Source organism: Amblyomma americanum, chromosome 1 (genome assembly GCF_052857255.1).
Source record: "Amblyomma americanum isolate KBUSLIRL-KWMA chromosome 1, ASM5285725v1, whole genome shotgun sequence".
NCBI classification, from domain to species: Eukaryota; Metazoa; Arthropoda; class Arachnida; order Ixodida; family Ixodidae; genus Amblyomma; species Amblyomma americanum.
The window spans coordinates 302,465,892-302,754,249 of record NC_135497.1 but is presented as its reverse complement, the minus strand read 5'-3'; the positions used below and the strand labels follow the sequence as shown (position 1 = coordinate 302,754,249).

Genomic DNA, 288,358 nt, shown 5'->3' with positions numbered 1-288,358 from the left:
TTCAATCTTTTCTTTAAATGTAATGGAGTGGTCTTCCTAGATTTTTTTGCCAAGAGTATTAAATTTTTGTCCTTTTCATTTCTCTACTTTTGTATTTGCATGCCATTTCTGTTTTTTTTACATTGAAATATTCTTAATATACACTGCAGATAGATGATGTGGTGAAGAATGGCGTATTGTTAATTGCAACTGCGCTTTAATTAAATGGCTGTGACCGTTCTTTCTTACTTTATATCAAAAGATATGGTTTTACCGCATCACAGTAATATCCCAGGTGTTGATTTGATAATGGGAATTGCTTTTTCTGTGGTTTGATTTGTCCCAGAAGGACCAGTTTTTTTTTTTCAGTGTATATATGGTCCTAATAGGGCATCAGCTGATTTTGTGCTGGGCTCATCTTCTGGTCCGTACTGCGAACTTCTGGCTGAAGTGGGATTTGCTAGCTCCTGCTCAGAACTTTTTGTTGTTGAATTGGCAGCCTTTTCTGTCGTTGATGTTCCTGAACCGTGCGCTAACAAAATTTTTTAGCTGAATCTCATGATTTTTCATGCAATAAATTGCATAAATAGTACTTAATTTGAAAAAAAAACTTTGCTTATTTATTAACCATACTCCACTAACACCTGTGGCCTGCCCTTAATGAGGGAGTATATCATGAGCCCATGGTAAATGAATGTGAGCTGTATAAGTTTCTGATATATGTTGTGTGTATTGCAACGCTTTGTTGTTGGTGGACCTATGTTTGAAGCTCTGTGTTCTCACTATAGGCAAATCTATCTGTGTGGTCCTGCAGGATGACACATTTTAGTGTAGGTTAATTTCTTCTGTTCTCTTCAGTTCTTGGAGTATGCTACTGCCTGCCACCTGCTTAATGTAGCAAGAGATATTGGTACACAAAATGATGTTCATGTGTGATGCTTGTGAAATAAATTTTCGTGCGTAAATCATGCAGAGTATCCTTTCAGTTTTGTCTCCATATATGCTTGCATTCTTCCCCCTGGACAGTAAATGACAAGAGGCAGTGTGTAAGCTAAACTGCTGGAATATGAGACCGGTGTGCGACAGAGAAATTTTAGACAGTTATGCTCTACAAGTAATCAGAATGTATATTCAACTAAACACCGAGATCTTATTACATATAGTTGCAGAAGATGAAGCATTAGGATTATTTAAAGTACACACATATTGAAATTCAATATAATTGAGGATAAAAGACTAATTTACAAGTGTGCGTATACACGTGCACTTGCAGCCAATTAGTGGAAATATATGGAACCATACAGATAACGGGTGCATATCGTATATGAGACGCCCGTGTCTCATATGTACGATGCATCCGTTAATTATCTCGTGAACCGTGTGTACGGGACGCTCGGAGCGCGCATGCCGATAGGATCGAGCCGAAACCCAGAGGTGCGAACGAAACAGGCGTCGTTAGCGGTCGCTGAGCCTGCAAGAGAAAAAAAAGCAAATATATACAATACAGCTGTACCCGCCGCGCGAACGAAAAGATATAAGCGCGCTAACGAGTTTGAGAGAGATAACGGCGCGCCCGTTTGAGACGCCACGCAGAACTGCCGAAATTTGCGATATGATATCCGAAGCGCGGCCATCGTCGTTCGAAAAACAAATCGGGAGCGTCCGCTGAACCTGCAAGACACGCAACAAAGATAAATACGGCTGATTCAAGAATAGATATATCGTAGACGCCGCAAGAAGAGAAGGTTACCAGCTGCAAGCCAGCGTACAAGAGCACTCATGCATGCATGCAGTTTAGAGAGATGCCGACGTGAACATAGTAAAATAAAATACGACCGGAAACCAACCTATCTTCTCAAGTAATCAAGAGAGGAAACAACGCTTCGCGCGAGACTCCGCGCGGAGATGCCGAAATAGGAAGCGTCAGTTGAAACGAGTAAACAGGATACGGCTCGGAGATTCCACTCGAAATAAGATACGGTTAGGAAAACAGCACAGATACGAACGCGAACGCCGTTTCTGCGCCCTAGCTATTAACCGCCCAAGCTGTCGCGAATGCGCCTCCCTCCATTTTGTCGTCTGCTAGCCGCCAGAGCGGAGAGCTGTGGAACTAGCAGACGACGCTGCCAGCACAAAATCGTCCTGGCGAGTCTGGCTGCCAGCTGGCAGCCCGAAACCGCCCAGCCAGAGAAAATCGAACGCGTTCTGGGTAGCCACCGGAAGTGGGCGGAGCAGCCCGAGAAAATCGAGCGCCTGGCGGCGCGCTCTGGTAGCCCGCGGGCTGCCTGCGGGCTGCCAGAGGTGGATAATCGAAGAGGCCCATTCCATGTCACACGTCACGCGGACAAAAGCACGTGTGACGTCTCATTTCATTTCGTGCCTAGACTATGACATCAGACTCATCATCATCTGCTATCGGACTCATCCTCCCGAGCCCAAATTACCATCACAGTAAAGAAAAGTTGAATGGGAGGCACTGTTGGGTACTGCAGCACATCCTTTCTATGAGAAGGACAGCGGCGGAACTATTTGAGAGGTGGAGGGTGCCGTGGTGGTGACGAAGGGCAAGGGAGATTTAGGTCCTTATCCCACATTACATGTTTAGGCGTTTCCCTCTTGCCTTTCCTCTCCAGACAGCATTGGACAGAAGGACTGACATGAAACCACGAAAACTCCTCCAAGCAAACTCACCTAGCTTCGTAAGAAAGGGCCCCGCCGGCGTGGCGGGGATTCCTGTTTTTGCAGCTCGACAAGCCCTCCCCAAATGATCAGGTTAAACGCATGCTGTTACATTATGTGGGGGGCCCCGTCTGCTCGTTCTGGTTTTATCGTTTCATACGTGTCGCTCGAAGTTCCGTTGCCCATGGTTCGATATAGTAAGCAGGTTAGAATAAATGGGCCCCCTTCTCCTACTGTCCGAGGTGAGGCCCTGGGCTGCAGCCCCTTGGCCGCCCCCCCCCCCCCCCTCAATTCAGCGCTGGCTTTCAGTGACTGTTGGCTTCCATTATGTGTGTCATAACGAGCCCCTCTTTTCTCTTACCTTGTCTGCACTATCATAAGTACAAGTTAGAATTATTGGTGTCTTGTTTCATGAGGACACGGCTTTATATCACATATAACTGAATCAGCACGATGTGTGAACAAACAAGCTGTATTACACTATCGTAAAGGTAACTCCCGATTGTAATTCTGGCTCTTCAATACGTCATATCACACACTTAACCGAAGAAGTCCTCAATGTGCCTGGAATAAATTAATGATAAGAAAAAAATGCGTATGTGCACACGCAGGCCCGTGTCGGCTATTAATTCCAACTAGGCTCGGTGGTGGCCGGCCCATGCGTCCAGATTATTGTGTCTGGTGGTTGACTGGGGTCTGCAGAGGTGGAGCTTGCATGCTCCGAGGCAAGTTGGCAAAAATTACACGACTGCACTTAAGCGGTTCAGGTGTCCAACGATATATGAGACAGATACTGCGCCATTTCCTTTCCACCAAAAACCAATTATTATTTAAGTCTGCTTAAGAGCGGTAATGCAAACGCCTTTCCCTTTGCTCTTTTTCCTTTATTGTTCATTTTCGGTTGCTTGGTAAAAACTTTATTTAAAAGTCCTGCAGAGCTTTCGTCGACAGGGCCTTAGGTCTCCCACGTGGGGACGTCGAGGTGTTGCCTCGCCGTCGCCTCGCGGGCCTGCTGGACGGCCCAGAGTTGGTCACCGAGGCTGAGGCTGCGCAAGGCAGCGGCCCACCGCGGCGGGAGGGTTCCGGAGTTAGCACCGTCAGGGTTTTTGCTACAGTCCCAGAGCATGTGGGGTAAAGTTGCTATAGCAGTGTGGCAGACCTTGCATATATTTGTTGGGTATGTTCCGGGGTAGAGTCTGTGGTATTGTGCCGGGTTGGGGTACGTAAGCGTCTGCAGCTGTCTGAAGGCCACCGCGTGCGCCTTGTCCAGCTTGTCGTTGGGCGGAGGGAAGGCTCGGCGGGCCAGGCAGAGGGCCTTGGTAATTTCGTTGTAGCTGGTCAAACAGTATTTGGTGCTGTCCCATGGACAACGGTCGCCGGCGCGGTTCGCAAGCTCGCGCGCCTTGGCGTGTGCCGTCTCGTTTCGGTTGCGATATGTGTTCGATACTTCTCCCATGTGCGCCAGGAACCACTGGATTTTGGTTTGAAAAGCTTCCTCCCACTGGACTTTTCGATTCCTCAGGATTCGGGCCGCTGTCTGTGAGATCCATCCTTTGGCGAAGTTTTTGACCGTTTGTCGCGAATCGCAGTGAACTGTGGTGCACGTCGGATCCGTGTGGGCGAGGCCCACCGCCGCTTCCTCCGTTTCTTCTGCGCGCTCGCACGCTACACTTGCCGTTATGCGCGTTTCACCACTCGAATCGACGACCGCAACCGCGAATCGCGAGCGTTCTGCGTATTCCGCGGTGTCAACGAACCTTCAGTAGAGTCAGTTCTTGGGCTAGTTGGTATTCTTGAGTCACATTCATGGTATTCCAGCGCAACGGCACAAAGCCAAAGAAATGACGAAGGAAAAGAAGAAGGACGAACACCACATACACGGGAGAAACACAAGGACTGCGCCAGTCCTTGTGTTTCTCCCGTGTATCCGCTGTTCGTCCTTCTTCTTTTCCGTCTTCCTTTCTTTGGCTATGTGCCGTTGCGCTGAAATACTATGAATGTCAACGAACCTTATGCCCGTTGCGTCTCCGTGGCTGTGTAGGAGAGCTCTGGCCCTGGCCACTCTTCTTCCCCGGTTGTGTTCTGGGTGGACGTTCCGAGGAATCGGGTCGACTCTTAGAGTTTGTCTGATCGCGTCCGGAACAGCGGCTTTCTGGCCTTGTTGTGCATGGTAACGAATGCCGACACTTTCCATGATCTGGCATCCTGCTCTCGTGCCCGATAATCTTTCTAGTTGTGAAGTGGGCGGCGCCTCGGGGATTTCGGTAAGCGTGTTGTGAAGCCCGAGCTGGAGCAAGCGTTGCGTGTTGGTGGACTCGGGTAGACCCAGTGCTATCTTGTACACCCTGCGGATGAGGACGTTGATCTTGGCTTCTTCTCTCTTGTACCTGTTGTGGAATGCCACGACGTACGCAATATGGCTCAGGACGAAAGAGTGTATGAGTCGTGTGAGACTCGCCTCCCTCATTCCGTTTATTCTGCTGGTGACCCTCTTGAGGATTCGCATGGCGTTAGCCGTCTTGTGCTGTAATTTAGTGATCGTTTCGCCGTTGACGCCATTGGCTTCGATTATCATGCCAAGGACCCTAATTCTGTGCACTATCAGGATGGTTGCGCCGTTGCTCGTGCGTAGTCTGATCTCTTCGTATTCTCGTCCGGTCGTTGCCGCATTCCGACTACACCCGGGTGGTCTGCCCCTCTGCGTAGGGAGGTAGATTAGGAGTTCTGACTTTGTAGGCGAACATCGTAATCCCGTGCCCATAAGGTATTCCTCTATTGTCTCGATTGCTAGTTGCAGTGCCGTTTCGATGTGACCGTCGCTGCCTTCGTGCACCCAGAGTGTTATGTCGTCGGCGTATAGGGTGTGCCGGACGTCTTCGAGTTCTTGTAGCTTTTCTACTAGCGCGATCATGACGAGGTTGAAGGGCATGGGCGAGATGACGGAGCCCTGCGGGGTGCCGGTGCTTCCCAGCGTTTGCTCTTCTAGCTGGATGTCCCCTGCCACTAAAAAAAGCTCGCCTGTCTGTCAAAAAACCTTTAACGTAGGTGTACGAGCGTACACCTAGGTTTTGCCGCGATATCTGGTGCAAGATCGCCGAGTGCGCGATTCTATCGAACGCGCTTTCAAGGTCGAGGCCGAGAATTGCTCTGGTGCCTCTCGTCTTGCCGTCAAGCACCTCGTGCTTCAGTTGTAACATTGCGCCTTGCGTGGATGACTGGGGGCGGAATCCTATTATGGATGATGGGTATGCCCCTTTCTGCTCTAAGTGGGCTTGCCAGCGGTTAAGCAGTGCGTGCTCCATGGTCTTGCCGACGCACGACGTTAGGGATATGGGGCGAAGGTTGTCGAGGCTCGGCGGTTTTCCGGGTTTTGGGATTAGTATCATTCTCGTAGTTTTTTACTTTTGCGGGAGGCTGCCGCGCTGCCTGCACTCATTGATGAATGCCGTTAACTGTTCCACGGATTGGTCGTCGAGATTCTTTAGGGCGCGATTCGACACCCCGTCGGGGCCCGGCGCCGATCTGCTGTGGAGGTTTTGCAGCGCCGTCCTGATCTCTTCTACGTTAAAGTCCCTATCCAATTCTGCGTTCGGATCCCCCTCATATGGGCCGTGTTGTGCGGTCGAAGTGTGCGGCAAGTACTTCGCTCGTAACCGGACGGTCACTGCATCTTCACCGTGCTTCTCGAGCTCCTTGTGTAATAGACGTGCGAGGCAGTTGCTCTGGTGGGGCTTGGTCTCGTTTCGTCCAACAGATGCCTGAGCAGGTTCCACGATTTCCCGTTGTGTAGTTGGCCGTCGACTGCACTGCATAACTCATCCCATTGCTGGCGGTTGAACGTTCGGCAGTGCTCCTCGATGTTGCGTTTGATCTCCGCTATTTTCTTTCTGAGTTTCCGATTGAGTCTCTGTCGCTTCCACCTGGCCAGGACAGAGTTCTTTTCCTCGATGAGATGCGCCAGGCGGCTGTCCATCTTGTCAGTTTCAACCTCGGTTTCGACGGTCTTGGTTGACGCTTTGGCGTCTGCAACCAGCGAGCGGGTCCAGGCTTCGATGTACGTGATCGTATCTCCTGAAGACTCTTGTTGGTCTCGTTTATTTCTGAAATCTTCCCAATCGGTCCATTTGAAATTTCGCTTACTGCCCTGCGCCTTGTCTGGAGTCTGTACGTGTACTTCGTCGATCATGTGGTCACTTCTCAGGTCTGTCGACGTGTTTTTCCACGTGGTAGCCGTCGTCCCGGCATTTCGGACGAACGTCAGGTCCGGGGTCGTGTCTCTGGTAGTAGAGTTACCGATTCTCGTCGGGTGCGCCGGATCCGTAAAAAGCGTGCAGTCGAGTTAATGCGCATCTTCCCCGAGTTGTCTTCCCTTGGTCGTGCTGTAGCCGTAACCCCATGCCATGTCTGCCGCGTTGAAATCTCCCCCTGCAATCAGCAAAATAAATAAAAGAAAAGCGAAAGAAATAAAAAAGATGAAAAGAAACAATCAATAAATAAAAACGAAGAACATGCTAGAACTTCAAAAATTAAAAATTAAAAAAATTAAGAAATTGTTCACTTAATTTTTTTTTGAAGTTCTAGTATGTTCTTCGTTTTTATTTATTGAATATTTCTTTTTTTCTTAGTTTTTCGCTTTTCTTTTATTTTCTTGTTTATTTTTCATATATTCTTAATAAGTCGTTGTCATTTGTGGTTTGTTCAAAATAAATACTCTGCAACCATTTGACATTTACATTACGCTGCATATTTGATTTGCACACTAAAGAACACTTCAAGAAACGCGCCTGTTGCATTGGAGGCTACTAGTTTAAACTCAGACTGTCAGTATGTCTGCATCACAGATTCATAGCAAAGTTGGCTGGAATAGTATGGAAAAACTGGTTACAGAGTGGCAGCAAAGGGCGATCCAGAAGGAAGGAATTACCGCGATCAATCGTTCATCCAGCTGCTGAAAACTTTAACGTGACAAAATAATTAAGTGTGATGATCCATCTAAAAGGTCAAATACATATTTCTGAGTCACATGTGGCAAATTATATAATTAGCAATTACAATTATTCACATGCAAACAAACAGTTGGATGATTTCCATTTTTCTTCAATTTATCCAATACACCTTTTTTCTCTTATTTTGTGATTTATTTCATGCATGGAAGTATAGTATAAATAACAGGGATGATGGGGTCTTTCTAATTTATAGCTGTTATGCACATGCCGGCGATTCTTAGTGTGGTCATATTGTCAAGATCTCTGTGAGGACAAAGGCATATCAAGCTGTGTTTGCCTTTAGCCCCATCTTCATGTGTATATGGTTTATGGGGGCATAAAGTCCCAAAGCAACTCAAGCTATGAGGGACTCTGTAGTGAAGGACTTTTCGACCACCAAAGGTTCTTTAATGTGCACTGACATCGCACAGTGCGCGGTCCTCTTGAATTTCGCCTCCATCAAAATTCGACCACTGCGGCCGGCATTGAACCCGCGTATTTCGGGTCAGCAGTCAAGCGCCATAACCACTGAGCCAGCACGGCGGCTCCGTCATCATGTGTGTTTATCTGGAAATTGTAGTAACTGAATACACCTACATTTTACTTGGACGCTGTCTGTCAGCCTAAAGTTCCATCAAACAAAACACAACCTGGACTGCACGTAAAAGCATGGGGAGTTCTGTATAGAGCGACTTGGTCTTCCTTGGAAAAAGGTAACAAGGAGCATGCGTAGTCTGTGTGACCCTGCTGCATGCTGTCATGCCATGGGTATGGTATTTTATTCACTAAGACAAATGACTTCTAAAGCCTTTGATTGCCTGCCATCTATTAGCCTACAATAACACAATGTTGCAGCCTTGCCTGAATAACACATTCTCTGCTACATTTTCACAGTGAGAAGCATATGATGAGAATGGTGCTTGAAGGAAGGTCAAAGGGTTTCTGACTGGTTATTGGCTTTGCAGGATCTTTGTAATATATTTCTTGTATGGCAGTTCTATTTAGGTGCACCTAATTGCTCCAAAAGCAGCTTAAGGGTCTTTGCCTAGGATGTGCCTGCTTTAAAATTGAACCTTGTTAGAATGATGCATGAACAATATATGTAATAAAATGTCTGCCACGGATAGGCAGTGGTTTTGTGACTTCGATCCCTGAACAAGGATGAATTTTCCTATAACTGTGAAGCTTCTGAGAAATTAAACTTTATGTAGCGTTCCTTTGTAGCCGTGTGTCTGCACTCAGGTGGACACAAAAAGCAGTTATTTCCTTATTATTTTAATTGGCTTGCATAGTTTTCAGACATATTTATTTCCTTTGTTATAGTTAAATAACACAGAGATTGCTTGTCACATCGTAAGAACTACAGTTAACCATAATTTCATGTGTAGTATATTAGCATGCTCGAGAAGCACGACCTTCAGCTTACTTTCTTCCTTTGTAGCCGGAGCTACACTAGGCTACCAGTCGAGCATTTCGCGGTACACGCGAGAGACCAGTTGTGCGCATGCGCCGATACCATGCTACATGGCGGAGGCCAGTTGCGTGCATGCGCAGTTACCATGAAAACCGGGGAGGAGGACTGGGTGAACCGCGCCCTTGTGGTGCGGTTCAGCTGCCCGCCGATATGTGAGACAGATACTGCGCCATTTCCTTTCCCCAAAACCAATTTAAGCTTACGGCCACGGTCCGCGGTGTCGGTCTCCACGGCAGGCGTCGCGTGTATCACACCTACCGTTCCGTTTCGCTGAACGCATCAAAGTGCGCCGGCGTTTTATAATAATTATAATAATAATAATAATTGGTTTTTGGGAAAGGAAATGGCGCAGTATCTGTCTCATATATCGACGGACGCCTGAACCGCGCCGTAAGGAAAGGAGTGAAGGAGCGAGTGAAAGAAGAAAGAGGTGCCGTAGTGGAGGGCTCCGGAATAATTTCGACCACCTGGGATCTTTAACATGCACTGACATCGCACAGCACACGGGCGTCTTAGCGTTTTGCCTCCATAAAAACGCAGCAGCCGCGGTCGGGTTCGAACCCGGGAACTCCGGATCAGTAGCCGAGCGCTCTAAACACTGAGCCACCGCGGCGGGTTACCGGCGTTTTTGAAAATTTGGTTTTGGGGAAAAGGAAATGGCTCAGTATCTGTCTCACTCTATCGGTGGAGACCTAAACAACGCCGTAAGGGAAGGGATAAAGGAGGGACTGAGAGAAGAAAGGAAGAAAATGGTGCCGTAGTGGAGGGTCCCGGAATAATTTCGACCACATGGGGATCTTTAACGTCTACTGACATCGCACAGCGCACGGGCGCCTTAGCGTTTCGCCTCCATCGAAACGCAGGCGCAGCGGTCGGGTTCGAATCTCGGTACTCCGAATCCTGGACCGGAAGGATTGACCTTGTGGATCTGAGAGAAAGCAACCAGTCTAAATACTGTGTAGGCAGCATATAGACAATTGTGCGTTACTTTACCGATCATCGGGCAGGGTTTTATCTCTGTCAAAACAATGAAGAAATAAACAGTGTGTCTCACCGAATACTTCTTCAATGATTAACATTTTAGTCATAACAACAAACTCGACAACATGCGTAACCAGCGGAGAACTACTGCCCTCGCTACGTATATTATGGCATAGATTAGCTAAGCCAATGCCAATTTTTTTTGCATCACATCAACGTAGATGCTTATGAAAACTAGACACACGAGTTGGCACCCATTAGGGAATTGTAAACTTTGCAATAACTGCGAATAAAATGCGACATATGATCCTTGCAAGTTAAAGATCAGTTCCTTGTTTATTCTAACTCTATTCAACTCAACTACAAATAGTCCGTTAAACCACTTTGGCCAGTTACGCACTTCCCCCGAGTTGAATTCCTAATCTGGTCTTGACACGTTGTGCACAACCGCAAACATTTCTCGTTTCATCAAAGCCATCATCACACAGAGAGGAAGCTGTGCTGGTCACCAGTTCGTCACAAATATATGTACTGAAGGCACATAGGTCCACACAGTCGGCAGTAAACAAACAGAAAAAGACTAACGAGGCTGAAGTGACAGCTCACATGCACATCGACGTTTTCACACAGGTTACACAGTGCCGCCGGCACACCATCGCAATCCGAGCACACACAGTCACAAAAACGTGACCAACGTGGCCTTTCCGAAACTGTGTCCTGGGCAATTACTAATTTCTTGACGCCATGAGCAAACAATAAGCACTCGCAGCTCCGAACGTGCGTTCATGTGTCGTGGATTTCAAGAAAATAACGAAGATACAAAAATAAAAAGTCTCACGATGGTTCAGAGAGCAACTACGGAGCTCATGCGAAAGTTTAAAGCACGATATCGTCCTCCAGGAACAAAAAAGTACTCAGAATGCACACCGAGTCGAACTCATGTTGTCCGCGGGCGCCATTCTGCCTGCTGTCCTTTATTTCCGCTGCCCCAGCTCAGGTGCTTCAGTATCGATGGCAGATGCCGGGGCTAGCAAAAATCTTTTCCTTCCTTTTTACTATTATTTTTAATAAAACCACTACCATCACCACCACCAGAGGCGAAAATTGAACGCATTGCTATGGCGATGCGGGCAGCTTTCGGGCTACCCGAGAAAATCGTACGCCGGATTGACTCCGCGAGTGTCCGGGACGCAAATAGAATGCGTCCACAGTAACAGTACGTAGGCTTAAGAGTGGCATCGGAGTTGCTATGGCAACGAGCGATGCACAACCGTGTGCCCGTGGTGGTGGTAGTGGTTTTATTAAAAATAATAGTAAAAAAGGGAGGAAAAGATTTTTGCTAGCCCCGGCATCTGCCATCGATACTGAAGCACCTGAGCTGGGGCAGCGGAAATAAAGGACAGCAGGCAGAATGGAGAAATGAAATGAAAGAGGTGAGGGGACAGGAATAGACAGGGGGAGAAGTAATATGTATACCGTTAGGTCAGGCCTTCTATGACACAAGCCACCATGCTGGCTACCTTGGTAGTGTGTCGTCATTTGTCAGAGAGCACACATTTTCTCGGTGTTGAACAGAAATTTCGAGCACGCTTTGCCATGCTTGGCGCTCTTGCAATAAGCAGTCATGTTTTCTGACGGCAGCTGTTTATTGTGTGCTCCACGGTATAAAAGTTTTCTGCTAAATTGGCTTGGAAAACTCAGTCATGTCTAAGAAAAACTTGCGCATATTGTTAGTCCTTCCCAGTTGACTTGGCAGGCACAGTTTGCGTCTTGTTGGGTTTTTGGTCAGTACCTCGAGGTCCAGGTTTTCTAGTCGACTGTACAATAAACTTTCTTCTATGTAGTTGTGATACGTACACCGAATGCCGCGCCCTGCTCGGGGCGGTGAAAAAGAAACAAAAGAAAGAAATGGTAGCTGCGTTCCGCGCTTTTGCGGTTAGGTGGCATATAACGCGGCCTGTTGCTGCAGTCCCGCTTGTCTGCTGCAAGCTATAGACAAGAGTTAGCCCACCTAATCCAGGATATACAAAGCGAAAGATGTCGGCGTTCAGTGTCATTGGCGTTCACATCATTCTGGACGGCGATGGCATTGAGGAAAGGAAGGGCGCATTACTGGCTCCCTGGATATGCGGACACTTCATTCGTGCTTTGATACATGTGGCGGTGGTGAAAGAGAGAGCAGAAGAGCAAGGATCCTGGCTAGTTGGTAATGCAGTGGGCTTAAAAACCGCGCGCAAAAACGCGGACACCACGAAGAAACGACACACACGAGCGCTGACTCGCAACTGAATTTTTATTTTGAATGAAAGATGTTTAAATAGAATACATGAGAGGGTGGTTAACAGGGCTGCTGCAGCGATAACCGGTAATCAGTATGGTCGCGTCACAAAGTTTGAAAAACACGAACGAACGAAGTAAGCGATAAAAAGATGGTGTAAAGAGCCGCAAAAGGTGGTCAGGTAACAGTAACAAAAACAAAACCAATGAAAAATTAACCAAAATTGGGGGGGGGGGGAGAATGCTTTAAAACCATGAGGGACACAGATGGGAAAATAGAAGTGAATACATAAAAAATGAAATACGTAAAATCTTTAAAAACGTGACCAAAACGGGAGGTTAAGAGCGTTAAAATATTACAAGACGCTGCGGAGGATAAAACAAGATAAAGGCACTACCTACAAGAGATCATTGAATCATTTAGCTGTAAGTGGCGCAAAAAACCTAAAGTGTTCATCAAGCCGCCCAGAAAATTCAGCTCTTTTTCTGACAAGGAGAGGGATGCGGTGCTCACGCATTGATTACCAGCATGATGAATTTGGAGGGCTTCGACGATTTCCCTCGCCAACCTATCTCTTCCTCGGCCGATATTGGTTCAGCGATTAATGTCAGGGGTGCAGATTCTTTCAGAGTCGTTTTCTGTTACTTTCACTTCTTACAGTGCTTAGCCAGGAGCCCAGAAATGGCTATATTTTTTACGTTGTTTTCATGTTCTAGGAGACGAATATTGATGCACCTTCCCGTTTGACCAAAATACCTTTTCCCGCATGACACTGGGACGGAGTAAATTATTTTTGAATCACAAGGGATATATTGGTCAGAGTTTGTCACCCTACACTCTAGAATTTCCGGCGGGTTATTCACTTTGGAAAAGACGGCGGAAAGCTTGTTGGGAGCCGTGAAGACGACATCCACGCCGGCGCGCTGCGCGACTTTAGACGATAGCTGATTGTGTGGAGGTAGGGCATTACCACAATATTTCTGGTGGTAGTGGTTTTATTAAAAATAATAGTAAAAAGGAAGGAAAAGATTTTTGCTAGCCCCGGCATCTGCCATCGATACTGAAGCACCTGAGCTGGGGCAGCGGAAATAAAGGACAGCAGGCAGAATGGAGAAATGAAATGAAAGAGGTGAGGGGACAGGAATAGAGGACAGGGGGAGAAGTAATTTCTGCGGTTATCGTTTGAAGCAGCAGGTCCGACGTGCGGCCGGGACTTCTTGATCATGGAGCCGGCTGCGGATACAAGCAGATGCAAAGGATAGCCTTCTGTTAAAAGGCGATTGGTTTGGTTGTTGAAGCTGTCCAGGAAGAGATGCTCCGATTTTCCTGAACCTCCGATTTTCCAATAACCACACCTGCTGGTCTTACCAAGCTAAAGGCAAGAAGCCACTCCTGCCGTAAAACTGGGTTTCCAAAACGCGCTGCAAAAATCATGTGAGCATCTCTTCCTGGACAGCTTCGACAACCAGACCAATTGCCATTTAACAGCAGGCTACCCTTTGCATCTGCTTGTATCCATAGCCGGCTCCATGATCAAGAAGTCCCGGCCGCACGTCGGACCTGCTGCTTCAAACGATAACCGCAGAAATGTTGTGGTAATGCCCTACCTCCACACAATCAGCCATCGTCTAAAGAAAGTCACACAGCGCGCCGGCGTGGATGTCGTCTTCACGGCTCCCAACAAGCTTTCCGCCCTCTGTTCCAAAGTGAATAACCTGCCGGAAACCCGAGGGTGTAGGGTGACACACTCTGATCAATATGTCCCCTGTGATTCAGAAATAATTTACTCCGTCCCAGTGTCATGCGGGAAGAGGTACATCGGTCAAACGGGAAGGTGCATCAATATCCGTCTCCAAAAACATCAAAACAACGTAAAAAGTATAGCCATTTCCGGGCACCTGGCTAAGCACTGTAAAAAGTGCCGTCACAGAAGACGACTCTGAAAGAATCTGCACCCCTGTCCTTAATCGTTGCACCACTATCGGCCGAGGACGAGATAGGATGACGAGGGAAATCATCGAAGCCCTTCAAATTCATCATGCTGGTGATCAATTCGTGAGCTCTGCATCCCTCTCCTTGTCGGAAAAAGCTGAATTTGCTGGGTGGCTTGATGGACACTTAAGGTTTTTAGTGCCACTTACAGCTAAATAATTCAATGATCTATTGTTGGTAGTGCCTTTATCTCGTTTTATCCTCCACAGCGTCTTATAAGATTCTAACGCTTTTAGCCTCTCTTTGGGGGCACGTTTTTAAAGCTATTGTGTCTTTCATTTTTTACGTAATCACTTATATTTGTTCCATCTGTGTCCCTCATGGTTTGAAGGAATTCTCCCCTTCTTTTTGTTACTGTCAACTGACCACCTTTTGCGGCTCTTTACACCGTCTTTTTATCGCTTACTTCGTTCGTTCCTTTTTGAAATTTTGTGACGCGACCACATTGACACTGATTGCCGGTTATCGCTGCAGCAGCCCTGTTAACCACCCTCTCATGTCTTCTATTTAAGCATCTTTTCTTCAAAATAAAAATTAAGTTGTGATTCAGCGCTCGTGTGCGTCGTTTCTTCGTGGTGTCCGCGTTTCTTCGCGCTGTTTCTAAGTACAACGAGAGAGACATGTGACCTGAATACATTAGCGCTGACAGCGCTGCGACCTAAATGCGGCACTGCAGCAATAGCTAGGCCGCAGCGTTCATTTGGTGATCAATCTCTTGTGGTAACCATTCCTGCATGCCACCTCCAAGGGCTGCAGGGAGGGCGCGCTGCCTATCCAGTGTGCGGAACGCAATAGAGTGTTTTAGTTTCACGTACGTAGAGGGTTCACGTACGCAAACGTGCGAAGTCTACGTAGCCTGTACGCAGGTGGTTTGAAACCCTTATAGTTACACGTACGCGAAACACGTCGCTCGTTACGCCTAGCGCCATCTACAAAGAAACACAAACACTGGTTGTAGCCTAAATCATCCAAGACAAGTCTTTAAGCCAAGCCATTCATAGCGAGACCGTTGCTATGACGACGACCAACGCTACTTCGTCAGGCTTAACAGCTGAAAAATCGCCCTTCTGTATGAAAAACAAAAGCTATTTGTCGCTTGAAACCTTATGCGAGGGTAAGAATGGGCGAATCGAAGGCGAATACAACAGTTTAGAACACGATATCGCCTCGAGGGATTAGCGACGAAGCTGTTATCGCTGTGAAGCGGCGGGCAGGGCGCCGCCATGTTTGTCAACGCTACGTACGCAAGCGACGCAGAGACCGCCACGTAAGAATCCGAATCTCACGTACGTACGTGAGACTCGCGCATACCCTTTGCGTTCTGCGCATGCGCACTGGTCACCCGTAAGAGCTCTACGTACGTGAAGCTTCTACGTACGTGAAACTAAAACTCTCTAATAAAGAGTTTTAGTTTCACGTACATAGAGGGTTCACGTACGCAAACGTGAGAAGTCTACGTAGCCTGGACGCAGGTGGTTTGAAACCCTTATAGTTACACGTACGCGAAACACGTCGCTCGTTACGCCTAGCGCCATCTACTAAGAAACACAAACACTGGTTGTACCCTAAATCATCCAGTACAAGTCTTTAAGCCAATCCATTCATAGCGAGACCGTTGCTATGAAGACGACCAACGCTACTTCGTCAGGCTTAACAGCTGAAAAATCGCCCTTCTGTCTGAAAAACAAAAGCTATTTGTCGCTTGAAACCTTATGCGAGGGTAAGAATGGGCGAATCGAAGGCGAATACAACAGTTTAGAACACGATATCGCCTCGAGGGATTAGCGACGAAGCTGTTATCGCTGTGAAGCGGCGGGCAGGGCGCCGCCATGTTTGTCAACGCTAAGTACGCAAGCGACGCAAAGACCGCAACGTAAAAATCCGAATCCCACGTACGTACGTGAGACTCGCGCATACCCTTTGCGTTCTGCGCATGCGCACTGGTCACCCGTAAGAGCTCTACGTACGTGAAGCCTCTACGTACGTGAAACTAAAACTCTCTAATGAAAGCAGGTTTTTGCAGTTGGACGCCTACGCCGCCACGTACATGAATGCGAGATTGAGGCCTCCACTGACACCTCAGCGGTGGTTGGGACGCTCGGCTACTGATCCGGAGTTCCCGGGTTCGAACCTGACCGCGGCGGCTGCGCTTTATGGAGGCAAAACGCTAAGGATGTGCGATGTCAGTGCACGTTAAAGATCCCCAGGTGGTCGAAATTATTCTGGAGCCCTCCACTCCAGTACCTCTTTCTTCCTTTCTTCTTTCACTCCCTCTTTTATCTCTTCCCTTACGGCGCGGTGTAGGTGCCCGCCAATATATGACAGATACTTTCCCCCAAAACCAATTATTATTACATTGTTACTCCACTGACTCACGGAGCAGTAGTGCGCCTTTCCTTTCGTGAAAATGAACGGTCTTTACAAAGTTATCAACGCCATTGAACCTTATGAACGCCGTCGGATCACTTGTTTTCTTTGGTTTTTGAGGAAAGGAAATGGCACAGTAACTGTCTCACATAACTCGGTGGACACCCGAACCGCGCCGTAAAGGAAAAAATAAAGAAGGGAGGGAAAGAAGGAGAAAGCTGAAAATTGAAAGTTGGTTTTTGGGGAAAGGCTGCGCAGCGGCAAACCACCTGTGGCTCGGTGCTATTAGTGGTGCATGCGCAGTAGTGACTAGGGAGCGAGAGAGCGAGAGGAATATCCGCGGCGAGGCGCGCGTTGTGACGTCATGTCCTTCATCGGAGGGAGCACCGCCACGGCAAAATCGCAAGTTCGCGGCAAGTAAAGCTTTCGCTTTAAAAAGCAAAAATAAAAGCAAATGCATCCCTAGGCTTCGTTTTTAATAGTGAGATGCGTCAGTGAGTTACAGAGTGGCCAAGGGGTCCACGGAACGCCATCACTCGTTCGGCGCCGAAGCCTTGCTTGTTGCCCAATTTAAGGAAAGGAAAATGACCCCTGTCTCATATCTCGGTGGACATCCGAACTGCGCTGTAAGGGAAGGAATATTTCCGACGCGCAGTGCCAACTACTGCTGCTACTACTACGGCGCCAACGGCTTTCGGCCGAACGGGCTGTTGACGTGTTCGCGTAAAAGGAATCAAAATTGCAGAAAAAAGAAAAATGCATGGAGAAAGAGGACACGACACGTAAAGGATTTCGCATTTCCGCTCATAAGCAGACTGAAATGCAATCCTGTAATTTTTTGTCAGCCTCTAATGCATGCAGCCCGTATCTCTCTTTCCCCACCAGGACGTACCTGACGGATGGATGGAAAAAAATTGCTTGACGTATCTGATGGATGCATGGAAAAAAATTGCTTGTGGTTTAGCTCTGGTAAACAGTGGTCGAAAGCGAAAAGCTGCATCTCCCTGGCTGCGTTTGTGGTCGAGCTACTGCCGGCTTCCAACTTCGTTTCCTTCGCTTACGGCGAGGTTTGGGAGTCCACCGAGATAAGTGAGACAGGCGTCATTTCCTTTCCTTAAAACCAACTTTATTTCATTTTCCTTGTCTTACGAGCGCTGTTCGGGTGTCCACCGAGTATGTGAGACAGGGCACATTTTCTTTCCTTAAAATCAATTTTCATTTCATTTTCCTTCCCTTTCATTTTCCTTCCCTTACGGGAATCCACCGTGGTGGCTCAGTGGTTAGCGCGCTCGGCTACCGATCCGGAGTTCCCGGGGACCGCGGCGGCTGCATTTCGATGGAGGCGAAACGCTAAGGCGCCCTTGTGCTGTGCGTTGTCAGTGCACGTTAAAGATCCCCAGGTAGTCGAAATTAGTCCGGAGCTCTCCACTACGGCACCTCTTTCTTCCCTTCTTCACTCCCTTCTTTATCCCTTCGCTTACGGCGCTGTTGAGGTGTCCGCCGATATGTGAGACAGATACTGCGCCATTTCCTTTCTCCAAAAAACAATTTACCAATTTACCCTTACGTGAGCGGTTCGGGAGGGCATGGCATGCGCGCATCGATCCCACCTAGCGTTCTGCACAACGCATCAAAGCGCACCGGCGTTTTATTGATAATTGATAATTGACAATTGGTTTTTGGAGAAAGGAAATGGCGCAGTATCTGTCTCATATATCGTTGGACACCTGAACCGCGCCGTAAGGGAAGGGATAAGGGAGGAAGTGAAAGAAGAAAGGAAGAATGAGGTGCCGTAGTGGAGGGCTCCGGAATAATTTCGACCACCTGGGGATCTTTAACGTGCACTGACATCGCACAGCACACGGGCGCCTTAGCGTTTTTCCTTCATAAAAACGCAGCCGCCGCGGTCGGGTTCGAACCCGGGCGGCGTTTTATGCAGAACCCACATTCATGACCTGCGCATGCGATGCCGGCAGAAGCTTTCCCGCTTGACTGGCGGTCAAGGTCAAAGGTAAAGGCCAAGGCCCGAGGGTCAAAGGTCAAGTGTCAAAGTCGAGACAGTTGGTGTAGCAGCTGCTGGTGTCGTTGCTGTAGCTGACGTCATGTGTCGAACCTGAATACCATCAGTTATGCTCATGGTTTGACTTCTACCTACATTCAAGGTGAAACTCGCGGCCATCGTGACCTCAAGCTATATTCAAGACCAAACTTGCGGTCCCGCTGACGGCTCGAAAAGCTCGCGTAGTGAAGCTTTCCGCTTCAAAACTTTGTTTACGGCAAATATAAAGTGTTCTTGACCCTTACGGGTCACTGGGCGCCGTGGTCGATCCTTGGTCCAGGATGCCGCACTTGACTGCTGCCATCGTGGCTGGGCATACGAGAAAGCGCTTCCTCGTCCTGGCTGGCCAGCAAGTGCTCCCACTGCGTCACACTCGGGTAGTCCATTCTAGGCTCTAAGTCTGCCTTAGGGCAGGTCAATGTTTGAGTTTGAGTTTATTTCCACAAACAAGGAGATACAATGGTTGTGGCGGATACAAGGGGAAAAAGCTGCTCAGGGGCAGCTTGAGTGGCCCCAAGTACCGTTACAGTGGCTGCAGCAGAGAGGAGAAAAGGCTTATGAATAGACTAAATTTTAAAACAAAGGCAAACAAGAAACCCAGAAAGATACAATGCAAGCCGTAAAAAAAGAACATAAAACAAAAAAAGAAAAAAGCCGTACAAAGCTTATTAAAGAACACAGTCATGCGCACAAAAATATTTCAAGCAGGTTTCTTACAGAACAAGTGAGCACGTCGGTGTTACTTTGAGTAAGGTCATTTAGTAACTTAGGCAACCTGTAGGTTAGCATTTGTTGACCATAGTTAGTTCGCGGATGAGGAACACACCAAGGCTCCGGAGCTCGAGTAGTGTAGGGGGCTACACGTTTTGCGAGATTAGCGAGAGACCAAAGATTACCTATTTTATTCTTTGTGTCTTTACGGCAGTATAAAACCATGCGGTGATTCAATAAGGCGGGAAGTGTAAGGGTTCTAAGATCACGGAAAAGAGGAGCAGAATGAAAGTCGTGAGGTTTCTTGCATATGACGCGGAGAAATTTTTTCTGCATGACAAGCAGTCTGCGAATGTTTATGCAAGTTGTCCCCCATACAAGACAGGAGTGTCAAGACATAATATAATCAAAGTACACACCCAAACATTTGAACATTCGTACAACTTCGATTTTAAAAGTATTTTGTAGTATATCACTAGATAACACAGTGTTCGTCTTTTTCATTTTAAAGAGTAAGGCTTTAGTTTTAACGGTGTTTATTAACACGCCGTTTTCAGTAGACCACAGATGTAACTCAGAAAGCTCGTGGTTGGCAAGTAGGGTTAGGTCATCTGGAGATAGGACATGCTCTAGTACAGGTTTACCCTGGCACCACGGACATTCGTTTATATACTGTGTAGGGATAATCTTGTGTAGTTTGTGCAGGTGCGGGTAGGTACCGGTTTGTAGTCTATGCCAGCCTACCGCCTCCTCTTTGGTAAGCCTTTTGTGTCGGGTGGGTACCGTTACCGCTGACCCCTGTAATGATCGAGTATGTGTGAGTACGCGGGGCTAACAGGGTGAAAGGTGCCCGTGGTGCAAAGTGCTGAGTGCTCAGCTGACGTACCCACGAGCGAACTCGTCTGCTGCCCCGTTGCGCCTCATCCCCTCATGTCCCGTAACCCATACTGTACTATGTTTAGTATTTATGTGCCTTCTCATTGTGTGTAGAATATGATTGGCGATGCTGTCAATTCTGTCACTTGTGTAGTTTCTGGATGCTCGTTTTGAGCCCGTCACTATAGTCAGGTTTTGTCCTGTTGCGTTGCCGTGCGATATTGCCAGAGCAATGGCGGCTTCTTCAGCTGCTTGGGTTGCTTATCGTTGCGCTGGTTTCAGGGACCCCGGAACGTTGTTGAGAGTGGGGGCAAATATTGTTGTCCTTGTATGCTGCATTTATTATTTTATAATAGTTGTTAATTCTTATTTATTTACATTACTTTTTATTATTTAATATAGTGTAATTGGAATGACAGCAATTATAATGTTTTAACTCATTTTAGACGTTTAGACGTATTAAATTTTACTGATTTGCAGTTTCACTTATTCTGCACTGGCACACACTTTAAAAATGGTTGGAAATTTCAAAAGTACTGAGAACCTGCGCAGACCGCGCAAATAACAAAACGGGTTCGAAAGCCGCGAAAAAATCATTTTTAATATTTCTGCATTCCTTCCCGCAGTGAAGTAAATGTGACGTGATATATTCATACAAGCAGACAAGAAAGTATGAAAGTATACGTAAGGGCTAGGTACAGATCTATTATTGCACATAGACGAGCTTCATGGCTGGCATGACAGCAGGGCGTTAGGCAGGAGAGGTTGTCAAAGGAGACCGAAAGTCATTGTTCGTTCAGCCGTTCTAGACACGAACTCTTACATAACGGCATCTAAGTTGAGGTTCGCAGCTCTTTTCTTGCGAACGCGGAGGAGGAGAAGGTGTGTCAGACTCTTCTGCGTCATTCGATTGCGCAGAAATGGCTTTACTCGCCTTAGAGCACTGAAAGATCGCTCTCCTGAAGCAGCTGACGCAAGCACGGACAGCACGAGTTGCAGGTACCGGACAACCTGGTACATCATCTCAAGCTTGTCTGCAGACTCCACCTGCAGAAACTGCAAATTGCGTTCACTTGCGGCCGGACCCTCGTCACGCAGGAGCGTTGGGAGAAGCACGAGTTGCACTGAAAGCCTGCTGATGAAAAAATCTGCAGTGTGTGCGCCCACAAGCTGATTTAGGTCATTTTCCGCGAAGTTTCGACCTTCAGCAGCGTCAGTCAGAATGTTCTCGAGGCTAACCAGCTGCTCTATGCCAGACTTCAAATCGCCGTCGGATCTCGTTGGTAATACGATCGATAGCTCCAAAAAACTATTTTCTCTGCGATGACTTGCCGTCAAACTATACAGGCTCCTGAGGCTCGTCTGTGAATTGAAGCCTTCTCGACGGCAGCGAAAATCTGGGCACGCGAGGTTTCTTTAGACCTAATTCTGTTGCTCTTGAGTTCGTCCGCTACCATAGGACGTCGAATGAGGCGTCAGACCGTAGCCTTGACAAGCGGTCACAAAGATCCTCTCCTGCTTCTTTTGCTACTGCATCATGGTAAACTGGGCGTTGAAGCATCCTCGCTAATTATTCGCATCGGCCAAACAGGGCTATCGAAAGGTTGATGCCCAATAAAGTTTTTAACTTCTTTATAACTTCCTGATGTCATTTTATGTCTTTCTTGCTGGTACCAATAAGAGAGCATTGAACTTCTACCAGTTGCTGCAAAGTCGCCAACACCCGTTCATAGTTTTCAACGAACCTTTTCAATGATTTTACTCTTACTGTCCACTGTTGGGACTTTGTCAGTGACATCGGCGCCTCCGGCGTGATGTCGAGTCCGAGTCAACAGAGATGCGAAGTTCCGTGAAGACGAAGAGCTTTATACAAGAGGTTACATATTGCGGGTTGTCGACAAGAGAGAGCTGATACATGATGGTTCTTTGCATAAGTAGAGTAAAAGTTGCCAAGGCACCCACACGTTGTCTCTATGTGTTCACGTCGCATTACGTAGCCATGGGTGCAGGCCAGGAGGACCGCCCAGGGTTGAAGGGCAGCTTGGTACGGGTTTGTTTATGAGCCGCGCAAGCGGCGCGGCTCTTGGTTGGTTTAATCCGAGCTTCTGAGAACAGACCGCGGCGTCGGTCGCGTTGTTTCCGCCGCTGGGAAGATGGCCCCGGAGCCACGTCTCGGCAGTGGCGCGAACAAAACGGAGCAGAGCAGCCCGAATGTATGGCGTAAACAAAGTTCTTGTGCGGCCGTCGTTCACTGCACAGTGTCTCTTCCCGGTCGACATCACGCAGAAGCCACGAAACTTAGGCTGGAGTGGATTCGCTGTGCAAGAGCTGTTCACTGCAGCCTTGTGCGAAACATTTAGGGCCGCAAGTCATGTTGAAACTGCTTTCCGGATACAACACCACCTCGTTGGACAGCGTGGTAGCAGTAAGCTGTTCAGCGTGGAATAATGCTGCTCACCGGCATCATTATCCGGAGGAAGTACAACGCTCGAATAAGCAGTCTTCCTGTTCTTCGATTCGAGGTTTGCATTCGAAACATCTTTTACAATGCTCAGAGCGTCGCCGACGACATGACACTTCAATGCAACGTCCTGAAGTGGTAAGCCTAGGCAGTGGTTACTGCAGTGCACAAATATTGAGCGTGGTTCAGAGTCCGTAATCCTTTTCTGCACGCCAGTAAATCTGCCTGCCATGTTCGCGACCCCGTCAAGAACATGCCCCCTTTGGATGTAAAAGTCCAGGTCCAGACGCAAAATCATATCCCTCTCGGTTTTATGCAAGGTCTTGCATATCCTGTCTAGTGTATTGTCCATGCCAAGAAATTCCTCATGAACTTCCAGTGCTGTCCCGTCTACCAAACGCGCACAAAACGTGAATTGCTCATTGCCTGTTACGTCGGTGGTACCGTCAGCGATGATTCCATAAAATGGACTGCATCTTACGTCTTTGATGATACTCCGCTAAACGATGTGCGCCATGATTTCTATGAGCTCGTTCTGTATATCGCTGCTCAGCCGCCTATCTCGCTACTCCAGCCATTTCTTCAAAGCAGGCATGCCTTGCGATCGTTCATCCAGCAGATAAAAAATGTTTCCTTCATCCTTCGTTTGCCCTTGAAAAGCTTGGCCTGTGCGGCATAGGTAGTGCACCGAACTCACTATTGCGCGCAGTGCCTGCCTGGCTTCCTTCTGCTCTCTGCTGCTGTGTTTAGATAACAGCTGCACTACACCCTTTCTTTTTTCTCTCGACAGGTGGCGGCTAGCGGAGACGCAGTGAAATTGGCTCTTTTCACTACACTGAAATTTTTCAGCAGCCTTTTTCCAGTTACCGAACCCGTTGTGAATAAAGCACAGTTCTACTGCTGCAACGTTTCCTCCTCTTTCCTTGAAAGCTATTTGACACAAGTGGCAAAACACGACGGCGCGTTCGTAGTCGTACGACAGCCATGTGAATTTCTCAAACCATGCATATTTACAGGACCTTCCGGTCTGGTTTCTTGGAAATTTGTAGCTATTTAGCGACAGTGATCGAACATCCTGGGGCATGTCGTCGTGGCTAGTGATTTCCAGCCGAGCGCAGGCACCGGAATTTGAGGTTGCCAAGAGGGGCACCTCACCTGGTGCCACTGTTGCTGGGATCTCTGTGAGATAAAAGGAATTCTTAACACTGTATGGATCCTTATTCACAGATACCGCAATCCACAAGAGATTTTAGAAGGGTGTGAATATAACAAAGTATAAAAATAATCGCAGGCAACAGAACAAAGTGAAGAACAATGTGCACTGCCTGGTCACTAGAACAAACATAATTTTTCAACGCAATGCACTGTAAAGAAGACAAAAAGTGCACTGAAAAAAGCAAGAAAGGCATATTGTAAGCACAGTGCGCGACTCTTGTCTGCATGTGTAAATATTCATCATCATCACGCATCTCCGTCTGCGGAGGAGTGGCCGCCATACTTGCAAGTGGCAATAAAAGCTCGCTACATCCACACTCTCACAAGTGGTGGAAGCTGCTCTCGATCCCGCGTCCTCTCCGCCGCTACACTGCAGCTACGTTCCGGTCGTCACCTGGTCGGACCACCCTCTTAGTCCATGATATCCGCACCATATGTCACCGTCTTGAAGACCTCCAATGGCTCCACTTGCACGACGCCTGGGACCCCCGCCTTTCAACCGATGTGGACTTGCGCTCTCTCATTCGCTCCATCATCCGAGAGGAACTGCACGGCTCCACCTTACAGCCGGTTGGATTCCATCAGCATCGGCCTCGGACCTCGCCATTGCGTGACCTCATCAAGGACGAGGTCGCTTCCGTCACTCACCCCGTGGCACCCGAACCATCTATATATACCCCTTTGTGTGCCCACATATGCCCAGGTTGCTGCGTCCTTTGCTCCTCCCCTATATCCTTCACATTCCCCGCCCGTCCAGTAGACTGTCGCCTCCTTATCCCAGCGGCCCGAAATGTATCCAGCGGTTTGGCGCCCGCCTCCGCCTCGTCCTATCTGCTACTACTGTGGAATTCGTGGACATGTTGCCCGTGTTTTTCGTCGGCGTCAGCGCAACGAGCGTAACCAAAATGGTCACTTCCGCAAAGACGAAACCTACTCATCGTATGGTTACCGCCCTGCTTGTGCCGCTAATGGTCCTCATCACGACGACACGTACTCATCGTATCCTTACCGGCTAACGTTTCTCCCCTTCGATCATCCGCGCTTCTCCTCTCCGTCGCCCTCTCCAGACCGCTCGTCGAACGTCCGTCCGGTCGTCGCGGAGTTCGTGGCCATCCAACGCCTCTCCTGGATAGCTAGCGGCTTTTTCTCCGAGTGTCAGACGGGCTACCGCAGGCACCGCTGCACAGCAGACTCCATCGCCGACTTGGTCTCCTGCCTGGAGGAGGCCAAGCAGCAAGGCGACGTCGCCCTTCTGGTCCTCCTGGATGTCCAGGCAGCCTTCGACAGCCACCCCACTCCAGCATCGAGCAGGCCCTGCACAAACTTGGAGTGACCGGGCGGTTGCGTCGTTTCATAACTGCCTTTCTAACTGTTCCATGTAGGTTAGGGTAGGGGGCACCCTGAGCTCTCCACGCCCCATCTCCACCGGGGTCCCACAGGGCTTGTCATGGCCGGCCTCCCGAACGCCATCCAGCAGGGTCATCGCCACAGGGTCTTCTGGTTTCTGTATGCAGACGACGTCGCCCTCTGGGTTCGTGCCTCCCGGAGGCACATCACCTCTGCCAGGCAGGCTCTGCAGCAAGACCTCAACGAGGTGCAGCACTTCCTGGCATCCAATAGCCTGATGCTCTCGGCCGCCAAGTCGGAGGCACTCTTCATTCATCCACGAGGCGCACGTGCCACATCAAAAATCCGGACTCTGCGGATTGATGGCACCAACCTCCCCTGGAAGCAGCAAGTGAGGTACCTCGGGCTCACCATCGATCATCGCCTCACATGGATCCCGGCGGACAAGCCCCTTCTACTCCATCTGAACCGCGTTGGCCGAGCAGCCGAGTACCTTCTGGCACGTGGGAATGGCTGTTCTGCTGCATGGGCCATCCGGCTGTTTGAGGCAGCCTTGGCGTCAGCAGTCCTCTATGCCCTTCCCTTGGTGACTCCCAGGGCCACCCAGCTCAACCGCCTCGAGACCACTCGGCGGAAATAAATCCGCCGTCTCTTGGGAGTCCCACGGAGCTCCCAGACCCCGGCCACCCTAGCCGAGGCGGGGGTGTTCCCACTGTATCTTCTTCATTGCAGAGAGGAGTCACCCACACGGACCGGCTCCACCATGTGCCTGACGGCAGAGCCCTCTGTGCACGCCTCGCGGGACGCCCCCTCTCCCGGATGGGCATGCTCTCCGCTGCCTACACGGAGTCCCTGGGCCCACCCATCAGCCATCCGGCCCTCCCACCACTAACTACGCGCCCTTCCCCTGCAGGTCTCCCTGGACTTCGGAGGCAAGTCCAAGCGCCACACACCTGCTACGGCCCTCAAACAGACCTCTGCTGCCTTCCTGGATGAGAACAAAGGGTCCACCCTCCTCTTCACCGACGGATCGGTGCTTCCGGCCACAGGACAGGTGGCAGCGGCACTCGTGGCTCCGCAGCTGAGCGTGACCAGGACCAACCGGCTGCCCTTTCCAGGCAGTTCCACTGTGGCTGAGCTATCAGGACTCCACTTGGCAGCTGACCTGATTGCGGCCATTCCACCCGGTCCTGTCGCGATCCTCTGTGACTCCCGGCCGGCCCTCCAGCTGCTGTCCAGGCCCCACGACAACGTAACCTCTACCTGCCTGCTTAGGGCCCGCCTGCAGACCTTGGAGGATGCGAGCCACCAGATCACGCTCCATTGGGTGCCAGGCCACTTTGGCATTGACGGCAACGAACTGGCCGACGCTCTGGCCAAGTCCGCCCACGCCGATGGGTCCCCGGTATCCTTTTGCAGTGACACAACATAATTTTGCCCGCCCTCTCTTCCTCAGGTGGTACGGGTCCTTCACCCTAACCGGAGGATCGCTGCCTACTAGCCTTTCGGCCGGCTCTCAGAGCCCTCCTTCTGCGCCTACGCATCGGGTGTATACATCGAGGCCCTCCAGGTTGTACGCCTGCGGCAAAGCCCCTCTCCTGCCTGCCTCTCCTGCGGGTACACGGGGACACTCTGCCACCTCCTGCTGGCGTGCCCGACCCATGGCCCCTCGAGACGACGACTCGAGTCGAGATACCAGGCACTCGGTCTCCCGTCTAGAACGGAGAACGCCCTCCCCTTCCCAGCTCGCAACTAGCTCCTGGCGCGTAGGGTTCTCCTCTCCTTCCTCGAGGAGCTGGCCTCAGCCTCCTGATCTAGACCTTCGCCCCGCCTAGTACGAGGCGGCGGCTCTGAGTGCTCCGAGGCTCCCTCCCCCCACGTGGTGCTTGCACATACCCCCAATGCACCGTGGCTCCTTTCCCCGCCCGGTTCTTGCACACACTTCCAGTGCACCAGGCTCCTTCTCTTGCCCAGTGCTTGCACGCACTCGCAGTGCTCCGAGGCTGCCTCCCCCCGCCCGGGTCTTGCACACCTCCAGTGCACCGAGGCTCCTTCTCTTGCCCAGTGCTTGCACGCACTCGCAGTGCTCCGAGGCCCCTTCCCCCCGCCCGGTGCTTACACACATTCCCAGTTCACCGCGGCCCCTTTCTTTGGTGCGAGCTGATGTCGCTGCTGCGGCGGTGCGACTGCAACACTGCTGACTGTGCCCCATGGCCAAGGACTCTATCCGACGCGACGGCGACCACTTCCCACACCCCTCCCCCCACATCCCATCCCCCCCCCCTGGTCCCCAAGAGTGATGCCCAAAGGGCCAACATACGTCGGGACCAGTATCCCCTCCCCAGAATATCTCATAGCACCAACCACCACCGCCACCACCGTCGTGCCGCCGCTCCCCGTCACCGTTTAGCCGCTCCTCATCGCCTCTACGTCTCAGACCCCTCAGTGCGTCTCAGTACGTCTCAGTGCGCCCGTCAGTCCGTCTCAGTGCGCGACCCTGGACTGCATCTGCAAATATGCATCATCATCACGCATCTTCGTCTTCGGAGAAGTGGCCGGCATACTTGCGTGTGGCAATAAAAGCTCGCTACTTCTACACTCTAAAATATATGAGCTTTTGTGCCGTCTGCAGAGACTGGCGGTAAAAAAAGAAAAAGAAGGTTGAGCCACTGTCGTATTATTTAAGTTATTCTAGTCAGTAACTGTCCTGGGAAAAAAAGAATATTTAAAACAATTATTTTTACACGGAATGGTGTTATAGTCAGTTGATGCCTCTGCCTCGGGGTACATCCGGAAGAAAATATAATTATATAAGAGACGTTAACGTTGCATTGTCTATTTACAATCTGATACCAAAATTTTAGTGGAGGAACTCGATTACGCTGCATTAGTTGCGGCAAGTTGGCTCGTTTTAAAAATTCCGTGACTGACGTGCGGGAGAAATTATTGCAGATAAAGCGAACCGCCTTTGTCTGCATCCTTTCAAGCTTTTTTTTATGTTACTTTGTTTTAAAAAGTCCCAGATAATTGCTGCGTAATCGAGTACCGAAAGTTTAATTGTGTTATATGCAAGTAAACGGACATTTAATGTGCACAGTTTTAAGGCTCTTCTGAGAAAAAAAAAACGATTTACGGCATTGGTTAGTTTTTAGTTTATCAATGCGCAGATTCTATTTGAGGTTGTTAGTTATTCACAAGAGAAGATATTTGTATTCTGTTAATTCAGGAATAAAAATACTGTTAGCTGAGTAATTGAAATTAAGCTTATTCTTTTTGTGAGTAATACACATATAAACAGTTTTCTCAAAATTCACCGACATCTGCCAATCCTCACACCAGGCAACAACCTCCCGAAGTGCTTTATTTAACAGCACTTGATCCGAGGCACTTGCTATTTCAGAGTATGTGACACAGTCGTCTGCATATAATGTTATTTTTACAGGAACATCCTTAACAACATCATTAAAATAGAAGAGGCAAAGAAAAGGTCCAAGAACCGATCCCTGGGGAACTCCAGATTCAACGAAAAGTTTTTGTGAGTATTGTGACTTGAAACTAACGAATTGCTTACGTGCAGTAAGGTAATCTGATATCGAGTCAATGAGCTGAAAATTTTAAGGTTTTTGTTTACTATCCCTTTTTTACTATTCCTTCAAAAAAACAATAGCGAGAAGTGCAAAAATGCATGACACGCAAAATGTTCATAAATTCCACATGAAGAGCATGATGGAAACAAAATATTGCAAAAACTTACCGTCAATATTTGCTGCTCCTATCGCAAGGACATCTGGTTGACTTTCATGAGAGGTGTGAGAGTTGTTTCCTGCTGCCAGCCCAAATACAAATAGGAAGGGGCATTAGTAACACATTAATAATCAAAATGGTGCAAAAAAATGTGACGCAGTATAGCTTGAGAAACCTCGCTTTCAAGGTATAAACGTTTCGGCCCAGGCACGAAGAAGTAGTTGGCCTTCTTTTGAGACACAAACATCATCCGAGGCCACGGCAATGTAAATCTGCAGTTATTAAAAAATGCGCTGAAGAGGTGAGAGGTCATGGAAACTAATCAGCCGACGTGGAATGCATGTAAATCATGAAAGCAGATCGTTTTAGCAATAATGCCGAGAAATGTCATCTACTCTCTTCGCAGTCCACATATTGTGCTAAGAGGCACGAGTTATCTTAGCGCGCTGCTGCAAATTGAACGCAACAGAATGAATGACACTTAAGGTTGTTGTTTATTCCATGAGATTTGAATAAGCAACTAAGGCATATGCATTTACGACGGGCAATCTATGATGTTGGAACGCGAAAAAGCGACAGGTTACTTTGGGCGATAACGAAAGCGCAAAAGTGGCTTTCTTCCTTAAGACCGCAGCCGCTGCGTTTTATGGAGGCAAAACTTAAGGCACCCGTGTGCTTTGCGATGTCAGTGCACTTTAAAGATCCCCAGGTGGTCAAAATTATTCCGGAGTCCTCCAATGCGGCACCTCTTTCTTCCTTTCTTCTTTCACTCCCTCCTTTATCCCTTCTCTTACGGCCCGGTTCAGGTGTCCGCCGATGTATGAGACAGATTCTGCGCCATTTGCTTTCCCCCAAAACCAATTATTATTATTATTATTATTATTATTATTATTATTATTATTATTATTATTATTATTATTATTATTATTATTATTATTATTATTATTATTATTACTGGTTATAAAAAAGGTAGAATTCCTCGCTTATTGCGGGGCTCTCATATTGAGAGAAAATACTGCGAGGAAATCAAAGTTAGATCACGAAAAGCTGCAGTTCGAGAGCCGCTTTCAGGACGAAATGAGACTGCATTCAGATTTTGTCGCGGTATATATTTTTATTAACATAGCTTTAGCAAAGCGCGTGCCGCCATCGCGTGCCGCGTAGCATGCACGTCCGGTAATTCGTATCCGAAGATTGCACCAAACGGCCCGCACCTTCCGCCTTGGAACTATATTCGACATGCGCACTGACGGCTGCAAGTTCAATTAGTTCAAAAAGTTGGTTACCTCCAGATTGTTTGTTGGATGAAAGGTAACTTGTTGCGTGCGTGCCAGGCGTTCCTAGTTGCTTTACCGAGGCTCTTGTGCAAGGAAGAGAAAGCGACGGGGCGTCCGCGACTCGCAAGTGGGGATGTGTCCTAGTCGGACCACAGCCTATCTTCGTTTCCACAGTGTCGTCTGCGAATGGGACTAGGCTAACGAGACAGTTGGTTTGGAAAACGAGCCCTACGGAGAAGCTGTCACGCGGAGTTTCACTAGTTGTCCACTGCGCAGCACGTCAGCAGACGAGAGTCAGCAACCCGTCTTCTTGGTTTCTGGGTAAAAACTAGAACGAAAGGGGGGAGGGGGGGGGGGGGAGTGGCGCCAGCTTTCATGGGCGCCTGTTCGTAGACAGCCACGCGCTTGAGCCGAAGCGGCGAGCCCCGTTGTTTCGGGCGAACCTCGTCAGCTATCCGGAAAGATCTATTCATGGGGACAACAGTGGTGGCTTGATGCGCTCTTCTAGGAACGAGGGACGCAGTTACGTTTCTAGCAAAGAGGATTCTCCTTCCCGATTACTTCATTACTCGTTCCTTAACTAAATCATTCGATCGGTTCTCTCTACTGGCACTTGGAAGAAAACCTCCCGGACAAGCATCGGGTTAGAACTCAGAATTTTATTGATCAAAGGTCCGAATACAAAATTTCTGATCATCAATGTTACAACCTACGGAGTTAGACAACATATTTACACAAGGCCCATCAATCGGTTCCGTGGTCCAGCCCCCGGGCGGTGCCGCCCGCCCCGTGGTAATGTTCCTCCCTGCCGACGGCGAATGACGTCAATCGCCGTCCGCCGCACGCTGTGGACACTGCAGTCGTTCCGTCACACAGGTGGGCCTCAGCTGCCCCTTTCAGGAGTTCTCGGAAGGCTGCTCTTGCCGTAGCTGCCCTCGACACCACCGCAGGCATCGTCGCTGCCTCCACCGCTGTTGCGCCTTTGTGTTCCGCGCCTGCACGAACCATGATCGTGCTGCGGCATCCGCTGTATTCGCTGCATGACACCACCTGGGCGCAGCGCTGCGAAACAAGCCAGCGAGCATCACGCTGGATAATTGGTGGTGTTCAAAATACATGGAAAATTGCGTCACGACTGAGCTCTGTCACGTGAATTTGGACTTCCGGGTCGTTTCTGCGGTTTTGTTTGTAAAGGCATTGCATGCAGACGTGCGGTTTCGACCTTTCTTCCCTTAATCCTAGCGCTCACACCGCTGACAAAATGTGTTATGCGCTGCCTCAAACTGCAGCAACTTCAATGCACACGCAATGCAACCTGTTCCGAGTGTCGTCAAGTAGTGAACGGCGAAAAGAGTACGCCGTTGCGATCCGTTGGCAGACTGCCTGCTACGAGCTCCACGGACCGCTCTCGGCGTTGCTTGGAGAATCTTGTTGGCGGTAAACGTTTTACAGCATTGTGGAAGTTTGTGGATTTGGTTAAGAGGGCTGTTTTCTCTCCTTTAAAAGCACCGATTTCTCGCTCGGACAACTACTGGCACAGCCGTTCTCGCATAACGGCAGTAGCACCGCACGGGCGTAGGTGTGCAGATATGTGCTGTTCGGCCTCCGTCCCTACAGCTCGACAAGATGTTAAAGGACAGAACAATTTATTGTTCAGGAATTTGTGCTGCTTGCGAGTTGCTCGAATTCAGAGCTAACACTTTAGGCCTATGCGATCGCAACAGACAACTGCCGAAACGGCGACTCCGGCCACGTCGGGGTCTTGTTGCCTGACATTGCTGGTCGCAATCTATGCTTACGAGCACTTTTAAGATTTATGAGTTGTTTTATGTGAACATATTTCCCAGCATCATGTCCAAAGTGAAACACATGTTTTCACCAGCAGATAAGTCGATCGAGATGAGCACACAGCAGTTGCGGAGAAACGAGCTGTTAAGTTAAAATTACCCGTTTGTGTGGACCTGCATGTTGTAGTTATGTTTCTCCTTTTCCTGTGTGCGGAGAGGAAGGGTGACAGACAAGCTTATAACATTACAAAGTGATAAAAATTATTCACTATTCTTTTCATACTCTGAGTCAGTAAGTTATTAGAAGCGTCACTTCAGGATAACTGAACTTAAAAAAAAAAGCAGTCAACATAGTCTAGCTGTTTTTCACCTTTCATTGTACAAAACATGGCAGAATTGACATCTGAGACAAATGTTATAATACTGCGCTGTCGCTGTGCAGCAAATCATTACTTGAAAACTGTCTAGGTGCTGAACATACATGTAAAGTAAATAAATGTTTGCGTCTCTAGCTTACATGTGATGCATTGCATGATTGCATATAGGAATATTGCACTGAATGGTTGACTTATTGAGAGGGACGTTGGTGATTTCAAGAAGTGCGAAATGCTGCAAGAACGGCAGAGGCCGGTCTGGTGGTCGTTGCGTCAATTTATCCGTAAGGATAAATGGTAATAAACATGTTATAAAATTGCTAGTTTTAAAAGGCCAAGGAACAGATTGTGTTCACAGACAGATTTCTTGGTATCACCAGTGTCTTAGGGATGGCTTACCAATGTAGGTCAACATTCAAGCTATGCAGCAGTGTTCACGCCAAAACGAAAACTGGATGGGAATACCTTTCGTTTAAAATGGTACAAGACTTCGTCAAAGGAACTTGTAGAAAATGCTGAAAACGACTCGGATCAAGCCTCTGTGTGTGCTGGAAAAGCCGAAGCATGATTTTTTTTAAGTTTTCCATGCTATTTATTACAGTTTACTATTTGTCACTCAGTTCTGCATTAAAATCATTTATTACATGCTGTGCTGTATTATGTGTGCCTGCAAGAGTTTTTGCAAGGCAAAGGTTATATCAGATGTTATTACCCACATGACAAGAAGAGTTTCCAATTGACAGCTGATTTTTCTCATTTTGCAGTTAAATAGTAAAACTGCCTATGCGAACAGTTAGTTCCTCAAACCTCTCACCGTGGAACGATGGGGGCGACCGAGATGCGTGGAGGACGAACAGCGGGGCATTCCCGGAATGCTGAGTTGTCTGGCTAGCCGTAGTGGACGTCATGGCCCTTGCCAATGTTGTGAGTTGGCCGAACTCGGGTTGTAGGCCTCGCAAGCGGCGGCTCACCTTGTGGACTGGTGTTGTAGCCACGCGTTGAGAACTGACGTCAATGGTGTCCTCGAGGTCAGCGTACATGGGCCGTTACCCAGCACATCTACCAAATATGTAACAGAGAAACGGTTGACGTAAGCAGGGCTGGTTTGCTTGCGTTACTTATACGCGCAAGACTTTGTTGGGACGCGCAAGGCAGCAGGCAGCACGAGAGATGAAGACGACAAAGCACCTAGCCCCGAGATGGCTCAATGCTTGCCAACTGCCAGGAAATGCAGTTTAGCCGCGGTATGGCGCCGCTAGAGGAGTTAGTAGTGTGGCAATATCTCATAATAAGCTCAGCTTATAATTTCTGGCGACACAATTACCATACCTATAAGCCCCGTACAAATTATGGTTTTCAGAAGCTAAACTATCAGATACCTAATTTATTAAACACCTACCACGGAATTCTAGATTTAGCACTTGAAAACCACACACGAAACACTTTGAAAAACAAAGTTCATGCAATGCTGGCTTCCTAGGTGAACGACACAAATTCCACCCTTGTGTTTTCTAATACATTTTCATTCTTATGCCTTATACTTCTTTCCTTCATGCCAGTGTATTCAACCTTTAAGTTGCCTCCTAGGCTTTGACTTTGTTTTGATTGTGGATGGCTTCTGCGCAAAATTTCTAAAACTGTTGCTGTTTGACGCTGATTGTCAACGTCCAGGACTACAGGCCCTTGTCAGGTGTTTGCAACACTTTTCGCCTGTATCTCCTCGATTTTTGTATTTCATGAACCGAAATAAACAAGTTATTATTATTATTATTATTATTATTATTATTATTATTATTATTATTACTCTCACCAGCGCAGCTGCTAAAAGTTGCTCTTGTTATCGCTGTAGCCATTAAAAAAATTGGCGGTGGTTTAGCTCTTGTTAAACCTGGAGTGACGCGATAGCTACAGCTGGCCGAGTGGAACTTGGTCACGTGACCAACCACGGGGCGAACCACGTGATCAGCCACGGCACCGCGCCGCAGGCAGCTGCTCCGCATCACATGACCAACCGCGTGACAACGTGGCGGCGCCGCCACGCCGAAGGCTCGAAACGCTACCGCAATGTAGCTATCGCTACAAAAATTTCTACAGCTAGGCTTACCGGCTTAGTGCATGAATCAGTCAAAGCTGCTATTGCTTTGGTTCAGCCATGCAAGCCTGCATTCTGCCGGGGAACCACTCTCAATTTGTGCATTCTTCCGCCATCGTCCTAACCTCCTCCCTCAGCGGTTGCCACCCTCTGGGTTGTTCCCGAGGCAGCCACGTTGCAGTCGCGCATTGCTGCGCTCTCGCCATAACCTCCCAAGTCTCTTGGCCACCCGTCGCCTTCCACCCTCTCTCCCTTCCCTTTCGCATTTCTGTCACCTAAAAGTGAAGAGGAGCATTTCTCTCTCTCTCCTCACTTTTCCACCTGCGCTCCATGGCAGGCGGCCACTACCTGCCACGGTTAGGTTGGCGAGTGGAAAGTTAACGGAACTAAGTAGGTTACCTTCAGTTAAATTAGATTCCGTGAATATGTGAAATAAAATAAATCCACTAAAAAATTGCGGTCCTAGGACCGGCGCAGTAGATTACAAGGTAGAGCGCAGGGCAACAGCTTTCGCTGTAAGAAAGAAAGCTTCGCAGGCGTATAATGGGACTCAAGAACACGCGGATTATTCATAGCCCTTGGAACGCAAAAAGGAACTGGCAGCCGCTCAATAGTAAGCATAGCGGGAAGCTCTGAAGTGTTTGCTTCTTTGTCTGTTTATGGTGAAAGCGCCGGCAGGCGGCATTATCACTTCATTTTCAGATGCGAGATGATACTAGGTGATTTACCTCGAATGACCGCAACCAGGCAGAACTCTTTCTAGGTTGTACGGGATGTTCGTAGATGCTATTCGCACCTCATCTCGGACATTCTCTGTCAGCTTTAAATTGACCGCGGCTGAGAGCGGCGCTCATTCTTTTCGTCGACGGGCGCCGAGCACGTTTCCTGCTCACGGCGCCTCCGAGTTTTTCAGTACTTTGCGGCGCCCAAGTCACTTCAATAAAGAATTCCTTTCATCGCCACTTCTGCCTACTCGTTCTTTATGTCCGAAGTTTTCGACACCACGTGGCAATGATATAATGTATCGTTAGTAATGCGAAAGTATTATATGGCTCATCAGCAACAAAGCCCGGCGTCAGCGTTGGCCGGCAGCTGTGGTGTTATGGCTCGTCTTCTCACCGCTGGCCACCAGTTATTACGACTCGCTGTGCTAATAGCGTGTTTCACCAGGAGGCATCGGGTACATGAACAACGCCAATGTGCCGATAGTGGAAGGAACGTGGGCCGGAGACGAGGTGTAGGAGAAACGAGAGAAAACTATATTCACATATTTACAACATAGGTTACAAAGAAATACAAACAAATTAATAGCTGAGAACATGTCTCAGGGAATCGGTGCTCGACGAACGAGTCGAGCGCATTAAATAGGCTCTCGCGTCGTCTTCCCGCGTTTTCCGTCCAATCACAGGAACCTTGTCTTAGGCGCCGCCTTTGGGCGGAGCCAACGACGCTCAATGGCTGGCTTTTACATCTTGCCTAAGCCGAGTATTCATTGACTGCGCTTCTCTCTCCAACGTCTTCTTCGGCCGAATTACAGGCATGAATCTCCCGAAAGTGCCCTTTCTTGATGTCACCTCCTCGCCGACAAGGAGGCGCGCCGATAATCAAACGCAGATATCTTTTAGTTAACCAAGAGCACATGTCTCTACAGGAAGCCGGCCAGGGGGTCCCGTGCCTTGGTTCAAGGTCCGGCCGAAGGCGAACACCTGCAACGGCGGCACCCGCACCGTCGACAAAAGAGCGAAGCGCGGATGATTGACAGCCCATCGTCCCCATGGGGGGGGGGGGGGGGGGTAGAGAGACAATGATACCAAATCTGCGACATGCCGTTTACACGCCGCTTACCGGTAACTACACAAAGCTTGTATGCAGAGTTTAATGCGTGCGGGTGCTCAGTAGCCTGCGCTTTCCCATCAAATTGTGCGGCATAACTGCGCGCAAGCTGGGCGCAGAAAAGGGGGGCTCGAATTAGCGACTTCCGGCCAATTTCTGCAACTCCTCGACTCTTTTCTGAAATCTTTTGCTGGAAAATAAAATATGAAGACAATAGACAAAAAAAAAACACTCGATCTTATGTCCCTGGCCCTTCTAGTTGGTTCATGGTTTTCGAATTGGCCATTTACACAACTAGGACTAGCTGCACAAAATATACCAAATGTCCATCGTTTTGAATTCAGGGCATGGGGATGTCACAAATTCTAGCGAAGCTAACGAGTTTTTGATGCTGCCTTTAAAATGTGGGCACATTTATCTAGCGCAATGCAAAAGTATAATAACTTTCTTTTTATTTCTTCATAAATTTGGCTTTAACGAGTTCATCATCATCAGACTCACTACGCCCACTGCAAGGCAAAGGCCTCTCCCATGTATCTCCAATTTACCGCGTATTTTGCCTGCTGCGGCCACCATATTCCCGCAAATTTCTTAACAGCATCCGTATGGTATGGTATGGTATGGTATGGTATGGTATGGTATGGTATGGTATGGTATGGTATGGTATGGTATGGTATGGTATGGCATGGTATGGCATGGTATGGTATGTTATGGTATGGTATTGTTACGGTATGGTATTGTTGGTATATTAGGAGAAAATAATTTGCAGGATTTGTAAAATTTTAACCCTGTACGCGAAATATTCTTTGGTTCAAGCATGCCCCGGCTGTTTGAAACTGGATAAATAAAACAAAATGCTCAGAATGTATTTGTAAAAAAAGACATGTCTTACTGTTCTCGATAAATGCATTATTTGTATTCAATACTTGAAGCGTGAGCGCATGATTGTTGACACATTGCGAGCGGTCGTCAAGTTTTGAGAGTAGTGAACCACCGCCAGCAGTTTTTCAGCGGGATACATAGTCGCAGATAATTAAGGGGTTAAATTCATAGGTTACATTTTAAATCAGAACAATTGCCGCCATTCTTTTTAAAAGTTGTCCTCGTCACGTTTCGCAATACCAGCTATTTTGTCTCTGCACTGTAGATATCCAATTTCGCTTAGTGAGCCGCAGAATCTGTGTATAAGTCTGGTGTATGGCATTTGGATAGCGCCTAGAACACAAGCCGTTGCACAAACCACTGTTTTTTTTTCTGATTAGAAGTGTTTGCAGCTTGATGCGGTCAGCTTTATTTAAAGATTATCTATGCTCAGCGGCTAGACGTAACAGGCCGAAACCAGAAGCGGAATGAGGGAGGTGAGGTCACAAGGTGTGCGTTTTGTGGATATACTATACTGATCACTCTGTAATTTGTAACCCATCCTGGGTTCGTGAACTTTGCATGTATCTGTGGTTGAATGCATGGATTACGGACAGCTGTTGTAAATTCCTTCCGCCCCAAAGGAAAGGACTGTGCTGCACGCCTGGTGTTGGATCGAGGGATCAACTCCAGCGCCGACGTGGACAACGGCCCTCGCTATTGATAAGAAGGCAGTGATCGACGCAGTCGTCATCTGGCAGCAGCGGCAGCGTACCGCACACATCGCTCAAGGAGGAATTGACGTCTGCAGGTTTGTCATAACCACCTACGTTTTTTTTCATATCTCCGTTGTGCTGCTGTTGCTGCGCCGCCATCCACTGTAAAAGTGTTTTATACTTGCCCAGCACTGGTGCAGACCTCTGTCATGTCAGACAAATGCCCCTCGTGCCTGTTGAAGTTGCTTGACAGCGACGGAAAAGTTGACTGTGCAGAATGTGCTCACGCCCAGCTATATACCAATCCCAGCTATAAGAATTGCTGATCGTGCGGTAGTATTATGGAAATTTTCAAATTAGAAAGGCAAGCTCATTAAACCTGGCACCACTGCACCAGTGCACTGTCCGCCCCAAATGGTAAAAATATTGCTGCTGTGCACCCCGATACAGAGCAGATAAGCATGCCCCAAATAGACAAATTTTGCTATGTTTAAAAGACCGCAGTTCAATGCAATTCAACCAACGCACATTCTGAGACCATTTGTTACTAGATAAACATCAATTCTATTTGTAGTCCAACAGAAACTGTCCCAAGTGAAGTAGTTTCTTCAGACAAGTCGTTCATGTCAGCGAAACTACCGAATTCGTCATCTGCAATGCCACCTCTTGTACAGTTGATAATGCAGCTACACTATAGCGATGTGCATCAATTGACAGAGTGTACGTTAGGCTTTCGAATGATGTCTGCATTGTGCTGTTTGAACGAAAACAACGCGCTAAAGGCTGGCGCGAAGTTAAAATATAGCATTCTCAATGGGCTCTTCGAGCCGCTTGAAGGTAACAAATATACGTTCATGGCATTTGCTGATTACGTTCACCGCGCTCGTTAACTGACTTCTGGGCAGGCCGCCTGTCCTTAGCTTCGCGGTGCATTGTTGATACACCCATAGTAGAGCGAATATCGCGTGCCAGGCACCACTGGCTTTTGTCGAGCTGCCCGCACGGTGGCTGTCGCTGTTTACACGCGGCATGAATGCGTGCTTTGGGAAACGCGTGTGCGCGGGTTGTGCGGTTCCTGATTCTCCGCGGCTTTCAGTCAATCTGTTCTCTGCTACGGCGACCAACCGCGGCAGCAAAAAAAAAAAAGATTTAGAACGGGGACCGCGGAGGCGAAATTAAAAGAATATAATGCATGCGCTCCTTCGTCGGAGGCTTTCCTGCGTCCAACCCGCTGCATCTTTTTTTTTTTTTCGATCTGTTGGCCGTGTGTGCATGCATCTCTTTTCGCTTTAATTGGGGCTACTGGCTGCCCGAGACCGGAACCAAATTGCATGGCCCTCTTAGGCCCGTGCAGCCACGTACGTTTAAGGACGCGCCGAGAAGCTGCGGGAAGTCGGGCGAACATAAAGACACGGCGCGCGGTGAAGCGCTTGGTTATGGGCTGTGTGCCGGCACTGCGATGCGGAGTGTCGTGCGGCCGTTTTATCCAAGTGAAATGCACGCGTCGCCCAAAAATGGGCGCGCAGTTAATGTGGGTAGATAGTCTGGGCTAATGATCGAGCCATCGATCTGCTGCTGAAGGAGGAACTCAAACCCATTTAGGCTCGGGCGAGCGCAGATGGGGGCACGCCTTGTACGCAAGCATTATGCAGCTTCTCAGTGCGGCCCTATTCTGCTCTCACCGAGGTACGGCACAGCACCCTTTTTGTTTTTTCGAAACGGACGCAATTATGGGCAATGTACTCGCGCGCGTGTTTTTGGCGCACCGCAGCTGTGCAGGGCGCATGCGCGCACTTGCTGAGTCATGCTGGGCACCTCGCTCGTTCTGCCATATGTAGACTCTCAGGCTTGTTAGCTGTCCTTCTTGAAACACAAGCAACGCAAGCACGCACAATGGGAGGTCCAACTCTTTGCCTGGGTTGGCACGTTTTTAACACTTGTAGAATAATTACTCTATTCGGCTTGAACCTAGGGCATTATTTAGATGATCCAATTGCAACCTCTGGAACCAACTGAATGATCCAAGTGGACGGTCCAATTGGAAGTCGTGAAACGAAGTGCAACCACTTGGGCCGCCGCGGTGGCTGAGTGGTTATGGCACTCGCCTGCTGGCCCGAAAGACGCGGGTTCGATCCCGGTCGCGGCGGTAGGATTTCGATGGAGGCGAAATTCTAGAGGCCCGTGTACTGTGCGATGTCAGTGCACGGTAAAGAACCCCAGGAGGTCGAAATTTCCGGAGCCCTCCACTACGGCGTCTCTCATAGCCTGAGTCGCTTTGGGACGTCAAACCCCCTTAAACCAAACCAAACCGAAGTGCAACCACTTGGACCAGGGGAAGGAAAGCGTGAGCCACTGCGGTCCCGCGGCTAATTGGAAAAGCCTTAGCTGAAGCCGCTGGCGTCTGTAATAAAGAACAAGATCTAACCGCAAGGAGGTTCTGATAGGAGAAAAAATTTCTCTCTCTCTCTCTCCTTTGAATTTCAGACCCGCGCGGCCGTTGCAGCTGCCGCGCATCATTTGCGTGCTTCGCGAACTCCGTCAGTCGCGCGATATATCTCGGGCGCTGTCGACGCTTTGCGGCGCCGGTCACAGAAACTGTGGTGTCGTGTTCCTTGTTGCACTAATGATGTCGGTGCTGCGACAGCTACGGTGGTGTTTGCTTTTGTGCTCGTGGCCTTCGAAATTGCGAAGAGTGCAGCGAGACCCGCACGGATGTAGTACGACAGGAACCGGTATACACCTCCTGCATGTTTGTAAACAAACGAGGTGGCGCTGCAGTCGCTAGCGGGCTCGTGGTAGGCAAAAGGCCAGGGAGTGTCGTTGCGGAGAGGCGTTGAGCGCGGGTTTTCAAGGCTTGTAGGCGCGTTTTCAGTTTCTGCGAATCACAGCAATGGTTGATGTTTACAGCTTAGTAATTGAAGTACACCAGCTCGCGTTGGCCACGTGCGGCGTATTCAGAGAAATAGTTCGCCACTGTGTATTGTATATATGGTTAGTAGGAAACAGAAAGCGCTTCTGGCGTTGATTTCTACGCTAGGCATATTGAATAAAATAGGAAGTTTTTGACACTCTGCTCTAGCCAGAATAATATTACTTCGGGACAGTAGTGAGGGGAAGTGCTGGCGTTCTTTCGGCGGAGCAGACGTGCGCTCACCGTCTGCTGACGTATACGTAGGTGTCGTGCTGTGCGAAAAGTGGGGACAGCGTCGTGTCCCCATTCTCCTCTAGCTGTCCCGCTTAAGCGCTGTTTTTATCCGCAGGATCACGCACCAGCCAGGCCGACTTCTCCCATTGTTAAACTGGTCGATTTGGTGAAAATTTTTGATTTCAGGAAATATTTTCTTTCGTAGCCCTGGGGTGTTTTGTTTCGTCACGAAAAATTATAGCTTAATATTCAGTAGAAATTTATAAAGTACGCTTTCGAAATGCGTGGTCGTCGAAAATTGTGAGCTAATTCCTTTGAGGCTTTCTTTGAGTTCAGGGCCGCATTTCTTTGACCAAAGCGCAAGGGAAGAGGCCAAAAACGAGGAAGTAAACGTTAAGGTTCGTTTTCTGACCTTTCACATTTTCTGCGATTGGCATCACTCACACCTTCGTAATTTCGTAACGCATGAAAATAGAATGATTCTATTTGTCGCAAACGAATCCTGAGACGTTGAGGAGTGTAATTTATCTCTCGATTTTTTTTCCTACACGTGCAGTATCAGTATGTTCGTTATTTTTGTAAGAAACGTTTTCACGTAACTATGCATGCATAAGTACATGACCATCTAAAAAAAGAATTAATAGCGTCATATGCAGAACAGGGCTTTGTGAACATGCTGGCATAAAAAATTTGCGCACTTTCTACTCAAATATTTAAGACCTTGAGGCAACTTGACGAGGGTGTTAATTATAATTACCCAAGAACGGCACCAGGTATAGCTAAAAATAAAAGGAATTACAAAAACTAGGGTAGCAATTTCATATTTGCACCAAATTTAGTTTCATATCGCGTGCATAAATAACGAAAACACTTTTCATTGCCGCGCCCCCTCTCAATCTCGACACGTCTGTTAGTAGCACGCCTGCGGCTGCTTCTTTCCAAACAACCTTCGCGGTCATGGACTGCATCATGAAACATGACGCATGCATGATGCAATGAAAAAGCATGTGGCTTTTAGCACAGTTAAGGTACGCTATTCTAAGCACGCCAACGTGACCGCGCATGAACTTACCAGACTTCTTTCTACTCGAATGAAATAATCACGTCTGTCATATTAAGAAACACTTTCAAGTAAATATCAAATGCCATAAAACGTGCCATTAAAACATGCTGTGCTATTAACAAACGAACGCGTTCCTTGGGGGCGAGTGAACCTGCCGGCGGGGGACCCGTGCACACCGGCTCAAGGTCATAAATACGTGCGCAGCTACATACGTGCTTTTTTTTTCCTTGCGCAGTTATAAGCGTACTATGCTGATGTTCAGGTGAATGAACGCAGTAAATTGCATGCTATTAAGTACATTGAGTGGCCGTGCCGATCGACTCCCAGACTTCGCGCTTTAGTACCGCGGCCCATTCCCCGTTAGCCAGTTTACTAATGCGGTATTTATCGCGAGAAGCCTATCAGGGCTAATTTAAATTTCCTTTTATGCTACTACGTGGATCGAACAGTGACGCAGCTGATCAATACATGCTGCTTCTGCAGTGCGCAGGCATTATGCAGCCGCCGGTAGCTGCAGCAGCTGCGGTAGGCACCGGCTGGCGGTAGCTGTTTTGCCTACCATGCGAAAGTCGCTGCTGACATCAGCGCCACCGCATCTTCGTGACGTCGCGGGGTAAAGGTGGTCCATACACCTGCCCTCCCTCGCTCTCTCGGGAGCCACCACTCATTTCGGCGCCTTGGATTGTGAACAATTGTTTAGTCACTGCAGTTGACGAATCAGACATAGTGTTTGGTCACCAGAGGAGTCGGCACATCGTAGGAACCGATTATGCAACTATATTTTAACTGAATTCTATTGGTGACGCATATATCAGCATCGACAGTGAAGGCCATGGCGTCGTAGTGGTTAGCTTTCACGCGTTTACATAAATACTGAACAATTTTTTGTAATTATCTACAACTGTAAGGTACATCTTGCACGCATTAAATTGTGTACATTCACTTTGCATAGAGTAACCCTTCTTTATTGCGTGAACATTATGCAGGAATGATCGCACATGTATTGCGTAAAGGATGCGCGAAATGGTGTACTGAAAATGTCAGCTGCGCCATTTGGGACAAAGTTAACACCTCTGGTGCGTCGATACACATTATCTGTATTGTACGGAATTCTTTAACGTAGACATATTGTGTACGTTGAGAAATATCTGGTTTAGACTGAATGTAACTGGAAGGATATATACGCGTAAATAAAACAAAGAAAAATATGTTCTCTGTATATTGGCCCAGCGCTGCGGTTGCCATTGTTGACCATCAGCGTAACCAATATTAACATGTCACAACAGCAAAGAAAGAGTGTACGAAAACCCAAATAAAGAGCGGCGCGCGGCCGCACGCAGCAGACGGACGACGACACATTCGCCAGCCTTTCTATAGCGGGCCCGATTTTGGACTAGTCCACGCGTAGAGCATGTGTGAAGCAGATGCCACGCGAACACCCCCCGCGCCCATGTATTTCGGTCGTCGGTTGTCATGGACATAATTCGTACACGATTCGCTATGAAAGTAACTGCTACCATATGTAATTCATGGCAGTTGGGAGGAAGCTTCACCCCCCTCTTGGATTGCGATATAATTACGCAAGACCCTCGGCCAGCTGCGTAATGATATTGCTTTATGTGCAGTGCGCATCCGTGTTTTTCAACGTCACCGTAGCAGAGCCCAGCGCCGGTGCTAGTGTTCATTTTCGCCACACTTTCAACGAGGCGTACGCCTCGCTGAAACCGCGTCTTTCGTAAGACGCAGTTGGAGCGAATTTTGCGATGTTAGCAAAAGGAAATGATGTTACAAGAGGAAAATATGTGTATATAATTCAAAATATTGCAAGCAAAGGCGCAGTTTTTTTTATATCAGATTTCGTACTTGCGATACTACCTTGGATACTTGCCTGCACCCCTGCTTCCACAGTTGGCGCTTGTGCGGGGCGTAGCAGGGTAGCAGCATTCCTCCTGTTTTAGAGCTCAGGGCTTGCCTGAACCTATTACGGCCGAGTTATTTCTTTAAACAAAGAATGAAGAAAGAAACGATTCAAAGGGTCGAGCCGGACTAGCCATTGGTTTATTTCGACGTGTTACTTCAGCCTCGCCTACGAGCAAATTCAATTTTCGCGCTCAAGAAGAAAAAAAAACGCAAAATGTTGTTCTTAGCAAGCAAAAATATTTAACCTTGCCATTTTTTTTGCGTTTAGCTATTAAAATTGGGCACACAATATGATTCTGCGGGCATATTAATGGTGCAGTATTTCAACTTCTGAACATTGTAGTAGAAAGCTGTAGCGGCTGTAGCTCTATCGTAAGGCGCATCACGTTTGTTTTGTAATTCGCGTGAATGTTTTGTTTTGTCTGTCATGTTTTCGACGTACATACCTTGTGGCTATTGTACTGCACGCACAATCTGTGACTGCTTGAAAAGTAAGTTGAACGACTCTTCCTTCGTTAACGTTAACGGATGTGCATAGTGCTCTGCTCGTCTGTCCGTTTCGTTCGGCACGATGCATTTAGTAGTGGTTGTGTTTTGTGACTGGCCAAAGTCCACAGGCGAATTTTACTGGGTTGTTTTTTTTTATTGCATTAAATTTTGACCGCAGTTTTAATAAGATGTTGAACTTCTGAACGGTACGTTCCACGTAGTAAAAGAAGCGTCTTTACTCTGCGAACTTGCGCGCTTGGTTATTTCGTGGCTTTCCGTGCACTGGCCGTAGTTGTAATTTTCAAGTGATACCCAGCTTATTCATTACGTGAAAGGAATATTGGGCTTCAGTTTCCTGGCTGTTATATTTCTTACCGGCATTCACGACGTGTGATCGTTCTCTACAGATATGTAGATACAGCTGGAAGCCTCTGGACACCATTATGGATCGATCCCAACCGGCCAGCAAAGAAGATGGCCCTCCCAAACGGCCCTCCCGTCTAACGTGCCGAAAGGATCGGATTAAAGGGGGCACGAAAAAGAGCCAAAGCCTTCCAGTTATAAAAACACCACTTGAGGACCTCCGTCTAGTACATAACAACTCTGTAACAGCACCACTGATGCATGGCAGTGCCACTTCATCATCGGATGACGAAGCCTTTGAGCTTGCTCCGAGCTCCTTTGCACTGAAGGACAACCTTTCCGAAGGGCCTTCGCAGGCACCAAATCTAAGGCCCAGAGTGGAACTGGTTCGTCTTTCCAGTCTTGTAAAATGTCCCTCATCCACCAGCTTGAACCGACCTCTCAGTTTTGCAACTGAACAACTGTTGCGACAGACAAGCTGTGTAAGCACAGGGAGCCTCAAGTCCCTGAGTGACGGAACTAATGGTAGTTACGGAAATAAACCTCATCAGCTACCTGATGCGGAAAAACCAGAACCATCTGGGTCAACACGCTGTGTTACCGAGGTGAAGAAACTACATCATTCATGGACTGTCTCAGGGATGACAGAATTCCAGGACAGTGTTGACTTTCCTCCTGATCAAACAAGCATTCTTCCCAAGATCTCAACTAAGGATGCTCGACTCAGGTTTGTGAATTTTTGTGCAGTCTTGTCAAGCTAACTTCAAAGTGTGCAGCATAGTATGTTCTAATGATGTTTGGGGCATTAACCTTAAGTGCACTTTTAGGGATTTGCAGCTTCATAATAATAATGGTGATAGTTTTGCAGGCATGTGAATATGTGCTGCCTCCTGGGCATCTGTGAGTGCAGGCAGTGTGCAAGTTTTTCATTCGGGGCTGCAGAAAGTAGGTTTTCAATGCTGGAGGAAGCAAGGTTAAGGGCAAGTCAGTGCCAGCTCAACTGTGTAAGGAGTATCTATGAAACGCGTTTTTTTTTAACCTTTTTATTTATAGTTTTGAAATTTAATTGTGCGTCAAGGGTGGACCATCTCTTTTATTGTTTCCTATATTAATGAAGGAGTAATGAAATGTTGCGGTACTTTGCTTTTCAGAAGTGTTTCCTGTTTAATGTTGCACAAGCAGGTTACGTTATATAATGACCATTGACGGCAATTAAGAACAGTCATGTGTCTGGTGTTGCTTTAAAAACGTCTTGCTTCTCATCAGTCTCCTTCTAATAAAGTAAATTGCTTATAACTTGGAGCATAATTTATTAATGCAACACTGAAAGGTTTGTTCAAGCCTAGTAATTGCTTTTTAAAAGTGCAAAATGAGACATCACAAACGTTGAGACTTGCTTTGATCTACTATTGCAGTTTGTGCCTTCTTGCTTTCTTATTTGTGACACAAAGCACTCATTAAAGCAAAATGCACTAAACATTTTTGTGTTAGTGCTCTTTTGGTTCAGTTTTAAATTAGCCAAGTAAGACTACCTACATTTCAGAAGCATATTAACTCCATATATTTCACGGCGTTCACAATGTGGCCATGCACAGAATTACATTTCTGTCAAGTTCCCTCTGGTTGATTTTAGTCTGTGGTCTGTGGTTATAAAAGGTTCTGTGCACAAGTACAAATATGTTATTTGCTAGAATTGTTCTAAAATTCATAAAACATTGAAATGAATGAATGAATGAATGAAATGAAAAATGGAATGAAATGCAGGTGACACTCACAGCATTGCACAGAGGTCATTACTCAAGTTTCAGTAGTAGTGTATCGGGCATTGCTGGGCGTGAACTTTTCTGTGTGGATGTTTCAGGAGCTACTTGGTTGGGAATGTGAGTGGCAAAGGTTCACTTCTTGGTGAAGAGGAACTGAACCGTTACTTTCCAGACAGAAAGGTCAACATATTTGTGGCAACATGGAACATGAATGGATTGGTAAGCTACATATTTGTGTATAACCCGTTATGTTTCGACAACTTTATTTCCATTAAACACTTACATTTAGTATTTCACACCCAACAATGTCAAGGGAGAAGTAATTGAATCTTGTGGTTCAATTACTTTACATCTACAGAATCAGGTATAATATCATGCATGAAAGGAATAGTGAAGTGAAATTGAGAAATTGCTGAAATGGCACTGAGATGAACGATGATCTCAAGTTTCAGTTTTTACTTCGTTTTTTTTTTAACCAGTGGGTTTATTTTTGACATCCCACCACTCTATGCCCATTCATGTTAGGCATGAGCGTGATGTGACTGTACCATGACCACTGCAACCATGCAGCTTTCTGCTGCTGTGTGTGTCAGTTTGGAGTTCCTGGTGTGGGTGCTGCACGTAGACATAAATGATGTGGACAGTAGATGATGTCAGGACGGCGCGAAAAGAGCAAGGACGAGAGAGAGGCACAAGAACACAACAGGACAGGACAGGGTGCCAGGACAGGTGGCTCTCTCGTCCTTGTTCTTTTCGTGCCGTCCTGACATCATCTACAGCTATGAACCAACTAGCCCAAACCAAAGTACTTCTTGGACGTGGACAGTTGTAGCCTTGTAAATGGCACTGGAAGTGACAAATAGAATTTGAACTCTATAATCACTAGGCATTCTTTTTACATAGGTGAAATGCTAGTGCTTGCTATTATAGCCTTACACTGGCATCATTTACTCCATCTGAACAGAAAGCACTTGCAGCACCAATGACTCTGAGTGGGTGTGTATGTTGCAACAAAAATAAAAATGGACTTCCTCGAGTTTGCTTCTTGGAAGGGATTTAATTGTTAACCCTTCACTCATGTTTTAATTTTTCAGCATAAACATTGCAACAAATTTGAACATGTGTCAGCTGCTAAAACAAAGGCACTTGTGTAAATACTCTTTGTTTGGCTTGTGATAGTCTCAAATGCTTTTGCACTATTACACCTAAAGTAACAAGAAACGACTTCAACTTGTGCTCCACATGGACATTACCAGCAATGCTTTCAGAGCATGCAATCTGAAAGCAGCAAGTAAAAATGCATTGGTTTAGTTTATAATGCACTGCACTTTTGTGCACAGCTGGTGCTTTGTTATTGTGCTGTATTTGTTGTATTTGTGAACAGCCTTTCTGAGTGGGACCTGCCATGCCAGTTTTCCTTGTATAAGCTCGCCTTGAGAGCTACACGCGATGGTAGGTCAGCATGCCATTGCTGCCACTTCCAGTCCCTGTTAGTTTTACATGAGGATTTTCCTTCTTTTTCTTTTTACTATTGTTTAGGAATCTCATGTAGCAGGCGTATTTGTGATTGGTGCAGTGCATGGTCACAGAAAAAGAAAGAAGGGGAAGAAAGCTTCTCACCTTTGGAAAGAAATGGCATGTTGTGTGTCTGCTAATGACTGTGGCTTCCTACTTTGCTAGTCTGATAACTAGGTGCATCAGGCACAGACGAGAAAGGTTGGATGTTCAACTGGTAACATAAAAAAGGGACACGATCTGTGTATCCTCCGTGGTGAGTAGTGACAACACAGGCGTGCAATCAGTGCATTCTGTGGCTGGTCGGGGATGTGTTTTTGCTGTCAAGCCACGAAGGAGTGCGTTATTTCGAGTGCGGCAACCACGTACGTGCTCTGATTGAAGAAAAAAAAATTTTTTTTTCCCCATTTTTTGCTCTCCGATGGGGCAAAAAAGTGGCCGTGACAATGATGGTACTCACTATCCACCTTTTAGTGCGCCTACATGGCCAGGCCCACCTGGATTACTTGGCTTATATGGCTGACTTGGCTAGTATTTTCAGTGGTCATCAAGAAGACAAAGGAATTTGGTTATGGTGTATTACACTACCATAGCCTAAGGTGATGCCGTTTATCCATACAGCTATCGTTGTAAAAGCGATAGCTGTATAGCAGCTGTACATCATCATAGCTGATGTTGCTTTTAATGTTTTTAGAGTGCTAGCTTTCAGTGGAATGAATAGTTGAAGCACCAGAATTTTAATGCAGTATTTTTTTTGAACTAGGAATTACAGTTTTGCATGTGTGCATTCTGTGCTCAAGGGGAAACCAGCAAGAAAGCACACGAGCATAAGAGGTGTGGATGGGGTGGCATTGGACTAGAGACTCTCTGTTTTTTGAGACAGTTCTGCAAGGGACAAGGACACGCATGCATCAAAACCATAAGCTCAAGCGTATTACATATCACGCATCGCAGGCACGTGCAGAGCATGAAATGTCAAAAACAAATTCTTAATCTGTAAAAAAACAAAAACCAAAGCGGCCTGACAGAACTCAAATTTGTTTTTGATCTGTTTGTTTTTTACTCTCACAGGCTTCAAGTAATCCACATTCAAGCTTCATTTTTTTTTTTTTTTGCAAGCAACACTGTTCATGTGAAAGAATCGAGGAGTGCAACAACAATTTTCAGAACGATGCAGCAGATATCCAGTCCCTTTTGACAACATAGACAAACAGTATTCTTTAATTCTATCATTGATACAATGGCTAGTTTGAGCAACGTAGTCTCTGGGCTTCAAAGTTCTTGTTGTTGTCTAATTATTGTGCTTTCTATTTGTAATTTTGTATTAGTGTTTGTACTTTTGTCACAACATTTTTTGATGTAAAGAAAGCTTTTGTGGAAAAGAAGTAGTGCTGTTGTCAATATCAACAGGTGGAACAGCAGAACAACGGCCACCGTCACTTATGCATCATTAGTTTGTTCATGCATAGGTCTTAAGGGGGGCAGAAAACTATGGATGCACTATGATGGGAAGGAGTATCATAATAATGTAGAAAATACTTATGTATTTAAGTGCATTTTGATTACATTTGCTAGATAAAAATTAACTAATGAAGCAAAATAAATTTCTGGCTGCTATGGCTGCATTTATCTTCCAATTTCTAACTTTTTCCATTGCATAGTCGTCATTGCTCTGAATCCGCCTTTTTCATTGGCCGTCTGCACATGCGCACCTCTCGTCCTCTAGCTCCCACTGGTTGAAAGCAAACCACTAGCTCCTACTGCGCGTGTGCAGTTGATGTTAGCAACAGGTGCAAGCAACAGATGACGGCAGCTTTCAAGCACGTATATGCCACTTCGCAGGCGCAGTATGCGCCTCGTGAAACCGGATTGCATCTGCGTCTCCCACGGGCATTTGTTTTCAACCAATTTTTTCCCACTCCTCAGATGGTGCACATCTTGTGAAAAAATGCATATTATCACTGTTTCAGTGTAGGCAACTTCATGGATAATCTGCAGTCGGAAAAGTGCTGCTTCTTAAAGGCTCGTTTTGCCCATACCGATTTGCTTACAATTTCGGTACACTGAAATGAAACTTTTTGTAATATTGCAAGGAAAAGAAATGCTACTTTTAAATATCAGCTGTTGGTTGCTTTAAAGACCAACTGGACTAAAATTTTGTCAGTGCTTTTTTCTGGCACTAATAAATCAAGCATGTGATTCTTTTTTGTCAGGACGTCATTCAAATTCGCAGGAAGTCTTACTTTAGTTCTGTGCCTTAAGTTTTCTCATGCTGCTCACTGCATGATGTTACCAACCATGACGATGTTTAATGTGATCTGAGCAAAAATATGAGCAAAGTAAAGAGCAGCAATGAGAAAATGCTTTTGCAGTGGTCTGAGGAAAGTTCAAAAAACTATGAGCAAACAAGGCATGAACTCCACACTTGCAGCAGACTTCTAATGACTTCCAACCCTTGTATTCAAATACTATGTAAAGCACCCTGTAAGTGCTGCAACCACTCAGCAGTCTCATCAGGGTTATTGCACGACAGCTATATAACAACAATAGGGCACAAACGAGTGCTGGAACAAAGCTTGTTAAAAAAAAATCCAGCAAAAATGTGCTTTGTTTCAGCACTTGTTTGACTTCTACTGTGTGGGGTGTGCCTTATGGCAGTGCAGTGTAGCACTGCCATTTGAAAGGGACATTTGCTTAGGCAAATTTGAAATGTGGCACAGTTATGTGTGACAAAGGTTTTACACTTCATTTTTTTGCTTGACATTTCTTTTTGTTTAATTTTCTACATTGCACCTAGTTCGAAAAAGTGCTTACCATGATGAAACAGGAATGTTTAGTATGCAGACATTATGCGGCATCTGTTGAGCAGTGTACAGTCCATGAGCAAGTTGTGTGCTTCCTCACATGCATTGATGGCTAGAAGTTTTGATATTGATTTATAAACGACATCTATATAATGTTTCACAAAATGAGGAAATTCTTCATTGCTGTATATTTAGCAATTTGTGTGCTTGTGTCTATTTTAATTTTCATAGAAGCACAGTGTTGGGCAATAACATGATGTTGCTGTTTCTTTTGAATGTAGTGCAGCAAGTATGGGTGTGGAGGGGGTTAACAGCTGAAGTAGCCATTCAGCCACAAGTCCTGTAGCAAGAAGGTCCGATATTGTCACGGGCAGGCCACTTAGTAACAAAGCAGTGTTGTGCTACAATTGGATTCTGTCATAGCTGGTGTAATTCACTTGGCCCATTGTCAGTACATCAAATGTCCTTGTCAAAGGATTAGTTATTCAAGTTACTAATTGCTGCCGCTGTGCTGTTGCTTTTGGCTCATATGCTTCCTTGTGTGAGCATGTGTCTCAAATTTCTTTTGACCATTTTGCAAATATTTCTGGCACAACCCATTGAATAAAGCAGTCTGAAACAGCAATTCTTTTGAAGTTCTAGGTTCTAAACTTTTTGCCACTTTGCTCATGTATATATTGACGTGAAAAAAACCAGCGAGAAAGACGCAAGACCAGAGGAAGACGCACACAGACTGTCGCCGGACTTTCAACTGAATTTATTAAGGTTCCACCACATATTTATAGCCACTACTTGCGCAGGCGCACATACATGCCACATTCAACAAAGTCCGGACGTCATTACTAGCCAGATAAAAAATTCCATTCTTTGTCAGTGAGAATAACAGATGTGTCGCTGATACAAACACGCTCGTTCTTTTTTATTAAAAACGCTTCTAACAGCTCGCACTCGTGCCTGGACTTCCCACGGCCGATAATGGTAGCATTGTTCAGCAAAGCTGAGCAATTTTGGCACTCCTTGACATGTATGGCTAGGTTGCTCCCTGTACCTAAGCGCAGCGTTCTGCCATGTTCCCTGAGTCGCTCGTTTAAGCATTGCCCCGTCTGCCCAATGTAAATTTTCCCACATGAAGTAGGGATAGAATATACTACCCCCACAGCACACTTCGTGAACTTTGTTTGGTGCCTAGTTTTGCAGGCAGGTTCTCGCTTGGAGCCGGAGATACGGACGCAAAGGCTGGAAAGCTTTCGGGGGGCCGAAAACACCAAATTCAAATTCACCGTTAAAAATGGGTACAAGCGGCCCTCAGCCTGGCGCCCGGCTTTCTTTAGGGGTGTTCGATTGGGAGAAGCTCCGTAAACCCCGCTGCGCCCCTCGCCGGCTAAGCCCCAGTTTCAAACGACCTCGCAGCCTGCTAAAGGTGGTACTCCGGTCAACGTTTGCTCTGCAAAGCAACAGCAAACAAAAATGGGTACAAGCGGCCCTCAGCCTGGCGCCCGGCTTTCTTTAGGGGTGTTCGCTTGGGAGAAGCTCCGTAAACCCCGCTGCGCCCCTCGCGGGCTAAGCCCCAGTTTCGAACGACCTCGCAGCCTGCTAAAGGTGGTACTCTGGTCAACGTTTGCTCTGCAAAGCAACAACAAACAAAGAAAAAATTGGAGTGAATTTGGTGTTTTCGGCCCCCCGAAAGCTTTCCAGACTTTGCGTCCGTATCTCCGGCTCCAAGCGAGAACCTGCCTGCAAAACTAGGCACCAAACAAAGTTCACGAAGTGTGCTGTGGGGGTAGTATATTCTATCCCTACTTCATGTGGGAAAATTTACATTGGGCAGACGGGGCAATGCTTAAACGAGCGACTCAGGGAACATGGCAGAACGCTGCGCTTAGGTACAGGGAGCAACTTGGCCATACATGTCAAGGAGTGCCAAAATTGCTCAGCTTTGCTGAACAATGCTACCATTATCGGCCGCGGGAAGTCCAGGCACGAGTGCGAGCTGTTAGAAGCGTTTTTAATAAAAAAGAACGAGCGTGTTTGTATCAGCGACACATCTGTTATTCTCACTGACAAAGAATGGAATTTTTTATCTGGCTAGTAATGACGTCCGGACTTTGTTGAATGTGGCATGTATGGGCACCTGCGCAAGTAGTGGCTATAAATATGTGGTGGAACCTTAATAAATTCAGTTGAAAGTCCGGCGACAGTCTGTGTGCGTCTTCCTCTGGTCTTGCGTCTTTTCTCGCTGGTTTTTTCACGTCAACATGTACCAACTCGCCCAACAATTCACGCTTCTGAATCATGTATATATGTTTGAATCAAAGCATGGTTAGTGGCAAAGTTGTGCTTTTGGTGGTGAGTGTTGTGAAAGCACTTGTTTGCACAAAGTGCATAGTAAAAATAAATAGCTCAAATGTATCCCAAAAGACATGAGCATAAAATTTGTTGTTGGTCTTTTTTTGCATCCATCATTCTCTATTAAAGCAGCATAGTATAATATGTTACTTTACACTGTGCTCTGTGTTCTCCCGGATTACATGTATGTCATGCATGACTTGGCCTTTCTGTCATGACTCACTCGAAATGCTGGAAAACAGGCATGTGCATATGATTGCAAAGAGTAGTCCATGTTAATACTTGGTTGTGTTGTTTTATAAACATCAGATTAATGCATGTTCATTCAATTTCTTGGGGCATGAAATGCATTGTTGGCCAGTGATGTTTTTGGCATTTGTGTTTGGTGTTGGTATTCACCAGTGTTGTTCTTACTTTTAGGCATCCCCTGCCAGCCTAGATGACTTGCTGCTCCCTAAAACAATAGACTATGTTCCAGACATTTATGCTATTGGTGTGCAAGAAGCCATGAGTGACAAGTAGGTTTCTTTAGTGCTCTTAAATTATGTGTGCATGCTTGGGTGCTCTTGTTATTTCCTTACCCTGTGTGAGTGCATCTTCCGCTGTACAGTGGTGGTGCTTCTTTCTGCAGTTTCAGGGTGTCTGTGGTGGCTCTTCTTTTCTCTCTTTCTTAGAAAGGAGTGGGAAACTAGACTTCAATTCACTCTGGGCCCTTCGCATGTTCTCTTCTACTCTGTCTCTTTGGGTGTCTTGAACCTCTCCATCTTTTTGCGTCGAGATCTGATATGGTTTTGCTCAGGTAATCTCTGGGTGCATGTGGCATCCGTGCTGTGCTGGCTTGGACGTGATGCTTTGTGTGCATGTAAATGGGCCTTGCTCACTCAGCATTTCTGCTTAGCTAAGTTAGATGCAAAGCTGCATCCCTTTTTTGCATTTATATTTCATGGCAATCTTTTCATCCAGCTGCTGAAGAAGCCACATATGCCACTCGTCCAGTTTCTTCTGTGAAGACAAAGGGAGCAGTAGCCATTGCGTTCCAGTTTTTTGGCTCATCAATGTTGTTTATAAACTCCCATCTTGCAGGTGACTTTTATGGCATTGTTTGAATGCTTAATTAACATGCAAAGCATTTTATATAGTGTAGCAGTGTTCATGCCAAACTAATATGACACTGTCTTCCTTTTTTTTTTCTTTTTTAATGTTCTCTTTCCCCTCTAGCCCATGAAAAAAAGGTCAAGGAACGTATTCAGGATTATGAGAAGATCTGCCATCAGATTGACTTGCCAAAGCAAGCTCAACTCAAGTTACAGTACCAGAGCAAAGGTTAGGCTGTCGTATATGAAACTTTATTCCGCTGCACTCGATGTGTGGTGAATAGTTTTCATAGCTGTACTTTTGTGGTTATGCTCGAGGAGTAACTTGTGCCAAGATTGGGACACGGGAAAATGTTGCCATTTTATTACCTCAAGCTTGGTATCAATTGGCTGATTATGTGGTGTGTGAATGCTGTGTCAAGTGGGAGTATATTTATCCTAGACATTATAAAACCAGGCGTTACAGGTGCCCATATAAGCTTTCAAATCATGGAAGTTGCACCAGAACTGAACTTCCTCTTGGCCTGGAAGCACATTGCAACATTTAGAGTTCAGTTGTATAACTTACATGCTCGAGTGCAGTTTGCATCCTTCTGAACTTTCTCTTGGCCTGGAAGCACATTGCAACATTTAGAGTTCAGTTGTATAACTTACATGCTCAAGTGCAGTTTGCATCCTTCTGTTACTTGCTTTACTTGCTACATGGTGGAAGGAAATTGTTTTTTTTTTTCTAGGCATGCATGTTCATTTTAAACCAGCCAGAAGACGCGACACAAAGGAAGAAGCAAACAAGACGAGGCTGGACTAACAACTGAAGTTTTATTGAAAGGAAGAAAACAACGAAGACTCGCACTGAGATGCGCGCGCACATAAGCCGTATCAGTGAAAGGGCACACAAAAATTTTTCAATGTCAGGGTCTTACTAACAAGTTATCTAAAAAGGCAATTTCCTTAGCGTGAAGGTTTACCGACGGCTTAGCCACACACGTGTCCTTAGCCTTAGCAATGTAGAAGGCTTCAACTATCTCGCGACAGATTTGTTTTTCATTTCTATAAACTACAGTAGTGTCGCTGAAGTCAGGCGTGCAAAGAGACAGATCATCGTCCGATTTGCATTCTCGAGATTGCACGTGCAACGCCAGATTAGAGTTCGCCTTCCCACCCAGAGAGTTAGAATGCTCCGTCAGGCGCACATTTAGACATCTGCCCGTCTGCCCGTAGTAGCATCGACCACAAGGCAGCGGAACGCGATACACCACATTCTTTCTGCAAGGGGTGAGCCGTGTCTTATGTGACACTGTGCATCGGGAACGATCACTTGATGTTTTATCAAGCCTCCTTTTTACGCTGGCGCACAAGCCTCCTATCTTGTTTTTAGCTGTGAAGACAACGCCAACGTCATACTTCGCCGCAAGTTTCTTGAGTCGGTGTGAAACACCATGGAGGTAGGGAAAGGCGGCCACCTTTTTTCGCCGCACCTCCACGTCAGCATCTTCCGGCCCCGTGTTGCTCTTTCTCAAGCGAGTCAAAACACGTTCAGACAAGCGGGCAAGGTGGGCAGTTGGAAACCCAGCTGCCATTAACTTTGAAACCTGCTGCGAGAATGAGTCCTCAACGCGGTGATGGCAAGACTTACGTAAAGCGGACTTGATGCATGCGACTGCCAAGTCTGACCACTCGAGGTTGGTAAAGGATGGCTTGGCAGTCGCATGCAGGGTGGCCAAGCACATCCACCTCAAATGACAAGTGATTCGGTATGGCGTTTCCAATGAATTGTATTGGAACAGCCTCCATAGAGCCCAGATCTCGCATCAAGCGATTTTCATCTCTTCGGATTGTTAAAGAAGCACCTGGCCGGTAGCCACTTCAGAGCTGGTGCTGAAGTTAGAAAGGCTGTTGTTATCCTTGACCTGGACTCTGATTTCTTTTGTGCTGGTTTCGACAGATTGGTTTACCGATGGCACAAATGCTTCAACAACTATGTTGACTATGTAGAAAAGTAGTATGTACCAGTGTCTTATTAACTTTGTGTCGTTTTGATTTCCTGAGTAAACCTTTTCTCGTATAGGACTTAATACCTTACTTTTTGAACCACCCTCGTATTTTGAATACAAACATTTTGGACAGAAAAGTAAGAAAAATTTTGGCACCAGTGTTATGGAAAATTAGTGAAAATATGCTGTGCTAATATGCTTGCAGCTACTTTTTTCATTTGTTTCTTTGCTAATTGGTTGGTGTCCTTCTTGACCTGAAATTGGCATCAAGTAGAACTGAGTGCCATGCATCTTGTTTCAGATGTGACTGCAAGATTTGACCACGTGTTTTGGTGTGGTGACCTTAACTTTCGGCTCATGAATGAGCGTTCCATTGTTGTCAATTTGCTAAAGGATCATAGTGAAGATAAAGAAACCACTTATGACAACCTCTTGAAGTATGATCAGCTGAGAAGTGCCATGCTGGATGGTCTGTATTCTCAGTTCTTATAATTCTCAGTTGTTGTGTGCTTGTTTACATTATGTAGACCCTTCCTGTTTCTATTTTATTAGGTCAGGCATTTTTTGGCTTCCAAGAAGGAAAAATAAAATTTGGCCCTACCTACAAGTTTGAAGTAGGCACAAGTCATTTCGACGGGGTGAAGCTCAGGGTGCCATCCTATACGGTAACCATACATGTTTCGCTTCAAATGGTGCAGTGTTGTCGTAAAAGCTTACCAAACTCACCCTTTAAGTAGCCCATCCCTTTCATACAGGATCGCATTCTATATAGGAGCAAGAGAAAAGGTCACATACAGTGCATCTACTATGACTCAATTACCATGATGCAAACTTCTGATCACCGGCCGGTCTATGGATTGTATGAAACAGTGATTCGACCTGGAAGAGATAAGTAAGGAGATGTTTTGTTTCCATGTCACATTGCCAAAGTGATGCAGACTTGCCTGATTCTTAGTTCCTTTTGTGCCATGTCAAGTGTAGTTTTTTAAGTTTGTGTTGCACATAGAGACATAGTTTCTTTTCATCTACGGACAGGGCAGTGTATGTTTTTCCTTTAATCTGAAGCTGTCAATGAACAGTGACACATTTTATGTGCGAGGGATGTTTGTTAAGCTTTTTACTGAGTGATAGAACTGAAAAGTGCTTTATTCAAATGGAACTTAAAGTTGTTCTTTTTCCCAGAAGAATATCACTTGTTGATTTACTTCCCACAAGTGACTGTGAACAGCATCTCATCAACAGCATCTGTTTATTGCCTTACTCGCATCTAAGCCATCTTGCCGAGAGTTTATGATGACCTGCATTGAGGCACCATTGATGGGCAAGCGTGTGGGTTTGCACTTAAAATGCCGTACCACTTTCATTGATAAATTAAATCAAGATATTAATTTTGCTGATTATAGGCAGCCAGAGACTCAAGACTCTATGTAGCTTGTCTAATGTGCTTAATATCACATCTGCATAGGTAACATGCATGAAGAAGCAATCTTGTAGTGTACTAACTTGATGCTAATGGCATCTGCAGGGAATAGGTGGTGGTGGATATAGCTTCCAGGATTGATTGTATTATGCAGCATGATGAACTTTGAACGTCTTATGCTTGCCCTGTAACGCTGATAATTTGAATTTGGTGCGTCTACAGTGCATCCCCATGCTCTATAGATGGAGCGAAGTTAATGGGGAAGGCTTGGAAAGTCTGCAGATTAAGAGCTGTTATGTATACACGGCTTTTATTTGTAAAAGAAAACTAAAGTGTAGGTGCTTCTTGTGTCCTTAAAAAAAAGTGTATCAAAGAGGTGGTTCCTACCCTCCCCTTTCCCTTGCATTTGCCACTAGTTTATACGCACTTTTGTTTGTCAGGCACTGCTCTCATGAGTACACAGAATGACAGTTAGGAGCACTTTACTGGTATAATTGCTGCTGACATTTTTGGTAAATGTGCTTTGGGATCATGCAGAAGTATTTGCACTGCCAAAGCCTATGAAAATGAGTTTACATGGTGTTGAAAATGTAATGAAGCTATAACTTCTTACTCTGAGATTTGTCTATATTGCTTATATTTCAAGCTCTGCAGTGCAAGATGTAGACGAGGTTGTCACTGGGCAGTGTTGTACAGTGCCAAGGGAGGCAAATGCCCTCATTTTTACTTTTTATTCCCTCACCCTCACTTTTGAATCCATGGTCCTCCCTTGCCCTTACCCTCACATCGTCGGCCCTCCCTCACCCTCACTAACAGTCATTTTAAAATTCGAGTTATATTTTCTAGTCTGCAACTTCTGGAGATATTACCGAGCAATAAACATACACGACAAGCCCTCAAGGCTCTATTGGACGAGAGGCTAAGATGCTTATACTGTTGTGTGTGTGCGGGTAAGCGTGTGTGAGCTATTTGAGCTAATACGTGAGACAAAACCGAGGCAGTTACTAGTTGGAGTAGCAGGTTGAGTAGATTTGTAATAAGGGAGTAATTACTCATTGGCATCCACCCAAGCGCAGCCATATGGCTACAAAGGAAAGCTATACAGCTTTCTCAGAAACTTTGCAGTGAAAGAAAAATTCATCCTGGTCCGGGTTCGTGGCTTACGAACCCGGGGGACCACCACTGCTTCACCGGACCAGTCACTCTGCCAACCCCGGACCAGGACGAATTTTTCTTTCACTGCGAAGTTTGAGAAAGCTGTATAGCTTTCCTTTGTAGCCATATGGCTGCGCTTGGGTGGATGGCAATGAGTAATTACTCCTTTATTATAGATTAGCTTTAAAGCTTGGCACCCTCTTTCCCCTCTTCAGAGCTTTTCCGCTGTTGTTTCTGTATTTCTCTAACTCGTTTAGAAAAGTCCTCAGCTAATGTTTTTAAGCTTTTTTGGTGTTTGGATTTTGAACTCATTTTGGTGTTTTTGAGTTAATAGCGTGATTAATATTGAAATTTTTTCACAGAAGTAGCGGAGATTCAAAACGACTGGTCGCTTAATTATTTCTTTCCTTTTTACCCACCCTGTGGCATCTTTCGGCACCACTCACTGTTAAACCTTGTTCCAGAAAAAAACACCATCAATTGCTTCCTTTTCCAGTTCCTCGCTAGTCTCCTCGTTAAGCTGTTTTATTCCGTTATTTCTCCTGCCTCTGATGTCTGAATCTTCTATCTGGTTTCTTATTGAACTAAGATGCTCCTGAAGTTTCGGTATTGCCAATTTCATGTCTTTTACCTTCTTGGGTAAGACATTTAGGCCCGACAACTGTTTCTGAGTCCCATCAATGCGCTGAGTTAAACCGGAAAGTTTATTCTCAGTTATGTTTTGAGATGCCTGCAGGCCCTCCATTGCTGAATTAATCTTGCTCTGGCCTTCTAGCAATTCCGATAGCATTTGTTTTTCAATCGGGCCAGGATTTGTTTTAACACAGCCAAACGACAACAGATCTTTTGATAATTGCTCAAGAAAGGGAGCACTGAACACACAGTGGGCAGGGCAGCAGCACTAGAAAGCCACCTGGACAGCAAAGCAAAAAGGATTGCATGCTGCCTCGTTTGCTGCTGCCATGCCCACTGTGTTAAAATCGACTGCTAAAATCAGTCAGCACGTTGTTGTGTCTGTGTACAAAAACTAATGCACGCCAAGACTATTTAGAAAACAATTCAGTAGCGTTTACCATGATAATTAAAATAAGTGCTAAGCACAGAATAGACTTGTAAAAGGAAATCTTTTAGGTCGCTTAATGACATTGCGACACTGGGACACTTAATGACACTGGGTCTTCTGAATTTCACTGCTTCTAATTTCCCATCATTTTGTGCGGTTTGCTACATGTTTTTCTGATGACGCTTCCATGCGCACGGATGGAAGATGATGAAGACCATGCTTTCAAACTACAGCGTGAGAGACTGACACTTTCAACAATAACTCTCGTGAATGCGGCTATGTGACGAAGACGACGACATTGCAAACACAGCACAAGAGCTTGGCAGTTCGTACAGGCAGGATGTTAGGATTTCTCCCAACTGATTGTTCAAATTAAGGAAGTGTATGAACCGACCGACTTAAAACCGGAGTGGCACTCCTTCTTGGTGATGCGCTCAGCCTATACCTCGCGTCTACTGCTCTGTTGCTGTTTTTTTGCGATGTGTTTCGTGGCATATCCTAAAAGCTTTGTAAATAATTTAGTTAATGTAAATAGAATATATTTACAATCTTATAAATGTCATGCTTAAAAAATGCTGTGGTGATGGCGTAGTGGTCTGAAGTAGCAGCCAGCGGAACTGATCTTCTAGCGCCGCCGCGAGTTCGGATCCCGCTCCCCCAGATTTAATTTTTTTATTGCTTTAATGTCTTCCCCCGGTGCGGTGCCGGCTTTCCGCTGCAGTGAGGCTCTTATGCAGTCGCTTAAAATAAAACATTATTGAGGCCAATTGAAAATCAAACAGCTCACTAAAATGCAGCATTTGGGCTGAATAATAGTAATCACTAACTCCCCGAGTATGGAGTGAACGATTTCTGTGGTTGCCATTTTAGTGCTCTAGCGCTTCCAATCCGCAGTAAAGTGGTTGTCTGTCTGTCTGAAGCCCGCTTCTAGCACGTGGGCCACCTTGGCCACGTGACGTTGTGACGTCATCGCAAGCTGCCCATCGGATTGTGAGCAAACTGCCCACCGTGGCAATTCAATTTAATGATTAGTCGCGAGAGATTCCGCAGGAACAACATAGGTCTCACAAGCCCCACCGATGGCAGCACCTGCCATCGCAGGACAGTGGCACATAGCTTAACGGTTGCGCCTCTGCGCCTGGAGCAGAATCAGGACTCCCAGGGATCTGTGAATGTAGAGAATGACCAGCTCTACCACAGTACAAGTCTAAAATGATGTAGTAAGACGCAAACTTACATCATATGCCATATAAACCAAACTAAGCATGTTCAGGCCATGCAACAGCATAGAAAGTCAAGATAAACAATGCGAAACAGGACTAACGGTGCTAGCGCACGATAATTCATGGTTAACCTCAAGCGAAACCGCCCGTGATTTTTTTGCTTGCACGTCTACGCCTTACTCAAATGTGCTGACAGTCAATTCTTTACCATGCCTGCTAGAAATCTGGTTAATAAAATCAGACGCGCGATTACGCGGTCACAGGTCTTACCAGGGACAGAAATAAACCAAGAGATGTTTATGTTATTCGGCGAGCAGTACAACTTTTTCTTTTTTAGCACATCGTACAATCCAAAGCGGAGCGAGCAATGATTCAGACCAAAATGGGTTAAGGTGCTGCTTTATTTTCATGGTAAGACTACAGTGGTCGCCTTTGCCCACCACAATGCGGCACCGCTTTCCTATACCGCAGTTCCAGAGAAAATCGAATATAGAAAGGAGATATGACTGTACTGAACTATTCACATCGTGAATAAAAAATTCCACACCAACGTCGCCAACAGGCTTTGATTTGACAGTGGAATTTCGCAAAAGCATTTTTCGCGCTGCAGCCAATTCTGTGAAACCTCAATGAGCTGAAATCGGACTTCGTTCTGGCAAAGCAGGTCTATAGCACTTGGGAATTCAACAGCGTTACTAGGTATAATTTCTACGTGTTTTACTCTACACTCTGATCATCTGACAGACTCGGGGCTGATAATGAAAATGTTGACTGCAATACCATGGTTCCCGTTGGACTGGCGGCCACCTGCCCGGCCCGGCCAGTGCCCCCTTCTTAGCGCACTATACAGGGTGTTTCTCTGAATATTTTACACAATTAAAAAAAAAAGTTTTGAGAAGAAGAGTGCTTTTTTGCGCGGTGTAGTACATCACTGCGAGGAGAACTTGTGCTGCACCTGCATTTCGTGTTCGCCTAGTGTACCTCCAGAGTGCAGAAACTACGTGTTTCCCGGGAATTGTCACCCTAAGAAGTAACGCTTTAAAACAGGAATTCATAAAGGGTGGCACAGACAAAAGTACCTTAGCCCCAAGTACGGTTCCGGCCACCGCCCTCGCCCTCAAACAGTGCATTCTGCCCTCCTTCACCCTCACCTCATCATGTCTTCCCTCCATCGCCCTCACCTCACCGAGTGAAATCCTCATGAGGGTTCGCCCTCGTGAGGATGCCCATCTCTGGTACAGTGTATGTGACATTATTTGGTGGCAGTCAGTTGTGGGCCTAACATCGGAGTCTAGGAAACAAGGTTGCGACATCCCTGTAGTGCGTCTTGCCTTGTTCATGGTGCTTGACATCATTGGCTCTGCCTAGCTAATTTTTTTCGTGTTAGTTTTCGTTTTCTACTATTTGCTATATATTATTGCAGTATAAGCCTGCATATAGAGTCATTTTTTTATGTCACTGTGAGCATCTCGGCTCACCATCTGAAACCAGTGCATCAAGCATTGGAAAAGATCTAAGGTTTCTGTTTACAGTGGAGCCACGTGGAGTCTCTGTGCTTGTAAAGCATTTCTACCACTAAATGTTCTTCAGTTTGCTGCCGTAATTGGAGCCCACATTAATTGCATTTGCAGCTGGTGGAGCTTATGTTCCAGCATTACTAGGTGTGCATAGACATTAACCCTTAGAGGCATTTTGTACACAACTGTGTACACAGCTAACTCTGAGCTTTTTCTGAGAGTGGGCTGCACCTAGCTAGGATTTCTTTTGAGGTGAATTTAGCGTAATTCATTTTTATGCCATGTAGCGAGCACAGTAAATAATATTTCACAAGACAGTGAACCGGATAACACGTCAGCCATTTTTATGCCCACACATTTTTCCACCTGTAAAAAAATAAATTTTTTTCCTCAATTTTGACATTAATGTGCATCTTCAAAACAACCTTATTCCATGATCCCTCCGGTGCTTGCCTTAAAAATCCTGCCGTTTGGATGTTAGTATTTCTAACCACTGTGACCCTTTGTTTGAAACTTTTGGCATCCATGTAAAAACTAACTGCTAGTATTTTGTGCTGGAAAACTAACAAATTGTTTTTGAGGATTGAATACACTACTATTAAGGCACGGAGGAAAAAATTCTTGTATTCGATGGAAACAAAAAATGGTGCCTGAAAGTGTTAACCATATGGCTGCGTCAGTGTTCAGGCCCTTACGGTGTAGTTATGAAGCCTTAGTTGATGTAGTGCTAATAATGTTCTCAAGGGCACTTTTTTTTAAAGTTGTGCCAAATTGTAGTGTACTTTTATATTAGAATATGGTAGAAGATGCACAGATATGGTGAGAGAGAGGGAGAGAGGTGAAAGCAAGTAGGAGAAAAAGGCAGTCAGTGTATCAAGGAGTGTGTCCATATAGCTGTGACCATGTGGCAGCAGTGGCAGCTAAGTGGACGAGGCACATTTGTGTGCCGCTCATGTTCACTTGGTGATGGCAATCTAGTAACTTTATAAATTCATAGGTAGCATATTCTGCCATGCACGCAGTGTGGGTCACTGGTTTTGGTTAGGGTTGTACATCAGAGAAGTGTGGATGATGTAGCCATAATGCCAATTCTTGACTTTCACTTTACCAAGAAAAATGTACTATGTGTGAGCTCTATATTTATGGTGTTTTTCTGTTTCTCTATGTTTATGATGAAATATTTGCTTGAGCTATGACCTCGGCTTCTGATTTTTTTTTCTTTTTCTTATTGCAGCACGCGGCTTTCGGCCGGCTTATTCAACAGAGACGTTTATCTTGAAGGTATGAACTTTACCCTTTTTTTTCTTTTTGTTATAGAGGAAGCACTTCCTTTTTATTATTGGTCAACTGTGTAATGAAAATTTTAAGAAGAGGAGTTATTTTCTTGTTAATCTCTGCATATTTGAGTATTTATTATGTGCTCCAGGTGAAAACGTAGGGTTATCCCTTCAAGAGAAATGTTGTCGACTGCCATTAATTTGACTGGGGTAAGACGTGGAAACTAATTCTGTCTGGGAACTTGAGTAACATTGGGCAGAGCCTTGCAGAGGGATTGCCTGGTAATGTGGGTAACAGAAATTCGAGTTTTTATGTGTGTATAAGGGCACCAACATGTGAACAGCAGATTGAAGTATCTGAAGAAATTTATTGGTTATGAAACCTTCTTGTATTACTTTTTATTTCTTGGTTACAACGTCTTAGTCCAGACTCCACCACTACTGGCAGCTGAGACATAATGTAACAACTCATTTTTATGCTGTGTGCTTAGAACAAGCACCATCAGCAGTTGTAGTAATGCTGGGTTTAAAAAGCTGAGTAAATTACAAAGAAATTTAAACCATCAGAGTTGCACATCTGGTGCGTGCAAAAAATTTTAATGGCATTCACATAAACCATGATGGTACTTTGCAAAGCGTGACATATAATTCCATATGAGGTCACAATAATTAGCAGAGTGCCTTACTTTTAAGCTTATTGAAACCAGCTTCTTATATAGTCACATTTTTCTGCTGTGTAGTCTTTGGAAAAAAAATACACCCAGGTTTCTTGCTTTCCTTCATGATAAAAATTGTTTGCAATAGCTGTAGTGACGCTCGTTCACCTGCATGCTGACAGCCCGCGTACCTAGTTCACATGACTACAGATAGCATATTCCCAGTGGTCAGCAGATGAACACTTTAATGCTCCATCCTTTTTTTAAGCAGAAAGCAATTACGTGATCCCAGAATTTTCTGTTGTGACAGTGTAAACTCCAGACAACTTCTATCACTGTGAAAATAATTTGCATTCATGTCAAATTAATGGAAGTCTGCTGTATCCAGAAATGTTTATGTGCAAACTAACTGTTTTTCTGTATTTCTGACATCACAGAGTGCTGAAGTACTCATGAGGCCTTTCTTTTTATCTGCCTTGCAGCTGTACGGAGACGGGCTGCTGCACTAGAAATTCGTCAAAGCCTTAAGGCCAGTCAAGTGTGTGTTGTAATGTGAAGGCATTTTGTTTTTTTTATACACCACCATGCACAGTGTTGTGTAATTCTGCTCCACATATGTAAACTGTTGTCTTGCACTGGCATCAAAAAAAAAAAGGCCTGCTAGGAGCTAGGTGGCACATTTTAAGGTATATAAATGGAGCTGGGTGGCCATCCAAGTTTTTTTTCTTTTTTTTTTCAGTTGAGGGGCATGTGCGCACAATTGTCTGTACTGCTCGTAATTTGTCAAATGTAATTGCACTTTCTGATAACACATTTGCACATGACTGCTGTGTATACTTTTGTCCGGAGACTTCATCTGCTCGGACTTAACCCTTAATTCTAGATGAGGCTCTAGCTATACAAGCAGCCCAAAAAGTAAATGAAGCATGCCCCACTGGTATAACTCCATTCACATAAAGCCTAGTAATAATTATTCCAGGCTGACAACCAAGCAGACCTCTCCTGTTCCATTAAAGTCCCTCCTCCTCTTATTAATAATTAGGAAATGTTGTGTACTCATGTGCTGCCTTAGCTTTAATGTGGTCGCGTATGAATGCACCACATTCCTGAATTCCACTGGACCACGCACATTTGCAACTGGACCACAGTACTGTGCTTAATTTGCTTTTGTCTAGGCTTTGTTCTTTCAATGAAGCTTTCCTTGCTGGCACTGTTTAAAGTCTGTGTGTGACCATATTTGCACATGAGTGATAAATATGCCTGATTAACTCTTTCTTTACCATGGGAAAAATGACCCTTTTCTTGGTTTCAGTATATATTTTTTTCTGTAAAAACTATTACATTCAAAATTAAATGCAATGTCCGAAAAACAAAGCTAAATAAAGGTACTTTCTTACTTTCTAGGCTTAAAAGTTTAAACAACAAATGGTGTGTTGCAACAAAAATTTTTATTTGCTAAAAATGAGATTTTAGAAAAAAATTGAACAAAACTTCAAATACACGCTTGTATTTAAAAAAAAAAATGTTAAAAATTTTCTGAAATAAGCAAAATGTTTGTTATTCAATTGGCCACTATCTGCAAAAAAGTAAGTTCTAGCTTGAATAGTATTCTTGCTACAAAACAATAACTCAATAACTGGAAACCCTATAGTGCATCGGAATGCAGCCACCTGTGTTTCAGGCTTGTTTCCATGATTACTGATGTCAAAACTGAGGCATTTTCAGCATCCTGCAGCAACTTTGACGGTACCCGCATCTTCTGAGCTCATTCAAAAAATGCTGCTTTGCAGGGGGAAAAAAAAAACTACATCGCGAACGAAACTTCGGCTCTTAAACTTTAAGAAAGACGCGAATAATGCCTGTAACGCAGAAGGCTCCGAAGTCAAGCGGTGAAGTCATCATTAGTGGGCAACAATGGCAGGCAATGAGCGCAGTTCTGCGTCTTTGCGTCTTTGCAGCGTGTTAGAAAAGGCCCCCTTGCAAGACAAAAGAAAGCTACATTGGAAACAAAACTTCGGTTCCTTGGCCTATGTCTGCAGCGTGGGTGTAAGCAACGCGGAAAGTTCCGAAATCGGAGCGCCAAATGATCATTAGTGGGCTAACGATGCTCAATGGGCGCGGTAGGGAAAGAGTTAAGCAAACATGCACCGTTTGCTGCCAGGCTGCAGTGATAACACAGTGGTTTCATTGACATGAGAAGGGAGTGATGTACAAGGCATTATCACATTTCTTGTGGTTTTTTTTTCTTTACAAGGGGGGGGGGGGGCTTGAAACAACATGATTTGTTATGTAAATCAATTAAACTACACAATAGAAACAAACACATGCCAAAGCTGGTGTACCATATTGTTTATCAAAGCAGACTTGGATTTTGTGCTGTTCAAATGGTTTATGTCTGGAATTGTGATGAACTTGGTGTGAATTAGAAATAGTCTGCACTGTGCCCAGTTTGACATCACATTTACTTAATAATGCTGGGTAATTATCAGCAGGTAATCAATTTTTATTAATATTCCTATTTTTTGTTCATCAATTTTCAGTAACTAAACTGTGCTGTACTTCACAGATCAGAAAGGACTAACATGTTTCCAATGTCTGAAAGTGGCAGTTACCTTGCAGTCATGCACCTTTCTGTGAAGCATATCCAGGTTTTAAAATTGCTACTGGTTACTGTTTTAAGAATATCTTGCAGTAATTTAAACTGTTTTGTCAGTTCACGAGAGAATTACAGGCAAAAAGGAGGCACGTGGATGTCTTTTTACCTCGTTCACTTTATTTGCTATCACCCTATAGTTCTTGCATTGTTCTCATAAGTAACTAGCAACTTTGTAGTATGGATTTCCTCAGTAAAACTTAGGCTGCATTCAAGAGAAGCAAAATTGTTACAGTACAGGCATAGTCATTAAATTTATCATATGGGCCTAACCAAAGGGACACAGTCATGTGTAAATGACAGCTTCAAGGTTGAGAACTGGAAAAATTGTATAATACAGTAAAACCCCGTCAATTGGGATTTCGGGGGACTGGAAAAAATGTTTAAATTATTTTAATGTTGAATTGTTTAGTGGCTTTTAAGAAGTTACCAAGAATTGTTCTCATCATAGTAAATTTGTTTGGGAAAGACTCATGGTTGTCTGCTTTACAGATTAAAACTGTGCAGCAGTGGCAATTTTTCACAGTTCCAACAAATGCTTTGCTGCATGCATACTGCCAGGAACGTCAAAGCGGAACTGGTACAAAATAGTATGGGCTTCTGCAGCCTCTTTCATTATATGTTAGCAGTGCTACTTGATCGCATGTGAGAAGGCTTTACCATACCAAGAGCGGACAGCACACGACAAGCATGTATTTTCGTTGCCCTGGAAGAACACAAAAACCATAAGGGTGGATGTGAGGGAAGCTTGCACTAATGCCGTTATAATGAAACACTTTTAGAAAAGAACATCAGTGGCACACCTATCAACACCTGAAACATTATGCATCTACAGTGATTCCTTGTCACTGTAGTGCAGCTGAGCCAGCTGTCTGAAGCACAGTGCCAACTGGAGGTGCGGTCAGGGCACTTTTCTTTCTTTTTTTCGCCCTTTGTAATATATGTCTGAAGTGCAGCCACTATTGCCGTGAGCTGGTGGTGAAGCTTGGTAACTTAGCAATGAGGCCTTCCGATTTCAGTTGCGCCTGCCATAGCGCAGCATGCAATTCAGGCATGTGTAGGACTATTTTGGACAATTGCTTGTCTTGCCTGGCACACTTTAACATGGCCCCACTTTCGGAGGATATCCGAATTGCAGTTGACCCCATTAATATGGAGACACATAGGTGCCCGAGCAAAATTGTTTATAAAGCGAGTTGTCCGTAGTAACGAATTAAAAAAAAATGTATTAAGGAAAAAAAACGCTATGATTAAGGTCTGCCTCTGTGCATAGTGGTGGCCAGTGAAGTTGAAATTCGACATTATTTGGGGAGCTGCAAGCTCATTATTCTGGTCACCATTATGCATGAAATAATATGCAGCTTGATGTACCTAGTGGTCTGTGATGCACTTGATGGCATCTCATGGCTAAATGACCCAGCACTTGCTACAGCTGTTCACATCCCATGAACCATTACACATATCAGCACTCGGCGAGTGGACGTCTGCCTAATGCGGCTTTCTACATGGCACAGGTTGTAGAGGGAGTTTTCTTCACAGCCATTCTGAAACACGCAAAATGGTAGGGCACGTAGACTACGCAACTTTGCACTGCAAAACATGAAACCATAAAAGAAAAAGGTTATCACTCAGTCATTTACACTTTTTCATTGCATTCCTGTGGTGCCATGCACTCAGAATGCAGAAAATTAAACATCTTTGGGGCAGTAGAGATTTTGTTCGCATGACCGTATTTATTAACACGACAAAATTACATTTGTGCCAATAGCCTCTCTACATTTTCCCCTTGTCTATCAACCGGACAGCAAGTTTCCATATTAATGAGGTGTAAATACACTGAAAGTGTTTGGTCCCCATAAAAATTGTCCATAATTTGAGTTGTCCATATTACCGAAACACAGCTGTATTCGGTGCAAGCCCAGCAGAATTCAAATTAACTAGAGTCCACCACCGTGACCGGGACACTGCCCAGGACTGTTCGAGCTGTTCAAATTATGCGGATTTCCAAATTAATGGGGTCTTAATGCCAGTGCTTCGCTGCTCAAATTCACCAGTCCACCATGCAGCTTGTGCATTGTTCCACTTGTTCCTTTTATTTCATACAAGTCAAGGTATTGTTTTTCACAAGCAAGGTACCTGCTGCACTTGAAAGGTGGTTGTGTCTAAGTGCTGGGAGTGCTGAGCTCGATTTGGAGAAAGATGAAAGCGACTGGCTGAGCTAGTGGTGATGAGTCAGCTGGACCCCATGTTATGCTTCAGTGTACCTTGCGATGTAGCAGAACATGCATAATGATGGCTTTGGTGCAGTTAGTGGATAGTACATGCTTTCTACGATCCATGCTTGATGTGGGTTGAACAGAGTATCATTTTATTGCCAGTACTAAGACCAAACATTGCAAATGTGCTGGTTGGTTGTACTTTCATTGTTCGGCATCAAAAATTGGATTTTCTTTTAGGTTATCATGCGCATATGCAGAAAGAATACTAGATTATCCTTACTGCCTACTTAACACTAGGTAAATTGCTTTGCATATTCAGAAAATTTCCTTTGCATTCAGAGTAAGGTGAAATGCATGTGAAATGCATGTCTCCTTTGTTTTTATGTAGCTTGCCAGTGCATATTACAGTGCACTCATTAATTCAAACAGCCGGTTTATTTAACTTAGTGCTTTGGTTTTGCCAGCATCAAGTATATTTAAAGAGCTTCCCCTAATTCGAACCCCCAAATAATTTCAACACAGTTTTGGTCCTCTTCAGGTTCGAACTGAGATTCATCTTTACTTTGAAGGTCTCGCAGTGAATACCAATTTTTGCAGCACACTTTCATCTCATTCTGCCAATTTTAGCACTAAATATGACCAACTTGCACGGATGCAGTGCATCTCCAAAATATTAACTTTTTGTCACATGCACCAAATTTTGGCTGCATTCATCATTAAGGAGATGTTCGCTTCCAGTAGCACGCAATAAAAAAGTAACCATGCATTGATTATCTCTTTAACTTCATTATAGCATTTACTCTAAGCCGACCTCAATTGCAAGCCAAGAAAAAAAATTTGCAAATGCAGGTCAACAGAAAAGACCAACCAAAATGAGAGCGATGTGATTATTGGGTCATTTGCATACTCTTCATGAGCCCTGCTTTATGTTCATTCAGCATGATGATAGTTGCTCTGCAGTCCAGAATGCTATTTTTGTTACGGCACAGCAGAACAGGTGCTCGTTTTTTTCAACAACATACAATCGTTTCAGCTCTTGCAGCGCTTAAAGGTTCAGTGAACTGTTGGCTGCGAAGACTGCTTCCAGTTTGAAATCAAGAACTGTGCGCACCAACTGCTGGAAGCCATCACTTAGCTGAGTAAAGCACGCTACATAATGCATCAGTGGTACACTGAAAGCACAGCAGTGACGGCAGAATCACATTCTTCTGTCTAAGCTGGCCTGCAAATTTTGAATTCAAGGTTTTTGTAAAGGCCATTAGCCTATTTCAACCTCACTTTATTGCTATGCTTTTGTGCAGAACTCAAGACCGTAGGTGTGTGCAGTTGGTGGGAGGGGGGTACAAGGGGGACAGTTGCCCCTTCCCCAGTAGACCTGGGGAGGGGGGGGGACACAAATTTTGTACCATATATTGTTCCCTGCTACCCAGAAGATATGAAAATGAAATGGCACTACCATGAACATTTTCGCTCTCAGCGCAACACGAATGGGACACAAGACGAAGGACTAGCACAAACAGCGCCTGTTTGTGCTAGTCCTTCGTCTTGTGTCCCGTTCGTGTTGCGCTGAGAGCGAAAATGAACACTTACCAACTCGCCCAAATTTCCGCCTTACTACCATGAACTTTGACCCCCCCCCCCCCCCTAATGGAGGGACCTTTGGCTTTATTGCAACAGATGGCATAATGACATTCCGATGCTACCCTGAACACCACTATCAAGCTGTGAAACGTACCGCTAACCTTACCTACAGATGAACAGAACTAGAGTAAATCATGTAGGAAAGTTGCAATTGTGAAATGTTCATAAACTAGAGTCTTGTAGGTGCTAAGTTGCTGAACACCAAACCACTGTTAAGATTTCAAAAAAAAATATTTGTGGGAGATGCACAAACCTTTTAGGAGAGTTCTCGCAGCATGCTGTGTTATCGAGTGCTAGATAGTTGCGAATGCATGCTGCCAAGTGTGAAGAAACTGGTAGCAAGAGATTTCTCCACATGTTCACATTGGCTGAAAGGGCACATTGTGACTGCTGTGTAAACATTGGAAAGGTGAATAGCAACACATGGGAACAGTGATAGGCTTTCCTGGCAATTTCAAGTAGTTACCTACATTCCTGTTTACCCAAAATAAAAGGCGAATAACAATTTGTTGCATATTCGTGCACTAGCTTGAAATCAGAAATTGGCATCCATCCATAAAGAGGCAGTTTGGAATAAAACAAAATGCTCTCTGCCTACTTCATTTAATTTTTTTTTTTCGATTTCACTGATGATTGCTTCTGTTGCGCTGTTGCCTGTACCTGTGCATATGTCACTAAAATTCTCAGTTGGAAAGAAATCCTGCTCAAGAGAAAGAAAGAAATCCTGGGCAAGATTTGCTTGCCCAAAATTGCTTTGCTCATGCCTGGTATTTTGTTGCAATTCCCATAGCTGGTGTAAAGCAGCTCTATAAAGACATGGAAGCAGTTGTATAAGAAGTTGTCATTGCACAAAGCACATGTGACCGTTTACTCTGCTCAGCGTGTATTCCTGTAATACAGCCATTAAATAAAAAGTTGGTGTGATGTCTTGTTCTGTATTCCAGCTGAACAAACACTTATTGCTTGGGCTATGAAGTACCCCTTGCCAAACAGAGTAAAAGACAAGGACAAACCATGCAGACCAGTTTAATTGCATTAGTAAATAAGAACATTACCACAGTACTAGTGTTGTATAGTTGGAAAACCTTAACTCCATGTTTTGCTTTGTGGGCAGAAGAGTTAGCTGTGCATAGTGGGGAACCTTGAAAACATTTCCATTGGCACTAAAAAAGTTCTGAAGCATGCAGCACGCACTAAAATTTGGTGGTCTGTGCTATCATTTAAAGGGGCTCTGAAAAGGCTCTCAATAAAGTTGCGGTATGCCTGTAATGTTAAAGGATGCCGCTTCACAAATATATTCCAGCAAGAATTTTCTTAATTTACTTTGTAGAAGCCGAGCTATCTGTAGTCAAAATTTTAATTTCAGTGTGTGCGTGCCCTGCCCTCTCCTCATCACATTTTGCATGCTGAAAGGTCTCTCCGCTGGCCCCACTGCAGACACGTGCAGGAATTACCGGGGGATGGGGGAGGGGCAACTTCCTAACTTGCCGGAGTGGAGCGGCCATAGTAGCTGCCCGACGTTTGAAAGAATTTAACCAATAGCCATCTCTTAACTGGCGTATGCAGGATTGTGAGATGGAGGAGGACGCAAGTATGAAAAAGTTACCAGAAAAGCTTGCCAATTTTCTTACGCAATTTATGGATTGTGGGCTGTGCATAGAAGTGTATTATGTGGCTCAGGTGCTCATGACAACACAGTGTAGTGATTGAGAGAGTTGATGTGCTTCTGAAGGTATTTCAGAGCCCCTTTAAGGTAGGTTTAAGGAGCTGCCCCTCTCCCGCCACCGAAACACTCAACCTGTTGCCGCATTGCTGCATCTTTGTGTTAAGGTGGTTTATGTTGCAATGCATTGATGAAAGTAAGGGTGCAACCATTGGCTAATTTGTTTGTATGTGAAGCCACCAGAGCATGTTGAAGATGGAAGTGCACAACTATGCCCTGCATGCACAGTGAAGGTCAGCAGAAGATTGGCAGAAGCCAACACTGCACTTGCAAGGAGAACGGTACCTAGAAATGCTACCACACTATGAAGTGTAGCTTGTTGGGCCAGTTGGTGCATGGTACATGGAAAACCAGCGGAAAGGATGCATTTACAAGTAGGAGAAAAACAGGACAACGCTGGAAACGCAACTGAAATTTTCTTTACTTGGTGAAATTGCCAACGAAAGACGCGGGTTCGATCCCAGCTGCGGAGAGGCCCGTGCACTGCGCGATGTCAGTGCACTTAAAGAACCCCAAATGGTCGAAATTTCCAGAGCCCTTCACTACAGCGTCTCTCATAGCCTGAGTTGCTTTGGGACGTTAAACCCCTATAAACCAAACCAAACCATGTTTGCTCTTCTGCAGACATGCACCACTGGATCACCACTTTCTTCTGGGAAAGCACTGTGTGATGGCTTCTGCCTTTAGAAAGTGCACATTGAGAGATCACCTGCTAACAATTGTGCTCATTTCCCATGTAGAGCTGGACCTGCCACTACACCTTCAAGCATGCATACTGTACCAAGAATAAAATTCTCGGAGATAATGAAATTTCTCTCACTGAAGGGTGATTCAGGACCTCTTAAATACATAGCAAGGTCTCTCATCTGAGGAAGTCCTTAGCGCAACAGTAAAGTGCTAATCCTATGAGTGTTTATTAGGTGACACTAATCAAACAAAAAAACTATGCAAATTAGTTTACAGGCTTCCTCTGTTTTCATGTTGCTGTGCATGCAAACTTTGTTGCTACCTCGGAATGATTTTTGCCATATGTTGTGCATTGCTAGACGTTAGCTGTCTGTGTGCAACTGTTGCAGGCAAAGTGCACTTCATATAAAAGCGTTTCCAATTTTATTACGAAAGAAGTGCTACTGTACCCATTATAGAAGACTGCAGCAGAGAGCTGAACTGGACACGACATTCTCATTGCCCAAAAAGTCGTCCCAGCGAAATGCATTGTGGTCCTCTCATATTGGTACTGTCTTAATCTATGGTCCAAAGTCTAAAATGCTTTCTTATCTGCCATGCCTGGATGAAATGTAGACACTTAAGGCCACTGTGGACTTGCCAATGCCCAGCCAGTACCATTGTCAGTCGTATACGCTGCACGTTAAGTTAAATGGGTCCTCCGTTAATCTGCCTTTTTCACATGGCCACTCTGCGCATGTGTACCACTCCTCCAGCTCCACTGGTTGAAAACAAACCATCTTCTCCTATTGCGTATGCACAGCTCATGTTAGCAACGAGCGCTTGCGACGGATGGCGGCAGCTATCAAGCACACACTTGCCACTTCACAGGTGCAGTTGGCGCCATGTGGAACCAGATCATACCTGTCTCTCCCATGTGTGTTTGTTTTTAACCAGTAGCAGACAAATTTTTGCCACTCCCCAGAGGGCCCCACATCTTGCAAAAAAGGCAGATTGCACTTGTCAGTAAATATTAAGCAGTTACAAGGAGCACTCTCGTGTGAATCTTCTTACTCAGTTGATTCAGGAAATAGCAGCTGTGCTGGAGGACCAGCAGAAAATGGCCATTTCTTCATGCAAAGAATTTTGGAAAACCTCGGCAAGGCTGTCAGCTGGGCAAGCACTTATACCAGGAAAGCAACACAGAAGGATGGGACAGAGAACATAAAGGCAACATGGGGTGAAAGCTAGATATGGTACAAGCCTAAGTTTTCAGCCGCATTGCATATGCAGACCAACTTTCAACATCTGCCTGTGGTTGACCATACGTGTGCCTCTCCAGGGAGATAAAAATGTAGCATGATGGAGGTCTTGGTAAATTGATTAATAACTAGGGTGGCATTGAAAGTTATGTATTATTGCATTTCTGCTAGGGCCTCTACGGAGAGCTGTGCCAGTTGTAAATTACATTCTCATGAAAGTATTGGTGCACTAATTGAACAACGCAAAATGAATGCTCACATGACTTCAGTAGCAGCGAACAGGTGCCAGAAACTTGCATGCAGATCCAAGGGTGTAGTCTATACTGCCAAAACCTAAGCGGCTGTCAGTCTCCAGACAAAGGACTTGGAGCACATGCACCCCCCCCCCCCCCCGAACGTACATACACACAGACAAAATGCCATTTGGCGTTGGCATGACCATTGGATAGTCAAATGTAAAGTTCTTGATAATTTGAAAGCAGCAGCATACTCCTCTCCACTGTAATTTCCTCCTTGATCTTCCTCGTGCGCTGGCTGTGAGTGTTGCACACTGCACGCATTTTTTCTAGTGCCTGCTGGCCAGCCACAGCAGTCTGTGGAAGCGCGTTTTTAGGTCAGGTCAGTGTCTCGATGGCGTATAATATTTTGATAAATGGTAATAACGGAATCAGGAATACTGAGTAGGTTGTATCTTCTTAGGCCGCCTGAACTAGAAATAATGAAGCAAAACGAGCTTTTGGCTGAGTTCGTTTCATGCTTCAAACACTTTCTTCGCTGCACGATGTTCTACTGCATGTATCTGACCTAGTATTGTCTTTGGCATGTGTCCATTTGTTCTTTAATTCGCTTAGACTGTCTGCGCATACGCAACGCAGATGTTTTATTCAGCGTAGCTTCTTGCAGTGTTATGAGTGCAGCGTCCAGAGACCGCATGTATGGCTTTTTTTTCTTGATGGGAACACAATTTTCGCCGTGCAGTAATGTTTGAAGTGATTCGGACAGTCCCATTATTTCAAGGATTCATGCAATGCCGGAAACCACATATTGGTCACAACTGAAACACGCAATTAACTGCATATCTTTTAGACATCCATGTGAACGAAGCTTTTTAAATACAGTACAGTGCACGCCTATATAGAAGAAACCGCCATACTATATCGAGATGAATAAAAGATTTTGCATACAATGACAAGTTGTTAATGTATTGCATGCATATACACAGAATACTAAGAATGTATTGTTTGCACAAAATCCCTGATTACTGCATAACAATTTTCATTTTGGGCCGCCGCAGTGGCTAAATTTGTGGCTTTCTCGTGCGGCTGCTGACTCCAAGGTCACGGTTTCGATTCTGGTCACAGCAGCTGCATTTCGATGGAAGTGAAATACAAAAACACCTCTGTGCTGTGCGATGTCGGCGCACATTTAAAAGACCCCAGATAGTCAGAATTATTCCGGAGCCCTCCCTTATAAGCCATGCATCACAGAACAATATATCATTTATTTACATAGCCATTATTGATTGCTTAGGCTTTGTAATCGATCGTATTGCTACAAGAACCTCACCTCATGTTACAAAAGTGCAAAAAACTTTTACACTACACCAAAACACACCTGCAGAGAAACGCTGTTTCAGAGCTTGAGATCCTTGCATCTCTCTAACTGATAAGTATACGGAAGTGCAAGCCGGAAAGAATGGTTCCTCTGCAGAATCTGATCTTCACAAAATCATAGAAGGTGTTGAAGGCAGAATTTTTGGTGCTTCTATTTTGATTGAATTCGGTGGTTCCAGCGACAGTGGCGGCGCCACGCGGCGTCTTCCTGAAGCGGCGAGCCGATGATCGCTCTGCGCGGCTGGCGCGGCGCGCACAGTCGCAGTGGCGGCAGTGGTTAGGAGCGTACGATACGCGTAAGAAATGAGCATATTCTGTTATTCTACGATGTACGAACATTCCAAACATCAAACACGTTGTTTCTCCAAACACGTAAAGAGTTCAAAGAGCAGTGGTTAAGTGCATTCTGCAGGTTGATAATGTGTTTGAGCCCAGTGACCCGTATGTTCCTCAACGACGTACTCTGTTGACACCACGACACCGTGTCAATGCATTCCTGTTCGGAGTTTTGTTCATTCGACCAGCGTAGCATATTACAGCTGCATGAAAGCAGTGCAGCGCTTAAACACCGAGCTGATATGAAGTATATTGGTTATATTTTAAGGCGGACGTTTACAGAAAACAAGGACGCTTCAGTCCATTCTAGTCTGGATTAAACACGGCTTTCTGGCCATAACGTGACTGCTAAATGGCGATATGAATGGCAAGAACTCCACAATTGTACAATTGCACCTTAAGTTCTCGGACATAATGCGCAAAGTGGATGAATAACCGCAAACGCTTATTGGCAACTGTCGTCTGCTCACTCGATCAAAGCGTTTTCGCCCGCTAGTCAAAAACACATTTTGAGCGCTAATTTGGACTGCATTATAAAGCTCGAACGACCCCCTGGCTGCCGCTTCAAACAACAGCTACGCTGCCTCTTTTTTTACCGCATATGTGACCAACGTACGCTGCAGGTGGACTATAGTCGGATACAATTAAATCTGCAGTAAAGCTCCACCCACATTCAGCACCACCGAATGGAATTCCTTCGTGAGAAAATGGAGATTGCTGGTAAAACTTTTCTGTTTACCTAAACAAGCAGGCAATCATGAGTCGAAATTGTAGGCTCAAGGCTTTTGGTCTTTCTGGCTTCATTGATACAGCCACATTAAAAAGTTGTTTTTGATCACTGTTGTAATTGGTAAGTGCAGTTATATTACGCCATGGACTGTGGCCAGCGCTACCAACTGCTGATTTTTTTGTTTTCAGTTGTGTCCTTATAAGATCAGCGAGTAATAACTACACATACCATATTTATGCGGGTAAGGGCCGCGCTCGTGTAGGCACGGAATATAGCGTCAGACTGTTTGGGTCGTTAAAGTAGTTTCTGCTTTCGGGTGAGTGCCGAAAGAACAAAAATGTGAACGCGCAAAAAATTACAGATCAAAGTGTTTGTCGCACTTTACTATGCGGAGTTGGCAAGTTTCGGAGTTTTTGCGGCACTAGTGAACTAGCCATTCCATGCTCATATCGATAAAAATTTAATTTGCGCCTGTAATGCAGCCAAATTTAAGCATAGGAACTTATTAATAAACGACAGTCATGTACTGTTGCTTATCTAGACTCTAAAAATCGCACCAAAAGTGCCACAATGTCAAGAAGCCGCTTTGCTTCAACAGAGACGCACGCTATGGCATCGGCGCCATCACCGCCCTGTCCGCCATGTCGTGCTGCTGCCGCGCCACCTATAGGAGCTGGAATGACCGAATAGAAGTCAACAACTTGCAAACTGAGGAAGTGTCTAGCATAAGATTTAGTCTGCTGATTGCAAGGGATTTTTTTTTCTAACATGTAAATGACCTCAGCAATAACATAAAAAGAATTACGAGCAAGCCAGCGGAACAGAAAATGTTGAATCGGGATATTCTAAACACGAGCAATAATTAACGCACGTTACATTGCCAACAGCGTTGGTGCTGGTCGGAACAAAATTCTTTCTTCCAATGTTGGAGAACCACTCCTTCTTGTGCAAGCCACCACTTTCTATATGTGGTGCCATAAAAACTGTTAACATTTTCAGGCTGCTTGCTGCCTTTAATCACGCAAAGGCACGATTGCACACAGCACATTGAGCACAGCGAGGAACATTTGCTACTCTGGCCTTGGGAGAAAAATTGCAGCAACAAAAAAGGAAAAAAAAATAGTTGATTTGGGTAATTAGGCCAAATGTGGATATATGCACTAGCATGATGTGTTTCAGTGCTGCGCTGCTCTGCTAAGTTAAGGTGGTGGTTGCTGTGTGTGAAAGGAGGACATGGCAACACCTGCCATAGCACCTGCCTTGTGCCACTGCTCACCTGCCCAACTGCTACACCTTGGCAAGTAAGCCACCCGGTGGGCAGGTGAGCAATGGCAAAATGGCACAAAGCAGGTGCTATGGCAGGTGTTGCCATCAGTGGCACTTAGGCTGCTTGGGTTGGGTTGTGACCCATGTTGCTCTTTTAGAGCAGCCTCTCACGATTAAAAGGGCTGCCGCCTGACACGATGGGCAGGGGAGCAGACTGCTACAAAACTGGCTTCAGAGAAACACACAATACCCAAATGCGGGGAATGGCCACTATAGGTGCTAGCACACTAAGAATGATCGTCGATTTGCGTAGTTAGGCGAAATGCGAATTAGGTGCGCCAGCAGTTCGGTTTTCACTTAGGTTCCGGTGTTCAGATCCATTGTTCACGGATGGCAATTGTTTGGATAGTAATAATGGGTTAATGTCCTTATGTGCAGAACTGGTCATTCACTACGTTTATAGATTCCTGTGAGTCTTCCTACCACTCCTGGTGCAGTGGTACAGCGGTCAAGCGATGTGCCACTGCCCTGTTATGGCAGGCGCTGCCATCGCTGGGACTTGAGTTGGGTTGCTGTCCAGATTGCTCTTTCCAAGCAGCCTCTTGTAATTAATTGAGCTTCTGCCTGAAACGGTGGGCAGGTTGCTCTCCTGCCCACCACCCGGTGTGTAGGTGAGCAGCCTGCTACAAAATCAACTTTAGACACAAACAGACAAATGCACAAGGGCTAAATGCGGGGATGGCCACTGTAAGTGCTAGCGCACTAAGAACAAGGAAAGTGCAATCTCTGCATGTTTCCTTGGGCAATGGAGGGGGAGAGCCGGGTATACCAATTGTCATCCAGATACGCGGGCGAGAAACCGATCCGCACAGTAAGGGCACGCAAGGGGTGGAGGAGGAGGTGAGGAGGTCGTGAGGTGGCAGCAGAATTCAAAGTGTGGCAGAACTTTAAAATTATCAAGAGGCTTTAGCCAAACCCAAGGCTTAAAGGCTTTGGCCCGTGAGCATCAAATTCGTGCCACAGAAGTAGGGAAGTGTTGTCCCAATAGTTGAGGCATTAAAATAACACTAGGAGCAAACAAAGAATGCTATGCAGCTGGCTTGCATTATCTGGAGTGTGGCCAGTGCACAGCTTGTTTTCGCGACACCCAGGAACTGAAGTTTCAGATTACATACATTATACATCAGCATACCCCCCTTCCTTCAAAGCGAGACAAGCACAGTCACGCCTACCTACATGGCCGCTCTCCCTTTCAAACCAAGCACCCTGTTTCTTTTTATGATAGGCTGTGGTGTGTCAAACATTATGCCATTTTATGCTTCAGTGAACCAAACCATGCAATGCAATTTTTTGTTTGTTTTAAAAAGCATCCGTTCCATTACTCTCGCACTATCACCCTCACTGTAGAGAGGCCAATAATTTCCTCAAAGGAGTAACATTATGCAGCTAAAATAGCCATGCTAGCCTGCAGTGCCTAGTTCACCAAATTTATGCTATTGGCATGCTTTCGGCCAAGTAATGGTCAGTCTCAGTGCCGCATGGCCACCTCCCATTGCCTTCGACATTACATGTCTGGAATAATCACTCTAATTTAACAAGGTACAACAACTGCAGACATATATGCTTCTTCGTATATCTCTTGAGTGTTCTCCACAAGATCTTTTTGCATCTGTGTAAGACTTCTGCAGGTAGAATTTGGCTTCAGCGAGTTAGGCTTGACATAGATAGCATGATGAGTTTCTCTATGCCAAAACTTCACCGCATCACAGAGCAACAGTTGGTAGCATCAGCGCACTTCCCCTGCTCGGAAAAGGCAGTCTTGATGGAAAACGTCACAGGGGTAAAGTTGGTCAATTTTGTGCGTAAAAGCTTAACAGCTAGATGTCATCAGCACTGCTTTTTGCTTTGTATGACACTAGGCCTAAAATCCCTAGCATACCAGCCCTAATGCACCTCCGCTTCATAGATCCAGAACATGCATGCATCAAGATGCCAGTTGCCCTGTTGCTTCCAGTGCATGTGCTGTGAGACAAATAGGCAGCGCTGGAAAAAGGTTCTGGTTTGAGCACTAAATTAGCTGGGCTGACAGTGATGGCATGCGCTGACAACGCGCGCTGCAGTGATGGTAACATTATGTTGTGTCAGTCCACTTACTACAAACTTTGGAATATAAAGTGCAAATGCCGTGCAACAAGTTATAAGCAGGCTCGACTGTACAACCTAAAATTTGCGTCATGTGCCGTAGAGGTACTTAAAATGGCGGTTTTGTTGAAAAAATACTTCTGTTCAATTAAGTGATGAATTCTGTTTCTGCTGTTTCTCCATGGATGACAACACGTGCAGAAAATGGTCATGAATTCTGTTGTACTAAAGGTATTGGCACGCAGATTGAACAAGGTTTGTCTGCTGAGATGAATACATAACCATGTAAAATTTCATTACATTAGCTATAAGTACCTGAAACAATACTTTTTTTTTGGTGTGGAACACTTTCGCCCGAATGGCCACATTCATTATAACCTGTGAAAAATATGAGCACCTACAACGTCTCTGTGTTGCTCATGCAACAGTGGAACATGGTGGGTCTATTATGTCTGGACTCTCCTTATATGGCTAGCCATAAAGCTATTTTCCTTACACTACTTCCTTGCATAACTTTTTTAATGCAAGCCAAAATATTCTATACACTTCAGTGTTCCACACAAAGACCTCCTTAGAATTGTTTTTCCTTTTTATAAAGAACAAGGATCTGCTCCTTCCCAGTTGTCTTGCAGGTGCAGATGAAAGCAATTATTTTGTTTTTTTTTTTTGCTGGAAATTTCTTCATTTCTGTTGAAGGCCACCAGATTACACCACAAATGGCTGCAGAAAACATTTTCACAGTTTAAAATCTTTGATCCACACTCCGTAGGCACCAACAGCATTGCTGCAATGAGTATTAGAGACAGCTTGTCATATGTGACAGCACATAGCTGTGCAGGTCAATTGCTATAGTACCATCAAAGCAGGCGCAACCACCATGCTAAAGCACAGTTAACAAGATAATGGCTCCCTGAAAATCACAACTGGACCAGATCCCTGAGTGGGTTGTAGTCTTATACAATAGCGAACAAAAATCTTTTCAATTTTTTCCTAAAAAATTAAAATATCGCAGATATAAAAAAATCAGTTTGCTATTTCTGAGTATATTACAATGCAATAATACCCTCTTCTTCTTCCAGGAGTTGTTGGGAGTGTTACTGTTTGCCTTCAGTTCATTTTTCATTTTTGTCCTTCCATGGCAACTTCCAATTGCATTCATTTTCCATCTCTTTAAATTGTTATTAACTTGCTGTCATTTCCAAGTGACATATTCTGTGGTTATACGTATTACTGCACGTTTTTATAAGCAGTGTGTGGAGTGCGAGGTCAACATAACATCATCAATACTGCTCAAATGGTAATTATCCACAACCATAACTATGGGATGTAACTCTACCAGCTTCCACTGGATTTCAGAGTAGCGTAGTCCATGCGTTCACAAGTTTTGAAGAGGTATAAGTTAGGGGAGGTTTCTGTTTTTCGATCTTCTCAAGAGATATACCAGAACGACAAACCAAGTTGTTAAGAAAGACAGCTGTTTGTGTGAGCCTGAAAACTCAAGACTGTCTGTTATATGTATTTCCAAATATTTGGCCATGGTATAAGGTTCTATAGTGGCTTCATCGACTGTGAGACATCAGGTGCAATGTGCTGGGCTAAACAACAGGAGTCCAGCTCAAAACCCGCACATCTGTGAAAAGAATGGGGTTTCCAGGATGGTGTAGGCCAAGGAACACCTGGTGTGGATAGGTGACGGATGGTAAAGTGTGATTTAATTAGAAGACTCAAATTTCTTTTCATGCAGGAATGATGAGATTCATTGTATATGTCGCGTGGAATGCAATTTATATGCACCTCGTCATAACTTCCCATGTTAAACCACAGAGGTGGGAATGTGACGACACGGGGCCGATTCTCGCTCATGGAGTTTGTCTCCTTGCCTGAATTCAAGGTACCATGAGCAATCAGTTATATCAGGGCATTCCGCTTTCATAGGCATGCAAGAATCTGGATTGTATATATGTTTCAGCAGAATTTGACCCAAAGCACTCTTCTACGCTTATGAAAAATTGGGTGAAGAAGAGGACGATGGACATTATGAAGTGGCCAAGCCAGTCTGCTGAGATTATTTTAATTGAACAACTTTGGGTAAGCATCACGCATTGTCTGAAGGACAGAAAAGCCAGCAGCACCGAACAGAAAGTTGACCAGCTGCTACAGAAGTAAGGAAACATAGACCAGACGTTCATTGACATCTTAGTGGACTCCATGCTTCGTCGGCGTCAAGCAGTGATCGATGGAAAAGGCTTGCGTGTCAAGCACTGACTCATTACTTAATTGTGAAAAGGTATTCTTGAAATTGTTGCCTCATTTCGTAACAAAAATAGATATTATAGCTGATACCTTCAGGTAGCACGAAGAGCAGTTCCAAGAAATTTGCTGTGTGAATAAATTTTGGCTTAATATGATGATAAATATTGGTTTATATTGCGTAAAAAGTCTGACTGTCGTTCCACCAACCTTATGCCAACAAGTTTTAGTAAAGGAAAAAAAGTTACATCTGAAAAACTGAGATATATCTTTTTGTTCACTACTGTATGTGCACTCAAAATATATGCCTATGATGACAAAATCATCATAAAACTCTTGGGCAGTTTGTGTTAAACTAGACCATGGTCTGATTTAACATAAACATAAGCTTTTAAAGCAATTCATGAACTCATTATAACTTGAAGGCCGGCCAAAATAACCTCAATGCATTTATTCATAAAACTGCAAGACTACTAATATATTATTACCATTAGCTGTGCCAAGTCTACCCAGGTGTGATCGAGCTAATAATTCTAACTTTACAGCTTTCCATTTGCAACCATACCAGCTTGGCGCATATGCACGTGTTGTACTAATACCTAAACACTGGGAGAAAAAAGAGCCAGCCACCACCCTATAGTAACAAGTGAGCCAAATGCCCGGTCTAAGGAAATTTTGGAAAAGCAGACTGGCAAATATGTGTTGCACAATATATATTTAAAAGCTCCTGAATTCGAACTTCTCATGGGATTGGGGAAAATGTTCAAATTATTGAATGACCGAAAAAAATTGGTAGGGTTTTAACATACAAATTTAAACTGAGTTAGTAAAAGAGGCACTGACCGAGTAGGACGTGTGAAAGCACTTGAGGCAACACCGCTTTAAAGGCAACCGCATACAAGATCTTATAGTTAGCCGTGTGCGGGGAGGGGGCAGTAATTGGGAGGTGCCGGTTTCGTACGTTGACGGATCAGCTGCGCAAGGCCTCTGCCGCTGGCGCTCTGTCAAAGGTTGAGGTAGAAAGAGAAAGATGGTCAATGAAAAAAAGGCAAAGAGATCAGCCGGAAAGATGGATATCTGGCCTGCTACTGTGCCCTGGGGAAGGAGGTAGTACCTGGTTGAAGCTTCACACACACCTCCATTTTTTCAGCTTTGCTAGTGAAGTAGTGTTTTTGCACTAAAAACTGTCAAGAACTGCTTGCATCGCACTAAATTTATTTGGTAGACTGCAGCAATAGGTACCTGATTTTGAGTAAGAACAACGCAGCAATGACTGTTTTTCACGTTTCAACTTGTGTGCATATTGTTGGGAGCGTCAAAGCAGATAACTCCTCCAGAATCTTAAGGGCCTCTCGCATCCTTGACAATGCGACGCTAGCTCCACTGCTACCGCATCACATTCATATTAAGGGGGGAAGAGGGTCTCAAAAAAAATTTTTGTTAATGAAGTCACAATTATGAAATCTTCACTGCTGCGCTGCCTACGCACCCAGCGCCGTGCCATGACGGGCGTCGAAAAGAGGCATGCACCTCCCACGGCCGGTCTCGTGGGGGGCACGCGCAAAGAAAAGCACGCGCTCCTCTAGAGACCAGCTGCGCACATCCATGCTGTCAGTGCTGGCTCATTCCCCCTCTAGATTGCGAGCCGATGTAAAGAATTTCAAGCGTGAAGAAAAGGGATTTGGGGGCGCTGAAAGGACAACTTAAACCGCGAAGAAAAGTGGGGGGAACCCGAAAGAGCTTCAAGCCATGAAAAAAAAAAAATTGGCTGTGGTTTTAGCTCTGGTTAACCCTAGTTGAATTGCAAAAGCTTCGTTTCCTCAGCACATCGTCTACGCAGCGTCTCATTCCGACACTCTCGAGAACTCAAGCGGTCTCTTTCGCAGTTGAAGAGTCACTCCGGGACGTAGCACGACTTCTTCTAGCCGCATCTTCGTTACGACGCTTCTAGAGTCGTGTGGTGCGTTCTTCTAGTGTCTCTTGAGCGCGTTGTCTCTTCCTCGCTTCGTTCTGTCGTTGTGGCGTCTCTTTCGCGCTCTCCATAATGACTACGATACACTGCGGCGAAGCGCATATATATATACCCCCGCGAGGTGACACCTCCTCTCCCTCTACCCCAGCGGAGCACATCTGGTGGAGCGAGCGGCGACGGCGGCGCCATCTGTTGGAGCGCGGCTGAGGCGTTGCTAGGCGACGGCGGTTCAAGGTCGTTCGTCGGCCACGGCATACGGCTGAAGTGAGACCACGTGACAAGCCGAGCTGGCTGGCTGGCTGGCGTAGTGTTGCTTTCGCAACAAAATGTCCCCGAGAGCCCCACAGTCCTCCTATTGTTGTAAACTAGACCCCGCTTCCGACGCGCACAAGCGCCAGAGCGCAGGCGCGTATATAACATGTACAGATATCTGCGCCCCATTCGAGCGTCACGCATGCGCAGACAGGCTCCAGCGTACGCCCGTGCGCGCAGGCGCTCCTTAGGATGTGTCCATCGAGTTGGGGCTTAACAGCTCTTTTGTAGCGAGAGCTACACTGGGCTACCAGTCAAGCATTTCGCGGTGCATGGGAGAGGCCAGTTGTAGCCATGCGCAGTTACCATGGCAACCGGTGAGGAGCAAGGTGCGGCATGCGCTTCGCTGTCGCCGCGCACCCGCTTCACCGTCGGAGCTGAGCGTGTCGTCACGCGGATGAGCGCAGTTGTGCGCAGGCGCAGATACCATGGTAGCCAGAGAGACCCCACAGCTGCGCCGCGTTCTTTGTCGCCGCCTCGCCGCTCTATCACCCGAACCGCGCGTCGCATGCGCAGCATTGCGTATAAAAGGCGGAGATGTAATGGACGTCTGTACCACAACGTTTAACATGCATGCAGAGGAGGAGTCCAGCCGCCTTCCGATCCTGAGATTGTCGTCTGGCAGTTGGCTACTCAACAAAGAGAGAATGAGAGTCAGAAGGCGAAGAGAGCAGCCGAGACGCCTGAACAGAGAGGTTTGGTTTATGATTGGTTTATGAGGGTTTAACATCCCAAAACGACCCAGGCTATGAGCGATGCCGTAGTGAAGGGCTCCGGAAATTTCGACCACCTGGGGTTCTTTAACATGCACTGACATCGCACAGTACACGGGCCTCTAGAATTGCGGGATCGAACCTGCGTCTTTCGGGCCAGCAGCCGAGCGCCATAACCACTCAGCCACCGCGGCGTGAACAGAGAGGAATGCCTTGCCAAACGGAGATGTCAGACTGCCGAGCGTAATAGAATAGCCGCCGAGATGGAGCCTATGGAAGGCGTCGGTCAACGGTAACCAACAGAAGAGGATGTGAAGGCCCGTCGTGTAACTGATCGCACCATTCAAGTTTCCGAAAAACAAGCGTGCGACGCTAGTGGAGCTCCGTTAGGTTTTGGAAAACTTCTTTTTGGGGTGCTAGGTACTTCGTTCCCTCAATGACGTGAGGAAAGTTCATGCTCTCGGGAGGTTTATCGAAAGCGATGACAAGGCTTCGGAAATGCAGGGGAATATTGCAAAGCTGGTAGTCATTGCCTCTCAGATAAGTCTGTTCGCTCGTAAAGGCCGATTGTATTGAGACAGAGCGCAGTTCCGAACTAATTTTGCTTTGCTGGCAGTTCGTGCTTGCAGTTACTGTCAACAACGGCTTAATTTTTGCGTTGTCATTGGGTGGGACGGGCGGTCGTGAGACGCCGCCAAACTTCAAAATGCCTTTCCAAGAGATCTTGGACGTCGCATGCACGCGTGCAACGTGCTCCGCTCCTGAGGCCAGGGTTGGGTTCCGTCTATAACTGCTTGCATGAGCGTTGGCCGGGGCCGAGCCGGCAGTTTGAATTAACGGGGGTCGAATTAATGAGCTTTTACTGTAGTGTTACTGCAGTCAGAAAAAGAAGCATGGGTTACTGCATTCTTGGATTTATGTGGATTAGTTACCAATATGTATTCACCAAACAATTATGAGCAGTTGAAGGGATGAAAAAAATTCAGCTGCTTGGAAGTGGCAACACAACAGGTGGCTTCAACGTCTGACCAATAATCTTGCTTAACATGCTCACTGCAACAGCGATTTTCGGGGCCAATTCCCTGTGCATTGTGGCCCACCAGTGGGCCTCTGGCAAAGTCAACTTATTGGAACCGACAACATATGGCAATAGCAACCTGGCATGTACGTTTTCCTCAGGCTCTCTAAAAAATCTGAGCTGTCCCATGGCTTCATATTGCCACTCAATATTTGTGCCGCACAGCAGGAACACAGAACACGATCCACCGGTGGCCCTCGACAGAGTGAAAAATTCCAGACAACTGAGGTGTTAATGCTGCGCATACAATTTGCTTCATGAAGATAAAATTAGAAAGCTTTGCAGTGTAGTAAACCTTTATTTGTGCCTTTTTTTAAATAAGGCATTAAGATTACTTTCTGACCTCCTCACAAAGTGTCAATGCATTACCTAAGAATCTGGGCTCCAGGTAAAGGCGGATACACAGTGGTAAAATGCACACCAGGCCTGTCAATATTTTGTCACTTGATGCAGCTAATTTCAACTGCTGGTGCACAATTCTTCACCACCTAGGTGCTTTGTTGGAAGAAGAAATCTTTTAAAGATTTCTAGAGTCTATGAATGCACAAGCTTTGAGATGGTTTGGCTGTCCACATTTCACCAGTAGTGTGCTTCGTGCTGCGGGAGTCTTACAACACCGACTCCACCTCCCAGACGCCTATAGTTCATGCTTCCACAGAGTTTCCACTGGTTCTGTTCTGGGTCATAGACCTCAATTGTCTTCAGGTAAGTGGTGCCGTCGAATCCGCCAACAGCGTAAAGAAGTCCGTTCACTACTGCCAGCCCCACCTGCAAAGGCAGTGCTTTTTTCACATAGGCTGCACACTTCCAATGGCAGTGAGAGCTTTTTGTGCTCGCCAGATGCATGCATACCATGCATAGAGGACATCGCAAGAAATGCATGCAATAAGCTCTTGATGTCACAATAAGCAAGAAGTTAAGCATTTCAAAATCACATCTAAGTGGTATACCTCATAATGTCTGTGAACAGCTTATGCAGGGCAAAAGGTCCTGTTCACTGAACTAAGAAGCTGGTCAAGTTTATGCTGGTTCACACTTATAATGGCTGGGAAGTGTGTTCTCCTGCTGCAAATGCTGCTTCTGCATCGCAACTGCCAGTTTGAAGAGTTGCGTACACCGGCAGTCAAAATTTAATGGAACACACCATTGGTAAAAAATTTTGATTTCAAAGCCGTAATGTTTGCATACAACTTAGAATAAACATACAGGGTGTTTCACCTAAGACTTCACACAATTTTAAAAAATGGCTTTTTGAGTTAGAGGAGCACTTGGATAGCATAGCATCGTTATCAGTGTAGTACATCAAAATACACCTTAGACATGCTAACTAGCAGGGCAGTAAACTAATACTGAATAGTTAATTTGTAACTATACTGTTAGGCTCCTTAATTATTGAGACGTGTGCAGCCCACCGAAAGTAATATCCATATCAGTTTGTAGAATTTCGAAAACGCGGTTACCCTCAGTGCTGTGGCCCAACTAATTTTCACTACATCGCACCAAAATACATGCACTTCAGAGACGCTTGCAGGCAAAGCAGCCTCTCCAGTGCACGTAACTCATCAAAATAGCCCAAATTTGTTGGGCCACAACGCCGAGGGTAACTGAGTCTTCAAAATTCTAAAAACTGATATGGATATTAATTACGGTAGGCTACACACCTCTCAAAAATTAAGGAGCCTAACCTTAATAGTTAAAAAGTTGACGATTCAATATTAGTTACCCAGCCTGCTAGTTAGCACGTCTTAGCTGTATTCTGATGTATTGCACCGCAGATAATGCTATGCTGAAAAAAGCGCTCTTCTAAAGTCTATATTTAAAAATTGTGTAGAGTCTTAGGTGAAACACCCTGTATGCAGCATGACATTAAGTGGTTGAATTAAACAGTGCACCATTCATTCTCAACAAATGCACCCTTGATGCAAAGAAATTGAATTTCTTTGTCAATTCCACCTTCCATAAACTTGCAATAGTAGGTGTACATACGTACACATGCACCACAATGAAGGCAGCTACAAATTCCTAATGAATTGCTGCTATGTGGTCTATTATGGTAACCATGAAACGCAGCTATGGTAGTGCACATGACAGAACCTCAACAACATATAATATGGTGGAGCTGCCATAAAAAGAATGTAAACCAATAAGCTCCTGCCTGCACCACTGACGTATAACAGGCTTGACCCAATCGTAAAATAAATGAAAAGGCCCGAAGGCAATCCATCGTTTTGCCACCCGTAGGTGGAAAAATAAAATAAAGGGGGGGAAATGCTACAAGCGACCCATCGCCGGGGGAATGGGCCCGGGGAGACTCCCCTGATCTCCCCTAGGACGTAGCGGGGGGGGGGGGGTGGGATATAGGGAATGGGAAATTGGAGTTGGGAAAGGGTTATGGGAAATGGGGTGGGAATGGGGACAGCGAGATTTTGCTCTGATCCTTCGTTTGACATCGACTCCATTTCTGGCCCGCCTGGCCAGGACAGGTAGGGCATCGAGCTTTTCCAATGGTGCGGCTCCCCCACGGGATGCACGACCACCCACTGGCTCCGACCGTCGGAGACAGGAAAGGAAAAAAAAAATTCCTAACTTGGGGTCCGCAGCCACCTGCTCCTCCACGATTTTAAGGGTTGGATCGGACCGGCCGGTTACTAGCCGTCGACTGTGTTTCGCGGTTTTTCAGACTCCGGAAGTGTGTGTGGTGTGGTCCGGCCAACAGAGGCCCAGGTCGTCAGCCTATCGGCGCTTGGCCCTCGGCACCATAACCCGGTAACCCTGGGGGACCCACCTGTGCTACCTTACAACCACCATGCACTTATTTCCTCCCCTTGCTTGCTCCACGCCTACTGAGGAGGGAGTATTCAAGGCCGGGCGCCCGGGCCACGAACCAAGAATCGGGCATAGGGTGAGATAAGCCGGGCCTACTCCACCGGTACTCCACACATCGACGGTTTTCGCACTGGTCCTACTGCACACCCTCTACCTCGGCGTCCCCAGTGGCCCCCAAGACCGGGTTAGCCTCGGCGTCCGCAATATGCCAGCCTCATAAGCGATCTGCAATGAGACTGCTTCCCCGAGGACATCGATTCCAAGGAGCTCGGGCTGTCGGAGCCCCCGCGCGGACCTGGCCTCTATGTAGCCAGAAACCGTGCGTCGGCACGCTACCGCGCGGACCTGACCTCTTCGTAGCCAGAAACCGTGCATTAGTAGCCGTGCACGTTCCCGTGAGCGGAGGTTTTTGACTTTTGACATTCCTTTCTACCGGATTTCGTGGGTCCAACCTGGTTGCCTCCAGGCCTGCCTCCGCACAGACAACGGACCTCACGATTCGGCTGGCCCTCACAGCCGTGGGAGTCGCTGCAGCTCCCAAGAGGATGGGCCCCGGACAACCCATCCCCACCGCTGTGCGTTGCACCGGAACAAAGCCTAGTAGCCGAAACTACACCGGCCCGTATCCGGTGGCAGGGGGGGCCACGGGCAGGCCGCACAGTCGGATTTCCCTGTGGACAACCCACATTTTGTGGAAGAAAATGCACAAAAGCCTTTCCGGCCTTTTGGAAGTGCAACTAACCCCAGAGCGCCGCGAGGTCATGGCCACTATTGGCTGCCATTGGTTCAGCTGTGGGTTGTAGCGTTCTGCGCTGCTGAGCTCTGTAGTGTCATCACGGCCTCCGACAGCATAGATCATGTTGCTGTATACAGCAGAGCCCAGGTGCTTGCGCCTAGTGCCCATGGATGCCACAGATCCCCAGCGGTTGGTCCGTGGGTCATATCGCTCCACTGGGGGGAAAAAAAAAAGTCAAATTAAGATGACCGCTAGAGACACACAAATAACTGTCCATCATCACTGTGCTTGCACACCGACCCGGAGAACAGCCAGCTAAAAAATGTCGCTGTACCAAAGCATTTGGTATCAAGGGTCCTGCACACCATCAACCTGCAAAATGTGCAGAGTGGCACAATGAATAAGTCTGCACTTCAAATACAATCATTACATTACATTACAGTAAAACAAGTGTGCCTAAAAAAAAAACAACCAGTACACACTAAACGAAAGAGGCCAACTATCAATGATGCCAAGGAAAGCAGAAAAGTTTCAAGTGAAGTTGAAAATTTAAATTCTAAAATGGCAGGTACTGCGTAAGAAAGAACATGCCACAAATGCCACACTGTCTCTTGTTTTTTTGTTTTTTCTATTAGTTGCAGTGAATGTAGTACGAATGCTAGAGGTTTGAGTGACTGCAGCAGGAATACTTCATTTAACTGCTACGACTCATACATAGAATGCTTTACCCTCGCAAATCAACCATAAACAAAAAATAAAAGCAGATTAATCTGGCACTAGTACCGCAGTAAATTTTCATGGTTTTATTACATGACCTATGGTAGCACAGTAATGACAGTGCTATGTGGGACAGCAGGTAGAAAAAAACATCAAGTGAGTAGAAATTTATTTTGCATGGGTAGAGAGATTAAATGCTGCTTTATCAACAAAAAAAAAAATCCTGTTTCCCATATAAGATTTAGAGCAGCTAACAGCAGACAAGACAACCAAACTGGAACATGATGATATAATGCAACTGACGTTGCAATTACAGACAGCAAGCTGTAATTTAAGCCCATAGGGCAGGGGTACAAACGTATCACAGCTCACTGTCAAGAATCTTAATAGCTGACCACCGTAGCCTATTGGGCAGGGATACAAACAAATTATAGTTCACTGTCAAGAATCTTTTAGTTGAACGCTGTAGCCTAATGCGCTGGTAAGTTCAAAACTTTACAACTGTAGGACTTCAAGTAAGTTATTTTTTGAGCGCAGCTCTTAGGCGCCCGTTCCGCATCATGGTCGGTGTTGACGCAACACGCCACCTGACAGGTCAACACGCCACCTGTAGGTGGCATGTCGACCAGTAGTAGCAGAAGGAAACGCTGCCTGCCACGGTGAGAGCCATGGATGGACGCTATCTGCCAGCGGTGGCAGGTGACGTGTGAACAGCTGCGCTCAAATTTCGCATTACCGGCTATTGTAATCGTCTGAAATTTTTTTTTCTTGCCCTGCATTTTGAGAAAAAGGCAGAATCTAGAGCTGTCACAGAAATAGCAAATTTTAAGACTTATGCTTTATTTCTAAGGGTACCTGAATATACAAAACTTCGAAAACAAATCGAATATATTTGTTATTCAATTAAAATTCAGTCTGAGAAATTGGTAACAGAGAATTTCCAAATATTCTCTAGCGATTGAGTACCGCACAGGCTTTCATAAATCCAAAGGTGGCAGAACCACAATAGTGGGCAAATTATTTGCAAATCGAGTTTAAAGTGTCAGGAAAACAGTACAGAGGCATTCTCTTCACTTTCTTCTCCATTGTTTATTGTGCGGACCGATCACATTCGGGACGGTGCTAGGCTTAGACCTCATGCGAAAGCCCGCAAGTGGGCTTTTCTACGTATCACGTGATGAGAACAAGATGGTCAACTATCCACTTCTAATAATCGCAGCATGAAAGCGCATGGTTTTTTTGTTCGATCCTTTCATAGCATGTTACATACTTGACGCTCACACCTATGGCACTCCTCCCGTCGCCTTCATAATTTTTCTAGCGTTAGCTCCCGCCATCTTATTTTGGTCAAATATTACATGTGGGAAAGCCACTTGCAGAATTTTGCAAGGGGCTCCCAAAGGGAGGCCGAGCCAAGGCAGGTGTGACGACAATAGGAGGGCCCCTGTCGCTAGGCCAAAAAATAGCCTGGCCGCGTAGTTCCAGTTTCTGAGTTTCGCCACCAAGTCAGCTTTCTTGCATAGCAAAAACTCCTTTACCATGGCGGTGTGGCCTATCCAAGTGGGAGAAGCTGGATGTAGCACTGACGAGTTTTATTCCAGAGCTTAAATCATGCACGCATCTGGCCAGCAGCAACTTGGCACAGCTGCATTGCACCCTTACTTCATGATTCCTGCGAAGCAGTGGCTTGGCATAGCAGCACCTAATCCTTTATCGCGACAACAGTACACAGCAGAAACGGGCAGGAAAGCTGTGCCGCATTATTCTCACTACTGGTGATTCCAGCGCTGTACCCCGATTCCTGCGCCCAAAACCAGTCCAGCAGCCATGATGAAGGGGTTTAAGTTCTACAGAGAAGCTGTTTTCCAGAGTTTGGCAAAGGGTCCGAGCCATCCGAACATAGCTATGTGGTGCTTTCGGGCGCCGACCGACTGGCGCACTGCTGCTCATTTTTCTTTTAAGTGCAGTCTCGCTGTTCTGTTGCCAATGTGCATTCCCCTTGCTTATGTCTAATTGTTCTTCCAGCACGCCAAAATGAGCTTTTCGCTGCTTGCGCGGTGGAATGTCCTCACAAAGCTTCACCGCATTTTCGGCAGTTTTAATGTGACAGCACTAAGGTTCCCGTTCAGCGCTGATACCGGCGGCGCCAGCGGCTTGTGAGAAAATGCGGATTGGCTTTAAAAGGTACTGACATCACACATGCAGCGGCAGATTTGGAAAGTGATTAAAACATCATATAAATTGTGAATACAAGGTTTATGAGATTTAACGTCTCAAAGTGACTCAAGCTATAAGGGACGCAGTGGTAGAGGGCTCCGGATAATTTCGACAACCTGGTGTTGTTTAACATGCACCAACATCGCACAGCACACAGGGCCTCTAGCATTTTGCCTCCATTGAAATGCGACCGCCACGGCCGGGATCAAACCTGCATCTTTCAGGGCAACAGCCCAGCACCATAACCACTGAGCCACCATGGACACTATTGTGAATATAAGGTCGCAACATGACTCAAACATCATTTATGACATGTAAGAATGTGAAGTAAATTAATTTAACCAAAAATAAAATTGGGGTGAGACAGGAATCAAACCCGCGCTCCTTAGATCCCGAGTCAGATATGCTAGCCTGGGCCACTGAGGAACATTCATTTGAGACTTGGTTAAAGGGAAGCCTTACGTGTCTTGTCCGACAGTGCCTGTGCCTGCGAAGTGATATGCAAGGAGAACCCAAGGCCGCTGAAGGGAGCCATTAAAGGTATTGCACCATACCCTTATGGCGAAGCTCAAATGTCTTCCGAATTTTTCTTTTTTATTCTATTGGGGGCGGGAGGGTATTTTATAACCAGACCTTCAGATAATTCGGGCATTTCTTCCAGTCTAAGTTCGAATGAATGATGTTTTATTACCCATCATGTTATTTTGTTTCCAGTCGTGTCAATTCACGGACTTCATTTTGTTACTCATTTTGCACCACACATAACATGCTGCATACTGTGATGCTGTTTAATCAAGGAGTATACATTTCTGTGTATGTCATGTTTTTTTTGTATGATGCTGAGTCAGTCTAGTTTGGTTTAATTCCATTTGCAAAGACTATAAATTATTTAAAAAAAAGACAACATGTGCCTCTTTCTGAACTTTTTTTTTCCCATACTGAACAGATATTCGGTTTGAAATTCTAAAGCATTTTTTTCTTCATATTTGCATTTGATTTGTAGTTGAAAATTTCAATAATTGCACACCCTTAGTTATTCTACGTTATCAGTCAACATTAGCCCTTTCATACTGAAATCAAGATCAAAAACATTTTGTGCGCTTTTTAAGGCACGAAAAATCACGCCGCTCCTGCACGCAGTGTGAAATTTTCTAAATGCTAGTCCTTTTTACTGATAAATTACTATACTAGGGCATGAGTATGCATTATTGTCTAATAAGAAATGTGCCCAATCTGAATTCTGCCAATAAAGCTGAGGTCCTGCATGCTCATAAAAATCTGAACAATATATACCATTTTGGACAATTCTGAAGTTCAGAACATGCTCCTGAAAATCCCATGCAAAAGTATATCACTGCTATTGGTGTTTATCGAACTTGCATTCGATGAAGCATTCAATATGTCGGAAGACACGCCACGTCCTTGAATGTGGCGCTTCTCCTAGCGGCACCTCCTACGATCACTTTTTGAGCGCGAGGACCGGTCGGCTACGCGGCCTCTGACACCTGGTAGCACCAGTGCGGCGAAACCATGTTACAAGGTGAACATCAGTTCTGTTTCAGTGTGGCCTTCAGTCTCTTGTACTCGTTTTTCGTGCCAAGTCGCTGTCATGTGGTGAAGACAACCCAACTAACCCAAGCCTAGTGGAGATTCTCGCCTGTTGTGCTTCGCTGCCACAGGCATGCAGAAACCGACTGTACTTTAATTTTAATGAGATTATTCTATTTATAGTGTGCTGGTAACAGAATTATACATTTTATGATAGGCTGCAGTTTCAATGCAAAGCATGTTAGGCCTAGCAACACACAGTGAGTGGCATGCCGGCGGGCAGTATACTGATGCATGAAGCATGTCACTACCGTGGGTGCAATGCAGTCTTGCTTCTAGGTTACAGACAAGCTTACCTACTGCCATTTTAATAATAATATTATTAATTGGTTTTTGGGGAAAGGAAATGGTGCAGTATCTGAAGGGATAAAGGAGGGAGTGAAGGAAGAAAGGAAGAAAGAGGTGCTGTAGTGGAGGGCTCCGGAATAATTTCGACCACCTGGGGATCTTTAAAGCATCGCACAGCACACAGCACACGGGCGCCTTAGCGTTTTGCCTCCATAAAAACGCAGCCACCGTGGTCGGGTTTGAACCCAGGAATTCCGGATCAGTAGCCAAGCGCCCTAACCACTGAGCCACCGCAGCGGGGCTACTGCCAATTTGCATATACCGAATTATCAATACGTCAAACTATCCCGCGACCCCCCTCGGGTTCAACTATACCATATTTAAGAGGCTGGCTTCCCTCAACATTTTGCTGGATACTGATAGCACCAAAAGTGCTTTTTGCACACAATCACTCTGACATCTTGATTAGCTAACATTACACTACAAGCCAGGAATCATTAAATGCCCACAATACCACTGTTTGTTTCCATTCAAACAACATGCAACAAACCTGGCAGTGATGGTTCCCACAACTCTACTATTGACCATCCTATGCAGTGAATGCTGTCATTACAATAGATTTGACAATATTGTGAAGTTTTTGAGTGACTGAACTGTTATAATGAATTACTGCAATATTACACAGTCTACTGGGTTCACTGACATGCAGAGTTTCCTTGAGAACACTAAGCTTGGCACAAAAAGTGACACTATAACTGAGTTTGATTTGAAAGCAGAAATTAAGAAATATATTTTTTAATCATGCTCTTATGCCACAAACCACACTGTGCAAAGCGTAATAGAATACAGTGATTACACACAGACCACAAGTCACAACTTCCCATGCCAACTATTCATACTCTTCCAGATAAAATGTAACAGAGTAAGCATGGTAACTCTTACCTGTGTTAAGCGGAGAGGTGCCATCGGAGCCTCCCATTGCATAAAGGTAACTGCCCAACACAGCCACAGCTACCCCAAGCCTTTTTGTGCTCATAGGTGCAACTTTAGCCCACCGATTTGTCTGTGGGTCATACCTGCAACCATATCGCAGCATGTTCATAGCATCAGTCATTACTGTGTATCACGATAACCGAAAGTAAAACAGAGCAAAACTGAAAAAAAAAGTTTGACAAGCCACTGCATGGAACCTGAGACCCTTTTAAGCTGACCAGAATGTGACAAGTTTCAGCATCTTTGCTACTTTGCCATGCTTAATGCAGTGCAATGTCATTGGTGAGAGCGGATGAGCATTACATTGCAGGCCTGAAAAATTCAACGATTGGTGCAGTGACAAAGTGAAAAGGGCCCCCTCTTCAGAAAATATTACCAACTATACGCATAATGCACTACCAACTATACCTACATCTACAAATTGTATAATGCAGCGCAAATATGTGGGAATGATCTACTGACATGGTGGGTGACCAAAGGCCCACAGACAGACAGTACTTGCCTTCTCAAAGATACAAATATAATCCCACCACAGGTGTGAACTTACACCATGAGATCCTGAAAAATTGGCCAATTTTACCATGTCATCAGGTAATATGTCAGCTGGTGAAATATGTGATACCAGCAATGTCATGTCATGTCATTTGGAGCCTGCAGCACTAGCCCAAAAATGCTGACATGAACGACACATTTGCTACACCAAAACAGTACTATTAATCCAAGCTTCTTGTTTCCTCAGCACTTACTTGTTCTTTTGCAGGAATGTTTTCACACAGGCTGAGCTGCAGCCAGTGTAAATTTTGTCTAGCCATAAGCAGGTCTTCAATGAATTTGTTGGCACCGTGAGCTAGCACAGCAACATCAGGATAAAAAGCGCGCTTATAACTACAAAAAGCTAATTACAAAATGACCTACATGGGCAAACTATTTCCACAAAAGAAGGAAACATTCCGACATTTAAAGTCTTGTCTGAGAAGCCAAGTAATACCGTATTTACTCGCGCAATTTGTGCCCGCACAAGAATTGTGCATTCCCAAATTTTTACCCAGATTTCAGACAAAAAAACTTTTACTCGCATATTTTGCGTTCTCTGCTGCACCAGAACACCAGCATGTAGGCAGGTGCACGTAAGGCAGACTTGGGAAGATCGGTGCGGCCACGTTGCCGTGTGCGGTTGCAAAAGGAGCGAGCGGCGAGGTCAGGAGTTGTGCATCGTTTACCAGTCACGCTTGCGCTGGCGGTTGCTTTCTCGGACGAACAGTTGTGTTTGTGCCTGAATGCAAAACTAGTGAATCGTTTGCTGTTTGGTTTGCCACTTAGTCAGCCGGACCGCACGCAAGGGCACTGTTTTATCGCCCATTATTTCCTTTGCCTCCCACTGCTGGCTTTGCGATTGTATCATTGTGCGTTTACTGCTTTGAGCTGCGCACGCACTGTCATGCCATCCCACGGGCAACCACGTAATGTGGGGTGGGGCGGGAGGGAGTATGCCTCTTATATTTAGAGTCAAATAATTCTTTTTTTTGCCCAACGAGGGGTGCGAGATGCGAGGGTTTACGTATAGGCGGCAATATACAGTATATATCACACATTATGACCTTTGTGGAGTTTTTTAGGATGTGTTTAAATAAAAAAAGTGTGTTAATTACGCGAGTAAACGCGGTAACTGGGCATAAAGCGCCGCTTTTACTTGGCACTTCCTGGCTTTTGTTACATTCAAGAGCATGATGCCAAAACAGTGTGTTGACATGGGACACAAGAAAAGATGTGTCGCCGCTTCTTATGTCCCATGTCAATGCGCTGTTTTCTCATTGAGTGATTTTGTCAGTGCACTGTATTCTCATCATTCTCAAGCCCTTTTACAGCTTTACACTTCCACCAATGCTCTGCATGCTCCTTGTCCACAAGCATTACAATTAGAGTACTATATAAATTATCTGTCCTGCAACAAAAATACAGGTAATATCAAGGCAAATAAAAGACGAGCAGAAAAATTCAGATACTAAGAATAAAACAAAAATAATCATTGAAGGAGAAGGAATACAACCGTAGCTCGTTGCAACATTTAAGGAATGGTCATTGCAGTTTAGAAGTTGTAGTAACAATGCAACTATTTATTTTTCAGAATTAGAATCTTGTAATCCTGCAGCTGGCATCAGAATTCTGTTCACAGTTCATTTGTCTTTGTTGGCATAGCTACAGGTACAGAGATGATACATAATGAAGCGACTATGGATGAATTTGTTTATAATAAAAGCAATAAATTACCAAATTATTCATGATTTTAAATCTGACAATTGAAAGCTGTAGCAAAGTTACATTCATGCCAAGCACAATATGATTGTATAAATATTTATGCACAAAGTTTGGCAATATAGTACATGCACCAACGTTTTATAAAAAGTGTAATGATATGTGGACATGGAAGCAAGTAATTGTAGCTTAACATTACATATATCACAGTTGAGTATTTTTTCGCTCAGCACAATTCTTTAATTAGGCAACATTAATGAGCCAACTTTTTAAAGATTCGAATTTAGCATTTAGTTGCAAATGAGCAAACTGTACAAAAGCATCAAGAATACCTATATGATTTTGGTTATTCTGACAAAATATCTTTAAGGCTTCTCCAACAAAACAAGAAACCTGTGAAATTTTGAAAAATGCTGCATGATGGTGCACCCATGTATGCTATGATTAGTACATGTTCTCAAATATGACCTTATGAAAAGAGGCCCAATTTGTGTTGCTTGTGGTGCCCAGCATAAGGGCTTGCATCGATGCTGGCTCCAACATGAATGCCAGCAGCCACATGGTGAAAGCGCATTAATGCATTAACACCTTGCAGCCACTGGCACTTATTTTGGAACAGGGCTCTTTTCATAAGATTCTGTTGGCGAGTGCTGCAATCATGGCACACTTGGCCTTCTTGGGTGCACTGTCATAGTTCCTGCTTTCCACAAGCTTTCTTTCATTACTGAAAAAAGAAGAGATACATTAAAGATATCTAGTTGTACAGATCAAATTGGGACAATACGAACAGTGCTCAGCAACTCTCTTATTCACACGAGTGCTGAAGGCAACACCTATACAATTGGTGCTCCCTAACTGATTACGTAGTTTGCAAGTGAGCAGTCACTACTACACGTAAAATCTAACGTCCACTAAGCTCCGTTTCACTAAGATACTTTTTTTTTTAAATTTTGGTGCATGTCAGCAGGAGCATCCTGCATATAAAAGCAAGCTCAAAAGAAATACTAGCACAGTCATTGAACTTTCTTAGAAATATTCTCCATGAAGAAACATTTAAGCAGCACACCTTTCAACAAAGTTGAGACACGACACGCCGTCTTGACCTCCCACCGCATATAGATAGCCATCAAGTACAGCCACTCCAACGCTTGTGCGACAGGAACTTGTTGGGGCAACATCACTTGACCACTGGTTTGTTTGGGGATCATATCTACATAAAGGTCAATATTGAGAATTTACAAGGAAAATGCTGTTAGATATGCATGCCACAGTGTAAGACATGAAGATATGAGAGCGAAAATGTGTAAATGACAGTGGATGCTCAGACGACTGACGAACATGCATTGTATATTTCACTCCGTTAGCTGCCGTGGATGAGACCTGCTTATTATGTTAAGTCGTACTAATGCAGCTGGTGATGAGCTCATCTTATCACGTGTTCCCTTTGCTTCTAGTCACAGCCCTTAGTACTACATGGTGACAAATGTTCTGTATCTCGCTTTGTTATTTCATTTTGTTGGTCACAATAAGAGTGGCGCAAGAAAGATAGCTGCCTGCTTGCGCTGAATAAATTTAAATGCATAAAAACAAGCTTTCAACTTCTTTCTCACTGACAGAAACAGCTGTAGAGCTCTGCTCAGAGACTGAGCGCGACATTGTTTCAAGCCAAGACTCAGACAGTAGGACCTCTACTGATGCAGCAGAAATTTTGGCTGTGTCTGCAAGTTAACCTGCACTGATTTGTCAAAAGCCCTGGCTGTATAACCGTGTCTCTTGTTTTCTTAAACTTAGGGGATAAGCAAAACAATAACTGATGTCAACAGTGTTGTAGAGTAGTGAATTTAACATTTCTTTGATGAGGAGACTACTGATATAATTTCCAGCAAGCTTTTATGTCGCGTGGAAAAGTTAAGCTACCGCAATTTGTTTTCTTGCAATTTTACATAGAAAAGAAGGCTTGGAATTATGAAGAAATGGTATGTAAAAAATTCTGTACAAGATGAAAGAGAAAAGCTCCGGTAAATTAGGTACAATTTTTCATTTCTTGCAGTACGGGAAGGGCTAGGACAGTACAATTTCTTTTGTGGCAGCCCGGCAGTCCAAATGAGTAAAATAGCTTTGTACAGGGCTAATGCACAGGCTCTAGCATATTTTTTTCCAGGTGTCCATTATACTGTTACTACAAACTTAATGCTTTAGCACATCATGCAGGCAGTGATGGACAGCAACCACTTTACTGTAGAGTGTAGATGCTCACTGTACCAGTTGTCACAATATAACACTAGTTTGTAGCATTCTGAATGTTTCAGATCAATACCAATAAATTTCAGAAAGCATAGTGCCAGGACCAGTCATATTCCTGTTTTCATATGCAGAAGATTGCCCAGGTGCTATTCACAAAATGTTTGTGCAGCTGTCAGTATTGTTTTCATGCTTAGGTTTTCTTTACACTGTTTCAAACTTTTCCATCTAAGCGCAAGGGCACTGCCCACCGAACTTTACTGATGAACAGCGGGCAGAAGGAGGTTCGAGGTGATGACTAAGGATATTATGGTGGTTCACTGGTGGAAACAAACTTTTTTTTTTCTTCTAACTTATCTACAGTGCATCGGAGGGTCTAAATTCATAAGACTAGTATGAAAATTCAAACTTCACTACATTTTTTTCCAGCCAGCTTTCCGATGTCCACATAGAAGTCACATACTGTAGTGAACAAAAAGATATGATATTTCAGTCTTTCAAATTTAACTTTTTTTAGCGCACTAAAGTTTGAGCACAAGGTTGGTGGGATGACAATATCAGACTATTTACACAATAGCAACCAATGTTTATCATCATATTAAACAATTTGTTCCCGCAGCAAATTTATTGAACAACTGTTTTCTGAGCTGCGTGAAGGTATCGGCGATTGTAAGCTTTTCTTACTACAAAATGAGGCAACAATCTCAAGAACGTCTTTTCACAATAACCTAATGCAGCAGTGCTTCACACACAAGCCTTTTCCGGCGATCACTACATGATCCCGCCGAAGCATGGAGTCGAGGAAGCTGTTAATGAACGTCTAGCCCAGGGTCCTCACTCTTGCAGCACCTTCGCGACTTTATGCTAGGCGCTGCTGGCTTTTGCTCGGTAGGATGGCTTGACCACTCCACAACATCCACATTCTTCTTCACCCAATCTTTCACAAGCGTAGAAAAGTGCTTCAGGTCGTAATTCTTTCAAACAAACATTGAAAATCTAAGATTTTTGCATGCCTATGAAAGCATAACCTTTCAAGAATGCCCTGATCAACCTCTTTGCTCATGGTATCTTGAATAAACTCAAGGAGACAAACTCCATGAGTGGAGAATCAGCCCTGTGCCATTACGTTCCCACCTCTGTAGTTTAACATGGCAAGCTGACAACGAGGTCCATATCAATTGCATTTGGGGCAACGCATACAACGGAATCCCACCATTCCCACACGAAAATAACTTCAATTCATCTAATTAAATCACTTTCCATTTGTGATCTGTCCACACTGGGTATTCCTTTCCTTTGCTTTCCCCATCGTCCTGGAATCCTCATTCTTTTGACAGATATGCAGGGTTTGAGCTGGGCTCCCGTTGTTTAGTTCAGCACATTGTACATGATGTCTACAAGTCCACGGCGTTACTGTAGAGCCTGATAACAGAGTAAAATCTTCTGAAATGTCGGTAACAGTCAGCCTAGATTTTTTTTTCACGCTCGCGCGAACAATTCCTTTCTCAACAACTTGATTGGTTGTTCTGGCGGTTCTCCTATGAGCAGAAACCAAACGTCCTCTGAATCTTTATCTCTTCAAACTTGTGAAGTCGTGGACTGCAGTACTCTGAAATCCAGTGAAATCTGTTGGTGTTGTATCACACAGTTGCTGCCGCAGATAACTGCTATTTGAGGAGTCCTGATGGCATTATGTTAACCTAACACTCTGCCCATTGCTTATAAAAACATGCAGTAATACATATAACCACAAGATATGTCACCTGAAAGTGACAGAAAGTTAATAATAATTTAGAAGAGACTGAAAATGAATGCAGTGAGAAGTGCCCATGAAAGCAAAAAAATGAAAAATGAACTGAAGGCAAACAGTTGTGCACAAAGAAACTCCAGATGAAAGAACAGGAAATTACTGCATCATAATATAGTCAGAAATAGCAAATAGGTATTTTCTATCCGTGATATTTTGAATCTATGCAAAAAAAAAAATTGAAAATATATCTTTTTGTTCACTACTGTAGCTCTATTGGCACATATTTTATAAGCTTTAGCCTCTATGTTAAGGAGAATTTCCTTTTAACAAACAGCTTTACCGTAGCTGTGGTAAAAAGATACAAACATTAGGTTTAGAAGTGCCTACGCTACTCAAGGTCAGAATGGGCACCTTGCTGTTACATAACACAGGGTATAATTGAAGTTGATTTCCTTTCTTATAAAGGAGCAGCCTGGACTAAAAGCTGTGGAAACAGCTTGAAAAAAGGTCTCGGTTCCTTTTAGATAACTCTGCAATACAACCAAGAAAGAAAAGCAAAGCATTAAATAGTGCTTTTAATTCATTAGCATGTGGTCAACATACACAGTCAATCAGTATTCTAAGTTGTGCTTTATCTGGCAGAAAGAAGTTTAAGTTTCCTTCTTCACATTTTTTTTTGTGCAAAAAAATAAGGAGCACAAAAATAAATTCATAATCAACATGCAAATTCTAACCGTTCAATGCTGTTCAGATATGACTGGCCATCATGACCACCAACAGCATATAGAAGGTCATTTAGCACTGCAACGCCAACACCACATCGCCGTTTGCTCATGGGAGCCACCATGCGCCACTCATTTGCTTGAGGATCGTAGCGCTCCACACTGGCAATAGCGTCACCGCTGCACCATCCACCCACTGAAAGAAAGAAGAAACATTTTAACTAAAGCAGAACAGACAGACCACATGCCATGCACCATATCAGTCAGGTAGCAACCACAGGCTTTAATTTTGAATGACGACTCTCACATGCCATGCTTCAGCAAGCTGGGCTGCTTTCAGCTCTGTTCAGTCCAAACTAATATTCAAAAATATCTCTTTGGCATCTATCCCTCTTTTACTTTGCTAAACTAAATGTGACATAGGTGCACTAGCACAACATGTATTGCACACTTTGCATAGGTTACTTATGAAAGTTTTACAGACAGTGTAAGTGGCAGCTGGCACGACACAGTTTCTGCCTTTCCGCTTGGCTTCAGCTGCTGCGAAACTGGTTTGCCTCCTTTCCACTAGGCTGCAGCAGGCGCGATACCCTTCGTTGGCTCCAGCTGGCGTGCATGGGTTTCGTCCTTTCCATGTGGCTGCAGCAACCCCGAAAACGGTCTTCCTCCTTCACCAGAGCACATAACAGCTTTTTCACTAGTGACCCACCTAGTGCTAGCATGCTCAACCTGCCGGCCATGGCAGGCGGCAGCTGGCAGGTGGAGGCTTCACCAGCAGAGAGCATGGCTTTTTTGCTAGCGAGGCATCTAGTGCTAGCGCACTAAAAAGTCACAGCAATCATACGGAGGCACAATGTGAAATACAGTGATCGCTATGGTAATGTTGCAGGTTCATTGCAGTGACGTGAGAGCTCCTCCAGGTCTCCTTGTCACTTGCACCACTTCTGGTTGGAATACCTCGCTCACACTTCAGAATCCTATTAGCGCTGACGACTGTTCTCAATCTGCTGCCGATTCGCTTCCCACTCCTTAGATGGGGTGCATATTTTACGTGGCCTTGGAAACTCTACACCCACTAATCAGCAGCAACACACGACACAGTCCAGTGAGCAAAACATGCACATCCATCGTTACAAGTACAATGCTAACTGTGCATTTGCTATGAGTGCCCCATATGATTCTTACAAAATGGTTGGACAGGTGCTTGATGATCACCATGGCCAGCTTGGCACATTGCGTCATTTGAAATGCTTTCTTACTCTGTAGGCCTTGTTTTTATTGCTCCTTCTGTTTTACCTCAGACGGCACTACATGTACCGTGCATGGCACAAACATTTATTGCAACACTGTTTGCGGAAAATGCTAGGAAGTCTCCCATTAACTACTACTGCTGTAAAAACGATAGCATGATGTCATGACTAGTAGATAATAAGTAATGATAAAAACAAAACCACACTTTCACAAGTATAGAAGTGCAAGCACAAATCACCAAAGTAGAGTTTTGTTACCTGAATTTACTTAAAGGTTCCAGTGCGTGAACGTCAAGGCATAGCTGGCACGCAACAATTGCCAGAAATATTAGTACTCACCATTCTGCATGCGAATGTCAAACAGAAGACCATGCGCAATGATAGAATAAACGTGGCTGACCAGATGAAAAAAGAAGCTGAGCATGGGCCATAATTATGAAGGCAGCATTTAAAAAATTAAAAGAGAATGTTGCATTCACCTGCAAAGAGGACTTCACCTCTACGCACAGGTTTCCTAGGTCTAGTGCGTGGACCCTGCATGAGCGGCCTTTCCTGAGGCAGCAATAGGTAGTTTTTTGCCTCGTCCACCAAGTCACGACACACTTCATCACTCTTTATTAGAAGGTCTGAGCCCACAGTGCCCACGAGAAACTTTGGGCTCAACAATGGGAGCCGAACATGCTGGAGCACCTGCATGAATTCAGTGCTTCGTGTTAAAAGGCTTCATGTAAAACTTTTTTTGCAAAACATATTATGCCAAGGCAGAGGGAACACACATGGTCATGTCTTGTGCTTTACACGTGAAATGTAAAACATCTTGTTTCTGAAATGTTAGCACCTTAAATGAGTATTAAGGCCTTGAATGAGAAAAAGAGGGTGGAGAATAAAACAAACATACTTGAATTATGCAATTAAATAAAGCAGACAAAGAAAGTATGACTACGGTTTGAAACGAGATATGGCAGTAAGAATGTCAGCTGCACAGCAAAATGCGGAAACAAAAACAAAAAAAAAGCAAGCGCATAAAATGCAATGCCTCATAATTAAACAGAACTAAGGCTATAAAATTTCAGCACTTAGCCCCCCCCCCCCCTACCCCCCTCATTCCTCCATCCTTATGGAACATTAAGAGAGAGCTTTTTTCATCATAATGTGATGGCAAGTGAGATAATTAAATGAAGGATACTAGTTGGGTTTGCTATGCCACATAAATTTAAAACAGCCACAAATTGAGCATTGTGAGAAATATATCAAACTTGGATGACATTGAAGGTGGATGACATTTTAGACCATACTTGTGTTAACAACAAGAACAGGCATGCTAATGCTGTGTATGCTTGCGACGTAGTGAAATGTCATAACAACCTCTCACAGCATCACAGCTGCATCTAGAATCCCTAATCATAAAGACCACATCACACGCGTTGAACTGAAACAAGAGAAATCGAAACACGATATGTGCACACTCCTTGTGGCGATTATTCGAGCCTATTTAAAAACTACTTACTTCTGGTGATGCCTTCATTGTGAACAAGGCCCCTGCACTGGGAGCCGAAACGTCAAAGATCATTTTTTAGTGGTCGGCATCTTTGTTTGGTTTTAAACCTTACATTATTTAGTCGACTATGCAACAGATAGTGTTCAGTTAGCTTTGCAGAAAAGGATAAAGTGGAAACCATTGTGAAAACCAAGAATATGCTTGAATATGATGACAAGTTCTAGTTCACGATTTATGTTAGAACCTAAACATTGACTTAGTAAGGCTAAAAAAATACTCTGCAACTGTTGACATGAAGGCTGAAAAGTTTATAGATGATAACTCATATTAAAGCTCTTCTCGTGAATCAGATCCGCTCTACTCACAGAGGCCATTTTTCCGTCATGGGTTTTTCCCAAGAACGAAAAGGTCTAGGTGGCGAAGGGAGAAACATCCAGCCTATTCACCACACGCCAGTGGGCAAAATGACAATGAGAGCTGCATTACCTTACCTTACCTTAACGGGCCTCAACCCGCTAAGGTAACATTACTGATGGTAAGCGAATGATGATTTTTGGCTAAGGCATACAGTGATGCTAATGCCATTTATCCCAGAGAAAGTCTGCTACAAAGCTGAAGAGTCCTTAATGTTAACTAGACAGGCCCGTTTGACAACTACTGCCACTGTCCATAGCAAATTCTGCATTTTCTTATTCATGTTAATGCACTCTTTCCAAAAACAACAAATGTTTTCACAGTGCTGACGTCTTCCCAATTCTCAGTTAAAAGCAAAAATGTGTTGCTCCCTGCAGCATTACTGAAGCCCTTGGTCATCAACTTGAGAAAATTTTTCACCAGAAAAGAGCTCATGTTAACTGACCATTTCTGACAAGTTGAAGACACAAAACGGATGCTTCTAGCCTCACCTGCCCAAGGTTCTGCCTCCTTTCTGTAACATTATATTTCACCCAGGACATTACAGCTGAGAAAACTTGTTCTTCACTTCGGACGTTGAGTTCATCGCTAGATATTATGTCCACCAACTGGTTGACAGGTAGGAGCAGAAATTCTTCACTTTCCATCACCTGCACAGCAAAACAAGGTGCCACTTGCAATGATAATCTTCTGAGAAATCAATAGTGCATCTTCTGAAACGAAGCGTGCCTACACAAATTTTATGCGCGAGTCCTTTCTTTTTCAACACATTCTCTCAGTGATCTGTAAGCAGATGCAAGCTGGGAGGTTTGGCACTGATTCATGCTGGAATCAAGTGCTAAAACACAGGAACACGAAGGAAAGATGGCATGTGGCTTTTCTCAAAACTCAAAGAGCAACCTTTGCCTACGCACTAACACTTTATCTACATCTTTTCACAACAAGCTTGACAGCTAGTGTGACATCAAACATTTCACTGGTAGAGGAATGAGTTTGCAAAACTGAAGAGTCGAAGCTCCTGCTTGCAACTATGCAAGTCCAAAAACAAGTTGCACTGCGAGTCATGAACATGCCTGCAGAAAAAATGCACATGAATAGCCCAGAAACAGGAAAAAAAAAAGAGCCCCTCACAAGAAAAAGAGGATTGTGCATGGCCTAAACTAGATGATCCCAAATATGACCAAGTACAAGGTACTTTAGAAATTTTATCTTATACATCCTGTGCAGTCAACTTTATGGCAGGATTGCCTTGTTTAGGTTGATGTTACTTTTTTATTTGTCCTTTCTTTTTATTTTGATATTACTATACGCGCTCATGGTGTATAACGCGATGTATAACGCGATGTTTGCACGTTATTGAAATTGTTCTTCAGAATCATGAGAAGCAGTGTATCTTGTCTTTCCTATTTCTTTGCATGTTCCTGTCTTTTAGTGCTTGTTTCCAATATGAATCCCTCAGCACCCATGCAGCACGTCGTTATAGCACTAACTACAGACATAAATCGTCAAAGTGGTAGCAGAGGCAATTATGGTAATGATACACATTCCAGCTTGGAATTGTGCGAAGCTTGTTTTATAGCACTAAAGGTAAATCTACAGCAGGCTAATGGCTAAAAAAGATAGTGTTGCAAAGCCAATTGGTTTTAATCAAATTAAAATAGAATTGTGTGAACTCTTCAAACAGGGACACATGAAGAGAAAAGGGCAAAATGCACACCTCCTGCCTTTTTCTTTTCTGTTTGTGTGAATGTGTAAAAACAAAATTTGTACCCTTATGTTTCTATTACTGCAGATAATGGCTACAGGTTCACTGACCATGTTGGCTATAAGCACATGCTGGTATGGCCCTAGCTTCCAGAAGTTCTACCGAAACGTTTCGGTCCCTCTTTTTTAAGTGAGGAGAGAAATTCATGGATAAGCTTTTGAAAAAAGCAAGAAATGACAAGACACAGACCTGCTTCTATTACATTTATCCTTATTTTTGCTAGTGAAAATAATGGTTAGTGGCGTTTACACTTCCAGGTGCAGATTTCATTCCCACTCAATTCCAAAGGATTAAATTCCTTCCTATTTGACACCTTCAGCAAGAACAGACATTCACTATAGATAGTATCCCAGGCCCGTGAGCAGGTAGACTGGATCGAAAGTTTTTATGTGTCTTGCATATAACACACTGCATAAGCATAAAAGCAGGTTCCTCTAGTCTATAGTATGGCAGTCTAGATACAATCATGACAGTAAGTCAGTAAGTTTTCACAACACTTCTAACATGCTTACTATAAATACTGAAATTAGAACCTATTGGAATGCAGTGCGCCTTGTGCAGCTTGCAAGTACAAAAATTACCAATTAGATACGAGACAACTTCACTGACCTCTTGACTACTCCTTGTGAATGGAAATATAACTACTACAAAGATGAGATAGTACTGCATTAAACAGATATAAACATTAGCTTGATGTAAGCATAGGAACTTGTGAAACCTGGTGCTGCCATACCTGTACTTACAGCTCTTCCAAACTAGCTATATAGCATAAGCATTCCGAGTACTGCCCAGGACAAAGAATTATGGGCACTGAACACTTAGATGAGCATAATGTGACAAATGCTGCCACTTGAACAGCAATTTTATCAAGTGCAATTCCTCATGTTTTATTTCTTTGACAAGAAGCTACTGTATTTAATCTTCACTTAAGCTTATGCTACATCCAATGAATAGTATCACATAATCTGCTGAAGCGACTGAATACAAAACTCCTTTAAGACAGCTGGCCAAAGTTTGATGTCAGGTGAAAAAGTAACTACCATTTCATAAAAATGACAGTGAAGACAGGCTTACACTATGTTTTTCCCCATTTATGAAGACTCAGTTTGTGCACAGCCTTCACAAACTACATGTTCAACAGACAGTGCCACAAAAATGCCACAAAGAAACAATAAGACATGCCTCTTGAAAATTGTGCTGTGTAAACTTGTCAGCTATACGCAGGAGTTCCCGGCATGAATGAGTATCAGCAAAGGCACGAATGCCAAGGCAGTTGGTTGGGTCAAGCTGCCTTTTGAGAAACTCGCAGCAGACATCTTGAATCTCTGCCATTTGCAAGAGGCATGCAGCAGGCAGAAGCATTTGTACGTTGCCCTCTTCCACCACAATATGTGATGTGTAAGCAAAGTCCATAAGCAGCTCCATGGCATGCTCATCTATGTCTCGTATTGTCACCTAGAAAAAAAGGAACACAAATCCATGGCAATGAGGCTATCTTGACACTGCAGAAAGAACTAATTTTAGCTGCCATGCTGCATAATGCACTTGTCCATACGTTACATTGTTTCAAACCATGCATTTTCAACTAGGAAGATTCACTCAGACATCATACAGCTACTCAAGCACTATTCTTAAGGTAAGTGAAACCTTGCTTCCAGAAACAGCAAGACGATGCCAATACAGAATGCTTAGACAAGCTAAGTAAATTGGCAGAGGGCCACTAGTTGTGTTGTTAGCACAATAAAAATAACACAACAGCGATTAGACATCTAGACCGATAATATAAAGTGCAACAGCTGAATAAAAGTGAGCAAAGAATGGAGAAGGGCAACATGAATACAAATGCTGCATTCATGTCAACTTCTACTGTCCTTTCTTCACTTGCTTAGTTGCCAAACTTAACTTCATATGCAGTAACAAGATGAGGTCAATACATACGAAGAAATGTTTGTTTTGCCCACCCAGTTCAGATGACTAACAGTACTAACCGTTTGCTCTTTATTAAACAGTATTCACCCACAACACCGATTTTTGAAGGCTAGCATGAAGAGGCAGCACCACAATGTTGCACACATCGAGTACAGTTCCATGATTTAACACTTTGCATATTGAATCAAATTTAGAGCACCTTAAAAAATTTACATGCCAACAGAGGTATCAATAAGCACATTCAATACAATTACCCTCTTTACTTTATGAATGAAGGCATCAGACAGAATAACTTTTCCAGAAAAGCTTCTCTGCTATAGTGTTCAGGGTGTTGCTTTTTAAGGGCTAATTAAATTGTGTGCATTTACAAATATAATATTGCCAATAGCAAAAGTTGAAAGCATGGTGTGCCTCAAGGAGTTACATGAGAGCATCACTATATACTTTTATGAATGATATTGCAGTAAGTGGTGCCTTCATAAATTACATAATGCACGCAGATGGTAGATGATGATTCTTCTGAATTGATGGTAGTGCCATTTGAGAATAGGTAATGACAAAAAAATCTTACGGATTTAGACATTAAGGAGTTCACTGCAAATAAACAGTTCTAAAACCTGTGGCGGGTCCCTTTCGTGCACTAAATGTGCGGTGTTTGCGCTCTCCGCCAACCTCTTTCATTTCATTTCTCCATTCTGCCTGTTATCCTTTATTTCCGCTGCCCCAGCTCAGGTGCTTCAGTATCGATGGCAGATGCCGGGGCTAGCAAAAATCTTTTCCTTCCTTTTTACTATTATTTTAATAAAAAGCCACTACCACCGATTCTCTCAGATAAGCAAATTTACAATTTGACTTTCTCCTGCCTGAATGTACTGGGGAGTCTTCGTGCGTGAACATCTGCTTTGCGATGTCATAATGACTGTATGCAGAATAATTCACAGAGCCTTTGCTATACTTAAATGATGTCAACAAATGATGACAGTTAATTTGTTAGTGCCTTCTCTGCATTACTGTTACTTAGTTTGGGCTAACAGTACACAAATTATCTTAGTAAAATGGAGTTATATTGCAAAATAAAATACAATACGTCCAGCTGGAAGTTTCCTATGTAATGCACATACATAAGTTATTCACAAAATTCAACATCATGAGAGCAAACCTACTTTATATCAACACGCAGACCGATTTTTTTTCCCCACAGCATATGCATTTCGAACATTAGGTTACGCTCCTGTATATGCCTTAAATTTACCTATCCAACAAAGGGTTGTGAATTTATTTAAAAGCTTAAAGTAAATGCCGTGTTAAAATACTGCTTTACTGATTGCGTTTCTCGGCTTGCTTTCATTGCTATTCATTCTAAAAGTTGTCTCGTACACTTGTGTATGCTACATTTGTACTACGTATACGTACTACTCATGCATTGGTTACCTTAGATGCTGAGACAAACATCTGGCACAACTAATAGTTCTGTGGTGGAACACAATAGCTAAACTCTAGTACAGGAGGTTCACAACATTTTCTTATGACGTCCTGCCGAGTTAGAAGCGCTTTCTTCATAAGCACTGCCTACACCACATGAATTTTTTTTTGCACTGACAGTTAGCCAACGTTTCCGGCAACACCAGCAACAGTTCCGAAAGAATTATTTCACCAAGTGAGCACCTCGGAGAAAGCGTGCTGAGCCACAAGTCTTACCTCGGTTTGACGACTTTCTGCCAACTCTCCGGTAAACATTGCATGAAAATATGGGCTACACGCCGACAGCACGATACGATGCGCGAAGATCTTCCTGTTTCCCACGAGCAAAACCACGTCGCAAAGCTCTCGATGTAGCCGAAGCAGATTGATGGCTTCAAGCGTATGCCTTGAATGCTTTTCAGAAGTGTACTCCAGTCTTGCGGGCGACGTCGAACTGTCCAAATCCGTATGCAGTATTTCGCCCATGGTGCTTCGAAAGCAACGAATATCGTTCATATTCCTCAGGTCTTACATTGCACAGTGCACCCCTTCGTAGCCCTTTTCGCGCTCATTCGGTAACTTCAGAACAAGACGGCATGCAAAACCTAGACATATACTTCTTACGCCCAGACCATTCTCACTCCAGTCAAAAAACACAACGGCAACTCCGCAAAGACGGAGGCCAAACAAGAGCAATAGGTCAACGCCTCGAGATTCCGGTGACTGGAACCACTGGCTGGTACCTGGCTCTAGGAGCGTAGGCACAGATACCAGCAGCGGGAGGACAGGCGATAAAAATTAAACTAAACAGTACTCGTTTTGCCACAGGAACAGCTGTCGCGACATCACTCACGCAAGTTTACGAAGATACACGAAGTGACCAACATACATTACATCGCTAGCGATAAAAACCAAAACTAGAAAAACGCAGGCTTCTGCAAGTACTAGGTTGCCAGTCGCTCCAGTTCGTGAGCGTCGCGAGCCCGAATACAAAAGTATAAGAAACGTAAAATGCAAAAAAAAATTGCAAAAATAATTTTAATTAAAAACAAAAGCGCACAATCTGAGCTTTTCTGTTGATGTGGGAGTGAAATCTACCCTGGCGCAGCTAGTGTCATCAAGCGGCGCATTCCAAAACAAAAAGCAGAACTAAAAAAGCTCGGCGCCAGCCACAGTCGGCGTCGTTGCACGGCCGGTGCTGCGGATTGACCTCGCCGAGTGTCGCCATTTTTCGGTGATCAATACCGGTGGGTATTTGACGCTTGCTCTCGAAAGTAAGTTTGTGCTGTTCGAGATCCTGTATTGACGTTTGCATGTGAAAATATTCATTCCCGCAGACGATACATAGCGAATATCGGCAAAGTTCGCCTGTAAGTGCATCCTCCAGGGATGATACCAATGCAGCTGGCAACGCCCTGATCGCTGGTGTTAACGCGAACATCCGCAACAGAACCTGACATTTAGTCCTAAAATAACGCAAGTGACGGCTCGGTTGAGAGGCTAGCTTTGCAGAGGTGCTGCTTGATTGCGTTCGGTGCGTGGCGAGTGCTTTGCTGTGTCAAATCCACGAGGACTCTCCGCAGTGACCTTACTTTTCATGTAGCGGAGCTGTAGATAGCTGAAGCTCTTGGCGCTCCATTTTGTGCATCCTTATTGCTTGCGAGTAAATGTGCTCCACTTCGGTATAACCTTGTCCAATGTATCCAAGAGAAAGGATAATCTTCAACAGCTGGTGGGCACATTGATCGGGCAGTCCTGAGTAGTGTTTAGCTTTGCAGCCGATTAACGGTTCTTAACCTGCCTTCCGTTATTTTGGTAGGACGTTTACAAACTAATACGAGGCGGAAATGTGGGCTTAGCAGCATTTGAAATGTAGGCAGTTTTAATGAAAGAGCAGAATTTTTTCATTACGGAGTACGCAGTCGAAGCGATCTCGTTGCTAGTAGTAAGCCTTGCGGAATGCATTAATCGCGTGCACCATCGCTAGGGTGGCTCGCGGCCGGTGCGGTGCCTGGGGTGTGTCTCTAAAATTACCGCTTCCGCTTGCTGTGATCGTTTTGTGCCTTTATTGTAAACCAGCTAAGGTATAATAGATAACGCGTACTGGTTATAGGTGATCTCGAAAGCATTTTCATTATCACTTGTGCGTGTGAACGCGAACTTTTCGGAAAATGGAGCAGGCGATCTTCTGCACGGAAGGCCCCGTTATTCCTGCGCAGAGCTTAACCCCCTTTTAATGGGTCTTGGCCCGGTTTCGTGCGAGTTGTGTCGCGGAGCTTGAGTTCCATGTTCGGAATTCTTTTCGCGATATAAATGATAAATAGATCAGTTGGAATGCCGCAGCAGGCCTCGATAGGCAGCCGCTTGGTAGCCGCTTGGCATACCGCCCATGGGAGTATCCTCCCTGGCCTCCTCCTCGTGGGTGTGTCTGTGCGGTCGACGCGTACGCAGGTTGCCGGTGTAGGTGCACGCAGACGACTGCCCCGTCAGTGGTCACTAGGATCGGCGTCCGCTGCTGTAGTTTCTTTTGCCGTTGCTGTGGGGAAACAATCTGGAGAGGAAAGCACGTGAATGGAGCTATTTGTTTCTGCTGTCTTGTAATGTAAATTGCTGACCATCTCGCTCGAAAGGGTTGACACGTATTTTGGGTACAACCTTAGGAATTGACAGTAAAACATGTAATCACCATTTTGTTGGCTTGTGCTTGCATTTTGAATGGCATTGGACTTTGTGGCTTACCTGAATTTCGTTACAATAAGCTCTTCACATATTTCATGAAAGATGGGCTTAGGACAACTGTAATGCTGTGGGAAAGTGCTGTTTGTCCTGCTACAAATACAAGTTGTGTGCCCTTGTTTGAGTAGCCAGTAGCAGTCAGCTGTATTACATAAAATTCTGGAACAGTGTTGAAATCTTAGATTAGCTTTTCTCCTATTCATAAGTGTTTTATACTTCCATTTGTTTATCTTATGTATGTTCAAAAGACCCCTTGATTGTCTTTATTGACTACAAGCATTTTGTACATGTGACATATTTGCTTATCATGAAAATAGCAATAAGTTGTGAGCTCTAGAATGTCATTATGGTGCTGTTGTATTTGACTCCACATTTGTTCAGGATAATTTTTTTAGTACCCTCCAAGCACTTTAGAGACTGTCATTCCTTTGCAGCCACACCCTTTCACCATTTGTAATGTGTGTTCCTGAGAATAGAAATAGCTGCCCTCATTAAATTGGCACGCTCACTCAAGCATTGCTTGGAATATTTTCATTTGGTGAGAGAATATTATCAAAACATAGTGGTATTTTTCATAGTATGCTCCATTGGCCCCTTTACCTCAACTCCATTCAGCCATCTGTTTTTTTTTGGAAAACTCCTCACTGCAAATGTTGTGTACAGACTCTACAAATATGCACTTTGCTACCACTTATACACCCTGTTTATGGAGACCCCCCTGCTCGAGCCAGTGACGCTTATCCGTTAATCGAAAGTAATTGAAGAGCTGATAAACTGTTCAATACATGAAGCTGGTGATAACTTTTTACAAAAAGTTTAGTTCACAGATTTGTGTATGCAGAGTAATATTCTGATCCCAGTCAAGGCAATCAATTGGCATCCAGTTGGGCATTCCAGTTTAAAACTTTCCGCTTGTGTATTTGGAACCAGTTGGAATGTCCATTTGGAATGCTCAAGTTAGCGTTCTAATTGGAGCTTTAAATTGGTGTCTAGTACACAACTTTGAATTTCCAGTTGGGAGGTCCAACTAGAACTCAATTCTTGTTTTGACAGGGACACCACATGGGCTTACAAGTGCACTAAAGAGGAATCTAAACTCGTCTTTTTACCACGAAAACTCTATCTGCATGTTCTGGGCATTCTTGGGAACTTCAAATTATTATTATCCTGTGCGGCCGATTGCCCTAATTAAATCGGATTAAACGTCCCGGCTCCTGCCTTTCTTTTGAACTGAATGCAGTAGGTAGGCGGAGTCAACCAACGCGTGGAGTGCCTTTCAGCCAGTCCTGTGGCTGCTTCGCTTTCGCTTTTATTTTGTTGTTTAGGTTTCTGTGAATAAACAGTTTCAGTCAGACAATATAGCTTCAAATTAGGCCCACGGAAATAAAAATACACGTGGACTCTTTGATTTACGTATCAGGCCCACGGAAATAAAAATACACGTGGACTCTTTGATTTACGTATCACTCTGCCGATGGCAGAGCGGCAAGTCGCCGTGGGACTGGCTGACTCATTGGTTGACTCCTCCTACCTACCTAAGACATGGCACCAATTGGAATGCCCTACTGAAGTTTGCAAAACCAAATGGATAATCCAATTGGGCCAGCCAATTGGATTGCTAGGCCCATTTCAGTCCATTTGAATCCATTGGCAGCACCCAGTTATAGTGTTCTAGAAGGGGGTAGTGGGCTCAGGGAGAGCCCGCGGGTGCGGCATCTCACGTCGACAGCGCGATATGGCGCCACCGGATCACGGGCTTTACTTTAAAGAACCCGTGATACGCGTTGCATTTGCAGCGCCAAGAAAGCTGTGTGCATCTGGTGTAACACTGAAAATCGGACGTCTGCAGCACTAATGCATATTTTCTTAAAACCTACCTCTCAAGGCAAAGTGCCCAGAAAAGGTGGAAAGGCAGACATGCCATAAGTTTGGGCAAAGATAAAGCCGACCAGACGAGTGCAGAGACGGGACTGCCGTATGACGATCTGGTTGCATTTCTAAACCCAGAGCTCACAAACAGGTCAGAAGTAAAATTGTGGATGAGCAAATCGCTTAATTTTGCATCAAAATTTTCGATGCACGTCCAGACGCAATCACATTCACCGTTAAAGTTGGCTAAACAATTGTGGCATGCGCACTTACGCACTCTGAACAGAGAGATCCCGAATTGACGAGGCTTTATTTCGTCAAATGCAGCTTTCATTTTCCAAGGTACACATTCACTGAAAGCTAGAGATAATTTCTGCTACGGTCACCATGCCATTAGTAGGCAGTCACGGCGGTTGCTACAATGCGTGAAATTTCGTAATACACCTGCAAAAATGATAGTAGGGGAACTATATGGCAGCAAACAAGTTTATTGGCACAATAAACGGGCAGCCACCTCCCTCTCAAGGCACTGCTTACGGCTGCTACGAGAGAGGCACTACGAACAACGGCTTATCTTCGTGTGCAATTTCTTTTTCCGCCGTTCCTGTCGCGATTGGTTCAGCCCTTTTACATAAAAGTGCAGCCGTGTCAGCACATAGTCATAGTTGTTCGTCAACTCAGTTGTGAGCGCATCTGTGTGCTGGCCACAACCTAAGGCATAGCCAAAATTTCCCTTCACAAGCAGCATTACATCTACTATGCTGTCACTGCAGAGCTTCTCGCGACTGAAGAAAACAGTGAATATATCCTCTAACTTCTTCACTACCCGGAAAAGTTCTTGCGAAGGATACAACAACCTCCCTTGTCACATATCACTGTGAACTAAGAATTTCTGCCTTCCTTATTGGAGCTTTCCAAAAGAAAGGCTTTGCAGTGCGTGCAGTCATAACGTTTCAGAAACTTTCGGGCAACGTACATACCCTGCCATATAATGTATAAGCCGGTCTTCGCTCTTCTGCTCTAGATACTCTCTGTGCTCAACAGGAATACTCTGAAGCATGCGCTCGGCTGAAGCTAGGTTGCCATGAGCTGGTTGATTGCAGCAACCCTGGCTTCTTGAGCAGGAGCATCGCACGCACCCAGGAGAAAACTTATTTCTCTACTACCTCCATTAAGGTCAGAATTGTCTGAGCGCACTGTCTTGGCAAGATTGTGTAAAACAACAAGCAGTTGACGGCAATTAGAAACTCTGTCGGTGTTGGGTGGTCGCTGGACCCGCACGATTGCCTGATTATGCCAAATAAATTTTCCAGTGGATCCTGGCTCAATCTGGATTTACGTAATGATGTGCTTAAATCCCTGGATGGCAAATTTGGCGTCTTTCCTCATCTTTCGGCACGGTAAACAAGGACGGCTGCTTTCCTTTAGTCCACTTGTAGCCAGTTTGACACCTGGGAGCAAAGCAGTGTCGTTGTCGTTGACTGTTAGGCATTCCTACTTTTCACGAAAGAAGGCAGCCGGCGAAACAAACTACAATGATGCGTTGAAAAAACTGAGAACAGCCAAAGCCGCAAACCATGCATGAACAAACGTGCGAGAGGCAGCACATGGGCACTACCAACAGCCAGCCCACGCGACTACAGCGCCGCCGCTAACATCCGGGTCCTGTCCGCACTCAGCGCCTCGCCATAATGCATGGGGCATGCTGTCTGCTGAACCCACTACCCCCTTCTAGAACACTATAACCCAGTTGTACCAACCAATTAGATTGCTGGCCCGAATTATTTGAATCCATGTTGCTGTCCAATTGCGACCATTTCATTTTAGTTGGATGTAATTGGAATTCCCAACTGGACCCAGTGTTTTTTTTTTTTACTAGGTGAGTAACCATATCTTTTGGGCAGTGTTTTTTGCCATAATAGTAGCATAAAAATTTTAAAGTAACAACATTCTACTGAAGTTAGTACTGCCCATGGAAATTGACTTTGCAGAATAAAGTTATATTGTGAATTAAGTACAGCCCATTGGTAATAAACAGCAGGGTGCACTCAAATTTGTTGGAAATATCTGATTTTTTTTAGCCTGCAGGTAATAAATTAGCTGTTAATTATACATGGGTTCATTGTCATTTCAACTGCAATTTAACATAGGTTGCAACGCCAAAGAGCACAAGACCAAAATATGTATACACCTGAAGCTTACTGCCAGCTTGTGCACTTATACATGCAAGAAACGAGTGGCACTGAACAAAGATGCAGTTGAAAATTCACATAAAATTGTAGCTCATTTCAGTTGGGAACAATAAAGAGATTGTACTTGTATTCCGGCATTCATCAGAATTTTGGGAACCATTGAAGGGGTAGATTTTCTTGAACCTCCAGTGATCGAATCGCACCAGATTGTGAAGTTACTGCAGGTGCGATATTCATGCAGGTCAAAATAAGGCTGCATAAGTTTGAACTGTCTTGCTTTAAGAGGGCTGAAAGTATTTGACGCTGCTTCTGCTTGCTCAACACATACTGCAAAAATGTCAATTGTGGGAAGGAATGAAGTCTAGCTTTGGAGGTTGCAGTGTGAATGAGGTATCAATGAGTGATGTGCTAGGTAGTGGGTGAGGTATTCTGATGACTGTCAGTTGTGGATGTTGGATACAGAGTTATTTGAGGTAAAGTTTGTTATTACAACCTCCTCTGATGTAAAAACGTTTTCTACTTTGGATAACGCAGGTTTTTTTGGCAGTTTGGTACTGGGTTGTCATAGCTGCAGAGCAGAAGATGCGAACACTTGCAAACAAGACTCAGTCCAGTGCTTTTGCACCTGGAATTTTCTTGGCAGTGGCAGTCCTTATTTGTGCCACACTGGTAACCAACCAAAAGAAAAATGCATGCATTGTTCATATAGGCAACCTGCAGTGGATATAGGCAACCTGCAATCGTTCCACTGCGTGCCTAAATAAAAACTGCTGCTGTCAGCCGCTTTGGTCATGATAAACGTGAGGCCACATTCTCAAGAATTTGAGGCACGTGTTTGGCTGATAGCATTTTTTGACTAGTAGCTCTCATGCAGTTAGCTGAAGCACGTCATGCCTATAAGCATAGGAAGGTGGCGTGGAAAAGCACTACAGGTGTGCTGAAAGTTGCTTTCTCCTCTCGCTAGTCTATGTATTGGAGCACAGCAATTGACGGAGCAAACTTGATCGCAGGTTGCTGTACCAGTTGTTTCGCATAACCGGCAGTCAAAAAGACAGCAAGTGGACATTTAATTCAGATTTCAGCCACTGCAAATGTGGTATTCTAAGGGTGAAATTTTTGATTTCATACGCATTTAACATTGTTCTTGTGCACAGAACCTTGCTACTTGCTGAAAATATGTTGTGTGTATATCAGCAATGATAATCGTGGATGATCATATGTTGCTATTAAAATATTTCTGCCTTCTCACTAAAGATCAGTCAGTTAGCTGAAAGACTTCCTATGGACAGAGAAAAAAAAAAATAGCTACAACGATAGTACACATTGGCCACAGGCCTTCTGGTGTAAATTGGGAATTCAGTGGGGATTTAGCATCCCTGATGATCATGCATGCAGAAGAGTTCTGTTCTTGATGTAGACATTGATGCCTTGTTAAGCTTCTATTACATGCGTCGTAATAGTCGTAGTCAGCCTGGATATGTCCATTGTGGTACAAAGGCCTAGCCCGTTCATCTCTTTTCAACATATGTAACCCATCGTAATTAATATATGAATCTGCAGATTTTGGCTGTCCTTTGTGTAAAGAGAGCATAATATTAAATGTTGCCATTTACAGGGCCAACCCTTAGCACTTTCTTGATTTGACTGGCAGTCTTCATAGAATAAATGGAGTTCTACAGGAGCAGTGTGCTCCTGTAGGGCGGCTGTAGCTCCCGTTGTAATACACATAGCTGTAAAACAGGTGTACAATATTTGGACGTTAAGATGCATTATGTTCTGTAGTTAATAATTATGATTGTTTTAAACTGCAAAGAGCTCCAGTGGCTAATATGTGGGCTTCAACAGCAGCAGTATGCTTCCATAGAGTGGCTGTTACTTTAATTTTAACGTATTGTGAATGTAAGTTTATGGCATGTGGGCATGCAGAAAAAAGTTTATTTCAGTGCAGTTTCATGAGCCAGTCCAGTCACCTGGATGGTGTGAAGGTGTATTCTCCATTGACTGGTAATAAAACAGGTTATTGGAAGTTAACAATGAAATTTCAGAGAACGCTCATCCTGTAAACTTTCGTTGCCATTAGTACATGGTCATCCACTGCTAGAGTGAACATGAATGCACCACATGTTAGATCTTCAGAACAAGCAGGTGCAAGCTGCGTGTGGAGCTGTTGTGGCTCCTTTGCTTTTGCACGCATGTAGTAATGCGCTTATTGCTCACGTGTGATGCTTTGCAGATCTCTAATCTAACTATCACGGGCTTCTGTTTTTACTCCAGTGAACGAACCTGTACATATCTTAAAAAAAAAGTTCCACAAGTTAACCTTATAATTGTGCTGAGTGTTGCATTTTTTTCTAATGCCAACTTCACATTGCAGTTGTAAAGCTTCTTGGGAATTCTTGCTTGCTTCATGCTTTTGATGGTGGCTGTAGCAGTGGCAATTGGTAAGATGCTGTGGAAGAGGCCAGAAGGATGTTGCATATACCACGGAGTTGGATTGTGCAGTGAAGAGTAGGGGTGCTGAAGTTTGGGGAGGGAGAGCAAGCCTCAAGCCAGAAGGTGTTGGAATGTTTGCATGCTCTTGTCCAGTGGTTGTATGGCTTCTGGCCATGCTCTTTTATGTTGTACACTCGGTGTCAACGATGTATGCTGGGTATCAAAATATGTATGCTAAATCTCCAATATGTACACGCGGTGTCAAGCACAAAATAGGAGCAGTTCCCAGAGGCTGCATGAATGCTTTGTTACGTGCCAATGAGCAGGAAAGTTTTTTTTTTAAATGAACTTGATATTGGTACACACTTGTTAAATTTTTAGCATTCCTCCTACTCGTTCCCAAACAAAGCAGTGGCCTCTGAACAGCCTTGATGTTTTCATATTTTCATCTGTGGGACCTTGTGAGAGATCAGGGCTATGTGAGCCAGATGTGGAGGGTATATAGTTAAAATATACCGTTTTCTTGTGCCGCCACGGTGGCTGAATAGTAATGGTGCTCAGCTGCTGACCCGAAAGACGCGGGTTCAATCCCGGCCGCAGTGGTCTAATTTCGATGAAAGAAAAATTCTAGAGGCCCATGTACTGTGCGATGTCAGTGCACGTTAAAGAACATGTGGTCGAAATTTCCAGAGCCCTTCACTACGGCATTCCTCATAGCCTGAGTCGCTTTGGAACGAACACCTATAAACCACATCTTTTTCTTGTAAATCTGATTCGCTGGAAGCAGCCATTCAGTTTCCAGTCAGCGAGCGACTATGCAAGCTTATTTGCGAAGAATGGTTTGTCCAGTAATGTTTTAAAGCTTCACCTTGATTTTAATTGTGGAATACACCATGCCATTGCAGAAATGAACATTTTCAGCATTGGCAGTGGTCTCTTCTCATGCATAGCAATTTGAGGTTGTTTCTCAGCTTAGTGGATGGCATTGGTCTATTTTTCAGGCGATTCCCTGGCAGGCTGAAGCCACCAGACGCAGGGAGCCATGGATGTCCAGCCAAGGGACATCAAGATTTTGGAGACTGTGGATGACATCCAGGAACGGCGTGAGCAGGTCCTGGGTCGTTATTCCCAATTCAAGTCTGAGGCCCGCCACAAAAGGGATCGACTCGAGGAGTCTCGCCGCTTCCAGTACTTCAAGCGCGATGCTGACGAGCTCGAGTCTTGGATTCACGAGAAACTGCAGGCAGCCTCGGACGAGAGCTACAAGGATGCAACAAATCTGCAGGTAGGCATCTGGCAATACCGAAGAGTGCGAGCTTGGCTTTGATCTTAGGGTCTGGCATAAAGAGATAGGGACAGCATGTACAGTTTTTGTATAAGGTATGGTACCTCCTCCCTTGGTCTTATAACGCACAAACCATGTAGGCACTGTTGTTATAAGTTCTTTTAAACAGTGCAAAAGACGCGAATTCAGAAGGGACACACAGGACACAATCAGCGCTGTGTATTTCCTGTGTGTCCCTTCTTCATCCGTGTATTTTTCGTTGTTTAAAAGAAGTATGAATCACCAACTAGCCCGCATGTCAACCTTTCTAAGCATAACTTTTATATTCTAATCGGGAAAAGGCAGCCTTGCAATGGCTGTAGTGAATAAAGACAAGTACACAGTACTCATGATAAGGATGTTTCCCCGTATGTAATGTCCTTTGGGCATTTAAGGGCATAATAAATGACGGGTGATGAATGCTGCCTTCGCAGCTAAGTTACCCAAGAAAATGGGATACTAACGTGAGGGCATTTGTTCTGATTTTTTTTTTGGGCTTGCTGGAAGGCAGTGATTAGCTTCTTGAATATATATCTTGGCTCACACACATTTAACCCTTTAAGGTGCTTTGTACACAACTATGCACACATCGAGCTCTCTGCTTTTTCTGAATGTGTGCTGCACGTAGCAGTGATTTATTTGCTTTGGGTTTGCAGCAAATAATTTTTCGCGAGCGGGTGAGTGAGGTAGCACATCGTTCAACATTTAGATCCATACAGATTTGTCCACCAATAATAACATCAATTTTTTTTCATCACTTGAAGCTCATTGTACTATCGCAATCAAAATCTTGCGGGATGCATGTTCTTCAAAAGGAGTTTATTGTAGCCGCGCCCCGTGACACAGTTGCACGGAGTAACCAGTGGATAGTGTGTGTGCATGTCCCCTCATACCTTGACACGTTTCAGGCGAATAGATTTTGTGACTGCGCTGAAATAAATTTTTTTTCTCTGCACTATCGTGTTCCGTAAACTTTTGATCGCAATAGTCAGTTTTCGATACAGAATTTTATTCCACAATGTTTTGAGTGTTTACCTGACAATTCCTGGCGTTTTGATGTTGCTATTGCCATTAGTTAATGACACGGAACGAAATTTTGAACATCTGTGAAAAATTTACTGCTGGTATTTTGCGCCGCAAAACAAATTAACCTTTCGTCACGTATGAATATACTATATTTAGGAGGGAAAATGTACTTGATAAAAAAAAAAAGCGCCTGAAAGGATTAATAAAAAGCAGATAGCAGTACTTGGCTAGCATTTGCCCTGCCGATGTGTGTCACGCCTGTCTTTTAATTCACTGGTTCTTGTGGATTTAGGATGATTGTAATTTTTAACAATACTATACAATATAGGGTTTCTGTGGAAAGCCCTTGTTTGAAAGGCTGTCCTTTAGTGTGGCATTCAGTACAGCTTTTATTTTTCGCAGCAATTCATAATGTGAGCTCTGCCGACTTTTGTTTGACCACCTCATTAGATGCGTATGGGTACCACAAGGAGATCGTGCTTGTAGTGCAGTTTCTAAAACTAACTGTAGTGGTTAGATTAGGCCACTGTCTGTTAATTTATCTGCAATTGGGGTCATCTTCTGATGCAGTATTGAACGTATGTAGTGCTATTACATTATTTTTATTGCCTAGCTTCTCACTGGCTTTGTGAATCATGGATTTCTTTATAGTAGCAAGACCATGGCCTACCATCTTATGCCCAAGTTGATACATGTACTATGTATCGCTTTGGCTTTAGTTGCAGACTGTCAGCTTCCCTAGGCTGTGTTTCATTTCTGTGTGTATTCATTTGCACTCTGGCAGCTTGTGTCCTTGTCTTAGCTGCTGTGATGGCCATGTGATTATGGCGCTCGGCTGCTGGCCCCAAAGACGCGGGTTCGATTCCGGCTGAAACGGTTTAATTTCGATGGAGGCGAAATTCTAGAGACCCGTGTACTGTGCGATGCTGTTAAGACCTATTAATCTTATAATGAAGGGGGCTAGGATCATATCTGGTCGACTTTTCGTGTATGCTAACTATTTACAAATATTTTTAAGATAGGTAAACTTCAACGAGTTCATGACCTTGTACATAAGGCTGGGGCAGTATTACTTGTGGCATCAGTTAGTGTTTTGTTGACTGGAAGTGGCAGGTAAGAGCTTTTAGTGGCAGCTGCTATATTACAAGCATGTCATTTTTGTTCTCTTCATGTTGGCTAGTCATTCGATATACATAGCAGTTATGAAATCAAAAACCACGAAGTTCGTGACCTGTGTTCATATACCGAGATATTTGAGTACAAGTGCAGAATCCATTTTCACATTGAGTTAGCTATTCTGTGACATGAACAGACATGCAAGTGGAATTTGGTTATAAAGATTTTTTTTATCTGCAAGGCTGCACTCAGTTTTCTCTTTTGTACTAAATAAACCTATGTTGAATTCCAATGGCAGATCGAGAGTGCTCCGCCGGATCACAAACGGAGCGCGTACTTCAGGCGGAGATCACTCCCTCCCATTTTGCCAATGGAATGCATGCGCTCCCGCAGGGCACTTCAGCGCAAGAATAGCTCCAAATTCAGGCAACATGACGGCGCCCTTCGAAGCGCGGCCTCTCGCTTCACCAGCGATTCGTCCTTGCCGCCACTCTGTATCTCGCGTTCACGGCAAACAAAAGGCGCACGAAGCTTTCGCTTTGTGTGATGATGCCCGCACCACAAAATTCTAGTGATGAAACGCGCCAAATTTTCAGATTGCTTCCTTATTTACAGAGCTGCTAGGCTTAGAGAGTACGCGTCGTTTGACGTCAGAAAGCGCGGGAGGTTCAAACAAGTCAACGATTTTGGTCCAAAAAGCGGTCACAAAGAATTGACCGCGATGGAATTGACATCCTGTTAAGAAAATTATTTGTTTTAAGTTGTGCGGACGCGAATAAAATGAAAAATAATTACATTTGGGAGAATTCAGTTTAAAAAAAAGTCAAAAATACTGCTTGTACGTTGCCCGGATCACCGCGTAGCGACGACAGGAAGTTCGCGTATGCGACAGAACGGATGCAGCCGGTCATGACCGGAAGCAGACGCGGGAAAGTAAAACGTAGCGCGGGGTTCCGGTCAAATCTGCCGATTTCGGCGGAGCAAATATCGCTGCTCCACGGAGCGATCCGGGATCGACATCTGATCCCGATCTGCCATTGGAACAGACAACTCGCACTCCCATTTCGCCATTGGAATGCGATTGCTCCCAACAGAGCAGAAAAACTTGATCCGGATCTGCCATTGGAATTCAACACTAGTCAAAAAGTTCCAAAGCTTTCTTGGAAGCATTGCAGTGGTAAAACATGTTTGAGAAGCTATTTTCAAGATTATAACCATTTTATGAATAGCTTTTCTCCTTTACATTGCATAATTATTGAACTGGGTGCTGAGTTTGACAGCGGTTGTCTAGCAACACTCATTAGTATCAACTTCAGTATGACCTCATTTAACATGCTGTTCAGAGGCGAGTTATTGCATCCCAGATAATCAACCCAAATCTCCAGTTATCTCTGCACATACTATGTATTGTCTGGCCACTGTCAACTGGCTAAATAATGCGTTAAGTTGCAAACAATGTAATGTTTACTGTCTTTGTCTGCAAGGTAGGGTTTATATTTGAAGATTGTTGATTGAAGATTGTTGACATTCCTGGCAAATAAAACTCTTGGTTCCATTTTTTTTTTTTTTTCACAGGCAAAAATTCAGAAGCATCAAGCTTTCGAAGCGGAAGTTGCTGCTCATGGCAATGCCATCGTGGTGCTCGACAATACAGGAATGGAAATGATTGGCTATGGTCACTTTGAATCGGAAAAGATCAAGGTAAGGTACAGTCTGCTACAAATCTGATAATGCACTGAAGTTATGTTTTGGTTATGCTTTGGCCTAAGTGTGGGGAAGGCTTGAAAAGTTTTTTTTTATGCTGAATTCATCAACATTTAGGTTACCTGATGCAGCAGTCTAGGCATCTTAAGAACAGGATATGACAAATAGGCCACTTCTTTTCTCAGTGAAATGACTGACACAAACTTGCACTGTGTTGGAAATATTTGTAAAGCTGAATATCTTGAATAATTTGAAAATTCAACTGGCATTTCACAGTAAACAAACTGCCTGTATAAACCTGCACACTGTAGTGAACTTTTTACTCTCAGCAAAATTTGTCAGTGCAGGAAGCTATTTTTGCTAATTTGTGCAGTGTTTCTTCTTGAGGAAGCCTTGGTAGGTAACCTGTTTGTACAAGGTGCATTATGTCCTTCATAGCTTTCTTGTTGCATTACGGTAACAGTGCATTGTGATTTTCTTCTTTAAGGATGCAGTGAATGGTTGCACAAGTTGTATTGAGTCTTAACCAAACAAGTTTGGAATGTGAAATTCTGTGAAACAAAGAATCTAATGGGTTTCTCTAGATGTTGCAAATGCCCACTAGGAGGACATGTGACATGGTGTCTGACCTTCAAGCATTGCTATTTAGTACGACCATGTCACTCTTAGTGTGCCATGGAAGGAGCTTGTGCAGCACTGCTTGTTGCGCATACAAGCATTCTTGCATATGCTCTAACCACTTGAATGCTCATTCAGTTCGTGAAGTGCTGTAAATAGAACTAGAATGCTGATCGTTCTAACTAGGTGCTCGGCCCTGGCACATTACAATGATCAGTCTTATTGCATTATCAGGCAGTTGCAGGAGGAGTTGTTTTTTTCTTTTTGATGTTGTGTGCAAATTTGTCTTCAGCGTACCAATGATACCAATAGGGACCAGGCTATACAGTTGATGGTAATAGTCAGACTCTGTAATTGTGCCAAGCGTAAGCTTGAAATAAGCAGGGGTTTATTGTTATGTTTGCTCCCTTTCTAAAAATTTAAAATGCCATAAATGCACGGTAGGAGCAGCAAGAAAAGTCTTTTAAAGAAAGCTACTAGTGTTTGTAGGCAAATAAAGTTTATATTTCCAGTTTAGGCAAATCGCTTTCCTACTACTTCTGACTGGAAAAATTAAGATGTGCATCACAACAAATAAAAAGGGACGTTAACAATTATGCAAATGTTATCTTTGTTTTAGTTATCAGTGCCCTGCATTTGAATCTACTTGTTCAAATAGGTTTTTATTTGCAGCACTAAACCTATTCACAGAGCTGTTTTATTTTTTAAGCTTGTTTTTGTTATTAATTGTACATAGCAAAACGCTGATTTTGAGGTATGCAGCTATTGAGGTATTTTCAGTTCATATTCTCCTCAGCGGTTGGTACAGATCAGGAGCATGTGCTTTCATTCAAAACATGTTGTTTTGTAAGAAAATTTGACTTAGGCTTACATTTTAGTACTGTTGTTGCATAGTAAGGTCTGCGCACAATTTGCTAAGCTGTGGTATTCATAAATGTGAATAGACCTTTTGCGATGGTAGTAATTTTGGGGGCTTGTTTCGGGTAGAGAGTGGAAAATTTTGTTCTCGAACAAATGTATGTAGGTAGTTGCATAAGTTATTCTGTTTATTACTGAGGAGATGCTTCACCAAATTAGTTGTTTGTCTGTTGACTTTCACGAAGGCAGAGTGCTTGCAGTACTGTGTAGTGCAGTAGAGTCAGTGCTACGTTTGTTCTGACTGAACTGGAGCTCTGCATTTTGAAAATTGTTCGTTCTCAAGGCCTAGCTTGTTTTACTTGCTTTTTTGGGGGGTGGGGGGTGGGGGGGAGTCTGCAAAAACTTTTATCCCCCCCCCCCCTTCCCCACTTTTTTTTTGCTAATATCGGTTCATTGTTTAATTTCATAACAAATTATAACTATAATAACAAATTATAGAAGGGTTTATCTTAGGTGCAGATGGGGTTTCTGTGTTTGTGTCCTCACTTCCCTGTACTTTACGCTTGTTTAGGTGGTCACACCAGTCTAGCTTGGTATCTATGTAAGTAAAGTGTGTACATTCTAGGTTAAGTGCTGGGCATTCTACAGTCTTTAATGTCAATCATGAAGGTGCTCGGGATACTTATAGTGCAGGTACCTTGACCATGGCTGCCAGCCATGATCTGCATTGAGTGTAGTATTGAAGGTAGATGACTGTGGCATTTAACTTCTGCATACCGTACAGGTTCTCACAGATTTTGTGTGTGCAGTACTGAACCACTATTGCTGAGGTTTCGGATGTATTGTCTTTTTTTAGTTTTTGAGTTCAGAAGGGAAGAGTGGCAGGCCTGTGTCTTCTGGCCACAAGCCTACCTTGTGTGCTTAAGTGTTGTTCATTGGTAGTGAAGTGTGGCTTTTTTCTATGTCAATACTTGATAGTGTTGCAGTGCGTGTGATGTGTAGACATTGTGAATTTTTGGAAGGGGCAAGTGCTTGATTGTCTTTTTTAATGAACAGCAATGCCTTGATGAGCTTCATCGGCTCTGGGAGCTTCTCCTGAGAAAATTGCAGACAAGGGACAGAAGCTGCAGCAAGCGTTGGTGTTGGTCCAGTTTCTGCGCCATTGTGACGAGGTCATGTTCTGGATCAACGACAAGGTGAGTAGTTTTAAAGGGGCTGCGAAACACTGCTTGAATGGATGCCGTTTACACTTCAGATGGATTCTTTATCACACAGATGCTGAATCAAAAAGAATTACAAGAATCGATGCATAGGAACGGGAGATATTCAGTGAAGAAATTTCAAAATACAAGCAAACAAATTCTGCCCTCAACTCTATTTTTGCGCTGCTTCCATTCCCATTTCACTCTCCCAAAGACGACATTTAGTGGGGACCAATCAAAACAGCCTATCTGAGCACGTTGCGGAAGTTTGTACTCCATGGTTGCCTGTTCTCTGTAACTCGTTCTTGCCAAGGCTGGCGGCGTCGTTTGCACAGTTACAACAACCATGTGAATGCCCAGCTGCCCCAGTGATGCTTCATCATCATGCCGATAGCGCAGAAGGGAACACTGATGAGTGAACTTCCCTGACTTATGGATCCGAACTGGATCAGAGCTAGATTGCGAGATAATGCGACGGTGTGACGGCCTGCGCAAGATATCAGACACATTTAGCATAGCGCGTACCGCTACGGCTTACCACCTACCATGCCCGTCGCTCCTAGTGTGCTGGTTGGTCACAGCGAGCAAGGAGCGCGTGCTGTTGATGGGAACATGGTGCCATCTGGCGCCGCCGCCCAGTGATCCTCCACAAGCTGACGATGTGCACTGCTAAGTGTGAAACGAACAGCTTTTTTCTTTGCATCCTTCCTTGGGGACCGAAACGAACGTTTATAAAGTGCAATGGCTCGATCAGATCGATTCCGCAAAGCCGTTCTCGGATACATAGAGAGTAGCCAAAAGTGTTGTTCTAGGTCGTAGGATGTCTGCAGAGAAGCGCAAAGTCTGCGATGGAAAAAGTAGCCAGAGCCTCTGGTGGTGTATTTTTGTTTTATTTGCTTTGCTTTACAGCGCTTTTATCAAAGCAAACAAGTTGGTTTTGTTGATGTAATATAAAACACAAAAACTTGACAAAACGTATCTCTAGTTATTAACCCAATTTGAATTATATTTACTGTTTGTCGAATCATCAAGCTCCCACTAAGTGATGTCATATCCACTGCTAAAAACCGCCACTGTATGATGACACCGTCAGCACCATGGATTTGTTTTTGCGAGCTAATAAAAATATTAAAAACCGGAGTATGCGCGGGTACGATCGATGCTAATAGCATCACTATAACTCATTCTATGCAACCAAGAGGCAAAACAATGCACTGATTATGTGAGTGTTGTGATGTGATATGTTTTAATAATACTAGTGTATATTTTTGCATCTATTCTGATCACTTATAAGTTTCATAAAAGGTTCCACCTCAGTGCTCTGTTTGGATTCTGTCTTCATATAGTATTACTCATAGTGCTGCATTTTCCATTGCAATTAATAAACTGAAGCTGTAAAAAAAATTGCTTCAGTTTGTGATGTCATCTCTGCATGTGGCATTTTCAAATCAAAATTGATTTTTCAAAACTGCCAGCCAACTCTCTTGGTAAATGCAACATAGGAAGTAACTGGGCATACATTGCCAGGTTAAGTTTGTGTTCTATTGGAATTCTTTTGGTTTTCTGAATGCCTTAACATCTGTTCTTTATTCCTTTGCCTAAAATGAAGTGTAGAGTGCATTTCGAGAAGTGGAGCTGAAACTGTCATCTTGTTCTGGTATTTTTTGCGCTTTAGTGTGTAGCATATGTAATCGTGTAGGCCCTTCAACTTGGGTGTAAGTGTGGTTGCTATTGCAACTTGGGAGTGTAGCTGTTACTAATTGGTGCTAGCATTTGGTTTAGTGGGAAAGGATGGCAAGTATTGATGGGATCTACTTGCATTTACTATTGTGCCAATTTTAATTTTTCTCTGTGTGAATGCAGTGACTTAGGACTAGTGGATTTTATATTACCTTGTTTCTGTTGTTAATATTGGTGGGATATTTACAGGAAACATTTGTGATGGCTGATGAGTTCGGTCAGGACTTGGAGCACGTTGAAGTCCTTCAACGCAAGTTTGACGAATTCCAAAAGGTACGATGCATTGTTCTTTTTATGAATACTGTGAATGTGTTTTGATGTTTTTGAAAATTTCCTGATTGGAATTTTTCTTTTTAAATTATAGGACATGGCCAGCCAAGAGTTCAGAGTGACCGAAGTGAACGAACAGGCGGAGAAGCTGATCAACGACGACCACCCCGAACGAGAAACTATCAGAAAAAGGCGAGAAGTAAGGCCCTCTTTAGAACAGTTGCTTAGTCTGGCTTGCAGATCGGTTATTGGTGCGATTAGACTTTACGACGTTCCTTTGCTTCATGTGTTGATTGTGAAGGCCATAAGGCTTCGCTTTTTTTTTTTTTTTTTGTACCAGTGCTATAGCTGGTTCTGGGAGCATAGTTCAGGCTCTTCCATGTTGTGTTGGGTCCAGCATTTGATCAGTTTTTTTGCTAAAAAAAATTGTCATGTGGTTTTTGCTGTGCATAGGCATGCAAATGGGGCAGTACCCCCCCCCCCCCCCCCCCCCCCCCCCCCCCAATCGGCATGAGGGAGGGGTGCAAATTTTGTCCTAATGTTCCCTGCGAACGGGAATTAAGACTTGAAGAGGCGCTACCATGAACCTCGGCCCACCCCTTAATGGAGAGACCTGTGCACTTCTACATTGCTGTTACAGTACAACCCCACTATAGTAAACTCGGATATAGTAAAGTGAAACTGCAGTCCCATTTCGCCGTCCATAGACGACTGTACATTTTTCCGGTTAGACTTTTTCCAGAGAAACAGCTACAGTAAAGAGTGTGTGACCGCGTGGACGTACTTCCCATGGAGTGATAACGTGGCATGTGCCAGGCCAACATTCAGAGGCAAATGGATACCAAGGACTGTAAGATGGTGCTCTTTGAGATAGCTCGCCACCAAGTTTCGAAGCTATGAGGAGAAGCCAGCTTCTGGAGGCAAAGCACGGCGAGCACAGAAAGAAAAAAGTAGAACTGGCTAGCTATGAACGCTGAAAGAAGGTGGCGGCGTGGGTAGCTGAGAAAGGAAAGACGGTAAAAGTGCAGTGCAGAGTAGGGAAGGGAAGAAAAGGGCAAACATTACCAGCACGGCAGTGCTAAGCACAGGGAAGTGGCTGCACTAAGTGAGCAGTGCCACCGCGCCTCAACTGTCATGCGCGTTTAACTGTTGCATCTTAAGCAACGTTGAGGTCATGGAAAACGTCGCGTTCACACAAAACAATTGTTTTCGCATGCACTCAAACTCGTTATATTCATAGCTGCATTGTATTTGTGCAAATGAGATACTTCCACAAGATGCAAGCAAAATCAAAAACATAACACGAAATGTAACAAAATAAATATTTATCACATAAAGGGACAATAAGAGCAGGATGGAAGGTATTTGTGAGTGTTTCTTTTATAAAGCAACACTGCTTTTAGTGAGTAGTTAGTTACCCGAGAGCATCCTCAGAGCGATGCCATCACCAACCGATATAGTAAAGACCCTAATATAGTAAAGATTTTTGCTGATCCAAGTCGCTTTACTATAGATGCGTTCTACTATATTAGCAAGACTGCTGCATTCTATATCTCGCTAGTGACCTTTAGATTCATCGCTAGTCCAAAAACACTGCTGTAGTGCAGATTTTTTAAAAAATGCTTAGTCATGCAGAATTGACACAAGACACTATACAGTAATTTTATTGACCAAGCTGACTGTTACTTGTGTAAAAAAAAGTTCAGTAGTGTCGATGCAGCTTTTCTTCATGGATGCAGTATGGTTCCACACTTACGTCGATAGTAGTGTTTTGATATCGATTTTTTTGCAGTATGTTTGGTTGGGCTTTACACCTTGGTTTATTTTGCTTGACCTTTATCGTTGAGCTAGGAGTGGTAAGAAATGGCAATATTGCATATTGATTCTGTTAAATGAGAACTGGAGTTTGCTAAATTTAAATTATTTGCACTCTGAAAAAAAAGGGAAAAAGAAAGCACAAACTTATGTTCTCAATAAGATATGGATAAATATGGACTGGTTAGTGTTTGCCTCTCTTGGATGTATAGCCCCCATATGACGTAAGGCATCATAACTATTTTCTGAGTATCTTGAAAATTGTGATTGCGCAAAGCTTGCAGTGTGCAACCATGCTATAGCGAGCTGAAATCCCGCTAAAGTAATGAGCAGTGGCTTTTTTTGGCTGAATGTTCTGTCGTGGATTACAGGAGCTGAATGAGGCTTGGAACAAATTGAAGGCCCTCACTTTGCTGCGGCAGGAGAGGCTGTTCGGCGCGCACGAGATCCAGCGCTTCAACAGGTTTGTGCTAGTGTTTCCACTTCTCTGTGTTACTATATTGTCTAGAATTATGTGATCTGGCGATTGTGTGATCTTGGCACCAAAATGTATGGGTTTTTAATGCTGTTTTCCTAGTATCGTAATTCGCAAAAATAAAGTTAGCTGTGTGCTTATTGGAAAAATTTTGTACGCAGAGATGCCGACGAGACAATTACGTGGATAACTGAAAAAGATGTAGTGCTGTCATCTGATGATTACGGCCGGGACCTGGTGAGCGTGCAGACTCTCCAGCGCAAGCATGAGGGCATCGAGAGAGACCTTGCTGCCTTAGAAGACAAGGTAGAGTCACTGGCCTTTCCTCACAGATATCGGGTTAATGAAAAGTGAGAGTAAAAACTTCATTGCTAACTTTCTTTCTTGGCATAGTTTGATGTAACTGATTAAGCGAAGAAAGCTTGACTGCTCCTATTTCAGGTGATGACCTTAGGCCAAGAGGCTGACAGGCTTTGCAGCATCCACAGTGACCATGGGAGCCAGATCAGAGGAAAACATGCAGAGATCATGGCCACCTGGGAGATGCTGAAGAGAAAGGTGCGTGTGCAGCCTTCTTGTTGCTCAGAAGAGGAGTACGTGGGGTTGTGACTGCTGCGTTTAGGGCATTTTTACTCCAGGCATATCTATTAGTAGAGCCTACTTATGACAGACATTTGCTTAGTATGGACAGAAGTGACTCCTCCCTCACAGTTTGCATCAGGGCCATGGAGCTGAACCTCTGATAGAATGAATGCCTGTGGAGACGAAATTCAGTTGCAGCTGCACTTGGGCGCCAGGAACTCTGGTGCCAGGGCATGCTACGCACTCTTCATTGTGGTCCTATATGAACATCAATACTGCTTTTGCTTCTTTACACGAAGATTGTGAAAAGAATGAGAGTTATGCAAAGAAATAAAAAAAAAAGCTTGGACCAGCAGCGGATTTTTTAATCATTAAAGGATACAAGGCTTCACGGTATGCTTTACAGCAAGAGGTCCCATTGTGGAATACTGTAGTGGAACTTATAATGAAAAAGCAAGTTTGATTAGTAAAACGTAAGCTTTTCAAAGAATACACATCTATACAGAAAGAACATGAATGCAAAAACCATTATTATATATTGACGAATTGGCTATGACAACATTTAAGATATGGCAATAATAACCATGAAAATAATTCACACAATTGTGTAGATATTGAGGAAAAGGCATTCAGCGAGGAAAAGTAATTACAAGTGAGGTGAAATTAATTATAAAAATTGCCTCTGGTTTTGTACACTTGACTCCATGGCTTATCCACCTCAGGAAAGGATTTCATGGCACAGGAGAGCAGCACCTGTCTTCCCCTTCAACGGAAGGACCCTGCTTGTGCGGCGCCATAAAAAGTGATTTTATTGCACCCGAACAGAATTACAGGAAGAGACTGGATGTATCTGCGCTGGAGCAGAGTGCATAGATTCCTTGCGGCAGTCAATGCCTGCGCCTTATGCGCTCTTCACAGATTCTCGGTAGCCAGTATAAATGTTACTAGCTGAAAGAGCTCAAGTATCCAATTTGTCAAATCTGTCCGCTTGTATGGCTCCCAGCCAAGAGCAGATAGCGCCTCATGGGCAGTGCTGCATACAACCTTCCCAAAAAAGTCTTTCTTTTACTGTTTCCATGCTAAGCTTGCCTTCTACCCTTTCTACCTACCCCTTCACTTTATTTGGCCCAAATATTGACTCTCGCTAAGATTGAAGCTTGGATGGTGTGGAACATTTCCTGTGCACGAAAATGAGCCACTGCTGCTACTATACCTGCATGGGGTGCTGGTATCATCTTCTGCGAAAGGCTGTCACTGGTCAGCACTCGGAAAAGAGTGTCTTGCAAGGCCTCAGCGCTGTAGACGCAGGAATTACTATTTCCGGGTCCAGATTTCGTGTTTGGCTGATATAAGCCACATAAAAAAAAGCGGTCTTTTATTATGTAAGACACCAGGCCAAAACACATGGTTCCGATCGCGATGTGCTAAAATGTGCCATCCGGCCTCAAAACTTAGCCAGGCTCCGCTGTATGGTTGTCGTCTATATTGTGACCAGTCCACTTACTGCGAACATGTGGATTTAACAAACAAATGGAGCGTGAATCTCATGGTTGGTAAGTCGACTTGACTGTACTGTGTTTATGTGCAACAAACACACTCCTTGTGAAATCAATTTGTGCCAGTTTGGAAGGTGCATTTATTGTGAAAATTAACTTTAGTGAAATAAAATTTTCTCAGATTTTAATGACTGGTGCATTTCTTGTGCGAGTCTATTTATTACATCAGTAAATACAGTAGTCCTGAAATACATTGCATGTTTTTGTGGATTTAAAATCTTCCCTCTTTTAGGCTAGGAAATCCTGATGCTGGAACACATTATCCTGCCACTCTGGGCTGATGTGTAGTAAAATGAGAAGCAAAATGAATTTTTGTGGATTTTTACTGTGTTTAATTCATCAGAATGAAGCCTCATTCTTGTCCAAATTGCAGTCTGTGAAACACGCGTTGATTACAGCAAACCTTTTTGTAGCATGAACCTACTGTTGGTTCACGCTCAGTGTTGTTCTGTTTCCATTCGTAAAAAGTTTGACACGTTTCACCAGGATGAACAACAAACTAGGCCCGATTCTCGCACTTTTAACCAATTGGCGTGTGACAATAATCTCTTTCTAGGCTCAAGAAAGGAGACGACGACTGGACGAATCGTATTTGCTGCACCGTTTTCTGGCAGACTTCAGAGATCTTGTGTCGTGGATTCATGACATGAATGCCATTATTTCGGCAGACGAACTGGCCAAGGATGTGGCTGGTGCAGAAGCTCTGCTGGAACGTCATCAAGAACACAAGGTGCCCTTGAGTTTCATGTTGCCTTGTTTCGCATGAAGCACAGAGTGTGTGAGCCAGTGTTAACCGCACTTTTTATGCCATCCTTGCAGGGCGAAATCGATGCGAGAGAGGACAGCTTCCGTTCAACTGCTGAAGCTGGACAGATTCTGCTGGACCAGAAGCATTACGCTGTTGATGAAGTCAAGGAAAAGGTAATGGTGTAAAATGCTGTTTATTGCACATACTGCATTCTGCTATTGTAGCTCATTTTAGCTCTGTGTAAATGAAGTGGTTAGCTCATGTTAGGTAATCACTTCATTTATACTTGTGAATGGTGGGCACAGGAGCTTCCATATAGACGTAATTTTAGCATATTAGCAAATTGCATGTGTCCTCAAACAGTGCCATAAGCTGTGTAGTGGCCATACTTTTCAAAAATTCGGGTGTGAACTTTTAAAATGCAGCCCATAAGCTAATTAAAAAAATATCTATTTCTGTCTCAATCATCTATTCCATAACAGGGGGTGCAGCCCTTACAAGAGGTTATACTGCAATTTGATGGCATTATTTGCATCCAGAGTATATAGGGCTGTTGATATACTGCATGAAGTTAGGTACCTAATCCTTGTCTGGTTAAAGCGTCAGTTATACTATGCTCTTGTTCAACCTCATTTTAATTACTGCATATTAATGTGGGGCTCTAATGCGAATTCAGCGTTGACAGATTGGTGGTTCTCCAAAAATGAGCCATGCGCTGCATTGAAAACCTTGAGTGGCTGGAACACACGGCCTTGGTCTTTCTATGACATAACGTGCTTAAAGTAAACCAGCTATATAAGCTGGAACTTGCTGCGTATATTGGGAATTAAATTGAGATCTATCTAGATTATCAGACTTCTGCTTGCCCAGTAATACATGGTATAACCGGAGACATAACTTTTTCAGACTGCTTGTTATTAGAGCTAGTTATGCTATGCAAACATTGCTGCATTTAGTTCGTAACTCTCTGAGCAGCCACCATCCATTCTATCATTGCTATCTTGCAGTAGCAATGATCACCTGGAAGCTTAAAAACATCTTCAAAAGTTATCTGCTGTCATATTCAATACAATGAGTATTTTATTTGTTGTTCCGTGCTAAAAGTGCATGCATGTTCGAAAACTTTGGACCATATTGTGTCATTGCTTGCAGTTGTTCAGCAATGTATGAATGACAGTTGCCTTGTCAGGGCAAAAGGCAGATGCTATTTGCCTGTTATCCAAAACTGTGTTGTGTGTGAAAGAATGTTCCCAATAAAATAGAAAACAAACTGAGGCAGCATCAAGATTACTGTATTTACCATGGTCAATCTGGTGTAGTTCATGTTTGCCTTGTCTGATCTGCTGTATGGTCAAATGAATGTTTTTTGGCAGACTCTTCTCGGTATTGATTGTATTCTGCCTTGCATATGTGCAGCTGGGCATCCTGGAGAATGAGAAGAGTGTCCTCTTGGCTCTGTGGGAGGAGCGGCGCATCTTATACGAGCAGTGTATGGACCTGCAGCTGTTCTATCGAGACACGGAGCAGGCAGACACGTGGATGGCCAAGCAGGAGGCCTTCCTTGCCAACCAAGACCTGGGGGACTCTCTTGACTCTGTTGAGGCCCTGTTGAAGAAGCACGAGGATTTTGAAAAGTCTCTCAACGCACAGGAGGAGAAGATCAAGGTCTGATATCTTTCTCTGTTCGCGATGTTTCCATGCCCTCCAGGATTAAGTTGCTTGCGTCTTCCATGGTTGTACAGCAGAACATCATTGATACCTTTCCGGTTCACACGATCTCCCAGTTCGTGCACTCAAAATCGTGGGTAATAACAATGTCTCATAGTTACTGTTTTTTTCCTGGTTCACACATTACCGAATAACACAATTTCTCCGCTACTGCATTCAAAATTTCAACTTATTCTTATCATGTACTATGTTCGGCGACCAACTGGGCCCAACCGGGGGGCACAAAACAAAGCTGGCAGTCGCCTGCTCTGGTGGCTTCTCTGCGATACCTAAGTGCAATGGGGCGAAGCATCGCCCTCTTTCTGATTCTGAAACAAAATATGCGTTACGGGCCATTCCCGCGGGGGAGCGACCTGAAAAGGAGAAAAGCTGTGGCTTCTTTGCAGTGCTTAAGTGCGAGGGGGTGACTCATCTGGCAACTACAATGCTCTTGCTTATGAGCAAGCTAGGTCTGGGGAGCGTTGCATGAAGATCAAAAACACTGACAGTCAGCTGCCATGGAGACTTCTCTGCTCTGCAGTGATGCAAGAGGGTGAAACATCCATTCTTGACTACTGTTGCCATTGATGTCGACGAACTGGGTGTATTGCAGAATTTCTTCTGCTCTAAGGGCAATGCAAATCCAGACTGAATTCTGTGAGCACTGGGAAACAAGAGTGTTCAGTCAGACCCTGTGCCAAGAAATGCTAATCGACATACAATCGCTAACCGATTTTTCGGACTCGAAGGGACCCAAAAAATGGTCCGAGTAATCGAACAGTCCGAAAAATTCGTGAAGTTCAAAAAAACACTTTATTGAGATGAAATCGGTTTAAAAAAACTCAGATTTTACCTTGCAGCAAATTTCTCTTGCTGGCGACGATTTGCACTTGCATTTGCGCCAAAGTTGTGCTTTCACTGTACACGCTAGACAGCAAGGTCACGGCGTTTAGTTAAATACTTCCCACGCTTCTTTGAAGGACCCGGCGGCACCGGCGGGGTCATCTTGTCCACAACCCGAGTGTGCACCACATTGCTCATCACATGCAAAGAGAAGGCACGTTTCGTTCAAAGCAGTGGAACCGCTGGACGCAATTACAAAATGGCGAACGGATGCAACTTCGTGAAGACCGAGCACCACTTGGTCGACGCGGTCAGAGAAACCGAAGTGACGAAACGGCGAATGCCGCCGCAGTGGCTCAGTGGTTAGGGCGCTCGCCTACTAATCCGGAGTACCCGGGTTCGAACCCGACCGCGGCGGCTGCGTTTTGATGGAGGCGAAATGCGAAGGCGCCCGTGTCCTGTGCGATGTCGGTGCACGTTAAAGATCCCCAGGTGGTCGAAATTATTCCGGAGCCCTCTACTACGGCACCTCTTTCTTCTCTCAGTCCCTCCTTTATCACTTCCTCTAATGCGCGGTTCAGGTGTCCACCGAGATTTGAGACAAATACTGCGCCATTTCATTTCCCGAACAATCAATTTTCAATATACGAGACAAGTGATAACTGCCCATGAGCCCGCGACAACGTTGACCAAAAGCAAGTTGACGGCACTGACAATCTGACTGCCACCTCGAAGTGTCGGAGATCGCAGGGACCTCTACTGGCAAAAATGAGGTACCGAAAGTATGTCAAGCCAATCCAACTGCAGAGTAAATCCACCTCAATCCAAGATGGCACCTGTCGCGCAGGCGAAAAGCCGATAAGATCGCCGATTTTGGCCCGCTGGCAACTAAAATTAGTCCGAAAAATCGAACTTTCGTGCTTTCAAAATCCGAAATATCCGTCACGAATATGAATGTGCTTTTATGGGGTGACTGACGGTGCCTCATCGAAGTCCGAATATCCTACAAGTCGAAATTATTGGAGTCCGAATTACCCGTCGGCTACTGTATTTATGAAGTTAACTTGTCAGTAAATTACATTTTTCTTGTGGTTAAAAAAAATGTGTCAGCGAGCTTCTGCTGTGAACAGGCATTGAAACTGTGGTAATTCAAATTGCCTTTTGTAGACCTGGAGGAAGGTTGATAGAAAGGCCTGCTGATTTGTCATTTTGTTTTTGCAGGCTTTGGACGAGTTTGCAACCAAGCTCATTGAAGGGCAGCATTATGCCGCAGATGATGTTGCTCAAAGGAGAGCTGCTGTAAGTGTCATTTCTGTTATGCTGATATTTCTTGTTTTACGCTTCAAAAACTGTGGTGTTTCATTCTTTTAGGCTTTGAGACTGTAAACTATCTTGCTTCACTTGTTTCTTCCTTTAGCTGTTGGAGCGAAGAAATGCACTTCTAGAGCGCTCTCACACTCGCCACACCATGCTGGAGGAGTCGTATCGTCTGCAGCAGTTTGAGCGGGACTGCGATGAGACTAAGGGTTGGATCAACGAGAAACTCAAGATTGCCATGGATGAAAGCTATCTGGTCAGTTAGTTCTTTTTATTTAGTTGAGCCCCAATTTATCTATGCTTGCAAAACTCGTTGCTTGGGCCATAGGAAATCGTAAAATACAAACTCTCCGTGAAGTTTATTTCACATTGACTGTGTGCTGCAAAAAGCACAGTCTGAACTTCAGCTGTGGCAATGGTCCAATGGAACCTCTGCCTCCTTTGTGGAAGGTTCTGCTAAGGCCCTGGTACTGCCAGGGCCCTACTGGTTTTAACACAAGTGTTAAGGGTCCCGTTCAGCGGGAAAACCCGGCATAGGTAAAATATTCCCGGAGAGGCAACCTAGGCACTTAGGTCATGTCCACCGTATTGTGAGCAAACTGCCCACCGTGGCAGGTGGCTGTTAAATTAATGATTGGTCGCATTGCTCGGGAAGAGCAACTTGGGTCTCGCAAGCCCCACCGGTGTCAGTAGCTGCTATCGCAGGGCAGTGGTGTATCACTTAACCGCTGCATCACTGTGCCAGGAGTGGCGTGGGGACTCCCTAGTGATCTATGAATGTAAGGCAGAGAATGACCGAATCTGCATAGATGGTCATTAACGCTATCGCGTCATACCCTTAAGACTGAGCATGCTGCCACGGTGGCTCAGTGGTTATGGTGCTCGGCTGCTGATGCGAAAGACGTGGGTTCCGTCCTGGCTGCGGCGGTCAAATTTTGATGATGAAATCTTAGAGGCCCATGTGCTGCGTAATGTCGGTACATGTTAAAGAACCCCAGGTGGTTGAAAAATTTCCAGAGCCGCTCACTACGGTGTCCCTCATAGCCTGAGCCGCTCTGGGACGTTAAACCCCCATAAACCCATAAAAACTCTTGCAGCGGAGCTTAAGTGTCCCCCACAGTTTTTCTGACAGAAAGCCAAGCACCTGGCCGGGCTTGCACCTAAGGGGCAGAGAACATGAAAAATAAATATGCCACCTGATTTCTGATGATCAAATTTGTTGCACAACCTAATCTGCCCCACAGAAGTTATGTGGAGCTGGACTTCTGTGTCTGAACTGGATACAATTGGTGCTGCACAAGAAAAGTATTTGTCACATCACAGGGCTTGCAAAGACACATTACCTGGGCTTGCAAAGACACATTACCTGTTATACTTTATAACATGAGGAGGAAAGGGTTAAACGCTGTGTGCAGTACTGTGAAATCTTGATACAACGAACTTCACGGGACCCCCGCGAATCGTTCTTTATACTGAAATATCGTAGTAACGAAATAATCGGAAACAGAAGGTAATACGCCGCTCAAAGAGTAATTCCTACCTTTAGAAAGGGCTCTCGTGTGGGCCAGGCATGCATCAAATAACACAACAAGCACACTTTCTTGTGTCTTTATTTAAAGAAATCCGTAATTTTCTTCTGGCGACTGCGGCACATGCTCCCCAAGACAAACGATTCAACGTCGTGTACTTCCTTATGGACAGATTCAGGCACTTCGTCACAGCGTGCGATGAAAGTGCGAATCTTACCAATCGACGCCAAAACATCTGAAGTTGAGACAGCTTCGTCCGCATGGTTCGTACGCGGCGATTCTGAGTAGTCGTCCAGGTCATCCTCATCTCCTTGACCGTTCTCGCCCACGCTGGTGACGATGTCTTCTTCGGTCAGCTCGGCTGATGTTAAGGCTTCGCTGTTGCACTCAACGTAGTCTGCAAAAGTTACCGACGAGTCTACGGACATTTTCTTGGCAATTTCGTCCCACAAGGCACTGTTGTCATCCTGTACGTCGTCGCTTTGTTCCGAGTGAGGCGGCGAGTTTCTGACTATGCAGCTTTCTGCCTGTGCCGATTTCAAAAGCTCTGCTTTCCGCCAGCAGTTTTTAATGGTGCATGCTTTTACGTTCCACCACACTCCAGTGAGCATTTCTGCAGCTTGGCGGACGTCAACTGCAGTCGGGCGCCCGAGCCAGATGTTGATGAGCAGTCGCTGCACCAGCTGCTTTCGGAATTCTGCCTTTATACTTTTTATAATTCCTTGGTCCAGGGGTTGGAGCAAAGCAGTGTTGTTGGTGGGCAAGAACTCCAGGTGCACATTTGTGAGGCGCACGTTCACGATGTGTGCGGAGTAATTGTCCACGATGAGTATTTTCTTCCCATCCCTCCTCATCTGGTCGTCTAGCTTGACGAGCCAACTAGCATACAACTCTCGCGTCATCCAGGCTCGCTTATTAGCCCTGTACTCACAGGGCAAAGACGCTACGTTCTTTAGGCAGCGAGGGCTGGTGTACTTCCCTATGACTAGGGGCTTCAGTTTTTTTGTCCCCAGTGCATTGCAGGAAAACAGGACAGATACCCGGACACGGGATTTCTTACCGCCCCTGCACTTTTCCCCCTTGAAATTCATTGTTTTGTCCGGCAGCAGCTGGTAAAAGTAGGCAGTTTCGTCGGCATTGTAAATGTCCTCTTCCACGTAACCCTCGGCCATCTCCTGAAAGCGGCCGTCGCGCAAGGAGATTGCGCCTTCTTTGTCCGCAGCTGCCTCCTTTCTGGAAACCACTTGCCAAGTAATTCCAGACCTTTGCCGAAACCGAAAAAGCTAGCCGGAACTTGCCTTGAATCCGGTGATACCAAAGGCAGTGGCGAATGAACGTGCTTTTTCTTGGAGCACCGGGCCAGACACCGGAATGTTCTGAAGCCTAACCTCCTTGAATCAAGCGAGAACAGCTTCATTTGCATTTTCGTGATTGCCAAGTCGCAAACGTTTTCTCGCGGGATCAAGCTGGGACAGTCGATGAAGCTTGGTGATTTTTTCTTTCTTTTAAAGTGGTAGTAACGGTTGACGGCGCAATGCCCCGCTCTTTGCACAAGTTCACCTGGTTTTTTCCGGCATCCAGTTCATGGAGAATTTCCACCTTCTCCTTCAGTGAAAACTGTCGTCGCTTGTTTTTAACACGGGCACCAGCGGAGCTCATAGTCACGCTCTTCAACTCAGCGCCACACAGAACTAACTACGTGTCTTCGTGGAGTACGGACAAAAAGCAGGTAGCAAGACCTCGCCTGCACCACCAAGCCACTGCTCTTGCTTGAAAACAACAGAACAAAAAAAAATGCCGGAAGTCTAGTGGATGTGTCCAACTTCCAGTGAGACACGGATGATGATGATAGTTACAGCTTTGATATGCCGCAGTGAACTCATCTTAATTTCGAAATTTTAATTTCGAAAAACTTCGTAGTAACGAGGCACGTTTATATAGGGGAGCAAATAAATTGCGCACGTTATTCTGAAATGTTCGGTATTTTGATATTCGTAGTAGTGAACTATTTTTGCATTGAAAATATAGGCATTTCGTCGGGAATTTTTGAAATTTTCGTAAATCTGAAAAAATCGTTAATGCGGCCTTCATTGTACCGAGATTTCACTGTACTTAGTTGGTTTAGTTGGTTGTTGAGTGCTGCATGTTTCTCGACAGCATTTATAGAAATAGTAAAAATGCTCATTGTGCACAAACCTTCGTTAGTGTTTTGTCAAAGCATACTGTCACTCATAGGTACTGTTGGGGACTCAAGTGCACAGGAGGGGTGAGTGCCAGCTGAAAGATACCGCCAGGGGCCCCGCCAGCTCTGAACTGCACATGGCACGTCCATTTGTGCTGGAAGAGGTGGTCGGTTTACGGCCCATTCACACTTGAGTCGCGAGGGGCGTGCGACCAGCTGTCACTTGCGACCAGGGTGTGGTTTAAGTGTTCAGACGGTCACACTTGCAAAGGTGACCAGCAGGTCGCTTTCCCATATTGGGTATCTTTCGGAACAAGGGATGTCAATCTTGACAGTTACCAGCAGCGAGAAGCTGGATGTGGAACAAGCTTTCGTTCACTTCTGCAGCACCAGTGATTGGTTAACGGTTTGCGACTTGCAGTTGCGAAACTAGAAAATAGAGAAGCGTGCGACTGGCCTGTGACTGTGGCTTTGCAACCAATGTGACCATTTGAGACTGTCCGTTTTGGACCACAGCGGTCACGCAACCTCTGACTCGCAAGTGTGATTGAGCCCTTAGAGTGGGCCTGGAGTGGTGTCCCAATTTTTAGGGTTGATACTGAAAGTGGTGCTTTGATGTCTCGCAGTGGTATACTGATAGTAGAATTCGAACAATTAAATGTTTATCTGATGGGATGTTCTTGGTGATGCCTCACCATAATAGCAGCACATGCCGGCAGATACATCAGCTTCTCAGTTTATTGTGATGGTCGCTTCTCTCAAAGCCCAAGGAAAGCAGAGAGGTGCTTTTGGATGAGCACCCCTAAGCATGTGAAGTGGGTATGCCATTCACGGCCATGATCATAGTTCTAGGCCACCAGGTGACGTGCCACTGCATCTAGACTAATGCTTTCGCATCTTGGCACTTTGTCGCCAGTAGTATACTATATATATTTGATATTATAATGCATATACATTCATGTTTTCAAGGTCAACACAGTCTTGTATTTAAAGGCTGCTGTTTTTCCAAAATTTGGTAGTTATTTAGATGTTCTGTGTATCTCTGTTGTACAAAGCCAAGCATCGTAATTTTCATCCATTATGTGAGGTTAGCAGATTAGTGTTTTTTTCCAGGTCCTGTGTAAGTTTAGCAATGGGGGCTTCACTTCAGTTACAATAGGCAAAAAATGTATTTGCAAAACGCGGCAGCTTTTTTCCTCCGATCTTAGCCTAATGCGCATTGCGTAGTGTTTGGATGTGTCTGCAAGAATGCATTGGCTTGCAGATTTTTTTTAATTCATGCATTGTTATTAAACCAATTTGTGTGGTTGAGCTTGCTTCCCCCCAAGGTGTCGCGGTTCTATAATTAATGCTGCTTAGTGTTGAATAGTTTTTGCTATTATCATGATTAGTTTATGTTGACTACTACAGCTAATTTATGTATTACCTTCCTGCCTTATTGTAACAAGGTACTGATCAATGGTGTCTACTCTACTGTGGCATTTTGTATATATAAACAGTTGTTGGTCATTTGACCTTCATTAGCATGTCTCTGTTCATTTCTTCTCAGGATCCCACCAACCTGAATGGAAAAGTTCAGAAGCACCAGAACTTCATTCAGGAGCTCAATGCTAACAGAAGTCGTGTGGAGGACATCACAAGTACTGGCCAAGAGCTGGTTGATGCTAACCATTATGCATCGGACCGCATCAGGTTGTTTTAAGGAATTGTGCCTTGATGTAACATTACTAGCTGTGTTGCGAGGTGTCATACTGTTTTTTTTTTTTTGCTTGTACTGTATGTTGGCCCTCGCAATTTTTTTGTGCCAATGCAATGAGCCTGTTGGGTAGCAATCCAGTGTTGATGTATTACATTGAACTGTCGAGCCTCTATGTAACTAACACAGATATTAAGAATTATTGGCTATATCTAACTCTCCCTAAATATTTTCAACATGTATAAAGTTTCTACTTTATATATCGAATGTGGTTGGCTATGAAATGAATACAGTTAAACCTGGATATAACAAAATTTAGAAAATTCCTGTATTTTTTATTACATCCAGGTTTTTGTTATATGCAGCTTTGTTGAGAGGACTTGAAAGGATATTGTGGAAATCAAAATAAGGAATACATTTAGATGAAATCACCGTGAAAAAGTTTACAGAAAACTCCAATTACTAAAGTCATTAGTGCGGAGAACCGTTTTGCAATCGTGCCGATAGCGCGGCTGTGACAGCAGCCGCCGCTGCCACCTCCGCTGTGGCTCGTGCAACGCTGCTACGAGTGGGGTGGGGGAGGCGAGGCCACCCCCACTGAGCTAGAGAAGAGTGCACGCGGTCACGCTGCCACTGGTAGACCGGCTGCGGAGGCACATGCTTCTTCCCGCATGTTTCCTCCCTCAGTTTGCCTGCCACTGTTGCCCCTAGAAACGGGCTCTTCGCCTTGAGTCGCCGGTACTCTGCGCCGTCCCCGCTTCCGACACGTGAGAGCCATCGGTGCTGCAATTGCGCAGCAACCGCTGTGGCAATGGGCGCAGTGCTTGTGCCGTTTCTTTTTAGCAAAGCTGAAAAACCCGAGATGTGTGTGAAGCCTCAACCTTTGATGGAGCACCAGTGGTGGCTTTGCGCAGCTGCTCCATCAACGCGGGGAACTGGCACCCCCCACTCCCCACGTGCGGCTGCTGGTTCCTCACATGTCGGTACATGCTGTACAGTGCAGTCCACTTATAACGATATCAAAAAATCCAGAAAAAATGATCGTTATAACGGATCATCGCTATATCTGGACTTCCATAAAAATGGCTGCCAAACATAACCTTTGTACAGTCGAACCCCGCTACAACGAACGTCGCTTCAACGAAATTTTCACCTCAACGAAATATTTCCAGTTCCCCGTCAGCTTGCCATAGAAAGTAATAGAACAAATTTCTTATCACAACTAACCGTTTTTGGGGTGCGTTTCCTATGCTATGCAAAGCTGGGTTTAAAATTCTATCTTACAATAAAACAAGCATATCGCCGCCCATCTGTGTATTTCTGTAGGTTCACGTTGCTTTGTTTCACTAAACTTTTGCTAGAACCAATTGATCCGCTCATTCAAACGCACATGAAGACCACCATTTTTTTTGTGGTGATGACAATCGGGCTGGCTGCCTTGCGACAAGGCGCGGGTACAAGCTCCCATTTTCTTCCAAGCCAGAGCCACTACCAATCTGTCGCCAAAGGACACAGCAGCCTGGCAACATCAGCAGCGCGTTTTCCGTAGTTTTTTTCACTCATGCTTGTGCGCTGCAATCGACACGAGCATGGCGACTTTGTGTAGGAAGCGGAAGTTTTTTTTCTCTTGAAGAGAAGGCACGAATTATCAGCGTGGCATCCAGCGGCCGGAAAAGGGGAGATGTTGCAGCGGACTTCGGCATCTCACAGAGCACGCTTTCAGAGATCCTGATCATGTTTTGGGACTATGTTGTCCAACCTGACAGTGTTTTTGGGCTGTTTTTGCCTCAACGAAATTTTTCGCACACCCCATGAGTTTCGTTGTAGCGGGGTTCGACTGTAGCTCCTGGCTCAAGTTTTACACTTGCGCTGAAAAACAGTAATTGCAGAACGCATGATTTGAGAAACAACGCATTTGTCACGTTTAACAAGCATCCTAAGTGTTAGGTGCGCTAAAGTAATTTGAGATAGGCACTTGCTTGCGTGGCAGTTGCAGTTTCACTACTGCAGTGTACATTGCTTCCAGCTGCTGTGCGTACACTGGTGGCAACCCTTTCGCGTACATAAAGTCGATGAGTGATTCGATCTTGCACAGCGCACTTTGCGTAGTCATCGGTGTCGAAGGTGGGCCAGTGTCAATTTCGTCGTCGCTGTCGCTGCTGCCGTCGCACAACACCACACTCTGCCGTGACGACGCATTCTCGCCGATCGCCTCGTCGGTGACCTCCTCGCAGAACATAGCAGCACTATCCAGCCTTCATGATCGCTGCGCTACCCATTTTCAAAATCGTCGATATCGTCGACTGCGCAAGCCCATGCTTCTTGACGAGCGCACTCGCTTTGAAGCCACTGCGAGAGTCCTCCAAAATTCGTTGCTTAGTCTCCAGCGTCAGGCGGGTGCGTCACGGACTCGCGACGAATGATGTGTGTGACGGATGCGGTGCAGTGGAGACACTGGAGCACCTGCTCCTTCACTGTGCCATATTCGCTGACGCTCGTCGTGATATGCTTGCGGCCTACAGGGCGCTGGGCATACTCCCAGACTCTCTCAAGACGATTTTGTGGCCGCAGGGCAGTGTTGCGCACCCATGAGCGAACCATGGTGAGCCTCTGTGCATTTTTCGTACAGACGGGCTTGACGTCCCATCTGTTTTGCGCCAGGTAGTGACGCGCAGTGACCAAATGCTTCGCGTGCACTACCTAGGACGATTAACAGCTGGGCGCCCCACCCCAGCTGTTGTGTGCGTTTTTATTTTTATTTTTTCCTTCTTGACTGTACATGCGCACAACCTGGACAACTTTATTGTTACCCTTTGTAAATAGTGTATATATGACCACTCCCTATGTCCTTCCTTGCTGTCCCCACACCTCTTTCATTTCACTTCTTCATAGTGACTGCTATCCTTTATTTCTGCTGCCCAGCTCAGGTGCCACCTCCACAGTGATCGCAGGTGCCGGGGTTAGCAAAAATCTTTTAACTTCCATTTTTTTATTATTTTTCAATAAGCACTTACTAGTCTCCAGCGTCACAGCTTTGCGCTTGGTCGGCACCATCTTAACAGGCAGACAGCACTGGTCTGACTACCTCAGCCCCTCTGCTTCCGCGCTTGTTCTCGTACAGGCGCGCGAGGGGCACCACTGCTTCGTTCCCCCTCTCTCTTTCCCACCGTGCTCCTTCCGTAGCGCAGGCGATGCGGCCGACGCGTGGAACAACTGGCGGCGTCCTGCAGCGCTTATGCCAACTCACGATGCTCGTTCTCCGTGGCTTTCGTAATCGACGCGCACGGGAAAAATGGTGGCAGGCGCAACGAACTCGCGTATCCAAATTTTTCGCCCTATCTCGACATCGTTCAAGGAAACTTTGCTCTGCGAATGTCACGCTCAGCATGTAAAACGATGTCCAAAAGGCAAAATTCTGATTGTTGTATCCGATATTCGGTCACGAACATGTCGTTATATATGTGTTTTTCCATAGCCTCAATGCATAAGTTGATAAGTCAACTTATCGTTATAACCAATATATCGTTTATGTAGTATTATTATAAGTGGACTGCACTGTATCGCCATGAAACTTTTCTGCCAAATTTGTAACTCGGCACAAGCTAACTGATAGTCGGCGTAGCGAGTTCATTGTGTCAAGTCAACTGCCGCAATGGAGGTCTCAAATGCACACGCTTCAATGGAAGTGGCGTTGGGGAATTGAGAAACTTTGCTATATGGAAGTTTGCTACATCCAGGTTCAACTGTATATCTAATTCCTATAGTAGGATAAACTTAAGTGTACAGTGAAGCTCCGCCCACATGCAGGACCACCGCAGAGAATTCTTCCACGACAAAAAGTAGTCCGTAGTTAAATTTTCTCGTTGCTGAAATGAAACTGATCACCAGAAAAAAAATATAAGCTCTATAATTTTGATACTGGGCTCGTTTAATAAAGTCAAACATTAAAAAGCAGATTTCGTTTACTGTTGTGTTTGGCTAGCTGAGCAATACAGGGCGCCGTGGACCATGGCCCGGTGTTAGCATCTGCTGTCTTTTTAAGTTGTATCCTACTATATAGATACGAACTCTCCAGCATCAAGCAGTGCCCTCTTGGATGGCAAGTGGCAGGCTTTGCTGTACTATACAAGTGGCTGGTTGTGGTGCAGAAAGTGTTCGCACAAAAGTTCCCACACTCCACTAGCACTGCAGAAGATTAAGTGGTGTGGAGGGTTCATGCCTTTCGCACCCTTATAGACAGCACCTTTGAAACATCAGTTTGGATGGCTTTAGTCTGACAGGTGCACATGTCAGCTTTTGCAGAGGCATCAAAAAAGGCGGTAGCTTTTGCTCTAACATGCCATTTTCAACGCGACACTGCTGTAACGAGGAGAAGCCACTCTTGCTGACAATTGGCTTGTCGCCGTTGCATGCTAGTTGTGCTTTGTGGAGAAGCCAACCTCCGGAATTGCAGCAAGTACCTTCAGAACAGTGCTAAAACTCCGGAAGAGGTCTCCCCATTTCTCTAATAAAGTATCACCTGAGTTGCTGTCTCATACCGGCTAAATTGCACTGCTCTTACATGCGTTTTTGATGAAATTTATTATGAATCTCGGCCAAATAAGCGATTTTACGATTTTTTACCTGTTTCCTATAATGAGGTCTGATTGTACTTTGTGAATGTTGACTTTTATCTTAGAATGTCCTGGGTGTAGCAGCTGCCCTGCATTTGCTGCATGCTGGAAGGCCAGCTGGCATACCTATTTATGTAAATGTGGACTAAAATGCATGTTGCTTGCTTTTGTGCAACAGCCAACGCATGGAGGAAATTATCACACTGTGGCAGTCACTAAGCAAGGCCGCCGACACCAAAGGAACAAAATTGAGTGAAGCTTCCGCTCAGCAGCAGTTCAATAGAGGCGTCGAGGACATTGAGCTTTGGCTGTCCGAAGTCGAGGGCCAGCTCATGTCGGAGGACTGTGGCAAGGTACGTGAACCAGACTTCAGTTATGGGTGAGAATTTTCTGTGTGTGAGTAAAGATTGCTTACTCCTGGCAACCAGCCCACTCAAGCACTTTTGAGAGGGTAACACCCTGAGAGCATTTGGTTATTTTGTGAGGAAAGGTGATAAAAAGGGAATGAGTCACTCATTCATTTCTCCAAATGCTAGATATTTGAAAGTCAAATTGAATTATGCTGTAGTTTAATAGAAGTATGGAGTACATTGCTATTTGATCATGCTTATAGGCACCTGATGCCAATTTTTGGAAACTGAATTGAGTGCGAAGAAATGTAGGATTCATATCCGTGAACATTAATGTGTGGAGCCTTGTTTAAATTTGGTTTGCAAAGATTGAAGAGTTTGTATTCACTTTTGTGCAGGACCTCACCAGTGTCCAGAACCTCTTGAAGAAGCATGCACTCTTAGAAACTGATGTCGCCTCTCATGCTGTGAGTAACTCTTAGATCGTATTTTTTTTCTCTGCTATTGAATCTGTTCACTTCAGATGTCTTATTGCTCTTCATTTTATTAACATGCAACTACCATATTTGCACGATTGTAAGGCGACCTATTTTTCAAAATTTGAAAATCGGAAGTGGGGGGGGTCGACTTGCAATCGAAACCAAAGCATCACACCATAAATAAAGGCGAGACAAGCGAAATATCAGGCATGCTACAGTGTGGTTGTATTTTTGCTGCATGGCAACGCGCAGAACCGGCATCCCCACCCCGCGTGAGGCAGCTGATAGTGGCTGTGGAGCACCAAACCGGCACCAGCTCACTCCCCACACGTGGCCATAGACTGCGTCTACTGATAAGCGGCAGCGGCCCAATAATGTATTTGGGTTCTACTCTTAATAGGCGTTGTTCAAGTTTTTTTTTTTGTTACTTTCAACCACGCACTCAGCACTCAAGGGAGCGCCGATAGTTGATGGAAGGGCTGCTGTTCTAATTGCGGTGGCACCCCCACTCGGAACCGCAGCGGCGCCGGGGTGTGTTGGTAGCCGACGGAAGAGCCGACGCCGCTCACGCGTAGTTTTTGGCTCTGATGCATTTGACTACTGCTGGCCGCGTTTCACAAGTTTTTAATGTGCTTCGTTATTTGTGCTCCGGGTCTGGTAAGTGACCAGCTCTTGTCCATGGCTACATTCAAGATGGCTGTCATTCTTAACGCCGAAGAAACGAACTGTGCGCCGGGCCACAAGTTCAATGTTCGCAGCGAGTGATACAGGTGTGGCAGCTGCAGCGAGGCAAAATTTTCAGCTGTTCCACGTGATGTCGTGATGTGGCTGTTTGCGAAGTGCGGGATTTTGCTGTACGACGATGTTAGAACGACGAGTTGTGGGACCGCAGCAGTGATCACGACGGCAGCGCTTGAGAGGACGATGGCGCAAGTGTGGATGAGTAGTCCAGTGACATTCGTTATGGAATGTGCCCACGGGCGCTCCCATGTGCAGCAGCCGATAGCGGCTGGCGATAAGTGGAGGCCGCAGGATAGGGCTATCGCATTCTATTATTAAAGATCAAATGTAAACGACCTCCACGTTTTTTTTTTTTTTTTCAGAAATGTGATTGGGGCGGGCTTACATTCGAGTCGACTTACAATCATGTAAATACGGTACCTTTTGTGTTCGAAGCTACATTGAAATCTGTAATGGTGTTTCCTTTGAAATAAATAGTGCAAAGGTCGCACCCTCTCAGTATGAGTTTAAGTTCAGCAAATTGTCATGTTCATCAAGAAAAGTTGTGAAACTCAATTCATTTTGTCAGTGTCATGTTACTGTATAGCCTTTCATTATGTTCTGCCAGACACTCTACACATGGTCTATATTTTATGGAAAATTGGGGATTTGTGGGCTGCTATTCCATAGTAGTAGCTTGATAGTTCAGAAGAGGTTTCATTGTATTTTCTTTTGCGGGTAAAGTGCTTTTGGAAACAGTAGGTTTAAGAATGGGACCTTCAGCTATATAAGCTGCCTGTATACTTTCGTTGCACAACAGATATTATCCTGTGGTTCTAATACTGAGGGGGGCATTTAAACTTTTGGCTAATACCTAAACGGAGTTGTAGTGGAAGGGCGCTTTTAGTGAGTAAACGTGATTTGTTTCCAGTCAAACAGCTGAAAGCAGTTCTTTGCCGCTGTGGTGGCTCAGCGGTTAGCGTGTTCGGCTGCTGTCCCGAAAGACGCGGGTTCGACTCCGGCCGCAGTGGTTTCATTTCAATAGAGGTGGAAATGCTAGAGGCCCGTGTACTGTTCTTTAATAGCAGTGCACATTAAAGAACCCCCAGGTGGTCGAAATTATCCACAGCCCTCCACTATGGGGTTCCTCTTAGCCGGAGTCTCTTTGGGATGTTAAACCCCGTAAAACCAAACCCAAACACAGTTAATTCAGAACAAAAATTTGAAAAGGTGTACTTATTTCATTCTTGTGAACGTTGAGATAACGATGTTAGGTGTATGTGCGTTTCATGGGTTCCACAAGTGAGAGATGCTCGCCAGTATGCATGATTGTGTGTGTGTTGAGAGGCTATTTGCCTCTTTTCTCTTCATCTCTGCAAAACTGACTGAAAAATGTTAAAAAGCGTCTCCAATTTTTAGTTGTTTAAAATTTTAAATGTCCATTTTGAAAGTTTGATTTATAGTAATAGCCAAGACTGTTTTACTGTGCCATTTAACCAAGACCTGGTCAGCAGTACTTAGCCATTTGTACATGCTTCAGATCTCTCCTCGAAGACATGGGCCTGAAGTAAGTATCGGCTTATCTCCAGGGCTATGTTTAAGGCATACTGGGAGGTATTATCGCTTTGAAGTGCAGTGTCCACTGTGGACGTGACCTGAGCACTATCAAATCTCTCCTATACTAGGGACAGTTGCCACAGATGTTGATGCAAAAATGTGCTGACATCTGAACAAACTTATGTAGAAAGACGCTGAGTTGGGCATGCAAAATGAATGCAGGAATTTTTGGTTGATGGATGGCTTGGTATGGTGCCGGCGAGTGCCAATTTTAATTTTCTTTGTTGCTAGTGTAGATGCTAGTGTAAAGTGCCTGAAATGTGTTGATGACAGGAGTGACTCAAAAGAAGCTTTATTGAGACCTTGAAACTTGTGTGGAGTCATGATATAGGTACGAGCACCCGACAGAATGTGCATAATTAATCAGTGGAGACGGTTGCATTTTTTTTTGTGTGCAATTCTGGCGTGCTCCTTACAAAAAGTTGAAACCTTTCCCCTAACTGGATGTGAATTTGCACCTGAAGCGGTTGATCGCTGGTTATTGTTGAAGGGGGCTGGTCTATGTACTCGGTCAAAGTGCTGAAGACCAAAATGGATCATATGTGTGTGTGTATATGCAGGATCGTGTGGATGGCGTCATGATCCAAGCCCAGCAATTTGCAGACAAAGGTCACTTTGATGCACCGGCCATTATGGCCAAGAAGGCAGCCTTGGTGGAGCGATATAATACACTGCAGGCACCCATGGCCACTCGCCGTCAGAAGCTGCAGGATTCCTTGCGCGTGCAGCAGCTGTTCCGTGACGTTGAGGATGAAGAGGCCTGGATACGGGAGAAGGAACCCATTGCTGCTTCCACCAACCGAGGTGTGCCTTCTGTGAGGCTAAAGTGTACTGTTGTGTGTTGCATGCAAGCTTTACCCACTTTGTTTTTGCCTAGGGCCACGGCTTACATAAGCCATTCAGATGGGAAGTATTGATGGGTTTAATTATCATATAATACAAATTTCGCAGGTTCTTCAAGCTGTAGGTGGGACATTAGACTTGCTTGTTACAGGCTAGTTGTTCATGAGCAAGACGTAGTGGCTAGGTTCAAATTTTAGTAAGGCTGTAGTGCAATCTGAGATGTGAATTAACACTCCAAGTATGCAGGAAAGTGTAATGAAGCTGTGTTCAAATTTGTAGTGGGCTTTTCATACAATGTGAGCCACTTGTTATGGAAATTGTATGAACCATGATAAACTGAACCATAAATTTTCAAGTTAGCATGCATATCACTCATGACAAGTACACAACAGCTGTTTTCCATGAAGTGCACTGCTGCCCCAGTGGCCTTGCTTTTGCTTGTAATATAATGAGACTGCAACATTGAAATACTGAACATGCTGTTTTCATATAGTGTGTAGGGAGTGAATGAGGGCAGTAATAATGGCATAAAGAGGGGGCTTAAAACTTCGTGTGACGTTGTGCTGCTGCTGCTTTTCTCCCAGATGATAAACATTGTCTGTTGGCTTGAAACATTATTTGTTGCCTTAAAATTTTGATGGAAATTAGGTGCTATCCAGGTGATAAAATTACCTAGGTGCTGTCCAGAGTTGTGAGAAGTCTGCCTTTATCCTCGACATTTCCCATTTCCATCTGCAAGACTTCACTATTGTGTTAATAGTGGGCGTATCATGTTAAACACACAGTAGGCTTGCCCATAAAGCCAGGGTAAATGGTGCTTTTTCAATGCAAAGCTCCATTTTAAGCAGTTGTATGGTAGCAGTAAGTAGGGGAAGTGGTGCTTACGAAAGCTTGCTTTGTGTCCAGCTCGGTGCAGCACTGAGTCATTTTACTTTCGCTATCTCTGATATTAACAAATGTAAAGTGGACCGCACTGCTACATTTTCACAAACCGGTTTGGGGAACAGTTAGCTGCAAAAGCAGCAGGACTGGTCAGCAAACTGTTTTTCTTTTACTTTTGTTTATTAATGCTGAGAGCTGATAACACTGGAGTGATAATACAGGAGTGGATTTCAGTGAAATATGGTATATACAGTTGCCGACCGATTTTTCACTCAGCGTGACTCGGAAGATGGTCCGAATCATCGAACAGTCTGAAAAATCTGTGAACTCCAAAAAAATAACTTATCTGCGAAAAACAATTTTTAAAAATCATGAAATTCACAGTTTCCCATGTTCTGCTTGCCTGCGATATTATTGTATCTGAGCCACAGTCATGCTTTCGTATTCCACACCACACCATCTCTCGTCATGATACCACAGCACAAGGCTGCAATTCATGCTGCGAACAAATACATGTGCTGCATGAAGAAGCAGCAACAGTCTTCTGTTTGCATTGGCAACAACGCTTGCGAAGACAGAGGTAACCCACAGGAAGGCGTGAGCAAAAATGAGGCCCCCCCGCTTCCCACATCTGTTGCCTTGCACCACGGGTGGCGTTGTTTAAGCCGCGACGCTGCAGCTGCCTCATTGTCCCGTTTTCAACGCGATCATATGCTCTTTGTAGCTCATCTTGATGGCAACAGAGAATGTTCCATTATCTCGAATGATAACGATGAACAAATAACCAAGCCAGTATGCCTTATTCACTCTTATCAGCACCATTTGACTAGTTTAAATTCAAGATGGTGCCTTTCATGGTGGCAGAGAATGGGTTGGTTGTGACAGCGATGCCCACTCGAGTCTATATCATGCTGAAAAAAAGAAGTTTTAGTTGAAATGATCACCATGTTATTGTTGGCATCTATTGTAGTTCAAAAAATTCTTTTGGACTGCACAGAGTCTGAAATATCGGTCGTGAAAATGTACATGCTCCTATGAGGTGCGAAAAATCGGTTGTCTACTGTAAATGTACTGTGCATACAAAATACATAGTAATTTTAGGAATACATAGTAAAAAATATTGTAGTAAATGCAGAGAACACATGAGTTAGTGTTCTGCAATGCCAGAATGTTGTACAACTCAAGTGGCCCTGCTTTGCAACCTAAATGTTAAATTTAGCTGTACATAAAAAAAAATGGCATAAAAATGTGTAACCAGCGCTGTATTCTGAATCTAGTTTCAGAGTAGGCTAGCCCTCTGTTTTAGCTTGGGTTCCTTGAGTTTTCTGATTTGTTTCAACACACTCAACTTGGATGTTAACTGTGACAGTATTTTAAGGTGACATGAATTTTTGTGGATCACTCAATTTTCTTTTTTCCAGGACGTGACTTGATAGGAGTGCAGAACCTGATAAAGAAGCACCAGGCTGTGCTTGCTGAAATCAACAATCATGAGAACAGAGTTCGCAGCGTGTGTGAAGCAGGCGAGAACATGGTCGCTGATGGCCACTTTGCCCATGATGAGATAAACAAGCGAATTCAGAACCTCAGCGAGAGATGGCAGCAGCTCAAAGTGAGTTATTGCGCATGCTATGTACCTTGTCCCATTCTACGTTCAGTGACCATTTTCTTCTTCACATAGCAGGGACAGCAACGTGCAGCCTTGTACAAAGCTGCAGGCTACTGTTGCTTGCTAAACTTTATTTTATCGCCAGATTTATGCTTGGACAAGCAGGCTTCAATTTGGGCTTTGGTTAGGAACAGAGTGTGAGGAATCAATTGTAAAGAACTGATATATCACTGGGTGCCACCATCTAGACCACTGTTTGAAGCTGTGAAGATGTCTGCCAGGAGTAGTTTATTGCAGGGGCAGATTTTAGCAAGAGGCAGGGGAAGAAAAATTGTGAAAGATCAAATTTTTTTTTTTATGAAAACAGTCCCATAAATCCTTTGCTCAAATAGAACTGCCTCCTCCAAAAGTTAGTAAATCTGCTCCTGGCTTATTACATGTCTGTGGCATGCATGCTTATTACATGTCTGTGTTACATTCTTAGCGGCTTCATGGCTGTAGTTCGGAATGAAACTCGAACAGCGCCTGTGTACAAAACAAATATATTGACTGCATACTTTCAGCTGCAGTACACAAAAATCCTGATTCACGATTCTGGGGAAAAGGTCTACCAAATTACGAATTACAAGTTCACAAACTGATTGTAAAGGGATATCTCTCTGCAAACTAGAAAAGTACGGCATGTGTGTTTTCACATTTCATTCTGACTGTGCAATGATCTGACTGTGGCAGATGTTCTTTACTAAGTTAGATGTCCTTATCATAAATAAAAAAGTCATCTCTGGAAGGTGCAATAGGACTGCAGTTTCACTTTACTATATGCGAGTTTACTATTGCAGGGTTCTACTGCATACTAGGTGGTTTCTTGTGCTGCAGATGGGCAATCACAACATGCCTCAGTTTGTTTCTTGGTTGCACTGCTACATCTTTTTAAGTAGAGTTGACAGCAATAGTAAATAGTGCTAGCCGCCGCGGTGGCTGAGTGGCTACGGCGCTCGGCTGCCGGCCCGAAAAACGCGGGTTCGATCCCGGCCGCGGCGGTCGAATTTCGATGGAGGCGAAATTCTAGAGGCCCGTGTACTGTGCGATGTCACTGCACGTTAAAGAACCCCAGGTGGTCGAAATTTCCGGAGCCCTTCACTACGGCGTCTCTCATAGCCTGAGTCGCTTTGGGACATTAAACCCCCATAAACCAAACCAAACCAGTGAATAGTGCTGTGGCTTCTGTTTTGAGATGGCAGCCCATACAGCCGAATAAGCTTCCCCAGTGCCTTTGAAGATGGTACAGTTTTGTTGCATCATGTGTGTATGGTAGAAATAAACTGCATTGAATGTACAACCCTTGTCCCTAAAGTTTTGAGACTGATTTATTTTCTTCTCTAGAAATGGTTCCCCAAAAGAAATGTTGGTGCATATGTGTAGTGCCTTCTTTTCGGGCTTTCCTGAGCTATTTATGTTAATTGCCGTGGCAGCCACTAGATGGCACTACATGTAGAAAAATGCGTCACTAGTCGTCTGTGCATTCTACTGTGAGTGAATGTGGAGAGATGGATGTCCACCTCAAACAGCTTGTAAACACAATTCTAAAATTCTGTGTGAAGCTTGGCAAAACAGCCACACAGACGTATGAGCTCCTTCGTGACGCTTACGGCAATGAGACATTATCGCAGATGCGAGTTTTCAAGTGGCACAAGAGATTCGTTTCGGGGAGAGCGTCTGTGGTAGACGACACAAGGCAGGGGTGCCCTTCGACCTCACGGAATGAAAACAACACGGCTCGGATCAGGGAAATCGTACAGCAAGACTGCACCGTTACAGTCCGCATACTATCAGATGCTCTCGACATTAGTAAGACATGCCACCAAATTTTGCGTGAGAACTTAGGGAAGCGAAAGCTGAATGCCAGACTTGGGCCGCACTCCCTCACACAGGACCAGAAGGACACGCGGGCATCAGTGAGCGCTGATTTTCTTTCCGAGGCAGAGGAGGATGCTGCATTCGTCAATAGCATCATTGCTGAAGTTGAAACATTCTCTTCAATACGATCCTCAAACAAAGAAGCAGAGCGCCGAATGGCGGTCCACAAGCTCTCCGGCGTCGAGGAAGGTGCGGCGACAGAAGACCAAAACGAAGCCGATGGTGATAGTTTTTTTCGATACCAGAGGTGTCATACACCATGAGTTCGTCCCACAAGGGCAGACGGTGAATCGGGAGTTTTATATGCGTGTGCTCCAACACATGCGTGATGCACTGCGACGCTGTCGCCCTGACTTATGGCATCTGGACAATGGAGCCTTCTCCATGATAACGCAAGGCCTCGCATTGCTCTCAGCGTGACAAAATTTCTCGCCAAGCACAGCATTACTGTACTTCCCCATCCGCCATACTCGCCTGACCTCTCCCCATGAGATTTTTTCCCGTTTCCTCGTGTGAAGAGAGCCCTAAAAGGTCGCTGGATGGGGAGCGTGGAGGCCATTCAAGACGCCACGACAAAGGTGCTGACAGCCCTGCCAAAAGAAGCATATTCCAACTGTTTCCAAGACCTCAAGAAGCGTTAGAAGCTGTATATAGACAGCAAGGGAGACTTTCGAAGGGGTGCTGCACAAATGATTTCAATGTTATAACGCATTTTTTTCAATGGACTCAGTCTCGGAACTTTACAAACAAAGGTTGTATGTCATGGTAGCTTTGTGCTGCTTCGTTTTAATATGATTGCAAAAAATTCTTACAAGTATCTGTAATCTTGGTATGGTGGTCAGTGCCGTGCTACCATAGTGTTGGGTGAAGGTAACCTATCTTCTGCATGCACTGCTTGCATGTAATTGTTCAGTTATTTTTATTGCAGGTTGGGTATCTAGTGGCTGTTATTCCAGCTTAATGTATCTTTCAATGTGCCTTTCGAATAACTGATCTTTTATCTTGTATTGCTTCTTTTAGGACAAGGCCTTGCAGCGGAAGCGTGATTTGGAGGACTCTCTCCAGGCTCACCAGTATTTTGCTGACGCAAATGAAGCAGAGTCGTGGATGAAAGAGAAAGAGCCCATTGTTGGTAGCCAGGACTACGGCAAAGATGAAGACTCTGCTGAGGTCTGGTTTTGTTTGGGAAAACTACTACTTGCTAGCTCAATTCTTTGACCTAAAGGTAGCAGTAACTGCTTGACAGATACAGTACGGTCTCGTTACAACAGACTGTGATAGAGCCCAAGATTTCGGTCTGTTGTAAAAGAAGTCTGCAGAATCCAAATACTGTTTTAAGACATTGGTTATAACAGACTCGCGTAAGGCTGACATGCAGAGTGAATTAATGAGTCTACTGTAGTTATTGTCTGTAGCCATGTATGGCTTGTAGATTGAACTTCGAGGGGCCAGAGATTTTTGTTTGAATTATCAGAAGTACATCTTAATATGATCCAAGACTAATTGTGATTAGCTTTATGGACATCTATGCATACATACTATAAGAACTATTTTACTGTGCAAACATAGCTAATACTTTTAGCACAACATAAAATGTGGGTGAGAGTCGTCATTAATGATTTGATTTCCCAGTAGAGTAAAACTGCACCAACTGAAACCTGAAGGGACTGAACAAAGGTCCGAATTATCAAGTTCTGATGGTTAAATAGCTACAAAAAGCCTCTCAGGAAAAGTTTTTTTGCGATGCAGCAAATTTAAGGGGGGAAGCTGGTCTTAGAAAAATCTTTATTGACGAAGTCTCATTTATGAAAACGTCGGGCATTATTTATGTTTGTGTGCCGATTCCAAGTATGTAATTTAATTTTATGCAAAGCAAGTCCTTGTGCACTTATAAAATGTGCCTTTTTGCCTAGAGGTTTAAAGAAATTTTGCTTTGACATCAAGTTATGCAATAAGGGTAAAATTATTATCCTGCCTTTAATAGAAGTTGAGTTACAGGGTTTTGAAGGTGCCGCTTCACAGAACGGAAGAAAAATTTGCATTCTTCTTTTTGAAGTGACAACTTACAAAATCTTATAACTCAACTTCTATGACAGGCAGGATAATTTTTACCCTTATTGCATAGCTTGATGTCGAGGAACCAAAGGCAAGCAATCTATGCAGTAAAATTTTTTAAAGCTCTAGGCGTAAACATGCATGAAATCAAGTTTACGCATTTGGAATTGGTGTGCAAGAATACTTGCAAGAAGACTTTTTCCCCCTTAACTCATGGTCGTCTGCTTCAGTGAAAACTGCGTGACAATGACTATTTTTTTGCAATTCCATCATGGTGTACTGCATACGCACAGTCATCAATATCAAAGCATAACTGCTCCAAAATAGTAAGACCTTCCACAGCCTCCTTCACAGGTGCGGCGCAGTAGTGGCAGAGACATCCCATAATGAGTAGCTCGTGATGACCGCGCATTTGTGGCACACACGACTGTGCAGAGAGAAGTGAGAAGAATGTGCCAGAACAGCGGTATACCTAAAAAGAAAAAATTATTAGCAGCGCGTCAATCAGCATCCGAACTGGCACACAGCTGGCCTTGGCTCTCTAATGCGCGGCCAATAGCGTGATACCATTGCGGATTGGTAGTGAAGCCCAGAAAACGAAACTATGCGGCGATGGGGCGACTGTGATCAACACGACCCCCCTTTGGACCGCATCTGAGTTTACTGGTTGGAGGAGCAGAGTTTCCAGCTCGCGCGGCACCGCAGAGGAGATGTATCTGACCTCGGCCTTCGTTTTTTCGCGTGCCGGGAGTGTTGGAACAAGCCAAAAGGTTGGAATTAAGTGAATTTAAGAGAACCCGCGGTATGAATTAAGTGGCTCTAAAATGCATTGAATACATAGCTATGTATTCAATTCTCGAAATTTATTTGGAATTAACAGAAAGTTTCAATTATCAGCTTGAATTATTGTTAGTCTACTGTATTTTATTCAATTTTAACACCTCTGAAAAAAAAGCTACAAAGCTTTTCTGAGCTGTATAGCTAACAGCTTTTGATTTAGAGAGATCAGTCAAGCCAAGGTAAAGCATTCGAGAAGTGCACCTCTATGCAAGCTGGCAACGCCCACTGTCAATGTGTGTATTTGGTTGCACACAGCTGTGTTCCTCGAGTTGAGCTTCAGTCCGAGGCGCATGCTCTTCGCGTACAATGTACGGAATAAACCACTTGCTTCACTGTTGCCGTGCTGCCTGGTCGTCCCTACCTCACGGGCCATGCGAGACAAAGTGTATGGGGTATTGCTGCATATGTCTGGGTTTTATTTTTTTGAAACTGACCATTTATAACTGAGAAAGGGGATCGGGAATCTACCTGGTGTAGCCTACCTACATTTGAATCTTGATGATACATCTTGATTGGCTGCGAGAAGCATTTGTACAATCTGAAATTTGTGTCATCCAGAATGAACAAAATTCATAAGCAGAAGCACAGTAAATGTATTCACGCAGATCTTTTCATGGCTGACTGGATTTATTTACAGCTGCGCCACCTTGACTTCTCGCAGTGCGTATTGCACGACTAATTGCGACCTCCGCAATTATGGCGTTGGCGATATTAGGGCAGCGCTTAGTGCTCAAGGGTGTGGTTGTAGCTTGTGCATTTGTCATTTTTCGTGGCATAGGAGAATGATTGGAACATCAGAAATTCTGAACTCTGACCAGGGAATTTTGTAAATACTGATCGTCCTGAAATTCATATCAACCATGATTATATCATTGAGATTCTACTGGATTTGCAGGGCCAAAGAGGGTTCTCAGTATTAGCACAACCCGTGCTTGCATAATTCTGTACATGAAAGTATATCTAATGTGGGAAAAAAAAAAGTGCAAATCGGTTCCACCACCGATATTTCGAACTGCACGCCACCAAAGCTGCTTATCAGATGTGCTCACGCGCTCAGGTGCACAAGCGGAAATCTTATCGATTTCCAGAGCGTGCACTGTGTGCGTCACATGTGTAGCAATGCTGTGGTATGGATATAGCATTGCACATTGCCGGAATCAGAAACCACATGCAGTTCGCAGCGATTGGCAGTTCTTCGGTTTGCTTTGCCGCTCACCGCACTAGTAATTCGGGGGAGACTGCATGAATGTGGAAGGCACGCTGTTTTATCGTTCTTGAACTTCATTAGCCACCTTCATTTTACTCTGTGATTACACAGATGCTGCCATTACTGTTCTTTTGAGATGTTCAAACATGTGCATGTGCTCCGATGGCAACATCCCGCGGGAATTACTCTGCCAAAGTGCTTGGAGAAAAGTGGATGACTGCACGGGAGATGAATGAATTAAAGTTGAGTAAGCATGGGTCTGTGAGTAATTACGTAGCGTGGAACCGGTCAAGGAACGATCAGCTTTATTTTTTTCAGCTGTCGGTCAGCGAGCGCTACAGGTTGGTGATTGGTTGACTTATATTCAGAGCAGACTCTATTGCTCCTGTATACAGTAATAATTAAATGGCTGCTGCTGCAATGGCACGCCGTTGCCGTGCGTCGCCAAGCCACACTGAGGAACACTTGAAATTACGCACTTTTCACAACCGAAAGGTCCGTTGCAACAAAGTGTGAACCAGTTTATTTGCCTCCTAATTTGGTCCATGCTGTCTGAATTAATTTTGCACTCTACGAATTTGGTTACAGTATAATATATCATGTTTGGTTGGTGTTACCCTCTCTGCCATTGACTAATATCTTGGTGCGGACTAGTCGGTGATTCATCATAGAACGTGGCAGTGCAAAAGAAATGGGACGAAGATGTTTAAACATGGACGACAGGACAAGCGCTTGTCCTGTTGACGTTTCTACATCTTCGTCCCCATTTCTCATGCACTGCCATGTTCCATGACAAACATCATAGATTGGTATGTTATCCTGAATATCTGTTGAAACTACGTATTTGCCGTAACGATTTATACTCTATTTGCAGCAAACTGGCTCTCTCACAGTTGTCTTTAATGTGCAGATCTAAGAGTACTGGCGACTAATTTTTTGGCTTTTAATTTGAAATTCTCAGTAGTTTTTTTTTTTAAATTTGTGTTCATATACTGTATTTACTTGCACAATGATCGCACTCTCGATCATTATGTGGAATGGACGACTACTTTCTTTAGGACCACAAAGATGCCCCCAGCAATGACACTGTTGTTTCCGACAATAAATCGTACAGCAATGACAGTGAGGATTCGTACCCGGAATAAATTTTTGAATAAGAAAAAATAAAAGGGCAATGTGTTGTTCATGTGATGCTTGTGCAGTGTGTGCGTTTATTACAAAGGTAAGCCTTACTCAACTTCTATTTTTGGTTATAATCGTGATAGCTATTGTAAGAAGTCTGACCTGCAACTTGTTTGCATTTCCGATGGTCAAAATTTTTTCTGGAAAATTTACTCCGCGTAATGATCGCACCCCTAAATTTGCGTCAATTTTTTTAGAAAAAAAGTGAGATCCTTAGGCGAGTAAATACGGTATTCTTTTTCTTCGAGCATTATCTGAAAATGCTTTGCTTTTGGTGAGCTCTCATAATGGGGCTGAGTGATGCAATACTGAGCACGCCAGAGCAAGCCATGTTTACTTCTGTTCAGCAATAACAGTGATGTTTGGAAATCTGGTGTTGGATTTCAAAAGGGTGAGCACACCTAACTTTCTTTTTGTTCACTGTATTCTAGGCCCTCCTGAAGAAACATGAGGCATTGATGGCTGACCTAGAAGCCTTTGGCAACTCTGTGGAGGCCCTGAAAGAACAGGCACAGTTGTGTAGGGTAAGGCGACTATGCACGTTTCACTAACATTTTGTTGTGCATCCTGGTCTCGGCTTTCTTTGTTTATTATAGTCTTAAAGCTAATGGTTTCGAGTGCACTTTCGCAACCGATGCTTCCATGCTGGCTCAAGTCCAGCAGGTCGGAGCTTTGCTGATGCGGCACTTCAGGTGCAAGAGACCTGTCTGTATTGACGACTGTGGTAGACAGTATGTATAGCAGTATCAATGCACGAAGAACACCAGGCTGCCATTTTGTGATGCCAGTGACAGTCTGGTGTAGTTTCATTTTCATACTCTATTTTAACGTACATGTAATTTTTAAGCAATTTTCTTCTGGTGTAACTGAGCTTGAATTTTCAAATAATTATCTACCTCATTAAAATTCATTATTTTAATCCAGTGTGCTATATAGCCTGTCTTATAATGTTACAGGGAGCTGCACATGGCAAGTTTTTTTAATTGCCTTCTTTTTACTATGCGGCTTTGCAGCAACAAGAGGCCCCTATTGTGGATCAAGCAGGGAAGGAGTTTGTCATGGCCTTGTACGACTACACTGAAAAGAGTCCCCGTGAAGTGTCTATGAAGAAGAATGACATCCTTGCATTGCTGAACAGTAATAATAAGGTCAGTAGCTTTCTTTTGCAGGCAGTGCTCAGTTAGATCTTGTCCAAGTACAGTAAAATCTAATTCGAACCCTTTTAATTTGAAATGCCAAGTAATTCGAAGAATTTTTGTCGTTCCATAACTTCTAATGGAAATCTGACTGGATAATTCGAAGTTGTGGCCTTCACCAGCCTGGTTAATTCAGAGATCTGGGGTGCTGTACAGGAATGCCTGATCCTGATTTTCTCTGCAGACTAGGGGTGTGCGAATATTGAAGTTTTCAAATGTGAATCGAATACGAATATGAAGAAAAATGGCTTCGAATATCGAATATCTGGTCGACACAAAAAATAAATTCAGAAAAGATAAACAAGCAAAAATTGTTGCTCATATTTTTTTCAAAATAGTGTATGGCCTTTGCAACTGAAATAAACAAAACTAGACTGCCTGAGCACTGTACAAAAAAAGCATGATGTGCGCAGAAATGTATACTACTTAATTGAACAGCAAAACAGTATCTAGCCAGTAATGTGGTCAGGCAAAATGAAATCCATAACATGACAAGACTGGAAACAAAAATAACTTGATGGCTAGTAAAACCTCATTAATTGGGAGTTCAAAGAACCGACAGAAATGCCCGACTTTTTCGAAGGTCTGTTCATAAAATACCCCGCGGCCCTGAAAAAAAAAAATCTACCGAAAATGCGGTAGTCATATGAGGCGGCTCTATCGTGCAAACACGTGTAATCCCGTGACGAGCACTGAGTTTCGGCGTGCTGGAAGACATCGCGAACATAAGCGAGAGGGGAACACACATTGACGTCGGAATGGCAAGTCTGCTTCTAAAAAAGAAAAAAAAATGACCAGCGACGCGTCAGTCAGCGTCTGAAAGCGGCACGGTACAGAAATTGGACTACTGGCGAATGCGCGGGCCGACAGTTGCCATTGCTACGGACGAGTGGCGAAACTCGAAAACCAAAATTATGCTGCCAGGTTATTTTTTTGACCTAGTGACAGGGGCCCTCAGAACGTTGTCACGCCTGCCATTACGCCCACTTAAGAGGTGCATGGTTTACGGTGCACCATGCAGTAGGCGGGATTTTTACAGGATCTCTTGCCCTGTTGCAGCACCTCGACTCGCCCCTTCGGGAGCCTTGCGCTAAATTCCGCAAGTAGGCTTTCCCGCATAGCGTAGTTGACCAAAACAAGATGGCGGTGGTCACGCTCGGAGAGTTAGGGTGCCAGAACGAATGCCATGGGTGTGGGCATTAATAAGACAACATAAAACTGAAGGATAAAAAATAAACGCACTTTCGCGTTGCAATTGTTACAAGCGGGTCATCGCCCATCTTGTTCGCATCACGTGTGGTATGTGGGAAAGCCCACTTGCGGAATTGCGCACAAGGTCAAGCCTAGCGGCATCGGAATGCGATCGGTCCACGCGATAAGCGATGGAAAAGAAAGAGAACAGGGCCTTGATATTGTTTTCCTGGAACTTTAAACTCTATATTCAGATAATTTGCCCAGATATTGCACTTTTGCAACAATCATATTTACGAAAGTCGGTGCGGTATACGATCACTGCCGAGTATTCAGGAATTTTCGAATATTCGGAAATTCACGAATATCATTTCTCGAATATGAATATGAACCGAATATCAAACATATTCGATTCGTATTCGAAATTTCGAATATTCGCACACCCCTACTGCAAACCGATAAAGCGACAGCCTTGTCAGGGTTGCAGGCGGCACTGCAGAGCGATGCCGATGCTTGGTATGCGAAGCATCCCAGCGCCAGTACTCCCAGCGGTCCATGGCACAGCTTGCAGGCTGCCAAAACATGCTCCTGAACTCGTCTCGCAGCGTGAAGATTCTAAAGTCATGCTCACGGCAGGTTGACTGTGCACAATGCTACCTTGCGCCGTTTCTTTGAAGTGTGCTGTGGTTAGCGGGTTAAGTTGCTGGCAGGTCTCCTCGATTTGGCTGCACTTTCGGCACTAGTTCACAAAAGTGCCGTGTCAGTGTAGTGCCAGTTCTTGCGGCGCGAGTGTAGCCCGACACTAGTGCTGTCGGTGCAGCGGCCAAATCGAATGCAAAAGTGGTGAAACTTTCATCTGCTGCAGCCATGTACGTGTTGGTGTTTGTTGCATGTTTTCACATATGCGCGAGATCGTGCTAGCTGCATTGAACGCTGTGCAAATTTGCTCGAAGTGGCACATCTCGTGGAGCGGCTATAAAATTTGTTATTTCCAAAGGTGGTGAAGAATTTGACACCATTCTTTCCGTTGCGTTGTGCAAAGTGGCGCAGGCCGGTCGACCGTCACTGATTCAACGGGTACTTTGAAGAGGCAACAATGAATTCGAGAGGTTATTCAGACTACCGCTCGAGACGGTCTTTTACAGTCCATACACGTGATTCAGGCTGCTTCCGTTCTGTCTAAAAGTGACTGCGGTTGTGCGCCAAGAGTTGCCTGATCTATATTTGAACTCAACTCAATCGCGTTCACTTTCGGCGGACGGCGATGTGACGGTCAGAGGCTAACTGGCAGGCGAAGGAGTGGGCTGACGGCGACCTCAAGCCCAGTCGCTGCCGTAAGCAGAGGTACTGACATCGCAGTGAGTCACAAACGTTGCGATCGCCCACATATTATAAAACATCTCACAATCTGCCTCTTTATGGAAGCGTTTCATTGTGCTGCATCTATAATTATTCTACACAAAAGGGAAATGGTGTAAGCAACGTGCGAGGCTGGACAGAAAGACGAGAACGCATACGCAGTACGTACTACGTGCGCCATGACAGCCAGTCGCTTATGCATGTACATAGACACGCGCGCATACACACACATACGCGCACTATCATTTCAGCTGTTTGGTGAGGGCCCGGCGCAGATGCCGCGTCTCTCAACCATGGTCTCAATGCCGCTCACTGAAACAAGCATAGCCACCGTAGCATGGCCGCGGAGCCGTCTGCTACGGAGCGCACCAAGCTCCTTGCACTACTTGCACGAGAAGAGAACTCGCCGGGAGGCTAGTGCAGGAGTGCAGAAGAACTCGTGCAGCACGAGGCCAAATCGAGTGCCGAAGTGCAGGTGGCACTAGCTGCACTGTTAAATCGAGTACGAGAGTGCCACACTTCCTGAACTGGTGCAGAAAGTGCAGCCAAATCGAGGAGACCTGGCATCTGTGATTATGTTGAGCACCGTTGTGTATAAGTCAACCTTTCTTGAGAAAAACTACCATCCAAAATTGGGGTTGACCGATGCATGGAGCCAACCTAGTTTTGGATGAATGGCGGGTAGTGAGCACTCTATGCCAGCGCCTGGTCTCAGCATAATGCATGGGGCTCCGGGTGTCAAAAAAGTTGTTAATTCGTATGCAAGTTGGCTCCGCAAAAGAAAATTCGAACTGCGTGCTGTTCACATGGCTCGTTCGCTCTGGCGAATGAGCCATATTGATCTTCTTGACCTTCTTGGATGAGCGATAGGTAGTGCGAAAGCAAACTTCAGTAATCCGAGAGGCATGTTTTGTGGGGGATTCGGAAACTGCAGGGCAGTTAGCAGTTTGGGTTGCTGCTAGTCTGTTGTGCCACACATGAGTATGGAAGGCAGGATGGATCGCTGTTTTTTTCGCTTGTGATTCCTATTGGCTTCAGACTTCTGTCTTTGTGATCGCATCATTAGGCATTGATTGCTTCGAGTTGCGCATGTGTCGTGATGCCATCCTGCTGGAAACCACAAAACAAAGTGTGGTGTGGCAGGACAAGGCTGTGGGAGGGGGTTGTATGCGTTATGTTTGCAGTCGACACTTTTTGGTTGGCAGGGGCTAAGAGTTGGGGGTGGGGCGGGATATTATGTAGCATTGTGCAGTAATTGTAAAGTTTGGTAGTGTATTCCTGCAACAAGAATTACTGCTGCCGAGATTTTTTTTTTTTTTGCTGTGTTCGGTTTATTCGAAAACCTGGTTAATTCAAATATTTTTTGAGCCACCACGGTGGACCAGCGGTTATGGTACTCGGCTGCTAGCCCTAAAGATGTGGGTTTGATCGCGGCCACGGCAGCCATATTTCGACAGGTGAAATACTAGAGGCCTGTGTACTGTGCGATGTCAGTGCATGTTAAAGAACTCCAGGTGGTCGAAATTATCTTGGGTCCTCCACTATGGCGTGTCCCTCTTAGCCTGAGTCGCTTTGAAATTTTAAGCCCCATAAAGGAAAATGATTTATTAGAAACTTTTTTGCTTTTTATTCTTGCTCAAAAATTTGGGTGCCTGAATTTTTCATGCTTCGATTTTAAAATGTAACAGATTTGGCAGCAAATGAGGGCGTATTACATCTGGAGATCTGATATTGAAATATTGACAGAGCAATGAACTGCCCAAGTACACTTTGTGGCAGGTTTTAGTGTGGACTTGGTGTTAATTGTGATGCTATACTGTACAGATGTCAGTCAGCAGTAGTGCCTTTTACCAAGCGGGAAGTGTGAAATGCATCATGCAGCCTTCTTATTGTGTGCAGGACTGGTGGAAGGTGGAAGTGAATGACCGGCAAGGCTTTGTGCCTGCAGCCTACGTAAAGAAGGTTGAGGCTGGCCTGTCGGCAAGCCAGCAGCATCTTGCTGAAGGCAACAGCATTGGGGCACGTCAGGCCCAAATTGAAGGCCAGTACGGTAACCTGATGGCCCTTGGCCGCAGCCGCTGTGACAAGTTGGCAGAGTCCCTGCGTGCCTACCAGCTGGTGCGTGAGGCTGCTGAGCTGGCCCAGTGGATCAAGGACAAGGTGGGCTTCCACTGACATCAAGCAGGTTACTGTAATAGATCTCACCAGCAAATGTATGGCTGAAAACTGTTACATATCCTCGGTTGCCATGTTTTTTCTCTTTGCATTTGGAAAATGTGAAACAATCAGTCGCACAAAGGTAAGAGTGGTACAGGCCACTTCATAAGCACACGTGTTTCCTGTGATTTTGTGGGATAAGCGTTGCACACATTCCACTGCTAGGCCTTCAATATATACTGTATTTACTCGAATGTAACACGAGTTTTTTCCAGTTTTTTTTTTTCCCTTAAAGTCAACCCTCACGGTATAATCTAATACCGCATTTCGATTGGCCTAAAGCAGTGCCGTGGTGTATCCATTTCAAAGCAATCAGCTTGGTATCGGTTTCCGCAGTTTTGTGATTTTATGCTGGCAACATGGGTACCACGGAAGCTAAATCCTCATCCATCCAAACTCAGTGTTGGTGCGTTGTTCTGTCATTTTTTTGTGTTTGTTTAGGCCTCACGCTAAATGCGTCGTCGCTTCGTGTTCTTGTGGCGACGCTCGTTTTAAGAGAAAAGTGATCCTGATAGCTGAAGAGGTCGGGGATTCTGCGGCAGCACCTTGACCTCAACAAGTCAACCATCCGCGGATGGTGGCTGCAGCGGGAGGGCTTTTTAAATGTGAGCCCGGCCACAAAGGATTTCGTGGGCCTTGCCACGGACGGCCATCACGTCGAGCTGGAGAAAAATGTGGCGGACTGTATTATCGAGCAGCGCAACCGTCTCATGGGGGGTCAGTGTCGAGCTGATCCGTTGGAAAGTTAGAGACGTTGCTCGGGAGATGGGAAGTTCAGAGCATCTCATGGGTGAGTTCAAACGTTCATGAAGAAGAATGGATTCTTTCTGCGGTGAACAACATCGATATGACAGAAGTTAGCGGGAGGCTTCAATAGCGACCTTGAAGGTATTGGTGAGCGCTACCAAAATACGAAAAGTGAAAAGGAGGACTCCGAAAGCGGGGAAGATGGATAAACATGTTGGCCATGATGTCTATTAAAAGTACTTTGTTTTGTGTCTTTAAGCCTCGCGTTACATTCGTGGTTTTTTTTTTCCCACTGGGCAGCATGTAACTGCACCCCTTGCGTTACATTCGAGTAAATACGGCATATATGCAGTCGCCGGCCGATTTTTCGCACTCGAAGGGACGCGAAAAATGGTCCGAATAATCGAAAAGTCTGAAAAATCCGTTAAGTACAAAAAAATCACTTTGTTGAGATGAAATCGGCTTAAAAATATCACTGATTTTACCTTGAGGCAGATTTCTCTTGCTGGCGACGATTTGTGCCAAGGTTGTGCTTTCACTGTACACGTTAGATAGCAAGGTCACCGCATTTAGTTGGACTCCTTCCCACGCTTCTTTGACGGACCTGGCGGGGCCATGTTGTCCACAACCCGAGTGTGCACCACACCGCTCGTTAAACACACACAAAGATAAGGCACTTTTCTTTCAAAATGGCGGAACTGCCGGACGCAATCACAAAACGGCTAACAGATGTAATTTCGTGAAGACTGAGCTCCACTCGGTCAACGCGGTCCGAGAAACCCTGGGATAGTGTGCTGGGATAGTGGATAGGGTGCTCGGCTACTGATCCGGAGTTCCCGGGTTGGAACCCGACCTCGGTGGCCGTGTTTCGATGGAGGCAAAACGCAAAGGCGCCCGTGTGCTGTGCGATGTCAGTGCACGTTGAAGATCCCCAGGTGGTCGAAATTGTTCCGGAGCCCTCCATTACGGCACCTCTTTCTTCCTTTCTTATCCCTTTATCCCTTCCCGCTGAGATGTGAGGTAGCTCCGGCACAATTTCCTCCCCCCCAACAACCAATTTTCAACGTATAGGACAAGCGATAACTGCCCGTGAGCCCGCGACAACGTTGACCAAAAGCAAGTTACACAGGAAAAAAAGTTCGAACAGATTTTTTGGGGAGAGTTGAAATTTCATACCTTACGTCTACCAACCCGCCTGCCCGTCCATCATCAACAAAAGCACACGGTTAGACGCGTTTGTGTCGCCTGTGTTTAGCATCGTGCACTTCAGAAGGTGTTTTGCTGTATCACGACGCAGAAAAATTTTTTGTGATAGCCGGCGCCGCTGGCCAATTGTGGCGAGATAAAGCAAACATAGTGAACACCGGCCCTGAAGGTCAGGTTTGTGTTTTTTATGCAAGTTAAAAAAAAACTCCGGATGGTTACAAGTGTGTAATGCGAACGTTTAAGCCTTAGCTGCGGTGAGGAGTTGGGCGTTGTCTCTCCTGATCTCGAGCTCGCCAAATTGGACTCTGAAGTGCCGTGCTCTTCACGGTATTTAGTGTAGATGTTTTATAGCGTTCTGCTTAAACAGCTGCGCTCCTGTCTAATGCACAAGCGCTCAATGGCCTTCTAAGCAGACAGTGGAGCAGCCCCAGGTGTGCCTGCACGCTGAGCAAGCCATTGTCCAAGGGCGTGGGCGCTCAACGTCATGGCGCCTTGCCAAGGTCTGCACTGCAGATGGCACAAAAACTGAGGAATGCGCTAAGAAAAAGCTATCGGTTAAAAAAAAAAAGTAAATTCTCAAGGACAAAAGAGGAGAGAGGGTTTATTATGAGAGTTTATGTGGTAGTTGTTTTGTTAGCTGTTCACTTTTTGCTGTTTCCTTTTTCTTTCAAATGCTCATGCACCACTGGGTGTTGTTGAATTTGCTTGTACCAGCTGCAGCCTTGTGAGAAACTTGGTTAATGCAGCAAGTGTTGGTTATTTCCTCATTTCGTTATCTAATCTAAATCATGAAAATATAAACATGTGCCCTGCTGATGCTTCATTGATAGTTAAACTGAGGTTACAAGCACTGCAAAAAAGTGTTCGGGTATTTTTCCTCCATGGCAAGCAAATAAATGTGGCAGTTGTTTGGTAACTGTACAGGTCTAACCCATAACCCAGGGGCAGAGGATGCAATTAGCTTGGTTATAGCAACCCAAAAAAAAAGCCAAGCTTGGCTTGTAGTGTTTTCCACTAGGCTCTATAATAATGCGTGCTATTTAATGGGATAGGTGCCTATATGGCCAAACTGAGCGTGTATGGGGCTGCCTAATCTGATAGTTGTGTCTCTCTCTGGAACTACAACTTTGGATTCCAGTGATTGCATAACTGCTGAAAGAGCACGAAAAGGCATGACATTGTAGCATGAAAGCTATCATGAGCAACTGATAGTTTGGTCATTTGGGAACTTTGTGTTCCAAGCTGGGAGTGGGGCATCGTGCAATTTTGACATTGTCAAGTACATTGAAAAGCCATAAAGGGGGTAAGTGTCTTGAGTGACAGTGGCCATTGTTCAAATGCAGGAGCAAGTAGCCCAAGTTCAGGAGGTTGGTGAAGACCTGGAACAGGTGGAAGTTCTCCAGAAGAAGTTTGACGATTTCATGGCTGACCTGAAGGGCAATGAGGTGCGCCTTGGGGAGATGAACAACATAGCCAATAAGCTGATGACCTTGGGCCAGACGGAAGCTGCTGTCAAGATTCAGACACAGATTGAGGCAAGTATCTTGCAAATGGCCAGAGCCCCATGTAACAGTTAAGAGCTCGCTCTTACTTTTCAAGCAGCATGATGTCAGAGGGCATGCACAGTAAACTTGCCAAAAAAAAGTTTACTCTCTACATGGTGCATGCGATGCCCTACATGGTAAGAGGAACGCCTAGAATGATACTAGATTCCGAGGAGGTTTGCTGGCTGTATTGCAGCAGCCGCTTGAAGCACTAGTAGCACTGAACGTTCATGTTCGTATTCTTTTATGGACTGCACTATCTTGTTGTGGTTTTAGCTTCTTAGTTTCCCGATGCTTCTCATCCACCCGTTTGGCTGAAAAGCATTAAGCTACCAGGCGTCTTGCGATTGTCTGCCAGTTGTTGGCATAATATGCCCTTATTTAATATTCATGGTATTTATTCTTGTCATTCATGTGGATGCAGGACCTGAACCAGAAGTGGCAGCACCTTCAAGAGGTGACACAGGAGCGTGCTCAGCAGCTGGGCTCTGCGCACGAAGTGCAGCGCTTCCACAGAGATGTGGATGAGACCAAGGACTGGATCCAGGAGAAGGATGATGGCCTACTGGCTGATGACTGTGGTAACGACCTCCGCAGCGTCCAAACCCTGCAGCGCAAACATGAGGGCCTTGAGCGTGACCTGACTGCTCTGGGAGACAGAGTGAGTTGCCAGTTGTTCCAAAATATTAGAGCACGCGTGGGCTAACACGTGAAGGTCTATGCAGTAACAATACATTAAAACCTCATTTCAACTCAAATGGGATCAAAATTGTCTCTACAAAGCGACGTGCAAATTTATGGGGATACTTCATGTGATGTGGGAATGAAGGTTTTTTGTTTCAAACCCCTAGATTTCTATTAAACATTTTTCGTGCAATATTATGTTACTAGCTATTCCTTCTAATTCGTTAGGGACATTAAGAGGGTCAACAGCATGGCAGTAATGTGACATTTAATTATTTATTGGTCTGAATTCTTGTGAAAGCCAGGGTATTGTCAAGTTTCATGACACCTTGATACTCTCCACCAATGTTTCACTTGATGCACTTGCTTGCTCGAGTGGATGCAGGGAGGGATAGTGCCCCTGCACGATTCGCATGGAACACCCGCAATATCAGTGCCCATCTTACCAAATATCATTATTAATGGCATAATGTAATTTTGAGTACCGCCCAGCATCTACTCTGGGGCCGTTTTGTGATATAGGACTCTTCAGAAATGAAGCTGAGTGCCAAGTGGGTATGAAATTTTTGTGAATTTTCAACTGCACTATGTGGAATTTAAAATTTTTCACCACGAGAAGTTAGGCGCTTTGGTTATGATGAGGCTATGAGCTTAAAGGAGTGCAGAATAGACACTTAATTTTGGTGGCATGTTTTCTTCTCTATAATGGTGTGGAAGACACTACTATGCATGAATCACGACGTGGTGTTCGCCTAAGGCCACTAAATAATTTATAATCTGATTTTTCTGCCATGCTGTTTCGGTTTCAACAGCTGAACGACTGTGATGTTAATGTATGCTTATAGGTTATATAGGTTATGTGAGGCATGGAAAAGCTGCAATATAATCGTTGCTTCTACATTCGGTGTCATTCGGGCTCTTGAGGCAGGCTGGCTTTAGAATTGTGTTGAATTAAAACAACCAAGCAGCGATTATATTGTAGTTTTTTCATGCCTCATGTGACCTATAAGCACAAGTTGATGTCAGTCATCGTTTGGCTGTTAAAACTGAAACAGCACGACAAAACAAATTCGATTATAAATTATTTAGCGGTTGTGGGAGAAAACTGTGCAGTAATCCATGTATGATAATTAGGAATGTGCGAATATTGAAATTTTCTTCTACGAATCGAATACAGATATGAAGAAAAAATGACTTCGAATATCGAATGGAATATCGAATATATGTTCAGTACAAAAAAAACTTTTCGGAAAATAAACAAGCAAATGTTGTTGCATTTATTTTTTTCAAAATAGTGTATGGTCTTTGCAACTAAAATAAACATAACTAGAATGCCGCAATATCGTATAAAAAAACATGATGTGCACTGAAATGTATACTACTTGATTACACAGCATAACAGTATCCAAACTGTAATGAGGTCATGCAAACAAAATCCATAAAATGACAAGACTAGCAACAAAAAATTACATGACTAGTAAAACCTCATTCATTCGGAGGCAAGGGACCGGAAGAAATGCCCGGTTCATCCGAAGGCCTCGTTTTATAAAATTCCTTGCGCCACCCCTCCAAAAAAAAAAAAAAACGCTACCAAAAATGCGAAGATGCAGTAAGGCCTTATGAGGCGGCTCCATCGTGCCAACACCTGTAAGCCCGTGACGAGCTGCCCGTTTTGGAGTGCTGGAAGAACAACTCGAATGCAAGCAAGCGGCCGGGGAACACACAATGGCATCGGAACAGCGAGACTGTTTCTAAAAAGGAAAAAGAAATCGCCTGCGATGCGCCAGTCAGCGTCCGCAAGCGGCGTGAAGGTGGGATCGGACTACTGGTAAATGCACGGGCCGACAGCTGCAGTCGCCACGGGAGAGCAGTGAAGCTCGGAAACAAACTATGCGGCCAGGCTATTCTTTGGCCTAGCAACATGGGCCCTACAAACATTGTCACGCCTGCCGTTAAGCCCACTTAATAGGTGCGTGGGTTACAATGCACCATGCACTAGGCAGGAATTTTACACGATTGCTTGCCCTGTTAAGACATCTAGACTCACCCCTTCAGGAGCCTCGCGCGAAATTTTGTAATTAGGCTTTCCCGCATACTGTAGTTGAGCAAAACGCAATGCCGCAGATCACACTCGGAGAGTTATGAAGGAGACAGAACGAATGCCATGGTTGTGGGCATTGTGTGTAACATATTACGGAAGGATAAAAAAAAAAGCGCGCTTTAGAGTTGCAGTCTTGCAATTGTTTGCAGTGGGTCATCAACAATCTTGTTTGCAGCAAGTGTTATTTGGGAAAGCCCACTTGCTGAATTTCGCACGAGGTCAAGCGTATACATAGCGGCATTGGAATACAATCGGTCGATGCAATAAACGATGGAGAAGAGAGAGAACAGGACCTTTGTATTGGTTTCCTGAAATTTTAAGCTCTATCCTCGCATAATTTACTTAGATATTGTGGTTTTGCCATGGCCGAAGTTATGAAAATTAGCGCACATATGATTGCTGGGGAGTATTTGGGAATTTTTAATATTTGGAAATTCTCGAATATCAATTTCTCGAATACGAACTGAATATTAAACATATTTGATTCATATTCGAAATTTCAAATATTCGCACACTCCTACTCATATTATCTCGGTTGCTAAGTGTAAACAGTAACATTGCGGTTTTGAGATGAGTCCTTTGCTGTAAACATTCTTGCACCAGTGTGGGTGCACTGTGTCCTTGCTTTTTTAGTTTACAGATGTAGTGTTGTCATGTTTAAGGCCCCTACTTTCCCAGTTTTCACGAAAAAGTGCTGATTTATTCATTTTTCATGGAATTGTGTTGTTAACAGCCATATTGTCATTTCTTGATACTTATGTTCATAGACATCAGTAGGAATGACAGAACGACAGTAAAATTACTAATTCACCTTGTTTGCATGAATATACCATAAAGGGGAAGAGTTTGAGATGTCGCAGCAGCAGCAGCTCGGTGTTTCGAGCTTTTCTTCCTCAACGACCCATACTACCTCCTTCCCACATCAATAGCTGCTTTCTCCTTTGCACTTGCTCGCCACTTGCTTTGCCCCAAAATCTTTGAAAAGCTAACTTCTCCTAGCGGCTCACGTGCCCAGTGGCAAAGGTCGCTTTTCTTACCTTGAGTTATGTATTCATGCCATGGTTCTGACTATAACAAGAGGTACAGTTTGAAGTGTTTGATGACTGAAAATGTGTCGTGGTATGGTGTAGCACAGTTTGCGGCTGCCAGTCGAATAATGATACATGTCAGCTGGCAGGAATCTGGTCAGCCATTCGCACATAAGGCATGGCAGACGACAAAAGATAGAATGGCATTTTGAATTTGGAAAATACAGTACTATGGACCATTCACTTGGAAGTTATTGGGCTGTAGCTTTTCACTGTTTTTTGCAGATTCGCCAACTGGATGAGACTGCAGGTCGCTTGGTGAACACACACCCAGAGTCAACTGAATCCATGATTACTAAGAAACAGGAGATTATTCAGGAGTGGACCCGGCTGACTGCCAAGGCTAAGGCACGCAAGGAGAAGCTGCTCGACTCCTACGACCTCCAGCGGTTCCTTGCTGACTACAGGTGCTGTGTCCATTGATCCTTCTGCAAAACACCATATGTACTCAGTAGCATAACTGGTGTTAGTGCTGTGTATAATTGCATTTTTACACTGGCACTGGTTCAGATCCTTCACTACTTTTGGATGCACCGGTGCAGACAAGAATAAAATGCAGATTTTCACTTTTTTCTTCTGGAAGTTAGTTTTCCTACGAGAGGGTCATTAAGCAGTCATTTGGCTTAGTTGACAGAAAGGATTTGGCAAGCTTATTATTTGGTCTTGTTTTTTTTTTTTTTTGCAAATACAAGGTTGAGACACATTAGGTCAGTTAAAATTTCCTATATTATGTACGGCTTGTGATGGTCAACTTGCCTTAGTCATTCAATAGTTCAACTACCTGTCTGTGAAGACAATAATGCACCACAAGCTTTTCAGCTCCCAAGAAACTTTTGTTCCTTTTAAGATTCAAATATATTGCACAGACCAATTTTTCAGTTTTTGAGTGGGACCTGACAAATGGTGAACTTAAAAAAATATATATATTTTCTGTGAAAGACTGGCCTTAAAATTCGTGAAGCTCGCTGCTCCCCTCATCCTGTTTGCAAGCGATGATACTAGACTATCTGAGCCAGAGCCATGCTTTCGTCATGTCCACACCACGTCTCGTCACGGTACCAGACTGCAACTTGGCTGCAGGTCATGCTGTAAACGAATGGATGCACCATGTAAAGCAAGAACGTTAGTTTCCATAGGCAGCGCCTGCAGCGAAGAGCGAGAGAAAGAACATACGGGAAGAAGTGAGCAAAAGCAAGCGCCTATAAAATGTACCCTTCCTCTCTTATCTGCACTGCGGACGGTGTCATCTAGGCCATAGCAGGATTCTGTAGCTTCCCCATTTTCAGTGCGATTCTGTGCTCTTTGTAGGCCACCCTGATGGCAGTGAAGAACGTGCTATTATCTCTAGTGGCAACGAGGAACAAGTAGCAAAGCCAATCCAAACTGACTTCATTTAAATCCAAGATGGTGCATTTTTCGGCACAGAACCAGTTGGTGCTTATTTGCATCTATGTTAGGAAAAAAAAAAAAACTTTTGGTTGAAGCGCGATCTCCACAGTATTTCTGGTGTCCATTTTAGTGCAAAAAAACTGGACTTTTGGGCTCTGCAAAGTCTGACATATCAGTTGCAAATACCGTATTTACACGATTGTAAGTCAACTCAAATGTAAGTTGACCCCCCCCCCCCCCCCATATCACATGCCAGGGAGAAAAAAAGTGTTGGGGGGGGGGGGGGGGGAGCTGGACTACTTGTCCATGCTTACGCCATCGTGCTCACTAGTACTGCCGTCGTCATTGCTGCTACAGTCCCACAGCACATCGTTCTAACTTCGTCGTCCTGCGAAGTCCCGCACTTTGTAAACAACTGCACCACGACATCGCGTGGAACAGCTGAAAACTTTGCCTCTCTGCACTTACCATACCTGCATTACTAGTTCAGAAACGTCGGAACTCTCGGCTCGGCTCGCAGTTGCTTTTCGGCACAAAGAATGACGGCCATCTTGAATGTAGCCATGAACAAGCGCCGAATGCTTACTGGCTTCGAAGCACAAATGACGATTGACAAAGCACTACTTTAAAAACTAGTAAAACATGGCCGGTAGTCAAGCCAATTGAGTCGGTCAAATAGAAACTAAACTGAGCGGCGTCAGCTCTTCCATCAGCTACCATCACTTTCCGGAAACGCTGCTAGTCTGAGTGGTGATGCCGCTGCGATTGGAACAGCGGCCCTTCCATCAACTATTCGCACTCCTATGTGCGCTGAGTGCGCAGAGTAAAGTAAAAAAAAAAACTCTCCGAACAAGCACGCAGAACAGCTGAATGCTCTGGGTAGAGCCTTCAGAGCAAGCATAAAATTGTAACCATGCTGTAGCATCCCTGATATCTCCTCATTTGTCTCGCCTTTATTTATGGTGGAATGCTTTGGTTTCGACTGTAAGTCGACGCCCTCACTTCGTATATTGAAATTTTAAAATAGGTCGACTTACAATCGTGTAACTACGGTATGTACCAGGTGTGCGAGGTATTTAAGAACACTATTTTCTATAGATACCAGCAGTCTCACCACACCTATCTAGACGTGCAGCTTCTTGTATATTGACACCTTATCATTCATGCTGCGCAGTTTATTCCAAGAAGGACTCGTACAGGTGGTGCAGGAAATGATACTCCATGCACGCGTCACTCTGGCCTCGCACCACAGTGATTTGGAAGTTGCCACCTTTCTGAACGCAGCAAAGTCTTTTGCTTACAAGGTGGGGACGTACTCTGACGGTAACCTGGCTTCTGTGGCGAACAAGAAAAAGCACTGTCAGCGGTCAGATGTCGCTCGAACATGTGATTTTCTCCAGTGGTTGCTAGTCATTGTGAATGATGACCCAGGAAAGTCGATGATGGCCATTGCAAAAGAGCTCCAAGTTGCAGAGTCAACTATCAGGTTCGCTGTGCACGAGGACTTGAGGTACCATTCCTAGGTCATAAGGAGGGGGCAATTCATATTTGGTAAAACACGGGAGAATGGTCTGCGTCAGTCCAAGTGCTCGCTAAGCAAGCTGAAGAAGCCTGAGGATCGTGGAATGCTTTGGTTTTCAAATGAAAAGAAGTTTGACCAAGACCAAAAAGCTAACCGCCGTAATAAAAGGTGGCTTTGCGCAAGCGCTGGTGGGGTGCCTACAGTGATGCACAAAAATGCAAGCTCCCCTCTGCTTGGTGACATCATACACAACATAGTAACTGCCACAGCTCAAGGACAAAATGTAAAACTGTGCTAGGTCTCGAGTCATGTGGGAATAAAAGGCAATGAGAGAGCAGATGTGTGTGATGCTAAAGCTCGTGGCAAGGAAATGAAGAAAGTAAATATACAGTTTAATGATTGCATGAATTTAGTAGCAAGGAAACCAGGAAAAAAAATGGCAGTCGGCTTGGAACAATGAGGTAAATAATAAACTACACTTGGTAAAACCAGTTTTAGGTGAATTTAAGTTGTGTGTGCACCAAGAACGTTTCAAGGAAGTGATCTTATGCCGTCTCCGAATAGGCCACACGCACCTTACGCAGAACTTCCTACTAAGAAAACAAGACAAACCTGCTTGCCAAGAATGCAGAGATGAACTCGCGGTTAACCACATTTTATTCTCTTGCGTGGAGCTGGAAGAACTAAGAAAAACTTTTTTACTGAATTTTATAATAAATGCATTCCTTTTCATCCCGCACTACTTTTAGGAGATGATGCAATTGTTGATATATCGTGTTTTTTAGCTTTCTTAACGAAACGGGATTTCTCAAGAGACTAAATTTTTTTTACCCACTGGTTTGTTTGAATTTAGTACACCTCAGCCACTTTCTCATGCCTGAGAAGAAAGCTGAGGCTTTTATTTTGAATTGGTTGGGAGCCTCAATATCCTTGCGCAGCCAAGAAAAGCAACTGAGGTTACCTGGCCCTCTTTAAAGCTTTTACTTGTAGCCATGTATAAAATTTGTGTGTGTGTGTTCACTGGGTAATATTAACGTTTGAGGGCCTCTAGAGCAGAGATGATTCTAACATTTCTATAATATTCAACAAGACTTTTCCTATACCTTGTTCTTGGCGCATGATGGCCTCAGTTGTCTATGTGCCATAAAACACAAAACAACACACAAAAAATTTCTGCAGTGGTGTTAGCCGTGTGTGGCCACTGTGACAAGGATGGCAAGCATTTCATTTCCTGCGTCAACCTGTACGCATCCATTTTGGAAGAAACTGCAGAGTATGAATGACAAGGCGTCGGTATACAAGAAGCTGCACACCTAGATAGATGTGGTTGGAGCCGCCGCGGTGACTGAGTGGTTACGGTGCTCGGCTGCTGGCCCAAAAGACGCGGGTTCGATCCCGGCCGCGGCGGTCGAATTTCGATGGAGGCGAAATTCTAGAGGCCCGTGTACTGTGCGATGTCAGTGCACGTTAAAGAACCCCAGGTGGTCGAAATTTCCGGAGCCCTTCGCTACGGCGTGTCTCGTAGCCTGAGTCGCTTTGGGACGTTAAACCCCCTTAAACCAAACCTAAACCAGATGTGGTTGGACTGCTGGTAACTGTGGTGATAGGGAATTGTGTTCTCAAATACCTCGCGCTCCCGGTACACGTTGCTATGAGGTGTGTGATAGTTCCTGAACAAAGTCTGAAGTATTTCAGACTTGCACAATATTTCAGTTCGTAAAATTGGTTGCTGACTATTTCAGTGACAGCTGAAAAAATTGGGGACATTATCTGGTCCGTCACTGCTGATCTTAGTAATCTGATCTAATGGTTTGTCTCATTTCATTGGTTTTGTAATTTTGTAATTCAAGATGTTTTTATGGAAGAGTGTTAAAGTTAAATGTATGTAGTAAAATGGGGAGACCGCTTGCTACTGTACTCCATTCTGTGCAAATGTGAACTTGATGCCCAATTTCACCACTGCTACAGCATGCATCCGGTATCTGTTAATAAATGTTATGTCTGTGTCTAATGTTTTTTGTGTCTCATTACAGAGACCTGACATCATGGATCAACAGCATGATGGCTCTAGTGTCCTCTGATGAGTTGGCAAATGATGTGACTGGTGCTGAGGCACTCTTGGAACGTCATCTGGTGAGTTTCAGATGTACCATTTCTAGGCAGCATGTACTGAAAAAAATTGTAGCAGAGACGAAGAATATATGATCAGAGTGCAGTTCATATTTGTTAATGAAAGTGGTCATTTCATTTTTGTTGTTGCCGTTAGACCTCATCATTGTGTGATGTGTGTGAGTTGCTTGTACATGCCTACTGTACGCATAAATATTTAGGTTATTCAGATCTTTTTGTGTTGGTCTATGTTCTCTTTCTGTGTCTTTGTGTGGCTGCTGTCGGTTAACTTACATTACGGATCCCTTCCGGAGATCTTTATGCAAGTACAAGAAGTATGATGTAGGCCAACAATAGTATACATACAAAAACTTTGTTTGCTGGCTTTTTAACAACTTGCCACAAGTTTCTGTTCCAAGGTGCCTGCTCTGGCCGCGGGTATCTTCCCTCAGGAACTTGTGGCATGTATTCTGTGCGAGCAACCTTCATTGTGGCCATGGCTAGGCAAAATATAAGAGAATTCTGCTATGTTGTCTTTGCGACACCTTGTTTACCATGTTAAGAAAAGGGAGGGATAAAAAAAATTCTTGGACTAGCGTGTTTGTTTGTATTTTGATTTTAAAGCTGTACAGTACTGGCCTATAGTTAGCGATAATGTTTGGCTTTTAAGGCTGTCATGGGCATTGCATATTTGTGGAAAGGTGTGTTCCTGTGTTTGTTGGTTGCTCTTGTTTGCAGAGTTTGCAAGGAGTGCTGTGGTTTGGTTGGTTTGTGTTCCCAAGCGACAACCTTTCCAGTCTTACTGCTCTTTTTTTCTTCAGTTTTTTTTTTTCGTATCCGTCACGTTGTTCTCTCTCTCATGACAGACGTACCGCTCTGAAATAGACGCCCGGTATGGCATTCCTCAGGTACATCCACTGCTCTCTTCGGCATTCTCCCCAGAGGGTGAAATTTTTCACAAGGAGTGCCTTTGATGTGCTTACTTACCCTGTACTTCAGTTCATTGTTGTGCTATCTGCAGGATGAGCTGCTCCCTTGCTTCTCTTTAAGAGGCTGTGCTAAATTTGTCTATCTGCTGTGGCTTTCATTCCCCAGAGTTTCTTTTCTTTGTTTATTCCTAATATATGTGTGTGTCAGCTTTCCTTCTTCATTACTGTGTGTGCGGCCGTCGTGTGCTTTACTTACTACTCTCGGCTCAAGTTGTGTTCTGCTCCTGTGCTGACCTCACAGTAGTAAGTGTGCTGCATGGAAGCTGGCAGGCACGTCTGGAAATCCGCTGTTGGAAACGTGCTGGACAGCATTTCATCACCTGCGAAGTGGTACCTACGTGGAGGCATTTGCGTGCTGTAGATTTTGCCTTGACGGAAGCACAGTTGTGTCTTCCTTTGTTTGCCTTATCACTAATATAGTGGTGCGCGATTTAAGCCTGCGGTGGCTCTGCTAGTCATTCTATAATAGGTCGCTTAAGAGTTTCAAGTTTTGTTGAAAATTAACTTGTGTGTCCTTTACCAGTGTGGCTATGAACGTAATATTGGTACAGTCAACTCTTTCCTTTTGCTTAAGTGCGCATCCAATTTTTTTTTAACGATTGTCATAGAATGCTAGTATTGGCTGACTGCCTGAACAGGCGTTTACTGCCTAGAGAGAATGCTTTTAATGCTCTACTTGGCCTGGGGGTGGGTTTAAGTTTTATACTACTGATTTGCGACGCTTGAAAAATGTATCTCTTGGCTAGGCATACTGTGCATCAGACTTGCATGAATTTGTGCAGTTGTTCTTCGGTGGGGTTGCTATTATATTTTTTAGTCGTGCCATTTCTGTAGCAGTAGACTTCATAGTTCTAGAACACCATTGGTTATTTCCTTTTCCATTGTTATGGCCGCTTTCATTGTGAGTTAACATTTTTAACCAGAGTGGCATGTTTGTTGTATGGCTTTGTCTGTACCACATCTGCACCACTTGCAGTGTGCACCAGCTGTCTAAAGTCTGCACAGCATGACTGGAGTTGTGCCATATTGCACCGCACTTATGCTGACAAAATGGAGCTATGAAATATTTGAACCTGCTTGCCTTTCAAATGCACCTTCTGAAGGGCTGTAGTAATTATAGTGCCATGCTTGTATCATTGAATGAGTGAAAAAAGTATGCTTTTATTAGGCCTCGGCAATGCGTGAAAAGTACGAGTCTTACATCCAATAGCCTGCACTCCATTTTTTTTGTCAGTTGTTGAGAAGTTAAAATTTATGGTTGGTTTAGCTAACTGTTACATCTTGTTTAGTAGTTTTCTGGTTATAACAAACTATTTATGTAATGATCACTCATAGCTTGTTAGAACATCTGATACATTGCTGAGCATAAGCACACTATTCTTAACTAATATGTGCAAGTGAACATCGCTTGGCTCTGGTTATTACACAGGCTTTTGTATTCCATCAATTCTGGTCAAAAGTAGTGGTCTTAATACCAAACATAAGAATTTTTTTTTAATGCGTGGGACCATGCATGTGTCAACGGAACATGTCTGATTCTTCAGAAGGTGCATTTTGTAACACGCTTTCTGTGTCTTATTTATTACCGTTTATGTGTGGTAATGAGAATTGTTGGTTTTGATCTTGTTTTGTAATGACTGTTTCTTGACGATGAATCAAGACAGAGGCATTAGCTCAGGCAGTGTGACTGAGTTAATTTTTCAGTGATAAGTTTTCTCATTTTTCTAATCGTTGATTGACGTACATCTTTATGGCATTTAAATGGCTGATTTCAATTTTGTTTTTTAATAATGAAAAATGTTCTTTGATCTGAAAAGCGGGCTGTAGTCTTGGCTTTCTTGGCCATAATTGGCAACAGCCCTGGGGTCGTATATTGTTCTGTGCTTGATTTTTTTTTTCCCCTTTCATTGATAATTGCAACTTGTGGTGTACTGGCTGACAGCCAGTCAGGCAAATGTTATACTCGCGGACATCTTTTTGTGGCTATGCAGTGGAAGCTACGTGGGCGAGGGGCAAGGCTTTCACAAGAGCTCTCTTATCACTCTGTCACGAGGGAGAGAGATGGGCGTTTAAGCTGGCTGCGGGCACCTGTAGCTTCCGCAGTGTATCCACAAATAGCTGTCCGCGAGTATAGTGGCTGGCTGTCGTATTGAAGGCTGGGCTGACCAATGAAAAGGAAGAAAAAGGAATTGCAAAAAACAAAATTTACAATATATGACCCCTGGCATATCAGATAACCCCCCCCCTTTTTTTAAAAGCTGCTCTCTCTCGTGCCTCTGTCTTGGAAATGCAAATGTTAAATTTTTCCTGTTGTTGGTGAATCAAGGCACCAGTACCTGTGCTCTACAGGCACTAAAAATGACAGCCTAATGTTCTAATTTTGTACTCCATTCATGGGGTGCCATATAGTAGATAAATTTGATAGAACTTATTATATGTCATGCACATTTTGATGAATTCATTCTTTATTTACTGTTAAAGCAAGTATGATCATCACATCTGCTCATGTAGAGCAGGGTATTTGTTTTGTTTCAAAAACCCTGTCAAAGGGCAAATAAGTGAACTTTCGGTCGGACAAGTTATCTCGATGCCATGTTTAACGCAAAAGGTGCAGTTTTTATGGAAAAGTTCATATATATAGTAGCAGAAACAGTGCCATTTTCTTCCAGATAATTTCAATGATAACAATATTGGTGCTTTGAGATTATGAATACTTTTTTTGGGTGGCCGTTTTTAAGCAGTTTTAATACATTTTCATTGTGGCATGTGACAATACAGTGCAACCTCGTTATAGCGAACTGGTAAAAAATCATAAAATAGTTTGATATAGCCGAAATTTGTAGTATAAAATGTCACCAAAAAACTAGCGATGGAGAAGCTAAATTCAGTTGGTGAAAGAACGGCAACCGGGAGAGACCTGTTCCGTAACTTTGGCACCGTTTTGAAGTTGCTCGCAGCGATTGCGGGGGCCGCAAAAAACTGAGCAGCAAACGCTAGTCAAGTTGGCTTCGCCGCACAGCACCGCAGCCCGCGGCGGCGGCAAATAAATGCCAGCTAAGGTGGCTGCCTCGCATTACAGTGGTGTCGTGTAAAAATTCTAATGCCAGGACGAAAGCTATTGCAGTTTTCATCACCTGCACTCCCTGATAGTCGGCGTGAGCAGAGAATAGCTGCTGGAAAGCTACAACAACCGACCTTGTCACTGGTTCCAGGGCACTCTCAATGGGTGCCAAAGGCGCAGACGGATGCCGTCAATCTGGCTACCAGCTTTCTGCGCCGCTATTTCTGTGGCGCTGTTAGCAAAGCAAGATAAAGCGTGAACTGTGGAAATAACGCTTGCCGCTACACCACTAGTCACCCGTGTAGTGAGGCAAAGCGTGCTGCCTGCCATACGATTGGGCACAGCTTGGTGCTTGGCAGTTTGACATATATCCGTTTTATGGAAAACCGTGTTCGATGCCTAGGGTAAGAAATGCATGTGTTTGTTGCAAATATTTAGGAACAGTTTGGTATAGCCAATAATTCGAAATATCACTGTTCACTGTAACGAGGTTTGACTGTATAATTCATGACGACAGCTTTGAAAATGAAGGCATTGATGAACTTCAAGCATTCAGCTTTAATGTCATTTCTTGTGCCTGTGTGGCATGGGTGTTAAAGAGGCCCTGCAACAAAAACTGAATAACTTCATTTTTGTTGGTGCATAAAGTACATGCTAATGCTGTTAGCATCAGTCATAATGCTGAAATTGGGGTAGTTGATATCTTAATTAGTTCCAGAAGGTGAGGTGCCAGGACTGTGTTGCTGCTAAGCAGTGGTTTTCAAATATAACATTCCTTACATCAGTGTATGGGCACCCAAGAACAGTAAATTTTGAGGGTATTGTGAATTTTTTTATTGTAAGTGTGGCAAATTATGTTGCAGTGTTGTGCTCTGGGCTAACAGAATGATCATGTGTGCCTTAAAGAAAAATCTGCTACAAAACATGTAATGCAAAGAGCACTGCTAGAGGCACTGCCTTATCCCTCTACTTCAGAGGTTTGTCATGCTTATTTTACACATTCTGGGACCTTACAGAAAGCACCTGCAACTGCTCTCTAATGTCTGTATACAGTAGAACCCTGCTATAGTAAACTCTCATGTAGTAAAAACTCTGTTATAGCAAAGTGAAACTTTGGCTACATTTCGGCTTCAAATTTTTTTTTTCGTTTATATTACTTTAATAAATGGTTGTAGTAAAGAGCGTCTGTCCATGGCGACATACTTCTTGCAAAATGATGACATGGCGGCATGCGTGCTGTCTAGGACATCCCAGAGCCACAGACATGTTATGGCGCAATCTCTAGGCCAACATTAAGAGGCAGACATGTGTAGAAGATGACAAAACAGCATTCTTTAAGATAGCTTAACAGCCAGGCTCATGAACTGCAAGGAGAAGCAAACTTTTTGGAAGGCCTTGAAGCCGTGAGGCAAAGTGCGTGGAACGCAAGAGTAAAAACAAAAAATAAAGTACTAAAGCTAGCAATGAACTTCGGAAGGAAGGCAGCGCGGGCCACTGAGAAAGGAAAGAGTAAATATGCAGTGAGGAGTAGAGAACTTATGTACAGTGGTGAGCAGCCCTGTCTAGAGCGCTCCGACGGTGCTTTGCAGAGCAAGTCAGTGCCATCTAACGATAGGCTCTGGGTTTGAGTTATGTGTCCCATGCGCATGTGCAGTCAAAATAAGGTGGCGCCTGCTCGTAGGTTCTCGGCCTCATTTCCATTCAGTGCATGCGCTTCATGCCCCCAGGGCCGCGCTGAATGATATGTAACAGTGGCAGGAAAACCAACTCGCTTCATGCGAATCACGAGGCGGCTAGGCAAGCAAGTGCAAGTGATATCGGGTGATCACTCATTTCCAAAGCAAGTGATATCGGGTGATCACTCATTTCGAAAGCAAGTGATATCGGGTGATCACTCATTTCGAAAGCAAGTGATATCGGGTGATCACTCATTTCGAAAGCGAGTGATATCGGGTGATCACTCATTTCAAAAGCAAGTGATATTGGGTGATCACACATTTCAGAAGCATGTGCAAGTGATAGCGGGTGATTGCACATTTCAAAAGCAAGTGCAAGTGATAGCGGGTGATTGCACATTTCAGAAGCAAGTGCAAGTGATAGTGGGTGATTGCATGTTTCAAACACGCACCAGGTTAAGAGTGCGAGAATTGGGCCTAGTTGGTTGTTCGGTGCCTGTTTGTCTTGTCCATAGGTTAGCTGCACTTGCAGCGGCATAAGAAGCCCCAGAGGCAGCTAAGTTGGCCAGTCTGAGCAGACGCAAAATGCACCATCCCTCGTAGCTAAATACGCAGCACAGATACATGCTGAAAGACATTATGGCCGCGGCGAATGGTGCGCATGCGGAAACGCGCGATCATCCGCTATCACTCGTGCTTGCTTGCCTGCCCGTCTCGTTGCACTCGTAAAACATGGCGGCATGACGACGCCCTGGCCACCATCACAGCGTCACAAATGCAGGCAGCGCAGTACTGGTGGCACGAAACGAACTCTCAAGGTGGTGGCTGGAGTGATGAACAGGCATCCCTCTGTTTTTGCCACACATGCGCACGGGACACATGGCTCAAACCCAGAGCCTAACTTAAGGTGGCGCGGACTTGCTCTGCAGAGCACTGTCGGCACGCTCTAGACAGGGCTGCGAACCACTGTACTCTGCTGGCGATGTGGCAAAGGGCGAACATTCGTGCACTGGACAGTGCGAAGCAAGAGGCAGTGGCGGCAAGAAGCAGAGATGCGGTGGCACTGCAGGGCCAGTTTTGCTGCGCTTGATTGTGTCGCACATTTTTTCTCTTGAATGACTCTGGCTCCACATGAAAACCAAAGCTTTGGTGAACACAGTATCATATTCTGTGGCCTCAAACTCTCGTTATATTCTTAGTTGCATTGTATTCATGTAAATGCGGTACTTCTGAAAGACAAACAAAACCAAAAATATAACTAAAATGTGATGACTGAAAAATTATTAGCACATAATGGGATGGTTCAAGCAAGCTGGAAAGCTTTTCGGAGTTGTTTTCTTTATAAACCAACACTGTGTTTAGTAAGCAGCTAGTAATCGGACAGCATTCTCGGAGCCATGCAGTCACCGACTGATGTAGATTTTTTTTCTGGTCAGAGTGACTTTACTATGCAAAGGTTCTACTGTATTCTGCTTTAGCAATAGCTAGTTGGAAGCAAAACGGCTTTGATTTGACAGGGCCAATGAGCTGCATGCTCACACCTTCCCCTTTTATCTGCAGTGACTGGATGGTTACTGGTTTCATTGTTGTACGGAGGATTAAAGCACCACTTCGATTTTTCTTGATGTATAGGCTAAAGCACAGTGTTTAGCTGGCTTGATGCTGATATTTCATCTCTGGCATCTCTGCTCCTCTGCACATTACGGCACTTCTGACGTGGGCGACCTGTGTTTGTTTTGGCAGCACTGAGATACAGTATGTCAGTCCGATGCCAGTAAAATGCTGCTTTTTCTTTTGAGCATTGCATTGCTCCTTTGTAGACTCATGTTTTGAGTTGGACAAACAAGGCACTGTGAACATTCATGGTGGCTGTAGCCATGGAAATGACACTGTCACTTTGCGCAAAAGACAGTTCCAGTGAACAGGCAACTATAGTTCGATGGATTCTACTTTTGTGCAGATAGGCTTTCTGCTTTGAACAGTCTTTTTATTAGGAGAATGAAATCCGAGATCGAAGCCTTGCAACAATTAGGTGGGGGGCAGCGTTTTGTTTGCCTATATGTTTTCGATTTTCTTATTGAGTAACTTTCACTTGTGTGCACCACTTACTGTGGTTCTCTTTGTATATGAATCTGTGTGCCATTAAGAATCCACCTGAGTCATACCCAGGTTGCAGGGCCCCTTTAAAAGTGTGACCTTTTAGATGTTAATTGGACACCAGCTGTGGCATTTGAAGTTGGTCTTATTTTGCTTTTATATAACTTCACTTCTGATTTTGCAGAGTGGAAGCGTGTTTCTAATGCTGTGACCCGGGCTTTTTTTTTTTTCATTTGTATTCCATTTTTCATGTAATTGGAGTAATTGCGTATGTTAATCTTGTGGATTCATTGTCTGCAGGAGCATCGCACCGAAATAGACGCTCGTGCTGGAACGTTCCAGGCCTTTGAGATGTTTGGACAACAGCTGCTTCAGAATGGCCATTATGCAAGTGTCGAGATTCAGCAGAAGCTTGACATGATGACTGAGGCTCGCAAAGAGTTGGAAAAGTGGGTTGCCGTTTTAGATAGGCATAGCTTTTTCAATACTTTTGCAATTGCGATTATTAGATTTTTTTTCTTCTCAGAGTGGACAGTTATATTTCAGTAAAAGTTTTTTTTTTGCTGTTTATAAAAATAGTCAAAATTGAACTTTTATTTACAATTCTTGCTGAGGTTTGGTTGAGTCTCGGCAGCTAGTATTTATGGCTCTGTAAATCTTAACAGTGCCATGCACAGCACATTGATGTTTTTGCTCTTGCTTTCCACCTCTATTTTAAATGGAAAACGCTGTAATGTCCATGTGCCAGTGCACATTCAGTGTGTTTGACTCCACATACCTTACAATACTTACTTTACCAGTACTCATATTGTTTCTATAAACCAGGATCTTGAGGGTGGTCAGGGTCAGTGATTTTATTTTTTTCTCTTGTATGCTACTAAATTCATTTTAGTGGTAAGATGGGCTTTACTAGTAATCTTGAGGCTACTTCATCTAATGCATATGAAACAATGTGTATGCAACTTTATGAAGTCCTCAAACCCAGGAAGACACATGGCACTTTTACTAGCTGTTGCAGTTTATGTAGCAGGCATTCCGTTGAATTTGTGTGGAGCTGCATACCTGTTAATTTCTGGATGGTTCCAGATGCCTCCACTGAGCAGTTATAAGAGGGTCATCACTGATTATGACAGTAGGTTGTCTTTCTTCATCTGATCATTGGGTCCTGCTGAACACAGGTGTCTTTCACAGCTGTAAGAAAACAAGATTGCTTATTGGGGTGTCGCATATTCTAGTGGAACTGTTGTGGCCAGATCATTGTTTAGTGATATTCTCTTTCATTCTTTGTTTGTTGGGTTGATACAAGTTGTGTACTTCATTTTGGCAGGGCCTGGATTGCACGGCGGGTCAAGGTCGACCAGTGTCTGGACCTGCAGCTCTTTTACCGTGACTGTGAGCAAGCTGAAAACTGGATGGCCAGCCGTGAGGCCTTCCTTGGCTCTGATGATATGGGTGGTGACAATGTGGAAGCCCTGATCAAAAAGCATGAGGACTTTGACAAGGCCATTGGTGCACAGGTAAAGTAGTGTTTGCTGCCAGAGCTAGGATTATTTAGTCTGGTGGGCATGCTTAGTCTTTAAGAGTGAAAAAGCTTAGTGAATTAAAGAACATTAAAAGAAAAGCATTTAAGAAATTGTTTCCCATTTTGTGGCTCTCAAATATTCATAGAATGGGCAAAATAATCGCATCCTTAAGGATCTCATCTTGCTGCAATTTATGTCTCAAAAACAGCTTGTCTGGAAAAATTTTGCTATCTTTCGAATTTCCATGAGCGGTATCTCGTCCTTCATTTTCTGTAGTACCGTAATTTTTGCTGTGAAGAACAGCTAACATGTAAAGCATGCAATACCACTGTGTTAGGAAGAGGTATTTTCTGTAAGGCATAGCCTTACTACTGATCAGACTTCATTTTCATGACCTCTTATTGGGCACTGTACATTACGCTCATGCACACTTACAGGCATTCTTAGGGAATTTTATTCATGTCTCTGCATGGAAGTTGTGGCCATGCACATGCTTTCTGTGAGGTCTGGTGTCTCTGGCAAAGAAACGGGAGAAAGCCAAGGTGAAAAGTTTAGTGGGACAAATTATGTATTCAGCTATTCTAATGTCAGTACTTGTGATAACATTTCAAGTAAAATGATCACTGGGCTGGTTGACTTGATGATGCAGCATTATCATGCTACTTTTGCTTACAGTATGAGCCATAATTCATAATTGCCATTCTTGGCATTCATTTAACTTGAGGTTCTCAGTCAGCCATGTATTTTGGGTTTATCATTGCTGTTTTTGTGTATATGTGTGTGTGTGCCTGTGCGCGCACACTGTCCCACATTTTGGCCATGACAGGTATATTGTGCAAGATTATGCACTGGTAAACTCAACTGCTCTGTTGAAAATAATTTTTTTTGCACGTGTTTGTGTGTGCAAGTATGCAAACTTCAAAAGGGTGCATTGCTGGACACATTCTAGGAGGAGAAGATAGCTGCTCTGGCTGCTCTGGCTGACAAGCTGGTCAGTTCTGACCATTATGCCGGCAACGACATCAAGGACAAGAAAGAGCAAGTGCTCAACAGGTGCGTACTTGTACAGATACCTTTCTGGCAACATGATATACTGGAAAAACGAAAACAAGAAAAGTGAGTTAGCAGTGTACTATTTTATTAAGTGCTAAATAGCTTTGGCATATGTAAAAAAATTTAGCGAAGGAAAAATGCTTCAGGCCAAAGCATGCCCAAGCATATTTGTGCAGTCTTATTAAATTCAGGCATTCAGTAGGTACTCTGACGTGTTCATTTTAATTGGGTGCCATTTCCTTTCTATTTCTGGATTGCAAGACACAGTAACCTTCTTTTCATGGGTGAACATCACAAAAAAAGCACTCAGCCAAAAAACCTTATAATCAATACAGTATCAGACCTGGTGCATTTATTTTTTCTGTGGAATTATAACACCCATTGAAATCGACCATGGCCAGCCAGCCAAACTGTTTCATTTTCTGCATCTGCTAGTTTGTTGTATTGATGTTTCTTGGGACAGGGCTGAACTGTGTACTGCACAAATCTTTAAATGGTTTGGTAATTGATTGTGAGCAGGTTTTGTTACACTTTACAGCTGTTGAAAAAGGGTTCTTAACTTACATTAGCAGTAAAGGTTGTCAGGAGCAAATCAGATGTTGTGGCAAATTTAATTCCAATCAAGCCATATGAAGATATTAAGAGCCAGTTAAACAAAGGCTGCATAATTTCAGACTAATTTATGCCTGAAATTTTTTGTATGGCCAGGGATCAACATTGGCTATCGTGCTGGTTGCACATTTGTGGTTGAATGAATTGTCGCTGCATCTGCTATATGCCATATGCTTTTAACATATCATAAATAGCGTCAAGCACTAAGTACCATTAAGTCCTGTGGTTACAAAACTTCATCAGACTAAGAAAATGAATCTCAAATGCTTTCTTTTTTGGCAGATGGAAGCACCTCAAAGAAGCCCTGATTGAGAAGCGATCTAGACTTGGAGAGTCTCAGACCCTGCAGCAGTTTAGCAGAGATGCGGATGAAATTGAAAACTGGATTGCAGAAAAATTGCAAATGGCTATGGACGAATCTTACAAGGACCCAGCTAACATTCAGGTGAATTTCGGCTACTGTATGCTGTTTACTGTCCTGACAGAACGGCTTTTTGCTTCAGCATGGTATCTGCTCGTCTTCTTACCACTACGCATTACTACACATTTTAAGGCCTGTTGTGCACCATTTTTTTTTTTTTTCGATACCTTAAGTACTCACGAGCAGGACTGTCTTATCATTAGTCCTATCACCTTAATTCAGTCGTTCAAACATATAAGCCATCTTGCAAGCCATCTTGCAGTATCTTAGTGTAGTGTTTGAGGTAGGGAGGCACTGCTCTAATGTGACTAGAGTAGGCATTTACATTTTCCATGCCTTCGTTTCTTCACTGCATATTGCATTCAGTACTGATGTTTTGGAATAAATCTCTCTACATTCCGCTGTGGGACATGAGCTTATCGATAAGCTGGTCACAAACAACATATAGGTGACATGTTTGTTGCAGCAGTCTGCTCAGGAGTCTTTCAGCTAAATGTCCTATGATGCACTTGTATGCGATATGTGCATATTGAGGGCAGAGTGAAGGGACAGGAATGAAGGTGATGTAAAAGTGAAAGATGAGCCAATGCAATGATTTCTAAATGGATAGCATGGTAGCACATTTTTGGAGGCCTGTAAACACTTTATAAATATTCTACACTTTCGGTGGTGTTGTAGAACATTTGAGTAAAGGATTCATTCATGCTTATTGCAATTAGTTTTGAGTCTTTTGACTTATTAAGACTGCATCATAACTTTGGATATACAGGCATTGCATTTTATATTGCACTGTTCTAAGTTGAGCCTGATTTTGGACGTTCTGAATATAAACCCGCATATAATACAGACTCATAAAATGAGAGGCATAATTTGGGAATAGCAAAAACAGCAGAAAAGTTTTCATCTGCATATAATGAGAGTAAGGAAAGGCTGTCAGCTGGAAGACTCGTTGCAGAAGTCGCGGAAGCAAATTGTCTGCCAATTATTTGTGTAAGCCGGCACGTCGGATAAGACTCATGTACGGTGTGTGTAGTGTGGGCGTCAAATATCTGGCAGGTACAGATATGGGCGCTGTGCTCGTGCCTACTCTCATCCCCAGGCTGCGAGCATGCGCAGACAATTTCAGCATACATGTGGAACTGTCCATAGTCTGAGCTTTACTGATCATTGTCATCGGGTGTGCCGTCCTCTGAGAGGCCCTTGTCAGAGTTAACTTTCCATAGAAATACATCATCTGTACAGTCGAGCACGTTAGATATCCCGCATTTCTTGAAATCACAACCGGCGAGCTCTCGGGAATGCTGGCTGAAGCTCCCGCGATCCAACTGCACAGCATGGCTGAAGAGTCCAGTGTCCGGCGGCAATAACTGCAGACTCTCCCTACCTCATCCAGACCATGTAGCAGCGCTTGACGCTGTGCCTATGCTTTCAGTAGCTGTGGTTACTTTCCTGTTAAAAGCAGCAGAGTGCTGCTTTCGTGGTCCTGATACCATGTGAGGTGCGATAGTCTTGCTTTCTATAGCGTGGACGTTGCGAGGTGAGGTTAGCGTAGTTAAATGGCAACGAAATCGAAACTACCGACCTAGCAACCGCTAGATAGCGCCTCCTTTCACTTGGAGCATGGTGATGGCGCTCGATAATAATGAGACCGGAACTGCGGATTTGGCCGAAAATTGTTTGGATTTGCATATATTAACTGTGGAAATTTGACATGCTAAAATGTGTAAAGAAACCTCTTATTATTTGCAGGTTTTTAAGGTACATTCTAGAACTGAAAGTGAAAGTATTGACACATTATTTGAAAGGCGGTTTAGTTTCAAAACACCGTGGTACGTGCATGTGGGAGCCTCCCCTTGTTGGGGGTACAGGGTGGGATTGCATCCCAGTCAAACACATGCAAGCTAGACTTTTCGAAATATTTTTCTCTTTTCACAGTGCACCCATGAAGGCAGCCGTTTGTTAGCAGTGCTGTGATGAGTATGACAAAGTATAAAAAGTAATTTTGAAGCTGTTTTGTAGCGTCGCAATAAATGAGTGTTGTGAGGCCGGACATACCCCCAGAGGTGCTGAGTCAGCTGGGTTTTTCTCCGAATCGAACAAGCTTCTTGTGAAGTCCGATGTTCTGCTGCCTGCGCTACATTTGCTCGCTAATGCAGCTGGTCAAACTAGACAGCCTAAATAGCTGTACATGAAGAGCAGTTCGGCCGCCGTGGTGGTTGAGTGGTTACGGCGCTCGGCTGCCGGCCCGAAAGACGCGGGTTCGATCCCGGCCGCGGCAGTCGAATTTCGATGGAGGAGAAATTCTAGAGACCCGTGTGCTGTGCGACGTCAGTGCACGTTAAAGAACCCCAGGTGGTCAAAATTTCCTGAGACCTTCACTACGGAGTCTCTCATAGCCTGAGTCGCTTTGGGAAGTTAAACCCCTATAAACCTAAACCTGAAGAGCAGTTCTCAGACATAAGTGAAGTGAACCGCGCACGGTAGCAGACGATTGTGTGAACGATACCCCCAGCTGGCTCTGGTAGCTTCTGACATCCGTGAGTGCCCCCTATGTTCGTAAACACTGTTTTGGTCAATAGGGAATTCGTGAGGTTTTTGAAAATTGCATCCTTGCCGAAATTACCCGCTTACAAGTGCACTGCACAGTTGCAAGCACCGTAAGGTACCTTACTATGCGAAATAGTTTAGCTGCCTAATAGTGCATTTAAGCAGTGTTATTGTCTCCTTAGTGGGCTTGGGCAACTGTTCACAGAACTGTACATTATTATTTCTTTGCCGGCATTGCATGATGGTTTTTTGCTGTTAATAATGCAGAGCAAGCACAAGAAGCACCAAGCATTTGAAGCAGAGCTGGCTGCCAATGCTGATCGTATCCAGGCAGTTCTTGCTATGGGCCAAAACCTTATTGACAAGCGGAAGTGTGCCGGTTCAGAAGATGCAGTACAAGCTCGTCTTGGTTCTATTGCTGACCAGTGGGAGCATCTGACTACGAAGTCGTCGGAGAAGAGCATGAAGCTCAAGGAGGCCAACAAGCAGAGAACATTCAATGCTGCTGTCAAAGACATCGACTTCTGGCTTGGAGAGGTAAATGATTTACACGTCTCATGTGCATACCCTTGCCTCATAAAGAGGCAAGAGGTATACACAGTGATCCTTATTGCATGGCGTCTTAACATTAGAAGGCTTTGAATCATTGAACATTTGTTGTGATTGCTTATTTGGCTCTGAGCTTCATTGTAATGTCAATCAACAATTGATTGCTTGTTGGCAGAATTCTCTGCATTGTGGGCAGTGAATTGTTTGGGGACAAGTATACTTCAGCACATGTGCTCAATGGCGCGTGTGGTTTTGATGCAGGTCGAATCATTACTCAAAAGTGAGGACAGCGGCAAGGACCTGGCATCTGTACAGAACCTTACCAAGAAACACCAGCTGGTTGAGGCTGACATTCTAGCCCACGAAGACAGGGTCAAGGACTTGAATGCGCTTGCGGACTCCCTGGTTGACTCGGGCCAGTTTCACTCCGGCCCCATTCAGGAGAAGCGTTCTTCTATAAATGAGCGTTACGAGCGGTTGCGCACTTTAGCCGCCTACCGCCGTTCTCAGTTGCATGAGGCCAACACCTTGCACCAGTTCTTCCGCGACATCGCAGATGAAGAGTCCTGGATCAAGTATGTCTTTTGTGCCTGCATTCTTACTTTTGGTCCAAAAGCTTCAAGTTTTGGTTGGAAAAGTGTTTATGAATTGCAAGATTGTTTGGATAATATGGTGTGTCATGAGGCCTTTCAATGCCACTAGACTCCCACAACCACTAAGTTGCTGTGAGGTCCACAGTTTCAGCCTTGGTGGTGACATTTTGATGGAGACAAGAGAAAAAAACCTCTGAGTGTGGGTTAATCGAGAGCCTTGCACTGTGGCATTGTTCAGTCAACAGAGCAAAAAATAACTATAAATATGTAATGTATACTAAAATTGGCACATGAGCAATCTTAATGGCCATTGCGATTGGGGTCCATTGAATTTTAAAGGGCTAATCGCATGCATAGCTGTTGCATGAATTTCAATGGCCTTTGAGAAGTCTGCGTGTAGTCTAACAGGTGCAGCTGGCCACAGTAAATTAGATGAGTTATATTCATTGGAAATGCTTGTATTCATTGAAAATGCTTGTATTGGTGCGTTAAGTAAACATAGGGGCACATTTTGAATTAAGTGCTACTACAATTGAAAGTTGTGGAAAAGACTATTAAAATGCTTCACACTTCAGATTACAGTCGAATCTCAAAGCAGTCATACTTGCATTGAAAACTTTGTTAAATCGCAAGGTTCTCATGTTTCAGCCGTGCTGCAATAAAAAAAAAAAAGTTACAGGCTCTAAGAACACTCCTGGTAGATGGCACCTTGCAGATACACTAGAATGTCTATTATATGATTGAGGTTGATCTGAATTTTGTGGTAATACTAATTGTAAAAATGCCTCGTCCAGAGGGCTTTATGTAGATAGAATACATTACGGTTTGGGATGATGCGAACAACTCGAGCCTTGACAGAGGATACATGCGCCTGCCAGCAAGCGCCCAGCAATGATGCTGTACAGAAGGGACTACTGGGTGTCATATTGAGAGAAAAAAGTTTCAAACGAGCATTGCGGACTTCTCCGTTCAAAAATGATTAAGCCACAAAAAGCATATAGTAAAACATTGTTAATTTGGAGATGCTGGGACTGCAGAAATTTTCAAATTAATTTTTAGAAATAGCCGAGCAATGGAAAAAAAATAAGAGCCAGGCAAATTTCATTGCCGAAGTGCGCTACCTACATTGGACAAACTGCTATTATCATTCACTGCCGCGTGAAAAATCTATCCCTCAACCTACAGCCCCTGATGGCCTAGAGAAAGTAACCTCCAAACACGGGTCTACACACGTACCCCCCCTTCATGTTGCACATCCCACTGCTGCACTTTCTAGTTTCCCACGGGATGGAATCGCAGCGCGCTCGCGACATAAAACAATAAACGCTTAAAGGGGTTCTGAAGGGGGCTCTAATAAAGCTCCAGTATGGCCGGGATGTTAAAGCACGCCTCTTCACGAATACTGTCGAGCAAGAAATTTTCTAATGCGCTTTGTAGAAGCTGAGTTGTCTAGTCAAAATTCGAATTTCCACGTCTTCGCGCTTTTCCCTCTCCTCTTGTCACTTTTTGCACGCTGGAAGGTAGGCGCTCCTCCGCCGGCCCCTCCTCCGGGAGAGAGCTTCCCGACCCGCCGGAGCTAGGCGGCTTATTGTTGGCCGCGGCCTTGATAGCTGCCTGATGTCTGAAAGAATCTAACCAGTAGCCACCTCTCAGCATGTATGCGTAGATGCGAGAAACTGAGGAGGGTGCGAGTATGAAAAAGTCGCCGGGAACGGCTCGCCAACTTTCGTGCGTGATTGTGGGTCCTCTGCTGCTTGTAGAAGTGTATTATTGGCTCAGGTGTTCATTACAACACAATGCAGCGATTGAGCGAGTTGATGTACTTTCCTCGGAAGGTGTTTCAGAGCCTCTTTAACTCTTCCACCTTAATTCCCCCATTAATCTGCCTTGATCTATCTTCTGGGGTGCAGTGTGTCCTACTAGTGAGTCTCCGGCGAAGTCAACTTATTTGAACCCACAACGGATGGCAGTAGCAATGCGGAATTTGTTTTTGACTCGAGGTGGTCGAAATTATCCGGAGCCCTGCACTACGACATCCCTCATTGCCCGAGTTGCTTTGGGACGTTAAACCATTAAACCCCATAAAGTAAATCAAACCAAGAAGTCAAAATATTCGCTCAAAAATTATTCAAAGAAAATTCCTCTTCGCTTCGAACCAAAAACCACTATTCGCACATGCCTAAAAATATGCAAGATTTAGGTATGGTGAGCAATGTGTGTCATGTATGTGGCTGCATACTTGCCATGTATGAATATTGGGAGGAGGCATTGATATTTCAAGCTATCCTTATTTCTGAACTTGCTCAAGTGACATAACCAGCTTTTTAGAAGGCACATGCACAAGTGTTGACTCCACTGGAAATAAGATACTGAATTTTTTCGCTACTTGAATGTCATTTACACACTGGTTTTGGCCACAGAATCTATTTACACACTCTTCCCACCTTAATGTAGCTGACGCATGCCTTTTTTTTCTTATTTTATTAGTAAACATCTGATGATGAAAAAAAATGTATAGTTAATGAGCTGTTTGAAGGTTGTTCAGATATGCCAGTTTCAGTGAGAAGTCATAGTTCAGCTTATTTCATCATATCATGAATACTTAAAATATTGGATGTTTTTAGCATACCGGCCCCTCCTGCGCATGCGAGTGGCTCCTCTGACCCCGACAATGCCACTGCGCATGCGCAAGAGGGGCCCAATAAACCAGTATATTTCTCCGCTATTGCGTCTCCCGTATGCTAAAAATGTCTTAGCATCATCCTGTGTGCAAGAACAAGTGTCCTCATGTGCACAATATTTTTTACCTACTTTCAGAGAAAAGAAGCTGTTAGTGGGATCGGATGATTACGGGCGCGACCTGACTGGTGTGCAGAATCTGCGAAAAAAGCATAAGCGTTTGGAGTCTGAGCTGGGTGCTCATGAGCCTGCTATTCAGGCCGTCCAGGAAGCTGGTCATAAACTCATGGCCGAGTCTAACTTGGGCGTGCCAGAAATTGAGCAGCGATTGCAAACCCTGGAGCTCTCCTGGCGGGAATTGAAGCAGGTGGGGCATACATATTTGATCTGTCTTTTATTTTAGGCAGCAGGTAATAATTATTACGTTTGACAGTTCGTAGCATCTTCGGTTGCATCCACTGTAACTGGCAACATATAATTTTGTGGCAAATGAACTACCACAACTGTAATAGCTATGACACAAGAGATCAAAGTCTGCTTGCTCTGGGCCAATGCATCAATTCCCCATTGGGCACAGATGCACGCGCTCACATGCAAAAAGCTTTCCTGTGTCAGACATCGACCATTCATGAATAGCACTGGTTTAGACTTTGATTCTGCTTTATTTTATTTTTTAATTTGTTAGTGTGGCCATTAGAGTGGCCTAAACAATGTAGGTTTCACATTTGGTTTACACCAGAAATGGTGAGCATAGAAACTTAATTGGGGAATATAACTATTTTGTGTGGGGTTAAGGAGGTATCTGGTTCATGGAAACTGCTTCACTGTATCCTTTTTCTGTGCAATGCATAAATTCAACAAAAATTGTTAATAAATGCTTGCTGCACAATGAATTCCACAAAACTTCGATATTCACCATGTATACCATCACACCAGAACCGAATGCGAACACTGCCGATGGGTAGAACACCACTTTTCACCTTGTTACATGTATTGAGCAACCAGTATGATTAATAATTCTGTGTAAAAGGGGTTCTGCAAAATATAGGTACTAAATTCATCACCCAATTGCCCATCATCGTTGCACTACACTTTTAAATGATACAAGAGTGCATTTGAATCTGGTCTGGTAATGCACCCATGAGCAAAAGTAAGTGACCTCTTTCTTTTGTTAGCAATAGCAGTTGAGCTGATAAGGATGCTGGTGGTCTCTGCAGCTTGAGGTCTGTCAGGAAGTGAAGAAAATATCAGGAAAAAAATATTTTCATCTCTGATGCAAAAGTGGGCTAAAAATTGCGGACTATTTAGTGTGGTTAGGCCACGTGCGAATTAGGTGTGCTAGCACTTTGGTTTTGACTTCAGTTTCGGTCAAGGCTTGGCTTTTTAGGGTCAAGCAAGGTTCAGACAAAAATTGGCAAAATTGAACTTAGCTCTGCCTTAACAGTATGACGCGATAGTGTTAATGGGATAATGCCCATATATGTGGAATTAGTAATTTTTGACTTTGCAGTCATAGATAGATCGCTGGGAATCGTACCACTCCTGGTGCAATGGTGCAGTGTTTAAGCGATGCGCCACTGCTTTGCGATGGCTGGTGCTGCAACCGGTGAGGCTTGTTAGACAGAGGATGCTCTTCACGAGCAACCTCAAGGTCACAGAGACTTCTGACATTCAAACATCGGCGAAATCTGAAATAAAGGTTTTAATGCGTGAGCCTTAAAAGGTGGGTGTCCTTACTTGTGTCCTTGACAGGTGGATGTCCTTAAATAGAGAAATAGAGGTGGGTGTCCCTTACTCGTGCTGCCAGGCATATGTGGGGGCAGTGATTATGGGATTGGATGTGGCTAATGCCCCTGCAACAAAGAGGATTGTAAATGAGCTATGCACGAATTCCATTAACAAGGAGGATGTTCCTCACTGCATGTCTTTCATCTCTTGCACAGTGAAAGCTCATTAATTTGAAGTAAGTTACATGGTCTCCCCAAGATGCATAGACCTCCATGTGTAAAAAATTGATAAATTCTCATGCAGTTTTATTGTCACTGCTAATTTTAACTGCTCACAGGCATAGCTGCTTGCCTGTCTTGCATTAGTGGTCACTTTCCCAGCTGAGAGATGACGGTACAAGAGCTAACTTCAGGTAGTAATTTTGAAGTATACATTGAACTGAAATCCAAAACTATCAGGCTGTTGGAAGTTTGGTTGGTTCAGTTTGCCACTTGCCAGGCTGGTCTGTCGGGGAACGCAAAGTGCAGATGCAAGTTTATCAGCATTGATCTGTACTTGGCCACACTGTTTGCCTTTTGGCTCATTGGATCTCTGTTGCTTTGAGACGTCCTATCCATGATGTCATCCCGCAGGAAGTACCTCACTAGAGCTCTCAAGGAAAAGTTTGCTTCTATGCAGCAGGTCATTGAAAGTAAGGGGGGGGGGGGGAAACGGTTGCAAAGAACTACATTCTGAAGAGCACACTGTAGACCGACATAATGTGAAAACAGTCAAGGACTACATCTGTCACTAGAATAAAGGCTTGAAAAATTCAGGATGTTTCATAGGGTGACCCTGTCATCCTAGTGGAGTCAGGTGGTCTTGCTCAGCTTTTGTCTTCACCCCTTCAGAGTGCACTCGTATAGATAAAGGCAACATCACACTATCTGTCAATGAGGAGCTTGTCTCGAAAGACAATTACATGGAGGAGGAGGAAATGTATAGTCGTCATATTCTTAGATGTTGCAAATGCTGAATTCTCCAGTTTTGAAGAAGATGAAGACTCCTGGCTCATTGAAACACTCGGGTGGAGTAAGAACAGTGCGATGCTTAAAAGAAAAAGACTGGGCCAAGTTTTTATTCATGAAGCAAACCTGTGACTATAAGTGCTCCCTGTTATCCTACATCTAGATGTAACCATTTTTTTTATCACTTTTATTAGTGTTGATTTCGTACAATTTTAACCTTTTAAGCATCCCCATGAAGTTCAAATCAGTAAGCTTTTACTTTATTACTTCATACTCATTTGTGGATCTCTAAATTGGCACTCTCTTCTTTCGGCCTTCTGTAAACTTAGATGGCAGGTGACCGCGGCCACAAGCTGGATGAGTCTCTGGTGTACCAGCAGTTCCTTGCCAAGGTAGAAGAGGAAGAGGCCTGGATTACTGAGAAGCAACAACTCCTTTCTGTAGAAGACTGTGGTGACACCATGGCTGCTGTACAGGTTAGTGAATTGTAGAAAGATTTGAAAGGTGTAGAAAGTGTGAAAATAGAAAAATGTTGCTTTTTTACAAATGGGGTGGGCAGTGTTAGCTGGCTTGTTACTCGTTATAGTCATTTTTGGAAGATGTGGAACAAGGTAATGTATATCTTTGGCTTCCAGAGCCAGCATCACTATCTGGTCGCATGCTCAAGGTAACTAGCATTGCAGTTGCAGAGCTAGACCAAGCTGTCACTGCTTGCCTAGGGATTTTTCAGGGCCTAAAGGGGCTCTAATAAAGTCGCGGTATGCCTGGGATGTTAAAGCATGACGCTTCACAAATATTGTCAGGAAGAATTTTTTTAATGCGCTTTGTAGAAAGAGTTATCTGTGGTCAAAATTTGAATTTCAGCGTCTTCATGCCTTTCCCTCTCCTCTCGTCACATTTTGCACGCTGGAAGGTCTGCGCTCCTCCACTGGCCGCACCTCCGGGGGAGAGCTTCCTGACCCGTCGGAGCTATGCTGCCTGTTGGCCGCGACCGTGTTAGCTGCCTGACATCTGAAAGAATCTAACCAATAGCCATCTCTCAACATGTATACGTAGATACGAGCAACGGAGGAGGATGCGAGCATGAAAATGTCGTCTGGAAGGGCTTGCCAACTTTCGCGCATGATTGTGGGTCCTCTGCTGCTTGTAGAAGTGTATTATTTGGCTCAGGTGTTCATTACAACACAATGCAGTGATTGAGCAAGTTGATGTACTCTCCTCGGAAGGTGTTTCAGAGCCCCTTCAAGGGAACATGCCAACCCACCGGTTATCCAATGGGTGCAAGCTAGCCTGGTGTTCAGCTTCTCTGGCGCAAAATAGTTGGAAAACAGGTCTTTGACCTGGTATTGTGTAACGTGAAAAAACGACCGAAAAATCAGGCAGTCTGGAAAATCAAATCATTATTCTGGAGGATGAGGTTAGTTGTGTTGCACACATTCTAAAGCTCCTAATGACTAAATTTCGCTGCGCGACACGTGCACAGACGACGGGTTTCACGAGCTCGGCCTGGCTGTGCTGCCCTCGGCATGTCGCCGATGAACGCACGCGTTGGGACAGTCTAAATGGGAAAGCGAACACGCTGCTGGGGGAACTGCATTGTGCCCGCAGTATGATGGGCCCAGAACGAGAACGTGAAGATGGCGAAACAATAAGAACCGAGAAACGGCTGAAGCAAGCGCTCCGTCGGCGTTGCCTTCCGTCATTAGGCCTAGCGACTAGAGCCAAAATCGGCATCATATTCGGCGATATGCACTCTGCGGCGCCTTGCATATAATGAGGAGCGCCTTGCATGTCATTGAAACGCCAGTTATTTACGGTTTTATGATAGAAAAGTCAGGGTTGCGGTGCATTTTACCGCGGGTACCTTGCTGACCTCGCTTTAAAATGCACCACCATTTCCTCCCGTGCTCGCCGTCTCCGTAAAGCCGTGAGTTCCGCGAACTCTGACTGCTTTTCAAGTTCGTGCGGCTGAAGACTTTCAAGAACCGTACAAATTCGAAACCACGCAGGCGCAATGTGCCGACTCGCACAGAATTTCAGTATCGGAAGAGGCCCCCTTTAAGCTTGAATTTCGTTTTATTTGATCAAGTTTTCGATCTTTCCTGCAGTTTGAATTAATGAGGTTCCACTGTACACATTATATGGTGGCTTAGGTATTGGCGGCGAGTGCAAACGAGGTCGGAAAAATCTAGCAGTCAGTTGCGGTGCATCCGAAATTTCAGGCGCTCTTATACGTTGGCTCTATGGGCCATGTTGCGGTGCCGCGAAAAACTCAGAATAATCAAGCATGTCCAAAAAAATCGGGTGTCCGAATTTTAGGTCGTCAACTGTAGCTTGGAGCCACTTGTGCTGACAGTGTTGTGCAGCTAAGCATAGTTTCTTGAGATGATCTTACTGAATATGTCTGCTGTGGTGGCTTAGTGGTTGGGGTGCTTGGCTATTGAGCCGGAGGACCTGGGTTCAATCTTGGCTGCAGCAGCTGCCTTTCTATGGAGGCAAAACGCTGAAGGCACCTGTCTGCTATTCGTTCGCATAGCATGCAAAGAACCCCATGTGGTATAAATTAATCTGGAGCCCTCCACTGCGGTGTCCTTCACAGCCCTTGTGTCACTTCAGGACCTTAAACGCCACAATTTACAATTTACGATCTTACTGGATATCGTACAAACATTGATGCATGAACTGAGGAAACAGAGCCATTTGCTTGGCATGCATACACTGGAAAGGGCTTCACAATGTGTTGTGCTGAAAAAAGCAGACGGACCCTGGCACTGCAGTGGCAAGTCCGATGCCCACCTGATGCATCAGTTTTTTTTTCTTTTAAGTGTGTAGGGAGTAACAGCATCATAGCTCAGTGTCATACACTACCAACAGCAGGTTCCATAAACCCCACATAATGTCAGACATGAAGCTGTTGCCATGAAAGGCAGTTACATTATTTAAGGGGGGACGCGGGGATCAGAACGCGAAAATCACAGAAAAAAATTTATTTTTGGAAACCACACGTTTCGGTATCTGCAACGCCTAATCTACGTTGTATCATAATGGTTTTGCTTAAAACTCGCTAAAAGTGCCCGAAAAAAATTATTTGTCAGTGCGCAGGGCGAGAAAATGGTTATAAATCGCGAAAAATCACCGCAGTTCGTGGAGCCATATCTCGTCTTTCCCGCCACCAAGCGCCGCCATCTTGGTATTGTTTGAAAGCTCAAAGTTCCGCCGTTTTGTTTCTGAATTCTTCAGTCATCGCCATCTTGTAACAGTCACACAAACACAAAAGAAGCGCGGTTATGCCAGGGGTGGTCACACGGGCCCTCCGATGAAAGCGGGCGTCCAATTGGCTGCCGGTCTGAAAGGCGCCTCCCCATTGGTTGCTGCTGCGGAAGCGGGCAGGCTGGCAACCACAGCGGACTGCTGTTTTCTGCTTCGCAAACCACGCCGGAGTCTTCATTTGACACGCAGGATTCGGATTTCTGAAAGCCCCCAAGTTAGTAATGGATCGTCGCTCATTTGAAAAGAAATTTTCGACGAAGCACGGCTTCGGAAAATGGAACCGCAAGCCTCCTATGGTGAGAAAAAGACGGAGGCCAGCAGGAGAAGCGGAGCACCCAGCTGAGCATACGGAAACGTGCCGCGCTATCTTGCACCATGTTACTCCAGCAGCGAAGCTGACAGTTGCCCTGTGCCATCGACGCGCCAATGGAGTCTCTTGCACCTTTGTGTATGGCCACGCGGATCGGTAGCAGAGATCGCAATGTTGGAGGCGACGCCGGCAGAGATGGTGTGCTCTGTTTCTGGTGTATCGTGTGACACGGGCACGCAGCAGCCTGCGAGTGAGCCCCAACCGTCAACGAGCTACAATGCGATAGCTGAATATTCACCAGACGAATCATCGCCCGAACGTAGCGCCATTCAGGCGCACCCCGAGCTGCGTTTCGTGTCGTCGGCAGTGACGGCAGAAGCGCAGACATGCAGCATTCGTGACTCCCTTCGTGCAGTGTCCACAACTGAATGGAAGTTTGGTCAGCACTGTCAAAGGACAAGCATGCCTCGCTTTTTGCGATAGAGATGGCAGTAAATGAGGCAGTCATGAAGTACAATTCAGGGAGCCAAGGAGCCTACCCGGCAATGTGTGCCACCTTGGGTGTGCATCGTGGTGCCCTTACTGTCCAGGGGGCTCAAGAAAAGGACCAAGAACACCTAAAGAAGGCGTCCAAAGTCCACCAAACAAAGAGTCAAAGGTGCAAAAAGATGCCTGACAGCAATGATGCAAAATATTACAGCTCTGGTGCTTTCTAATAAATCTGCAGTGCTTGCAAAACTTTGGAGCCAGTTTTCTCAGAAGTGAGTTTTGAGCCGGCTGTCCTGCTTGCAGAAAGCATAGAACAATTATGCCTTGTGGGGTTTGCATGAGGTTTATTGCACTGTACTTAGTAAAATCTCTATGCAGTGACATGTCTATATTTTTAATAACTATAGTTTTTTTTTTACTCTTTCGCTAAATTGGCATGTTGATAATGACCTCATTTTTCAAACATGGATATTATGCCCTGTGAAAAAAAAAATATGGTAGATAAAAATATTTGGAGAATGTCACTGCATGAACTATTTATTTGGGTAAAATATAAAAGCCACTATGGGCTTCTACTACGTTTTTTGGTCACACCAGGCTTTCTGCAAGTTGGGTGCAAATAAAAATTCGATATCTTGAGTAGTTTTGACATTACAATGAAACTTCGTATTTAGTCGTCCAGCACACTTTCCAATAACCGTACCAAATTTCATTGCTCTACTACAAAAAGTAAGAAATTTCACTCTGATCCCCACCTCCCTAAGGCTTGCATCAATCATTGAACTGTCAAGTTCATCAAGGCGCCAAGGTGTGTTGCGCAGACAGCTGCAATGTGTGTTATTGTGCAACACTTCTTGCACAACTCAAGTCATACAATCGGGTATACAGGCTTCTGCAGCAGGAGCATAGTGAAAATGCTGCAAATATTACCTTGTAGTGAACAGACAGTAGCTACATGATGGCCTTTCATTTCGATGCTTTCTGCAGGGCTTGCTGAAGAAGCACGAGGCATTTGAGGCAGACTTTGCGGTGCATAGGGAACGGTGTGGAGACACAGTGGCGGCCGGCCAAGGCCTGGTGCAGGAAGGAAATCACCACAAGGAGAGCATCCAGCAACGACTGGACCAACTGGTGCAACGATTGGATGCTTTGGAAGCAAGTGCTGCTCGCCGCCGGGCCAAGCTCCAGGACAACTCTGCCTACCTCCAGTTCATGTGGAAAGCCGATGTGGTTGAGAGCTGGATTGGTGAGCTGCCTGTTTCTTGTTTCCCCAGTACTTGTTGGATGGACATCAGCTTGCAAACCAAATTTCCGAAGGGCAGCTGACTGAACCTGTGTTGTGTGTTGGATGTATGGGCAACAGATTACTCGGAAGGACAGCCTTTGCCAGAAGTACAGAACCCAGGGGGTTTCCTTCTAAGCCATGTAGTGGGGCTTCTGTAGCATTCGTGAGATTCCTACCCATCGGAGGGGGCAGGGCCGAAAATATTTTTAACTTAGGCGATTTGGAACGCAGGGGATGCATTATGAGCCTCACGGTGTGCCTCGAAAGCAAACCCCCTGGGCTCTAAACTTTTGGCAAAGGGTGTACAGTCGAACCTTGATGCATAGAACATGGATGTAAAGGGTTATTGGCTAAATCACTCTTTCAAAATTTTCCTGGTGAACACATGCAATTTTCACTTCATATATTCTAAAACAGATATAATCAATCTCTCCAGCACTAAACCATGCCTTCCCCGATGGCAAGCGGCAGGCTTCACCGGGCTACACAAATGGCGGGTGGTGGTGGTGTGGCTGATGCATGCGCCATGGAAGCAGCAGCGTGGATACTTCTAGCCTTGCCATATCCTGTGATGCAGTTGTCCAACTGAAGTTAATTGTAGCAGAGGTGGTAGAGCAGTGGTGCTACCCACTTCTGTCTGGTATACCCATTTTACACACAACCTTGCCGTAATGCACGGAATCATTTACCTACATTTGGTTCACTGCCATTGCATGCTGGTAATGCAGTGCAGAGAAGCCAGTCTATTTGGCATTTCACACTGTGTATTCTATTACAGCTTTTGGAATTGCCACCACCACCACTATCGAAACAGTGCAAAAAAATCTGAAAAAGTCTCTCCCTGCATGCTAGTGAGGGCCCCTGAGTTGGTTGCTTTACTTACTAAATTGCTCTGCTCTTAGGTTTTGATTTTCTTATTTTTGATTTTCTGTTTGCTTGCTTGTTATAACAAGGTTTGACTGTACTTAATTTTTTTGTTTTTTTTTAACTAATCGGTCAGATCATTTCATAATTCATCCTGCCCTGATCTGCATACACTACCATTTTTGTAGTGTTTCCTGAGTTATGTAATGCAGCTCTTTTTGCTATAGGCCAGATGACTTTTAAGACTATTTTCTTGTCAATGTCACATTTTTGCATTTTTGCAACAGATTTGTTACGTTCAACTTTTTTTTTTTTTTTTGCAGCTGACAAAGAAGCTCATGTACGCTCTGAGGATTTTGGCAGAGATCTGTCGTCTGTCCAAACTTTGCTGACCAAACAGGTATTGGAATGGGGTGTTCGTAATGAATCATTAAAAATGGTTGCACATGTAGTTAGCAGTCTGCTGTTGCAGAAAAGGCATTGCATTTGTCTGTCCATGCCTTTGGGCATAGTGTTCTGACAAAAAGAACTGACATGCTTTCTCTCTAGCAGCGGACATGTTTCGGTATGTTGGATTGTTCTTCACGTGAAGCTTTCCACAGAAAGATGAAAAATGTCTGGAAATGAGGCTTAGTTGTCAGTTTTAAACAGAAAAAAAATTTTGGGCTATGATGGCACATTGGCTTGGATTGCCCAGTTGCAGGAGTTAATGGGCTCGTAATCCAGCATAGAGCCCTTGTATGCTCATTGGGAAGTTGAACCAGTGCTGTCATGGCAGTTATCTGTGATGCATTGTTGCTTTATAATTTTAGTGTTGCCTTTGCAAATGGCACCTTGATATATGTCATGCTGTGCACTAGTGTCATTATTGTTTATTTGTGGCCAAGTTCATTTTTTATTTCAGCATAAAAAGAAATGCCTTGACACTGTTACATTAATTTTCGTATGGTCAGTTGTGTGCACTGTGTTTTGTGCTGATGAATATTGCTTTGCAATGTTTGCCTAGGAAACCTTTGATGCTGGTCTTGGAGCTTTTGAGCAAGAAGGCATTCAGAGCATAACCCAACTGAAGGACCAACTTGTTGCTGCTAACCATGATCAGACGGCAGCCATTATGAGGCGTCATGACGATGTTCTCACACGGTAAGCCTTGTGTGGTTAGAATTTTGCTGGTTGGGGTAATGCCCTTCTGCTTTAGCATAGTTCTTCTTGCTAAAGGTGTTATTTTCTCGTTCTTACATATACAGTTAAACCTGGATATAACGGAATCGAGATAAGTGCGAAATAATTCGTTACATGCAGGTGTTTGTTGCATCGAGTTCTCACATGAAAAATCGAAGACTGTGCAGAACGCAAACCAAAATGAAAAATGTAGATGGAATGGTTTAGCAAACACATTCACAGCAACACCCCCCACAGTTACTGGAAGTCCTAAACATGGAGAGAGATTTTGTGATCGTGCTGATAACCAGAGTGTGGCAGCAGCTGCCACCATCCCCACCATGGAATGCACGATGCCGCTACGTGCATGGTAGGGAAAGCGGGGAGGCGGGGGAGTTTAAAGCACCCATCTCTTTCCGCGTGCTCAGCTCCGTAAGCAAAAATAAAAAAAAAGAAACTTTGCTGCTGTGTCCTCTGCTGTCCCGGCTCTCGCCATGCATGTGATGTCTGTGCCTGGATCACACGAGCAACCGAGCGGCGGCGCTGGGCGTGCACTGCTCATGCACTGCTTGTCCAGTCTTTTTGCTATGACCTATTTTTCGTTGCTCTTGAGCATGAACCGTGTGGTGTGAGGTTCCAGACGTGAAAGTAGCAGACTTCGTGTTTTCTGCGTAGATGCGCAAACCACACTGGTGCACAGTGCAATATGTCAAGTGCAGTTGCTCATTGTGATTGCAGATGCCCCTCTCATATAAGCTATGTTTTATCGTCGTGAAACTTTCGCGTGGTTCTTCTGAATTTCAAGTCTCTCAGCACTAGCTGAAAGATAGTTGCCATAACAAGTTTGCTATATCAAGGCTTACCGCCGCAACATCTCAGTTACATGGCATTCTCAAATACACGTGCTCCAATGGGGGAACGGTTGGGGAATTGAGAAACTTTAATAACGAAGCATTCACTAAATGAAGGTTTGTTACATTCAGGATTAACTAATACCCTTTCCCCACCTGCATTGACGCACACATTCTGTGCCAAATTCAACAAATTCAAAGTATGGCAGAAATTGTACTGTTGCTGTGATTTTGCTTCAGCAGTGCATATTCTTAGCAGCACTTTTCTGCTGATAGGAGTAAGGCGACACCTAAGAGAGTTCTAAATATTTTGTTAAGTAAATATGACTTCAGCATTTTTCATTGCCTCATTGACAGCCTCTGGCTAGCATTGGCTCATGGTATCAAGAAATTGCAATGCATAGCATTTCAATTACTATAGCAGCCTTCAGGACCCCCATTGATGATTCCTTAAGGGGGGACACGGTGCAAAAAAAACCGCAATTTTGGCTCTCTACAAAGAAAACCGCGCAGAAGCTCTCGGCAAAATTATATGTACGGGCGTGCTCTAGAAACAGATATCCTCGTTTATTGAAAGGTCGGCAGCGCCCACAGCGTCGTTCCGGGTCGAGGAAAATGGCCCGCAATCGCCATTTTCAAAGTACACGCGCGGAGGGTCTATTAGGCCTAGCGAGCAGCGAGTACCCTTGGGAGAAGCGTCATTTCTTCCTCTTTCCAGCGAGCGCGCACGCTTCAGTCAAGAGTAGAGCAAAACTTCAGCAGAGTTAAAAAAAAAAAAGCAAACGCAAAAATCTGAAAACGGCAAGCCCTGATTGGCTATCAAGCCGAAACTTGAGCTGTGATTGGCGCAAACTCAGCACGTGACGCTTTAAATGTCGTTTCGCGCTATGCGAGGCCTCTTTGTCAGACCACGCTTGATCGCATACCGCGCTGAATCTAGTTTCTCTGCTCCTCTGGTTTCTTCAAACATATATTTTTGTTGGAAGAATGCCAGCTACGAAGTTCACATCCCAGAACAGCTTCGGTAAGCGAAGCGGCTTCACGAAAGTGAGAGGCCGAGCCAGCAAAGGCCGACTGAGAGCGCTGGAATAACCGATATCGCCTATCTCCATTTGATCGCCTATCTCCGTTCCATCGCCGGGGACCGAAGCATCTTAATCAAGCCCCGATGACGAGTATGTGCTGGCTGCATTTGAAAGGAAGGCCGCGCTCCTTCAAGAATGCGACGACCGCGATGGCTCAACGGAACGTGTGACGCCCGACGTCAGCGGTGGGCCCCAAGTGCCGACTGGCTACCGTTTTGTCGATGTAGCAGCGGTAAGAACAATAATCGGCACGGTGTTGTGTCCCATGTGCAGCAAGCTGTCACTTAATTTAACAGAAAGTGGTGCAGGCGCGAACCTTCAGTTTGTTGTTTTGTGCAGTGGGTGCGGAAACATCGTCCGAGTCCCGCATTCTCCCGTCGTGGGATCGAGCCGTCAGCCGGAGCTGGCCGTGAGTCTCGCACTGGCTGCCTGGAACTGCACAATTAACTTCATGAAGTTGAAGAATTTGTTCACGAGCATGAATAGTCCGCCACCAATGCATCTGAAGACCTACCAGCTGCTAGGAGAAAAGATACACGGCGCCGCGATGGACGCTGCGCGCAACGCCATGCACGATGCCGCGCAGGCCGTTAGGAAAAAAAACGGCATCCCAAGACGATGAGTTGCTCGATGTTTGTGTCAGCTACAACGGAACCTGGCACAAACGAGGCCACACTTCCCACTTTGGGCTTGGTGCTGCGATTGAAGTGGACTCTGGCCTCGTGCTCGACTTTTCTGTCCAGAGTAACTACTGCCATGCGTGCAGCTTGAGACCCAAGACTGGTGATGCGAATCATGAAGGATGGGCCGAGGCACACAAGGAACTCTGTCAGAAAAACTTGTCTGGCTCTTCAAATGCCATGGAGGTGGAGGCTGCTGGCATTGTATTCAGCAGGTCCAAAGTGCTGCACAACATGCAATATGCAACAGTGCTAAGTGATGGGAGACAGTAAGGCTTTTTTGCATGTGTCCAAGCTTGGTCTCTATGATAAAGAAGTAATCAAAGAAGACTGTGTAAATCATATTGCCAAACGTGTGTTTGCTGGAATTGAAAAGCTCAAGAAGGAGAAGAGGGGCCTGGGAGGAAAAGGAAAACTCGCAAAGGTCATCTCCAAGAAACTGACGGCATACTATGCATTGATTCATTGAAAGAAAATGCTCCCGACGTGAAGAAGATGCAGATAGGGGTTATGGCCACTCTTTTTCATTCTTACTCTACTGATGACAAGCCACTGCATTTTGCCTGCCCACATGGCGAGGACTTCTGGTGCCATTACAACAGGCACCAGGCCTTGCTTGCCGCGGGCAAGTCGTCAGTGGCTCACGCACAATTCAGCATGAACATCGCTAAGGAGCTTGTGCCCCTGTATAACAGGCTGGCCAAAGCAGACCTACTTGCACGCTGCTCACGCATGCAGACTCAGAATGCCAATGAGTCGTTCAACTCGTTGGTGTGGAAGCGGTGTCCAAAGACAGAGTTTGCATCTCTCAGAACTATCAAGACAGCTGCAGCACTAGCTGTTCTAAACTTCAATGAAGGACCGATGGGACTGAAAAGAGTTTTAGACAAGTTGGACATTACCTGTGGCATACACACTACTAAGGTCATCAAGGAGAACACCAAATTGTGCGTGGTGTGGGCACGAGCAAGAGCACTTCAGAGCTCTAAGGCGGCCAGAAAAAAGCGCAAACTTGAAGCCGCTGCTGCTGAGCAGGATAGAGTTAAAGAAGAGGGACCTTCATACGCTGCTGGAGTGTTTTCTTGAACATAAGAGGTTTGGAAATACAGTGGGGTGATTTTCAATCTTTGAATCCATTTTTCTCATTTCCTGTTTTTTCAGGAAACTGCCAGCTTAGGAAAACTATCGTTCCAGTATTACTTGATAATATTAATATTGTAGCAGACTTTCTGCAGCGAAATTTTGTGGGAAACAACTGTGTGCTCAATTTGCCTATTTTTTCCTTTTTTTTATGCCAAAAAACCTAGTTTGAAAGAAGTGGTGGAGATGAAAAATGAATGCCATTTTTTATCAGCCAGCATTCTTTCGAAATATAGCAAAATTAAGCAAAATAATTCCACAGTTGTGTGCTCTGGTCATTCCTAAAGCCACATAATGGAAAAAGTATGGAAGATTACACTTATTTTCCAAACAATAGTTTTCCTAAGCAAGCATAGTCATCCTTGTCATAGAGGTTGCATAACTTGCTTCATACTTATTCCAGGGTAATGAAATTTGGCACAGATGGTCCCAGCAGTAATATAAACCAGCCCTGCAAGTTTCAGTTAAATCGTGCGAGCGGTTCAATATTTCACTCATTAGGGTAGTGTCCCCCCTTAAGACAAAAAAAAAAACCTCGATATAACGAACATGGATATTGCGAATTATTGGCTGTACTGAATTGTTCCTAAATATTTTTGGCAAACATGCATTTTTTACTTAATGTATCAAACACTGCCACGAAACGGATATACGACCTGCTGAGCGGCAAGTTGGGCCCGCTCTGGTGGCAAGCGACAGGATTTGTTTCACTACTCAGGTGACTAGTGCTGGTGCGCAAAGTGTTCGCACCATGGTTCACCCTTCTCTCATTTGCCAGCAGCACCACAGATGATAGAGCAGTGTGAACAGCTGGTAGCCAGACAGTCTGCACCTCTTTGTGCCTCTCACCCATCGATGGTGCCCCGGGCCCAGCGACGTGATAAGTTCAGTAGCACCGCCAGTAACCGGTGTATGAGGCAAATTCTTCTTCCTTCCGTCCGAGTGGACACAGCTAGGATTGCTTTTTTCTGTTCTGCACTGTGTCTACTGTCGTGGAGCGGAGGAGATGAAAACGTCAATCGTTTGTCCTGGTCTACATCATTTTCACTTTAAAACTGTGCTGAAGCTTCAGAAAAGATGTCCCCCAGTTGCCGTTCTTTCCCTCACTAAATTGCACTTCTCCAGCGTGAGGTTTTCGAGAAATCTGGTAAAAGAATCTTAAAAGCCAAAATTCATTACAAGTTTGCTGTAGCAAGGTTTCGCTGTAAATGGTGATATGTCGCTGCGGCACTAGTGGAGATGATGCATTGGTGAATTCTATTTTGTGTGCAGTGCTGACATGTCATTTTTGTAATGAAGTTATTCGCTGATGTGAAGGTTTTTTTTTTTTTTTCACGTATTCAGCAGGTTGATATCCCCAAACTTGCATGTTACCCATAAATTGTCTCCTGTGGTAACTGTGACCCCTCTTCCTAATATCCTTTTCCAAAAGGCCACTGGGCGTTATTATCAAAAATTGCTGCAATCAACAAATTAAAATTCAAGTGATGGTGGCTGCTGAACTTTTCTACCTTGCTCTTTATCAATGTAAGCAGAATGGTAGCTGCTAAGTTGTGCTTACTTTCTCGGTTACAGTGTGGAAGAATCGTGCTCAGTTGCTTCATTTGCCTGCCATAAAGCTCTTGTCATCAACTGGTCATTACTCTCCTTGCAAAGCAGATGTTTACAAGAACGTGCTAGAATATTTTATTGTTTACTTTTTAATCCCCCACTCCCAAGAAAAAATAATCTACTTTAATTATTGCCACCAAACAGTGACTCAAATGGTTAATTTAAAGAAAAGCACAATTGTACCTGGGCTGATGCAGCAGTTCTTCGTGCCAGCCACCATCATGGCTCGATTACCGCACGCTTCTCAGTCATGAAAATGGCCAATAAGACTTGCGAATTGCTGTATTCAAGTTCATTAAAGTGGGTTCTAGCATACGTTTCTTTTTTAATATATACACTGAGCAGTGTTTGTCTTTGCTAGTACAACAGATTTGTGTGTGCGCATGTCATGTTTTCCTCTTTCATGAAAAAAGAAAATCTATTTTTCTTGGAGTGACTGTGTACCATACATTCTTCAGGTGGAATAACCTTCTGGCAGCTTCTAATGCCCGGAAGCTTCGCCTTCTACATATGTTAGAGCAGTTCAAACAGGTGAGTTGGCTGCATTTTGTGATTTCCTGCTATGCCTGTTAGTGTTGTGAAATTTTTCTAAGTTTACTGTTACATGCTGCATTTTTCACACTATACTCAGATTGAAGACCTGTTCCTCACGTTTGCCAAGAAGGCATCGGCATTCAATAGCTGGTTTGAGAATGCTGAAGAAGACCTGACTGACCCTGTACGGTGCAACTCAGTGGAAGAGATTCGTGCTTTGCGAGAAGCTCATGCCCAGTTCCAGAACTCATTGGGCTCAGCACAGGCGGACTTTGAAGCCCTTGCTGCCCTGGATCGACAAATAAAGAGCTTCAATGTGGGCCCGAACCCATACACCTGGTTTACCATGGAAGCTTTGGAGGACACATGGCGCAACCTCCAGAAGATCATCAAGGTGCAGTTCTAGCCCTAGTTTTCATGGTGCCTCTCAGTGATGGGTATAATGTTGAATCATTTCCACACAGCTTGGGATGACATGTGCAATAACTTATCAGACACTTCCAGTTTTTCACAATCCATTTTGAAAGCAATCAGTTGATAAGCGCACCTAACGGGGAAAAAAGCTTACAAATCGTGAAAAATGGCCAAAAAATATATTTTAGGTTATTGTATCCACTCATATGCCTTGTTTTCTATGCTGCCCTGAAGTTTCATTGCTGAAACCAATCGGGAAACACTTTTAAAAAATCATTTAGGGAATTGCGGTGACACTGAAGAAATGCTCAAAAGATCAGTTGTTCTCCGTGCTGGTTTTCTGGCTAGATGCTCGCCTTCTGGAGCAGACTTCTTCACAACTCTTTTCTTTTTTTGCCCTCTTTGTTTTGTCACTCGCAAAACTGCAGTATATGCGATAACAAACTTTTTCATTTTGATCGATTATAGATTTTTAGTGCGACACCTTGGTTACAGTTGAGATGTGTATACAAACTGCTTTGTAAAAAATGAAAAGAAGCACATTTTTGTTGTGAAAAAAAGATTTTTATCACTCATAGCATTCATTAAGATATGCTGTGAATGTTGAACCAGTTTCCACCACATATTATTTGAGACTGTAGGCTTTCTGCAAAGTGTAGAAGAGAAAAAATTTGTATAAAAAAACTTTCTCCAGATATAATGCTGAAAATTTGTGAACTTAAGTTTGAAAGTATTATTAACCATCAAAAAAATAATCAAAATCCCTCCAAAAATAAGAAAGTTCGTGTTCAAAGCTGCATGCCCCCTTAAATGCAGTCTTTGCATTCGAACATAAACTGCAAGTGTGAAAGAAGTATTTTAAATAATCTGCTAAGCGATTCAAGAATGGTGAAATCCTGTCTCTATCACTTTGAGCACTGTCTGGTCAGGTAATGGCCATAAGCACACATGCCCGTAGTGGTATATATTATAATTGTGAAATTTGGTACTAGTACTAACGCACACTGTGCTTTATGTGAGCTCAGTTAACGAACATGTTGAGGCAGGCTTGTTTGTAGTTTATGGCATGATGCAGCAGCACAAAACAGGCACAAGGCAAGAATGAACATCGCAAGCACTGACCACTTGGGGTATCCATTCTTTGTTTCGTCCCTGTCGTTCACTTTTCAATAGCACCAGTTATTCAACTTGGGTTGCCTGCGTTATTCTAGCTGTTTTTAAATGCTCTGCTTGTACTTAGCTGGAGGACTTGGGTTCAGTACTGGCTGCAGCAGCAGTGGTTCAATGGAGGTGAAACACACAAGGTGTCCGTGTGCCATGCAATGTGAGCGCACGTTAAGACACTAGGTGGTCTAAATTGATCCGGAGCCCTCCACTACGATGTCCCTCATCTCATAGCCCACATCTCTTCAGGATATATAAACTGCCGTAAATTGTGGAGTTTGAGGACCTTAACCGGGTTTTTAGGTGCTATGCAGTCTGGTAGGAAAGTTTAAAACAGTAGAATCTCGATGATATGATCCTGGTTGACAAGAATTTCGGGATGATACGAATTCGTAAAACTCTCTGGCCAGAGTGCATTGTGTGCAGTGGACAGAAATTCGAATGTTACAAACAACTCCACGCCCCAAGCGGAAGTACGAACGCGTGAGCCGCCATCGCACTCATGAGCACAAAGTACGTGCTGCCCATACATTGCAGACGTCTCAATCGTGAGTTGTGCAGTGCATACCGTGGGCAGTGAGCAGTGGCGTGCGGCCAGTACAATGTCATGAGTCAGCGGTAGTCTGTTTTCGGCTGACGGTGTTTAATTGTGGCCACCGATTTTCATAAATTCTGCATATGAATTTTGTTCGTTTGTAGATATTACAAATATTTTTCGTGACCTCATGAGATTCATATGATCGAGGTCCTTCTGCAATTCGAATTGGATTAATGACCACCGGTGATTATATCCCACATATATTGTTCTTTTTTCCATACTCTGTGCAGGAGCGCGACCTGGAGCTTGGTAAGGAGGCACAGCGCCAGGAAGACAATGACCACCTCCGCAGAGAGTTTGCTAAGCATGCTAATGCATTACACCAGTGGCTGACAGACACACGGTGAGCGCAAGAAAGAGTGCCATAGTGAAGAGCTGCATCCTAGAGCACAAGTTACAGATTATGTGCTTTCTCTTCCATGTTTTCCTGGGGCACAGGATGTGGCTGCTGGATGGGTAAGTTTTATACAAACATCACTTTATTCCCTTTTTTTTTTGTAAGTCTGCATAGTTGAAGGCTTTTGGTTATGGGGTTAGCCAGCCTCTGGGCTCATGGCAGTCAACCATGCAACAACTCCCACCGATAGACCTAAAACTGAGAAACCATTGTGCTTTTCCTTGCAGATCCTCAATGATGGAGGGGTCTGGGTCCCTGGAAGCGCAACTTGAAGCCACAAAGGTAAGTGGTCGGATTGGAGATCCTGAGTGGAAAAATGCCGAGTGATGCTCTGTGCTTTCTTCCAGCGCAAGGCAGCTGAAGTTCGAGGGAAACGTGGAGACCTAAAGCGAATTGAGGACCTGGGCGCACTGCTAGAGGAGCAGCTGATTCTTGACAACAGATACACAGAGCATGGCACAGTGGGCCTAGCTCAACAGTGGGACCAGCTGGACCAGTTGGGAATGCGCATGCAGCACAACCTTGAGCAGCAGATCCAAGCAAGGTGCAGTCTCACTACATTTGTAGGGCACTGCACTGGTCAGTGTATGGTGCATAGCTTCTAATGTGAGAGAACAATTGGACTTGAGTTTTGTCATTTCCCTGTGCAAGCATATGGTAGTTAAGTGCTTGCATAGAGAATGGTGCAACTCTGATGTCATCAAAAGAAAAGGAATGAGGCTAAGTAACTAGGGAGCCACCGCGTGGTGGCTGAGTGGTTATGGCGCTCGGCTGCCGGTTCGAAAGACGCGGGTTCGATCTCGGCCGCGGCGGACGAATTTTGGAGGCAAAATTCTAGAGGCCCATGTACTGTGCGATGTCAGTGCACGTTAAAGAACCCCAGGTGGTCGAAATTTCCGGAGCCCTTCGCTACTGCGTCTCATAGCCTGAGTTGCTTTGGGACGTTAAACCCCTATAAACCAAACCAAACTAAGTAACTCTGTATATTTTGTGATCAGGAGACTAGTACTGTCTCTGTAGTAATCTTTAATTGCACTATCTCACTGAGCTTTGCATAGTTGATTCCGCTATTATAATGTGAGGGCTTACCTGCTAGCTCATTCCAGTTTATGGGATGCAGCAAGAGTTTAGGAAGTACAGCAACCTTGCTCATGTAAATATTGTTTCTACTCCTTTTTTTTTTCATACACTTAGAAACCAGAGTGGTGTCACAGAAGATGCCCTCAAGGAGTTCAGTATGATGTTCAAGTAAGTAGCAATGTATTTTTTTTACTCCTGTTGTGCCCTCTCACATCCATGATCAATTTCACTGACATCACGCGCTGCCACATTTAAAGTGCAAGTGCTAGTCTCTGCTGTTTTTAATGTGTCCCTCATTCTTATTGTTCATTTTCACTTTGTGGCAGCATTTGTGTTGTCAGTTTTTGCATGGTGCAGCCCTTTAAAGGACCCTTCAAGGAGTCCTCGTGGCTTGCTCTTCCATTTGAATCACTTGCTATCCTTCATGGCTTACCATACACATTCATGCGAAGGCCGGTTTTTTTATGATTTTGACAGTGTACAGCCATTATGCGGAGGTGGCCCTATTTCAGTTTAATTTCCTGGCTGCACTTTCTAAACTCATTTCTTTCATGCTCTATACTGTGACATTATGTCAGCGCTTTAGTTGCAGGTACCATTGTTAGACTTGAGATTACCACTCTTCATTGCCTTTGCACCTACAGTTTCCGAACCACCAGGTCTGAGCAATGGTAATAGCAGTCATCATCAGTTCTGTCCATTGCTATCGCATGAACTACAGACAAAGCAATATAAGCTTTCAAGTAGCATACAGTACAGTTCACTGGAAGGTATGGAGCAGCTAGCACAGAGAATGGATAGTATGTGAAACAGAATTGTTTGTCCGATTTTTTTCTTTCATTTTTCAGGCTGCCAAATTGGGGCAGTGGGGGAGGGGGAAGGAGGAGGCATTTAGGATGGCAAGCAGGTACCAGGAGGCGGTACCCGCTTGGTACTCTGCTCTGTGAAAGAGCGAAAGGGAAAACCCTGGGTTAGAAATTGGGGAAGTGGCTCTTGTGCAAGTGCAGCTCCTAGACTAGCACTGTGTACAGTATATTGTGCCTAGGTGACCTATGCACCACCACTGAAAAAAAAGTACAACATTAGCCGGTTTCCTTGTGTAAAAGAATAACAGGGCATGTCCTCTTTACAAACTTGCTTATGAAAATAGGACGTAAAATTATGCATGGTCAGCCTGCGCTTTACTGCTGCTGCCTTGGGCCTGATCCTGTTGCTTCCAGCACTGGAGCTGAGGAAAGAGGAAAACCCTCGGAAAGGCTTCATGGTTCCAGTGAAATCTGGCTTGAACTGACAGCTTGGTAATGCGTTCTGCAGTATGATCTCTGGTGTCAAAAGAACTGCAGTCTTCAGCTATGCAGCTTGACTGCAGTAGTTTTTTTGTTTGTTTGTTCCAAATCATCTTGGTGGTGTTTAATAAAAAAAAAAGGGTATTGCACTTGACAAAGGAAGGGGCCCTCTCATTATAAAACAAGCGTCATCTTGTGATAAATAGCCTGAATGCTGGGCTGCTGTTGTGCTCTCCATACTCCTGCTGCACATCTGGGATGTCTCTTAAAGCTCTGCCTTGTTTTTTTGCTCCTGTAATGCTCTAATTGCTCTAAGATGGGTAGCTGCAGTCGGGTTAAGGATTTCAGTCAGAACTGTATATGTGCAGGCACTTTGACAAAGACAAGAGTGGCCGGTTGAACCACGTGGAGTTCAAGTCATGTTTGCGGGCATTGGGCTACGACCTACCTATGGTGGAAGAGGGCCAGCCAGACCCAGAGTTCGAGGCCATCCTTGATCAGGTGGATCCCAACAGGGACGGTCAGGTCTCGCTCCAGGAGTACATGGCATTCATGATCTCGCGTGAGACGGAGAATGTACGATCCTCTGAGGAGATCGAGAATGCCTTCCGCGCCATCACCTCTGGCGAGCGGCCATATGTCACTGCCGACGAACTCTATGCGGTGAGTTCTAGGGAGAAACATTTTTACTGTTAGATTTAGCAAAGGGACGTCTAACATTATCTCGCAGAATATGCTAATAGTCTAACCTGAATAGCCTCGGTGAGTGAAGTGTGTTGTTGATCATAATGGTATAGCAAGAGCATGCTAGTATCCTTGTTGTCATCTGGCTTTGTTTCTTTTTTTGCCATATTGAACTGCTCCCCTTTGGATCTGAAGCTCTTAAACGCTCTATTTTCCTTAAATGTAAGAAAAAAAATGAAAGCAGAAAACAAGGACAGTCATTTTCTAACTCTGTACATTTAGTCTATACATCATGTGCTCGTGAAAGGGATACATTTTAACTCTGGATGAGGACTACAAATCAAATTGCTTTTTCCGGTGTTCACTGCTTTAAGTTGTTGATGGAGGTGCTGTGGACTGAGCTATTCTTTTTTCCCTTTTATGTTATTTGCAGAACCTTACCAAGGACATGGCAGACTACTGCGTGTCCCGTATGAAGCCCTATGTGGATCCAAAGAGTGGACGATCCATCTCTGGCGCCTACGACTATATCGAGTTTACCCGCACTTTGTTCCAGAACTAAGCACTGCCTTTTATGTGTTTCCCATGTTTGTCTTTAGATGGAGCTGTGCTTCTGATTATGCTAGCAACAAGCTCTGGCCTAGAGTACAGAAGACAAAATAATACCTGCCTCAACTGCCTTTTTAAAGACTTCCACAAAAAGTCCATTCAGTACGTTTTATTTCTTTTTCTGTTGTCATTCTTATTTCTCTACAGGGTTCACCAGGAGTCATTTTTTTTGTGTATCCTTTCAAAGCAGCTTTTCACTAGTGTAGCCTCAGGCAGTAGGTGGAATGCATGTATTTTTTTTAGTTGCATAGGTGGGGACATTGCTTTTATTTTACCTTTTTAAAGCTTTTACTTTTATGCCGCATTTCAGAAAGTGGTGACGTGCTTATGGCTCTGGCAGCTATCAGAAGTAGCATTATCTGTTGGTATTTATCTGTATGCCTTTAATAAAGCAAGCTATGTTTTATTGGAAGATGCATTGTCTTTTTACTATTTGTAAAAGACACTGGCTACATCTGCCATGTTGTGTAAAGTTGAAGTACAATCTGCAATTCCTTTAGATATGTGTTGAATTAAGTTGCTGGCTTTTGTAAACTTGGGTGGCAGTTGTAAAAGCTGTAGTTGCCCTTCTCTGCTGTTATGCATGGCAGTTCTGGCCATCTAAATTAATGCTTCATTTAAGGAAAGACCTCTTAATGTTACCGTAACAAAGCTTTCAAGCATGGAGAAAGCAGTGGCGTGTGAAGGTCAATATATTTTTAGCTATTCATTTATAAAACACTAGTTGCACTATCATGATTCCTCCCAAGCCTTCGAGAGTGATACCACTTTTATGCCCCAGTCTTGTACTATGTTCCTCAGACAATTTTTTCTGGCGACGGAGCTGAAGCTAGGGCGCTGGAACAGGCCCTATCCTCCTGTGCAGCAGCATATAGCACGGGCCTGCCTACTGGCTCAAGCCGAGCGACGCTCGCTTTCGCGCGCTGAAAGTAGGAGGGGTAAAGCATAGGAGAGGAAAGAGAACTTCTTACAGTGGGTGTTACGGACGGGGAGGAGGAATGAAAGGAGGTTGGAGGTGGCACTAGCGTCTGTACTGTGTGTTTCTGCTCTGTCCTTTGTGTGTATTGTTTGTGGAGCACAGCGGTGGAGCGGGCACACAGGCGTTCCGGAGAATCGGCTCTTGCTCACCTCTGGTGGGCTCTACTACCGCACCTCCTCCTTCCTTTCTTCTTTCACTCCCTCCTTTATCCCTCCCCTTATGGCGCGGTTCAGGCGTTCAGACAGAGCAACGAACGCACGGCGGGTAGAACTGAGTACCGCGGCTGCCGCGTTTCGATGGAGGCGAAAAGTTCCCAAGGCAACTGATCAGACTAGAGGACTGGTAATTTGGTGAATCAATAAATAATTGAATTTCTGAAGACCTGTGTCTAAGCGCATTTTTGTTCGAAAACTGAAATGTTCATCACATCTGTAGTCGCTATGAAATTTTTTTTCTTACTGCAGGATATGTATAAATGCTAGCAACTGCATCATGTGGCAGAATGGGAGATCTATTACAAAATAAGAAAAATGACAGTGCTGACAATGTTGCCAGGAAGCTGTCCAAGCAAGATGCAAAAAGACGGACTAGCCCAGATGAGGAGGAGAAAAACGGTGGGGTGATGACTCCTAGGGCCAATGCCATGTTGCTGTTCCTGTTTGTCATTTTTCTTTCCACGCTGCCACATAATGCAAGTACAGCATTTTTCAAAAGTTTACAGCCCAAGGAATTCACTTCTACGGCTTGTTCTGCATCGCTAGCAATCCAGATCTCTTTAAGATACAGAAACTCTTGCCCTGACCACCGCGAATGCTAGGATATCCATGGACGCTACACAGGCTCTATTACGTGGCATAGAAGCCGAATCATTTGGCACTTGTTATTATTGTTTTCCTTTTGCTGCACTCAGGCTAACTGTATCATAAACATGTCAACATTGGTAAGATATAGCAGTGTGCTCCACTAGCAGTGTTCCAAACAATACTAAACAACTAGATATGTACAACGCCTACTGGCGGATAGAAGAGGCAGCTGCGAAGGAAAGATGAACTGGTTTTTATGAACTGACGAGCTCAAGAGCACCGAAGAATGACTTATTTTGAGCCAAGATTACAAATCACGCTCAAGAAAGCTTAGCATACAGTGTCATATTTTCCACAAGGCACACCCAGCCGGCTGCAAACAGTAGAGACCCCACAGAAGTGATGAGGTTTTCACTACAAGGTGCTGGCCAATGAAGGAAAACTGCACCTTGATAGGTGAAGAGGCGTGGTGTAAGTACGTGGTCCTGCGAAATTAAAAATGAAATGTCACTGACATTACTAACACTTCTGGAAGAGCAAAAGTGCTCTCAGATTTCAGTCTCTGGCACATTGTCACTACAATATCCTAGGGGTGAATTCATGTGGGGGTGGTCTCCCCTCCCCAAGCGAGAAATTTTACATAGAAGAACCATGTCCAACCCAATTTTTTAATGAATAAAGTCATAGGAATTCAAGGTTCAAACACGTCGATAAAGGACTTTAAAGATAACGGCGACCACGCTAATGCACATGGAGCTACCAACACTTTGCCTAGTTTCCACTTCACTGCCCACCACTATGTGCACAAGCTGACTTTAGCCACAAGCTTTGTATCAAATTTTTTTTCATTCATGATTCGTTAATATGGATGAATCATTTTGCGGCAATTATTCTCCGGAACCAGTGTCCACATTAAAGAGGCACGACTGCACATATGATTTACCCATCGGAGCCACGATTACATTTAGTGGTGTACAGAAAGGGTATAAACTGTGCGAACAAGACGGGACGTGAGGCACACAAATCGACAAAGCGCAGACTTCCAACTGAATTTGTTTGTGAAAAACACAGCGGCAGCGACAATAGAGGGGCTTTAGCCGGGGCCAGTGCGAAAAGAAGAGTCGTCGGAAGAAGACGTGTGTAATGCCTCTTGAATATATACAATGTTTTTGTTATCGTTAAACAGTTTTGTCCCTGTGTGATTTTTCCGCTGTTATTCGAACCCCAAAAGTTTTAAAGTTCAGAGTTGTAGCATTATCGCTAGATTTAAAAGAAGCTACTAGATATGCATTACATGGTGCCGAAATCCGGGATGAGAAGACAGCGGTGAAATCCGAACGGACCACGAGGGACTCCAAAGACTGAGCTGAAGAAACGAGAACATGGAAAAGCTTAAGGCCAAGAGGAGAAGTCGACGAGGGCAGAACACCATCATAATCAACGAGGCCACAGCAGTGCTGCCGACAGCCGACGTTCATCAACTGACAGCTCTGCTGCACAGACCAAGTAAGCAACGATGAACTGCGGAAGTTAAACGACGACATGGAGGACCATCTACCGGAGGAAGCTTTCGAGACCGAATTCACCGAGGCCATCGAATACGACGACCGGGCCATGAACACAATCGGTTTACTCAAGGCTCGGATAGCAGCTTCGCAACCGACGCCTGCTGTACACAGCGCCGAATCCATGCAAGCGTCGCTGCCGACACCAAGGCACAGTGGCATAAAGCTCCCGAAGCTGCATCTAGAATCCTTCAACGGTGAGCTTGCCAACTGGCAGACTTTTTGGGAATGCTTCCGCGAGACGGTGCATGAAAATCTGAGCTTGTCGAAAGCGGAGAAGTTCCATTACTTAAAGAGCCTCCTCACCGGGCCCGCCTCGTCGGCAGTAAGAGGATTGCAGGCAACAGAGGCCTCCTATGACGACGCAGTACAGATACTGCAGCGCCGTTTCGGCGACAAGGGACGAATAGAGCAGGAACACCTTACCAAGTTACGGATGCTGCCGTCTGTATCGTCTTCAGGAGATGTGAGGGGACTCCGCCGGCTTTACGACCATGTGCAAGCACACATTTGCGGACTCGCGGGACTGGGAGTGACCACGCATGCTTACTCTGCAATGCTTTGCGACATCGTACTAACAGCGCTGCCGCGAGACATGGTAGTAGAGTTTCATCGACTGACAGGCCGAGCTACAAAGACAGATGCGTTGTCGTCAGCCGGTAGCAGCCCCGCCTCGCCAGCGCAGCAGTCCGCCTCTACGCACACAGAAGACAGATCTGACGGCAGGTTAAATGAGATATTAGAGTTTCTGCTAGTGGAGACCGAGTGCCGAGAGCGGTGCAAACAAGATCCTGTCACTGTGGCAGAGAAGAAGCCATATCACATAGACCGCTTCGGAAAACGACCGAATCAGCATACTGCCAGTGCCGCTGTGCTTTCTACGCAACCGGAAAAGGCTGAGAAATGTGCCTTCTGTGATTCAAGCAAGCACGGCACAGAGTTTTGCACAGCTGCGCTGACAAAGAAAAGAGAAGTTAGGCAAGGCAAAAAGGTGCTTTCGGTGCACGAAGTGGGGGCACACATCTAAAGATTGCAGGAGAAAGATAAGCTGCGAGCATTGCGAAAGAAGACACGCCACCTCAATGTGCAATCCAAATTGGACAATAGACAAAACCGATGCACCAACGGAGGTCACTGCCACGAACGTGCATGCAGCCGCTAACAGAAAAGAGACTCAAGAGACAGCGCTGCAGACTTTCCGCGCCTTTGCTGTGGGGGACACTAAATACGGCTACATCCGGGGCGTAATGGACGGTGGAAGCCAGAAAACGTTCATTCGAGAAGACATCTCAAAAACACTTGGTTTGAAGACGTTGGGAGAGAGCGAATTCCACCTGAACACCTTTGGGAAGCCTGCCACGCAGTTGCAAAGATGCCGGCTCGTAGAACTTCGCCTTCGGAGCCAGTATAGCGGCCAAGAAACCACAGTAGAGGCTATTGAGGTACCCTTTATATGCAATGATGTCCAGCAAGTGCCCGCAGATCACAGTTTTGTGCAATATATGGAACTCGGAGGAGCATTAATCGCAGACAAATTTCTCTATCCCAGCATGACATCTGTCCCAGGAATTGGATTATTAATTGGCGCCGATCACCTCTGGAAATTCCAAACTGGTGAAGTGCAGCGAAGCGACGAAAACGAAGGGTTGGCAGCCGTTAACACCAGGCTTGGTTGGACCATCCAGGGGCCATTCAGTGTGACCCCCAACCTCATACTAGCAAACAATATTTGCGTATTACGAATAGGTTTGGAGACAGCTGAAAAAGTCCACACTACGCTGCAGAACTTCTGGGAGTTAGACGCCATTGGCGTAAAAGATTTTCCAGAGACTTCGAACGCACGACCACTAGACAAAATACAGTTGGAAAAGAAAGGTCAGCGTTATGAAGTTGCACTGCCATGGAAAGACCCATCGCAAGAACTTAGTGACAACACACATGGCGGTGCAACGGCTGAACAGCTTGACGAGGCGACTTGGGCGGAACAAAGAACTTTTAGAAGAGTACGACTCGGCTATTAGAAGTTACATGGAAGCCGGGCATGCAGAAAGAGTTCCCATGGGAGCGAAGACCACCAACGTATACTACATGCCGCATCAGCCAGTTTTCAGAAGCGAGTCGACAACTACCAGATTGCGCGTGGTGTTCGACGCCTCATCGCACGCACCCGACAAGGTGTCACTGAATGACCACCTGGAAAAAGGACCGAAGCTGATTGGTGACTTGGTGCGCATTCTAGTGCGATTCCGCCTGCACGAAGTAGCCCTCGTTGCCGACATAGAGAAGGCCTTTTTACAAATCGGCGTCCGACCTGAGGACAGAGATGCATTGAGATTTCTTTGGTACAGAAGCACACCTGTCGCCCAGGAACCTTTGCCTAGCGTAGAAGAATGGATAATGTGTAGGTACCATTTGGCACTACGGCAAGCCCCTACCTTCTCACAGCCACACTTCTCCACCATTTCGATAAGCAGAAGGGTGCACTGAAAGAAACAGCGGGCATCCTGAAGGACTCCTTCTACGTGGACGACTTAGTTACAGGGGCGAAATCAGAGCACGAAGCCTTAAAGATAGCGACGGAAGCAGCAGGGATAGTGAGGAATGCCGGAATGCGCCTACGAAAGTGGATGTCGAATTCGATCACAGTGCGAAAAGCCCTGCGCAACGAAGACTGCGGCGCATCAGAAGAGACACAAAAGGTTCTCGGTCTTCACTGGACTCCCACGACTGACCGCATGGGAATATCGCTGGCCGGCGTGCTAAACACCATAAGCACAGAGAACACGAAACGAGGGGTGTTGCAAGCGTCGGCCAGTGTGTTCGATCCTTTGGGCCTTGTTTCTCCATTTGTCATCAGAGCAAAGATATTATTTCAAAGAATGTGGGAGAGAGGTATCGAGTGGGATGAACAGTTACCGAGTGACCTGAAAGCGGAATGGACGAGCTGGTGTTCGGACCTCTCCAGTTTGAGACAGCTTTGCTTTCCGCGTTGCACTGCGCCCAACGACCAACTTTCCTGGCAGCTCCACATTTTCTGCGACGCAAGTCCAACTGCCTACGGATGCTGCGCCTACCTCCGGATCGGAGAAGACAGCGGAACGGTGATCGTCAATCTCATCCTTGCCAAGTCACGCGTGGCGCCCCTAAAAGCCTTGTCACTGCCTCGATTGGAGCTAATGGCTGCAGTAATTGGAACACGTATGGCCACATACCGGCGGGGCGCAATCGATCACCAATTGAATGTTTCCTTTTTGACTGACTCAATGATAACGCTCCACTGGATTCGAAGCACAGCAAAAAACTGGAAACCGTTCGTTCAAAACAGAGTAACAGAAATACAGAGCGCAAGCAACCCGGAGAGTTGGCGACATTACCCTGGATCCCATAATCCAGCAGACTGCCTCACGAGAGGTATGAAAGCAGAGAGCCTCTGCAACAGCAAAATTTGGTGGCATGGCCCAGAATGGCTGGAAAAGAGCGCAAGTTCGTGGCCTAAGACTCAGTCTGCTCTGCCGTGCAGCCCTGAGGTCGTTGCAGAAGAAAGAAAGAGATAAACAAATCAACTTTTCGTCTCTGAGGCCGACACTCCATTGCTGCGAGCAGAAAATTATAGCAGCCTTACTCGCTTGCTGAGAGTGACAGCTTGGATAAGATTTGTGAACAACTGCCGGAGAAGAAGTGCTGTTGCTGAGGAGTTCCTTACCGCGGAGGAGATTGACACAGCCCGCAACTTCTGGATTAGATGTGCCCAAAGAGAAGGCTTCGGGCATGAAATTATGAAGCTATCCCGTGGAGAAACGCTACCTAACTCGCAAGCTGCTCAGCTTCAGCTCTTTTTTGATACCGAGGGGTTGCTCCGGGTCACAGGAAGACTGCAATTTGCAACGCTGCCAGAAGACGTGAAGCACCCTATTCTCCTCCCGAAGGATAACGCTGTTGCAAACCTGGTGATGAATGCAGCGCACCGCCGCACCTTACACGGGGGGGGGGGGGGGGGGGGCAGTCAAGTATGACGGAACTTCGCGAGTCCTTCTGGATTCCTAGCGCACGGCAACAACTAAAGAAAATCATAGCGTCCTGCCCTGTGTGCTGCCGACAACGACTTAAGGCGGCAACAGCACCTATGGCACCTCTTCCTTGCGACAGAGTGAGCGGCAATCAGGCTTTTGAAGTTGTGGGCATTGATTTTGCCGGCCCATTGTACACAAGAAGGAAGGATGGCAGCTCCAAAAGTTACATTGCCTTATTCACCTGCGCAACAACAAGAGCAATTCACCTGGAGCTGGTCTCTAATTTAACTACTGAGTGTTTTTTGCTGGCTTTACGACGCTTCGTCGCGCGCCGGGGACTGCCTTCGACTATATACAGCGACAACGCTCTGACGTTTAAGAAGGCTTCCAAAGACCTGCAGATGCTGTGGAATATCCTTCGCAGCTGCGAAACGCAAGATTACATCACTTCTCAGCAGCTATCTTGGAAGTTCATCGTAGAAAAAGCAGCATGGTGGGGAGGCTGGTGGGAACGAATGGTGAAGACAGTTAAAGAAACGCTGCGGAAAATCCTCCGACATCAAAGCCTCTCATTCGAGGAGCTAGCCACAGTGCTGGCAGACGTAGAGGCAACGATTAATTCCCGGCCACTGGCATACGCCTCCGCAGACCCAAGGGAATCATCGGTCCTGACGCCTTCCCATCTCATCACGGGCAAACGGCTGATCGCTTTGCCCGAAGCAAGGACAGCGTCCATTCCTTCGGCCACTGCAACAGACGTAGGTCGAAGGTGGAAATACCGGCAAACTATCATAAATTCATTTTGGAAGCGATGGTTGAAGGAGTACATCCTTCAGTTACGGTCAGCCCACTTCGCCTCTTCAAGCCCTGCGAGTGTCATAGCCGTGGACGACTTGGTGATCGTGCACAAAGAAAATGCGCCGAGGCATATGTGGCAGACTGCTCGCGTTGTGGATGTCTTTAAGGGGCGAGATGGACATATCCGAACATGCACCGTCAAGATGCCGTCCGGGGTCATCATAAGACGACCGGTACAGCTCCTCTACCCCTTAGAAACGAACATAAAATGAGTATACACATTTTGGGGGGGGAGGATGTAAAGAAACAAGGAAACGAAGAAGCAGAAACAGCAGTTCCCCGGAAAGAAGCGCCTAACTTGAGTAAAGTGCTACAAAGCAGAAACAGACGGCAACAGAAACCTGGCCGCCCTTGGAGACAACCGAACGGCGGCGGCCCGAAGAGAGCGGACAAAAGACCACCAACAGCCAGGCTAAAAACGTTGCAGCCAGGCGCCTTTAATGGGCAGCGACATTAGGGAGAGCCGCGCGGTCGGCTACAGACGGCGCTTCAGCTACACGCCCGCAAGTGGTCTCCTTCCCCAATGAACTCCAGATGTCAAACACGGCGCAAGTGTGGGGGTGGGGACGCGACCACCAAACCATGTGCACGTGCGGGTGAGAGAGAAAGAGTGCCTCGCGGATTGAGGGTGAAAAAGCATGTGGACGGGGCCAGTGCGAAAAGAAGAGTCGTCGGAAGAAGACGTGTGCAATGCCTCTTGAATATATACAATGTTTTTGTTATCGTTAAACAGTTTTGTCCTTGTGTGATTTTTCCGCTGTTATTCGAACCCCAAAAGTTCTAAAGTTCAGAGTTGTAGCATTATCGCTAGATTTAAAAGAAGCTACTAGATATACATTACACACGTTTCGCGTGCTGTAAGCGCCGTTAGGCACACGACCCCTGGCCATCGTGTGTGCAGGTCAGTGACGCAAAGTGTGTATTTGTGCCCCCTTGCTGATGGAGGACTCACTGGTCCGACCACATCGACGTTCCTGAAAGGGCTAACTAGGCCGCGTGAGAGGTGTGATAGGGACTCGGTCTGTTGTTCGACGGTCGGACCTCATTTGGCACCCATGACAGGTCCGACAATGCTCGTTGATATCCTCATTGACACCTGGCCAGTAGAAGCTCATCTTAATTCTGTTTGCCGTTTTCCTCTTCCCGAGGTGCCCTCCCCACGGGGACTCATGCGCCAGAATCATTACTTCCCTTCTCCTTTCCTTCGGCAGCACTAGCTGCTCGTAGAGTATGCCGGCAATTTTGTCTTTTTGATAGAGCAGCCCGTCCCGCACAAACATCCCGTGACTGCCCGCTTTGCCCTGTCGCCAGGCATCGGCCAGGCTCTCGTCCGACCGCTGCGCATCGCGGAATGCCTCATTCTCTTGCGTTCATGTTTCCTCGGGACACATCACGCTCGCGGCCACGAGTACCTCCTCCATTGTCTGGTCTGCCTCGGCGTTTGCCGCTGACTGAGGTTCCTCCTCCCCCCAGCCATCTGCGGCCCGTGCGTCGGCCACCTCCATTCTCTGGCCGGGGATCTCGTAAGAGTTGCTGCGCGCCTGTTCTAGCATGTGCCAAGCCTCGGCGGAGAGCAAGCAGTCAGCTTCTTTGGACGCCAGCTCCTTCGTCACGGCGCACAGCAGTGACGCGCTCTCTCTACACACTAAACAATTTCTCACCCTTAAGGGTGTAAATCAGCTGTCCCCAAACGAGCACCCTTTTCCATTTGTTCGGTGCTAAAAAAGGGTGCTGAGATCAGAACCCTTAAAGAAGGGTGCACTTCATGATACTTTAGAGGATATAATGGTTGCACCCTCATGAAAGGGTACTATTTTTCCATAGCACCTCTACGAATGCATGTTGGAAGGGTGCTCCACATTGATGTTCATGGAAGCAAAATCCTTCGACTGATGCGCGCCCTCTAAGCTTTCATGCTCTGCACTCTTTCTTAAGGGTGCTGATCTCTGCACCCTAACACCCAAAAGGGTGTTCTTCTTGGGACAGCTGATTTACACCCTTAAGGGCGAGAATTTGTTTTGTGTGTAACATGCCGATCCCGGCATGCGGCTATGCTGAGTGGCACCCGAGCTAGTCTCGCTACCACTCTAGCACCAAATGCGGCAACAAGCGGGACGTTTCCTACCTCCTCCATAAGGTTACTGGGTATAGCGCTCTCTTTAATCACCGTTATTTCTGCGCCGGTGTCAATTAGCGCCCTGAGAACCACCTCGCCGCATCTCAAGTCGACGTACTCCAGAGAGGCCTGTCCTTCCGTATTCATGGGCTCCGCACTGGACTGAATGTCCACGGTAGCCCTCTGCCCGGGTGTATCTATGCCTACGTCTCCGTAGCTGTCAGCGGCGCTATCTTTGCCTTCAGCTACCCTGTTTACGCTTTTCTTCTGCGTGTTCCCATTTCCCTGGTTTTTAGAGCACGACCGGGCAAAACGTGGGCCATTGCAAATAAAGCATGCCGAGGGCCTCGAAGCATGCGGCTTTTCCCGCGAAGCTGGGACCGACTTTTGAAAAGGTGCTGGTTGGTGGGCCGCAAAGGGGCTTTTGGCCGCCAATATTTGCTTCTTTCCCGAGCCTTTACCCTCACAGTCCTCGAACGCCTCCACTAGCTTCGCTATTTCGTGAGGCTTCACCCAGCTGTCTCCTTCCTCTCGCTTGACATATTTGTATGCCTCGGTGCTTAACGCCTGCTTCATCTGGTCTGCCACGTTCAGAGAAACTAGGTCCCCGAACGTCTTAATTCCCCGCGCCGACATGTAAAAAGCATGGTAGCTCTCAATGCGCGACGCGAAGTGTTGCCAGGTCTCGTTTCGCCCTGGCAGGGCACTACGGAACTGCCTGAGATAGTCGCCTGGGGACAGTCGGAGCTCGGACAGAATGGTCTGTTTGACCCGATCGTAGCTGTCGAGCTCTTCGGTAGAGAGTTTTGAGAAAAGGTGCGGGATTCTTGCGCTTATCGTTTCTCACCACTCACTTCAACTCTTTTATCTTTGTATTTTTGCTTTCTGTGTTTATCGTTGTAATCCTTTGTACTGTATTTCCGTCTCGTAACATTTTTGTATAGAAATCGCCCTGATGTTTCTTTCTTGGTGTCAATTGTTGTGTTAACGTGTTCAATTGGTGCTTGTGTTATTTGCGTCACGTCAGTGAACTGCACTACCTTGTCGGGCATATTGTAATACATGGTTGTTGTTTGCCTAATTAAATTAATTCGCTACGGAGCTTGCCTACGCCTCATGCCTTCGGTCAACGACTAATCAGGCGTGGCCCCTATCGCCGGTCAGCAGTCGAATCACAATCTTTCGCACGCGGGGTGGAGAAGTTTGTCGCTCCTCCCCCTCCGAACTTACGGAGAGTGCAGTGGTGGGCAGGTTGGCCCGATTAATTGTAACTTCGGCGCCAACCAACACCACAGCCGCCCACGATATCTTGACACAGACGGAGTCTGCTGTAGTCTCTCCAACTGGGCGACGTGTTGTGCCTCTCTCAGTTCTTCAAAGTTGTTATGAAGTCCTAGTGCTAAAAGCTTCTCAGTGGATGAGCATTGCGGTAGATGTAGTGCTGTTTTGTATGCTTTGTGTATAATCGCATCAATCTGTTGGATTTCGCTTTTGATTGGGTTGTAGTATGGAAGACTGTAGGTGGCTCGGCTGATCACCAGGCTGCTGACCAGCTTTAGCGTGTCTTCTTCTCGCATGCCCGAGCGTTTATGGGAGACGCGCGTGATCATGCGGGCAACTTGCAGGGTTGAAGCTTTGAGTAGAGCAAGTGCATGTGTACACCTTTGGTTTGATTGTATCCACATGGCCAAGATTCTTATGGCTGTTTTCTCTGGTATGGGTTTTCCCTCTAGGTAGACGTTGAGCGTAAGCTCGTCGCTGTTCGGGACTGTGCGGTTTTGTTTCCCTCTCCAGACTCTGAGCAGTTCTGATTTTTCGGTGGAGCATGCTAGCCCTCTCGCTTTTACGTAGTTCTCTACGCAGGTCGCGGCCTCCTGTAGTCTTTCTTCCTTTTCTTTTAGTGAGCCCGTATTTGTCCAGATGGTGATGTCGTCGGCATACATGGCATGGTGTATTCCTTCGACTTCCTTAAGTTGTTTTGCAAGGCTGATCATTGCAACGTTAAAAAGCGTAGGTGAGATGACCGAGCACTGGGGAGTTCCCTTGTTAGGGGTGTGGAACTTCTCCGAGCGGAGTTCTCCCAGCCCTATCGTCGCTGTTCTATCTGAGAGGAAAGCTTTGACGTAACCGAAGGCCCTCCTGCCGCAGTTCAGGTCGTCCAGGCCTGTCAGGATGGCTTCGTGGCTTACGTTGTCAAAAGCTCCTTTGATATCCAGTGCCATTATTACGTTCTCACCGTCCCTAGGGACGTTACTTAGAACTCCTTCTTTAATTTGTAGAAGTACGTCTTGGGTCGACAGCTTCGCCCTGAATCCGAACATACTGTGGGGATAGAGTTCGTGATCCTCCATGTATTGTTGTAGCCTTAATAATACCACTCTCTCGTACAGCTTGCCAAGGCACGATGTGAGGGAGATGGGTCTTAGGTTTTCGATTTGTAGCTTTTTACCCGGTTTTGGAATCATAACCACCTCTGCATGCTTCCAATCCTCGGGAACGGTCTCCGCTGCCCAGTGCTTGTTGAGGAAATCGGTTAATTCTGCGATTAGCTCGTCACTGAGGTTGCGGATGAGTGCGTTGTTGATTTTGTCCGCACCCGCTGCCGTATTCCTAGTTGTGCTTCGAATTGCTGCATAGACTTCTTCTCGTGTGATGGGTCTATCTGGGTTTGGATTTTCCTTCCCCCGATAATCTCTTGCATAGGTTCTCGGGTTTGTGTCCCCGAAGCACTTGATGCGCACTTTGTCCAGGAGTTCCTCATCGGTTCCTTCGAACTGGTGGATTAATCGGTATATTGCTTTATTGTTTTCTGCTTTGGTTTTGGTCGGATCGATGAGCGCTTTCAGGATATGCCATGTCCTAGCTGTGCTCAGAGTTCCGTTGAGGGACTCACTGAATTGCTGCCAGTTCGTTTTCGCCAACTGTACTGCGTACTCCTCTGCTTTCGTTGTAATTTCTGCTATTTTAAGTTTGAGCTTCCTGTTGTGTTTCTGTTTCTTCCACCTCTTGATTAGACCACGTCTGGCTTCCCATAGCCTAAGGAGCCTGGCGTCTACTTCGGGTGTCTGTGTTGTTCTCTTGATCACTTTGGTGTGCTCATTTTGCTTTTGCTTGAGTATGTTTCCCCATTCTTCAATCGACTGAATCCCTCCTTTGATGAGGTGTTCGTCGCATGCTTATCTAAAGGCGTTCCAGTCTGTGATTTTAGCCGTGCCTAGTTGCCGCTTGAGTCTGTCGGAGGTCACTTGGGTTTTGATTATGTAGTGGTCACTCCCCAGATTTTCCATCAGGTTTTCCCATTGCGCCTGTCCCGGACCCTTAATGAAGGTGAGGCCCGGGCAGGTGTCGGTGCTGACACTGTTGCCTATTCTGGTCGGAGTCTCTGGGTCTGTGAGTAAATTGTAGCCTGCAGTTTCTGCCGCTTCCGCAAATGCCTTTCCTTTAACATTGAAATTCTTGTATCCCCAGCTTTTATCCCGGGCATTAAAATCGCCTAAGACGACTAGCGTGTTGCCCTTTGCCAGTTTGCTGGCGCCTTGAAAAAGCTCTTGGAATTTGGCTCTCCTCTGTTTCGGCGGACTGTAGGTATTAACGATGAAAATGCTGCCCCTTTTTCTCTGTTTCTGTGGAATAATTTCTATGATCACATGCTCTATGTCCGTTTCAGCTATCCTGTCGTGGCTTATAGCTATGATCGCTTTGTTGACTAGGATTGCCGTCCTTCCTTTTTCCTGGGTTTCGTAGCACGTGTATCCTCCTATAGGGTTGGGGTGATGCCCGTTTCCTGAAGCACTATAATGTCGAGTGGCGTTTGCTGTGTGTGAATGTACTGTTGAAGTAGGTGTTGCTTCCTTCTATAGCATCTGCAGTTCCATTGCCAAATTTATAGGTTTTCTTGTCTGCTTAAAGTTTTGTTGGCCATGTTTAAGCTTCCGTGTTGGTTGTTGTCGTGTTGGCGAGGGCCGCCAGCGCGGGACGGTGATACGCCTTCTCTCTAATATTCTCAGTGAATTTTTGCTTGCGGATTGAGCTCTGTATCTCTATAATTTGCAGTTGCATCTGTTGCATCATCTGCTGCATCATCTGCTGCATTTCAGCTTTGAAGTTGTTGAAATCCTGATTGCCTGCTTGCGGCGAGGGTGGAAGTTGGATTGATTTGCTCGGGTTGCGGCTGCCGAGAGCTGTTTGGTCTCTGTTCCCTAACTGCCTTCGTGAGCTCGGCTACCTGGCGTTCTAGCTCGCACTGTCTGACACGGGCGAGCTCTAGTTCGCGTCGTAGGGCTGTGATAACTTTGTTCGCGTCCTCCTGCTGCTTGGGCGCGTTATTGTTGTTTGTATTTGTGTTCTGTTTAGCTTCCCCGCCCGAGTGCGAAGAAAACCAAGGAGTTCCTGCTCCCCAGCTCACCTTGACTCCGGTGTTCCTTGCGGGTTTCTTCTGATTTTGCTGCTGTTGTTGTTGCCCAACCAGGGGCACCAGGAGCGGGAAGGACCGTGAACGGCTCCTCGACCGGCTCTGTGACGCCCGGGCTCTCGAACGGCTCCGCGAGGTCTCCCCCTCAGAGCTGAACCACCGCGGATTCTTTCCGCGGTCGTCCCGACTGCGCCGTCTGCTGTCGTGGCTGCCGCCGCCGCCTCCGCTGCCGCCGTGGTTGTTGCGCAGTTCTCTAGTCTTCAGTTTTTCCTTGCACTCCTTGGCTCCGGTGACGTGGCTGCCGCCGCAGATTAAGCATTTGGGTGTTCATTGGTGGCCCTCCGCCGGATGTTGCGTGCCGCATTGCTTGCACGCCTTGGCCTCCGGATTCGGGCACACGTCTGACTGATGGCCTTGTTGACAGCAGATGTAGCATACCTGCCGCGTGGGGCGATACGGGTAGCACCACATCTCGCCTCCGTAATAGATGACTTGCTTCGGGACTATGGGACCGTCGAATGTGATGACGGCCGACTTGGATTGTCCTAGCATTCGAGCGCTGTGGATTTTAACTCCTTGAGTGCGCACTCGTAGGTTGGCTTTCAATTCTTCCGGCGATGTCCCGGGGTCCACTCCGTGTATCACACCGCGGCGAGTGTCTTCCGGAGCTGCCACGCAAGCATTTACTTCGTATGAGCTTCGTAAGGAAACGCAGATTTCACTCTTGGCTCGGCGGCCAGGGAAGGCACCGTCATGGGACGTGATCTGCGCGTCGCAGCGGCGCTGTTTATCGACGACCCGCGTGTCCAGCTCATGCTGGCCTCGTGCTCCCGTCGACCGCATTGCGCGTTCCCGAGGCCGAAGCAGGGAGTGGACTGCACACATAGGGGAGATCACAGAGTAACTCAGTGTCGCACCCAGAAGGAAAGCTGACGCCACCCCCTATACGAGTTTCTTAAAGAGCACTTCGTTGACAGTGGGCCATAGAAAAATTTCTTTAGATGGTCTACAGGCTGTCCGTAGACTTCTCTCTATAAATTTTATAGACTCTCTATAGACAAACCCTAGATAACAGTCTATAGGAAATACAAGTCCTATAGACAGTCTACAGACAATCTATAGATTTATGGCCATACACTTTTAGTAGACTTTTGTCTATAGACACTAAATACTATGAATTGGCAAAAAGAAACATCTATAGGAAGGCAATAGAGGCTACAAGAAGTCTATAGACTGTCTATAGACCATTTTAAAGCGAAAGCTTCGCTCCGCTATAGTTTTCAAGAGGGCAGCGTCAGTGCAGTCTCGTGACAGGTGTCACGTGGCATGTCATGTGACCTACTGACGTCATCACAATCTGCCCACCGTGGCAGGTGGAAACTGCCCCATCGGGCATTTCATCGATGCTTTAAAGACAATCCGTTCAGCAGTGTGTGTGGCGTTTGTGAATGTAGCCATGCAAAGGAAGCTTTCGCTTCTAACTACGGCTAACCAAAGTTTAAACCAAAGCTAATTTTTTGTATGAGGTTTCTTATTTAGCTTGGTTAGTGTGGGGCTGGAAACGTAATTCCTCTCTCTCAATCGGCGGCTGCGCTGCTAAGCTATCCTCTGCGCGCAGATGAAATTATGTCAATAGTGTGTTTTTAGCTTCTTTAACACAAGTGTAAGGCCAGTATAGAAACTTTCACATCATTTATTCAGGGTTTCCCTCGAGTAGATGCTTAATCTACGGCTGAATCCGCAGTTCTTGCCCTACATTAGCCAGGCAAAATACGAAACCTCGTCTTCCCGGCATTCCTGCGCTTCTCCAAAATGGATGAAGTGTAACGCTTCAAGCTTTCCCTGTAGGTGTAGTAGTATGAAATTCATGGTAGACACAGCGCTAGGAAACGCTTTGCCGAAGGGTTCTGTGTGGTCATGTTTATCAATTGCAGTATAATAATAATAATAATGTCTTTATTCGTGTCGTAGGGTACATGATCGACGCTGGAGGCCGGCAGTAAAAGCTGTCACAAACGACAGCTTGACAGAGCCGCAGGCCCCCATGCACTTGGCAGTGGTACAGCGCCAATACTTCTACACAAGAAAAAAAGATGTAATACACAGTACTGCTCACAGTACACCCTGATAAATAAATTCCATTTTCCTAGACCCAAATACAACATAAAATTTTGTATATACGGCACAAATGAATAGATAGAACATAAAATAGAACGTACAACCTGATGGATAGAACATAAAATTATCTTGATTTGAGGCATGAAAGAATGATAAATCCAATTCTATGAACTAATAAGAACAAAAATGCATATGCGGTTATAGTCTAGTAAGGCAAAAAAAGACAGTCATATTTATAGTTCACTCGTCAGGGGGAAATAGTATGGATACAATACAGTAAAAAAAAAAAACCGGTAGGTAAACATGGTCACTTGGGGTAAGGAGAAATGATTCAACTGAAAAATAGAAACAGACTCAAGTGTTAAGAAACAGAAAAAAATAAGTGTAACTGCGGATTGCCAGTGACAATCAGGCATGATCATTTGGACATGAAGTATTTTCTGATTTCTTTAAATGCATATATTTCTAACTGTACATTTTCTCTGTTCAATTTATTTAATAATCTCGGCAACTGATTTTGCAGCGTTTGATGACCGTATGTTGTGCGGTATGTTTTGACATTCCAGTGTTCACTATAACGGATGACGTGACTCGGGGTGTTGTTTTGAAGGTTCGCTAACTGTTTTAATAATGTTCCACCATTTTCTACTTCCTGTTTATAAAGCTTACTCAGTCGGTAGTCGTACATTGTCATAATAGGCATCACATTGTATTTTAAAAATAGCTCACGGGTGTGAAAACGTCTATGTACATTTTCTACTGTACGAAGAAACCTTTTCTGCAGTATATGGAGCTTTTGTACATTTTCCTTACTTGTAGGCGCCCAGACTAACTGACAGTAAATTAACCTTGAGGAGAACAGGGTGTTATAAATGGCCAGCATAACCTTTCGGGGCAGACTACAGCGGCAGAATACAGAATGGGCCGTGTCCCTCTTGCGCTCTTAAAGGGGGAAATCCTGTCACTCCGGATGTTTCTTATTACTGCTACACAGTTAATTAAGCACTCTTACAGCAAGGGCGGACACGTGAGATAACATAGCGAACCGTTGTGCTGAGCAGTTAATTCCGTTTGACGACAGATAACTCACTACCGCGAAGGTTTGCAGTATTCTTTTTTTTTCAGACTCTCTGTTCAATAATGAACCAATCCCCAGCTTAGCGACACGGCAGAACACCGCTGCGTCGCTCCGCTGCTGAATATTTCAGAAGCGTGTTTAGACGTTCCAAAGGTGCCTCGCTACTAACGTTGTTGTTACATTTCCTCTGTTGGAGAGGCACATACCCACAGTGGGAGATTGGCCAGGGTGCCTTGTACAGCCAAACAGTTGTCAAACATTAAGGTAGTCGAGGTTGAATTTTATACTAAAATTTGTGAATTATAACGACCAAAGGAGTCGCCCTGACGCAATGATTAAATTACGCGGATAATCACAAGCCGGTTTTAGGACATATCCCCTGGCGCTTGTCACCAAAGAGGGGAAGCGAGATAGAATGCTAATGTCATTCCACTTTTCGCAATGCAATCCACTTCTTCGTCTTCGTACTGCAGTGGTTGCTTGATCATCTGCCTGATGCTAAAGCCACTAAGCCCTGACCCTGATCTTCAATGTCGCCGGACACCCACTGGTGTTACAATGGGTAGAAGCTTAGGTTCCCTCCGGCCTGGTGCTCTCATCGTTAGCTTTAAATCCTTGGCAGAATGGGTCTTTGATCCATTACACTGCCCTTGCCCTTACGCCATTAAAATTCATAATTTTCGTCTTCGTCTTGGCGGAAAGCTAGAAGTTCTTATATTGTTTTGTGTGGAGGCCCACTACAGTCAGTGCCTCCGAATTTCGTGAGTTCGGATCCAACCGGCGGCATGTGGTTGTTTTTTCTTCTGCTTTTATTAATTTCCCGTTGGTAAAAACTACAAAAAAATCCCCTATGCTCCTTGGTTTCAGTGACTGTTGAATAATGTATGCAACAGTTCACTATATTGTGAAGGAGATGATGACCCAGACGAAGCAGATGACTCGTGAAAACGAAGAAGATGACCCTGCGCGTCAGCCGTATTGCTATCGCCACGTGTGACTGTGCCCGACCTGGTTGCCCTCGGATTGTTCTCGCAGCTGCTCGCTTCCTCCCAGCTCTTTTAAATAAACCCCCTCCTTACAATATTTTCTTTTTTGCCTGCTAAGATGCCCTACATTTGGCTGCGGTTCTCGCCAAACCCTCCTTTAAAACCCTTCGCGGTGGCTTTGGCGTTCGGCTACAGATCCCAAGGTCGTGGGTTCGATCCCGGCCGCGACTAATGTATTTCGATGGAGGTGAAATACAAAATTTAAATTTATCCGGATGTGCCATGGCGCAGTTTGGCCGTAGATGCCCTTGCGCCATAAAAACCCATAATCATCAAATTTATCCGGAGCCCTCCAAAGCGGCGTCCTCATAGCCCCTGTGTCGCTTTAGGACGTTAGAAGCCCACAATTCACAATTCGCCTATTTTATCTGGAATAGTTTGTGTGCGATGGTGCTCGACTCAAGAACACTGAGTCGTAAAAATATGCGGCGAACTCAGAATTTGCGCGAATATCTGTGCTGGCGTGCAAAAGTGTTAGCGGAAGAAAGTAACAGCGTAATACAATTTCTCTCGGAATTTTTAGAACTGAACGTCTTTGCTACAAGTCCATAACACCGGATGCTAAAAACACTACGGTGATTGGCACTGTGTGCGCCTGCATGACCGTCGGCTTTACATGAAACCCCGCTAATTAATGTTCAAAGCCTGCCGTTTATCAGGTCACGTAATGCCTCATGGAAATCATAAAACTGTTGACCATGTTCTGACAATTCAAAATTGGCGAGCATTTGGCAGCAACTGATTGGATCGCCGCCTTCCCTTCATTTGTGCGCAAATATCACGTATTATAACAAGCATTCAACTTGAACAGATATTTATTATAAAACGAAAAATATTTAGCTTATTATTGCCTTAGTGTAAACTTTAATTTAAAAAAAAAATGTAGCCGACCTGCGACTTGTTCATGAAACGAAGCTGGTAGCCAAGCCTCGTACACGTGGTGCGCGATTCAATCATGCCAGTTAGTGTTTAACGAGGCATTGTCCGGTTTTTTAAATAGAATACGTAGTTTAAACACCTTACGCAATGGGCTCTACGGTGAAAGAAGAAAAAAAGGAGAGCAGCAGAAGAACTGTAAGCATCTCGAAACTTATGTAACGCTTGCAAACGCCATTGGAGGCGTGTTTTTGTTCAGCGTTTAAGGCCACATTCTTACAGCCGGTTTTTCGCTTCCTCCGTCACCTCCGTCGCTGCCGGAGCCGACGGAGGGGGACGAATTTGGACCGGTTTCACGCCCAAATCGGGCGGCCGGTGCCGCTCGGCCCTGCTCACGGCCGGTCTCGAGGTGAGCGAACGCTCTCTCTTACGGCCTGTGCAAGAGGGGCAGAGTCGACATATCCCCGCATCTCTCCGGCGGCGCTGCGAGCCAACCCACTCTAAAGTCACTGGAACGGGAAAAGTACCGCAACCATCACGGGAGCCGCCATATTTGGTCCAGCGCCGCTATAGCGACGGCCGCGCGCAGTCAGTCTCTACGCAGGCATGAACTGCACAAGCATCACTACGCGAATGGAAATTCTGTGCACGCTTATCTCGGCCCTTAAGAGCAAGTGCTACACGTAATGCCCCGGACGATCGGTGTGCCGGCGGCCGCGAGAAAGAAGCGAGCGGACCATTTATGGTGGGAAATGACCACGTGACTGCGGAGAACGAATCGGGAGGGCGCGGCCCGCCAGCGCGGCGGCGAGAGAAAACGAATGCGGTACTTTTCCCGTTCCAGTGACTTTAACCCTCTCCGCTCGAAGAGAGCCGCTGAAATGTTCGCTGGAGGCAGCCTATGCGCGCGCTGGTTCTGACGCCTTGCACATGTTACTGAACGGCTGCTCCCAGCGTTGAACAATAACCTGGTAACCGTGTCTTATGCAGCCATCGCTATAGGCAGGCAAAGGAGGGAAGTAGTAGATGGATCTCAAAACATTGAAGTTGGCATGCAATGATGGCGCATAGCTCGGCTGGATCATTTGGCACTGGCTCGAGTAAAAGTGAAGCAGGGTATTTCAGTAACAACCAGGGTTACGAAACATTTATTTTCATCTCAAAGGCCGGCACAGTGTCTGTCGGTACTTCAAAATGTATTCTGACAATAATGACATTTGTCGCTCCAATGCGTTCAAACGCATTTGTTCAATCTGTTCGCACTGCACGAAACACAATAGATAAGGCAGATCATTTGCTGTTTGAAACTCTGACAATGTTTCACATACTTAAAAGAACTTACAGAAATAACAAGAACTGCTTGCAATGAATTATACAACAATGTCATGTGACTGATAGTTCCGAGTGATATCTTTTAGATCCTGTAATGCTTTCGCGTTGGTTTGTGGATAAACGACGACTTGTCATTCTTTCTGTCAATTTCTTTGTGTAATTGACGAGAAGAATTTGGAGAAACTTTTCAGAGATCAGATGTGCTAAGCGTTTGGCGTGGCTCCTGTCAACCCCTTCCGGGCAGCATAGGAAGCGAGAATCTTCAATATGTGGCTCAACGATTAGTTGCAGTTTCAAGAATATTTGATCATGGAAGGTCCTTGAACGCCTTTTCAAAAAACGTCGAAATAATATTCAAGACAGCTATAAATTCTGGCTTTGCACGTCGAAGTTCACCATTCTCCAGGGCACGCAGAATTTTGTAAAGGGGGCTGCTAGTCTTGTTCGTCGTCACAAGCATAACGCAACCGTCACACCGAAGATCACTGATAAGTATGGCAATATAGCCGCCTACGCACACCAAGCCTGAATAAGCAACAGAGGCAGGCGGAGCTTAAAGATGTGCTCGCAGAGCTTTCAGTTCTTCAACTAGATTTAGGGGAACAGAGACGGCGGCTTCTTCAGCGTCTTCACCTTGATTTAGTGGCTTCTTTTGATGATAGTGCTTTTTTCTTTACAATGAGATCCAGAGCTGCTGTAACGGCTCTTGCGTCCAGCGCGTCGTTACCTCCGTACATAAAGCGCAGTTTTCCGAACAATGCCTTGACAAGATCACTGTTGAACTTTCTAGTGAGAACGTAGTTGATGCCTCTTCTCAGTAGAAAATGAGTTACCTCCACAGTGGAATTCGTGGTGAAAAGAATGGCACTGTACGCTTCCTCTGTGAAGGTCCCAACGCCAGTGGTGATGGAACAGTCTTGAATGTGCTTCACGTAGCTGCAAAACTCAGTTTGCAGCCACAGTAGCCAGCCATCGTCTTCCTTGGAGATGGGCATTTTCCAGTCGCTTACCTTTCATGTTGTGTCATGAATTTCGAACCATTTCTTCATCACTTTCATGAGCTAGATCGCAGATGCTGTATCCTTGAAAGCAAAGAGAAGGGAGCTGACTCACGAGTTCTGCTGGAAGTGCTCCAGAGCCGCGCTGACTTGGGGCGAAAACACCTGCACGGCGCGTAGCATGTTCATTATCTCAAGGTCTGACGCATACACATCCTTTCATGTCAGATTTCTGGCCAACTTTACCGTCATTTCCTTCTGGTGCTCATGCAGTTTCTGTACAAATGCACCGCTGATGACGCCAGTGCCGTCTGTGCGCTCCCGTTCCAAAAATTGGCTGCGGACATTCTTGAAAACATGGCCAGGATCGAAGCTTAAAAAAATTACACCTTCATCGACCTGATGATGCTTCAGTATAGTCGACAACGAACCGTTCCCCATGTGCCTAAACATCGTTCTATTGACTGAGTAGTCCGTAACGATACTAATTACTACAAAGCCGCATTCCTCAGCTGCAGAGATGACGTCCTTCGTCCGCGCATACAAATCTCTCCCGCTGAGTTGATTTGTAAAGTAATATGAACATGGTATCTTGTACGAGCTGACCACTCCGTGGAGCACGAAACATAGCACTCGGTTAGCAAGTGTTTCGTTCTTGGTACGTGGCGCACCGTTTGCTGGCTTGTCTCTGATCCCAAAAATCACGTCGGACTTCCGGTCATATATGCACTTCGGCTTTATTGCTGCTTCACAGATTATTAATGAAGCCATGTGCTGTTTGTGGCTGAGAAGGGAAGCGTCCTGGATTAACCTTTCTTTCATGGTGTAACTCGTTCCAGAAGAAGTTGAGCTGGGACCAACGTAACGCTGCAGTGTGCACATATGTGGCAGTTTTAGCAGAGTAGTACGGGCATGATCATAACCCTTCAGCAAAAGAAATCGAAGTATGACGCACACTCTGATTACTTCTTCGGGATAAGACTGGAATTTCTTCTGATATCCGTCGATTTGGTGAAGCAGGAAGACAGCCTTTTTCTTCCCATTTTCAGCGTCTGAAACAATATTTTTAAGAGATCAGTAACGCTTGTCGTCGCGATATGTGAATACCACCTTCCTTTCTGATTCTAGTTGCTGCCGTGCTTTTGAGACCTTGGAGCGATAGTACGCTACCTGTGAACGAAGCCTCGCTGTCATTAAAAGGTATCGGCTAGCTCGCTGCGTATCGTTATGTGTTGTTTGCGTGCATATAGTAGTCATCTGCTTGGTTTCACCTTAGGGCGACTCTAACAATGCATGCTCGCAATTTTCCGGCTTTGCCTTTCGTTTTGCTGGCTTCCTGGAAGGAGCAATGTCTCTGACCTTTAGGGCCCTGCGTACTTTCTTCGCACTGGTGCTAGGTAAGAAGGATACCCTTCAAATACAATTGGAACCACACCGGTAACCGGTTTCCTTATTTTAGAATCACTTACGTTGTCACTCGCCAAGAAAGGCTGTAGTCGACGGTGATTTGTCATTAATGACGACATTCTCCCGAGAAATGTTCTTTTGCCGTTTGGTGCGCAGTTCCTGGTCAACTGGAAACTAGTGAAACGACACACCGGGAGTCTTTCCCGACCGCGATTGACAAAACGGCACACAACAGTACACCATGGCCACACTACAGCGAAGCTTCACTTTACAAGTTTGTGAGACAAGTATCCGTGAGAAGTCCGACGAAGAAACTTACTGGGGGAGAGGACCTTGTCAGCATGTCGAGCGAAGCATGAGGCAGGCGTATTGATGACTTGACATGGCAAGCCTTTCGTTCACACGTTCAAGCACAGCGACAAAACCAGCACGGGAAAAAAAATGTGCCCGCGTGCGTGGCGACTTGCTGCTCAAAACCGGCTCCGGCGCCCCGGAAACAAGGGTTATGTTGAATTCCAATGGCAGATCGAGAGCGCTCCGCCGGATCACAAACGGAGCGCGTAGTTCAGGCGGAGATCACTCACTCCCATTTTGCCAATGGAATGCGTGCGCTCCCGCGGGGGCACTTCAGCGGAAAAAAAGCTCGAAGTTCAGGCAACATGGCGGCGCCCATCGAAGCGCGGCCTCTCGCTTCACCAGCGATTCGTCCTTGCCGCCACTCTGTCTCTCGCGTTCACGGCAAACAAAAGGCGCACGAAGCTTTCGCTTTGTGTGATGATGCCCGCACCACAAAATTCCAGTGATGAAACGCGCCAAGTTTTCAGATTGCTTCCTTATTTACAGAGCTGCTAGGCTTAGAGAGTACGCGTCGCCTGACGTCAGAAAGCGCGGGAGGTTCAAACAAGTCAACGATTTTGGTCTAAAAAGCGGTCACAAAGAATTGACCACGATGGAATTGACATCCTGTTGAGAAAATTTTTTGTTTTAACTTGTGCGGACGCGAACAAAACGAAAAATAATTACATTTGGGAGAATTCAATTTTAAAAAGGTCAAAAATACTGCTTGTACGTTGCCTGGATCACCGCGTAGCGACGACAGGAAGGCAGCAGCCGGTCGTGACCGGAAACAGATGCGGGAAAGTAAAACGTCGCACGGGGTTCCGGTCAAATCTGCCGATTTCGGCGGAGCAAATATCGCTGCTCTACGGAGCGATCCGGGATCGACGTCTGATCCCGATCTGCCATTGGAATAGACAACTCGCACTCCCATTTTGCCATTGGAATACGATTGCTCCCAACAGAGCAGAAAAACTTTATCCTGATCTGCCATTGGAATTCAACATTAGTGTTCCTGAATATGCTCCCGCAGGGAGCAGAGTTGCGCGAAGGTGCGCCATTTTGTTCCAAGCTCTGCGGGAAAGCTGCTTCTCGTGTGGCAGGAGCCTCACGAGACAGCCGTTTAGAAGCACCTCTCCTCATCTCTGTGGGGGCTTCACAATACCCCCTGAGTCGGATAACAAAGCAGGCTGTCCTCAAGATGGGGAACCTCCGGCCCCATCCACCTCCCAGTGGGAGCTTCACAATACCCCCTAAGTCGGATAACAAAGGAGGCTGTGCACAAGATGGGAGCGGCTGTCCCCCTCCCGACCATGTGTTGGGCATGAGAAGAGACGGTTTGGAACTAAATACGTCAGCATGATCATTTGATCGCCTCTCCGCGAATAGTGTTACGAGCGGCGCGGGGAAAACAGTCGCGCAACTCTGCTCCCTGCGGGATGATGCTCCCTGCCGGAGCATATATAGGAACACTAATACCCCTGTCACACGGGCACTTGTAAGGCCTTAGAAATTAAGGTCCTTTGCCCCAAAGGCGCGTGACGCGCATCTACACGGCAAAGCGTCGAGACCTTTGCGATAAAGGTCCGTAGCAATAAAGGCGGCCGTCAGCGGCCTTAAAGTTGCTTAAAGGAGCAACCCAGACGGCAGCGCCAGCTAGCGAGCTCAAAGAATAAAAAATTAACGCAATATTTAGTTTTGAAACAGTAAAAAATATCTAATTTATCTTATTTAATGGTTAATTTTGCGTTACAGTGCACTTAACCGTAGAGGAGGTTATGACTAAAGAGATCCACACTGCTAAGAAAGGACTTGAACGCTTTTCAGCACCCGCATCGAAACACACGTGCTTGCGCATCTCGCTTTGCTGTTTTTTCTTCGTTTGCTCTTTGTTGTGTGCGTGTTTTGAGTTTGTTTGTGTGCACAAAGACACAAGCAACAAAGCACGCTTCTCGAACACGACGAGGAGCCGAACGAAAAAGTGCGCCTACCGTGGTCGGACCGAGAACGACGAAAAAAAAAAAACATTGTTTCAAAATACCCGTTTCTCACCGTCAGAACGCTCGTTTATTATCGTGATAGCTACTTTTTCCAACATAAACGAATGCACTCTTAGCTGAAGTGCTACCGTCTGCTTTATTTCATAATGTTACTAGCGCCGCTTCACACACAGCGGTGACTTTTGGCATTCACGGAGGCCGCGTTCTAGCTCCTTTGGATTTGCCGTGTAGCAGCGTCGCTGCACCTTTTCGGTTTTCCTCCTTTAGTGCAATAAGACAACTTTACGGCAAAGGCCGAGAAGAAGTCCCGTGTGACAGGGGTATAACAAGGGTTGGCTCTCTGCGCCCTCTCGCGGGTGGAGCAGCGCAGAAAAAAATGTATTGTCCCCTTGGCCCCTGCTCAGGCCGTAAGGAGAGAGTGAAAGCGCGCGTCAAGACCGGCCGTGCCCTGCTCTATGTTTCCGTCGAGCGGCGGCGACGGAGCCCCGCCCCACAAAAAACGAGCCAGTCACAGCGCGAGCTCGCCTCACGTGACCCACGGCTTGCTTGCTGCGAGCGAGAGATAGCGCTGGCGGCCCAGCACCGGCCGCCAGTACCGGCCAGTACCGGCCAAGCAAGCCATCGCCACAGGCTGGGCTGCCAGCGTCATGCGCCTCCGCGACATGAACGTTTGAGTGCAGTGGGGCCGTGCGGGTTCCCAAGGACCTGCGCGTCCTAAACTCCACGGTGTCTAATGAAGTTTCGACCAGTACCACCGGGCACAAGAAAAGAAGCCCTCCCCCCTTTTTTTGCTTTTCTGCGTCGTTAGATGCACGTGTCTTGTGCCCCGAAAAGCGCCCGCAGCAAAAGAACAGAGAGCGGATGGCGGTTTTATTTCATTTGGCAATATACGAGGCGTTCCACGTAAACCAGTCTCCGATGAGTTTAGTGTTTGCATTGGGCGCGGGATATACGATAAGCGAATTAATTTGCATCTGTTGCGCTCAAGTAGCACCACTGTTGTGTATTTGGATTTCTCGCGCTACCGGTCAACGCGCAGGCGAGCATTGACCGGCCAAGGCAGAGCTGGAGGGAAGGAGGGGGGACGTTTTTCCCGGAACCCCACAGACGTCCCTACCTAGGTCTGAGAGGTCCTCACCGCTGGGCGAGACGGGTCTGGACGCTAGCGCGATGCTGAGAACAAACAAGCGTAGCGTACGGTCAGGTGCGGGCGCGGTGAGCAGACGCCGCGGCTGAGCCGCGGCGGCGCCGAAGCCCGAGGACGGGGCATACCAACGGCTCTCGAGAAGTGGGCCGGGTTAACGAAACGTAGGTGTACTTACAAAAGGGATGCTGACGCACGTTCAGAGGCAGCAACGACAGGCTGGCGCCGCTTTCCAGATTTTGGGGGGACGCCTGTCAACAGTCGGCACGAAGACGAGTAGTTTGTTACTTGCGGCTGTAGCGGCTCGGATGAGATCGATAATTGCCGTAATGCTGTAAGCCGCCAGGTCACGGGTTCTCAGGAAGCCGGCGACACGTGAGAGTGTGATGTATTTTCGTGTGTTTCTCTTTTTACTTGGTAAGGGAGAGAGTTTGAGTAACACTGCAGAAGTATGGGGCGTGGCACATAAACCTAGTGGGCCAATCATTTCGAGAGCCCGTTCCCGGAATGCCATTTTTTAAAAGCAATTTTCATGTTCTTATCGTGCTGAGTATTTTAGGGAGAGGGGTTTGAACCTTGGGGAACCTGCAAGACATGTCATGCAGTTTGTATACAAATCATGTGTTAGTGTGTTGTGATTGTGTGGTGCCAAATGTGGGACAGGCTCCTAGGTTTCAAAACCGGGCTCCGGAGCCTGGAAAATTGTTCTGAGCTAGATTTCGATCCCTTGCATCTTCGGCGATGCCAAGGAGGGAAGCTTTTCCTTCAGCCAGTTCCACGTAATCACTCGCCGTTTATTCTGTTGTAAATATGTGAATTCCTGTATAAAGATTCAGTTTGCCTTCCTTCAGTCAAGTGTTGCCTGATCTCGCCTGTTATACCGCCTCGGACGGTGGGGCACCTGTTGTGGAGCCCGAAGAACGAACGTTAACTTAGACAAAAACTAAATAAAAAAAAACACGGCCCGTGGACTATGGCGAACAGAGGGAGTTCGGGACGGTAACGAACTGGGGGACGGAAAGCATTTTACCAGGTTTAAACCGAAGAGAAGGGGATGGCTGATAAAATAACAACCATTCAGGTGAAGAAGACAAAAAGGAGGATAGAGGCAGATAAGATAAAGAGCAGAAAAACAAACTCAAATAAAAACAATACAAAGACAGTAAAGATGATAAAGAAACGCGAGATGAAAACAACGGAGTAATAAAAAAGAGTATCATAGGAATAACATTGGAAGAAGAAGTAAGGAAAGCTGAGCAAGTTGGTTACTACTATCCATGGTAAAACAGCGCGCAAAAACACGAGGATGGAACAAACACGACCACACGAGCGCTGTGTCGAAGGCCGCCACCAATCCGCCGAGCTGACGGCTTTTAGCCGCTTCCTGCGATGAAAGCTGCGTTGAAACCCCGTTTACTTGTTGCTAGCTTTTACGGCCTCATTGCTTCAATTAGCCTATACTGGTAAAATATTCTCCAAACTGTTTTGCTAGCCTAATTCTCGAACGTTAGTATAAAGAACAATCTGACAAGCCCTTACAAACCATTCCTGTATTGATAACAGAGTTCATTACCCCCTACATATATGTTCGATTTCGTTCATATTGGCCAGAATAATGCGACTGCAGTGCGCGCAGCGCTTTAATAGTAGCTTGCTATATTCGTATAAATATGTTTTCGTGCTTTGCGCGTGGTGTTTCGCTGTAAAATTGTGGAATTGCGCAAAGTTATTCAACTGACTTCTAACTTTTGTCACCGCTTGCGAGATCGCATGTTTGTTCTGCGATAATAGTCAAGCAAAGCAACGCGCAAGCAGACGACTTTCACCGCACCTTCGGCGTCTCCTTCGGACTCCGCCACCGCCGTTTTTTTTTTTTTTTTTCCACGCGGGAGGAGCGAGCGCCCGCCCTAAGTGGTTTGCCGGTCTCCGGCGCCTATTTCGATTAGAACACCGCGCCGCTCCGTTGCTGCCGCGGTTTTCGGCTCCGTAGTCGCCGCGCCGTAGAGGAGGCCGGCTGTGAGAATGTGGCCTAACTGCCTCGTGTCCTTGTGCGCGCGCTAATTCATGTGCCTACCTTTATCATACGAACGAAATGTTTAAGTGTTGTCTGTCGTAGACATTCGCTGAGGTCGATCTTGATCGGCGGCTGAGATGTTTACTGCGATGCTATTGCTATGCTCTCTACGGAGGTCACTCTTTACAGTATCCCCGACATGCTAGCGGCTGTACTGGCAAAATATTTCCACTTTTCTTTCCTAAAGCTAGTAAAGACGTGCGCCTACATGTAGTACGTGCAGCCTGCCCCTCAATTTGACACAGGCTCGAGCGCGTTGCTAGTTGCCTGTGTGCTGCTGCCCTACTGAGCTGTGATGCCACCTGTCGGAAATATTGGTAGTACGTTCGCCGCCCCTCCAGTCCGGTCGTGGCCGACCTCCGCGCCAAGATTTAAACAGTTGTATTAGTGAACGTTCGTGTGGCACTCTCCCATCCTTTCTTGGCTTCTTTTATCGCCCTGCGTACATAAGCGTACTGGACTTAGTCATCATCATTATCAGCCTGACTAATTCCACTGCAGGACAAAAGCCTCTCTCATATCTTTCCAATCCCTCTCTGTGTGCGTGCGTGCATTTGTGTCTATGGGAGAGAGAGCTCTGAATTCATTTCGGCGGCCTGTGTGACTTTCATCTTCCCTGGTAAAGCACAGCGCAAGGCTGTTTCATACCTCCGCATCTAAATGAGGGAGTGCGAAGTGTTATGCTGATATAATATTATCGTAAAAACATTTTCATTCTTATATCTGTCACAATATTCAAAAGAGGAACAATTGGAAATGTTGGAAGTCATTGCGGTTCAGTACGGGATGTGCATTTTGTGTGACAGCCATAGGTGCATCTTAAAGAGAGGTTAGTTGCGGCATTCATTTAAAAATCTATTTCCACTTTGAGCACTAAGGTATGCTATTGTTGTTCAGCTTATTATCTGTGCAAAACCTCCACGGCATCATGGGTGGTATCGTCACTCGGTGACCTACAAAGCTTCTTAGCTGTTTGCGTGCAGCTCTCGTGCCTTGGTAATAATAAGCGATCTGTTCTTTCATATGCCAGCCCATGCGTTGGCATAAGCTTTGCTATAGAGAACTTATTTAATAGAAGCCCAAAAAATGTCTTCTTGACAGATGATTTTCTACCACTATGTGTAATAATCCTTGGTGTTTCATTATTTCGTAGGAAATTTACCTGTATACCATTCTACAGGAGATTTTATGTGGCATAAATTGTTGCATGATACAATAAAGGAAACACAGTAGCGCATGAAAGCAGAGCTGATGTTATATGGAGAGTTTATTGGCAGATATGTCCCGGTTGTCTAAAGCAGTGGTGTTTGCTTATTAGCGTCTGATCTGATTACTAATTTTCGTTTATAGAATGCTTAGTCGAGGTTCATGACATGCCCTGTATGCTTTCTCAAAACTTGCAGGAGTGACTGCGCAGCCCGATTTCTCAAAATCTGCGAGCCAAATTGTAGGCAACGATGCATAAAGCGAAGCGACTACCTTTCATGGCAGGACTACTTCATGTCTTCAGCTTACTTGGCAGCAATGCGCAGCAAAGACCCTAATACACAGGTATAAACACACCTGGTCGTGACATATGATTACCTGTGCTGCCCAAGCGTTTCAAATGCCATTTGCCTGCAACAGTGGCTTAGTGGTTTTGCCATCCGGCTGCTGATCCAAAGGTCACGGGAATGAATCCAGGCCACAGTGACCATATTTTGGTAGAGGCGAAATGCAAAAATGCCCGTGTGCTGGGTGATGTAAGCACACTTGAACTCGCTGTTAACGGCGCCTATTAAAACCATGCAATTGGAATGATGGCGCGAAATGTATTCTGAGCAATCAGGGCTGCTTCTGGACATGTAGCGTCATTCATTATGTTGCAGAAGGACTGTGCTCCAGTTTTGGAGCTGTTTTTTTCGTCAGATGCATGAGGGAATACTTTTAACCTCGCACAAAACCTGTCAACACAGAGTGATTGCTCAAGCATGGTGCCTAAGGTGGCATAATTTCGCACTAACCCTGCTCAACAGCAACAGTGTCTTCATAATCACAGCATCGAAGCTTGACTCTGTAGGTGGCGTTCATTCGTATGATTACTCCTCCCAACCCAGACTATCGACAGCTGCTCATCGGTAATTTTCGTTCTCGCCATTGCCGAGAAGATTCACTACTTTGTGCCACTGCCACCAGCAGTGTACGGGACACAGTTATCTGCAAGACGGCCCGGGTTCCACTTTGGCGCTACACTGCGGAGTAGCCCAAAGCGATGCTCACGAGCAATTGATTTTTTTTTTTTTGCTGATCAGAAAGTTTGGCATAAAGAGGTCTCTAGCTGAACACTTGTTTTTGACATAGTAAAGCACACAACTTGTATTCTAGATTTTTTATTCTTCTATTTTCTGACAGGGTATGTTTAATATTTTCGTGACTTTTCGGTGAATCTTTCAGATTTTGCCAATCACAGATTTTTCTTTCGTAAGCATCATATATTGTTTTTTTCATTGTATCATTCAAAAGATAATTTCATTAGCAACACTATGATGTTCTGCAATAAAGAAAGCTTTTTAAAGTAGCAGGTTTTTCCATTTCAATAGAACCAGTCATACCATGCCACCTGTGGCAGCTGCCGATGCATAAACACACAGCCTTTCAAGTCCATGTTCGCTATCTCTGCACCCTCCCCACCCCTGAATTCGTTTCTGTTGAGCTGAGGTATTTCTTTATTGCTGTATTGCTGGTCAACTGGTTAATCCTCCTTCACAGCCATCCTAGCACCCTTTCCCCATCACACCCTGCATCACCTCACGGAGGTTTCCTCCTCAAAGTGAAACCCTAGGTATTTAAACCCCTCCGATAATGAAAATTTTCCTGAACACAACTTTATTCAACATTTGATGCCGAACTTCTGCAGAGAATGGGGTAGTTTTGTTAGAAACATGAGAAGTAAAAAATGGAAAACACCTACAAGTTGTGATTCCGTACAGTGAATTAATGCCTCATGCAGTCGCACGTATCTCATAACAAAAGATTGAAGGTTAAATCACCTCCACTCATTTTGATATACCTGTATGTTGCAGGATTAGCAGATCAAGGATCCGCAGTGAGGGTAGTACACATTACCATCAGTGAAAATGTTAAACTAACTAATAGCAAACTAATCAGCCTAGGCTGTTGTACTGTTGGAACATATGCTTTAGGAATGCTCTAAAAACGTGGTTGGTTTTGTGTCGTCATATTTTTGTTTTGCGCATGAGATTGATGTTCCTCTTCATGGCGAAGTAGTTCTTACTCTATGAAAAGACTCGGAATGCAAACACGATTGAGCCACAGAGAGCACAAAAAGTTGCATAAGTTGGTTTACTGAGATGTGTTTGACAGAGATTTTAAGTACCATTTTCGGAATAGGCATTCAAGCCAATTTTTCTTGTTGGCGCCTACTTTTTCATGAGGAGCTTTTGCCGACAGCACCTCAGTTCACTGGAGAATAGTAGCACAATCTTAGACTGCTGGGCACTGCAGTGAGCTTTTGAACTGTAAACACATTTTCCAGGCGTTTATCCTGCATAGGGCTATGTTCTGTTTGATTCACTGTTTCTTTGCGATGTTACAGAGTTATAGAATATCAAATGGTGATTGGCTGCAGTAGTTCAATGGCTCACACTATGCTTCAGTCAGATTATTTGCAGATTTGTGCAGTTTTTGAAAAGATTTTGTGCATAGGTCGTGCTTCCATACAGGCAACTCTCGAGGCACTTGGGAAAAAACGGTTCTACTATGTGTCAGGAGAAAGAAACGTGCCAGTATATTCACTTATTACCTTGGCAATAGTGTGATTCTGGAAGTTGACAATTACAAATACGAAGGATTAACTCTTACAAATAATCTCTCAGGGTCAGTTCACATTTCAGATATTTCTGCTTACTTCTCAAAAGTTTTAGTTTCTCAAAAGGAAGGTTAAAAAAATGCTCCTGTTGGTACAAAGCTTTTAGCTAATACAGTAAAGCCTCGTTGATAATTTTTCTTTAATTCTAAGGATGCAAAAACGGCCGTGTGTTGTGCAGTGTCAGCGCACATTAAGGAACTGCAGATGGTCCGAGTTAATCTGGAGCCTTGCACTACAGCATCCCTCATAGCCAATATATTGCTTTGAGACATTGAACTTTGCATACAAATACGGATTTGTTGTATTGGAGCTGTGGTGGATATGACTTTGGTGAATTGCTAGTTATGACTGCAGAAACGAACCAAGGTGGGCTAGATGGTTCGTGATTGAAAGTGGAAAACAGCACAGAGGAGTGGATGAATAAAACAAAAAGAGGCTGACAAACAACTAAAAGCATTTTTTTTTGCTGAAGCACAAGTAAAATAAATGAGCAAATACATCTAGCTGTCAGTCAGTGCCTATGTTTTTCTTTCTTTCATCCATGTCTCTGCTTTTTTTCAGTGCCCTAGTGACGGCTGTCTGGAAGAATCATTAATCTACTAATCTAACTGCTGCTTCTGAATCCAAGAGGTTTACTGCTATCTCTTGGTATTGCAACTGTGTTCACTGCTGTACGTGCTGTACATGCATTGTAGCATGGACAGTGTGCTCACACTCAGGCATTCACACCACATGATAGTGTTAATTTTTTTAAAAGACTTGTGAACGTGTTTTATTTTTGCCTTGGCAGTTGAACTTGCCATTAATAGTGTCTTTTTTTAGTGCTAATGGTGAGAACGAAAGAGATATTTGAAAGATACGCATTGAAGAAGAGCAAACACAGATCAGGTAGGGACAATCATGGCGTTCTCCAGAATACACTTTTGGAGGCTACAACTCATATGCAGCTTTTCATTTGTAGGCTTACTGTTTTGCCTGTTTTAATGAGTAACTTAAATGCTTTACAGGTTGGCTGTTTGATCGTCAACGAAGAGAATAGGATTGTTGGCGCAGGCTACAAAGGAATGCCCAATGGACTCAGCGATGACGAGATGCCTTGGGGAAGTCAAGTGACTCGCCAGTGGAGACTAAGTATCTATACGGTGAGTTGTGCTGGTACTTGGTCTCCTGCAGTTTCTTTTACTGCTTTCAATTGATTCTTGACAACCTATTATTTATAATACCGTGCTGAAGTTATTTTTTTCCTTGCCAACAATGCCCTGAGGAGTTCTTTCACTGAAAGAATGCTACACTTTTGTTGTACAAGATGCATAGAATTCACTTCCTATTTCCTTGGAACTCATGTACTCATCATGACATCTCAAACTCAAATTATTTTCCTTCTCTCATTCTTCTTTGTGTGATGCGCCTTGAAGCAGGGTGCAGCACAGAGGGTGATTTATGCTGCTGTCTTGCATCTGTGCTGCACACCTCGCGATTCCTGCCAACAGATATCAGTACTCCTGCGACCTGTTGCAAATAACCACAATTAGACTTGTTTAGGCATAGTTCAGAGTTATTTCAATCAGTGGAAGCAGTTAGTCTACCTGGTGTGCTTTGGATGTTCAGCAAAAAAAATAATGAGCTGCCTGAAGTGGGTATGTAGAGACACTTTATGCTCCAGGGGGTCAAACTTGATCAGACTGGTAATTGTAATGCTCGTTTTTGTATTAAGTAGCTACTTGAAAAGTGTACCTTCACAATAATGGGCAGCTGGACTAGTCAGTAAGCTATTGTCGTGAATAATATCACATAGCATACAAGGGAGAGGCAGGGGTAACGGATAGCTATAACGGATAATGGATTCAAAAAGACGCTCTGCCTGACTTTTCGTCGCTGTTGAACTCCATAGAGGACGCCATATATTTTTCCGCTGAGGTTGAGGCGAACGGTGCATTGCCCTTTCTAGACATCTTGGTAAAACGCGATAGTGGCAAACTATCATTCAGCATTGTTAGGAAACCCACCCACAAGGGGCATTATCTCAACTTTAGATCTGTCCACCCAGCCTCACATAAGAGATCGGTTGCTGCCACCGTATTAAAAAAGAGCCAACACATTTGCAGTTGTCCTGAAGACGGGCAAATGACTTTGACATAGCGCGGCAAGAGCATTCACGCAATAACTATCCGACGTCTTTCCTGGCATTGGTCGAAAGACAGCTGTGTCGACCAGAGCGTGAAACTGCTGTCTTCCCCCCTGAAACGTGCCGCTGTTCCCCAAACCCCTGGGATCAGTGAGGCTTTGGCACGTAAGAGAACTGCGACATGCTTTGGTCAACGTAAAGGATGTTCTTCCAAAAGAAAACTATCCTGGTGTGGTCTACAGCATTCTCTGCTCCAACTGTTACTGCGTATACATTGGAGATACTGCTAACTTCGAAAAGCGCCTAAAAGATCATAAAAACGACGTTAAAAGGGAAGAAAGGAAGAGAGAGGAGCTGTAGTGGAGGAGTCCGGAATAGTTTCGACCACCTGGGGATCTTTAAATTTGCAAAGACCGTTCATTTTCAGGAAAGGAAAGGCGCACAACCGGCTCCGTGGGCCACTGGAGACCTCAATCTCGCTTTCGTTTGGTATTCCCTGAATTATCTGGGCTAATCCACATTAATTTTTTTGTGTAGCTTAATGAATTTCTTCATTGATGTTTTATTGCGGAGAACTCCTGTCTATCCACAAGAAACGCTTTCGTCTCAGTCAAGCGGCACTGCAGCAACAGGCCGCAACGTTTATTGGTTTACGAACGCTTTATAGAAGTGCCACTTCCAGACGGAACGCACTTTACGTTAAATTTATTTAACCGTAGCTAACTTTCTTTTTCTTTTTGTGGAGCCCCATGCAGGGGCATCATTCGATACGCATGTAGACGTAGTCTACGACACAAACAATTTTTGCCCTTCGAGGCAACAACGAAACGAGTATGACGACCGCTCACAGAATCCGCCCAGCGCAAGCTTTGCCTGGCAAGTCGAGAAAAAAAGACTGACAATATGCGCAAGTTGTTCTTAGTCATAACTGAAAGTCTTCCAAGGCGATTCGACAGAAAATTCTTATGCAATAGATCATATAACTAACACCCCCAAAAGTCATGATTCCTTAATGCAAGAGTGCGCAATAATGGCGAATAATAATAATAGTAATTGGTTTTGGGAGAATGGAAATGGCGCAGTATCTCTCTCATATATCCTTTGACACCTGAACCGCGCCGTAAGGGAAGGGATAAAGGAGGGAGTGAAAGAAGAAAGGAAGAGAGGGGTGCCGTAGTGGAGGGCTCGGGAATAATTTCGACCACCTGGGGATCTTTAACGTGCACTGACCTCGCACAACACACGGTAGTGGTGATGGTAGTAGTGGTTTTTTATTAAAGTAATAGTAAAAAAATGGGTGGGGGGAACAGGTCTTGTCCTTGTCCGCTTGAGCTAGTTAAAATGCCTTAGGATGCCCAATCAAGAGTCATGGCATAAAGGGTGGTTGTGACCGGCTCAGAGACTGACTCACCCGGGTCAGAATAACGCTCGGCGAAAGTGTTTCGGGGAAACGGCCTTCGATGCCCCGCAAACCTCCCGAACCCGCGATGCTTTCGAAGCTCACAGGCTGCGAGCGCTTCGGGCCGAACAGCATCCTTGTTGCAGACGCTTTTACGCTTTGCTTTGGGCAGTAGTCTTAAACTTCTGCACAACAGAACCCAACCCAGCAATAACAATATCTGATGGAGAGGAAGAATTAAGTCTTCTCCTGTCGAATACCGAATACCCACACCAGGAGATGGTTGTAGTTGTAGCTATACTTTCGGGGGCTAACAATTTTTCCGTAGCAGCATTGCCACGTCGGGACGGATTCTTCCGAGCTACGTACACGTGAGATATATCATTGTTCACGACAGCGAACGGGCACTCACCTCATCTTCTCTCGTTTTCTCGTTTTCCAGGTGAGTTTGTTCGCGCGTTATTGCGTTTGAGCGCCTTTGACAACAACATTTTTGCTCGTGTAGTATGCGTCACCAGCACACACTGAGCAATTCATCTGTTGCACTGCTGTCGGGAGCGGCCCCGGGCCTGGGCCGGGATAGGTTCAGTAAAGCGACAATTCAGAGGGACCCTAAAATGAAGCCCGTGCTGTGCTCTACTGTGTACCACTCAAATATGTCGCGGACTTCTTGTACTTCGCAGTAACCACACATCGATCCACAACAATGTTGTTAGTAGGGGACTTAAATGTAGGCATGGAAGCCGCCGCGGTGGCTCAGTGGTTGTGGCGCTCGGCTGCTGACTCGAAAGACGCTGGTTCGATCCCTGCCACGGCGGTCGAATTTCGATGAAGGCGAAGTTCTAGAGGTCCGTGTACTGTGCGATATCAGTGCACGTTAAAGAACGCCAGGTGGTCGAAATTTCCGGAGCCCTTCACTACGGCGTCTCTCGTAGCCCGAGTTGCTTTGAGGCGATAAACCCCCATAAATTAAACTAATGTAGGCGTGACGACAAACGATAACTTCATGAAACTCATCCGCAGAAACGTCCCGTTTGTCTCTCCGGTAACTCCTTCCAGTGCTGTGAACACACCAAAAACAAATACACAGATCTCTTCTTTCAGAATCAGACCTTCGTCCAACACCTTGAACACATCTGCCACTTCTCAAATCACAAGGCTTTCTTCACGACTATCCAGGACTGGGAGAGAAGTCGTATTTTAAGTGTGCTGTATATCTGGAAAATAACAAGAGTGGTCTATAACTGTCAATATACGCATGCCTCTCTCAAATTCTCTGGCTCAATTTATTGCGAAATGCAAATACCTCAGCAGCTTTGCTGAAAATTCGCGTTACTGAGAATCGTAACTATCCAGTCAGGTTTAGTTTCTTTTTTTTTTTGAGGTGTGACATCTGTCGTGAACGCTCTTGGCTGCGCTTGTCAGTTGGCGTCACCTTAACGACACAATTAAAGGGCGCGGTGAACCGAGAACTGTTGCAACAGATGGTGCGTCGTCTTTGTTTCGAGGGTAATCCGACGGAATGGTTGACTCGGCTGCTTCGTGGCACTTTTGTGCACCCAAAACTGATGGTAGGAATTCGTGGGTATTAGTAATGCCTTAATAGCCTTCAGCTTTTTTCGGTCTGTTCAGGGTGTCCTGGTAAACATGAGCAAAAGTTTATTTTAAAAAAATCTAACGCATGTCGCGGTAATCAAATAAAAAGAAAAACAGAACTGTTAGAGGTAGCCTGTAAGAAAATAAACTTTAATTAATATAATTCAATATTGATTGATTATTAAGCGTCTAAAGCGGCAGATATAGTAAAGAAGTATCAGTTATGAAGTTGTAGAGCATCGGTGACAGTATGTTCCTTGAGTAGTATTGTTGCGATAGTATTTTTTTTTCATCAAGATAAGGTGCGAAACCCAAAAAGCTCGCTGAAAGCGTGTTTTGAACGCCCTGCGCGCTCAGATTCGAGTGGTCTCCGTCGGAGCTCGTCAGCGAGAGCAGATAACAGAAAAACAAACAAACAAGATGGTCAGAGTAAAGCTATCGTTTAGAAACTGCGCCATTATCAATTTTTTGTGACGCTCTATAACACACTAATCAAAACCTTTCGCACCGGTCGCGCGATCTAGAAGTTTAAAAATAATTTTCAAATAACTAATCCGAGCAGTATAGCGAAGTAAAAGAGATGCATGCGGGCTCTAGGCGATCGTCAGCTATGGTGATCCTGTTTCATTTCGGCGATCTGTGTCAGTTCCTTTTCTTTATCTCGCGTCAGCCGGGGTACCCCAGCCGTGTGCACACTGGCCTGCAGTCTTCTCTTGACCGTGTAATGTTCCACCGTTGCCACCGAAAGAGGGCACCGCCTTTCATGCCCAGCTGTAGCACCATTCAGAGGCTGTCGCAAAGCCCGCGCGCTTACGGCTGACACCGCACCAACAGGCTGGCCTTCCCAAATGAACTGCAGGCTTGCAGACAGACGTTTAGTCAGCGTAATGAAAGACGGCGCCGGCGCGTCGTTCTTATCTTTCGGCAAACACAACGCAGAAGCGGCGGGATACAGAGCCCAAGATCTCTCTGCTTTCTTTTTCTTTTGATCGTGTTTCTTTAGCCATGGCCTAAGTAGCCGCCTTTCTTTCCTTGCTGAGTGTGTCTGTCCACCCGCCCGCGCAAGCGAACAAAACCCGGCGATCTCGCAAGAGATGGAACACACGACTTCAGCGCAAGAAAATCCTGTTCGGGAACACCGTGTGCTTTCAGTGCGCAGAAACGACTTAACCAGCGTGCATTACGTACTGGAATCCCAAAACCAGCTTTTTATCTTGCAAGGCAGAAAATTACGCAAGACGGTTCATTGTCTCTTAAGGGCACATGGTAAGGTAAAATTAGAAAAAAAAAATCGTTTTTTTTCTTTTGGAATTTTAGAAGTTCAACTCTTTCTACACATGTTCCATGATCGCACTTTCCTCAGAAAGCCATATTTACGGCTGAAAAACGCTTTTTCCGAAACCAAGTAGTGAGCGGCCACGCCCCCTTTCAGGATTAACGTTAATTTTTTTCAACCAAAAAGTCCACCACCTGATTTCAAAACTTGTCTAAAATTAGCTACATATAAAAAATTGTCTGGCAACTATTGTACAGCTCCTCTTTTTTAGCCAAGACAATCCTGAGACGCTTTGCACGTTTTTTCCACGTTTCTGCAACCTTCATGCAGCTGCGTCCGAGTGCTATCCCTTTCGATCAGTATTGTAAATTGTGCCGGTGTTGGTTGCTGCTGATAAGTTGAGATGCCCAGGGCAAAGAAGGCCTTCGTCAGGCGTGAATTTCACGGCAGCCGCTACGCTCATCGTGAAAAAGCAAAAGAATGTCCACGACCGAATGAGATCCCGAACGCCGAACGCGCCAGCTCCTCGACATCGAAGCTTTCAAGATTTTCTCTGTGCTTCCAGGAAGAGGATGTGCTACAGAGCAGCAGCCAATATGCCTTAATGGACATGGACGGCATTTGTGCCGCAATTACACAGATTTGTGTGTGCAGAGAGTGCGGTGGAAGTGTTGAGCTCATCGAAATTGTGACAAAACGGGTAGGTGTTGCAAGCGTTTACAGTTTGAACTGTGAAGTGTGTAGTGCCGCACAACGATTTGAGACTTCGAAGAAAACTACTTCTGGCCTCTATGAAGCCAACCTCAGGTTAGTGTATGCCTTGAGGTCCATTGGTAAGGGAATGGCTGCAGGAAATATACTCTGTGCTATGCTAAACCTTCCTAAGCCGCCGACAAAGTTTGCGAAATACAATCAAGAGCTTCTAGGTCACATCGAAGCTGCTGCTCAGGAGTCGATGAAAAGGGCAGCTGACGAAGCTGTGCAGCTGAATGAGGGGGATAAAGACATCGCAGTTGCTCTTGATGGAAGCTGGCAGAAGTGAGGCCATACTTCCAATAACGGCATAGTCTCTGCGACCAGTGTAGACTCTGGGAAAGTGCTGGATGTGGAGGTTTTGTCTAAACGTTGTCCAAAGTGCAGCATCAAGGGTACAAACAGTGACCCCCTTCATAGAGAGGCGTGCCAAAGCAACTACCAAGGCACCAGCGGTGGAATGGAAGTCGCAGGAGCACTGAAAATTTTCGGCAGGAGTGTGGAGCTTCACGGCGTTCGATACGTCAAATACCTTGGGGATGGTGACAGCAAGGCTTTTATGGCTGTGAAGGTACAAATGCCATATGGTGATTCCGTTGAAATATCCAAGGTTGAGTGCATTGGGCACGTGCAAAAAAGGATGGGCACAAGGTTACGAAGGCTAAAAAAAGGAAACAAAGCAGGAAAACTCTCTGATGGAAAGAGCCTCTCGGGCCGAGGCCGACTGACTGATGCAGTAATAGACAAGCTCCAGACGTACTATGGTTTGGCCATCAGAAGAAATGTAGGAAACCTGGATGAAATGCGAAAGGCCGTTTGGGCAACCTTCTTCCACTTATCGGCCACAGACGATGACCCATGCCATGGACTTTGCCCAAAGGGACCTGATACGTGGTGTGCCTTCAACAGAAGTCAGTCAGAGGGCAAGCCATTTTTCCACAAGGAGAGTTTGCCTGCATCTGTCTTGGAGGCTATCAAACCCATTTATAGGGAGCTATCGAAGGCTGAGCTCCTAGAGAAGTGCCTGCATGGGCGAACTCAAAATGCAAATGAGTCGATCAACCATGTTGTTTGGGAACGCGCGCCAAAGAATGTGTTTGTTAGGCTTCGGACCCTACGGATGGCAACACTGGATGCTGTTCTTTCATTTAATGATGGTAGCATCGCACGGGCCAACGATTTGAAGGCGTGTGGATTGAACCCAGGGAGCAACACCATCAAGTGGCTGAGGGAAGCTGACCATAAGCGCATGTACTTTGCGGACCGAGCAACACGACAGCTTACAAAAGAGGCCCGACAGTCAAAACGACAAGCCGAAAAGCGAAAAAATGACGGCGACAGTGACTACGAAGCAGGGGGCTATTAAACCAATTACTATGGAGGCGTTTCTGCGAATAAAAAATGTTTTTCACATCTTTTTTCTCTTTACGCTCTATTATCTCAAAACAGTGTTTTTTCTTACAAAGGTACCATTATTTCCAATGCCTTTCACGACAGACGGCTGATTTTTTTTTGCAATCATATACATAAGTGTTGCCAACTACTGAACTAGAATTAAGCAATTTCACTGAGCAGTTATTCTGTTATGAATTTTGAAATGCGCAAAGAAAGGCGAGATTTGTGTACTACCGGAAAAATTTTTATTAAAAATCGAATTTTCAACACATTTCAAATATTCTAGTTCAGTAAAAAGAGCACAAAATTTGGCAAACAATGATATATGTATTATTAGGCTACTGTTATTAGTGATAAACATGTACCTCAACATGGCCTAAAATGCATGGGAAGTATAGGGCTTACCCTGTGCCCTTAAGGATATTAAGAAACAAACAAACTGAGACGTCTATACACAGCGCCGTATATTGTGAAGATAATCTTCTCCTGATTAATTATTTTCTCTTCCTACCATTGGTATAGTTAGCACTTGTGACGTCTTGACTGAGAGCTAAACAAGTAATGCGATTTGCCGGCTCCGACATCGAAGACGGGCCTGACCAATTGTAATGAGCAGAAAGAAAGCACCGCGAAAAGGATCGTGACAATATTATGCCGCTGGAGATGCGCGCAGCCTCGGTTGGTATGCATAAAACAGTCCTGTGCTCCCTGTTCGCATTCCAAAAGCCCGAAGCACTTTGGCAGTGTAAGCTCATGTAGTTCGTTTTATACAAAAAACAAAGTGTTACTGTCCCGCATCCGTCGCCCTTCATTCTCGAGAGAGAGAGAGAGAAAAACATTTATTGATATCTGAATGAGATTAGCGGAGGGCCGTCGTCGTCATCGTTGACGTCTGGCCTCCTCGCAAGGTCGGGCACCTATTCCAGGGCTCCGCTGAGTCTTGCTGTTTCGCATGCGTGCTGCACAAGGGCCCTTTGGGCTGTGAGCTCGCTGCTGGTGAGCAGACCCTCCCATTGCTACGCACTCGGGGTTTTGAGTTTGTGGAATGCATAATTGCGTTTGCACTCCCATGTAATGTGGTATAGCGTGGGGGGTTGCCCCGCACCACGGGCATGTCCCTGAATTGTGTAGGGTACATTTTGTGTAGAATGTATAGGTTGAATAATGTTCCTGTTTGCAGTCTCCGCCAATTCACTGCTTCTTGTTGTGTTAATGAGTTGTGCGGCGGAGGGTACTTGAGCCTCTGTCCTCTGTAGCAATTTAGCAGCTCCGCATATACTGGCTCCACTATGGTAGGGTTCTCTAGGGTCTCCAACCGCTCAGTTCGGAACGTGATCTCGCAAACTAATCTGTCCACCCTTGAGTTTCCGCTATCCCCGTGTGTATCGGTATCCAGAGTATCTTGTGGGTTACTTTTTGTCTAGGGGGCCCTGTTTCGAGGAGGATTCTTAGGGCCGCCTTGCAGACTCTACCTTGCGCGTAGTTCCTGCATGTGGATTTCGAGTCTGTTAATATGATTAGTGATTTGTTTCTCCGACAGCCTTCGGCCGCCGCTAGTGCAACGGCGACTTCCTCCCTCTCTGCTACCGTGTGGCCCGGCAGGGTTGCGTATGTGATCGGTTTGCCAGCGTAATCCACGACTGCTGCGGCGGCATTGATTATTCTTGTGCGTTTATCCCACGGATAAAGCGCTGTGTCCGTGTACAATGTGTTTTCTAGTTAAGCCAAATGGCGTTCCACATAATCTGCCCGCGCCTGTCTTCTAGCCGCGTGGAGATTCGTGTCCATGTTCTTTGGTATAGGACAGACTAGGAGGGTTTTACGGATGTTGTCGGGGATAACGGCGGATCGATCAAAATGCCCTTCCATGTCGTAACCTAACGTCTTTAGGGGTGCTCGGCCGGCGGCTGACGTTCGGGGTCTGGATTTCTGCGTCTAGAGCTGTGCTTCCGCTAGTTCGCTGAAGGTGTTGCTGAGCCCCAGCTGCAGCAGCTTGTCGTTTGGCGTGTTTCTAGGCAGGTGTAGCGGCGTCTTGTATGCTTTTCGCAAGAGCGTGTCAGCTTGCTCCCTTTCTTGCTTGTTCATGGGGTGGTACGGGAGCGAGTAGGTGACTCTGCTGACCACCAGACTTCTGACCAGTTTTATCGTATCAGCTTCTTTCAATCCGTATCTTCTTTGGGAGACCCTGGTTATCATACGACTCACGTGCTCCGTTGACTTTTGGAGCAGGCTGATCGTGTGGCTGCATTTATTACTTCCTTGGATCCACATGCCCAAGACTCGTATCATGTTTCTCTCTGGTATGTTTTGTCCCTCGAGCATCACTTCTAGCTCTGCTTGGGCGGGGCGTCTTCCTACTCTCAGGAGCTCGGATTTCTCCGTGGCGCAGGCTAGTCCCCTTTCTTTAACATAATCTTCCACGCAGCTTGCTGCTTCTTGCAGTTTCACTTGTTTTTCTCCCAAAGAGCCTTGGTTGACCCAGACTGTAATATCATCTGCGTACATTGCGTGTTGTATACCTTCGATCTTGCTGAGTTTCTTGGCCAGACCAATCATCGCTATGTTAAATAATATGGGCGAGATGACGGAGCCTTGTGGCGTTCCTTTGCTCGGGGTAGTGAAGATATCGCTTCTCAAGTCCCCAAGTCCTACTGTGGCCTTTCGGTTGGTCAGGAAGGCCCTCACGTAGTCATGGGTCCTTCTTCCGCAGTTGGCGTTATTCAGCCCTTCCATGATGGCTGCGTGGCTGACATTGTCAAAGGCCCCTTTTATGTCGAGGGCCATGACTATGTTTTCGCCCATTTTGGGTGCTGTTTCGAGGACCTCCTCCTTGATCTGTAGGAGGACGTCTTGTGTGGATAGGTCTGCTCTGAAGCCAAACATGCTGTGCGGTTATAGCCTTTTGTTTTCTAGGTGTAGTTGGATCCGTTTCGTGATGATTATCTCGTAGAGCTTCCCCAGGCAAGAAGTGAGAGAGATGGGTCTGAGGTTCTCTATCTGCAGCCTCTTGCCCGATTTAGGGATCATCACCATTACGGCGTGCTTCCATTCGTCTGGGATTCTTCCCTCTTTCCACAGTGTGTTGAGGTATGCTGTTAGTTGTTCCGTCGCCTCGTCGCTGAGGTTGCGTGTCAGGGAGTTTCTGATTCTGTCAGCTCCCGCTCCCGTGTTCTTGGTTATCGCCCTCATTGCCGCTGTGATTTCCTCGCGTGTTATGGGTCTGTCCATGTCGGGGTTCTCTATTCCTAGGTATTCCCCGTCGTAGCCTTCGGGTTCGTTCTTGCCGTAGCATTTTGTTCGTACCGCCTCGAGTAGTTGCTCGTCGTTACCCTCGTATTGGTGTACGAGTCTCTGGATTGCCTTTCCGCTTTCGGCCTTAGTCTTTGTGGGATCCATAAGGGCTTTAAGTATGCGCCACGTTTTAACCGTGCTGAGTGTTCCGTTCAGCGAGCTGTTGAACTGTTGCCACCCTTGTCTGGCTAGCTGTGCCGCGTACTCCTCCGCCTGAGTCGTGATTTCCGCTATTTTCTTCTTGAGCTTCTTATTCAGCTTCTGTTTTTTCCATCTTTTGGTGAGCCGGCGTCTTGCCTCCCATAGCCCGAGTAGCCGCTTGTCCACCTCCGGCACTTGTTTCGTTCTATCTACTTCTTGCGTGTGCATTTCTTCTATTTGCTTTAGCTGCTGGCACCACTCCTCTATCGAGGTGATCTCGCCTTGTAGCTGTCGGCTGTGTTGTCGAAATGCGTCCCAATCCGTTAGGCGGGCCGTGCCGATCTTTCTCTTGACGTTTTCTGCTTCTATCGTGGTTCTTATGATATGGTGGTCGCTGCCTAGGTTTTCCAGCATGTTCTCCCACTCGGCCTGCTTTGCTCCTTTAACAAAGGTTAGGTCTGGACACGTGTCTGGGCTGACGCTGTTACCTTGCCTTGTTGGTTGGTTTTCATCTGTTAAGAGCTTGCAGCCTATCCCATGCTGCGTTACATATATTCTGCCCTTTTCTCTCGGCTTTCTGGTATCCCCAGCTCGGGCTTTTGGCATTAAAGTCCCCTGCTATGATTAGGATGTTCGACTTGGCTAGCCTACTCGCTTCAGCGAAAAGCTTAACGAAGTCGCCGTCCTTTTGTCGGGGGGGGGGGGGGGGAGGGGGCTGTAGAGATTTACTATGAAGGTGCTTTTGACCCTTCGTTTCTTCTTGGGAATTATTTCTGTTATCACGTGTTCTATCTTTGTACCCTCAATTTCTTGGTGTGCTATGGTTACTATCTTGTTACTGATTAGGGTTGCGGAGCGTCCGCTTTCCTGGCATGTTTACCCTTTTAGCGTGGGTGTAGTGTTGGTTTCTTGAAGCATGATAATGTCTGGTGGTGTGTCTTTCGTGTTGATGTACTGCTGTAGGAGCCCCTGTTTACGCCGGTAGCCCCCACAGTTCCATTGACACAGTTCTAGTTGGTTTTGTTCTGCCATGTTGTGTTGTTCTTAGTGTTTGTACTTTGGGTTTCTGTTCCGAATCTCCTCTCGTTGTATAGCCTATCTCTGGCGTCGGTTATGGTTTTCTGCGTATTGTGATTTTTTACGTAGGTGCGGAAGCTTTGATCCTGCAGCGCTACTTTCTGTTGTATTTGTTGTATTTGGCTTTGCATTGTTGCCATAAAGCTCTTCATCTCATCTCTTAAACTTTGCTCTTCTGACTGTTGTGTGGGTTGCTCGGCTGGCGGCGGTGGTGATCTCTCGGCGAGCACCCTGCCTGCCTTTGCCACTGCATTTCCCTTATTAGGTCGTCTATTCTCTTTTTCAGCTTCCTCGTCTCTTCGCGTCATAATTCTAGCTCTTTTGTGAGCGCCTTGTTTTCCTCGGCTAGCTTCATCTCGTTATTTGTTTGCATGTTATTGTTGTTAGTGCTTTGCCCCGAGTGCGGAATAAGTGATTTGGGAGGGCCCGCTCCCCAGCTTACCTTAACGCCGCTCTTCTGCTGTTGCTGTGGTTGCCCCTGCCGCTGGCCCGGGCCGCCGTTCTGCTTCCTCAGCGGTGGGCAGGACTCGTCCCTGCTGGCGCCTCGGCTCTGGCTCCTGCCCCGGTTGCGGTTTCGGCTCCTCTACTTGTGTTCGTTTCCGCTCCGGCCCTGGGTTTGGTCCGTCTCTTCCTCTTCGAACCACCTCGGCCACCGCCCGCGGCTCCGGCTCCTGCTCCGGCTGCGCCGCTGGCCCTTCTGTGTCGGTCGTCCTCGCAGCTCCTCGGCTGTCTTGAGGCGGTGCTTGCAGTCCCTCGTGCCTGTCGCGTGGTCTCCTCCGCAGATCAGGCATTTGGGCGTACATTGATGTTCTTCCGCCGGGTTTTGCTCGCCGTATTGCTTGCAAGCCTTGATCTCGGGGTTCGGGCAAACGTCGGACCGATGGCCTTGCTGGCAGCAGATGTAACAGGCTTGTCTTGTTGGGCGATATGGATAACACCACATCTCCCCTCCGTAGTAGAGTACTTGCTTCGGGGTTATGGGGCCGTCAAAGGTGATTTCTGCTGTGCTTGTCTTTTCTAGCATGCGGGTGGCGAGGATCTTGAATCCTTGCGCCCGTACTCTTAAATTTGCATTGAGCTCCGCTGGCGAGGTACCTGGGTCCATGCCATGGATGACTCCTCGCTGCGTGTCTTAACAAGGTGATGGTTCGGGTGATGTTTGTGCTAGTCCTTCGTCTTGCGTCCCGTTCGTGTTGCGCTGAGAGCGAAAGTGAACACTTACCAACTCGCCCAAATTTCCGCCTTTTTGATGGTTCGGGCTAGTGGGTATGCGTTGTGATTCATAGCGCAGCAACAAAACAGGGGATAAACACAAGCGCTAACAGCGTTAGCGCTTGTGTTTGTCCCCTGTTTTGTTGCTGCGCTATGGATTACAACGCTGCGTGTCCTCCGGTACTACCACGTGTGCATTTACCGCGTAGGTGCGGTCCCCGAACGTGAGTTGGGTAATGTGTCTCACGAGCTGGGCCGCTTCTTCATTGTCCGTGCTCACGATAACAATGTTTGAGCCGTTGGGTAGCCTGATGATTAAATCTTCCGTCTTGCACCTCGATCCGGTTGCTGCTACCACCGCTCGAGCCACTTGATGGGTCTGTAAATTTCTTACGATGAGCCCCTTCGGCCTGAGGACTATCTTGAGGTCGTCCTTCGGGAGCGGAGGTCGTCTTCTCCTCATTGCTCCTCTCTGCTTCGCCGCAGCTGGCGCGCCAGGTGTGCTCCGCGCTCCGTCTGGGGATATTCCATTCCCTTGCACAGCCGCCGTATGGCCGCTCCGCTCGCTGTCTCGTTGGCGCCTTTTCTTTCGCTTGGACATGGCGATCTCCCAGTTATGGCCTTCTTCTTCCTCCGGTTATCTTGTTAACCGGGTGCTGCACTTCGGGGCTTGTCTGCCTGCCTCCTATCCGCCTCGGCCCTCCACGAGTCCGGGCCCGGCGGCGTCGAGGTAGTCTTCCTCCATTTCTTGGGTTTCGGCAAAATCCCTGGTCGGTCCTTTCATTACACGTTGATTCCCGGGTTGGTTACTAGGTCGGGACATCATTCCGGGCTGCATATCACCTCGGGCTGAGGCCGGGGAGCCCGCGAACCCCCGTACTTGTGTTAGGCCTAGCTAATCCTAGCGTGCGGCCGACCACGTGGGAAATTCAAAGTCCGGTAAAATAAAAAAAAAAATGGGTCCCACCGTTTTGAATTTGGTGTCCAAGTGGTCCTCTTCTGATCCGCCGTTGATTTCAACCAAGATTTTGATGGTCCAATGGGACTGAACGGTTCGAAAAGCTCGAAATTCGCGGAGCTCATGCAACGTGCGTCCGCTCGCTTCGGCTGCTCGCAGCGCCCCCCTTCATCCTCGAGAAGCTGTTTCAGGTGTTCCAAAGCTAATGAATGCCGACGAAAATTGAGTGCGATAGCCGGGCGCTTGCACTTCATGCTTGTAAGATATTTTTTTAAAACTTAGATTGGCTATACAAACTGCAGAAGCGCGCATAAATTGTGTGTCATTGGTATACTTTTGCCTCTTTTGTTGTTACACAACGTTCTACCTGTTTCCCAAGCAAAACAAAGCAGACTCGTGTTTCCCTTGCGCACAGCTTTAGCCAAAGCTTCTTTAATTCATTTCTTATACAAACATACCTCCGCAAAGAAAAAAAGTAAACGTATATGTTTTCATGACTGCCGCCAGCCGCACCGCCTTCTACAGAAGTTCGAACTCAAGGCCGCAATTATGCATATCCCTGCAGACATTCGTGCGGACGCCACACATGAGCGTTGTCCGACAAACAACCTGGCTATGTATCTCATTAAGCTCATGCAAATATCCGCGGGGATCCAATTAGGGTTGGTGAAGAGACTTGACGTAAGCGGATGAGGTGAGCACGGGCTTCGGATTACCTTGAGATACTTGACTTGGCCTTGCTTTCCTGCTGCCTATGTTTTGTTCGCTGAAACACGTTCCAGTGCAGCTAATTCATAAGATGTTGGAAAACGATGTATGCGCGGTTGCCCATTAAGGGACGAGCAGTCGCATACTCAAGTGATTTGAAGAATTTTAGTGAAAAAAATGTGTGTGCTCAGTGCTTTTGTAGAAACAGCAAGCAGCGGGGCTAATGATGAAACTTATAAAAGAAAGGCAGCGCTGTCAAAGCTTTTTGAAACTCTTGCTCTTTGATGCCTCAGTACATTTAAAATGCAAATCGCGAAAAAGTTGCGAGATTTACACCGTATATCCTTTGTGGAGTATTAAAAAAAATCCTACCTGTCTTATTATTCGGCACTTTCCCATTTGAAGTAAAAATGCTGTCTTATCTTTAATCGCTGTCGAAGTGTGCTTTATTTAGTGCTTTTCGGGAAAAAATAAGTTTTATTCTTATTTTCCACTCCAAGTTACATGCGCGGGGCTACCAAGGCCCGCTGACAAGGCGTTGTCAGGATAAAGAAAAGTGTGTGAGAAAGTGTTAGCCGAATACAGCCTCCACGTCACTCTTCAGAGCGGTCGAGCAGCAGCCCATGGTTTTCGGGTGATGTGCTTGCGTCCATCTGACTTGTAGGCATCGGCAGCTCTACTTCAGCGCAAACATGACCGCGAGAAATTTCCCGCGGAGGCTTTAGGAGTCGCTTTGTTTGAAGGGCAGTGCGCTGCTCAAGCGACGTTCACAAAGGTGACGCAGACTGTATATTGTAACGAAGACAGGACCAGCACAGATCACAGTCTCAGCGAAGTCCAGCGCACAGCAGGGAACTCACAAGCTGGCTGTCCGAACCACACACACACTTCGTCTTTGTCCACCGGCACACGCACACTTCGTCTTCATCGTCGGCGCGCTCCCATGAGCACGCGCCATTACCCCCTCCATCAAGGCGGCGGGCCGACTCCGGAAACGAACACGGACAGCAAAGGTAATGTTCGGTATAGACGGCGGACGGCAGAGAATACAGAGAGCTGTTAAGCTGGTAAAGCGGCGGGTTGCAGCCTGTCATGGTAGGGCTTCATGCGCACCACGTGGACAGTCTCGGTCGGATGGCGCCGACGTGGTGAGGAGGTCGTGTCCCGCGGAAAAACTTCGTATGTGACATCACTTATACGACGAACCACCTCGTACGGACCGAAGTAGCGTCGGAAGAGCTTTTCGGAGAGTCCGCGGCGGCGCACAGGTGTCCATACCCATACAGAGTCGCCGGGCTCGTACCGAACGCATCGGTGTCGGAGGTTGTAGCGACCAGCGTCGAGTTGTTGTTGATGTCGAATCCGGCACCTTGCGAGTTGGCGGGCTTCTTCAGCCCGCTGGACGAATGTGTCAACGTCAGCGTAGGGGCCGATGTCTCCGTCGTTGTGAGCAGCGGGTAGCATAGCATCCAGCATGGTAGTGACACACCGTCCGTAGACCAGCTGGAAAGGTGTAAGACGGGTAGTCTCCTGTTCTGCCGTATTGTAAGCGAAGGTTGCATAAGGAAGAACTTCGTCCCACGTACGATGCTCAACGTCGACATACATAGCAAGCATATCTGCAAGCGTCCGGTTGAGGCGTTCAGTCAAGCCGTTTGTTTGGGGATGATAGGCTGTTGTCTTCCGGTGACTGGTGTGGGCGAGTTCGAAGAGAGATTGCATTAATGCCGCCGTAAAGGCGGTTCCACGGTCCGTGATGAGGACTGATGGCGCACCGTGACGCAAGACGATTGATGTCATAAAAAATTGAGCCACTTCTGCAGCACTAGCGTGGGGGAGCGCCTGTGTCTCGGCGTACCGCGTTAAGTAGTCCGTCACCCCAACAATCCATTTGTTCCCAGAGGAAGACAATGGGAATGGGCCCAGCAAGTCCATGCCCATTTGTTGGAAAGGTGTTGTAGGCGGTGGGATGGGCTGGAGAAGCCCTGCGGGTTTAACTGGTGGTGTCTTTCGTCGCTGGCAGTCACGGCAGGTCCTCACATATTGCTGGACTGATGAGAGCAACTTTGGCCAGTAATACTTCGCACGAATGCGGGCATACGTCCGCGTAACACCCAAATGGCCAGCCGATGGCTCGTCGTGGCAGGCGTGCAAGATTTCTGGACGGAGTTCGGATGGCACAACCAGAAGAAAGGTTTCCGTGTTATGGGCGAAGTTCCTCTTGTAAAGGGCGCCATCTCGGAGATTGTAGGAACCCAAACCTCGAACGAAAAGCCGCGGAACAGCGACGTTAAGGCCCTCCAGATGCTCGATGAGCGGACGCAACTCTGAGTCAGCCCGTTGACGCCGGGCCATATCGGACGACGTGACGAGAGCAAAAAACGGGAAGTCGTCCTCCGTTTCGGCCGGAGCAACGTCGGCAGGTGCACGTGACAAGCAATCGGCGTCATTGTGCTTACGGCCGGACTTGTACACTACCGTGATGTCGTATTCCTGGAGGCGAAGGCTCCATCTCGCAAGCCGTCCCGAAGGGTCTTTGAGATTGGCTAGCCAGCATAACGAATGATGGTCACTGACAGCTCGAAACGGGCGACCATAGAGATATGGTCGGAACTTGCTAATCGCCCACACTACCGCAAGGCATTCCTTCTCTGTGGTAGAGTAGTTTGCCTCCGCTTTGGAGAGGGAGCGGCTGGCGTACGCTATGACTTTCTCGTTGCCATCCTGCCACTGAACGAGAATAGCGCCGAGACCAAAAATGTAACGAAGACAGTACCGGCACAGATCACAGTCTCAGCGAAGTCCAGCGCACAGCAGGGAACTCACAACATGGCTGTCCGAACCACACACACACTTCGTCTTTGTACACCGGCACACGCACACTTCGTCTTCATCGTCGGCGCGCTCCCATGAGCACGCGCCATTACCCCCTCCATCAAGGCGGCGGGCCGACGTCGGAAACGAACACGGACAGCAAAGGTAATGTTCGGTATAGACGGCGGACGGCAGAGACTACAGAGAGCTGTTAAGCTGGTAAAGCGGCGGGTTGCAGCCTGTCATAATGGGGCTTCATGCGCACCACGTGGACAGTCTCGTTCGGATGGCGCCGACGTGGTGAGGAGGTCGTGTCCCGCGGAAAAACTTCGTATGTGACATCACTTATACGACGAACCACCTCGTACGGACCGAAGTAGCGTCGGAGGAGCTTTTCGGAGAGTCCACGGCGGCGCACAGGTGTCCATACCCATACAGAGTCGCCGGGCTCGTACCGAACGCATCGGTGTCGGAGGTTGTAGCGACCAGCGTCGAGTTGTTGTTGATGTCGAATCCGGCACCTTGCGAGTTGGCGGGCTTCTTCAGCCCGCTGGACGAATGTGTCAACGTCAGCGTAGGGGCCGATGTCTCCGTCGTTGTGAGCAGCGGGTAGCATAGCATCCAGCATGGTAGTGACACACCGTCCGTAGACCAGCTGGAAAGGTGTAAGACGGGTAGTCTCCTGTTCTGCCGTATTGTAGGCGAAGGTTGCATAAGGAAGAACTTCGTCCCACGTATGATGCTCAACGTCGACATACATAGCAAGCATATCTGCAAGCGTCCGGTTGAGGTGTTCAGTCAAGCCGTTTGTTTGGGGATGATAGGCTGTTGTCTTCCGGTGACTGGTGTGGGTGAGTTCGAAGAGAGATTGCATTAATGCCGCCGTAAAGGCGGTTCCACGGTCCGTGATGACGACTGATAGTGCACCGTGACGCAAGACGATTGATGTCATAAAAAACTGAGCCACTTCTGCAGCACTAGCGTGGGGGAGCGCCTGTGTCTCGGCGTACCGCGTTAAGTAGTCCGTCACCACAACAATCCATTTGTTCCCAGAGGAAGACAATGGGAATGGGCCCAGCAAGTCCATGCCCACTTGTTGGAAAGGTGTTGTAGGCGGTGGGATGGGCTGGAGAAGCCCTGCGGGTTTAACTGGTGGTGTCTTTCGTCGCTGGCAGTCACGGCAGGTCCTCACATATTGCTGGACTGATGAGAGCAACTTTGGCCAGTAATACTTCGCACGAATGCGGGCATACGTCCGCGTAACACCCAAATGGCCAGCCGATGGCTCGTCGTGGCAGGCGTGCAAGATTTCTGGACGGAGTTCGGATGGCACAACCAGAAGAAAGGTTTCCGTGTTATGGGCGAAGTTCCTCTTGTAAAGGACGCCATCTCGGAGCGCGCCGATATGGTTAAAAAGAACAGTTAAAGCCACAAAAGCTAAGTTTTACCTAAACACTAGGAAAACACGATTTGACTGCTCTCCGCATATTTCTGCAAGGGATGAAGACAAGAAAAAGATGGTAGCGCACACATTCAGTATGCCTTTCGAAAACCTATAGAAGGCACCCAAGGACGTTTACTGATTCCCTGCTCCCCACATCCCTGCTCCTGTTTGTGGGCTATGCAATGCTGAGGACTTACACTATGCCATAACTCCCTTTCTTGCTCTTGTGCCGTTTTCTAATCTGTATATATGTTACACGGTGCAGAGGTATTCGTAACGTTTTCTTTACGCTGTGCATGTGGGGTTATCTTCATAATGTATTTCTTTTCTTTTTGCCGGCATACACGCGTTACCACCACTGTTGCTCTCTAAAGAGAATGTAAGGATCCCTCAAATTGTTTATAGACGAACACCGTGTTTACAAACAAAGCGGGGGTTCGTGGCAGGCGGTTACGACTTCAGGCGAAAATTAAGCTTAGCGCCCATAGGAATACGTGAAAATAAAATTTTCAAAGCAGATTTATGATTTTGCAGTGAACCTATGATGTCGTCCGTCGTCCCTTCATTAAGAACAACCAAATGTATCCTAGAACAGGTTCTGAAAGAAAGAAGCGTCAGTTTGAAGGCGATGGAAAGCTTGCCAAATTATATATCTCCTTTGATAGAGCACCCGTGAAGGCGGCCGTTCGGTAACAGTTGGCCGCTGCTTTGACGAAGAGCGTGCCAAAGTACGCTTCGTTATTTCGAAGTTACCTCTTTAAAATGCAACCATAAATGTGCATTATGAAGCCGGGCATGCCTCCAAGAAGCGCTCTATCTGCTAGGTGTTTCCCCGAATCGCGCAAGCTTCTCGCGTAGTCTAACACGAGAAGGCAGTATTGCCTCGCAAATACGGCCATTCAAACGATAGCAAGGTTTATGTTGTAGACAGTCCTCAAACAGCACGGTAAACGAACTGAGCACCCTAGCAGACGACTAGCACCGTGATAACACACGTAGGTAGCGCTGGCGGACACCGGAGGCAGCCGGAGGTATCGTCTACGGCACCGCCTGCTAGTGTGTGGTTCTATTTCGTGCGCTTTCCATGGAGTTTGAGAATCGCTTTTTCAGGAAATGCTCTCTAGGCTGTCTAGTGTGAACGAAAATGTAGCACACGCTGATTCATGTCGAATGTATAATGTCGCAGTTCACGAGAAGCTTGCGCGATTCGGGGAAACACACAAAGGGTAGAACGCCTTTTGAGGATATGGACACGACTTCACAACACGCGTTTATCATGGCGTTTTAAAAACAAAGCTTCCAAACGACCACACTTTCTCACATTCTTCCTCAAAGCACTCGCCAACTGTTAACAGCCTTGTTGCATGGGTACACTTTGAAACGAGAAATATAATCGTGCAAGTTTTGCTTACGTATGTTCCAATGGGGCGCGCTCCCACAGCCGGGGATCACCCCCACGCGCACTTACCACGGTGTTTTAAAAATACATAGCCTTCGAAATGACGCTTCATACTTTCAGAATCTGCTCTAGGATGAATTTTACTGTTCTTCACAAAAAAATGACATCGTATGTGCAATGCGAAATGAGAAAACTGCTCTAAAAAAGGTTTTTTCCATGCATTCATATAGGCGCTATAACCCAACTTTTCACCCCCAGGCGAGGCTGCCGCGAACTTCCTACTTTGTTAGCAAATGCGGTGTTTCTCTATACAGTTTTTTGCCCGATTTTCCTCCCAATACCTTGTTGCAAAATAAACCTTTAATCCTTCAAGGTCCGCAGGCCATTGGAACGGAACTGTCGAACTTTGGTGTTCGGAATACAAAACTTTATCGTCCACAAATACATAGTGCACTGCAACGTTTGCATAAACAGTATGAAAAAATCGGGTACCTTTGAGCAATGCAGTACACGAGAATTACTACAAACAGGGCGTAGCCTACATATTTTATCCTCCCTTTACGTTTTTCCTCTAAACAAAGGACAAAGATAGGAACAATATATGTCATTCCGTAAGGTGTGAGGGCGGGCTAGTTGGTAATTCGTGGTCCATCGTCTTTCTCACGTCCCTGTGTTTTTCCGCGCTTAACGTTTTGACATGTTGTAGCTCACTGTAAGCTATACAGCAAACACATTGCTTGCGAACTGGTTCGGAACACATGTATTCGATCGAGTAAAGCAAAGGAGCACTGACTTTGGTTCGGTCACTTCTTGTTTAGGGCACTGAGCTAAAGTTCTGGTGATACGCGCCGCAGTGGTAGCAGCACGCAGGCCAGTTGGAAGAAAGCGATTGTGTTTTAAGGGCGTTCTAACTGCGAGCTGGTTGTGCTGCACATTACATGACAGGCTGGTGCGAGCGTGGCGCATGGTGGTGGAAAAGCATAGGGGAAGGTTTTGGTGAAATGCTTTCCGTGGCCAAGGTTGTAGGCATGCAGCGTCGGGGCGGAAAGCATCTCGTCTGTGAGTGTCATTTGTCGTTGAAGGAAAAAGGTGGTGCTTCATCGTGGACTAGACGAGGGGATCCTAGTGAGAAACTCAGGGGTTTTGCAGCTGAAAGTGATGCCGCCAACACACGTCCATATAACACACACTGCGCGCAATTCTATGCTTACGAAGAGCGGAGTTCGTTTCGGAGTTCGCCTACTTCGTTTGTTCTCCGCTCCGTTGACGCGGACTTCAACGAGATGACGACCAAGGACCGCGCTTTATGGCGTTCAGTTCTCGTATGACTCCATCCCCACCGACGCCATTCGATCCCACTCGGCTACGACCGCTGATATCGCCGCCATGCAGCTGAATTATATTAGTTGACGTTTGCTCAGCCTCCTCACAGGCTTAGCCTACTGGCTTCGTCTTGGTTCCACCCTCATGTTCTGTGAGCTCGTCTAAGTAAAGCCTCTCCATTTCCTCCTTATTAAGCCTGCCGTTGGTTGCATCTTTCATTCATTCGTGTACACACACAGAGGCGCGCAGACTGTGCACCCTACGCTTAAAACGCCGAGGTGGAGGGGTGGGGGGGGAGGGAGTGATTCGCGATATCCGCAACCGCACGAGGGACAAAGGAACTGCCAGTGTGAACTTGCTAGGGTGGATAGGGCTGAGGGCGCACGAAGGTTCGCGCGAAGACCGCCGCATTACAAGCAACCTAAGCGACGATTGTAGGTCCGCAAGGCGGTGGCAGGAGGGAAAGCGCCGAGAAAGCACAAACCACGTCCGCCGTGCAGCGGAGAAACCGCACGATCGAGAGACGTAGGACCCGGTGGCGATGCCATTGCGGGCAGTGGCGCGGTAAGGGTGATGAGCCCGCACAGGCGCCCGCAGAGTTCGACCCACGATGAGGAAATTGCGCAAGATAAATCATGCTGGATGCAAGAATTCTGAAGAGAACGCGCACCATTCAGGCCCGCATAGAGGAGGCCGCAAATGTGGCATGGCCGTTGTGGGCTGACAGCGGCGAGACAAGCTACGGCCCTCTGAGAAAAACGCCGAACCTGAACAGCCAGCCAGAATTGCTTTTTTTTCCGCAGAAATTTTTGTCGTCAATTATATGTCATAAAGAGGGATGTAATATAGCCCGTCTTGACCTCATGTTCATCACAATCTCGAATAGCTCGCCAAAGTCAGATGCCTTTCCTGCCAAAACTTCAGTCGTCTATAAAATGACTCAAAGAGGGCTGAAATAGAACCCGTCTTCTACTCCGTATTTAACACAAGACCGAAAAACCCGCTAAAATTAGATGCCTTTTCCGCCAAAACTCCTGCCCTTTAAGATGTCTTAAAGTGGGCTGAAATATAGAACCTGTTTCATACTCCGTATTCACCACCAGGCCGAAAAGCCCACCAAAATAAGGTGCGTTTCTCGCCATAGCTTTTTTTTATTTGCATAATACTGCAGACGTTTCCTTACGTCCAAGCAGGGAGGGCACAAAATTATAATAATCAAAATCAACACAAGAGCAGGCAGTCATGGGTGAAACAAGTGCAACAATTAAAATTGATGAATATACCAATTATAGCATCTAAACTATATCATGAAGTCCCTTGCCAAAATCTACAGCCGATATCACTCTCACCAGTAGGGAATTCCACCCGGCAGTCGTTCTCGGAAAATAAGAATACTTAAAAGCGTTAGTTTACGTGATGTATCGGGCTAAGCTAACACTGTGGTGTTGACGAGGTCAACGCTTTTCTAAAAGCTGTACGTAACGGGAGAAATGCCTAGTTTGCAATGAGTTTGTTGGTGGAGGAAGGACATGCGTGCAATCTTACATCTAACATGCGGGCAATCTTACATCTTACATTGAGAAGTCTGATATGATTTTTTGTCACTAATAAAGATGGGGAATCGGTTCTTTTATACTTATTAAATATAAAACGTACTGCCCGTGTCTGTTCCTTTTCCACTTCTGTTACGTCCTTTTAACACTACAGCGTTAAGGAGCTCGTGTCGCAGAAAATCCAGCGTCGCCGTCGGCATCGTAAACGTCGTTGACCATGAGCAAAAAATCCACGAAAAATCACACGAGAAGCAACTTAAGAGGCCGATGGGCCACATAGGTCACGTGACCTTGCGACGTCACCACAACCGGCCCACCGGATTGAAAGTACATTGACCACCTTGACAGGTGGCAGTCAAATTAATCCTTGGTCGCTTATGACGAGCAACCCGGGTCGCACAATGCCCACCGGTGGCAGCACCTGCCATCCCAGGACAGTGGCGCATCGCTTAACCACTGCACCACTGCCCCTGGAGTGGTGTGAGGACCCTCCCGGAACTATGAACGGAAAAGTAAGGAATGACCAATTCTGCATATATGGAAATTTACCCATTTCGCAATCACGTCATACCATTAAGGCGGAGATTAAGTGTCTGCTCCAATTTTTTAGTATGGGGTTCCCAGACGATAGCAACGCATTCTAATGAGGGTATTGTAGGGTAATAATTTGCTGCTGCTAGGTGCAAGTTTATGGCGAAGAAAACCAAGTTTGCGTTGCGCTGATGATCTAATGTGATCTACGTGGTAGTTCCATTTTGTTTGCGAGTTTAATGCAGCACTGAGATATTTGTTTGGTTTATGTTTTACGGAGGTTTAACGTCCGAAAGCGACTCAGGCTATGAGAGACGCCGTAGTGCGGGGCTCCGGAAATTTCGGCCACCTGGGGTTCAGTAACGTGCACTGACATCGAAGAGTGATTGCAATTAAGTAGCTGAAGTGAAACATGCAGAAACACTGTTTTATGGGAATTTATTTCCATGCCCCATTTTCCTCGTCTGTAAAATATCTTAAAGAGGACTGAAATAGAACCCGTCTTCTAAAGTACTATTAGCCGTATCTTTTAGAGAGATTGAATCCTGGTGGTAAGAGGCCGTCTTTCAAGGGTTCAATCTGGTCTAAAATCCATTTTTTCCGATCTATTTCTTAAAATGCTTTGAAGACCTCGCGTGATACCTGGGCATGACGCGCCATAGCTGATAGTGAGTGGCTTGTGATGCATTTGCCGTAGCGTCGAGAAAGTGCCTTGGGCCGGGCTTCACGACTTTTGTAGCGCGTATATTTAGGTCAGTTCAGTGGAAACTATGGCGACACGTAACTGGAAACGTATGCTCGTAAATACAGTTTTAGTGGTCTCGAAAAATGACACAATGACTACCTTTAAGCTGTAAATAAGCAAAAATAGTAACTGTTCACTTCAGAGCCCCCACGAAGCGAATAATTGTTCTCTTTGTATGGTTTTCGAATCTGGGCGAACATTTATAGTTCGCTAACACTGCAAAAATAACAAATTGAACGTCTGCAGCTGGCACCAAAGGAAAGTACCATGGGTACCGACATTCTTTCCTTGAAGCCTACAGCTTCAAGAAAACTGAAAACTGTAGAGAAAACTGTGGCCTCCGCCAGCTGACCAATCATAAATTTGTTCGAGTGGGTCTGTACAATACACGTTCTTAGCAAACCGGAGACGTACTAGCGGAGACGTATACCGGTTTACCGGACCACTCCTGCGCATAATCAATCAATCAATCAATCAATCAATCAATCAATCAATCAATCAATCAATCAATCAATCAATCAATCAATCAATCAATCAATCAATCAATCAATCAATCAATCAATCAATCAATCAATCAATCAATCTTCATTTTTTCGGTGCCCAGGAACAACCCAAAGGTCTTGGTGCTGGTACACCATTCACACGCACAAAATGTACATTTATTTCACTACAAAGGAAGACACTCAGGGGAGGTAATGCAGCAGTCAAGGCGATAGAAAAAAAAGACACATAAACTAGGCGCGACAGCAAGCATGAATCAAAAAAGCGAGAACAAGGAAACAGCGAGAACAGCGGTAAATGAAAACAGCTAGAACAGGCAACAGACATATAAATAACTAATAAAACAATAAACAAAGAGAATGAACACAAGAACGACCGATAACAGCCAAGTACAGCATATATCAAAATACAAACAAGAATAAAGCCAATACTAATATGAACGAATAAGAGATCTCTGAAATACAAGCTAGAAATACAATCATACACAATAAGAAATGTAATTAGTGAACGCGTTACAGACAATCAGGCGTGAGTACACAGTATTAAAGAAATAATATTAATGAAAACAAGTACACGTGATGTACAATTAAGGAGGGAAAAAACAATATAATACCGGTGCAAACGCACAAGTGTAGTAAAGACAAAATGCATGAAAGGGGAAGTTATGTATGAGAAAAAGAGTGCTCAAAGTGGAACGTCACGGACATTCAATATAAAGGAAGGGAGAGAATTTTCGAATATATCAAGGTGAGGACAAAGAGAATTAAACAACTTTTGCATTCTGTCCAGAGGGGAGAGGGAGTGCAGGAGCGCAGAAACTTGAAATGGTCTGAATTCCCTTATGCACTTTCGCGGTACACGCAAAATAATAATAATAATAATATAATAATAATAATAATAATAATAATAATAATAATAATAATAATAATAATAATAATAATAATAATAATAATAATAATAATAATTGGTTTTGGCGGAAAGGAATTGGCGCAGTATCTGTCTCATATATCGTTCGACACCTGAACCGCGCCGTAAGGGAAGGGATAAAGGAGGGACTGAAAGAATGAAGAATGAGGTGCCGTAGTGGAGGGCTGCGGAATAATTTGAACCACCTGGGGATCCTTGACGTGCAGTGACATTGCACAGCACGTGGGCGCCTTAGCGTTTTGCCTCCATAAAAACGCAGCCGCCGCGGTCGCATGCGCAGTGGCACTGTTGGGGTCAGGGAGAGCCACTGCGCGTGCGCAGAACGGGTCCGCTAAGCCGGTATACGTCTCCGCTAGTACGTCTCCGGTATGCTAAAAACGTCTAATGAGTCATCCGTGGTCACGTGACTCCGCTGAGCTTGGGAGTCGGCGCGCTTTTTGCGGGCGAGGGCGGCATTGATAACGTGGCCTCTTCGCTTTGCGCCGGGATTCGTCTGCTTTCTGCGGCCGCGTAAACCGCGTGCTGGAGAGACAATGGTAAATGTCGTATTGCATTCGAAAGCCTTTGAATTTACTTTTATCAAGCAAATCCAGGTAAGTTGTCGTGGAATCACTGTTATACGCCATCCATTCTTTGACTGCCGTCAGCCGCGACATGGGAGGGTAGACAATGCAAGGGCGCTTGACGGGCAAAATGGGGTTACTATCACCGCCACCACCTCGAAAGTGCACGAGAGATAGAAGACAGCACATAAATTCTGATTTTTTTTTATACCGTGGTCATTAGTTACCTGTATTCGTTTGAGCATGGTTTCCTTCATTTGTCTCTAGAAAACAAGGATGGCGTTCTCAGGGTACCCAAACATTGAAACACATTTAGAATATTCGGAGTTCTCCTAATCGTTCAGATGCCGAGCCAAATACTGCATTATTGGAATCGATATCCGAAAAGTTTGAATGCTCGCATATCCCTTTTGAAACATGTGCCCAAACTGCACGACAGACACTACTTTATCAATGAACATAGATAGGTGAAAGTATATTTCAAATTCAGAAACAAGAGTAACACGAAATAAGCATTCACAATTTGTCACTAATGTAGGGAAAGAAGAGAACTGAGCTAATTGGCGATTGACTCTACAGGCAATGAACACGTAACCTTTAAAGGGATTTATTTTCAGATGCAGAAGTATTTTAGCTCTAGCAACAAGAAAATTGAAGCAAGCATTTTGAGACAGTTTTTTGGAGCCCTTTCCAACAACATGTATATTGTTCAGATACGTTTCTGGAAAGCTTTCTTCCATGCATACCGTATTTTCACTGCTGAATTGTTTCGGTACGAGACGAGAGGTTTTTTTCAGATTATCGCATGTGCGAGATCACGCGGTCGGAATCGTCACGCTGGGTTTGCTCAACAAGCACGCACCACACGTATAATATATGAGCTCCGCGAAAGCGACACGATCGGGTTCGCTGAACTTCAATGTCAAATGCATAGTGTGTCTGTTTGGCGGGGAGATGTCGCTCCAGGCGCTGCATGTGAAACTTTGTGATTATACAGAGATGCCAGCAATGTAGACCGAACGAAGGACGCTGTCGCGGTGGGACAGTGAGGAGCACAGTGTCCAAGCACTCAGAAAAGCAGCCGGGCCCGTAAGGGAGTGGGTGCCTTACGACGCTTTCTCTTACTCAGAGTGGACCTGGGGACTATACAAATTATTGATCACGTTGGTTGGAACAGAAGCAATTGTCCGGGGACATCCAGGGCCGGTTTTGAGTCATTTGCTCTGTTGCAGTCAGCGGCGCCGATAAAATTATAGTCATTGCACTTAGCGTCCTGAAGAAAACACTACCGACGCAATTAGGATAACACAAGCTCGACAGCCCGCCATCACTGCGCCATTATACTGGATGTTTCACCTAAGTCTTTAGACAATTTTAAAAAATAAGAGTTAGAAGGGCGCTCTTTTCGGCATAGCATTGTCAGCGGTGAATTACATCAAAATGCAGCTAAGGCGTGCAAACTAACAGGCTTGTTAAGTAACAATTATTAGTTCACTTTTAATCATTGCTGTTAGGCTCCTTAATTATTGAGAGGCGTGTAGCCCACCTTTAGTAGAATCGATATCAGTTTTTTTTAATTTAGAAAACGTGGTTACCCTCGGCGCTGTGGACCAACAAATTCTGCCTAAATCCTGCCAAAATACATGCGCTTTCGAGAAGCTTGCAGGCAAAGCAACCTCTCCAGTGCACGTAACTCGTCGAAACAGCCAAGATTTGTAGGACACCAGCACCGAGGGTAACCGCGTTTTCGAAATACTAAAAACTGATATGGATATTACTTACGGTGGCATACACGCCTGTCGCTAATTAGGGAGCCTAAAAGTATAACAGTTTAAAAGGTAACTATTATGTACTATTTAACCGACCTGCTATAGTTAGAATGTCTTAGATTTATTCTGACGTACAACACTGCTGACAACGCTATGCCGGAAAAAGCGCTCCTACAACTCAGAAAGCCTATTTAAAAAAAAAAAATTATGTGAAGTCTTAGGTGAAGCAGCCAGGTATACACGATGCGCGGTCACTCACTCTTCGCAACAAATTGACCTTGTCTGATCGTATTAGTATACGCTCGTGGCCGGCTCTTGTAAGTTGTCTGCTTTCATGAGAAGGCTACCATTCTTGACGCCGCTTTCCATCCATGACAGGAGTACGAAACACCCACCGCTACTACCGTAAATGTCCAAGAAAGCACCTGCCTCCGCGTTTTATCCCCGCTCTTTACTGAGAAATGGTTGAGAGTAATCCGGGAAAAGGTTCTTTGCTCGGATCCATGCCATAATTTAACGTGAGGACATCGAATACCTGACCGCGCAACTCGCTGTTCTCAGACCCGTTCATTCCGTATCGAGGCAGTCTACATGCGACTCCTTCTTGCAGTTATCCCATTGGCGAATCTTCTTCCGGCAACTTCTTGTATGTTGCAGGAGTGCGAACCTTCCATCTTGTCGAAGCCCTTTTGCTGTCTAAATTTTCTCTCTTTTTCATGCAGCAGACAGTGGAATTGCAAGACCCTAGAGCCTGCATCGTAAGAAACCCCTCCCACAGCTCATACCTTTTAATAAAGGGTAGTCTATAACCGATGCATTTTCTCGGTACTCAACCTTGAGTTGAAGCTTGGAAGCTAACGAAAAGCTCGTAAGGACAGAGCAGAAAAAGATGCAAAACAAAATGAATTTTTAAAGTGAAAGAGAGCAGAATAGATTAGAGGATAAGCACGAAGTAATGCTGCTCTTGCTGAAATTGGTAGAAGGAAATGGACAAGGGCAGAATATGTAATGACGAGAACAGGTACCCAGTGGCCTGTTAGGGCAACAAAGCATACAGGGTGTTTCTCCTTAGAATTTCTGCAATATTTAAAATAGGGGTTTTGAGTTAGAAGAACGCTTTTTTCAGTATAACATTGTCAGCGGTGTCGTGCATCAGAATACAGCTAAGACGCACTAGCTAGCAAGCTGGTTAACTAATATTAAATGGTTAACTTTTTAACTATTGGCTGCCTATTTATTGGAAGCGTGTGGCCCACCTAAAGTAATATCCATATCAGTGCTTAGAATTTAGGAAACGTGTTTAACCTCGCTGCCGCGGCGCAGCCAAATTGGGCCATTCCATACGCCATTCGAAAATCTCATGCCTCCGGATAGCGAACAGGACATCCATAAAATCGGTTCACTCCGTTGCGCATGTGTCACGTGGTATTCTCTGGCCCTCCCGCTGACGCTGTCAGTCAAAACTTTCTTAGAGCAACGTGGTTTCAAAATGCCACGGATGACCCCTTGCCTAATATGCAAGCAACATGAAACTGTAGATCACATTTTTTTTACATTGCTGATAGCGGGTGTTCTTTTGAAACGTTCACCGATTTTTTAATCCTGTGGTGAATTGCGGAGCACCGGCATGCGAACCCCGGCCCTTTTCTACGGGCGACGGATGCTCTACCTCAACGCAGTCGCTGCTGTTTCTGCCTGCACCGTTGCAAAAGGATAAAAAGATGCAACGTTTTCAAGGAGTCTCTCTGTGGGTATCTCATGACGATATCGTGCGTTCGCAGGCGGATAAAAATGACTTCTCGTACGACGTCTTTTGCATAAATGTTTGCTTTTCTCTTTTTGCTTCGCTGCGTACGAAATTAGCGCGTTTTTAGCACCGCTGTTATTCATGTCACACTAACTGAAAGCTAACTTGCATGAGCAAGTGCCCTCTGCACAAGCTTCTACGACCTGTATGCCAGGTGCGAGGGGGTGTGTATATAATATTTGTTACAAAGGTGTGCTGAATAAAAGAACCGAAAGAAGATAAGCACCCTGTATTGGTCATTTCTGTGGTAGTACCGGATTTGCGTAGTTTCACCGGTGCCGTCGAAACGCTGTTTTAATGCCAGGGTTATCAGTGCATGAAAACGCCGCAATGCGCGGCTTTTGCCGCACCTGGTACGCGTAGGCAACAGCAAACGGAGCGATTATGTCTTTATGGGACGGCCAAGCGGCGACCGCTCGCATGCGAGGCACGGCGCGCAGCTGTTTCGGGGCTGTGTCGCGGGACCCCAGGCTGCGGGGTCACTGCAACGGGGTGCTTGAGCAATCACGGGTCCATTGTCACAAACTTTGTTGTGCACAAACTTGGTACAACGAACGGTGGCCCTTCTGCGTCAGAAAGAAAAAGGTCAACGACAGGTCCCGGAGGGACGATAATAGTGTCACTGCAATAAGCTATCCTCCAGTGTCACTTTGTTGCTGCCATTGTCCGGAAATTTAATCCGTTAATCTCTACAGGGTTACAACGTTCGCTGTCTCCTTACGGCAGGGAGACGTAGCGTGAATGTGCGCAATCGTATGTGATTACGGGAAGAGTTCAGCAAATGACTAGGTGGCTGCGGTCCTGGTTTATGGTTCATAGTTTAGGAGGGGTTTAACGTCCCAAAGCGACTCAGGCTATGAGGGGCGCCGTATTGGAGGGTTCCGGAAATATCGACCACCTGGGGTTCTTTAACGTGCACTGCCATTGCACAGTACACGGGCGCTGCGGTTTTGGTCAAAGGTAGTTGTGTCAATGGGGTCGTGACGGGACCTGTATGGAAAGCAGCTGCAATTAGTCCTCTCCTCTGTAAACGACGCAAACATTTCTGCGCGCAAACATGATCTGGGTGGTGAAAACATTTATTAATGATAGAGAAAGGTGCTGGGGATCGTGACCTGAAGGGTCACGCCCTTACATCCACTAGGTGGGATGCCTAGTCAGGCACCCCATTGGCGGTTTCCGCATCCCGGGCGCGCTGAGTTAAGGCCCTTTGGGCCTCGAGGGTGCAGCAGCCGGACAGGGTCGCCTCCCAGTCCTCTTGGGTGGGGTTCGATATAGGGGGTAGGGATGGGTTCTGCTGGCAGGCCCACACCATGTGGTAGGTGTCAGACACCTCCCCACCGTGTGAGCACCACCCGATCTGGCGCCTTGCCGCACGTCTTCATCAGCTGTGTGGCTATATATATAGCGTCGGAACAAAGGGTCTGTGGCATTGCTGTCACAACCTCAAGGCCGCCTGCCAGAGAAAGCGCATATATGCAGGTGCCGCTTAAGGGTGAGGTGAATTGCGTGTGCAATTTGTGAAAAAAGCAAGAAAAAAAACGGTTAATTGCTTTGTGATGAGAAGCGTCCTTCATGGAGCGTTCGCGTGACTGTTTTCACAACCACCTGCTCATGTCCCGAAGGGGTAAGTGCCTCTAG

At 45.4% G+C, this 288,358-nt stretch overlaps 7 protein-coding genes across 7 annotated transcripts; 5 read left to right on the top strand and 2 right to left on the bottom strand.

Moving 5' to 3' along the window:
* Nucleotides 1-31,104: 31,104 nt before the first annotated feature.
* LOC144098324 (uncharacterized) lies at nucleotides 31,105-33,766 on the bottom strand. Its single transcript, XM_077630879.1, has 2 exons — nucleotides 33,401-33,766; nucleotides 31,105-31,487 (listed from the first exon to the last, which is right to left on the bottom strand). The coding sequence occupies exons 1-2, from the start codon at nucleotides 33,624-33,626 to the stop codon at nucleotides 31,309-31,311; spliced, it is 405 nt and encodes a 134-aa protein (XP_077487005.1). The 5' UTR covers nucleotides 33,627-33,766; the 3' UTR covers nucleotides 31,105-31,308.
* A 10,831-nt stretch (nucleotides 33,767-44,597) lies between these two features.
* Nucleotides 44,598-65,468, top strand: INPP5E (Inositol-3-phosphate synthase). Its single transcript, XM_077649640.1, has 12 exons — nucleotides 44,598-44,707; nucleotides 45,113-45,795; nucleotides 46,930-47,050; nucleotides 53,917-54,014; nucleotides 54,171-54,295; nucleotides 54,460-54,579; nucleotides 54,715-54,819; nucleotides 56,886-57,053; nucleotides 57,137-57,249; nucleotides 57,340-57,476; nucleotides 64,197-64,243; nucleotides 65,378-65,468. Exons 2-12 carry the CDS (start codon nucleotides 45,149-45,151, stop codon nucleotides 65,449-65,451), a joined length of 1,755 nt encoding a protein of 584 aa, XP_077505766.1. The 5' UTR covers nucleotides 44,598-44,707; nucleotides 45,113-45,148; the 3' UTR covers nucleotides 65,452-65,468.
* Nucleotides 65,469-87,479: 22,011 nt separating this feature from the next.
* On the bottom strand, nucleotides 87,480-113,058 carry dbo (Kelch-like protein diablo). Its single transcript, XM_077649638.1, has 9 exons — nucleotides 112,377-113,058; nucleotides 109,932-110,204; nucleotides 107,476-107,634; nucleotides 105,552-105,762; nucleotides 103,835-104,018; nucleotides 100,176-100,319; nucleotides 96,806-96,939; nucleotides 91,040-91,248; nucleotides 87,480-88,239 (listed from the first exon to the last, which is right to left on the bottom strand). The coding sequence occupies exons 1-9, from the start codon at nucleotides 112,653-112,655 to the stop codon at nucleotides 88,048-88,050; spliced, it is 1,785 nt and encodes a 594-aa protein (XP_077505764.1). The 5' UTR covers nucleotides 112,656-113,058; the 3' UTR covers nucleotides 87,480-88,047.
* A 241-nt stretch (nucleotides 113,059-113,299) lies between these two features.
* On the top strand, nucleotides 113,300-222,803 carry LOC144115302 (spectrin alpha chain-like). Its single transcript, XM_077649637.1, is given in 49 exon segments — nucleotides 113,300-113,413; nucleotides 122,371-122,654; nucleotides 126,411-126,536; nucleotides 129,072-129,111; nucleotides 129,114-129,211; nucleotides 131,147-131,230; nucleotides 131,322-131,426; nucleotides 133,414-133,505; nucleotides 133,679-133,823; nucleotides 133,959-134,075; nucleotides 136,212-136,385; nucleotides 136,475-136,576; nucleotides 137,820-138,068; nucleotides 140,175-140,252; nucleotides 140,371-140,526; nucleotides 145,531-145,673; nucleotides 150,469-150,643; nucleotides 151,039-151,107; nucleotides 154,017-154,260; nucleotides 156,603-156,793; nucleotides 159,728-159,877; nucleotides 164,423-164,515; nucleotides 165,005-165,139; nucleotides 169,637-169,897; nucleotides 173,251-173,442; nucleotides 173,876-174,112; nucleotides 177,550-177,731; nucleotides 182,269-182,368; nucleotides 183,211-183,252; nucleotides 190,468-190,616; nucleotides 191,495-191,684; nucleotides 192,640-192,743; nucleotides 193,638-193,800; nucleotides 196,591-196,860; nucleotides 197,134-197,447; nucleotides 200,283-200,511; nucleotides 203,209-203,355; nucleotides 207,936-208,194; nucleotides 209,421-209,497; nucleotides 210,104-210,240; nucleotides 216,084-216,156; nucleotides 216,257-216,553; nucleotides 218,566-218,678; nucleotides 218,774-218,791; nucleotides 218,960-219,014; nucleotides 219,080-219,276; nucleotides 219,927-219,980; nucleotides 221,467-221,761; nucleotides 222,216-222,803. Coding segments are annotated over 48 exon segments (7,293 nt in total). The 5' UTR covers nucleotides 113,300-113,413; nucleotides 122,371-122,411; the 3' UTR covers nucleotides 222,345-222,803.
* Nucleotides 222,804-225,715: 2,912 nt separating this feature from the next.
* Nucleotides 225,716-226,765, top strand: LOC144119775 (uncharacterized). The gene has a single exon (XM_077652319.1). It carries the CDS (start codon nucleotides 225,716-225,718, stop codon nucleotides 226,763-226,765), a length of 1,050 nt encoding a protein of 349 aa, XP_077508445.1.
* A 1,031-nt stretch (nucleotides 226,766-227,796) lies between these two features.
* LOC144119764 (uncharacterized) lies at nucleotides 227,797-229,292 on the top strand. The gene is made up of 2 exons (XM_077652309.1): nucleotides 227,797-228,139; nucleotides 228,184-229,292. Exons 1-2 carry the CDS (start codon nucleotides 227,797-227,799, stop codon nucleotides 229,290-229,292), a joined length of 1,452 nt encoding a protein of 483 aa, XP_077508435.1.
* A 455-nt stretch (nucleotides 229,293-229,747) lies between these two features.
* Nucleotides 229,748-230,818, top strand: LOC144119753 (uncharacterized). Its single transcript, XM_077652300.1, has one exon. It carries the CDS (start codon nucleotides 229,748-229,750, stop codon nucleotides 230,816-230,818), a length of 1,071 nt encoding a protein of 356 aa, XP_077508426.1.
* The last annotated feature ends 57,540 nt before the right edge of the window (nucleotides 230,819-288,358 follow it).

What these genes read in the sequence shown, in the direction of transcription:
- LOC144098324 (XM_077630879.1), bottom strand. Translation starts at nt 33,626, where the DNA reads ATGTACGCTGACCTCGAGGACACCATTGACGTCAGTTCTCAACGCGTG. An exon ending in GTCGCCCCCATCGTTCCACG is followed by an intron (nt 31,488 to 33,400) that starts GTGAGAGGTTTG and finishes CTTGTTTCGCAG; the next exon opens with CGCTGCGCCCAGGTGGTGTC.
- INPP5E (XM_077649640.1), top strand. Translation starts at nt 45,149, where the DNA reads ATGGATCGATCCCAACCGGCCAGCAAAGAAGATGGCCCTCCCAAACGG. An exon ending in ACTAAGGATGCTCGACTCAG is followed by an intron (nt 45,796 to 46,929) that starts GTTTGTGAATTT and finishes TGGATGTTTCAG; the next exon opens with GAGCTACTTGGTTGGGAATG. An exon ending in ATTCGACCTGGAAGAGATAA is followed by an intron (nt 57,477 to 64,196) that starts GTAAGGAGATGT and finishes TTCTTATTGCAG; the next exon opens with CACGCGGCTTTCGGCCGGCT.
- dbo (XM_077649638.1), bottom strand. Translation starts at nt 112,655, where the DNA reads ATGAACGATATTCGTTGCTTTCGAAGCACCATGGGCGAAATACTGCAT. An exon ending in CAGAAAGTCGTCAAACCGAG is followed by an intron (nt 110,205 to 112,376) that starts GTAAGACTTGTG and finishes CTTTTTTTCTAG; the next exon opens with GTGACAATACGAGACATAGA. An exon ending in TGACCTCGCGGCGCTCTGGG is followed by an intron (nt 88,240 to 91,039) that starts GTTAGTTGCACT and finishes CTGCCTTTGCAG; the next exon opens with GTGGGGCTGGCAGTAGTGAA.
- LOC144119775 (XM_077652319.1), top strand. Translation starts at nt 225,716, where the DNA reads ATGGAGGACCATCTACCGGAGGAAGCTTTCGAGACCGAATTCACCGAG.
- LOC144119764 (XM_077652309.1), top strand. Translation starts at nt 227,797, where the DNA reads ATGGGAGCGAAGACCACCAACGTATACTACATGCCGCATCAGCCAGTT. An exon ending in CGTAGAAGAATGGATAATGT is followed by an intron (nt 228,140 to 228,183) that starts GTAGGTACCATT and finishes ACCTTCTCACAG; the next exon opens with CCACACTTCTCCACCATTTC.
- LOC144119753 (XM_077652300.1), top strand. Translation starts at nt 229,748, where the DNA reads ATGACGGAACTTCGCGAGTCCTTCTGGATTCCTAGCGCACGGCAACAA.